The 263,234-nt window shown below is 40.6% G+C and overlaps 10 protein-coding genes across 13 annotated transcripts; 6 read left to right on the plus strand and 4 right to left on the minus strand.

Moving 5' to 3' along the window:
• The first annotated feature begins 15,823 nt into the window (after positions 1-15,823).
• Positions 15,824-18,905, plus strand: pnp5a (purine nucleoside phosphorylase 5a). The gene is made up of 6 exons (XM_014976753.2): positions 15,824-16,034; positions 16,534-16,703; positions 16,788-16,891; positions 17,000-17,175; positions 17,271-17,461; positions 18,107-18,905. The coding sequence occupies exons 1-6, from the start codon at positions 16,012-16,014 to the stop codon at positions 18,322-18,324; spliced, it is 882 nt and encodes a 293-aa protein (XP_014832239.2). The 5' UTR covers positions 15,824-16,011; the 3' UTR covers positions 18,325-18,905.
• A 910-nt stretch (positions 18,906-19,815) lies between these two features.
• capn1 (calpain 1) lies at positions 19,816-53,579 on the minus strand. Its single transcript, XM_088015835.1, has 22 exons — positions 53,437-53,579; positions 48,228-48,893; positions 45,889-45,958; positions 43,013-43,131; positions 34,351-34,484; positions 33,318-33,486; positions 32,183-32,266; positions 31,246-31,331; positions 30,601-30,675; positions 30,331-30,491; positions 29,662-29,822; positions 29,561-29,572; positions 29,185-29,396; positions 28,970-29,009; positions 28,821-28,886; positions 28,681-28,738; positions 28,489-28,553; positions 28,318-28,386; positions 21,955-22,033; positions 21,738-21,854; positions 21,504-21,562; positions 19,816-21,423 (listed from the first exon to the last, which is right to left on the minus strand). The coding sequence occupies exons 2-22, from the start codon at positions 48,483-48,485 to the stop codon at positions 21,397-21,399; spliced, it is 2,121 nt and encodes a 706-aa protein (XP_087871961.1). The 5' UTR covers positions 48,486-48,893; positions 53,437-53,579; the 3' UTR covers positions 19,816-21,396.
• Positions 53,580-54,262: 683 nt separating this feature from the next.
• sf3b2 (splicing factor 3b, subunit 2) lies at positions 54,263-64,552 on the plus strand. The gene is made up of 21 exons (XM_014986698.2): positions 54,263-54,421; positions 54,821-54,867; positions 55,002-55,049; positions 55,446-55,679; positions 55,808-55,877; positions 56,331-56,431; positions 56,736-56,844; positions 58,542-58,636; positions 58,736-58,978; positions 59,073-59,198; positions 59,282-59,362; positions 59,542-59,769; positions 59,863-60,012; positions 60,292-60,381; positions 61,878-61,985; positions 62,129-62,236; positions 62,393-62,535; positions 62,967-63,068; positions 63,681-63,780; positions 63,880-64,065; positions 64,164-64,552. Exons 1-21 carry the CDS (start codon positions 54,292-54,294, stop codon positions 64,233-64,235), a joined length of 2,571 nt encoding a protein of 856 aa, XP_014842184.2. The 5' UTR covers positions 54,263-54,291; the 3' UTR covers positions 64,236-64,552.
• A 2,262-nt stretch (positions 64,553-66,814) lies between these two features.
• pacs1b (phosphofurin acidic cluster sorting protein 1b) lies at positions 66,815-129,155 on the plus strand. 2 transcript variants are annotated; one of them, XM_088015911.1, is made up of 24 exons: positions 66,815-67,504; positions 106,663-106,750; positions 107,812-107,901; positions 108,643-108,768; positions 113,487-113,631; positions 113,711-113,802; positions 115,829-115,906; positions 117,999-118,058; positions 118,900-119,060; positions 119,863-119,956; positions 120,614-120,697; positions 120,775-120,896; positions 121,038-121,176; positions 121,501-121,605; positions 121,700-121,806; positions 122,355-122,530; positions 122,613-122,723; positions 122,809-122,911; positions 123,005-123,047; positions 123,558-123,600; positions 123,701-123,842; positions 123,998-124,236; positions 124,546-124,665; positions 124,745-129,155. In XM_088015911.1, the coding sequence occupies exons 1-24, from the start codon at positions 67,350-67,352 to the stop codon at positions 124,861-124,863; spliced, it is 2,742 nt and encodes a 913-aa protein (XP_087872037.1). In that variant the 5' UTR covers positions 66,815-67,349; the 3' UTR covers positions 124,864-129,155. The 2 variants fall into 2 exon arrangements, with proteins under 2 accessions (XP_087872037.1, XP_014842186.1); XM_014986700.2 differs by having other exon boundaries at positions 122,355-122,509.
• A 3,327-nt stretch (positions 129,156-132,482) lies between these two features.
• Positions 132,483-144,759, plus strand: klc2 (kinesin light chain 2). Its single transcript, XM_014986702.2, has 14 exons — positions 132,483-133,135; positions 136,234-136,479; positions 136,562-136,910; positions 137,700-137,916; positions 138,006-138,195; positions 138,305-138,478; positions 138,598-138,697; positions 140,530-140,579; positions 140,763-140,830; positions 141,079-141,187; positions 141,412-141,555; positions 141,702-141,826; positions 142,344-142,401; positions 142,535-144,759. Exons 2-14 carry the CDS (start codon positions 136,252-136,254, stop codon positions 142,616-142,618), a joined length of 1,896 nt encoding a protein of 631 aa, XP_014842188.1. The 5' UTR covers positions 132,483-133,135; positions 136,234-136,251; the 3' UTR covers positions 142,619-144,759.
• A 556-nt stretch (positions 144,760-145,315) lies between these two features.
• Positions 145,316-159,367, plus strand: prkd4 (protein kinase D4). Of its 2 annotated transcripts, none has more exons than XM_088015906.1 (18): positions 145,316-145,580; positions 146,913-147,070; positions 148,905-149,043; positions 150,619-150,750; positions 152,199-152,353; positions 152,448-152,631; positions 153,631-153,714; positions 154,393-154,549; positions 154,993-155,116; positions 155,357-155,434; positions 155,515-155,713; positions 155,810-155,835; positions 156,874-156,946; positions 157,035-157,141; positions 157,219-157,380; positions 157,485-157,851; positions 157,983-158,068; positions 158,874-159,367. In XM_088015906.1, exons 1-18 carry the CDS (start codon positions 145,559-145,561, stop codon positions 159,036-159,038), a joined length of 2,418 nt encoding a protein of 805 aa, XP_087872032.1. In that variant the 5' UTR covers positions 145,316-145,558; the 3' UTR covers positions 159,039-159,367. The 2 variants fall into 2 exon arrangements, with proteins under 2 accessions (XP_087872032.1, XP_014842187.1); XM_014986701.2 differs by having other exon boundaries at positions 145,318-145,580; positions 155,515-155,728.
• Positions 159,220-188,383, minus strand: actn3b (actinin alpha 3b). The gene is made up of 21 exons (XM_088015905.1): positions 187,572-188,383; positions 169,661-169,775; positions 169,335-169,454; positions 168,919-169,005; positions 168,556-168,643; positions 168,240-168,318; positions 167,674-167,755; positions 167,190-167,275; positions 166,871-166,963; positions 165,599-165,829; positions 165,304-165,451; positions 165,070-165,220; positions 164,542-164,650; positions 164,292-164,432; positions 163,179-163,361; positions 162,560-162,694; positions 162,085-162,264; positions 161,841-161,987; positions 161,685-161,750; positions 161,421-161,579; positions 159,220-160,533 (listed from the first exon to the last, which is right to left on the minus strand). Exons 1-21 carry the CDS (start codon positions 187,704-187,706, stop codon positions 160,375-160,377), a joined length of 2,694 nt encoding a protein of 897 aa, XP_087872031.1. The 5' UTR covers positions 187,707-188,383; the 3' UTR covers positions 159,220-160,374.
• Positions 188,384-189,075: 692 nt separating this feature from the next.
• rbm14b (RNA binding motif protein 14b) lies at positions 189,076-202,092 on the minus strand. The gene is made up of 4 exons (XM_014986705.2): positions 201,962-202,092; positions 199,190-199,542; positions 197,243-198,284; positions 189,076-196,479 (listed from the first exon to the last, which is right to left on the minus strand). Exons 2-4 carry the CDS (start codon positions 199,536-199,538, stop codon positions 196,179-196,181), a joined length of 1,692 nt encoding a protein of 563 aa, XP_014842191.2. The 5' UTR covers positions 199,539-199,542; positions 201,962-202,092; the 3' UTR covers positions 189,076-196,178.
• Positions 202,093-203,204: 1,112 nt separating this feature from the next.
• ccs (copper chaperone for superoxide dismutase) lies at positions 203,205-210,879 on the minus strand. Of its 2 annotated transcripts, none has more exons than XM_088015784.1 (8): positions 210,730-210,879; positions 210,442-210,514; positions 209,248-209,385; positions 207,863-208,037; positions 207,366-207,426; positions 206,642-206,719; positions 206,470-206,566; positions 203,205-204,069 (listed from the first exon to the last, which is right to left on the minus strand). In XM_088015784.1, exons 1-8 carry the CDS (start codon positions 210,862-210,864, stop codon positions 203,939-203,941), a joined length of 888 nt encoding a protein of 295 aa, XP_087871910.1. In that variant the 5' UTR covers positions 210,865-210,879; the 3' UTR covers positions 203,205-203,938. The 2 variants fall into 2 exon arrangements, with proteins under 2 accessions (XP_087871910.1, XP_014842192.2); XM_014986706.2 differs by having other exon boundaries at positions 206,463-206,566.
• A 35,766-nt stretch (positions 210,880-246,645) lies between these two features.
• On the plus strand, positions 246,646-248,645 carry gal3st3 (galactose-3-O-sulfotransferase 3). The gene is made up of 2 exons (XM_088015951.1): positions 246,646-246,731; positions 247,219-248,645. Exons 1-2 carry the CDS (start codon positions 246,646-246,648, stop codon positions 248,486-248,488), a joined length of 1,356 nt encoding a protein of 451 aa, XP_087872077.1. The 3' UTR covers positions 248,489-248,645.
• The last annotated feature ends 14,589 nt before the right edge of the window (positions 248,646-263,234 follow it).

Genomic DNA, 263,234 nt, shown 5'->3' on the forward strand with positions numbered 1-263,234 from the left:
ACCAAAGTAGCAACAACCTCTCTCAGGCTGTGGATGTCGATGTTGTAGTTAGGGGGGAAAAGTGACTTTATTGGAACGAAAATCTTGTGCGGAGTAAAAGAACATTGTGTACTGCTGCACATTTGACCCCCATCAAGTGATATTTGGCTGATTTTTTTAGCTACATTTGTTCACCAGTGTATTATTTTTGCCGTTTAAGATCTGTGATGAGTTGTAAATTTCTCCTGACTTGACAAACTGGTGCAAGTTTCACAAAACCGATTGTTCCAACTTACAAGTTATAGAGCTGCTGTATTTTATTTTATTTTTTTAAGTTGACTACAAATAAAGAAAATCTGCCAACTGTTTGGTAGGTTGATTTTTACTAATTTCGAGATAATAACTGATTGAACTTGTGTAGCTGAACAGTTGCAGTGTAGCTGAAAGGATGAGTTTTCTGCAACCTTTGCATCGGATGAGCAGAGCTGGAACAGTGACTGAACTGGTTAGGTTACTTATTTAAAGACCAAAATTTGAAATGAATTGAAAAATATCAACACATTTTCAAAGATGTTTTATCAAATTTTTAGAAGTGCAAACTGGAGATGGGTGCCACATTTCTCAACAATGGCAGCCCTTACAGGTGTCACTCGTTCTATTTACTCCTTCTACACTTAATCAGTCATTAGGAATCACTAGAGACAGGAACTCTATTGGTAATAAATAATCAGAAATAGTTTTTTTTTTCTATCAAATTTTCCCCAGTGATCTGCTTCTGTAAAGAATAACGTGTGACATGTGGTTTGTGATCCACTGCTGGACTCTATCTAATCTATAAAATCTGCAAAAATCAAGTGAAAACATTTGGAAAAGTTGCAAGACCTGCTTTTAGATTAGAGATAAAGCTGTTGAACGCACTTCTATTGTTACTGACAAAAGAAACAGATATTCTTGATCACTGAGGGACGAACCAAACCATCATCCTTCTTGACACTTGGCCACCCAAGTGGCTGCAGCTAGCTTTGCTCGCAGGCAAACAGATGCACATCGTTTTGAGTGAATACTGTACTGTGGTTGCTCTCAGTTTCGTCCGCAGCAGAAAAGTATGAACTTTAGACAGGTTGGGCACTTGGTATGATTATCTCCACATGGCACCGCAGCATAAGTCGACTTTCTTCTTGGTTAAATCAGAGCGTGAGAGTTCCCATAGAAGCAATGATATTTCCAGTTACAGACAGTGATTGAACACAAACTGCGGTTGGTCTGTGCTATTTTCAAATTGTGAAAATAGCACAATTTGAGTCGCCCTCATCTCTCATTTGGTTGTGTTTTTAACAAGTATATAAGCAGAAATGACATTTAAACAGCTTCACATGTACAAATTTATATCATTCAGGGGGAGCCCTGGTTCTGACTACCTACATGTCCAACTCAAGGCCCACAGATCCTAGATAACATAGATAATAAAGATAATATACCGGCCCTTTAAGGACATTAATCAAGTATGAGTTTGACACCCCTGTGCTAAAAGGACAGATACTTTTTTTAGCAACATTATTCATATGCTGTACAAGTAGCAGCTTTATACATCTACCAGAGAAACCGGAATGAAAGTTCCCATGTGGTGCATTGCAGTGTGAACCACCAGTGACACTCTGCACCAGAAACACTGCGCAATATTTTCCTCCAAAAGGAGAAAGCACCCAGTTTGCGTTTCTACTTGGCGCCTCTGCGAGCGTTGGGGCTCCCCTGGTTAAAACCTCATTCAGGTCATGACGTCTGCTCAAGGTTTGAAGAGAGCGGCGACAGACGTCTCTTTGAAGTTACCCTCTTTTTTTTCTTTTTTTTTTACATTTCAGGGTTTTTATTGGATGATTGAAATCTCAAAAGCTGAACCAAAATATCAATCCCTCCTTGTGGCTCAGTGAGTGTTTCACAGTAACTTTAGCAGCTTTATCAACAGCCTGAGAGCTGATGGCACCTCTGCTTCACTGCACGATGAAACAAAGTTTCACCCTTTAAAGTCGTTGAACGCATAATCGAGCACATCGGTTTGTAAATTTGATGTTTTGAAATGGTCCACTTCACCACCACAAGTCAGCTAGCAGCGTTGGATCAGTTAGCCGCTATTAGCTTTCATGGCGAGTAAAACAGGCTCACATGTTTATATATGGGTTGCGATATGGAGGCGTGTGCAGTGTGAACACAATGAACAGGAAGAACCGTCATGAAGGCTTGTAGCTGTTTTGTGGGGAGACTTTAAAGTGTGTTTTCACTCCAGATTTGAACCGTTTAGCAACAGTGCTAATGCTAAAGTTAAATTTGCTAGCAAGTTAAACCGCAAAAGAAAAATGTTGCATTTGATACATTAGTGGCACATAATAATATAATCAAGAGCAAAAAGTTATATTTTCAAAGAGTTTTGCATTTTTGCAAATAATGTAATAAGCTGTCAAAATTAGTATTTTGCGAAGCTGCAATGGAAACACTGTATTCGCATCACGTGAGTCACACGATCAACAACCAGATGTCTCTACTGGCGGAAAAGACGAAGAAAACAGCAGGAAGTGGCAGGAGGAAGATGGCGCTGCATGTTTTTTTTTTAACGACTTATCGCGTGAATAAATTTATTTGCGTGCGAAAAAGGTGCTTTTTTTCAACTTATCGACAAAAGTTTTGCGCTGAATCGGAAACGCAGCTGCTGTGTTGAATGACTGATGAAGAGGATGCTGAGGGTTGCCTGTGATGATCTTTGTTTTTGGAATTAAACTGACTTGAGTTACACTTAATTGAAATATGATTCATGTGGCATTATGAGGTTTAAAACGTTTTATTGCTTTAGTTACAAACTCGTTCGCATTTTGTGCTTGTTCCCCATTTATTTCACGTAAAATCATCTCAATAAGGGACCAACTTAGTAGAATGAGTACTAATCAGAGATATAAAAAAAAACTGTCCAAATAAAAACATTGAAATATCGTTTAAAACAAAATATTCAATGTTTATGTATTCTGTTCCCTTTATACATGTTTATTTTTACATCTATGTTCATTTTAACTCAATTTTCTCTTTTGCAAGCAGTTCTTTCAGCATAAATAATCAAGAAAAAGTTTATTTTTTTAACCGTTACCTTGCAAGAAAGAATGAAATCCTAATGCATGAAAAATAACAGCATGCACCCTGTCAATGAAAAAATAATAATTCTCTTATTTTACTGAAAGAATGTCACCTTTGACTGAGAATAAGTGACCGCTCTCTGTTTTCTGACCAGAGCTGTAGGATAAACTGTGTCACAGATGTCAGCCGTCACTGAACTGAAGTGACCAGAGGAGGAGGAAGACGAGGAGGAGGAGGAGAAGGAGGTGGAAGGAGGGGGAGAAGGAAAGTTTCACACATTAAAAGAAGAGATCGAAAAAAGAAAGAACGGGGGAAAGTAAAGAGTCAGGAAGAGGGCGAACAACAAAAGGGAAGGCTGGGAGGAAGGAAAAAACCAGTCAGCTCATGACTACTCAGAAGACTCTATCCTCCTCCTTCCTCCTTTTTCCACCCCTCTCTTTGTCGTCTTGATGCACATGCTTCCTTCTGCTTGGTTTTTTTAAATGAGCCCATGATGGCGTCGGGTCTAAAATGTTCAAACAGAGACGAGTGTAGAAAATGAGGAACTGAAAGACGACAGCGTTACAGTTACGCTCAAGTGTTTATATATATATATACTAAAGGATGAAATGATATTTGAATATTTTTTTAAGTCCCAGCAGTGATCACCATCCAATAAATATATTTAAACTTCATGTTCATATGATCATCGCTGATCAAACTTATATACAGGCGAACAGGCCTCAGGGGTTTGGGTTAGCTTTATCTAGCCAAGCTTTATCTGAAAGCTTGGAAATACCATCACTGTGCACAGGTGGGAATAAAAGTGCACAAAGGTTTGCCTGAACATTTTCTTACGAACACATGACATTGTTATCTTATGATACAGTAAAGATTGTCAAGCAAGAAATGCTCAAGCGCATACAAAATGATCGGCTTTGTTTTTTTCAAACACTTATTTCATACTTGATTTCTAGACATTTAAGCATTAATTGAAATATTTGATCTTAAATGGAAGCTGAGAAATTTCACGGTTTACATATTTCATACATATCAAGTTCCCTCTTTTGGATTCATTTTGCCAAACTGAATTGTGTTTAGAATCTCACAAACACCAAAACATATCTTAAAAGATCTAAAGAGTAAATGTTTACTTCAGAGTTCGTCTTCTTGCTACGGTTAGCCGTATTCCCCATCTATCAGTTTAGTTTTGAAATTCGGCTTGTGGCGTCCAAAATTCACGTTGCTTATTGTAATGGAGAGGCTGTTCATGATTCCAACCATTTCTGAGAATAATCGGACATCGCATGACGATGTCAGTCGGGATCTGGTCACTTTACAATTCCCTGACACTTCCTGGTATGTTGTGTATGTAGATGCATGACTTTATGTGTGATACTGTAACATGTACAAAATTATCTACAGGTGAGCCAGGATTCCACAGACTTTTTTTATTTTGGTCAATAAAACTCAAAGGACCTAATCCCAACCTTGCCATATGTCCTCCACACAACATTTGGCAGCAGCATGAGTTTCTTTTTCCTGTTGACTTATCTTGCACCTGTTTTGCAAATAGTTTCGGTTTCTCTTCCAATGTGGAAGGTTTTTATGGTTTGAGTGGTTGAAACTTCATTTCTCTGCATAGCTGTCTTTAATTTAAAACGTTCTCTCAGCTGGTTGATCCGTTCTCAGGTTTATCGTTCGATCGGTTTAGTGAATGCCTCTTCCGTCACAGGAAGCAGTGAAGATCGTGATAAAGATCTTGTTGTTGGTTTGTTGTGGTTCTGCTGCACTATCTGCCAGAGTTGTTTGAGCTTTTTTTTCCCCTAATAGATCAACTCTGTCCACAGAACTTTACTTCAGTTTTGTTTTGTCTAAAATGCCATCATGTTTGGCCTAAATCCATATAGTGGCATCCTTCCTGTTTCCAGTTCAGTGGATATTGAGCACAGAAACAACCCCTTCAGCTGGCTGCAAGGCAACCAGGTGCTCCAAAAAAAAAAAAAAAACATTTTTCACTTATCCGAAGGTTTTGACATTGCTAAAAAAAAAAAAAAAGAAGAAAACTAAGCATGTCTAAATCCAGGCTGCTCTCAACAAAGTATCCATGGTGAAGGCACAAAGTGTGTGGAGGGATTTTAATTTTAATTTCATTCATTCATTTTGATTTTCAACTAACTCCGTCATTGGTCCATGTTTATGATGAGTGATGGGAGAATTAATCAGAACCTCACTGTGGATTCAGTCGACTTACTCACAACGCCATCTAGCGGTGGCGTTTAAAAAGACTGAGAGATGTCAAATCTACTGCTGCATTGTCACACAAAAAGTATATAATTACGGTATTTAATTTTAAAAGAGCAACTGGTTATATTAAACAGTTATAACGTAAGTTGTGTAACATATCTTCACATTGATGTCATTTGGCACCATAAAAACAAAAAGTCATTTGATTCGGCTGATAAAATAATACTTAAGCGCATTTTATTTTGGATTGGATATCTAGATTAGTTATTTTTGGGAAGTTTTTTATTAGTTATTTTAAGTGATGAAAATATTACATTTAAAGCATTTAAAGCCATTTGTTTAATGAATAAAAAAAATTATCCTATAAATCTTTTAAACTTGTGCTTTACATTTACATCCAAATCAACATGTTTTGATACCACCTGCGTGTTTTTTCCCTGGATTTTTCTTGTTTTTATTCCCGCCTTTGAGGTTACCTGATTTTCTGAATGTGTTACCAAATTTGACCACTAGAGGTCCCCATTGGATCTTAACGAGCCAAAATGTATAAGTTTCTGTAAAAAAAACAAAAGCAGTTTCGGCGTAAGTGAGTAAAGGACGTTCACTGATAGATTTACAAGAAAAAGCATCAGTCAATAATGAGAAAAAAATAAATATTTTCCTCTTTTATTAGTATTATTCTTGAGAGAGCCTCTCTTTGTGCCTCTGTTTGTCTTTGTGTTCATGCCTGGTGAGAAATAGAGATGTTGGCACTAGATAATCTTAATAAAACACTTGTGAGAATCTTTCTACAACAAAACCGAACACGTTTCATCATGGAAGCTACAAATAAGCCAAAGCTTTAAAAAGAAAAACCTAATCACATTTGGGTCGTCTTCTTGTACTGAATCACACGACCAGCTGCATCGAGACAAGGAATCCTTCTCTCCACATCTCATGACCTGAAACCTGATTTTCTCTTACAGCACGTGAATTAGTAAAAAAAAAAAAAAAAAAAGATTCAAATAGAAACAAAAGCTGTCCTCAGTTGAACTGGTCAGTGAAAAACCACTCAACACCTGAGACACGCGGCTGGTTTCTGGTCCACTCGGGTCATTTCTTCAAGTTCCACTGCCTTAAGAAACAGCTTTAATGCACTTTGCCTCTATATGAAATACTAACATAAAAGGAGCACTTATTTGTAATTTCTTAGAAGCGACAATCTGATAAGTGTGGGGTGCCTGTTTAGATTCAGCCTTCCTTCACTCTGACTTGCAGAATCACATGCATAAAATCCAGTGTAGCTTTTCAGCTCGTATTTAAAATCTTATTGCAATACAGACTTCAATCCAATTTGAAATCTGGAAAGCCTTGACATTCTTGTTTGCTAGCCCTCTGAAATTGAGGTTTGTCCAAAAAAATGGCACAGAAAAGTTTTTCAGTTCGTGCCAGAAGGGCTGCAGTAAGTATCTAATCTCATCCCTCAATTAAACACACACATAAACAAAAGCACGTGCAAAGTCAGTCCATTTGGTTTGATCTGATGGGCTCCACTGAGTCCACAGCTCCTCTAATTTCGATTTCCCATGAAGCGAAGCCGCATCCTGAACGCGACGTTGGCCTTTTCTGATCTACCTCATCCGGACACATGACCTCTGCAGAGGAAACGCTTGTAAAGTGTGTAACTTTTCCTTATTCTTCAGCTGGCAGGCTAATGTCTCTTCTTTCACTTTGATAAGCGTTGGTCTTTATGCTTTTTATTTCTCTAACTGTGCAAATAAAATAAAATAAAATCAGTTTTCCCTGCCTGACAATGCTCAGATAAACTCCAGTTGCTGCAAGGCTGCATGTGAGGCTTCTTGGTAGACTGTTAAAAATAAAAAAATGTAAGTTTTACCTAAAGCGCCTTGAGCTTTTTGGACGTATCAAAAAGAAAATTCTACACTGAAAGTACGACGTTGTTGAGGACTTTGAGAAGCCTCAGAAATGTTCTTTGAGATGACGCTCTACCTGAGGTTTGTCGGCCGAACGCGACGCATCTAAGATCTGCTGGCGCTGCTGTGTGAGTCTGCAGAACGAGGTTACAGTCAGGTGTTTCCATTCAGTGAGATCACAGTCAGGTGATGTGAGTCGGGACTCAGCCAAACGCAGATCTTCAAATCCTGCTCCTTAGCATGGCTCAGAAGTGAAAGGCAGACCTTCCCCTGGCTCTTTGTCACATTAGGTGACGATGCAGTCGTAAACTTGAATGTTTTGTATGAGCTGCTGCAACAAGAATTGGAGCGCGACTGCAGAGTGGAAGGACAATTACGATCATGTGAATTACATGACCACATGAGAAATTATTTTCACCCTAGACTTCTCTCTAACTTTGCAGAAGTCAGAGAGGAAGTTTGCAAAACAGCTTAAATAGGTTTAATGTTGAAAGTTAAGAAAACAGAACTGCACCAGTTGCACCTTTTCTTTTCCATGTGTGACACGTTTTATCAATAACATTATAGTTTGCTATTTTAATCAAATACATAACAAATAGAGAAAATAAGACACTGTAGACAAAGTTTGCGCACATATGTATTTTTGTCAGAGCAGTCTGCAGTTCTAGATAGTGCTGGCTCTGGCTTTGGGTCTTGATTATCACTTGCTTAAACGAAGAAGAAAGCAGTTTTTGGGATCATCAAGTCAGAATCCAACAGTAGAAAAGCCTGTAATGAGCAGCTAAAGCTCAGGCAGAAGTAGTTATGTAACAGATGTGAGAAATTGCAAAATAAGGTCGTCAGGTCTGCCCAGTAGGTAGGAGAAAAGTCAGAGATCACAGAGAGACAACAAACAATGACTATGGAAATATTCTAAAGGGATTTAACCCGTCGCTCTTAATTAATCACGCTTCCTCCATCGGCTCTGCACTGATAAACTACTGGAGGACCTCCATGTTGGAGGTGAACGAGGGTCCGGTACTTTCCAGATGTTTGGTCCGTTTGTGTCCCAGTTGTGTGGCTGTCTTATCTGGAAGCAGCACAGCTGATGTGGAGCGTTGACACAGAGAGAAGCTGAAAGATAAACAGGTCATGTTGTTCGTCCGTTATGTAACCCGACTCCACGGACGACCCAGAGACTCTCTGCACACCTGATGAGCGAAGGTTTGACTTTGTTTTAGACTCTGCTAAAAACTCTTCCGCAAGGAAGGTTTTCCACTAAAACTATGCGATCGAGAGCAAAGGTCTGCGACTTTCAACGCCGACTGAAGATGGAACTGTGTGATTCTGTCGTCACATGCAGACGCTTCTCTTTTTTCATCCCTGTGAGAAAATGCATGATATGCATCTTACATGTGTTCACATGCAAAAAAATATGTGAGGAAAACTTTTAAAATCATCAGTAATTTGATATTAGAGTTTAAATAATTGATTACTTATGTGACATGGTGACTTTTTTAAAGCTCATATTACTGACTTTCTTCTTTTTTTTGACATAATCTCACTTTTGCTCACATAATTGTCTTATTTATGGTCAGATGGCCTAAATAGAGATTAAGTAAAACATAAAGGTTTGCTTCTAGAAACATTTTTTTTTTTTAAAAAAAGAAAAAAGTCACCTTGAATTTGCTTTTCAGTAGATTTCTGTGTCTACCTGTACAAAAGGTTTGACAAATGCGTGAACAAAATAAATATTTCAGTTTATGTAAGAAATTAAGATGTTTAGAGGCTCTTGGTGTCTCCAATAGGACGAAGGATTATGCTTGGAGCAAAATCCTTTCCGGTGTTGTGGGGTGGAGCTGCTGTCCGTCAGTCAGAACAGGGACAGTTAAAAAGGTAAATTAATTTCTAAAGTGTATTCACACATTATCAGTTTGAGGCCAGAAAATGTTTAACAATAACATTTCAGTTGTAAATGATCAAAACTACGTTACACTGTAGAAACTTGACCTATATCCAGAACAACAATGCATGCTAATACTGCAATAAAAAAAAAAATTAAAAAGGTGGCCAAGAATTACAATGAAGAAAATCTTTAAAGTCAGTATTATTAAAATAATTGTCTGAGGTAGCAATGAGAACGCTATGAACGTGTTTCTGATGTGACTGTTTTAAATCTGGGTCGTGGAGCCGATGTTTCGTTATGGAAGACGTCAGAGCAAAGACCGGCACAAACATCCCCAAGGAAGTCGGCAGAAACCAGAAATCCATGCATTACGATGCGAAAGTACCAAGCCGTTACTTCAGATTCATGTGACAAGAGTTTGTTTTCTACACATTTTGCTTTTATGCTTGGCTTAAGTTGTATATTGACATGTTTTGTTGTTTTTTGTTTTGTTTTGAACACACAAATGAGAGTAGTACATTTTAGACTAATGGCGCTAAAGTCGGAATCTGATTAACGTTTCATAAGGACTAATTTCACCATTTCTACATCATCATCATCAATCTTCCCTGACTTTAGAGAATCGTCAAGGCTACCAAGAATCTTCTTCTGTGGTACTGCAGCGAATGCTCAACGGGAAGGTTTGTGTCTGACCTCAAAAAAAACGGACAAACAAAAGAAGATAAAACACCTTGAAAAGGCAAATAACGTGGCAGCAGCTTTCAGTCTGTTCTGGCTTGTTTGAACTACTCTGGATGTCAAACTGCGCTCAGATCAGGCCAAGCTGATCCTCCTGTAAGCAATCTGTCCGTAGTTATCTTTATTTTTTTCATCATAAAGCCACAATGAAGCACGTTTAATTAAAGTCAGTGACCAAAGGACAAAAGAAAGAATGTCTTCCCTATTTGCTTTTTTTTTTTTTCACTTAAATGTTTCATCAAAAACATAATGTAGGTTAAGTTTCAGTTCATGAAGTAAATTTAAATATCTGATAAATGTAGTTTAAAAAAAAAAGATTTAATTTCATAACAGTAATGCAACCCCAGACCATCACACTACCTCTGCTATTTTCGGCTGTCAGTATAATGTTATGTTGTTTATTCCTATCAAAAATGTTGGTAAAATGGTAGCTTAAAAAGTAAATCTTTCCACTTAAATGTAACAAAGGTTAACTTAATCTTATGTTATAAGTAAAAAAAAAAAAACATTAAGATAAAAAAAGCTTCATGTTGTCATGCCAAACATTTGACTGGCAAGGAGGGGAACAGGTTTCTGACTTGGTTTGGATCGTTTGAGACAGAGCAGTGTGAAAGCAAACCGCAGCAGCTGAAAATGTAAGAAATGTTGCAGTTTGGGTCCAGCAGCCTCTTGGCAAGAGGTTCTCCATCTCTGTTTGATGGTTCAATGGAGGCCCAAAGCACATGTTAAAAAAATAAAAATAAAAAAAAACTGCAATTAAATGTTTACCACTAGTTTTGAAACGTGACGCCAAAAGTGCTTTCTGATTGTAGGGAAAGAGAATGTGCTAGTCGCTGCCAAGGAGCTGTCCTGAAACCAATCGGTTTGCCGCTTTGAATCTGTTGTTGAGGTGGAGGCATGATCAGCCGTGTGTCCGGTCAGGCTACGCGAGGTCGAGCAACGCTAACAGTGTGTGTTGAACAGTGCTTGTTTTCATGTGGCGTCTGCAAACCAAAGGACTAAAGAAGAACTGATTTAAAGTAACACATCTGACAGAGAAGATTTTATGGAAACCAATTTAAACTCCATTCATCGTTCCATCCTTCAGCTTGTGAAGCATTTAAAATGAAAACCAACATTTCTAACCAGATGTTGATTTGCAGGTTTTCCTGTTTCGTCCTGTAGGACCTTTTTGTTTTTTATTGCTGTGTCATTCAGAGGTTGAATGAAACCTCTGATTGCTGGTCAGACGGCCCCGACTGATTGGCTGAGCCGGAGGCGTGTTTGCTTTACCTGGGGAGGAGCGGAGAGGTCAGCAAGTCAAAGAACTTTGTGTGTTATCAGGTGAGAGTTAACAGCTTTCCATAGGAATAACAGAAGATATACGGAAGCCATAACTCAAACAGTGTTGGGTTTATTTGCACAGCAAATATAGTTGTTCAAAGTGCTTTGCAACATAAAAACGTAATACTGTAACCAATTATGAAACAAGCAATAAACATTAGATTTTGTAAAAAAAAAAAATAATGTCATCAAGATCAACCAGCAAATATGCATCAAATATATTTATCCAGTAATTAATTAACTGCAACTCTAAACTGGGGAAGGGGGCTTAGTCTCAGAGTTTTGGCAGTTTTGCAGTTTTCTGGAAGTTTGTTCCAGATTTGTGGCTCATAAAAACTTACTTTTGGTTCTGGGGATGCAGAAACTATAAACCTGGGGTGATGTGCTCTGTCTTCTTGGTTTTAGTGAGAACGTGAGCAGCAACGTTGTGGATCAGCTGCAGCTGGAGAGTGGATTTTTTTAGGCAGACCTGTGAAGACGCTGTTGCAGTAATCAGTCACTAAATCACTAAAAATAAAAGCATGGATTAATTTCTCTAGATCTAGCTGGAACATTATTTTTTTAATCCTGGAAATGTTCTTCAGGTGATAGAAGGCTGACTTTGTGACTATCTTTATGTGGCTCTGAAGGTTCATGTCAGAGTCCATCGCCACGCCCAGATCTTCGGCCCGATCGATGGCTTCTAGCTGTAATAACTCCCTGTCCAACGATAATAATAACTTCAGTTTTGTTTTTGTTGAGCTGGAGAAAGTTGTGGCACACATTGATTGTTTTTCTTTCTGTTTGGTATTTGGATGGGTTCAGAGTCACCTGATGACATTGTAATGCTGAGCTGTGCATCATCCGTGTAGTTATGGTAACTAATTGTATTATTTCTTATATAACCTGAACCAGAGGGAGTTTGTACTGTATTTATTAAACAAGAGGGGCCCAAGGTCTCATACTCCACATGTGACTTCTCTCCACTTGAGCTTGTGATAGAGGCTGTAAGTTGGTACATAAGTTATCAGCAGCAATGCAAACATTCTCTTGGGCTGGAGCGTAACGTACCATTAAAATCTGAGATCATTCAATCTTTACAGCAGCGTAATGGGCAGCTATCTCATCTCTGATAGTGGCGTGTTTGCTCATCATTGGTTGAGTCCTTGATACGTCGCATCGTGTTCTTAGCCATTTGCTTTGAGTCTTATTTTAACCCACTGATTGATTCCAGTGCGTTTCACAGCGTCTTCCGGGTGTCTCTAACTCGCCGTTTAGCAACACATTCCCCGAGCCGAGCCAGTGACAAATGCATCCGTCAACTGGTGGTCATGAAGCCACCATATGATGTAAAGAGTCTTTTCTGCCATTTCACAGGGCTGCATCATGGTCACACATCATTCCATCAAGTCTTCTCATCTTAAGCGTCATGTAATCTGCAAATGGAGGTTTTGCAACACAAAAAATAACTCAGGTTGTGTTAAACTACAGTGATCCCAGGAAAAATGTGTCGAAGACCTCAACAAAATGTGCAGTGTAGCTTTTTTTTATTATTATTATTACTTGAAGTTCCTGTTTGATTAATTTGATGAGTATTTTCTGAACTTCCAGTTAGTTTCCATGACTGCCTGTTTCCCTGAGATAAATGTGTTGTGATCTTTGGAAGTCAAACAGCTACAAGAAAAGAACGCCTTAATAAAAAAAAAAAAAGCTTCCCAATATCTACAGTCAGATCAGTAATTGCAGAGTTTATCTTGCCATCGAATGCAGGGAATGGGATGGTAAGAGGGGCAACAGAAACCGCCGAAGCTCACCAGGAGAGAACCGCAGATGATGATGGTTTCACCTCGGAGTCATCACATCTCAGATGTCAGGATGCATCTTTTAGCTTTTCACACGTTTACCACAAGTGCATATTGTGGTAAACTTCTGAAAAGCTGTGACATCTGCCGCATGAAATCTCTCTGAGAGGTTTCTCAGAATGCAAATTTTAACAATGAGATTGATGAAAAGGAAATATTTATTGAAAGTTCACTCTGTTTTACTCAGACTCCCCAAACAGACAATCAACTCATATTGCACAACAATTTCCAAGGTCCTTCTTTTCTTCCTTCCTCCACTAAAAGCGTCTCCTGTTGTTGTTGTTGTTGTTTTTATTCAAAACTGTAAATCAGATAAAGGACGCGCTGACCAGCCGGGTGGCAGTCACCTCAAAAAGGTTTATAACATCCCTTCAAACATTTTATTGCTTCTTCACTTGCAATTTCTTTGTTTTACTGACTTCAAGCAGGAAGTTTCTCGAACACACAGATGAACGCTTACCGGCAGCAGATGAGTAAAATACACACATTTACAACGTATAACGTTTTCCCTCAGCGCAGGAAACATCATAAACACACCTTGTGCCGACGCTTTATCTGCTCCGGAGGGAGATTATGATGGTTTGGATGCTAATGAAGGAAGCCGCTCTTATTTCCACTGCATACAATGATGTGAGTCACTTTATTAGACTGTTGAGTGTTGGAGCAACTTTATTATCAGCTGTTTTAAATCTTTAAATATCTGTGTGAGGCATAAAATTGCTCCATCAGGGAGTCTAAATTTTAAACACTTTTAGATTTGTGTTGAAATGTTGCCCTTATTGTAGAATATTTGTTATTTTCTATCTTTGTGTGAGTCACTTTGCTGCTGCTGCTGCTGCACAGAATTGTCTCCCATTGTGAGACAATAAGGGATTTTTCTATTCTATTCTAACATTATGGGGGAAAAAACACAAGAGTAATTGATTATATAACCGATATTTAGTTTTGCTAGGATTATATGGAATGGTTATATGTCATCTAGTTGCAAAAAGAAAAAAAAAATGGTTAAGCAATTACAAAGACATTAACAAAAAATACGTAAAAATGTAAGTTGGCGAATGAACGTCAAAGTTTCCTTTAGTTCATGAAGATCAAACCTCATCAAATGTTCCTGTTGCGGAAAAGCAAACTGAGTTCATGCACAGAATTTGAACTTTGAAAAACTAGATTTATCTTTTGTAAAAGTTTGGAAAAATACACAAAGAATTGATCAAAGTATAAAGCCCGGAGGTTCGGGTGACAGATCACGGCCTTATCTGTCATTATGACAAAATAGGGAGCAGGAAACACCCGATGGGTCAGACACTGTTTACTTTCTCAGAACCAGTTTGGGTTTCTGCTCCGTGTTCAGGTCTCGGCCTTCTGTCTCCGTCATGGGGAGAGACTTTACTTTGTGACTGGAAATCTGTTTGGCTGGTTCTCCCATTTGAATTCTGCAAATAACTGAGGACATTTTTTCAAAAACTATCTTGCTGAAAGAGTAAAGAAAACAATGCAGGCACATTTTAAACAAGAAAATCAAACTATTCAAACGATTCAGACTGTTAACTATAATTCTTTCTGACAAATTATTTATTGTTGCACCTATGTTAGACAAAAAGAAACTTTAAAAAAATAAATATGAGAAATGAAAGCTCCATCAGTTTTTGAATTTAACACTGAAAGTAACCAGTAATATTTTTTTCTTTACATTTCTCCTGTCATTTAGGGTGGAAAGTGCTTTGCTTCATTTTTCACATAAAGAAAATACATCCATCCTCTTATTTTGTTGTTGTTTTTTTCAGCCAACAACCTAAAAATACCAGTAAAACTGTGATTCTTTAAAAATTACAACAAATTTCCTTTATTTATTTAAAAAAAATTGAAATGTTAGTGCAACATTTGTGGCTTTAAACAAGTTTTATTTTAGCTGAATGGAGGGGGGAAAGCTCGTTATAGATCATTATAGTTGATGTATTTGCATTAATAAATATGTTCAAGATGAGTTTTTGTAAAACAAATATACTACAAAAATCCTCGTCTTGTGTGTTTTTTTTTTTATAAGACAGCAGTAATTGGGGCATGGCATTACGGAAACTTTAAATTAATTTATTTGCCGTTTTAGAACCATTCAGAGCATCAATACAGATTGTTTACATTTTTATTAACTCATATTTGTGTAATCAGTAAATCTGTGCTCACTAGTAAGTATGTTGTCCTTTATGGCAGCACATAAAATTTAAATACACAACAGAATCATAAATAGGTTATCAAGAAGAAAACTCTTAAGAAAAAATGTGTTTTATTTGAGTGGGGAAAGTGGAGAAAGTGTCAATAAATGGTCCCATAAAACGCTCGTGTGATAAAGCACTTAAAAAAAAAAAGCTTGTAATGGAAAGCACAAAATGTTTTCACAACACGATCATGAATCAGAATCCACGTGTTGCTGAAAACAAAACATTTCGCATGTCATGCTGAATCCTCCAGGCTTATCTTGTTCCGCATCGGAGAAACGGCAACGCACACCAAGTCCATAAAGACCCGATTGATCATTCACTTAGCAACACGGTGAAAGTTGCAAAACAACTTCCTGCTGACGGCGAGGTGTACACATGTTTCTGCTGGCGCAAGTGCTGACGCTCCTGCAGTAAAGGGAGTGGACTGAACCAAGTTGGACTTTTTTGGTCGATTTTTTCCCCTCTTTTTTTCAGTGTACATTATTTTGAAGGTGTGTCTATTCGACCAATGACGCTGCAGCTTCTTCAGGCGTGATTCGGTGCATGGGAGGAGCGCTTCCTCTGTCTGTAATATAAACCCGGCGAGAGGATCCTTCTGCTCAGGAACAGGACAGACATTCGAAACTCAACCACAGGATTTCAAGGCTTAAGGAAACTTTCAAAGACCGAAGATTCACCGATTATTCATAAACTTTTTCCCCCAGTGTTTTGGAGCTCACAGTCCACTGTTTTCCCTTTTTATTTTCACCAAACTTTTAATTCAACCTTCCGAAATGTTTCCAGAGTCGAACAACGGGTGAGTGATAATTTAAAAAGATAGCTTTCCTTATTCTGCTGGACACGTGGGTCCTTCCTGGAGCAAAAAATAGGGTTCAGGAATGTGTGGGCATGGGTAGAGGGTGTGGGGGGATGGCACAGAGATGTGTTCAGGGCCAAAGACATTAGAAGTTTAAAGACATTTAATGCAATACATTTAATTTGATCTCCAAGTGAAGTCACGTAGAAATAAAAATACTCAAGGTTAGAATTTAGTGGTACTGTCATTTTTGAGCGGATATTTTATATGCAACATAAATAAAAACTATAAGAAAATTAGTTGTAATGTATTACCCAGTGGATTTGATGGGAGCAGCAACATAAAAGGTCAGAATTTATAAATAGCTTCACTCAGATTAAACCTTAAGCCTGAAGAAAAGTGCATGGAAGCCGTGCAATTTTCCTTCATTGGTCTACTTCATGCTCATTCGCCGTCATGCTAATCTTTGCCCTTTTTTGTGTGTGTCAACCCCATCCAGATTGAGCTATGAAGACTGCAAGGCCACCGCTGACTGGCTGCTGGCGCAGATCGACATGCGCCCCACCGTGGGCATCGTGTGCGGCTCGGGCCTCGGAGGGCTGGCCGATCTGTTGAAGGACCAGGTGGCCTTCAACTACAAGGACATCCCCAACTTCCCTCAGAGCACCGGTGAGCCGCGTCACACGAAACCCCCTCAGACGGGGCCACCATGTGCTGCACGATATTTACAGACCAGTTGTGGTTTCTCCTCAGTGCACGGACACGCGGGACGGCTGGTGTTCGGCACCATGAAGGGAAAACCCTGTGTCTGCATGCAGGGCCGCTTCCACCTCTATGAAGGCTATCCGATCCAGAGGGTAAGTTTGTCCTGCTCCAGCCTGGATTTCTTGTAGAATCTGGATCAAAAAGCATCCAAGCCAACTTTAAACTGAGGTTTGTGTGTTTTTGTTTTTTGTTTTCCCCAGATCACTCTGCCTATGCGCATTTTCAAGCTGCTTGGTGTCCAGACAGTGGTGATCACCAACGCTGCCGGAGGCCTGAACCAAGACTTTAAGGTGGGCGACATCATGATCATCAAAGACCACATCAACCTGCCTGGGTTCGCCGGCAACAACCCGCTGGTTGGACCCAATGATGAAAGGTAAACACAACTCTCCTGCATCTACTGACTCGCCACTGGACGGTTTTGCAGACTGTTGTTACTCAACAATGCACCTTTTTTCCCCCCTTTCGCAGGTTTGGCGTGCGGTTCCCCTGCATGTCTGACGCATACGACCGAGACCTGCAGCAGCTGGCCATGGAAGTAGGACAGGAGCTGGGGTACGGAGCCTTCTTGAAGGAGGGAGTGTACTGCGTGCTGGGCGGCCCATCATTCGAGACGATCGCAGAATGCCGAATGCTCCACTTGCTGGGTGTTGATGCGGTTGGTGAGTAGATATTTATGAGTCATAATTACGATTATATGGCACCAATAAAGGTGACTAACTCCAGTGATCACCTGAGTGGCATGTTTAGAAGAACTAAGGCAGGGGTGCCCAAAGTGGGTCCTCGAGGGCCGGCATCCTGCATGTTTTAGTTCTCTCCCTGGTTTAACGCACCTGGATCAAATGATGGCTCGTTAGAAGGCCTAAGAGGAACATAGACAGTCTTAGGAGGTTGTTACTACCACCAGGGAGAGAACTAAAACATCCAGGACCGACTTTGGGCACCACTGAACTAAGGGCTCTCTGCTCGCCGACAGTCCCTTCAGTTTGGCAATTCTCAGGACTTCCTTGGGAGTTTTGTTGGGATACTGTTTGCAGAGCATGATAAGCTTCAATTGTGCTGGCATTTATTAAAGCAAAGTTGCTGATAGTTGAGCTACATAAAAAGATACAATCTCAAAGCAGTCGATAAATGTAATCGTATTCTCAATTTCCAGGAAGGAAGGGCAGATGAGTCTTTTAGAGAGGTGTATCGTTTCAACTTAACCTCCTGAAAGCTTTGCCATAAACTTTAGAGTCCAGACAGATTACGATCGCCTTATGGTTTCCAACCAATAAGCTCATTTTTTAAATCATCATCTCTGTTAGGCATGAGCACCGTCCACGAGGTGATCGTCGCCCGCCACTGCGGCATGCGTGTGGTCGCCCTGTCTTTGATCACCAACCTGGCGGTGATGGACTACGGCAGCGAGGAGAAGGCCAACCACGAGGAAGTCCTTCAGACGGGCAAACAGCGAGCGGAACAGATGGAGCGGCTAGTTTCCTCCGTGGTGAACCGGATTGAGCCCAACAACAACTACATCTAAAAGCAGGGTCACCCGAGGACATTTGTAGGTCATCATGCCAAGGAGAATACTTCCTGCCCTAGACTCCTTTTTTTTTTTTTTTTTTTTTGTCTGGGATTTTGTGTAAATATGACAAAAACATAAACGTGTCTCTCTGAGCCTATAGGACATACATTCCTCTAAAGGGTGGCTCGACAATAAGTCACTTCTCAGTTTTGTTTTGTATTTTTTTAAAAGGCATATTTGTTCTAACTTATGTGATCATCTTGTAAAATAACTACAATTTAACTTAACCATTACAAATTTTCTGTACCGATCTTAATATTTTTTGGGGTTGAAACGTGTATATTGTACTAGGTATTTTACCGCTTGTGTTTTCTTTTAATGACTGTTGCTACTAAAAGTGCTATTTATTAAAATGTTCAGCTTGTTTAATGTGGTTCGTTGCGGTGTGGACGGTGGCTACATCTGTCACATCTGGTAAAGATCTGAAGTAGAAGGAAAACAAAAACCCTAAAAGAAAAACACACAAAAAAAAACTTTACAAAATTACCTGTTTTATAGTTCCAACGATCCGTTTGAAATAAATGTTAACTGAAGAATGTTTGTAATTTATGCTTTTTCAACTTTTAATTAGTAGTCCATGATTTTTTTTTTTTGTCTCATCTATTCTTCAAAATGTAAAACTTGGCCTTCAAGTGAGGCAAACAAAGCAAGTTTTTATGTCGCCAACGTATACAAGTAGAGCTATACTTAAAAAGTTTAAAACTTGAGCTGTGACAAACAAGGATGTATGCAGACCGTTCATCAACAGGACGGTGATTGAGGTTAAAAGCTCATTCTTAGAGAAATCCTGCAAAAGGTGGAATGTCAGCTTCCAAGACCAAGACAACATCCAGCTGTTTGGGAGTGATCCAAGTGATCCAATGATGCACAGCTTTATATTGCAATGTCCCCAGCTTGGAAAATGAAAATAAAAACCCATGTGGGGATGTTTTTCCCAGCTGAACAAACAAAACTGAAGTAATTAGTTTTGGATCAAAAGAGGAATGAGATGGAGTCAACAAACAGTTTCAGTTATTACAGCTAGAAACCAGAGATCAGGTCCAAAATCTGGGTGTAGTAATGGAGTCAGACCTGAACCTTCAGACACATAAAGACGATTACAAAGTCAGTCTTCTATCATCTGAATTACATTTCCAGGATTAAAGGATTAATACCCTCAACGAGATCTAGAGAAGCCAATCCACATGTTCATCTTCAGTCAAATTGACTTAAAAAAATAAAAATAAATAAATAAAAATCAGCTGCTGACCAGAACGCCACTGCTGCTCACATTCTACTAAAACTAGGACAACAGGGCATATCACCCTTGACCTACTGACCCTACGTTGGCTCACTGTAGTTCAGAGAATAAACTTTAAAATCACTTCTATTTGACTTGTTTTTTTTTTCATAATTGTGATCTCAGTTTCCAACTTTCAGAAAACAAAACACTTTGGTGACGGTGAATTCAAAGCCTCATATTTTTTTTTATTTTCAAAGTGTGTGCAGAGATTTGACAGAAAGCACCGACGTAAACCACAATATTGCATGATGGACGGGTACAAAGCGACCCCGAGAAAAATCACCCCGCGTAAACTTTACACAACATTGCATAAGCATTATGCTGCAAAAGTCAAGAACGTCAGCAATGATGCAAGTCAAAGGGGTTGGTTTGAACGATTTAAAGACGCAGGTCACTCGTTGCCGTTCTCCCATTTACAAAATGTATTTAATTTTTTTAAAATGGCAAACATGTCTTTTACCTCCTTACCCCTCGTATATGAAACACTTAAAGGCTTAATGTTGCAACATTATACATCTCAAAATCTTGCTTCCATCATAGTAGTAATAAAAAAAACAAAAACCCCATTCTTAAAAGCAGAACATTTTTACATTTGACACTTCATACACACATTTTCCATCCGCTTCGCAAAAATGTTCACATTCACCTTACACTTCATGATGACACATGTTGACATAATCCCTTTGCCAGAGTATAAAATCCAGCCGTTACAAAAAAGGTTAAAGGTCGTCCTGCACCCAGGATATTTCAGAACAGTCCGAAACGCCATGCATAATAACAATGAGCATAATAAAAGCTAAACAGGACAGGATATATTGAAGTCAAAACATTCTCTATGATACAGTGCATAAACCACCAGACCTCAGAAATGCTGCAGGAAAGCTGATAAGAGTAGAAGTATGGCACAAGAACATTAACATGCCAGGCCAGCAGCACTGCTGCAAACATCCAATATGTAATATTGCATATATTTGTTTACGTTAAATGCTAGGCATGATTTTCAGATGCTTGCTCTCATTTTCTGTTGCTTGCATCAATGGACTGAGGTGTTGCAAAGCTTCAGGTGGCCCACGTAAAAAAAAAGAAAAGAAAAGAGAAAGAAAAATATCAACTAATAATTCCCTAACGTTTAAAATTTGAGGGCTTAGAGCAATGTTTGCATTTTTGAATTTAAAGAAATCATAGCAGAAGCGTTAATACTTGTGAATCAGAGAAGGTGAGGAAGAGAGACAAAACTCTATGAGTTGCCAAATGACCACGAGTGCACAGGTGGTCGTTTCAAACTCGAACTCTGGAGGATAAAATGAAACTAAAGCAAATGACTGCAGAATCCTCTTGGATGTGTGGTAAAAAAGTAAAGATTTTGTGGATATATAAAAAAAAAAATGCAACAAAAGCACAACCCTGTGTCCACCCACTTAGACCCAACCACTAATTTTTTATGTCTATATAGTTTATCAGCATTACTTGAGGGTAAAACAAGAACAAAACAAAAACATTAGCACCCAGAGTGAGCTCTGTTCAATTGGCAAAACATGCAACGAATAAAGAATTGGCACATTTCCGATACAGGCACTGGAATCACAGAGTCTGTCTGTTTTAGCATCACAAGGCCTCAGCAGAGAGCATCCTGGAGGAGAAGAGAGCAGTGAAGGCACTGGTAAAAAGGTTAAAAATGTAAAAAAAATCTGGGAATAATGGGCCTGGAGTTGCAGTGGGATGTGGTTCATGGACTCCACTCATCTCTAGGCAAACATGGTCAGAGTGATCCACTGTGGAACGAGGAGAGCAGGAAATGAATATAGTTTGTTTGCAGGATGAATTAAAATACCATTCAGAGTTCAGGCTCTACCTGAAAGAAGTTAAGGGATATTTGACCGTCTCCATCCGTGTCCATGTTTTTAAATGTTTCTGTTGAGACAAAAGAATAGAAAATCCATTTGCATCTTACATTTTGTGTTAAAAACAGACCGAAACCAGGGCAGATTTTCCTTCTGGGTAATTTTCTTTCAAAAGAGAGTCAGGATACAAGCAATATTGGGTTTTTCTTTAGGTCACAAAAGGGGGTAAAATCAAAGTATCTTACTGAACATCGTCTCCAGCCGGACCAAACAGGTGACAAAGTTGTCGAAGTCGATGGCCATGTCTTCCTCCGTGTACCGCAGGATGATCAGCTGGAACAGATGGTTGTTCAGCTTGAAGCCTGCAGCGGCGAGGATGAAACAGCACAATCAAGGGTTAAAATGTGTCTCAATTCAAAGTTGATCGTTTTTCTTCCTAACTCATGTTAAACAGAAGCGCACCTGCAGATTCAAGGGCCATCCGCATCTCATAGGAGCTCATGGTTCCCGATTTGTCCAAATCAAACTCTCTGAATATAGTCTGATGAGGCAGAAGTAACACAGAGACAGAGGAAGAGAAGACAAGTTAGACATAAAACCATTCAGTTTTATTAAAATGGGTTGTCAAGATACACAGTACTTTGAAAAGAAAAATGGGAATGTTTGTGTTAGAAATTGGTCATTAGTACTTCAGCAAACCCCAAATCTCAAGCACAGGGTATAAAGTATTAATATCTGTTGACGTTTATCATATTTTATCATGTTACCTTAAGTTTCATGGTATTTCATTGGGATTTTATATGACAGACCATATAAAAACTGGGGTATAAGATTTGGAGTCTTATACCCCAAATCTTTGACAGCGATTTTTTTCGCTGTCAAAAACAGCAAAAAAAAAAAAAAAAATCGCTGTTTTTGACATTACAAATAAAAAAACTAATTTATACAAAAAATTTGATGTTCTCTCATCAGGGCCGTGCAGAGACCACTAAAGGGGCAGGTGCTCAAAAAAAAAAAAAGGGCACATCTTACCGCATTCTAGGACAGAATATTAACAAAGCCACACAGCTTTCAGAGTTTAATAAACAATGATAAATTACAAAATTGTGAAATATACAATCAAAGCTAAGGAAAATCTCTATACAGAGCATACAACTATGCATACGTAAGATATTTTATTAGTAATTTGTTTCTGCAGGTCTATTTTGTTATAGGAAAGTATTGCAATATTCAAACCCGCAATTTAGCAAGATATGTAAATCAGAGCTGGTGGTCTAGCTCTGATTTACATATTTTGTCTTTACAGAATTACACTATTAAAAATATAAACAAGGGCACAATGCAACCTTTTGGTGTACTGTAATCATTAAAAAAAACAGCTGCCTGTTTGCTGCAGTGGAGATGAAGATGGTCCATTCAGGAAAGCAGAGCTGCATCAAACTTTAATGTGGAACTGCAGAAAAAAAGAAAAAAACAAAAGCAAAAATGGAATTGTTAATGCATGTCACTATGGGAAAAGCCTACTGAGTTTTGCTTAAAACTTTTTTAAACATTTAAATCACACATTTGTCTCATGAAGGGAAGTTTTTTTTTGCAAAACAAACTTATTTGTGCATGTCAGAAATCTTTTCTTGATATTCTAAGTTTTTGTTTGACTCAAACAAAAACTCATGTGATTCTCACATGACGTCATGGGCAGGACCCAAAATCGCAACAAAAGATTTCTGATGTGTGCAAATAAAAGTTTATGTTTGGCAAATAACTTTTTAAGTTCACAAGACAAAAATTTGTTATTTAATTTAAAAAAGTTTTTTAAACAAAATTTGTTTTTAAAAAAGAAATCATTACAATTCCAAAAGTTTTGATGACAATTTTATTTTTACTTAACTGAGGTTAGTTTATTTTTCCCATTGAATAATTGGGGAAAAAATTTAACTACATACTCTGCAAACCAGACCCTAAACTTAAAGTCTGGGTTGAGTTTTTTCCCCTTCATTAATGACACACATTATATCTATCATGGCAATTCAGGGTGAGTTATTTTTAATTCTAAATTAATATCCTTGTTGGACTTTTATTTAAGTGCTATTCTCCTTCAAGATACATTTACCTAACACCAGAATAAATGCGATGTACATTATGCAGCAAAGGAAATTAGAAGATCGGACATATATTCATTATGGAGATGATAAGTTTTGGACGGGCGATGGGCCTCATACACAGGAAAGAAGCTTTTCAGTTATATAGCTTTGCTAGCAAAGTCGTTAGCTAGCAGCTAGCTAATAGCACATCAACAACAGCCTAATGTCTGTATGATAAAAATACTGAATCGATAGATAAGAACAGTTTTTCTTTACCTGAGTGTCTCCTCCCGTTCAGTAGTTCTTCAGAGAAAAGCAGACGCAGAGGCCTGTCAGTGTCTGTTGTATTTCATTACCTCTCTGCTTAAACCGCTACTCCGTGCTGAAGCAGAAACGATACTTCAACGTTTTCCGTCATCTGACAAGTAGCAAGTCTACTCCACTTTATTCACCAAAAACGTTTTTTTAAATATATAATTCACCAAAAATTGTTCTGTAATCTGGAACGTTCGCTACGTTGAGCTCCAGTTAACCGCCTTATCTCACTGCGCCAGAGGCAACTGCGTCATGCGTCACGGGCAAAAGGTCAAAGGTAACAAGGTAACAGGTGTTATGCCCTGAAACGCATGCCTGCCCAAAATTGCATCCCCTCTCGCGGGAGCGCGCATCGTTCTAAGCTCTCGCATATTGACGAGAAAACGGACTGAAATATGACCGAAGAGGAAATTTTAAAGATATAACACCGGTCAGAAAGACGCATTTAGTTCAGTGTCCATGAGATGATATTCAGAAAGGATTCTTTTTCTGATTGATTTTAGTTTCCTCTGCGATGCACTCTTTGCTAAAGTCTATCACATCCTCGAATGAGGGTGTTAATTATAACCTGTCAAATGAATGACGGGCTTTAAATTTTCATGTAGTTAAAAAAAAAAACCCGGTCAAATACGGAAAATATTCCGCTAACGCGACCTCTGGGTCGCATGTAACGAAGCACAGCACATGGCGCTACCCCCTCCTCCCCGCCACCAGGAGGCGGCACCCTGCTACAGAGCCAAGAAGGGCCGGTGGAAACGCGGTCATTCCGAAATAGAGCCGAGCCGAGCCGAACCGGGTTGTTTCTATTGCCGGTGGAAAAGGGGCATTTGAAAGTCATCAAGCAAATCAGAACAGCGGAGAGGACTTAACAGAATGTCGCCAGTGAAAGTCCATGAGTAGCAGGAATAAAACAAGACCACCAGAGGGCGGTGTTGTCACATAGAACAGAATGGAATGGGTCAAACACGTCACAGGGTCCGAACTGCGTCACGTGTTCCCTCATGACGTAATTATTATAAAACTTAAAAGTATTTTTAGGTGTTTATAACGTGCTGCACAGTTGGCGCAGCTGGTAGAGCTGTTGCCTTGCAGCAAGAAGGTTGTGGGTTCGATTCCCGGCCCGGACGCTTCTGCATGGAGTTTGCATGTTCTCCCTGTGCATGCGTGGGTTTCCACCCACAGTCCAAAAACATGGCTGTCAGGTTAATTGGGGTCCCTCTAAATTCTCCCTAGGTGTGAATGTGTGTGCATGGTTGTCTGTCTCTATGTTCCCCCTGGGATGTGCTGGCGATCTGCCCAGGGGCGTTAACCCGCTCGCCCCCAAAAGTTCAACTGGCGAACGAGTCGGGTAATGTTTCGTCCGAAACGTTACCCTCTGTGAGGGCACCTGTTCGGGGGGATACTCACAGGGGGAGGGTTAAAGTGAATGATGAATGAATGTTTTACCTCACATTCAAAAAATAACATTTTTCAGATAAAAATATTTACATGATTGTTCCATTTCTGAAACATGAGTTAGAAAAACAAAATATGAATGTGGAATCAAAAATAAAATATAAGTAAGAGTGAAGAAATAATAATATGAATTGGATATATTAAATGGGTAATTATTGAAGCCATTCAACTCTGTATTTATTTTATATTGATGTGCCGCAGCAATCTGAGTGGTCTGATTGGAGTTACTTGCTCCACGCTGGGAGCAAGTAACTCTCACACAATTATTCGCTGAAGTTATTCTTTAAATCCATTTAAAGAATAACACCTGGGCATAACACCGGCTGCTTTGGAGCGTCTGGTTAGGAAGGCCATTCAAAAACCTTGGTAGAAATGGCGCGTTTAATTTCAGTCTCCATTACATACACAACAGAGAAAACTAAAGAGAATGCAATGTTGAACCCATTTATAGTCTAAACAGAGGAGCCGGCAGTTTATCTTGAGGAAATAAAGGTGAACAAGTTAATTAGATCGTAACGTGCGCAGTTCGCTGCGGCTGCACAACCAACGCGGACGCGGCTCTGCCGCTGCAAAGAATTAAACTTAACTCACGCTGTGGCTTTAACTAATGGAGCTGAAGACGTGACCCTAACGCACCCAGAAGGAGAGCGGCACTCAGAAGCGCGGCAGACATAACGTCTGTCTGTTTCGGGGAAGTGAAATCACGAAAGAAAAAAAAAATATATATATATATTATATATATATATATATATATATATATATATATATATATAAAAATCCTCGCACGCACAGGGTAAAAAAAGAAAAGTTTAATGGATCGGTTTGGATCAGACAGATCCAACTGCCTGATGAACCAGCGCAGATTTCTCTGCAGATGCGAACCAGGAGGAATTTGTGAAGCTGTGCGTTCAGACCCCGGCAGGTGAAGTGCTGGTAATTTAAGTGGAGTCGTTTAATTTCATTTATTATAAGTTATTGGGGGCAATAGTCAGTGGTTTTTGTCTCTACCGAGAAAAACCACGGGCTGCGGACCGGTCCAAGTCTTGACCGGTCGGTGGTAATAAAAAAGGTTGGGGACCACTGACGTAGAGGACGTTTATTTGAGTCAGGCGGAGTAACGAGATTTGCTTCCTCTGGTAAACATCTAGGTTTTCTGTGGTCAACTGTTCTTGTATGTTGCATTTATAAAATTATTTTGTTTCCATCTACAGTTTAAGGTTTGTTGGCCAATCAAGAGCAGGAAAACAATGGTCGTTGAACCTTCTTTTTTTGTTGGTATTTTTAGCAGAGTAGGCAAATGTCAAGGCCTGATGGGAAATGAAATCATCATCTCTGTAAAGTTTGTCGTCAGAAGGAAGCATGAAGTTCTTTAAAATGATCTGTTAGATGGTTGAGCTGACTGGACTTCAATAAACCCCATAGACCGACACCAGGAGCAGACATGGCAACCCAAACCATCCCACTTTAAGCAACATTGATTCTTTGCTTCTCCACTCTTCCTCCAAACTCTGGGACCTTGATTTCCAAAAGAAATTAAAACTGTGGACCAGTCAGCAACAGTCCAGCTGTTTGTCCTCTGTAGCCCAGTTAAGATGTTTCTGACTTTTGTCTCAGCATCGTGAGGAATGTAAAGTTGTAGGATCTGTCTGCACACAGTCGTGGAATTTAATCACAACAACTTATGGTATTACATTATGAATCAGAAACTGAAAACTATTCATGTGACATCAAGTCACTGTTTTTGCCATGTGCCATGTGCTGTGCTTCGTTACATGCGACCCAGAGGTCGCGTTAGCGGAATATTTTCCGTATTTGACCGGTTTTTTTTTTTTTTTTAACTACATGAAAATTTAAAGCCCGTCGTTCATTTGACAGGTTATAATTAACACCCTCATGCGAGGACGTGATAGACTTTAGCAAAGAGTGCATCGCAGAGGAAACTAAAATCAATCAGTAAAAGAATCCTTTCTGAATATCATCTCATGGACACTGAACTAAATGTGTCCTTCTGACCGGTGTTATATCTTTAAAATTTCCTCTTCAGTCATATTTCAGTCCGTTTTCTCGTCAATATGCGAGAGCTTAAAGCGATGCGCGCTCCCGCGAGAGGGGATGCAATTTTGGGCAGGCATGCGTTTCTGGGCATAACACCGGAAGGCTTATTATGTTGTACAAAAAACAAAACAAAACAAAAAAATTATTTTAGTACATGTTATTATGTGTCAGAAGAGGGCTTTGAAAATAATAATACAAAAAAAAAAAAAAAAGACCAAAAGGGCACTTTGGGGCAAGGAGCAAAAAGGGCAGGTGCTTAAGCACCCCCAGCCCCCCCCCCCCTCTGCACGTGCCTGTCTCTCATCATTATTAGCATCTATTTTACTTTTCAGGATGGTATTTCATTGGGATTTTATATGACAGACCATATAAAAACTGGGGTATAAGATTTGGAGTCTTATACCAAAGAGTAAAAGACTCTTTGGTATAAGAGTCTCTTTTATACCAAGAGACTCTTGGACTCTTGGTATAAAAGAGACCAAGAGACTCTAAAGACTATATTTGGAGTCTTATACTCCAAATACTTATTTGGAGTATAAGACTCCAAATAAGATTTGGAGTCTTATACCCCAGTTTTTATATGGTCTGTCATATAAAATCCCAATGAAATACCATGAAACTTAAGGTAAGGGTATAAGACTCCAAATCTTACACCCCAAATCTGATTGGTTTAGCCACACTAATTAGATTGGTGAAAACTGATTGGTTTAGCCACACTTTTTATGTTTTTTTTTTTTCCATCCTGCTTCATATGTACTTGTCATTTTTCTACGCTACGCGACACAGGTAAATACTTTAGCAAGGAATCGGATCCACAGCAATGGTCAGTCATGGCGTTCCTAATCACCAAGTCTGGATTAGGGATTTAAATTCAGGTCATTTGCAGCTCGCTGACTGTGGCTTTACTGCTGAATCTCACCAGGTATCGTTTGATCTTTTCCCAGAGAACGTGGAACTCCGTCAGGCCCAGCTTCCCGCTCCCGTCCGCCTGGGTTGCAAAGTTCAGGAACATTTGGGATTTCAAAAACATGGAATGTAAATTACAGATCCAGGCAGCTCAGTCACAATTTCATCTCATTTTCAAGGATACGTCCATGAGGTTTATCATACTGCGACAAGCTTCTTTAGAGAAGCCGTCCGTCTTCAGGTCCTTATCTGGCAGTAAAAGAAAAGCAGGGAAATTAGTATTTATTGGTGAACAAATCATATACTGGTATTAGAGAAATGACAACACAGACTTCAATAAAACAAAATAGTTGAATAGTTTTCTCAAATGACTAACGTTTGCTCATGATCCTGTTCAGTATAGTCTGAAGCTCAGTCAGGCTGATCTCCATGTCCTGTTGGGCCAAACAAAGTTCAACTGAATTAATTACAACTTTGCCAGTTCAACACAGTCACTGAGTTTTATGGGGCGCCTACATTGCCTGCCAGCTGCCTGAAGAGACTCTTGAAGCCTGCGTCAATCTGGCTCTCATCAAGTTTAGTCTGAAACACAACAAACGCCTTAATGACACTTTCTTCATATAAATTTAGTTTGTAGATTAAGTGCACCAATCGCCTCCTCTCACCTCTGCTGGAAGATCTGCAACGACTTTGTCATCAAGCTCCCTGACAGCCAGAAGAGAAAATAGGTTATGTCCTTTTGACTTTTGGCAAGACATTATTCAGTAGACGGAAACCCTTGATTAACATTTCGTTCTGCATGATCTCAACTATGAAAATAGAAACATAACAGCTGTCACAACGTTAGCATCATTTCGTCAGAACCTTTAGCGTCACTCACTCGGAGCCGGCAGGTTTTTCGGAGAAGACTCTCAGGACAAAGTCGCCGTCTTTGTTGGGCTCAAAGGTGGAGGGGACGACGACGTACTCCCCGACGGGCAGCTTCAGGCGTGAGCTGACCTCCCTCAGGTTGATGAACTGCTCCGAGCGAGCGCTGGAGCCGTGCGTGAGGAAGAAGTCTCGCTTCAGGTGGACCCCCGAGCTCCCCACGAACTAAGGGAGACGGTCAGAAGCGGCAAAGCGTTTTCTTAGGGCCGTCATTTGAAAAATGCACGCAGAGACTGCGGAGAAGTTTCATCCTGATGCTTCGCTTCTAGGCTGAAACCTGCCTTCACAACTAAGAGTTATTGGAGGAAAATAAATATGTAGACTAGTACCTCTCTTGGAACCTGTAAAAAGAGACACAAGACAAAATAAGAGATTATTTAAAAAGAAGGAAAATAAAATGAAACCGATATCTGCACAGAGCGCTGCTGACCTCATACAGAGCAAACCCGATGGTCTCCATGTCTTTGCCCTCTCGTCTTTTCTTCCTGCGGTCCTTTTGCATGAGCGCCACCAAAAAGCTGCAGTCCGATTGGCCGGGGGCGTCGGGGTGCTGCAGGATGATCTTAAACTGAGGATTCAGCCAAAATGTCGCTGCAGGCGAGAGGGCAAAAGGTCAGCCTGATCACCTTCCACGAGAACTACAGGTCGATACTGAACGAGGATTTATTTATGCATAAAATACTAAATGAGAATTCAGATGTTTATTTCTAAAATCCTGAGAAAAATATAGTAAGAACAAAAAAAAAAAAAAAAACGTACGAATGGAATTCCCAAAAATATTTCGGAAGAAGAGCACTGTGTCATTGATTATTGCTTAAATAAGAGTCACTTGTCCACATTCCTTCCAGACAAGAGTCCAAATCTTCCCCACATCCCTCTACAACAGCTTCTTTTCAACAAAATAACAAAGTTTATACAAATAAAAGAACCATTTAGCGTTTTCCATTTAGCAAGTTTAACACCATGAGACTCTTGACGTGGGACTTGGGATTTTTTTTGGATGAACGTTTTGTTTCCTGAAATGTGGCAACAAAATCAAGTTACAATCTCTGGTCCCGGTTCCATCTCTTCCAGCCGTCTCCTCGTCATCGGTCAGTACCTGGGTAGTTCCTGCAACCTCCAGCGGTGCTGCCTCTCCTCCACTCGCCGCCGAAGAGCGACGTGTTCCACTTCTTCATCTGGCAGTGCTGCAGGGCGTCCGCCGTCAGGTTGCAGATCTCCAGACGGGTGAACTCCCGCAGGAAGTCATTGAAGGACATCCTGGAAGACGGAAATAAGTCTGGCTCAAATGACCTTGTCTAAAGGTGGGGGAACAGGTGTAAACGTTGAAATAATTTACTAGGCTGGGTCTCTATTCTGTTAGACTCACCAGAACTCCCCGTCTTCACTGCGTTTCTGAAGCTGACTTCTGACGGAGCCATCCACGGAGTCCCATTCTCTGGAGCTGAAGAGTTTATAAAGAACGGAAAATAAACAAATAAATGGCACAGGATAGACTTCTACTTAAGGTCCATCTCAGATATTTTTAAATGCAGTTTTAAATTTAGTTCCCAGAAGTCACTTCATACTTAGGCATTCCCCAAAGTGGGAATGCCTAAGTGGGAATGGTGTGGAATGATGGGAGAAAATCAGCACAACAGAACGATGGGAAACTGGATAATTATTGATATCGATTAATATTGATGATTACCAATATTATTTGTAACTCCTGTACTACTCAGCCAACCTTTTCGATATCTACAAGCAATAGATAACAAAATTATGGCGCAAATTTATCCCACTATACACTCCTGCAAATATTTGAATTGGCTCAGCCTCTAAATAAAAATAAAAATAAACATCAATTTACCCAACTAGAAAAGGAGCGATTTCTTCCATATTGACAGTAATTTCTCATCTACATCCCCCCTGTCCCCAACCCAAAATTTGTAAATCTCAGTCGAGGAAAAAAAAAGAACTTTACATTACAAAAGCACAAAACAGTGAAGCCAAATCCGTGTGTGGAAGACCTTACTTGTCGCTCCAGGCCCCGGTCCACTCCACCTCCCCCCAGGGGTTCCTGATGCGGACCAGCTTGGTCAGGTTTCCTCTGTACATCACCTTCAGGCAAAGAAACCGCTCGTGTTTATTCTTAGCGTTGCCACATGTAGAGCACATACACCTAAAAACGAACAGCTTCATTCCAGCCACAAAACCTTCATAAACAGGAAGCGACCCGTTTGCCTCACAACCCGAAGTCTGCTGCTCTGTGCGTACCAAACGAATCAATCACTGATGCTGCTGCAGAACACACATCTGTTGCACAGCGTGTGCACTTTGTTTCTAATGAATGCCTATACGCCATTAATTAGTTTATGAGTTAATTAAAGTCCCAATAAGCCAGACTTTACGGCATGCGGCTCAGGACTCTGCTGGAGTTTCAGAGCGGACTCCAGTTTCTACGCTCATCCATGTGAGTGCTGAGACAGTAAACAGTCAATTCCAAATTCGCATTTGTTTTTTGATCCCGACTAGCCTTGTTGCAATAAATAATAAATCACACCATAAATTAAAACAAGCTCAATAATTTCCATTTGCATAATTTTTTGTTTCTCTTTTTGATCAAAAACTGGCTGATAAAAAGTTTTCAGTCAGGTGCTCTGGTCTTAAATACCACTTTCTTTGAAGAATAATTTTATTTACAAACTTCACACTTCATTTTATTTATTTCTATTGATTTATTTGGGATATTTAAAATGTCTTCCAGCGCTAAATGCTCATTAGAATTTAAAATCTGTTGACCTTTGGGAACATTTTCTTGCATTTCTACTATTATATTACTTGAAAATGGTCTCAAAACAACAATATTATCGTTTATCGCAATAACTTCTGGGACGATTTATCGTCCAGCGACATTTGTTAAGGTGACAGGCCCGATCCCAACCCCCACGTCCTCCAGCATGACGGCTCACCTCGTGCACAGCGGTCACGGAGTAGGCGTGGCCCTTCACCAGCTTCTTGAATGTGACGGCCTCCATGTCTGACGAACTGGTGATCTGTGAAAGAGACAATGCAACACATGCATTGTGAATAGGGTCACCGAGATATTTATCTGGAGCGGGGAAATCTCATCATGCTTGGTCGAGCTACAACCCAGCAGCGCATGTGACGTCTTGTGAGACGCGGACACGAGCTCAGATTTATTACTGTGGCGGCTAAAAAAATCAGTAACGTTTCTGGAGCTCTGGTTTCTGAACTATTCACACCTGCAAACGTCTGCTGTAATCCGACTGCAGCTTTGCAACAGAGCAAAGAAACATTCTGATCATCAATGATTCACCTTTTCATCATGTATGGAGAAAGGTCCAACGTTTTTTGTTTTTTTTTCCCCCCTGTCAGAGCGCTGGTTCGTCATACCAAAACTAAAGTATCGGAAGGTAAATTTACCAGACAGAATGTCCTTCGCTGCAGAGTTCAGTGCTCCCTGTCTGCAAATAAAGGTCCTGATCAAAAGCCTTTGACACACTGGATTCCTGGCAGCTTTGGTTGTGTAAGCGTCTCTGCCCTCTAGTGGCTTCAGCTAAAACCTGTTTCCCACCCCAAACACAATACTATATTATAGGTTATAAGAAGATATTTAAGACTATAAGGTCATAATACTGTAGGTTTTTTTATTTACTTATTTTTATAAAGAGAACTTACATTGAGGAAAAATGAAAAATGTATCTCTTGTTTTATGTTTATATGCATATAAACACACAAGACACCATATCAAGCTCTGATTCAAATTTATTTTGCCAAAATAAAGTTTAAAAAAATTAGGGGATTTTATTTTTTTAAACTTTCCCTCGATGTGTGTCCTCTTAAAAAAAATAAAAATGAAAAACTACAGAATTTACGACTTTCATATCGAGTCTACTGTGCCACCCTAGAGTCTGAAGAGCCTCATGAAAACTTACGGCGGGCCAGATTTGGCCCCCATGTCTTGAGTTTGACACAAGCGTGTTAGAAGACGGTTTGAGAAAACGTACTCAATCACGTTCACAATCTGTGACAGAACTACATTGTCGTCTTGAATCTGAGCACGAGTAAACGATCAGCACTGACGTCGATGGAGCAGCCGAGCAGGGATCCTCTCTCCACGGCTCGGCTGATGATGTTGAAGAGGTCTGAGGGGGCGTTCTTCAGCTCGAACATCTCCGTCACGCCTCCGGTGAAGTCCTCAAAGCCCTCTGATGTGCTGCCGCCTGACAGAGCCTCATAGCAGCCGTTCAGCCTGCGGACCAAAGCAGTTCTGGCGCATGAATTGGGTCTCCAAGGAAACGAGAGGCGGTAACAGCGGAAACACTTCACGCTGCGTTATTTATGTCAAAGCTTAAGTAAACTACAGTTGCAGTGTTTGCTGTTTACATGTGGTATCATCAGTCTCATGTTCACGTTGCACTAATATGGGAAACTGTGTAAACTTGGCAGCCATGTGTTTATATGAACAATACTGTATGTCAGTCGTACAGCTGAGACCACAGCTGGCAACTGAAGCAGCTGCAGCTCTCGGTCATTGAACCCCTTTAGAAATCATGACCAATTTATTATGCTGGACAACCACTAGGTGTCATACTAGAGCCACTTTAAAGCTGAGCTGTCAGTTTGACGAAGTCTACTCTTTTTTCTCCTTACAGACTTATGAACAATAAAATTACTTAGATAAAAAAAAACTCACATATTTAAATTATTTTCTTCTTTAAAAAAAAAAAAAGAAGATTGCAACCTCAAAAAACAGGGAATTTTTCTAATCCTCATAGCTTAGCAATAGCTCTCAAAAGTTTGTACAAGCACAACGCCAGTTTATTTGGTAGACATTTTCAATTGCTTGTCGATACAAATAACGACCTATTAAATCCAATTAAGAAAAGTAAATGCATTTAAATATCCAGATCCAAATCAGAAAACATTTCCCCATCAAAATATCAGCGAAATGTTTCCAACACCTTGTTGAATCAATGCCATGAAAGCTTATCTTGAAGGTAACAGGAGACCCAACCCAGTACTGACAATCTGGACCAGATAAGGCCAGTACGTGTATAAAAAAACAAAAAGGGATTTGCAACAATGATTGTGATTTTTTCAGCTGTGTTCTTACTTGGCGTAGGCCTTTTCCAGCAGAGCGCTCCAGAATTCAGTCCCCTCTGCGGAGTGGACAAACAGCAACTTCCCATCTTTCACCGGGAGACGGTCATCAATCACCACCTCCACCCACTCTCCAAACTGCCAGAACTGCATTACAAGAGAAGAAGCAGAGAGCGCTAGAAAACACAATGAAGGATTTCACGTTCTTTAACAAAGGAGTCTGGACTGTTTGTCCAGAATCTCATCTGAACATCTGCACAGCTTCAGAACGTTGCAGGTTTTTGCTCAATACTTCTTCTGGATCTGTAGAAAGCTTACGTAGGAGTGAGCACTACACAGAGTCAGTCTATACTAAGCCAAATCAGCAACGTAAATGTTTCGCGTTTTTGTGCGAATAAAGGTTTTAAAAAAAATAATAATAATTACTTTTTTTGATACAAAGCATTAATAATACAAGAACAGAAAAAAAGTATTCTGGTTTAACTCAAGTTAAAGAAAACAACATTGCTCACCCTTTTGACAAATGAGGTGACTAATGTTTACAAGTAACTGTTAGATTTTTTCACAGAATGTGTGTAACGGCAATTATTTTCCAAATCAAACAGGTTTCTCTGCTGCATGTAAAGAACCACAGAGGAGGGCGGAGTTAATTTCTCCGAAATAGTTTGCCTAGAGCCTGACATGTTTAGGTGATTGATTCTGCTTTCCAAGAAAACACACAGGTACTTGTTTTGTTTTAATCTATTTTTAATTAAAGCATTACAGGTAGATGCAAATAGGTTCACTTCTAGGAAATTAGATCTGATTCAATGATTGGTGTCCAGCAGGGGGCAGTATGATGCAGATCCAAACCATTCTGCTCTACTGTATTTGTTGTTGTGATTAAAATCATCCTCAAAAAGAGTAATGGTCGAGGTTAAATGATTTGTTTCAGATTTGTTGCAGAAGCATAGAAGCATAAAAGCGATGTCTGGAATTTCACCAATTCATTTCAAAGTTTTCTTCAGCGGCTGGGTAGATTAGCATCTGGGTGCAAATCAGAGCTGAAGCCTGCAAGACTGTCTCAGCGTAGTGTAAATCAGCACAGACTCGATAAGGAGCTACAGAATCCAACTCACCAAAAAAAAAAAAAAAAAGAAAAAAAAAGAAAATACTGTCCAAGTCAGATTAGCATCCTGCTGGTTATTATACACCAACATGTATCCAAATAAAAGTAAGTTAACACAAAACTACAAAGAAAAAAGCCCCAACAAACATGAGAAGTGAGAATTTTTTCTAGTAAAAAGCTAAAAACAAAACAGCTTGACATAGGAATTAAAAAAAAAAGTTTCTCCTGTAAATTCGGTGGCTTGGGAGTTTTTTTTTCCTGACAAGATTTTCCTTTTAACATTCCAAACAAGCTTGAAGTGCTAAATCTACACCTCTACAAACTCCCAGGGGTCAGCAGCACATACATCCTCCTTTGTAGCAGCAAGCTGCAGTAAAAGGTTAGGCTGCTGTCAGACTTGTTCCTTTCTTGCCATATACGACCAAGCATTGAAAAACATCTTACATGGACATAAAAAGAAACTAAGGGGGCTTTGTTCTGTCGCATTAGTCAGCTTTGATGTGCCACTGTCATAATACGAGGAATGGTGCAAAAATAAAATGTTCAGCAACAACTGGAGAGAGCAAGTCACTTCTGCTGTCAGAACATATTCACCTTTTATTTATTTATTTTTTTCCAAATTAAAAAAAAAAAAATCAAGGGACAATTTGGGTATGGAAGTTCAATGCAATGAGTTTCCCAACTGGAACAAAAAAAAACATTTCCTGAATTCATAAGAAAGCAAAGAAGCCAAAGTCACTTCGAGCTTTCGTCATGCAGAGGTGTGTCATTTATCAGTGCAGACATCTACACACCTCGGAATAAGGAAAAAGTAAAGTCAGCACTGTGTTGACAGCTGAACAGCAAACGTTTGACATCTGTGGACTAAATTTTGCATTTCAAAGTTGCAACACTTCTACTGTGGAAGTTTTTATTGTGTCAGAAAAAGACAGCAGGCCGTCTTGATCTATGATCGAACTGGATATGCTAGCGTGCTAAATGTATCTATAAATTCAGACTCGTGCTAAAAAGTCTCACAAGGACCAAATGAAAAGCCACGTACAGAAACCGTAAGGCGGTAATTGAATACAATGGGAGAATTTCCAGCAGAAAAAAAAAACTCCATTTGTGGTTTAGGCCAATGGAAGAGACAAAGAAAAAAGGAAGAAGGTTGGAGAACTGTCGTTTTAGCTTAACCACAGAGCTAATGAGTGTGCACTAGCATCACATTGCATCCAGGAGCATTTAGTCCACTTTTGTTGGTCAGCATCTGCTTTCAATGTGCAGCAGAAACTTTCCAAAACCTGCCTGCAAAGCCGAGCCCACTTCTGGGAGAAGCCGTGCCACAATACGGCCCACCGGAGACTCGCCCAGTTTCAGAATTGAACAGCTAAGTGTGAACACCACCCTTAGACGCTGTGAGAAAAAAAAAACAATAACAAATGAACTCTGACCAGATCAGTGTCGTAACTTGCAGGAACTTTAGTGTCTGAGCCTGAGAAAAACCTCAAAACTATTCAACAATAGGCGTTCCCAGGTGCAAAAAAAAAAGAAAAGAAAAAGCAATGCTACAAATGTCTTAACGGATTCTGCTCCAGTTTATTTTTGTTTCTGACCGAGACTCCCCTTCTTTCTGATTTTTTTCTTTTCCTCTTTCTGCCTTCACACTGAAAAAGAACAGATTACAACTCCCTGCAGCTTGGACTCGTAACGTTTTGGGATGACTCATTCAGTTCAGGGTAATTTATCCACAGGCTTAAGGGATCCAAACGTACACAACAAGGGAAATCCAAGACAGATCTAAAAGCGCGCAAATGCAGAAGAAAGCAAAGACCAGCTAACCAATACAGCACAAGTCTAAAGAAAGGATTATGGAAGTGGAGCAGGTTTTACAAAACATGAAGCTTTTCTCTTTTTTTGCATTCGTATGGTGTTCAGCTTTCCCGTGTTTAGATTTAGCACAACATGCATTTGCAGGACATTTTGAGCAAGCTGGAGCATTATTCCCTCTCACTTTAGTAAAGCAGCAATGAATACAGGAGCACATGTTTCTGCAGTGCACCACTGTCTGGTCCCAGAGGTGTAAAATAGCAGCTGTGAGCCACTTTGTGATGATTTTTATTGATGTTTCTGCCGCATGAGACAACCGCACAGCAGGGAAAAAAGAAATTAATCTTTTTCTGACCATTCAAAACTACATTTAAAACTACATTTTGAAGTGTTAAGGACTACAGTCCGCCTTGTTTTATACGTTTGTCTGCACCGTGGGCCTCACGTAGGGAATGTGCAGAGACAGCTGGGTTGTTTGTCTGCTCGTTTCTGCTCCGACGGTTTTTATGACTGAACGGGCTGATGGAAGGGATCCCTGACGGATCTCTGTTTTATTTGTGCGTTCGACATAATCTCCGTGACTGCGCGCGCTATGAGCGACCGATGAGCGAGTGTGTCGTCCCTCCATCGGGACGGCTCTGTTCCCCTCAGCTGGCAAAACGCCCGCTGGATCAAACGTCAAATTATCTTGAAAGGGCTCAGTGACCCAGCGAGCCGAGATGGTGGAGTGATTACAAGAGCTACAACCAGATTTTCTCCGTCTCATTTTTATTTTTTTTTTTTTGTGAAGAGTCAGACTTTAAGAGAAAGAGGCAGAAGACAGTCTCATGGAGGCATGTTTTTGTAGATTCTTCAAAGTGTAAAATAAATCTCTTTTAGTACTTCAGGGACAAATGGCCAGAGAAACAAATTCAGATATAAAGACGTCAGTTTGAAAACGGATCAAAATAACGACTGAAGCAGCCTTGTTGCCAAGTTTGGACCGTCCCAGGTACATCGTTTTTTTATTATTCTGGTTTATAATCATTCTTAAAGAGGAATAACTTCAAAATCAGCAGCTACAACTTCTTACTTAAAGTCAAAACTCAAATATTTTAAGGGGGAAAAAATACATTGAACATAATGTAGCTGCTAAAGTGTGCACACCCTCATTTAGCTGGGAATCCAGTTTTATTCAGAATTAACCTTCACACTCAGTGTCATGCTAAGAAGGCCTCAACAGACACCTTATGCCATTTGATTAACCCCACATAAAGTAATGTTTGTTTCAGCAGACTCTTCCTGACATTTACTTAATGTTGTAGTAAAACATCAGCCACAGAGACGCCATCCAAACCAGAGGGATCGTATGGGAAAGGGTATTAGGCAGGAGAAGAGGAGAACATGTATTTGACAGGCAGTACCAGTGCCATGAAACATTAAGACAGTCATAATCAAGAAGAGATCATCTGGTGATAATCTTCTCTGTATGTTGTGGCTGTGGACTAAGCTGGCAAGATGGAAGCCTTTTATTTAAAAACAAAAAACAAAAAAACACAATAGTTACACCAAGTTAAATGTTGCAAAAAGACATTTGAAGTCTCCCAAAAGAGCAAGATCAACTTTCTGGTCATAATTTTAAAAGGTATTTTTGTCAGCCGAACATTGGCGTAATGTACAGAAGCATACAGTTAGTTACGTTGAGAAACCTCTTTCTAAAAACGCGGTTTGTGTCAGTTTTTCATTTCAGAACAGGCCAAGCAACCACACTGCATCTGCTTTGCTTCCAGTTAGCGTCTTAAAATCACTTCAGATTTGATGCAAAATCATCACAAACCCACAGTTTAAGTCTGGTCTACCTTTATTTATCCGGGCGTTTGTGAACTGTAGTTTTCATTTGTGATTTTGACTCTTAAACACAAAACTGACAAAAGTGTTATTGTTTGTTTCACAAAAGTGAAGAAAAGCAACCTCTGTGACTAAGACCAGATATTTATGTCTTGCTTGGTCAACGGTGTTACCTAATGACGCTTCTCCATTTGCAAAACAACTCCTTTAGTACAGGCTGTGTGTTACAATCATTAGTTATAAAACATGCAAATGATAATAAAAAACCCCCACAGGCTTATTCAAATAATCTGTCAGACAAGGAAGGGAACCAGTCATATCTTGCGTATGGAGACAGAGTAAACCTCAGCTGTCATAAAACTCCATGTTGGACTGACTGTGTGTACGCTTCCTGTCAGCTTTCTGAAGACAAGAGCTTTTAAACCAAGCCCAGATCTGTGTCAGTGCTACAGATGCCTGCTTGTTGCAGTTTACATGGATTTGTTGTTGCACACAATAAAGCAAAGTTCAACTGATAAGCAGCAGCCACCTCCCAGCGGCTGCATCCATGCATAATCGCAGAACAGATTCTTGAATTATGTTGCAAAGAATCTGTTTAATGACCCGGGTCAGCATGACCAGGTCAGAGAGAGAGAGAGAGAGAGAGAGAGAGAGAGAGAGAGAGAGAGAGAAGGGTCAGCTTGAAAGATCCGGTAGGAGTTCAAATGAACAGTTTCTAATATTTATGGAACAGCAATTTAAATACAGGTGATATTTATCACTGTCTGACTGGCTGGGTGTGGAAGAGAGAGGCTGCTTATCTTCAGTGATTTTGGAAAGTAAAAATAGAAGGCAGAGACATAAAAGCTGCGTTTTAAACTCTTCGATCTGTCTTGACAAAACGAGCAAAAAAAAAAAAAAAAAAAAAGTTGGTCGACAGGTTCAGATCAAACTCGGAGAACAATTCGGAAATGTGCTTTTATGGTTTCTCTTTCACAGATTAAACCACATCTTATGTTTAAATAAAAACCCTGCATTCTTGTTACAATTTTTCGCTACACTGACTTGTTTATTTTTCAGTAAGGCCTTACTGAAACACCCTTTCACACTTACATTTTCCACAGATCTCAGACAGGTGTTGGTGATTTTAATCAAACACCTAATGTTTGCATTAATAACTAATCTCCCACTCCAAATGGATCAGCTTCCCTTCGCAGGAATGACCCGTGGGCGGCCGGATCCGCAGTGGGGCACAGCGCCACCGATCCTCCAGAGAGCGATTGTTCCGACTGAACGCCTGGGTAGCGACAGAACGTCCTGCTCAACGTTCCCTGCGGTTCGGGTCGGTTCGTTGAGCGTCCCGGCAGATCCTGCTCCTCTCTCAGATCTTTCAACATTCAAAATTTATGAAACTTCTCATGAGACCGTTAAACGTAGTCATAACAACAAACGTGAGGTTTCAGCCTATAAAGTTTAGTATGCCGTTAGATTTTCCCACCAAAGAATAAATTCAGAGAAATCACTAAAACTGCAAAAACATCCATTAAAATGCATTTTTCATCCACACACTGTAATGCCTAGAAACAACAGGAGTGTCCTCAGTGGTTTAATTAATCAAAGCTGCTAAAAGACTCGATCAGAGTTGCGTCTTCTTCTGAGCATGTAGAGATTAATGGAAAGATTTGCCCGCCGTGTTCAATCAATAAAAAGAGAATCTGAGGTAACTGAAGATGCTCTAAAGGAGTCTTCACATGAGGATTAACACTTTCCCGCGTTCTCCGTGACTGAACGAAGAAAATATATTTTAATATTAAAGCTAAAATGTAGCTGTTGCTCAATAGTTTTCTTCCCCTGACAGTCGTCACCTCTGTGCTTGAACGGTTCTGTTGAATTCCTCTCATTCATTCATGTGGGACTTTTCTGAACAGTCACCGATTTCAATCTTGCTGCGGAGGAGGAAACACCATCACTACTTCAATGATCTTGGCGACACGGAAGCAGAGCAACACGCACCTCTAGCCGCGACCCTCACTATTCATGCTGCAGCTGGTGTGAAAATGTACAAAAAACCTTGAAAAGCTACATACAGGCCTAGCTGTAATACACGGAGCACACAAGACACCATTACCCTGCCACCACTAAGATAGATCTCTAGAAACTCCCAAAAGAGTTTATGGAGATCCCAGACATGCTAAAAATAAGTCTGGGAACTGCCATGCTAGCTTAAGCTAATGGGGAGCAGACTGTGTTCCCAGGATGACCTCTCCCCAGACCAGCTAGTCTGCTGGCTTATTAATACTGTGAGTGAAAAAAAAATTACTAAAATCAGTCTTTACAGCAATAGAATCTTCTCGTACTAAATTACTTGCAGTTTCACTTCTTTTAATGTTTTTAAGACTCATTGGGACTGTAAATATGGGTAAGTGTAGGCAAAAATCCAACTTCATAGACATTTTCTGAAATAAAAAAAATGTCTGTCCAATTAAAATGGACTAAATAAAAGTATTAACAAAAATGTTTGAGACAGTTCTGTGCTATTTTGCTTGTTGAATCAAGGAGAAACGGTACATCAGGTTGGCTCTGAACTACTGAAGCTGAACACACCCACAGAGTCAAACAATATCTAATGCACACCAATGCAAAACATTCTGGAAACTCAAAACCCCTGAGATAAAAAAAAAATAAATCGATGCCGTCCGGTCCGACAACTCAAACGACTCGGTTCCTTCACCAACTTCCTCTTTGCGTGCTGTGAGCTTACATCGTTCCTTTGAGTAGATTACAGTTTCACTCAAAGTTATTTAACTCACAGTGTCACACTATTGATTGTTGCCACTCATTTAGTACAGAAAAACATTTTAAAAAATGACATCGCTCACTAAAGCTTTTGGGTGTTCTCGATGACAAGAAACGTTCAGCGTTCATGTAAATATACTTTAAAAGGATTGTTAGCGTTGCTAATAAGTGTGACACTGATTATTTAGATAAATACATAAATTTCCTCATTTGGAATTTTCCCCTCATTTAGTAAATGGATGCAAGTTAAAGGTTTGATTTTATTGATAATATGTAGAGTGACATTCTGCTACTGCAACAGATGAATTTGTAATGATCCGTGTTTCTGTGCATTTATTTTTAAGGGTTTTCTGTGTTCAGTTTCTGCCTGTGAGTCTCTGCGTCTTCCCTGTTGAATGTTCCCAGGTGTGTCTAGTCCACATGACAGAATTCATGTCAGTGTTTTTAAGTTGTAGTCACCACAAGTGCCAATGAGTGTAAAAGCTGTGGCAAGCTCAAGATATACAGAAATACAGCTCAAACAAACAAACAAAAAAGAACAAATATTTGCATTTAAGGGAGTTGTAGCATCCTGGCTGCTTTCACACTTAAATCGGGTTTGACCTATGACCTCTGGAACAGTTTTCAAGATGCCTGGATTTCTGCAACTGCAGAAGAAGTGCTAATCCTGTTGTCTTTCACAACCTCAGGATCTCCTGGAAGCCATCGTACCTGCCTGGCAAATCTTTCCATGAAAAGCTTAAACCGGAGTTCTGACACGCTCCGCTGAGCAGGGAACGCCGGCTGAGTCATCCACCGCCTTCAAAACCAGAGACGCTCCCATGACTTCTGGGAATTATGCTGCACGTTCTGATCACAGACATTCAAAACCTTCAGTAAAATGTGGGAGATGTAAATATTCTTATGGTTTCTGTCAGAATTGTTCCACATTTATCCCGCTCAGTATTTCAATCACAGCAGGAGAAAAGTGCGTCTTAAAATAGAAAATCTGCAGAGCAGAACATGGAAACAGGGAAAGCTGTAGGCGGCAAAATATCCCTGTGTTGTCCTGAAGGTATACAGGGAAAGATCGATCAAACATTAAGACGGGTCTGCGACAGACAAACGGAGAGGTCGTCTACGATCTTTATGTAAACACAGGAGGTGGAGCCGTTACCTGAAAGTGAAAGATGCCAGCATAACCCTGCTGAAAGCTCTGTCCATGAGGAACCACCCTGTGGAGGAGGTTATCGTTCAGGGTCAGCGAGGCGATGGCCGCCAGCAGCCAGCAGTCTCCTGCAGATGTAAACCGACAACAGCAAAAAACAAAAGTCATTCACCTTCCTCCAGTGGAAGATGCAGCTCATACTCTGACTAAAGATGAAGTTTAAGAACTTCTAAAAATATATTTGTGGATTTGTCACAAACACAAAAATTAAGTTTTTTTTTTGTGCATAACCATGAAGTAGGAGGAAAACTACAGTCTTCATAAATGTTTTACGATGAAAATTCTGAAAAGAGTTTTGTCCGTTTGCATTCAGCCGCCTCTGATTGATTCCAAATTTTTATAGGCGATAAATCGTCCCAGAAGTCATCACGATAAACGATAATATTGTTGTTTTGAAACCACCTTTAAGTAATATAAAGGTGACGGCAAGATAACACAAGAACACATTCTCAAAGATCAATAAACTTATAATACTAATGAACATTAGAGACATTTTAAATATCCAAAATAAATAAACAAAACAGCAAATAAGAAGAACTTTGAAGATTCTAGAAAGAAAATATCCTTTCAAAAAAAAAAACAAAAAGAGGAAAAAGAAAAATGATAAAAGATGCAGATGGGAATTTTCGAGATTATTTAAATTCATTATGCGATTACTTGATTTATTTTTCATTGTGACAGGCCTGCCTGCCTTTCTATCATTAAATTGTAGACGCACCTTTAGCTGCACTTCTTCCTGCAAGTCTTTGAGTTAAATATGTTTCCTCCTCCCCCAAGTAATTCATAAATTAGAGGATTTCTGAAAGCAGCTTGTAGATAAGTAGCTGATTAAAACACACAAACTTGGCTGTGTATGAACTTTGTATAAATATGCTAAAAATACATCGATTCTATTCTGAAATATTAAGGGTGCGTGAATAATTTAGTGAGTCACTTCAGAATTACTAAAAACAAAAAAACAACTTTCTATAAATAGTAGTGGCTCTGTGCTCCAAATTAGCACTGAAACTCAGAAGCATTAGCAAGAATCACACTGTGGCTACAGAAGCCACTTCTGCTCAGTTGTCATGCAACAGTTTCTTTGTAGTTCAAGAGAAAGAAAACCCTCACAGACACTTTTCATGTCGCCACACATGCCAGCTCAAGCCTTTATTCAGCCTCCAACATGCCAAAGAACTTTTCGTTTTAAACGCAAGCTATTAGCTGGACTTCAAACACCTTTTCACATCAGCGTCACATGCCTCGACTAGCGTCTCCATTCGCTTTCTTGTAGTTGGAGTTAAATCTACAACTTGATTGCATTTTGTTTTTCTTAAACCAAGAGCGGTTCATGTAGAAATAACAAACTGTGTTAATATTTTCCTTTTATTCAACAAAGAACCAGTGATCGGTGCACAACACTACCCTGGCATTGGAAAAGAAAACGGCAGCTCTTAAAGTTTCTGTGCTTCATTATTAATGTGTTCCAAGTAGAGACATTTTTGTGGTGGTAATTTTGCAATGAAGTTTCTGTTGAAAGGGGCTTTAATGAAATGGCATCATCAGGAAATGGTCGGCGTCGTTTCTCACACGGCCAGACCTTTTTAAGGCATTGGAAGAGGGACATTAACGCTTAAAACCCCCCAAAAAACCCTGAAATATACATGATGATTAGATGAAGTCTGAGCTACGTGTGTCAGTTCAAAGTTAAAATGGGGAAGATCCATTTCTGTGACATGCTGTCTGAAGGGCAGGTGATTCAGATCACATCAGCCCAGTCAGGACCGTGGTCAGAAACATCACCTGGGGGTGTTCACAGCTGTTTGATAAGCCACTGTTACGGTTAGTAAACCTAAATATAAAAAGCAAGTATCCCTCACTTTATAAAGTTTTAAATTACAAAATACAAAACACTCTGAATTCTTGTATATCACACAAGCAATAAGTAGAACTTGGAGGAAGGACAAACGCTAGAAAAAGGAAATAAGGAACAAGATAATAAAAGAGGAAGGAAGGAGAGGCAAACACTACAGGAAGTAAATAAGAGCAACGAATGACAGGAGGAAATAAAAAAAGAGGAAGGGCAAACACTGAAGGGAAGGAGGAAGGAAACTAGAATGAGGAGAAACTGACAACATTTGAAAAAGTAAAAGAATATAAAGGGGAAGGAAGGAAAAAAATCTAAAAATACAAAATATTTTTGAGAAAGTATAGATTTCAGTCATTCCTGGTTCAGAATGAAGGGGAAGCCCTGCTGAAAACTGACGTTTTTCATGCATGTCCTCACTAAAAGAAGAGAAACTCAATATTTGACATGTAATAGGTAAACATTTACCGACAGGGAGCTTGAAATTCTGCACAGCAAAATTTTACGTGGGGCTGGTAAGTTTCTACGCTAAGGGAGCAGATGACGCAGATTTAAAAGAAAAAAAGAACAAAAACACAACTGGTACTGGTGCAGCTAATTTAAACTTACACTGCAGATGAAGGGGGGGAAACAAGTAGCAGCAGATAAAAAAAGAAAAAAAACTGCAATCACTTGCCAGCGATCCAGAGAGGAACAACCACACCCCCATGCCTTCAGTCACTCATGGGATTATTGCTGTCTTTCCCAAAGTAAGAACCTCTAGCTTATACTGCTGACTTCTCTTCACTGTGGACTTCTGCAGATAACTGTGCTTTTCATTTTTTCTTTCCAATAGAAAGTACACCTGAACCAGTGGTTCAGGAGACGTGAATCTTTTTGAGGAATATTTATCTGACACAGCGAGTAACAATGTACATTAGTACAATTCTTCGCTAGGTGTGTGTGTGAAACGGCTGCAGGCTGTCCCCCTCGGACTCACCCAGGGATCCCTGACAGATGTCTGTGCGAGTCGCTCCGTCCACAATGAACTCCGGCCGCCTGCACAACTCCTGTTGGGGACACACAACGCAGACATGCCTTTAGTAACTCATTTTTAAAGCAACTCATCTTATTCTCATGACCCTGCAAGTCGCAATTCAAAGCCAAACCAGGTGGTTTCTTCATGAATACAATGTAAAAAAATAAATAACATAATAATTCTTTTGCTGCCTTTTTAAACACGTAAATTCATGTAGCTTACTACATGAAAAGTAGCCTCAACTGCACATCAGCTGTTTTTGTGTGGTGCACAGGAACATAAACAAAGGCAAAAACAATACATGCAATAAAACATTACATTTATTAGAAATATTCCAGAAACTGCTCTATGTCCTTTGAGCTTTCAACTTTAGCCTGTTGTGAAACACGCTGGATTTGGAAAATGTTTGTTTTTAACCGCTGCCGTTACCGTTAACATCTTAGCATGTGCGATTAATCTAACAAGTTTAACGAGTTAATATTACATAATGCAGATTCATCGTATGACCCATGTTAACTCAAAAGCCTCTCAAGGTCAAAGCAGCGCGTTACACAGTCTTGTACTGCGGTCAGTACAAGCTTTTTTACAGTCCAAGCTTACAAAGTTAAGCATTGTGGTTAATCATGATTAACTGCAATGCTATAATGTGATTAATCTGATTAAATCTTTTAAATTGATCGACACCACTGGTTTTTAACCCACCCAAGGATACAAGAAAACACACAATCCTCACACATCCAATCGTTTTTGGGGAGATGCGTGACGACCCTGACCCAGTTCCCACGGAGTAACTATTACAGACCATATAACACATTAAGAAACACTAAAGTTTAGTTGAGCTCACGATACGCCTTAGATGGATCCATGACGTATTTATGGACAAACTCGTGGTCAGCCTACTGAAACGAAAAGTTGCAGAAGGCGATAAAAGACTGCAGCCACGAAGACGATCACGACCCTGGGGGAATCGGATCACAGTCCTTCGCTCAGTAAAACTAAAAGATCGTCACGATTCGTGGGGGTGAGGGGGGCGGGAGTGGTGACGAGCGTGCCGCCTTCAGGGCTTCTGTGATCACACTGAGCTCTCTTGAAATACTCGACTACAGCGAGAGCTCTGGTGTATTTATGAGGAGTTAATCAGAGACGGGAGGCAGAGCAAAGGAGGAAAAAAAACGCTGCAGACTTCCTGAACTGGAGGAAAGAAACCCCAATCACTCAGCTCTGAACGTGTAGTTGCCTGGCAACAGATGAAAGTCAGGACTGTGGGCAAGGTTTGCTTCAGGGGGTAATCAAATAATCCTGGGGAAGACTTCGCAAAACTCCTACGAAGTCATTATCTGCTCTCACATGCGCACACACACACACAAAAAAAAAAATTGTTCACATCTCTGTTTTTGTTGAGGTTGGGATTGGACAATAAGCTTTCCAATAAGAGTGTTATTGTTCATACTGGGCAACAGAACAAGCACAGATTAAAGCAGTTATTTCCTTACATTACTCAATAATTCCACCTCACCTAAAAAGCCTTCCTATTCATTCGCATGTCTTTAATTGGGCTATTAAGTGATAACGGGACACAACGCAGCACAATAGCAACCTGAAACGTCTGCCATGCAACAACTGACTTCAGAAGTTTTGAATTCAGAAGTTACCAAGTTAGTGTGTAGAATCCCTCTTTTTGCAACTTAATCTCAGTTTTAATCCAGTTGATGACCTCATACGTAAACGGAACAGCATTAAGTAACGGGGACTGAAATAAATTCACGGTCAATTTGGAAGAAAAGTGGTTAAAGGCTGCAAATGACTACAGACTGAGGCAAGACAACCGTCAACATTCAACCAGAACGTAATCGTTTATTAGAGTAGTACCATGCCAGATCTAAAGCCAAATTTTCAGCAAAATCTGAAAATTGATATTCATAAAGGCCTTGTGTCTGAAATTGGAAGAACTGGCAGAAATTAGACATAACTCAAAAATGACTTGCAGCTCTAATAGCAGTAACATGTCATTTTCCAAAGTATTGACTCAATGGATTTGTCAGATATACATCTGATTCAGTTTAATTGAATTTAATATATTTTTAAGGCTTGTGGTTGTACTGTGACAAAAAGTCGAAGGAGTGAAAACGATTCTTTTAGACACTGTTGAGCTCAGAGTTGACTTTTGACCACCTCAGAAAAGTAACATCACTCATACGTGTGTCTCTATTTCCAACATTCTTCGAATTCAGCACGAATAGCCGTCCCATCCCTTAACGAATCTGCAACAATACAGTAAAGACACCCCCCCCCTTTCTTACCGAGGGTCTCATCCAGCGGACGCCGCTGGTCTTGGAGGATCTGGGGCCGAGCTCGTTGAATCCCAGAGACGATGTGGCGCAGGGGAACAGACTGTCCTCGAACAGCGTCCCATTCCGGAGGCACTGCGCTTTGAGAGACTCGTAGTCCTGACCCAGAAACTTCACCGCGTTGTTATTCTGTCCGAGGCCGCCGTCACGATCCCACTGACTCCTGAGCTTGGCGGCCATTCCAGTGGCATAAATGGGGGCCTCCACCATCTTGACAGCTGACTATAACTCTTTATGAGGGTCGTTTAAAAATAAAAATCGGGCGACAATAAGTAACCAATTATTCGGGAGGCAGCTGTGATCAATGCATCAACAGCCTTTCATAAAAAGCACTTGTGTAAATGTGATGAGGCGCTATAATAGCTTTGAGCCCAAATCATAAATTAAAAGGAACCACAAGCTGCCATTAGGAAGCTATTAAATATTGATGAGTGGAGGATTGCGGTTGCTTAAAGCGCAGCCACAAACGGAGGATCTCTGAAGTGACGAGGCTTTTCACGAGAGAGGCGTGGCGTCCTCACATCAGAGCCCAGCGAATGGGAGCAGCAACAGGATGTATGTTGACAGGATTTTGTTGACCGGGTGTCGGGTTGTCCCTTTAGTGCCAGATGGTAAAACCTAGAATGAGAAAAATAAATAAATAAAACACAAGAATTTCAGAACCTGAGCTCAGAAAGAATGCAGAGAAACAAGTGTACATCTCCTAAGGCAGCAGCTAAAAACAGCTTCTATGAAACATGCAGGGGATTTTTGTTTGTTTGTTTGTTTTAAAGTCAGATCAGTTTGCTTTGCTTTCCAGCTAACCACTGCTTGCATTCCAAAAGGGCATAAGACACAAAAAAAACAAATCTGTGCTACTCCTGTGGAGCAGCGCTGAACGTGGACAAAACGTCAGAAACGACTTGCATTGAGACTTAGATCAGCCGCTCTGTGGGGAGTGTACGTAGTGCGCGAGAGGCTTAGAGATGCGCTTTGTGTGAAGCGCAGCGCTTAGTGAACTGTGCATGGCACCAGAACAAGCAAAAGCTCTCTCAGTGTCTTTGAACAAGCAGAACCGTGAAGTGTCAAAAGCGCTCCAGAACATTTTGACAGAACTGGAGCTGCCGAAAACACGCCGACAAGAGATGCGGCCATTTATTTTTAACACCAGGTTCGTTTCTTTTTGTAACTCTCCAGCACCGCTTCCTGTTTCAACATTTACCTTGCAGGCACAGGCAGCAGCTTAGCTTAAAGCAGCTACCATTGGCTAATGCAAAGCTTCTTCAACTTTGTAACAGTTTCCACCACTCGCTGTGAGCCACACCCACTTCAGTGACCCACTTCAGTGACAGATTCCCGTGAGCCGAGTCCAAACAGAGAGGAGAGAACGTTCCTCCTCTACAACTGCTGGTGGAAATAAACAGCAGCTAGCATCAATGCTACACTTATACTCATGGAAAGAAAGCAATTCTAGAGTTTTACAAATCAGGACAGGATTGTTTACTAGAGGTGGGTGAAATAGACCAAAAATGTATCACCATATTTTGTAATACTTCTGTAATAATGATGAAAACTACAACTTACTTGAAATCTTTTTAGGTAACTGCTATCATAGCCCTACAAACTCAAATGTTACTGATTTTATTTGGCTTCTTCAGCATACTAGTCACAGAAAGAAGTGTGTTTTGTATTACTAAGCTGCAGGCATTAGCATAAATTTATTATATTTTCAAATTTACTGATGCTCTCATGGAACAAACAGTAAAAAAAAAATACTATTTTAAACATTACAGGAAATTGTTGACAGTAAGTCAAAAATAATGCAGTTTTCATTATATGCTAAATGACCATCTGTATTGTTTGCTGGTCTAGAAGATATTAGGGTCAGAAAACAAGAAAACAGCAATAAGCAGGAAGTCAACCGCACCTAGCTATCAGTCTTGGAAAGGTTATAAATCTGTTTCTAAACCATTTAAAGTTCATTATTCTTCACTGAGACGTTGCTAACAAATTTGTGACAACAAACTATACAATTGTTAAAGAAATCACACACAAAAAGCAAGAATTATACCTCAGACATCACATATCTTATGTAGCGTGTTAAAGCTCAAGTGTAGCTTGTTTGGAAAGGTAACCATGAGAATGAATATACTTTACAGAAAGTATTCAGGAGGATTTTTTTTTCCAAAGTTGCATCGACTCTGCCCTTTGGTGAAATGAGGTGAAAGTAAATGTGTTTGGTCATAGCACACAGCACTGTGTTTGTCAAAAAACCTCATGCTTGTCAGGCATGAAAACCTGATCATTTTGGCTTGTTTTGTAGCCAAAAGACTGAAGCATTCAAGTGGTAAAATGTCAAGTGGGCTAACATAGTTGAGTCACCCTGCAGGATTAGTAAGAAATCTTGCAAGAAAGGCACTAATGGGGAGCGGAGCATCAAAAGAGTGTCTCCAAACTTTACTTGAGTGAAAAAACGCTGTCGTAAAAGAAAGCCCCAAAATTCCTCCATGATGACTTCAAGAGACGAGATGTTTTTTCTTCTTAAAGGTAGACCTACAAGCTCTGGACTCCCAGTGCTGAATGTAAAATGTCTGAAGAACTCAGTAAAACACCAGTACGCTGCAGAAATATTTGGTACCACCACGACCTATTGGTGCAATTTGAAAGTAAGCAACAGCATTTCTAAACGCAACAACAAGTAAAAGAAAAATCTGGCATCTGTTTCTACTTTCAGTAAACATCGACTCTGGGATTTTTCCATCCTGACTGGTAGCTGCTACAAGCTATCCGGTCGTATCATTCCTGTCCCGACATTAGACGGCACTAGCAGGTATGCTGTTTATTTGATGTGTGTCGTCCGTAAATAATTTAAGAGCACATAAGAGTATAGGACAGCACTTACAGCACTCGGGTGATAACACACCAACACTTAGCAGAATAAGCACTCTTTACAGCGGACGCAGCAGACCGTGAGCCCAGGAGGAAGGCTTTTTCTTAGGACAACATATTCTCTGCAAATACAACTTAAAGGCAGGATGGAAAAGTTTGCCCTTTGTCTTACGGTCGTCATTCTGCCACCTGAATCAGGACGATTCACAAAAACAAACCTCCATTTAAAATACTCCCGGTCTAAAATGTAGAAGAAAAAAAAACAAGACGACATAAAGAGTTCCCTATACACTCGAGCATTCTAAATATTTTATTGAAACCCGTCTCGAGAAACTGAATTAATCATGCAAATCATAAAAGTCACCCAAGCAGCGCAGAGATGTGAAAACACAACAGAGCTGAAAATTGAGGCCGTTCTTCAGTAGCAGCACAGTGTTTAATATGCAAAAGATATGTCAGTGCTGCTGTCTGAGCAGAGAAGAGGTCGTCTGTGTGTTCGTTTTAAAACATGACAGTAAAGATAACGAAACAAAAAAATAAATAATAATTAAAAAAAAATTAAAAAAATCAGGAACAAATCGGAATATTATAATATTTAGGACCAGACTAGAACATGAAGGATTTTAAATCCGCTGCATGTTGTCAACATGACCTCTGCCCTGCATAAGTTAAATATGGATATCATTAATATTTTATTTCCTCTCATATGAAAGCTACAGTGTCACACCTCAGTGCACGTGGTGTGATTTATGACAGCATGATGGGGACATATTAACACATGAACGCAACTGGAGTCAAACAAAGCTGGGCGGAAACAAGAATCACCTTCAAGGAAACCAAATTGTTTGTGGTTTCTACTGGGACATAAACAAAGGACTTAGTTAGTGGGCCCAGTTAAGTCAAGACGAACACGCGCTGCACTCCAAACAGCACAAAGGTCGAACCATGATTTTCAACATTTCAGGAGAGATCCTAGTAAAAAAATAAAGGGAATATTGAAGAGATTCAGCCACATTTTGAGTGATTTTTGGCACTTCTTCTCTAAAGAAAGATTTATCCTCACCTTAAAGGGCAGTGTTACGCATAGTCAAGGCACGTTGTGCCATGTTATAGCACAATCTAGGAACGGTCGATACTAAACCTGAGACATCTGCATCGGCATCGGAAATGTAAAAAGTGGATCGGTGCATTCTTATAAAATAGTAACATTTATGTCACTTTTATTTAAAAAATGTCATTGTGTTGTGACAGTATAATACTGTATAAACTACTCTGCCTTCCCCCTGTGGTATCTACAGTCTGAAACCAGTTAAGAGTAATTAGAGGAAGCTGTATTTCTACATACAATGATACAGATAGTTTTGAGGAGGAACTATTGTGTGAGGAGCAGCTTAAAATCCTTTAAGGCCAACCCCCCTCCACCCCCCCACCAATCAAAATACAGCATGACACTACTTTTTCTGCTGATGCATGTCTGAGTCCAACAGGCATCCATCCTCCTTCTCACCGCATATCCAGGGACAGCATTGCACATAAACACTGTATGAATGTGACGAGGCGTCTGAGCAATGAATAAACTCTCTGACCGCCTCCGGGGTATTTCTGCATGCAGAGCTCATATTCCAAACACTGCTTACAGTGAACTGATATATCTATGAAATGGTTTGGAGAAAATAGACCTGCAGAGAAACCAGACACTCGGAGTATCCAGAAAGATTGTTATCTTTATCTAATCGAAAGATAAGAGTGCGCGAACTGGTCTTGCAAAGTTAAAAAAAAAAAAAGAAAAAAAAAAAGAAAAAAAGAATAAAAAAACTTCCTTTGGCAGGAGAGCAGCTGCTTTAAAGCAGGTTTTGTTATTTAACTTTTTTTTTAAGCATACATATGACTCGCATAGATAAGTAAGGGTCCCGGAAGAGGACATGTCCAGTAATCAAACTCTTAAGGTAATCCTATTTGTTTCAGTGTCATCAAAATTAACATCCGATCCGTGGCATATATATGAGGTGCGCATGAAAACAAGACATGTCATAGAAGGAAACAACCCCGGAAATATGTACTCTGCATGTTATGACTATTTTATTTATCTTGGTCGTAAAGTTTTTAATAAAAATAATAATTGGAAACAAATGTTGCTCTTGCAGCAGAAGATAGTTTTGAAGTTTCAAATTCGTTCCACAAACTTCAAAATCTTCCTGTGAAGAAAGTTCGGACGAAAGCAGCCCGTTTATCGTCGCACCTCAATAAAATGCAGCTACAGCACCCAGATTCAGGAAATTCGTGTTAAGCTTACCTTTCTGACTGTTTCCTTAATGTACAGTTGTTAGGGTTCAGTTGGCCACTCGACGCTTTCTGTTCCTGTCCATGTTTTGTGTGGTTTACCCCGCCTTCTTAAATATCTATAGCCCTGCGTTTTTAGCAACGCCCTGCAGCCTCTCCCTTGCCCCGGTGCGCCCCCTCTCCACTGCGCCTGCGCACTGCACGCTCATAAAGCACGGCTCAAAGGAATTCACTTTCATAAAGCCAGATAGATAAGAGCCTCGATGTGCTGGTCCACTTCTTCCTTCTGTTTGTTTTATTGAAAGTAAGGCAGTCGACTGCATGAATAGATAAAACACAGCAAAAATAAATTCATTTTTTATATTTATAAACAACCCAGTGTGCGTCTATTTTTTTCTACATTTTTTTCTTCTTTTTTTTAAATTTGACTATTAGCTGCTTTTCTGTTGTTTTCTGGTATCTACCACCCAAATAGGTGGCCTACAATAAGCCCAAGTAAAAGCAAATGGATAATAATAATGAAAATGTATCTGGATATGAGATTTTCAGCAACAAACATTCCAGGTATAAAATAAATCATATACACTGAAAAGCAGCTTATTTCCTCTAATTAAGCGCTGGGGAAAATCTATAACGTCCAACTTCTCAGAGTGCATAGCATCACAAATTCGTTGGGCTTTAGAATGGATATCTGATAGCGTTTGCTTAAAAAGCTGAAGCTAAAATTATGTATATGTCACCACACTGACATCTAGAGGCGTAACATTGTACAGCATCGGTCGTTCTCGAACTCCGTGTCCCAGCGAGCTTCTCTGGAGTTCTCGCGTTATCTCAGATACCACCGTTGTTCCATTGAGAGAAGCTCAACATGGCATCCGACGGAACACCGGTCGCGGAGGCTCTCCCGTCTGAATTGGGGAATGCTATCGCGGCTTTGAATACATGGAGCAACCCGGACCTCCAGACCAAGCTGGCCGAGCTCGGAGCACCAAACATGGGTATGAAAGACGCGGAGATAGAACTTCATCAGCAGCGTGTTTAGCTAATTTCTGGCTAGCCAGTTGCTAGCCGCAGCAAGCACTACTGAAACGCCGTGCTTCCGTTGAGGAGGGCTGCCGCCAGGCCTGTACAGTGTTTACATCAACTTGAACGCATTATTCGTAGTAGTTAGCATGTATATAATTTTTCCGACCCAATATGGGATGATTAAAGCACAAGCTGAACCAATGTGATAGTTTTTAGCGAAGCACCCACTTTAATTTTTGCGCCTTGGCTAACTTTCAGGAGGAGTTGAATGGATTAGTTACTGAGTTTTTGCAATGATTATTTACGTCTTCGTTACATAAACGTTATCTGGTGGACAATATTAAGATTAGTATTAATTTTCTCTCGTCCAGGTCCTCGGGAGGAGCTCATCGACAGGCTGAAAGGTTACATGATCCAGGTGAGCAAACCGCCGAACTTTAAACAAGAAATAATGGCCTCCAGTCGTTTTTGTGGGGTTTGTTGCAACACAGTTAAATTCTCCTCTTCTTTTAGTCATTTGGTGTCTGAAATAAGTTATTTGTTGTGCTGCAGACTGGAATCATCCTTACCAAACCAAATGATGACAAAATGGCCTCTCAGGTGAGTTCTTTACAGGTCACAGGGGCATTGTGAGGGAATGTGGTGGTTCATTTATTTCGCTATGATGGGTTGGAAACGAGTTGCATGTTCAAAATGTCCAGGATTTGACAACACAACATTGTCTTTGTGTACATCCTGTTAATAGACTACCTGTTGTTCACTATAAAACACAGTTTGGTCTGATATTAATTTGCATTGATTTTAGTTTGACTACCTGTTTAGAATAAAGATTAATGCATAAATTATAAGTAACAACACCATATGCTGTTGTCTCACCTGGACATTTGTAGGACTAGGGCTGCTCTAACAACATTTTTAGTAATGATTACAAATAACCAAGCAGCTTCTATATTATAAATGTATTTTTCTCATTTTCCATATCTTTCCTCTCTTCAGATGTCGGCGATTCCACCCATGCCCCCCATGCCCATGCCGCCGATGCCTCCAGGCATGAGCATGCTCCAGCCTCTGCCCATGATGCCTCCGGGAGCCCCGCCTCCGCCGGGCATTCCCATGGGCATGGAGCACGCTCCCCTGCCGCCTCCGGGCCTGTCCCAGGACGACCAGCTGAAGATGGCTCAGCAGAGAGCAGCCATGGTTCTACAGCAGGAGGAACGGGCCAAGCAGCAGGTGAGCTTTACCCACCGTTTGTAGCCCACTGGAACCTTTCAGAACACCAGACATAATGTAACCGTTTCAAATCTGTCACGATCACCTGCGCCTCTTCATTTGCTGGTTTTGTTCTCGTCCCGCGTCAGGCAGCGGTGATGATGGAGCAGGAGCGCCAGCAGGAGATGGTCAAGATGCAGACGAGATCCCTGCCCACAGGTTTGCTTTAAACCTTTTATTCAAATAAAAATTGCTTCCAGCTCGGAACCTGTGTGAAGATTTGAAAAATGTGTTTTCAGATGCTCTCCGTTCAGATTGAGGGAGATTGAGTTACTTTCAATAGAATAGCAAAACATTTTGGTTCCATTGTGCGTATACCTAATAGACCTACCTCTCAAAGTGAAACCTGTCTCTGTAAAATAAATTGACTCATTGGAGTTAAATTTTTAAAAAAAAGTATTAGTAAAAGATAATAAAATCAGGCATCATTTTCCTTCCATTTCTCAAATATGCACTTTTTAGAGAAATTCCAATTAGCGTTTTCTTCAACTGTTTGAAATAAAATGTCCCTTTTATAATATTTTTAAAAAAATTGAGATATCAATAGGCGCCGTTTCAAAGTTAGAATGAAATGATCATGTTTTAATGTTTCCTTGTGATTTCCATGTGAAGTTTCAGTCTTGGATCCTCGAGGTCCACTTCCTCCTGGTGTCACCATGCTGCCCCCCCAGAAGCAGAGGGTGCCGCCTCCTCCAGGAGAAGATAACAAGGAGGTAAACGGACCATTTCCTCCTGTACAAGATTTTTTTCACAACAAATTCAAAAGCTTTCACAGCAAGTTTGGTTCTAAATGAATCCTTTGTTTGTTAAAAAGACATTCCTTTGGATTTTGTCTTTTTATTGGATGCAAATTTTTATATATCTTCTTCTTCAAGTTACTTTTTTTTTAACTCTAAAAGTTATTAAAACTAAAAACTTCTCTTTTCATTTGGGAGATCTTGTCAGCCTGCTGGTTGAAAGTGGAGTCTGTGATTCATCTTTATCCTGATTAAAGTCTCTGAATCCAAACCCTTCCAGCCCTGGCAGAACGAGGAAGTGAGTGTCGGCGGGCCTAAAATCCCCCAGGTCCTGGAGAAGATCCTCCAGCTGAAGGAGATCAGACAGGAGCAGCTCACTGACGCACCAGGTCAGCACAGCTATCCGCCACTGAAAGAGAAACGCTGATTAAAGAGATTCTCTTCTCCTTTTTTGCTGGATATTCCTTCTGAATAATTGGCTTGGTCGCTACAGATCAAATCTTTTACATCTGGGTCTGGATTTTTTTCACATTCTCTTCTGAGCCGATCAGACCACATTTATAGCTGAGCTCAAAAATGATCCGTACCCTTGGCAGATTTAAAAATCTTTTTCTTCTACCAAAAGAAATCTTAAACATGTGAAGAAAGTACCGGTTTATCCGCTTAATTGACTCACCCATAGGCCTGTCACGATAAACGATAAATCAATTAATCGCACGATAAATTAAACCGATCGACCTCATTTTAATTATCCGAAAGCAGGAGGAGAATCCACGCTTTCTGATTGGCTACCTGTCACATTCAGCGTTAAGCTCCCCCTCGGAGAAAACCCCTGATTTAGATCTGAGCGGCCACGACGATCTACATCACACTCCAGGATAATCGGTTACGAAATCGCCATCGACAATCTTAGATCGGCCAACGTTGTAAGATTATCTTAAAGGGAAAATAGGGGCAACAAAATCATGTGGTATAAACTACTGCATCAGGTGGTTGGATGTGCCCATCTTCTCTATTTAAATATAGTATACAGACTTCATATCTGCACTCTTTTTGTTGAATGCAGTATTTATTTCCACTTTGGCTTTATGTTGTTTAGTTTTTATTCAAGTACGTTTTTTGTTAATGGAGACCGAGAATCCATTTTATTTTTGTTTTTGGTTTTGTTTATTTAGTTTATCAGTTCCAGTGTTATGTGTTCTTTTGAAAATAAAGTGTATCTGTCTATGGCAGGAAATCACATGCATTATTAGTCATTTCCATTAAATCAGTGTCAAAAGGTCTTGAAACAATATTATCGTTTATCGCAATAATTTTTTAGACAATTAATCGTCCAGCAAAATTTGTTATCGTGACGGGCCTACTCACCCATGAATTATTTAATAGACAATAAACTAAACTATTAAATGACTGCAACCTTAGTTGGGATGGATGCTGGTCGCATGGTGAGAACAGGTTGTTTGATGTAAAGGAGCTGATTGGTTAGGATGATGATGTTTGTTCCTTTATTTTGATTTAACAAAACAAATGTGATCATTTATCTAAAACTAATACATGACACATTCAAAGTACGACAGAGTATAGGGCTGTATTAAGAAAAAGAAAATAAAAAATTCAAGAATAAAGTCGTAATATTGTAAGAACAAAACCGTAATTTTGCGAGAACATCTTTATACGGTAATAATGCAAGAATAAAGTCATAATATTATGACTATTTTCGTAACACAACTATTTCCATATTTCAACTTTATCCTCATATTAGTTTATCCTCCTATTATTACGACTTTATCTTATGTATAATACGGTACTCTGTCATATGAAACAATATAGTGGCTGAACCTGGATCTTTTTATTTAGCGTATCTTTAAAATCACATTCAAAATGAAGTCTGGAGATTTCTTGATGAAGGTGTTTAAAACTGTAATCTTGCTGGTAGTTGATCAAGTCCTGATTTAAAAAAGAAAAGACTATAGCACAAACAGGCTGTGTTTGGGAGCTATGGCAACATTTAATCTGGTTTAAAACATCTGAATAAATAATTGTTTTAAAATATCTAAATGTCATCATCTGCCCTTTGTTCCTCCAGAGGAAGATGACGACGATGGAGACATGGATGCTAACAATTCCTCCGCTCAAGCCATGTCTGAAACGGACGACGACGGCCAGATGTCTAAAAAAGATGTGAGTCTTTTAACCTTCACAATCTAATCTTCTGAATAGCAATTGTTTTATTTTATTTTTTTTTTTTTTTTGACTTTACAAACTAAATGTTTTCACTAGAAAAACCGCAAACGCAGGAACCGCAAAAAGAAGAGCAAGAAGAAGCGAGCGCTGGAAAAGAAGGAGCAAGCTGAACAGCAGCAGCAGCAGCAGCAGCAGAAGAAGGAAGGCAGCGAGAAGGAGAAGGACAAAGATAAAGACAAAGGAAAAGACCCGGAGGTGGAGATCGAGTACGTCACCGAAGAGCCGGAGATCTACGACCCAAACTTCATCTTCTTCAAGAGGATCTTCGAAGCGTTTAAGGTGACTGCAGTAGCTTTATAATTTAGACTACAAGTTGAATTGCTTTTTAGTGTTTAATTTATTTAACAGTTATCCTCTCTCTCCCTACACGTAGCTCACTGACGACGTGAAGAAAGAGAAAGAAAAGGAGCCAGAGAAGGCCGAAAAGCAGGAGGCGATCGGCATGCTGCGGAAAAAAGGCTTCGAGTTGGAGAGGAAGGACAGCGACGACAGCGATGAGGTACGGATACTGTCCGTTAGCGGAAGTGATTTTTTTTTTTTTTTTTTTTTTTTTGCTTTTGAACATCCTTGTTTCGTCTCCAGGAAGCCAAACCAGATGTACCAAAACTGTCCAAGAAGAAGCTGAGGAGGATGAACAGGCTGACTGTGGCTGAACTCAAACAGGTGAATCACGACTGTTGTTTTTAAATGAACTCAGAACGACTGTGATTTGAATCGGAACAACACTAGACGTCTGCTTGAGCACGTCATCCCTGTTTTGTGGGAACGCTTTGGATCTATGTACTTGTGGAATAAAACGATCCTACGTTTATCCCTGTTGGTTTTCCTGATGCTTTCCGCAGTTGGTGGCCCGTCCGGACGTGGTGGAGATGCATGACGTGACGGCCCAGGAGCCCAAGCTGCTGGTCCACTTAAAGGCCACCAGGAACACGGTGCCTGTGCCGCGCCACTGGTGCTTCAAAAGAAAGTACCTGCAGGGGAAGAGAGGTATCGAGAAGCCTCCGTTTGAGCTGCCGGAGTTCATCCGGAGGACGGGGATCCAGGAGATGAGAGAGGCCCTGCAGGAGAAGGTGGGTGGCCCTTCAGCGCTCTCGGAGAAAAGCATTTAGCCAAGAATGCGTCGGGTTGCTAACGGCGTTAATGTTTCGTGAATGTCTGTGTAGGAGGACGCCAAATCTATGAAAACCAAAATGAGGGAGAAGGTCCGACCCAAGATGGGGAAGATTGACATCGACTACCAGAAGCTCCACGATGCTTTCTTCAAATGGCAAATCAAACCTAAACTCACCATCCATGGAGACCTTTACTACGAGGTACAACACAGTTCTCTTCCTTCAGGGATGAACTGAGGACGTTTGAGATGGACCGATTCCAGGATGGGGTGTTTTTTAAAAGAGATTTTTGGCTGATTGTATTTTATTTCTATTGACTGTAGAGGACATTGTACGAAAAAACACTGGGATGTTGAAGATGTGAAATTTTTATTAAAAAAAGAAAAAAAAGAAAAACTAAGCAGTGGCATTTTTAAATTTGAATGGTTAACAAGTTGAAAGTTTACTACTAATTGTGTTTTTCTCTTTTATTTTTTTTAGGGTAAAGAGTTTGAAACCCGCCTGAAGGAGAAAAAGCCAGGAGATTTGTCAGATGAGTTGCGGATTGCTCTGGGGATGCCAGTTGGACCTGTAAGCTCAGAAACATTACAGCAAAAACTTAGAAATCAGCACAAGTAGAAATTTCACATCAAAATCACCCTGTGAGCATGAAAAGTAGATTTGGATAGTGGGAAGATCAGTTTTGACAAATACAATACAAAATGCTTTTGTTTTAATTGAAAAATGTTAAATTATTCATTCCCTTCTCACTAATTATTATAGCAGTTGACATTACAGCGGTCATCAACGTCTTACTGCTGAGAAGCTTTTTGCATGTTTTCACCAGTATTTTGAAGATTTATCTAGGATAGAAAAGCTCCCTAATGCTTTTCATTTCACCATTTAAGACTTTTTACACCATTAGAAACTCATTAAAAGATGCTAATTATTCAAATACTTAAATTTTTTGAATGCGAGAAAAAAAATTGTATTACTTAAAATGTATCGGTATTCCTTTAGTGAACACTTTAGTTGGTCGTTTGTAGCAAAGGATGCATCTGCAGCTAAAACAATACTGCCTACTAATGTGTGTTTCTTTTTTGTATTAATAATTGGATTGCAAAAGGTGCTTAACGGGAGATTTCTCTTCCAGAATTTCAATCGGGTGAAGCTAAAAATGCCGCTTGAGGAGTTCAGGGCAGAACAGATTTATAGACAAAGAAGGGTTTTCATCTGGAATACAAAAAAAGTATATTTTTGTACAGTTTTGGTTTAATTATTGCCGTTGCCGAGTAATTGGTTAACGATTAATTGATTATTAAATTAGTTTACAATTATTTCGATAGTCGATTAATCACGAGTGAATGAACCGATTAATCGCGATTAAGTCGATTGGTCGTTTCAGGTTCGCCCCCACCGCAGATTCTTTTTTTATGTTCAGTTTGGGATGCTTCTTAATCAAAAATCTAAACGTTGTTATTGCTTCCTGTCAGCAGAAACCTGTTAGTAAAATGAATGTTTACTTTAAATCTACTTCTGTGTGAATAATTTTGGGCTCCATCCATCTTCCTATCAACTCTGCCTTGATGGACTTTTCACGCAGTAGATGTGTTCAGGTTGTCGGCGCAAACTTTCTTATTACTCTGTGGATTCGAAGGGAAAATCCCAATTAAGTTGCATTGAGGCTTGTTGTAGTAATGCAACAAAATTTACAAGGGATTTCCATAGTTACGTGGTGGTAGATGTAACACTTATTAGATGTGACACACTGTTGTGTTTCTGTGTCATTCTGTCTGTTTGCTGCTCTAATTAACGTGCAGACAGTAAGAATACACGTTGTTTCCACGGACGCGGCGCGTTCACACCGACACGCTATCAAGGAGCATCGCAGGATAGCTGTTAATAAAGCCCAGTAAATATTTACTCGTGTAGCTAATTTTATAGCCGGCGCTGTACGACAGCGAAAATGATTATCGCTTCATATCTTTCATCTCCTTCAGCGGGTCTGGCAAACAGAGAGCCTGTTTTACTGTTGACTGAGCAAACAACTCGGTGATAATGTGTTGCCTTCGCCCGTTTCTCGCCAGAACGCTCACAAGGTGCCGCCTCCCTGGTTGATCGCCATGCAGAGGTACGGACCCCCTCCCTCCTACCCCAACCTCAAGATCCCCGGACTCAACTCCCCAATCCCAGAGGTACAAAAAAACATGCTGGATGCTCAACATTTTGGTTGAAATATAAAACTTTATAATGCAAGAATACCTCCCCCCCACCCCCCCAAAAAATGACTGTGGTTATTGATATGTGCTGTGTGTCTTGTCTCTGTTGGTCTGGTCAGAACTGTACATTCGGTTACCACGCCGGCGGGTGGGGGAAGCCCCCAGTAGACGAGATGGGCAAACCTCTGTACGGCGACGTGTTTGGGACCAATGCAACAGATTTCCAGGTCAGAGCTACGCAACGCAGGCCGAACTGAAAAAACACACATTCATCTGCTTTGTTTAATTTTTTTTTTAAAACCCTCGTTAAAGGAAAACTATTCCAAAACAGAGCGGAAATGTTAACACACAGGCTAACAGGCAAGTGTGATTTTTGCGTCCAGGCTAAGGCGGAGGAGGAAGAGGTGGACCGCACACCGTGGGGGGAGCTGGAGCCTTCGGATGAGGAGTCGTCGGAGGAGGAAGAGGAGGAGGAGAGCGACGAGGAGAAGCCAGACGAAACCGGATTCTTCACACCAGCAGACAGGTGCTCAGCATGCAAATTTAATCAAGCTTCGGCAAAGTGCGAACGCCTGATTCTCGAGGAGTCTTGAGGGGATTTCAGATTTAAATATGCGCTTCACGATTTCTTGGGATGAAATTCTGAAGTGTTAACACAATGAAAAAAAACATGTTTTTATTTTGCTGTTTATCAATTGCGACACTTAGATGATTCTTAACAGCAAGCTGTGAAATTGGAAGCCAGTTTTTTTTGTTTCTCCTATCGTCTTTATCACAGAGTTTGCCTTGCAAATAACAAGAAGATTTTACCGCCTCAATGAATGACCTGTGGCTTCATTGTTTATCTGGAGGAGTTTCTGATATTTCTTTGGTTAATCCCGGCATAAAAAAAGAAACCCACTGGCCTGTAGATGGATACACTGAGCTAATCCGTTTGTCTGCTTTTGTGCGTTCCAGTGGGTTAATCACTCCCGGAGGCATCTCCTCGGTACCAGCCGGCATGGAGACTCCAGAGCTGATCGAGCTGAGGAAGAAGAAGATTGAGGAAGCCATGGATGGGTGAGTGTCACTGCTACGCTGCTGTTTTGATTTCTTGTCACCTTTTCCATTTTTTTTGATGAAACTTCGTCAGAAATTAGACATATTTGTTTTCTTGAGTGCATTTCCAGAGGTAACGTCGTCTTGCTCAGGGTAAACGATGTGAACGCACCCTTACTCACAAACTGTAATGTTCTCTGGTGATAAAAGTAGCGCTTATTTGTGAAGTGGAAAGACAAATAGATGGCAAAGTGTCCCCATAACATAATCACCATGTTGGGTGATGTTTAGTGTTAGTTTTCTAACACACGCTGCAACTACAAACTTCATTGCATTTTGGATATATTTTAATGTCTGCATAAAGTGCTTCATTTTTGTTAAAATGTAAGTAAAATGTTTGTTTCTTTATGAATGAAATTTTGAAAAGTGTGGCTTGCTTTTGTATTCTCCTAACCCCCCACCCCCTCCAAAATAAGATCTGGTGCAGCCATTTTTCCTCAAACATCAAATGAGAAATTCTATTAAAATGCATCCAAGTTTGTGATTGCAACATGACAAAGAGGAGAAAAGCTTTGAGAGATGAAATTTCTTACAAGTCACATCAATACGTAAAAACCTGTTTTTGTTCTGCAGAAACGAGACACCGCAGCTTTTCACCGTTCTACCGGAGAGACGAACTGGGGCTGTTGGAGCGGCCATGATGGCCTCGACGCACATCTACGAAATGACAGGGGTGAGACGCCATGGATTTCAGAACAAAATCAAAATATCCTCTCTTTTCATTTATTTATTTTTTAATAATAAAAAAATTCTGACTTTCTTCCTTTTCCAGGTTGGACGCAAAACCGGTGGAGGACAAGAGTCGCAGGGTGTGGAGGTGGCCCTGGCCCCTGAAGAGTTGGAGCTCGACCCGATGGCCATGACTCAGAAATATGAGGAGCATGTCAGAGAGCAGCAGGCGCAGGTGGAGAAGGAGGACTTCAGCGACATGGTGGCCGAGCACGCCGCCAAGCAGAAGGTTCATAAACCGTTTTGTTTTATTTATTTTTACATCATGGTGGCCTGTGATTAATAGCCCCCTTGCTTCCGCTCTCGCCTCCTTTTGTTTCTCATCAGCAAAAAAAGCGGAAGGCCCAGCCGCAGGACACACGAGGCGGTGCCAAGAAATACAAAGAGTTCAAGTTCTAGAGAAACGCCAACCCCAGGCACAGAGCCGGCCGCAGCAGGATGTGAAACGGAGAGAGACGTGCTCCGGTTTCAGTTTCAGAGGATGTACACAACAGCACCAATCAACTGTTTAGATCAGTACCAACTTCTTGTTCCCCCTTTTTTTCTCTTTTTTTCTTACAAAGTATGCATCAACAATGTTGTCTGGCCACATGTCATGTAATTGGTGTCGTGTGCATTTCCTGTTTAACTTGTACTTTTTAGGTCTATTGGGCTATTTTTCCACCATTTTTTTTTTTTTGTTTGTTTTTTGTAAATAAACGATGTGATGTCATAAACATCGACATTTCAGTAATCGTCATTTTGGGATACATTTTGTATGTTTAGCCGAGAGCTCTTCAACCTTTACAATCCTTATTTTTAATCTTATTTTTTGACATCTATACCCTCAATCCAACTAAATACAATTTTTAAAGCCACACGTTGCATAACTGTTTGGAGCAAATATAATAATTGTTTATCTCTAATATAATACCTAAACATCTGATTACAGATTAATAAATTCATTAGGGCTAGTGTGGAATCGCTATAAAAAAACAGCATCTGAAAGTGGGAGAGGACAACTCTGAAATAGATTGTCACAGAAGTTGCCACAAGCCCCATGCAGTGTTTGCTCCCTCCGCCGGGTGGCAGCAGAGGACTCTGAACTCGGAGGTCACGTGCCCCAGCCTGGGAAACACAGTGACCTACATATGTGGAGCAGCTACATGTTGACTCGGTCACTGGTACAAATGCACACACGCAGAGCAACAGCCTTGCTCAGAAACAAACGCTTTGCACCGTCCTGAAATGGGCTACGACTTTTCCCCCATAGTACCGAAATAATGTTGCTGATGGATTATAACTATAACTGCATTAGCTGTCATTGTTTTTACAGGGATTGGGGCTGTAAAATGATATAGTTGATGCACTTGAAAGGTGCATGTTTCAGATATGTGACTGAAACTCAAATTTTATTGGTGCATTATTTGCACAAACGCCAAGAGAAATCCAATCAATACTTCACGTTTCAACTGCATGATTTTTAATATTTTTTTAAAGTGTTATTTTGTTGAATAAGACACAGCAAAGACGTATACTGGCTCTCCGTGGACTTTCACTTGATGACTGTGCAGATTTGGAACGCTGCGTATAATTTGGCGCGGGATTATCCCGTGACCATGTTTTAATCTGCTTGAGTCTAATCTGTTTATCAGTGGCAGCCACTTCTGGAAGTGAGGAAAGCATGTTAAAAAGAGCAGCGGGAGAAATGTGCTTAAGCTCATTCATGTCACTTTCAAACATACCAAAATCAAAAGACTTGTGTTTTTTTTTTTTTGTTTTTTACTGAGCAAAGCTCAAACAGGTGAATTTACCTCGATTAAGTTTGGCATTTAATGTGCAATAAAGTATGTATAACCTATTTGAAAGGCATTTTTGAGGACATGCTAGTGTTAAGTTGCATATTTTGGACAACAAATATTTTCAATCATCTAATTTTAAATCATACAGCCATAGTAACATAACCGATAAGATCATTCAATGATTTATACCAATTGTTAAATTGCAAATTTAATAGTTTAACACCAAACAACACATAATGGGTCATTTGAAAACAAAAAAACGACTCATAATTAATCTTTACATTGTTATGCTAATAAATAATACATTTAAAGTAGATGTTTAACAATTTGCAATCATCTTCCTTGATATTGTTTTTGGTGTTTAAATATGCAGCATATGGTTGTCAGGCCTTCATTAGACCCCGGTTATGACTGCATCCCCGGGCTGCCAGAAACGCACACATGAGGCTGATGTAAGCTCTCTGATCACAGCTGTGATAATCTGATGAGCCGATGGCAGACGGTCACGTGTGACGTAGCCTGCGACGTTGTCATGAGGTCACCTTCTGATTCATAATCAGATTCTGAGGTTGTAGTCAGAGCCGCGCCTTTGTCACCTGATTTTAAAGCTGCACGTGGCTGGACAGGTAATTCTGGGGGCGGGGGAGAAGCAGTGTGTGAGGTTTTATTCATTTATTTATTTATTTATTTTTTAATGTTAATTGATCAGTAGGAGTCAAGCTAAATTTTCCCCTACCTGTCCACAAGTATGGAATTCCCTTCACGCCATGATGTCATATCTGATAGGGAATAGGAAACTACAACACAGCTTTGAAATGACCTGCCAGCACAACACATCTTTAACTAACCGGTTTTGCACCTTTGCGTGGGCCAGCCTACTTAGAGCTAACTGTATGACTAATGGAGATCTTCCCAGCAACACTAAAGTGAGTGAGCAATTAAGGCCTACAGTAGAACTGTTTCAAAAGGAAACTGCTGCAGTGTATTTTTTCTTGTGGTTTACCTTTAATAACGTAACATACAAACAAAGGGTTGTATGTATTCAGCCCTGGTTGTATTTGTTGCATACAACTAAAGTAGTTTATCTAATAAGCAGTCAGCAAATCTAAATCGCAGTAATTGGCAAAAAAAAAAAATTATATATATATATATATATATATATATATATATATATATATATATATATATATATAATATTTTTTTTTTTTTTTTTTTTTTTTTTTGGGCGGGTAGTTGAGTCAGACAATAACACAATGGAGGCTTTCTATTGGTCAGTTCGTCTGTAGTGGGTCTCGTGCTCTGAGAGCCGCGTTCCTTCCCCTGACTGAAGAGGCGTTGTTCCTCTTGGTTTTTGCTCACTCTGCGACTTCACCGACACAAATTTCCGCTTCCTGCACCGATAAACACCCGGAGCCCAGCACACACGGAGCCGACGCGAAGTTTAAGCGAGGACGGAGACGACAGGCTTTCGCTCGCCCCGCTTTCGGGTACAAACTCCGCCAAACGTCGGGCATGTTTTACACTGTTTGTCGTTGATTAGCACCACACGGAGCAACTTTCCGTTAGCGCTCGCGAGCGTTAACACGTCTGCTGCAGTTGGAGGTTAAATAATTTTAAGACCCTGCAAAGGAGAGAAGGACTGACACTCTCAAGAAGGAGGACTCATTCGGGTGGCTACCCCACCGCTATCGTTATATACGACTGAAAGACCCCCCATTTTTCAGCCTCCAGGATGTCGGAGCGAGGAGGGCTCCCGCGGACTGGGGGCGTCCCTTCGCCGCACATGCAGCCCTCCAAGCCGGTCAGCATCACCTCCAACCGGCCCGTCCATATGAACCTCTACGCCACCTGGGAGGTCGACCGATCCTCACCCAGCTGCGTGCCGAGGTATGTGAAAAAGGGGTTGGAGGGGGGGGCAACCGAAAACCGAGCAATGACTTGTCGTTTTCTGCGCTCGCTGTGAATGGGAAATGACCCAGTCTGTGTTTACACTGGAGGGTTGCAAATACACAAACACACAAGGGGCTGCCTAGTTTAGAAAGCCACCTTTTTGGATTTATGGCTGTTGCTGTTGTGTAGAGTTAACCTCACATTAAAGGGAAACCACTCCTGCACTTTTTAATGTACCTGGCGACCACCGATTTTTCTAAAAAAAAAAAAAAATTATCACATGCCCGGTAGCATTTACAGCCTCACTGCTAAAGATAACACGAACAGGCATGTTTCCTGCCTATCTTTTATCTCAATATGATTGTGCAGTGGGGGCAGCTGCAAAGGTTTTTTTTTTTTTTCCTAAGCCACTCTTCAGTTTGCCACACGTTTGATCCCTGCAGACACAAAAGAAATGAAGACTACTTCGCTGTGCAACTGTTCAGAGGCAGTAAATGCACAGCTGGAACACAGACTGGTGGCTTCTGGTAAACAAAGGAGAGCTAAAATGATCTGAGATGCTATGTTTTCAACAGATAGTAGAAGAAATCCATTCTTCTACAACATGCTGATTATAGGCAGCAGTGGCTCTATTTGATTTGTGTGTGTGTGTGTGTCTCCATAAGGGCAATGCAGCAAGGTCACGCTGGAGGCGAGACACCTTCTCCCACCTAAGCTCACTCCCAGACAACAGACTGAATTAGGTTGCTTTGTTTGAGGGAATGCGCTCCAGATTGCGTCTCTCAATGGAAATCTTCTGCTTTTGCACTTTCTTGTGTGAGCTGTAAAAAGATGCATCAGATTGATGCTCTGTGGTTTGACCCATATTTACAGTGCCTCGTCGATAGCCTTGCACCACAAATTGGGATTTAATTCAAGGTCTAAGGTGCTGCGTAATGGAAACGCTGCTGGACAGACGGTTATGGATTTCATGTCATCTTCAAACTTTAATGCACATACAAGCTCATCATAAATAATCTGCAGATTTGGGAAAATCTATACTAGTGGAGCACTGATCACTAATCTACGTTTTGTGTATTACTTTGACGGCTGATAACAGCACAGATGCCCCAATCAATGGGGCAGAGATAGGAATTGGCCAGTTTTTCTGAATGCTGATGAAAACAGTGTTTTGATTTTAATTAAATTCGTCACAGTTGCTTTATATCTTATTACAACAGGCTCAATCTTGCACTTATTTTGAGTTTTTAAAAAAAAAGTCTTCTGGATTTACTGTAAGATTTAGCGACTACATTTGTGCTGGTTTATTCTTTTTTTCTGACTCATAGTCCTTGATGGGTCAAAACTGTAATCTGCGGCTCTTCCGTCGTCAAAAACCCGTAAGTCATTATTGATCATGAAGAGCCTGATCTTTGCATTTTTAATGAACAGCACAGGAAATGTCTGTTTCCGTCCTTCCTGTCATTTATTGTTTACACGAAGAGAAAAGGCGACATCACACTGTGTGTGTGTGTGAGAAAGAGCAGATTCTGTGAAAAGGAAATTTTACAATTTGACAACAAAGGTGAAATAATAGTGGAGTTGACGTTTTAAGGCGTCTAAGCGTATTACAGTAGCAGTTAGCGCGGTTAGCATGACTAATTTTAAACATCAGTCTCGTATTGTTGGGTTTTCTTCCCCCAGAACCAACTTCCACATCAAAAAAACCAGTGTTGTTCTCAGTGCGACCTGTTAGCTTTTAGCTGCAGTGACATTATGGCGATAAAGCTTGGTTGTTTGAGTTTCTGATTGTCTGGGCAAGTTCAAAATTGTCCAGATAACTTATTGTAGTAAAGCAGCTCTTCAAACTCCCACTACCATGTATTTAAATTATGAAATGTTCCTTTTTCGGTTGAAAGCCTGAACTGCCTGCCTCCAGATGTGCCCTGATGTTTAGGTTATTGGAGTGAAGTGAAAGTCAAGTGGGAATACCGAGGGCATTTAAATGCACCACATTCATTATCACCCTAAAGGGTAACGCTGACTCGTTAATGTTGCTTTTTTAGCTTGCTTTGAGCCATTAGTGTGTTTGAGACACAGCCTCAAGGGTGTGTTTTTGCTTTCCAGCAAAGCGTGTGCGTGTTTGTGGCTACGTTATACCCGTGTGAATAAATCACGCATCACTCTATGTTCATTTTAAACATCCTACTTCCTCACCTATTTTCTTTTTGTAGACGATTTATCCTTTAAGTAGATGTGCAAATGCAAACAGCTGGCTTGGAATATGTTGTGCTCTAAAACTGGATTACAAAATGTTATTTTTTTGTTTGTTTTTTTTGGGGGGGGAGCTTTTCCCCGCAGTCGCCACGGTCTGTCAAATAACTTCGATTCGGCTGCAGTTGCAGCTACACAGAGACTCAGTCAGAAAAAAAAAGAAAATGGGGTTTGGAGAGAAATGGAGACAGGGATGGGAGGAGAAGCAGTCTCTGTCATCTGCATTTAAATAGGATTTCTCGCAGACACGGGCTGCAGAAACGGCTACAGAAACATTGCTGCCAGCGTTGAAATAACATGCATCCAAATCAGACGTTGTGATACATTTCTGTAAACATTTTAACTTTCTAGTCGCTTCATCTTTGCTGCTGCAGCGAGTACTGACAGCTCCCCTCCTATTCGGTCGAGGTGTTGTTGCTCAAACCTCTTCCTGCCTACCCAAAATGCCACTTGGTATGTTGTTTACGCTGTGCTGTAGGCTGAAATTTCCCTCACAGGCACAAACATGTATCCAGCTGCCTCCTCCAACTCCACACTCATGAAAGAAACTGGGGGAAAAGAAACAGCAAAAAATATCTACACATAAATGTTTTTCTTTTATTCTTTGGGGGTTTTTTTTTCTCCTTTTGTCAATCAACAGGAAATATTTGACAGCGGGAGATCATATCATCCTTCCACAAAGCATGAGCAAACCTCAAGAGTTTGTTTTGCAGGTGATCTAGAAACAATTATTACAACTCAACTCCATCCGAGGTCATTTCCCCAGTCAGAAGTCCCAACCTTGATTTTCTGTCTCCCGAAACAGCAGATGGGATTGTTTCCCTGGCTCCACGTTTGCTAAATCTTAGAGAAGCGATGGGCGATTCTTCTTCTTGGTGTCTGCTTTTCCATTCTGCTGTGTCACAAGCACACACTCTCGCACTCATCGAGTAGTGCTTGGCATCCTTCTTCCCTACTCAGCTCAATGGTTCGCATCCCTCACCTCAGCCAAATAATCCAACGGATGAGCAGAGCAACTCTGCTCCCTAGTTTGACACTTCACCTCACAAATATAGAGAGAGCGAAGATTAGCAGTTTTTCGGATGTGCTTCCCGTCAGGCAGAATGTCGACCGTGGCAGTCGCTGCCACATGGTTCGGATTCCTGAATCCAGCATAGTTTACTTTAGTTCTGTAACACTGTGCTGCTGCTCTGCATCAGGTATGTCAGGAATGAACCCAGGAGCAGAACTCATCACCCTCCATCTTTAAAGACGGTTCCTGTGCAACAACAAAAAATTCCTGCGAATCAAATCCGGAGATGGAAACTGAATCTTTTTGTTGTTTAACTATTTAGTGGCCAGTTAGACAAGAATTTTGCATTTAAGAAAAAAACGGAAGCAGAGTTTTTAATTTACACTTTTTTTTTTCTTGCCCTAAAATAGTTCAGGAAGAAACATTTTTGGTATGGACTGGTCAACAGCAGTTGTTGATTCAAAACTTTTTACATTTTCCAACCTACAATTTAAAATCTTTGCAGTGAGATGCCAGAGAAAGTGCCAGAAAGATTAGATTGTTTTTCTGTCTGTTTAAAACATTCAATACTGTAAGGCGCCTTCCACTATAATGTTGCTACACACTTCCTGTCACTTGACTGCAAGACAGTCATTTACAAGAAAAACAAATTCAGCTGTTTGGAAATATTTCTGGTCTAAGGAAAATATAAAAACAGACATTCATGCTGGAAAACTTACAGCAGCAGCATCTCCCTTTCACCGTTATTAAAATGAAAATGTTTTCAAATGCTACAACAAACGTGTGTTAGACAGCCGACTGCATGGTGTCCAGCTGTAGCAGAATGCCTGTTAATTTATCCAGCTAATATCAGACAGTATTACCATAATACCATATAATCAGTGTTGCTCTATGAAGAGCAGAACAGTAAAAAGGCGTAACCTGCATGCATCAAGAACTTCAAACGTAAATTTACTATTAATATTTTCCATCATCAGTTGGAATAATTGTTGCCTAATTGTGTTAAAGATAAATACATTTGCTATTGTAGATTTGCAGTGAAACCTTTTTTTTTTAAATTATATTGTGAGTCTCACACTGGCCCATACCTCCTCAGACGTTGGAATCAGTGGTTCAGAAGAAATGAACCAGCTAACTTTGGGTATATTTAAAAAATGACGAAGCAACTTAGTTCAACCTTCTTTATGAAGTAGTTTCTCCGAATTCTTTGAAAAATACATGCTTGACCAAGAATTTGATGACACTTTATCCAAATGTCTGCTATTAAAGGTGTGTTACCTAATATTACACAAGCTTGCCAGTCTTACCCAACATATCATTGCAAAAATAAGACTGGTTGTGACACAAATGTAGCAAGGTTTCTTGGATACACTCTGTACAAGCACCTTGGGGATTGGATGTAGAGTGCTGCGACAGTGTTTACTCCTCTACTGATTTCTTTTGTATTTGCTTTTTAGTTGCATTTAAATGTCTCAGATTACCAAGCAACTTCTAATTTTGGATAAAGATAGCCTGACTATGTACAAAAAGCAGTTTTCAAGTGATGATTTCATTTTTTTAAAGAGCAAAACTCATGATTCCATCAATTCCTCCAGTCTTTAGGAATCAAAGCAGTCACAAAACCAACACTATGTTTGACTTTCTGTACGATGGTCTGCTTCTGGAATGCTTTGTTAGTTTTAGGTCAGATGTAACATGACACACACCTTCCTACAAGGTCCAACTTTTGCAACAGAACAATTTCCCCAAAGTCTTGGGACTCAGCAAGATTTTATTTGGCAAACGGGAGACGGGCTTGTACGTTATTTTTGATCGGCAGTGGTTTTGGCCTCGATTGCCATTTCTTCCCAGTCTCTCTTTGATATTGTTGAATCTTGAACACTGACCTAAACAGAGGCTAGTGAGGTCTGCGGAGATGATGTTCTGGGTGGTCATGTGACCTCCTGGTGGAAACACCAATGTCCTCTCAGAATAATTTTGGTTGACCAGCCTCTCTTGGGAGGAAGGTTCATCACTGCTGAATGGTTTTCTCCAGTTGTGGATTACGGCTCTCGCTTTGCTTCACTGGTTCCCAAAGTCTAAGACCTTTTCCAATTGATTTCATTGACTTTCTTATTCTACTGTTTTTGAATTTTCGTAGAGAATGTGTCGCTATTTTAGCTCGTTCATTTTAAAAATAAGTTATGTTTGAATTCTTACATTTGTGCCTCATGGTACCAGTAGTTTTAATAGTTGGGGTAAGCCGAAAGCCTTGGACTTAAGACATCACGCTTTGAAAAAGAACCCAGAGCTCTGGTAAGGAATACTGCTGGCGTGAGGAAACGCTGTGCTGTAATGCAGGATGTTCTGAATTATACATCTTGCATTTGTTTGACTGGTTTGCAGTAATTGCTCTGCCACACAATAGCTGGTGGTCACGCACCGCTTCTCGAGTGTCGGCATCGCATTACCCCCAAAAACACGGGCTCCTGTGTGCGCACACAAATGGAAAGAGATGGAAAGAGCACCAGCAGGCTGTTGCATTTATGCAAGAATATAGACACACATACACGCATACACACACGCATACTCGCTCAGAGAGGGTCGATCATTAAGAAGCTCTTGCTGTGCCACTTGCCTCATTTCTGCTTGTTCGTGTACTCAACTGAGTTCCGAGTTTTACTGTGTGCCTTAGCCTGAAGTGTTGCAGCATATAAAATCTTCTCCTCAGTCTGTCTTCTACTGTTTTTATTCGCAACCTTTCAAAATCAGTCCTCGGGGAAACTTGGTATTAATTCGAGAACATTATTGACATATATTATCTGTTTATCCCTTGGCCGGAGGAGTTCATCTGGCCCTTCAGTTTTAAATGTGTTGCAGTTGAAACACCTAACCAGGAAAAGTCAAGTTTCTTTGTCTAGCACATTTCAGCACCACGGCAGTCCAAAGTGCTTTACGCCGTAAACGTATAAGTAACCAATTATGAAACGAGCAATAAACATTACTTTTTGTCAAAAGCCATCATCAAGCAAATACACATAAAACATATTGATGTTTCTCCACCTGCTACCAATCAAAGGCAGCTGTATCAGATGGGCTTTAGCTTTGATTTAGAGGAATTCTGTGTTTCAGGTGTTTTGCAGTTTTCTGTAAGTTTGTTCCGGATTTGTGGTGCATAGAAGCTGAAGGCTAAGCTTCTCCGGAAAGCAAATTGTCTTTGGCAATCTTAAACCGACGGGTGTGAAAACATTCACAGATCCCTGTCAGCTCCTTGTCGTTTTAAACCCTTCCATCACACACTAAAGGGTTTTACTGGTATGCTTCTCTGTGTCAAAGTCAGTTCAGCTGAAAACAGAAAAATGGTACACACAGCGGAGGTGCCTTCTCAAACGGTTGCTGTATTTGGACTTTTTTTTTTTTTTTTTTGCTGCATCATTGGCACAAACAAAAGAGAGAGGTGGGGTGGGGGGGGGATATTTCTAACATGCTACTCAGAGTGGTTTTATAGCCCAGAGGAGCACAACCTTTACACTCCTGACTCGGGCGAACAACTTAGCTTCATGTCTTTACATTCCTCTTTCATTCTTTGCTCTCAGATCCAGGGAGATAAAAAATAAGTACAGTGTTGAGTTTCTCTGCTGGAGTCATGGGCTTCTATGGAGATCCAGTAGTGCTGCCTTAAGCAAGAACAGAGTGTTGCGTCAAAATTATAATGATGTGTTATAATTTAAAGGGGTAGTAGTATGTGAAATCCACTTTTTGAGCTTTATATTGCCCCTTTAGTCATTAGTATAATATTTTAATTATTTGGCAACAGAAATACCATTGCCATTCCTTCTAAAATTACTTATGCCGTCATATTTTTCAGTAATTAAATTTATTTTATGTAGACAAATTCTTCAGGGTTTTTCTATAATCTATAGATACAACCAACTTGCAAAAAAATAAGCAGGGGGTCTCTGTTATTGTCGTTTTTCTGCCTGTTTTCAGTGTTATTTTTAGCGAGTGGAAAAGTTCAGCGGGTTTTACCCTCATCCATCCATCCAGCCAGCCATCGTGCACAGCTGACTGACAACTTGCAGCAATATCTGTGTGACTGGATAAAACCCGACCATGTCTAATAAAATTTCAGTCAAGTTTCATCCATGACAGAGAATTTTAGCATTTTGTTTATAAGAATGACTCTAAAACTGAGGTACGTCTTTTTTTTTTTCTTGCTACATTTAAGAGTAATATAAGAACGGCGTTCTATATTTTCGATTACCTCCCAGTACAGAGTTGACATTTTCAACCGTCTTGATCATCTTACAGTAGCGATTAATGTGGCAAGCAATGTTAATGCCAGGACCGTCAGGTTGTTGTAAGTATGGCCTTATGGAGCTTACACATGGTGCATTTAATGATCAAAAGAATATTGGATTTTTGAGTTTAGGCTAGAGAATACTCAAAACCCTTTGACATATTATTTTTTTCAAGTTGCAATAAAATGCTGGATCTTTAATATAAATTCTGAGCAAAAAGGGACATTTTGACAGCCTCTGAGTTTAAGGTTGTTTGGCTTTATGCCTGCTTTCTGTTTCTTGTCCACAGAGTTTAAAAAAAAACAAACAGCTGAGAATGTAATTTAGCAGAGTTGTTTTCATGCTGCTTCGCTGTAGAGGTCGGACTTGATCGGGGTCATGGAAACGCTGTGGTCTGAGGAGGCCTTTGTTGCGGTATTCTAATATGGGTTTGCATATTTAAGAGCTGCACTGCTTTTTTTTTCTTCTTGGAGAGATCACACTGCTAAAGAGGGGAGGGTTATAGCTTCCCATATGGCAGCTTAAACACACACACACACACACACACACACACACGCACTGAATAATATAATTTCCAAGGTGTTGTGACTCATGTTCATGGGCAATGTCACTTACATTCACCTCATTTTCATGTAATGTGTTAAGACTAAAGGGTACAGTGACATAGAGTTACATAAAAGGACATATTGACAAAAGATGGATGATCTCACACACACTGAGAGCGGATAACGTTTGCAAAAATTCTCCTCTTTTTAAACTTGAGCTTGTTGTAGATGAACGCTTGAAAACAACAAGCCGGACTGGTTAGACTCTAATCTTGCTGCAAAGCTTTGTTTGTTTTCTTTAAAGTTGTGCACCTTTCCAGAAGTGTTGCAGTGAGTTTTACCGTAGTGCTGCTGCTGCTGCTGCTGCTGCTGCTGCTGCTGCTGCTGCTGCTGCTGCTGTACATGTGGTGCTTGCAAATAATGCATGCATATGGTTTAATCCTCTCCAGCTCAGCTTGCATATGGTTTCCCCTAGATGATGACACAAGCTTTTAATGCATTTAACACAGATTGACCTTGACACAGTGCATTCTTCTAAGTACTACTTGGTGATGTATCTGCAATGCCTTTCTGTGACAGTTTATCTGTCGATTGTTGGGGTCGGTGAAAGAAAGAAGTTTATTTAGGAAGAATCCAAGCTCCTCTCATGATGCCAGTCATGCCTCTCTGCCTCTTATGATGGCTGTATCTGGGCAGGAACAGCTGTGATTGATTGGTTGACAACCTAATATGATCAACCCAGCGGGAGCGCAGCTGAACGCTGCTTTGCAGGCCAGCGAGCATCGAGCCACGATGGCATCATTTCACCGTCTCAAGATAAACTAAATTAGGCAGGCAGTGTGCTCATTAATCCGTGATCGCTTTAATGAAGGGTAGTAGTAGTATTGTGCGTGCATGTGTGTGTGTGTGTGCGCAAAGAGGGGGTTCTGTCCAACATTCCTGGAATGAGATCTTATCAAAGAATGCTTCATTTTCACTATCAACAAACTAGAACAGGCCTGCTGGTGGGCCATTTTTTTTCTTCCTTATACTGTAAACACTTGACACAAAAACCCGACATCAATGAGAAAATACAAATGTAAAAAATCACCAATACAATACGGTACGTGCTCACTTTAAATTCTTGGATCCGTTTGGTTATTTCTCGCAGACTGACCTAATGAGCTTTGACAGGGTTAAATATGCAACATATGTGTTGGAGTAAATGTGTATGCATAGGTTGCCCTCCTTTGGAAGCCAGAGCGTGTCCTTGCCTGTGGCAGTGGGAAGTAGAGCGCGGCGGAGGGAGACGACAGACGGAAACAGGCTGCAAAACGGGGGAGGAGTGGAGCGAGGTAAAGTTTGCATAAATGCTAAGCTAAAGTGCAACATTTTGCTCGTGCAACAAACTACGCACTTTGGGTCATGTGTAATGGGGAGAGGTTGGGAACGGGGTTGTATCATGTTGGATTTCCTCACAGAGATGCATCGTAGAGCATGGGTCTGCAGTTCCAGTCCTCGGGGCCGATGTCCTGCATGTTTTACCTGCTTCCCTTCTTGAAGTAACCCTATTTCAATGAACGGGTCATTAGTGAAACCTCTCGGACAACGTGATGACAGACTGAGGAGATAATTCAGCTATTCAGCTGAACATGTAGGACAGCAGCGCTCAAAGACTGGAATTGGTCGATTCTGTTATAGAGACGGACTTGTTTTGTGGAGGCAAGCTATTTTTGGGTGTTAGTTTCTTTTAACATTATAGAAGAGCTTCGGTTTAGTTCTCGCAACAGGCCAAACTATTGCCAACCAAACCACAGCTACTGGGAGCTGAACTGTCAAAAACTCATACTAGCTAAACACATCTCTCTCAATGCAGTTCTTCACATGATAAAACTTTCTCTGAGTCTCTAAATTACTCTCTAAATGACAAAACCAAGCCCTTTTTTGTGCTGATTTATGCAACCATATCAAGTGATTGCTCAAGACATTAAGTATATTAGAAACAGGAAGGAGGACAGAGTCTGTTGTTGCGGGAAAGGAGAGGAAAAAAAAAAAGCTCTGTGGGTTTCTCAATTCACCCCACAATCACATGTCTGGGTCTGTTTCAAAACAATTTCCATTTATGAATTAAATATTCTGTATCCTGTATGTTTATGCAGGCTTACAGCTCTTAGAGCGGAACGCTCCATGAACACAGAAGTCAAAACAAACCACCTCGCTGTGTTTGGATCTGCGTCTGTTCTCCCTCAGCTGCTTTCTGCAAATAAAGGTGTTGTGATACAACATGTTTGATGCAATAAGTACTTTCTCCCTCTGTCTCTCGCCCTCTCTCTCTCACACTCGCATGCCGCATTGAGTTTCTGTCAAATCAGTTCTGTTCGCCGTACAGAGCTGTTCTGTGCAGATGGAAAAGTGTGCACATGCTCTTATTGCAATTTCTGTCATCACCTACATTTAAGAACTGCAATAATGTTTGTCTTTAGATAACAGTCACCTTCTCTTCTGACCCACCGTCAGGCGTAGCTGTTTGTGTTCTTCTGTTTATGGGCTGTAAGCACAACTGCACAAACTGCTGGGTGGCTGCTTAGTTTTATTTTTGGTGGGGTCGGAAAAACCTTCAACAGTGCTGATTTTTTTTTTTTTTTTCCTTCCTGTTTTTTCCAGTTTCTTAATTTACTGCCCCAAATAATTTATCAAGTAACCACAAACTCAGCTTTTTAAAAAATAAAATAAAATAAAATAAAAATCCAGACTTAGATCATCAGATTTGTCACACAAATTAAACCTAAGTAAGCACAAAAGTACTTTTAAAATTATGATTTAATTTATTAAGGGAAAAAAACCAGCACGGTTGTATGCAAACTAATAATTGCTCCCTTTGTTATATCATTAAAGAAGTAGGATTAATCACAATTTTGGTTCAGCTTCACTAGCCATGCACAGCCCTTACTACAGCCAGATCTACAGAACCAAGAAGTTACTTTAGAACCTGTTGGGCAACATGAAGTAGGCTGGAAGAGCAGAAATGGCAGCTGGAGCTTTTGAGTTTGACACAAATTCAGACACAGACTCAAAACTGAGGTTACAAAGAAAGACAAAAACATTAATGGCTGTTCCACATAGACTCGTTGAAGACAGATGAGTCACAAAAGAACAAATATATTCTGTGGACTACTAATAAAAATAGAACTTTTTTGGGAGGAGTCCTTCCTGTTGCATCTGAAGTAGAATCAACACAGCATCTCAGGCTTATGTTCTGGGGCTGCTGTGGAACCTGAGACTTGTAATTGATGGAAGGATAAATTGTCATTGAGTAGAAAATCCTAGAGGCAGGGCAGTGATCCAAAGCACACTTGAAAATGTATCGCTGAATGGCTGTAAGCAACCAAAAGCGAAGGTTTTGGAGTGGCTTTATCAAAATCCGACTACAATGCTGCAATGTAGTAGGAATGTGTTGGAGGAAAGACACTTTTCAAGGGGAAAGTAAATATTGCCTGTTCAGGCGTTGAGTCAGGGTTCTGCTGTAGATTTGTTTTGGAAATAAAAACCGTGTAAAGTTTCTTGTTGGTCTGTGTTCGCTTCCGAGAACAATCATCCAGAGAATTGCACACCTGTGTCGTTAACATTAGGTCATGCACACTTGGATCGGAAAGTGGTTGAGCTTGTGTGTTGGTTGGTTTGCATGTCGTCATTCGTTGTCGGCTTCGATGCCGTAGTATTGGATTTCCTGTGTCTTAATCTCTCCATTGCAGCCTCTATTGAATGATGCCTAACTTTTCTCTTTCCGTGCGTCCTGCCGTGGTGTTCCTGCTTCAGGCGACGTGTCAGCTCATGTCAGCTGAGTGACTTTTCTACTCTCTGCAGAAACCCGGCAAAGAACGACTCGAGCAAGAAGGAAATGGGAACAGAGGGAACATAAGATCTTCAGGGGACGAGAGATGATGAAGTGAAGAGTCGGTTGAGTTCAAGATGTCTGAGAGGTTGCCCTCACTCCAGATTTGTCAGGGACTTCCTAAAAGGCCTTGGCCTTGTCCCAGTTAATTGATGTTGGTTTCCAGAATCGGCTCAGGTCAGAAGAAAGAGTGGTTTAACTTTCGGTGACGACAACAGACCAATTTTGAGCTTGACTTTGAGAACGGCACAAGCAATTCACCACAGATGATTGTGTCAATAATAGTGCAAAGACAATTATGTAAGTGAGTAGAGGCAAGGTCAGGTCGATCTAAATAAATCTTTCAGAAGACAAATATTGCATTTTGTCTGTTTTTATGTTTAAACACAAATCATCTTACCAGATCATTTCATCTCCTCCACTTGATATTTTAGGCTGTATGTTTTTGGACCCTTTAGTATCAGAAGGTAGTGTGATTAACCCTTTGTGCAATTCCAGCTCGCCTATAAAGCTATTACTGCTAGATGCAGATCACCATATTTCCCCTTTTTCTATATTTCACCTACATATTCTAATTTTCTTTACTATTAACTATCAACATTTTTTTTTTCTTTTTTTACTAAACGTTGGACAAAGTGCTTTAGAAAACACATTTATTGATGTGTTCACATACCAAACAAGATGGCAGTTTTATTTATTTTATCTGTTCACTGAACATGAAAACAGATTTTTTTTTTCTTTTTTTTTCATCCCCAGAGTCTCTTTATAATTACCGATAAAGTCAATATGGCTGATTTTGATCTGGGACACAAACATCTATAGTGTCGGTATGTCTTCAATACATTTGCTCACTTGAACTGGTTAAGCACCATAACCCCATTTTAGAAGAAATGTCCTATTCACCCAATGAGACGTGTCTCTGCTCCAACACAGCTGGTTCTAATGGCTGAATTACCTCCTCAGTCTGTCATCAAGGTCTGCAGAGGCCTGATAATTAACCAATCATTTGATTGGAGTGTGTTTACAAAAACATGCAGGACTTTAATCCTAGAGAACTGACGTTGGAGACCACTGCTCCAAAAGTTCAATTTAAAAAAAAAAGAAGTTTGAGCTGTGCTTAGTTTATTTTACCATCCATCATAATTTCCCCCCGCCCCTTTTATAGTGGACAAAAACCATCTAAGAGACCATGTCGCATATGATTAAGAAGATCTACATATTTATTCGGCAATTATTCAGAGATGTATCACTGGCTAACACAGCTGAAAATCAAACGAGGCATTAGTTAAAAGTGATTAGTTATGGCTAAACAGAGGGTTATTTTACACTGAACGATGGCGCTTCCACCAAATGGATATTCAGTCTGAATGAGCGGAAGGCAAAGAAAATCTGTGTAAATCATCCACGGATCATGAAGCTAGACAGATGGAGGTGGGTGAGGAGGGCATGTAGTGAGAAGTCTGGGGGGGAAGGTGGGAGAGGCAAGATGGTGTGAGAGGAGAGAATAGTATTAGCCTATGTAGAGGAGCGAAGATGGGTCGGATTGAATGAAGGTGAGAGAGAGGGGAAAAAAGCAGGTTTAACGGAAAGGGAGCAAAGCCAGGATGATTTAGCGAAGGTTTGGGGAGCAGCTGGGGCAGAGACACATGAGCCGATGGACAAATTAGCTTTGCGCCAAGTGCTCTTTTTTCCTTCACGCCATTAATTTTCCCTCTTGTGCGCTCTTCATCACCTTTTTCCTGCCTTGCTTCTGTTTGTTTTCAATTTTCTACCTCTCTCTCCCTTATCTCTCCCTTGCAATAGGAACATATGTTGCTGATGATGTCAGCAGGAAGCTAAATCGAGGCTATTTGTCTTGTGCTCTGTCCACCTTCTCACAGGGTGTCCACGCATCCTTAAAATGTCTAAAATTAAAGTCTTAAAATGTCTTAAATTCATTAAAGAAAGTGGAGCTAACCTTAAAGACGTTAATCACAGAACTTAACTCTTGTGGTAGGACTTTTTAATGTCATTTTATGTAGGGTCTTTTCTAGTGGAACCATTCTATTGGCTGAAAGTTTTAGTCGTGCACAGCCATCTTTGTCTTAAGGTGGTTAAGGCTATCGTTAACAAGTTGCTAATGCTTACTTGCTCGCAGTTAGCTAGCTAGAGAACAAAAAGCAGCTATCAAGAGCCACAAAAAGACCCCAGAAATGTCAGTTTTGGTTTCCTGATTTTATTTTGTATGTCTCTGTCATGATATAGGTCTTAAATGTTTTTCATCGTGGTCTTAAAAAGTCTTAAATTTGACATAAACCCTATTCCCCAATTCTCTGCCCCACAGTTCCTACAGATCCGATGGTTCCGCCTCCAAGAACACTTTTGTGGCCGTTGCCGTTGTCTGCTTACAGTCAATTTTTGGATCTCTGAGCTGCTGCAGCTTCATCCGTTATCATAGATTTAGTCATGGCTTCCTTCCCGGATCTGCTGCGTCATGGCCTTTCCATTTTAGGCCACAGTAAATCAACACAACACTCTGGACCTTTGCTAAATCAAAGTGTCAATTTGCCCATTACACCCAATAACACAAAAAAATACACTCTGATTATTGAAATGACTTCTTTTGGTTCGAAGGAGAAGCAAATCTTTGTCACATGCGTTTGCCAAAAACGTAATTATCAGGGAGCTGAGGACAACAATGCACGAGCTGTTTCTGCTTTTGTGAGGAAGGATTTCACAAGCTAATATGATATACGTAGGAGTTCTTGAATATCAGTGAAACAAAGCAGGCAATTAACAGTACGCTTACTCTCAAGATAACAAAAACAGAGGAGATGCCCAACACTTTCCTTTTTCTGTTTAGCATCCTCCTTTTTTCTCTTTTTTTTTCTTCTTTCAGTCTCACAGTTTGCAAACAGCCAGTAAAAACCGTGTGATATTAAAGATGACGGTGGATGTCTCCTTTTGGTGGACAGCTTGGACTCAACTCTTTGCCTCCACTACTTCAAACCAACCTCCAGTTTATGAGTGGACATGCTGAAGGCAACTCTCTCAAAGACTTTTGCAATTTTTTTTCAATTATAATTAAAGAGTAACAGAGATTCCGGGTTATACTTCAACATTTTGTTACATGCAATCATAGACAGATTGATTCATGTGGACCTAGACTTTTAATTGCATCTGCATTGCATGTACCATGCAAATTTATTTTTTCTAGTTCTTGAGTGCAAGACCCTTTTCTGATGCCGCCCTGGGCATCTGCCCATATATAGCTACTCATCCCAACATTCGGTAAATGTTTAATAAAGATTGCTCACTAGGGGCAAAATAAGTCCTCCTTCAGAGTCTGATGCACTCTGCACTTTGACTCTTGAGAAGGGAATTTATCTTTTCATAGGCTGGCATTCTCATTAGGAAATGTAATTAACATTGATTTCCAATCAATATTACAAACAGGAACAAGCTTAAGAGTAATCAGTCTCTGTGGGTACTTAATATCCATTCTGCTGACAGGTCTCTCTCAAAGTTTTTTAGCTGATGGTGAAAAGTTTAAGTTCAGCTCAGTGAGGGGAAGGTAAGAAGATAAACTGTTCAAGCACCACTTTTATTTTATTTTAATTTATTTTCTACTCATACTTAAGTTGTTGACATCCTGTATTTTCTGACCTGCTCTGGAGAAAGTTAGGTTTCCATCATAGGTTGCCATGGTGACAGACCTAGGTAGGAAGTGAACTGGCTTTTTGAAACTGGAAATTACAACAACAAAAGTCACCAGTCTTGCTTCATGGTACTGGTTCATGAATTGTTCCCTATAGTATGGTTAGTTTATCTTTTTAAAAAAATTATTGTAAAGGAAATCCAGCAAATCAAGAATTTCAATGTAAGGTCTATTATTATTATTATTATTATTATTATTATTATTATTATTATTATTAATAATCTTTCTGTTTAAGAAGTGTTTGAAAATGTAACGTCATCATCTTTCAGCCTTGTGGCTACACTGAGCAGAGCCAGAATGAAAAAGCTGGCTTCTTGTCAGAACATTGTTAGACTTTTCTCTCTCTCTCTCTCTCTCTCTCTCTCTTTTTTTTTTTTTTTTTTCCTCAAATGAACAGGAAACGCATGCCTTTAAACACAACATGAGGTCGGTGTCATTTTGGGGAATCATACATTGCTGTTCCACAGGTTGAGTTCAGGCCATTTGCTGCAATTTTTCGTTGTTACTCAAAGGAACCCTTTTCTGTTTATTGCAGAGCGCTTACAGGCGTATTAGCTCTGCGTTTGCTTTGTGTAAGTGTGTAGTGGAGCTGTGATTGGATGTCATCCTGTTTTTGTTTAGTTTTTCATATTTCCCAGTGCAGAAGTAGATCAAAGCTACATGTTAAGTGTACCTATGCTTACAATACCCTGTGGGGTAAGTGTGCAAACATATTCATCTTCATATATTCTCTCTGCTCCATTTCTGCCCCATTCTTCCTGTTCACTGACTCACCACCATTATATTCACGAGCTGTGACTCAACACATTCACTTTGCTCAAGATTCTTTTTCAAAACTTGTCCTTTTTTTGTCTCCTCCCTTTCTTCTTCTGCAAGATTTCCCTTCCTGGATACCAATTACCGTTGTTTACTTCTTCTTTTATTGCCCTACAACAACCCCCTTGTTTTTTTTCCTCCGTCCCAAGTTCTTCCTCCTTGGATCCGATTGTCAGCTGACATCTCCCAAAACGGGCTCACTGGCGCGCACAGTTAACTCCTATCTCTTTCAGAATCCGGCATCGGCTGCCGCCCACGTACCGAAATGTGCGTACTGGATAGCCCCGTATTAAAGACATCAAAAACTGAATCGCGTGGCCACCTACATGCAGTCGCATGCTCAAATAGTTCCCCCCCTGCTGTGTGCAAAAGCACACAGTGGAGAGCCACGGCAGAGTTTAAGTCTACACATGTTGCAAAGAAACGCGCACACTCAGTTCATCTGTTTTAACTGCTGCTGATATGAGTCACTGGAAAGCACACATGTAGCTGCACGGGAAAGCCACATTCATCTGCCCATATAGCGCACATTGTTCATGTGGTTGAGTGGCACGAATGGAGACCGCAACTGCGTTATGTACGACCTGTAACCTACTTATGCCAGCGTTCAGTCACCCACTCTGTTTCTCTGTCTGTTTCGCCCACGCCCTCAGACTGACACATACATTTACACTGCGTTTCACTGAAGCACCCACACGCATGTGCTGGCAGACTGATGTGCTTATTCATCGATGAACACACACATGCTTGCGTAGGAGATCACCGAATGCTAAGCAGGCACAAGCAGCTCCGAGAGCAGATGAGTGTGTGCCCGCGTGTACAGGCAAGCCCAGCTGCTCAGAGGGTAGAAAGTCTTGGGGACTTTGTGCGGTCTCCGCTCAGATATCTCAACAGTCTCGGGAATCTTCACACCTTTGATGTTTGAAGTTACCGAGTGTGGTGGCATTTCAAAAAACTTTCCACAGATGAATCAGAAGCTGCAACTTTCTGTTCGGATGAGTTTTGCCATTGGTCAAGTGGAACTGTCCGCCACATTAAGTCACAATCGGCATCACGGTTTCAGTGTGTGCTGCGCTGCAGTCACAAAGAATTACCTTGATGGAATATTATCCGGGCTGTAATAGTATAAATGTTATGCAAGACTGCATTTCTTTCCCCTCCAACCTGTCAGATGGAACTTGAATCTGAGAATAGCATCACATCTGACTTAATCGTGTTTGTTATGATGATGTTCTAGTTGTTGTTGTTCTTCTGCTTGTATTGGTAACTAATGTTGTCAATAAAAGATAACCATCCGTAGGTCTTCATTTTACAAGGAGATGCACCTCTCAGATTTTACCATCCAAGACAATTTCTGCAAATTTGGATTTCTGTCTTGGAAGAATAATTTAAGATGCAGTGGCCTATCGGTGTCTGTGGGTTTGCTAGGGGCTACAGCTGTCCCCAAATAGGTAAAATGCTTGAATACTAGGGGTGCATCAATCTCTCGTTGCCGATTTCCTTAATTTTTGGAGATCGGTGATTGGCTGACTTTTACACGTGAAACCGATCTTATCCAACAGTCTTATCTACCTCAGCAAAGGTCTAAAAATCAGTCACTTTCCTCTTCTGCTGTCCTGTGAGACAGGTTCGACTGATAAACCAGCCCATTAGATCATGTCTACTGTTAATAGTCTCCTCACTGTTGCCAATTCAACAACTTTCTTGCTATATTAAGCGACATTTCAGACAAAAAAAAATACCAGCCAAAATCGGAATTGGCAGGTTATGCTTTTTAAAAGATCGGTAATCGGCGATAAGCCAGAAAATTACAATCTGTGCACCCCTATTGAGTACTCAAGATTTCCTCTAAAAATGCTTATGTGTGCTATTTTATTAGTTTCAACATCAAATACACCATAATGTGCATTAATACACAAAGTGGAAACTGTTTTAACAATTGGCATGATTAGTGCAGCTTTAAAAACAGCAGTTTGTTTTTCCTGTAAAATGAAGCTCTTTAACTTGCTGTCCATCTTATTTGCTGAAGTCTTGCTCTTTCTCACTCTTTCACAGCACCAGTGAATTGTAGAAAATCCACTTTTCAAATCTTCAAATACCTTCTTAAATCTTCTAACAAATCTGGCTTGCGATACTGAAAATACCCCAACTTTGAGTCTTCTTTCTGCAGTAACAGTGCTGGGGTCAGAGTTCAAAGTGTTTATGGCACAGAGGCGGACATTTGTTGAATGGCTGTGATTTATATTGTGTCCAATTTCATGCGTCCTTGTTTTTGGTAATTTTTCAAATCGATAATAGCATTGTTAGTACTGTTGGTGAAACTTCCAGAAGTTAAAATAAATTATTTAATATTGGGAATATCAAAAATTACTCAAAGTGAAGCCATGGTGGATTACATCAGAGTTCTTGTGAAAAATCAATACTCATTTCTAATGTTTTTTTTATTTTAGGAAGGCACTTCAGCTTACTCTTCCAGCTCATTATTCCTGTAAGCACAAAGGACCTCCAGCACCAATCATAGAATTACTGTAGAAGTGTCCATTTATCACGTGTAGTGTGTGCATGTTGCTTCTTTTTTGCTGGGTAGTTTTCAGATTATTCCTCCATCTCTCTAGGCTGCATTTCACTTCCCCAGCTGGATTCTTAAATCAGTTTGTTCAGTTTGACTCGGATCACGTTTCCCTAGAAGAGGGCTCGACAGAAAACATCATTTACACTCCAGTCTGCACAATGCATTATTCCACAGATGGCTTTTCTTGTCTTTTTATTCCTATGTACTCAGTTCCAATGTGCTGCTGCTTGCACCACATCCATTAATGTCTGCTCTGATATTGTTCATTTCAGCCAACGTGCAAGGCTGGCAACCTATAATTTAGAAAAATAAAATATTTGTGATTTAAATGTCACTGCTCCTGCCCTATGAAATCCTGCTTTGTCTCGTCTTATTAATTTAATAATCTAACACCGATTCTTCATCCATGTTTGTTTTTTTTTTGCTTCTATAAATGGAGACAAAAGATGGTTGATGAAGGCACAACAAACTGAAACAAACATCTAGTCAGAATAGGCCTTAAACAATTAATTGTGATTAACCGATTATTGGAATAATTGTCAACTAATTTAGTAAACGATTAATCGTTAGCTGAAGCATAGACTCAAAAAGGCCATTTGCTAAAAACAAAAAAATTCAGAACAGTAATTAAGCCAAAACTGAGCAAAAGTGTACATTTTACATTGAAGATAATGTTTCAAATGCACCAAAGAAATGCTGTTATTGCATTTTAGTTGTATTTTTCATTTATGTTTAATATTGCATAAAAAAATTAAGTGAATTAACAAAAAAATCTGTAGAATGTGACATTTTTTAAAAATCCGATTATTCATCAGAATAATCGATTGCTTAAACAATCCTTAGTTGCAGCCCTGATTCAGGATACGTTGTTGATGGACTGCATCGGACTGCACACATTTACAACCGCTAGGTTCGACGTCAAACCAAAACTAAAAGTTGACTTAAAAAAAGCAACGAGAAGCAGAAGGGAGAGCAGGGCTTTGGGTTGGAGGGAAAACAGTGGTGCTATCAGAAGAGACAGATGGAGATTTGTGGATAGCCAGAGGAAAACTGGAACAGGCCTTGAATAGGTGGCAGGGAGTGGGCATGAGATGACAGCCAGGGGGACAGCTAGCTCTGCTTTTTGTTGGCCGACAGTGGTGGACAGCTTGAGAGAGTTTAAAAAAAAAAGAAAACAAAAAGGGGAAACGGCACAGCAAAAAGACACTTACAGGAGTTTTGTATTGTTGAAGACTGTGTGCCGTTGTTTTAAGAAACCTTAATGTGGATGAATTTGCTTTTTATGGGAATCATTTGTTTAGTAAATTACCAACATGCATAGAGAGACTTGATGTCAGCTGGCTGATTCATTATTAGATTCGACTTGCAAATGTTGACTCCCGCCTTCACATCCAGGCACAAAAACATTGAAAAAGTGAAATGCCACAGAGCTGGAGAAAAAGCCTTTCATGATGACAGAGGGCTTCAGTTCATGTCTGAAAATAAAATAAATAAATAAATAAATGACAAGAGTCTCTGATAAACAACCGAGGCCCCAGTTGCTGCTTGACACTCATGTCACACAGCTCGTTTATTTATAGTCGGTAAGTTACGAAGCACTTTTACTAGATTGTCCTCAAAGCTGCCGTCTAAAAAAAAAAAAATGGCAAAAAGCAGATGTGGTTTGAAAGATTAGGACCGGTTCCATTAGCTGATGAAAAGACATTTCATGTAATCACTGTCTGCTGTTTGTATAAAAGAACTCACCTTCTGTATCAAGGTGATATTTGCATCTATTATTATTTGTCCGCCTTGGGATTTGTAGCTTAAATCGCAGAAGGACACTCATTTACATCGAAACCCCATTTTAACTCAAAGCAGATGCTGGTTATTTAAACAGGAAGGTGTTTTTTTTTTTTTGTTTGTTTGTTTTTTTTTTTTTTTACGTTCCTCCCACTAATTTAATGTTATATAGATAAAAACACATTAACAGACAGTATGAATTGTCATCTCTAATTAGCTACAAACACGAGTTTTGATATTTAAACCGTATGCAATTTAAAAATGATAGAATCTGCCCGGTTGCTCCTTAAGGTACGACATAAACACACACACACACACACACACACACACACACACCGGTGGAGCCATTTAGAAGTAAGTGGAAAGTCTAGGACACATTAATGTTTGTAAATGAACACATTCAAATTAATCCCAGGAAGCCCTATTAAAAGTCCTCTTATGATATCAGGGTTGGGGAAATATGAACACCTGAGCACAGTTTGCCTTTTCCATGCATCATCTTTAACCCTTTAATCCCCAGAATGGCGGACTTGGTTGGCATGAATGTTCAGATTTTCCACATAATGTAGTTTATTAATATTGAAAACAAACATTAGAATAATTCTTACCTAAACGTTTTAATAGATGGTATTCACGTCCAGTAGCCTCTTACACATTTTGTCATGCTGCAACCAGAAACTTAAGTGTATTTTATTGTGATTTATTAGAAGATTAAAAGTAACTCAGGTGGAGCTAAAAAAAATCGACAAGAAACCTATTAATCTATTAGTCATGCTCTCCACAAATTTAGCAGGTACAGAAAAGTAGCAAGAAGAAAACATTTATATGAAAGATGGCCACAAGAGATTTGCCACAAGCATTGGAGGAGACTGAGCAAACTTGTAGTAGAAGGTGCTTTGGTCAGATTGTACCAAAACCAAACATTTTGGCCTAATGTGCAAAATGCAAAATGAAGCAGAAAACACGTCACCATGTTCAGAGGGAGTGAAGCTCGGCACATGCGCCTAAAAATCAGGTTTACACACCAGTAGGACAATAACCTTAAACATACAGCTGGTGCTCAAATGCAATCATTTAGCTCAAAGCCTGTTCTTGTGTTAAAATATAGACCTAAAACCATTAGTCTTTCGCCAAACAGCCTATGCTTAGTGAAACTGCATGGAGAGCATCTGTGAAGTGCAATTTTCAAGCTTTGCAAAAGAGCAATGGGCAAAATTTCAGTCTGTTGACGCACAAAGCCGGTATACCCCAAAAGAGCTGTAACTGAAGGAAAATTCTACAAAGTGCTGACTAGCCGAAATTAACAAAGGTCTTTGCAGACTCTTTATTCATATAAAAATGAAATCCACACATACTTTTACTTCACATTATGTTGTAACTGTTTGTTGGTTTAGCCATATCACTCCTAATTATACATTGATGTTTGCAGTGGAGATGGAGAAGCATCATTCAGTTTATTCTAATCTGGAACAAACTAACAGAAAACTGCAAAACCGCCAAAACACTGAGTTTGTTTAAATCGTGCCTAAAAACCCAGAATCTTTGTTGACTAGTACTAAACGGAACATTGAGATTTTGATAATGGCATTTGACAAAATGTAATATTTATTGCTTGTTTCATAATTGGTGACCGTGTGATGTTTTTGTGATGTAAAGCACTTTGAACTGCCTTGCTGCTGAAATGTGCCACACAAAAGAACTAGTCCTGACCTTGACCTTGACCTAATGTGACAGAAGCTGTTCAACAGGTATACTTTTTCACGGGACTGTCCATATTCTCATAATGAGCAACAGCTAACATCACGTCAAATTTCCACTGTTATTTATGACTGATCAAAGCCGCCATTTATTTTTATTAAAATTAAACAGTTTTTCTTTCACAAGCTTCAATGACAGCAGCAGCCAGTGGAATCCTAATATGATAGTCAGAAAGTGATTGCTTTGTGTCTCAATATTCCCAAAAGACCAAGGGTTTATTAGCTCCTGAACATGGATTGGACCTTCACTGTTATTTATCTGCAATGTTCAAGGTTTTCTCTCTGGCATGACTCTCCAGACTAAATATCATAATCGGGGAGCTTTCAAAACATATCCGAAACATTACACACAAAGGTCAAACTATATTAATTAGCTACTTACAGTTGTTCAAATGCAACGCACTTTAATATTAGGATAGCTTTCACAGGCTTGAATTAAAAATGCTTTTAACTTAACCTTCCTTAGGTACATTTCTTTTGCCCTTTTTGCTTTTTGCTCAGTAAAACTGTTCTCTCTAGTTTTACTTCATTTCTGAGAGCAACACAGCGCACAGTAGCCAAGAAAACTTAGTCATGCACTCCACATGACTAAGTGGAATACCAATCAGGAGCTGGCGGTGTTCGGTTTGATGATATTCAAAATAATTTCAAACTCTGATTATGACTAGTATAAGTGCTCAAATATAGGCTACATAGTTATGTAGATCTCAGATATTTACGTTGTCTTAACATATATTTTTAAACCTCACTCTAACGGTGTGGCGGCTTTTATTTTCCCAAATAATTACATGTAGAGGAATCCCTGATATTGGCCTAACCGAACCAGCAGACATTCAATCAGACAGACTGCAGCTTCACAACATGGAGGGACGCAGCTTGGATCAATACCCACTATATTAAAAGCTGCTGGATTAGGACTGGGTTGCCATACATACACTGATGCTCTGCTTCTTTCCTCTACTTCCCCTTTCCACTTTCAGCCTCTGAGATGATGCCAAACCATTCATACATATTGATCACCTGCACCATAATAAGCTGCTACTCAGCGTGGACGTTTGCTTCCCCTCGTAGTGAGCGATGAGCCGGCAGCGCTATCAGTCTGTAATGTGTGTCAGCTGGACCGGAGGCTGTGCACTGTTTTGCATGAACACTTCTCAGACGTGAACTGGGACAGCACCGTGACGGGGGAGCGATATCGTGCCAATGGGCTGTCGCTGCTAATGCTGCTGCAATGTGGCCGCATGTTGATAGCATCCACAGGTTTCCCCCGTAAAGCAGAGTGCGGTTTCATCAGGATGCTGATATTGCTCAGGGATTTAGAGTTTTAGAAGCTTAAGTAGGAAATTAGGATCAGATATTAAACTGGGAGACCCAAAATGATTAGCTGCATGCTGGGTTGTGCTGCTTTGAGATTCCCACAGTGTGATAACCTTGGATAAAACATTCGGCTTCTATGCTGTGTTTATATGAAAAAAAAAAAAAAAAACTTTTTTTAAACAGGAGAGCATTAAATAATCCTAATGCTGCTAAGCTGCTTGAACATATTGGGTACGTTTCCATGGCCAGAACCTTACTCAGGGGCCGGGGTCTTTTTTGGGGAGCAGTTTTTCTTCCCCCTGTTTATCCACTACAGGAAGCAGACGTTTTCAGATGATCTGAACTAAAGCCAGAACATTTTTGTGGGAGGATGCTAAGCATTTCTCATTGGCTCAGTATCCTCAGCATTGAATGTATCTATTAACCCTCCAATTTTTACTCTGCAGTTGATATTTTCTGTTAAATAACCCGTCAGTTGGGAGGCGCGATACTCTGAAAACATATGATTTGCTGTGGTTTTGGCAAAAACTACCATAATTAATGCTGGCAGTTGATTAATTGCCAAGCAGTTCTTTGCAAAATGCATAGTGTGTACAATGTTATTGTGATAACAACTCATTGCTCAACCCTGTGTGATAGTTTTTTGTTTTGTTTTTTTAAACACACTTCCGTTACGTTTTAGTGTTTTTACTGAGTTTGCATTCAAATAATAAAATCCACCAATCTTTATTGAAGTCATCAAAGGAAACATGGACGACTTCGTTCACAGGAGAGAGACAGTACTTGTATATTTAAATCAAAGCCTTTTTAACAGAACTTTACCATTAACGTTAAAATATCTGTCAGTATTTGTGTTCTGAGATGGAGATTAAAGAAAATGCTTCTGTCCAGGTTGGCTGATCACACTGATTTTAAGTCTGAATGAGGCAGACACACCACGGCGGCTGTTTGTTATGCGCATGGTTACTTTAAATGATATACATCTCGCTTAATTCATATAAATTTCCTCAGAGTAAGGAGTGATTTAAATTCAGCTTTAGAGCCAAACCGCTCTAAAATAGTCATAAATTATGTCTGGATTGGAGCTGCTGCTCTGCTGTTTCCTTCCTTCCTGCGGTCAGGAGTCGAGATCGAGGCAGTTTCATAAAAAAAAAAAAAAAAAAAAAAAACATTCTTCCTATACATTTTCACACAGTTTGGAGTTGGTCTAAAACTTTTAAACCATAGCTGCTATAAGAAATAATCAGAGAATTAAAGCTGCAAGCAGCCTCGTACGGCCCTCCCAGCTCAGCGCCGCTCTGGCCTTACGGCGACCATGGGAAGTCCAGCAGTGCCATCCGTTCGCCACCATCAACGAGTGCAGTTCCTGCTCCTGTCCTCTAGGCGATGCACATCAAAGTGTTCAGTAGTACTCCCTGATGATGCACCAAGCATCTAGTGCAGAACGACTGATGTAGTAATGAGAAATAACAGAAATAATGGAATAACCTAGGGGGTGCAGTAGAGGCAAATTACAACTTGGACTCTTTAGAGGTTCACAAAAGTAAATCAGAAATGCTTGGTTAAAATCAGATGATGCATGTATGATTTAGAGACGACCGTATGCGTACAGCAAGGGGTTGAAATTTGCCATTCGGCCACATCCACACGGTTCAGATGACAGAATTCATCATGTCATTGTATGATTGGGTTAGGGTTGTATGTCATCATGTCATGACATGGTGATGTCATGATGATGTTATATACATATAGGTTTACAGGTTTACACCTATACGTCTCAAAGAGTAAAAGTAAGACATCCAGCAAAAAAACAGATGACTTCCTGTTGGAAGTGGGCGCAGCCAAGGTGATGTCATCAATTGACCATGTGACTGTGATCAGGGTTTGTCTATAATGAGACATGGAAAGTCTGATGCAGATGTGACCTTGCATGTGGAAGTTAATGAACCTTGATGTTTTATGGCGAATAGTCAGATTTTGGCACTAAGCCACGCCCACACGCTTTGATGTGTGAAAAATCCTTTGATAACTTTTGACCTTCAATGCCTCAAGACTGTGCTGAGTGATTTTGAAGTCTGTCTAAAAAGCTGTGGGAGGAATTTGATCAGATACGTCTATAAAAAGGAGAAGATGGCGGCTTTGATCCAAAATGATTTTCTCTAACTATAGTTTGAGTATCCTGAAGGTTAGAGATTCAACAATCGCATAAGGAAAAAAAAAATGTTTTGAGAAGGCAAACCTTAATTGAATCGATTTTAATGGTACTGAATTCTTTACAGGAGTTGTCAAAACAGCAACAGCTTGCTCTCTAATCGGTAATCATTTGCATTTAATACAACAGATTTAATTAAACATTTTCTGTGACACAAAATTGTACATTTTTAGCTGATTTCAGTAGGTTGCTTAGAAAATAAAATAGAACTGTGGTTCTTTTGGCAACAAATCAGTTAATTAAACATGACCTCAATATCTCTGACTGAGTCAGACCATTCTGAATGAATTCTTCCCACCTGTGCCTGACATTTGCGTTTCTGAATATAACTTTTTAATAACAATGAGATATTTAATAAACGAGCCCAGCCAGATGCGGCACTAATACTCAGTCTGTCTTATGATTCATTTTCTATACCACACTGAGTCACAGTCGTTGAATCTAAACTTCTCTTTGGATTAAGTACTGCAACTGACCATTATTTTAGTAATCGATTAATTGGATTAAAAAATTAGCACATTCTGCAGATTTTTCATTTAACCTCTTCAGCCTTTTTAAACGATATCAGAAACATTGAGAGATGCCAAACAAATAATTAAATTGCTTTTTAAAATAAGAAAATAAACATTTTATTGCCTAAAATGCTATAACATAGCTAATCTGTTTCTCTTTTTTTGGATCGTTATTAGTAATTGAAGAACCGAGTGAAGCTAAAACTGCAATACTAGAAGATTTTTGGGTGGTTTATGTTTATATAAAAAGGTGATTTTTATTATCTTAAAAGTAAAATGTATAGATTATTTTGTACAGTTTTGGCTTAATTACAGCCCTGAGTATGTTTTTAGTTTAGCATATTATGGCTTTTCATAAGTCTGTATGCTCCAATTGACGATTAATCAATTACTAAATTAGGTGGCGATTATTTCAGTAATCTGATTAATCACGATTAATTATTTCAGCCTAGATAAATTGAACCAATACATATGTAATCCTTCACCTCGCTATACAATACAGTTAAATTTGAAATGTACAAAGTTAAGTCATACATAAGGAAATTAAGTGACGATTTGCAAATTATCCATGAGAAGATTTTTTTTTTAAAAATGCCTTCATAAATAGGAGGATTCTCCCGATGCTCCAGCATTAATCTGCTGCACCTCTCCGAGTGAGGATGGAGGGCAGCCTGAGCCTCACTGGAGTCTGAATGCTGATGTGACCAGCATCCCAATCACCTGCTCAGGCTGTAACACCTGCAGCTTACACGTACACTCCAAGCCCGATGATGTGCAATCACCTTTGCCAAATGCTCCATGCCTGAGCCTCACAGCTTCTCGCCCCCCCCCCTTCCCTTGTCACTCGTATCTGATATGCAGAAAATCTCCCCCAGCCCCCGGCCTCCTCCTGAAGCTCATTGTTTGTCACAAAACTGTCAGAGTGGAAGAGAAGCAGACTGCAGAGCTTTCTGACTCATTCTGTTCTGCAGCCTGGCTGGATTTCATCAGAGAGGGCTTCGGATGAAGGAAGGCCGTCCCAGGGTCCCGAACTGTAACAGAATGTCCATCTTGTCCTCTTCTGCAAAGTGTTTTTAGTGTTTTCCAGGCATGTATCATTGCTGAAAATGCAGATTATCCTGCAGTATACAGGAGAGTGCTTATCCTTGCCTTTAATGATGGCACTTCATTGATTTACTCATTCGCATGTCCATTACCTGTAAACACTTCATCTTGTGAGAGGTTGCAAAAGTGGGGAGTCTGTCCTAGCTGACATTGAGGGTAGGAAAAAAGGGGTCGAACAGTCAATTTAGACAAGAAAAGACACAGTTACTTACATTCACCCCACTGCCAACTTTGGCTGTGAGCCATTGTTCAGAGAAGAGGGATTGAGAGGAATTTGTATTTTCACTTCTTCTGTAACTAAAGCTAAATCTATCCACTGATCTGCCATTTGTCTGCTACATTCTACAGCAGCTCATTTAGAAAAGTTTACAAAATGTTAAAGGATTCAAAATTGTCCATGTCAAAATGTCAGTGCATCGAAAAATAGATTTCATCGCCCGCCGCTTTGTTGACCTTGATGGATAAGTACTGGACCGTGGCTTTAAAAACGAGATCCATACTGAATTGAAACAAAGGAAGGAGGTTTCTTCAAAGACTCGTTATAGATACTTATGGTTATGTGAAGGGAGGATCTCTTGTAGCAGTCTGTATTACAGTGATTAAGAAGAAGCCTCTGACTGAAGACACTCAAAACAATCTTATGAGGAGGAGACTCAGTTTTATGAGATATATTTTATGAAGAATCCTTCTTTGGCCAATGATCTCCAGAGGTTTTAGAGGAATTCCCAAAACTTGTAATGTTTGACTTTATTCTCTCTTGAAACGTACAATTATCTGGGTTTTTTTTTTCCACACTCAAGATAAGATTATTCAAAAAGCACATAGACCTAAACAATAAGGGTGTACAATATGGATTTAGAGTTTTAGCATGGTTTTTTTGTGTTAATGATAAACATGCATTACTTTGAGTTTAGGTAACTGCATGACTGGATTGTATATCCCCCACAAACAAATACTACTCTTGAAAAAACATGCCGGTTTTTAATACGCTTCTTTAAGACACCAGTCACATAAAATTTATTGGTATTTATTAATACTCTCAATCAACAAACAGTGTGAAAAACAATCTCAACAACGTTTTGTTTTTTTTAAACATTAATTGAAATTTGTTGTGACAATAAGTCAAGATTCTTATCCTGACAAGAAATTTATCATGATGATTAAATGTCCACCCAAGCTAAAAAGTTAGCTTGTTTGCTAGTCATGCTCTATTAATTTATATAAATGAGTTATTTGCAGAGCGGTTTTTTTTTTTTTTTGGAGGGGGGGGGGGTTGTTTGGTGTTTTGAACGATGTGGGTCCTACCCCTCCCTCTGCTTTTAAAGCTAATTCTGTCCTCAGCATGTCCTCAACACTGGCATCGCCACAGACGAGTTGTTTAGCATTCTGTACTTTAACATCCTTTGATAGGTTGTCTAATATTAAAAAGCTAAGTGAAGAAAACAAATTAGAAAAATCAACGGGAACATTAAGTTTTATGACAGGAACGGGGCCCTGTTTTCTGCTCTCGTGGACTCGTAGCTATTCAGAATTTCATCTAAGTTATTACCTTAATTGCCGAATCCTTTCCGGCTAAATGAGCAATCTGCGGTTCAAGCTAGAAGCTACAGAGTCTGTTTATGCTTTAGAGACTGAACCGTCCTACCGCTCATGCTCCTTGGCCATAATACACACTGAGAGCCTGGCATAAGTTATGTCGTCTGATATAAAAACGTCTTATAAAAGCCAGCGAGGGAAATGCATTCTGCCCTGCTATGTTGACATCTTTAGAGGCTGGATCCACTCAGCCAGGAGCTATTTTAGGAATGTTTGTGATGAACCAAGTGCTCGTTATTTTGGCTGCCTGTAAGCATCCACTCTCGATGTTTGTTCTGTCGTAGTTTTTATTCCTTTTGTACCCGGTCAAAACTCTTGTTGGTTTTGTTTTGTTTTCTGTCGCTGCCTTGATTAAAGCTTTGTCCGAGTGCTTTCAGGATTTAACGGGCAGGTTAATTTGTACGAGTCCTCGTGTGTCCACTTTTGTTGTGGAGACTGCCGATGAACTTATTGATGCCCTCAAGGATCAAAGCTGCCTATTAGAGGTTTTTGAGTCACATAAGCTCTGACTCTCACTTTAAGGATTACACACACATCCACTTTCAAACACAAACACACAGCAGCCAAGGATCAAAGCCTAAACTATGCTTTCTGTCAGTGTTTGTTTACCTGTTGCTTTAGTGTCTGGCTGTATGTGTTTGGCAGATTTTCTTATGGTAATTAGTGAAACAGACTCTTTTTTTTTTTCTTTTAACGCCTTTAGGTTGTTGTTTTCAATCAAGGTGAAGAACATACTGAGTGAGTAGAAAGGTGTTTACACAGATCCCACACCGCATACAGTTTAATATGAATATTATTAAGTAATTGATCTTTTTTTAATGAGGGCAGCGCTTGTAATTAATGTGTGTTAGGAGTTTTCGATTGTGTGCGAGCCGCAGGGTTGAAATAAAAGCCAATTTTTGTGTTAAAAGTTCCGTTTTTAAATCTTGTTAGACAGAAACAGTTACTGTTTTTTGCATAACCTAAAAACATGATTACTGTCGTTTTGCACATACAAGCACATGCATGCAATGGCTTATTCACTGAAATTTGAAGATTATATATAATTTTTGAGGAGTTCAAAAGTAAAATTGAATAGAGGATGCAAGGAAAGGCTTCATATCTTCAACTTTATATTTATATACACAGTCATCAAATCCAGACTTCACACTAAGCTGTTAGTCGACACCTCCAAAATATCTTTCATAAATTTAACTTTTATTTCTCTGAGCAACAAACCATCGCATACCATCCAACCAGTGGTAACCATAATTGTGTGTATTGGACTAAAAACAATGTTTTCGGAGTTCTGCGACTGTGTAATTATGACATGGAGCCTCATGAAACCCTTCAGCATGTTTTATTCACACATTCTCCCAGAGAGGCAGCTGAATGCTGTTTGGTCTGCGTGTGAAAACAACTTCTATCCCGTAGCAATGATCCTCACCTTGAGAGGTGGATCAGTTTGTCATAAAATGAAACGTTTGTCTCTTCAAGGTTCGTGGCGAACTTACAAATGTGCTCTGCAGCAGAAGTTTTTTATCAGTGCTCTAAAGGATACTTTTGAAGGAGGTAATTTTTATCTATTCTTATTTTGATCTTGCTAGCAAATATATAAAATAAACATTTGCTGAATTTTATACTATTTTAATCAGGTATTTATTGTGCAGAATAAATTAATGCTTTGTACCTTCTTGTTATATTTTATATAAGTAACAGTGGTAGATAGGGCTGAAATGGGAAGGAAAGGTTTAATGTTTAGTCACTGATGTTGGAAAAATGATGTACGTTTTGCTCTTCAAGAACAGTGGGTGACCTTGATCATGAAATTTTCCCTCAACTTATTTAATTGTGCAGTGACAGGTGGGGGAGGGGCAGCATTGTGTTGCTCTTTTGTCCATGCATCTGGAGAAAACTCTACATCAGCACTTCTGTTTGTACCTCATTTAAAGGACTTTTAAATGCAGGATTGGTATGACTGAAAACTAGCTGTTCTGAATATGCATTGTTTTAAAGCGTTGGTATAACTTGACGTAAATACTTGTCTGTCTTACAGTAGATAACTTGCTTTAAATGGTACGTTGGAGTTACTCATGTAAACTGGTTTAATTAGGTGGTGTAAGCTGAACATTTTGGCTCCTTTTTCTGTTATCTGGCCTGCAACTTGTGCGTTCTGTCATCCGTAAGACGTTGGACCTAAGTGAGCGTGTGCTGCTCTGTTGTCCGAATGAGAAACGGCCTTGGCCCGGCTTTGTGTTCCGCACAGACTAATCCATGTGATCGAATGATAATGAGTTTGAAGGAGATGAGCCGAAGGAAGCAGCTCGTAAAAAGGGGAAGGTTGCACGGTGACAGGCCCCCGACACCGCCGTTGATCATCACCTCTGAGGGAACGGCGTGTTACTTTAGGAGACGACGTGAAGCAGGCGCTTTGGGGAAGGAGAGTTACCGTTATGTAAGGGAGGGAGGACAGCGGCTGTCTTCTTGTAGTCTTTAAGTCAGTGAAGAGGTGAAGTTATGTTGACAAGAGTTGGATCGAGTGTGGAGGATGGAGAGGAGGAAGATGGCTAGTGTGCGATAATAGAAAAGACAGGCCGTAAAGAAGAAAAATGATGGGCAAGGAAAATGAAGAGGGGAGGGAAAAAAGGATAAAGTTGACTAAAAAAATCTGTTCATTGTTTATACGCACTTATTCTAACAAGGTAGAGTATCTACCTCTAGTGGTCACTGGGAAAGACCTTGCCCAATACACCTTGGTTGGGGCCTGGTGGCATCAGACTGGTATGGATTTGTATTCAGCCCTTTTTAGTCAACACTTTGTTGAACCACTTTTCATTTTGGAAGCTATGGCTCTACTAGCTCTGCACATCTAGAGACTGAAGTTTATGCCCCTTCTTCTTTGGAAGATAATCAAAGTTCAATCAGATTTGATGGACAGCAATCAAGTCCTAAATCAAGTTGGGCTTTGGACTTTGAATGGGACTGAATACAAATACAAAGAACACTTTTTAGAATTTCATAATATGTAAGTTTATTTCTTGTAGCTTGACAAAGATGTGAAAAGGTTCAAGAGTGCTTTTGGAGGATACAGCACTTCTCTTCTTATTCTATCAATTATTTAGGCATGAAAAGCTAACTAATATGTAGCACATTATTAGTTAAAATTATCATTTTCTCTCCATCTAATTGATTAAATGATAAGAGAAATAAGCTAAGCCTATTGCTAATCTGGAAGCTTGTTATACAAAGGGTACTCAAGTTTATTATTTAAACATGCCACGACTAAAGAATAAATCATTTAAATAAGTCTTACTTTTAGACACACACTAGATGGACTTTGATGTCTTTCGTGTGTGTGTGTGTGTGTGTGTGTGTTGGATTTTTCATCTTGTTGGACAGGCATGCTGTTTTTGCTCCTCCAGAGACGGGCCTTTCTAGAATATCATAGGTCAGTCTGCCCACAGACATTATCGAACCGTTCTCTGCCTCCTTCAGCCCCCTCGTTTCATCCACCCAGGCCTTTTTCTCTCAACAAATAAACAATCAAATATCAGCTACTGCCGGGAAAATACGAGGCGTATCTGTCAAAGGTGCATTAAGCGTCTATTCAGCTGCAGTGATTCAGACTTGGGGGGGCCTTTTTCTGCCTGTCCTATAGATTTATAGAGAGTTTTTCTCTTTCTTTTTTTTTTTTAACGACAAACGTATTCAGTCAGTAAACAACATAAACGTACACATACACACACACACACACACACAGTAAATGGATTCTTCAGCAAACTATCTCCGTTGTGCTTGCTTTTCATTGTGCAGCCTGTAAAAAAAAAAAATGACCTGGTTTGACAAGATAAAAACTGAAGACTTGCAACAGTGAAGGGACTAACCCCCTGATGCACCAGGTTGATTTATTGATCAATAAATTCTTGGCATCCACTGTAAACTCAAGTGTTTTTATTCCAATATTGTGTATCATATTTGATATTGGCATAAGGAGACATGACACCAATCTTCGTAGATATGCTGATGACGCGCAGATTGACCTTACTGTCTCCTGATCATCCACAGCAAACTGATAAATGACGGGAAATAGAATTTTCTTCAACCATATCGGCACAAAATCTCAGTACCCATTACCAAGTTATTTTCAGAGGGAAAAATCTGATGCAAAAACCTAAAACTCAACGTATGAACCCTTTGGAACTTTGAAATCGCAACCTCATCGTCCATTTTCAGATTTAACCCCAGAGAACTACTTCACATCCACGTCATTTAATCAAAAATGAATTGTTTTTCATGAGCATAAACCATTTTATTCTCCACTGTTCTCTGTAATAAACTTCCCCAAATCTTGTGTACTTCTAGTCTACCGTTTCTTTGGAACTACTTGTCATCAGAGGAAGTGAAACTAATGTGTTCTAAGGAAAAACTGTAAACACACGATTTTCAGGGGAAGCATTTTACTTTTTTGGAGTCAAACAAGTGGGCATTAGAGGAACTAAAGCAAAAGTTTATGTTAATTCACATTCACTTGTGGTAGTTGTGGTTTGGCCATCAGATTGTTGACGGTTGTTCTAACAATGAGATGTGAGAGATCACGTGGATCCAAACAGAGATGGTTCTTCCTCGTACGCGTCCCTGTACAGCACCCAAAATCTACCCAAAACCCTTTCGGTTTAGTTTCTCCAGACGTTTTGCGAAGGCAAATTTCCCTTCCGAGAGACAAAAAAGAAAACAGACGGAGACGAAGAAAGAGATAAAACAAAGGGAAGAGCCTCGGAAGAGGGCAACAATCGATTTTGCTGCACACCAACAAGTGCAGAGTTTTTACCATCAGTATCCAAGGGTGGGATCCAATTATCTGCATGAAAAATAGATTTGGCTCTGACAGGGCTCAGTCCTGTTGGGAATTAATCAAAATCCTGGATTAGCTTTGCTCCCACAAAGACAAATGGGTTTGTTGTTTTTTTCGCCATTACACTCTGCAACCTATAATTATATCGCCTCTGTGTACAGGTCGGTTCGTAATTGCTGGTGCTGGAAGAAAGGAAAAAAGAACCTGGTTTCGTATTTTCCGGTCAAAACGCTCCACACGCAAGGACGGTGCTGCTGTGCCCGTTGTCATCAGACAATGATTCATCTGTCTTTGAATCATCCTCAGCTGTCCTTGGCATTTCTTCTCGCTCTGATTGATAATGATGTGCAGTGGCTGCCGCTGAGGCGCCGTGACGGGATCCTGAGGTGACGAGTCAGAAGTGGTGGACTGTTTTGACCTTTACCATGTGATTCCCCTCCAGCGGCTTCGGTGACCGGACTCTGACTGGGTGGCGGTCGGGAGCTTGGAAGAAATTTAAGTTACAAAGAAAAAAAAAGTCCAAGAGGAGTTTTTGGAAATCAATTTTAACTCGTAGTTGGAATTTTTCAGAATACATTCATATTTAACTCGATGTCATGCATTTAGGGCTGAAACGATTAATCGGATTCATCTTGATTAATCGATAATTGGAATAATCGTCAGCTAATTTAGTAATCAATTAATCGTTAACTGGAGTATGTATGCTGAGAAAAAAATAACATTCAGAACATTAAAAACTAAAATAATATACATTTTTATTTAAGATAAAACACTTTTATTTTTAGCCAAAACTTTCCAAGTGGCATAGTTTTAGCTTCACCTGGTTCAGAATGCTGTGCTGTTGTATTTTAGACAAGATGTTTATTTTCTTATTTTAAAAAATAACTTTAATTATTTTAGTTTCATTCATTTTATTTCTAATACTGTATTTAAAAAAAGGCTTAAATGTAAGCCTGTAGAATGTAGCATTTTTTTTAATCCAAGTAATTGTCAAAATAATCGCTTACTAAAATAATTCACTTGTATTAATAAAAATCTTTTAGTACCTGCAAAGCAGTTTGTGCAACACTGGCACAGAACAACAATGATGTACTGTTTACTGCAAATTTATCTGCAGGGACATTTGGAAACAATCCAGGCGTTGCATCATCTCAGCACTCATAGCTGGAGTAATCATGTTAAACATCACTTGGAATTGTTGCAATAAATTAAGATGTTCTTCAGAGATTTTAAATCGTCACCCCATCCCTGACTCGGCAAACATTTCAGATGCTTAACATCAGCAATAACATCCAGTTTTTAAGGAGTTTTGGGAACTTTCAGCGGCGATAACTCACAGCTGTGAAGCCTGATGAAGCTCCCCACAGTCCCATAAACATGAACTGTCTCATCAGGTCTGTGATTGATGAAAAAAAAATCTTACAGAGCAGCTTCCGCTGACGACATTTGCTGCCCCTCAAAATGGAAATGATATAAGGCAAATAATATTCACTGGGAGATTTATTGCACCTAAACGGATGTCTGTCGGGAAGCCATCAATCCTGGGTTTAATCTACACCTTGGAGCCTGACACTTGAGTACCTGAGACTAATTTAGGTGTGGCAGTTAGTTTAAAGCACTGATGCTTATAGAAAAAAATTTAGCTGTAGGTTTTCATATTTTAGGAAGTATAAAAAGTACAGTCTAGTACTAAAAGCAGGGTGTCCACATATCCTTAAAATGTCTAAGAAATTTTAAGTCAGGTATTTCAAATCAAGACACTTGCATAAAAAAAATGCAAATTGGCCTTAAATATGTAATTTAAGACATTAAAGGTCTTAAATTTGTTGTTGCTGGACAGTTTGCTCTCGTATAATCTATGTACTTTATTTTTTTCACTGGATTTTTCTATCAGAAAAATGTTTTTTTTTTTTAAAAAGTTTTATTGGCTCTAGTGGCCTTTATTTGACAGTTGACAGGAAAGTGGGTCATGAGAGAAGGGGGAAGCCATGCGGCAAAGGTCGCCAGGTCGGGAATTGAACCTGCTACAGCCATGTCGAGGACTGAGGCTTCCATATGTGGACTGTGCTTAACCCCTGCGCCACCGCAGCACACCCTTCTATCAGAAAAATGTTTGAGTCGCATCCAGACGTCTTCATTCTGTTCCGTTACTCAAATCGGTTGATGCTACAGCTAACTACCTGTTAACATAGCCCAGCTAGCTAGCTAGCATTTTTTTGCATATATCAGGAGTAAGTGCAAATTTGTCGTCAGTTAGTCGGATGACGTTTGTCTTTGCCACTGGCATGTTCAATGCAAAAAAGCTCGGCACTGCTACCATATAAAAATATGCAGTGTTTTTGTACATTTCTGTTGTGAAACAGGCCTTAAATTTTATCCATAGTGGTCTTAAAAAGTCTTAATTTTAAGTTGGTGAAACCTGCAGAAACCCTGTAAAAGATGGCTTTGAGATTTTTAAAATATGTGATTCCCCCCCCCCCATCTTCAAAGATGTTTTAAGGTGTTTTGCTTATGGAGAGTTAGAAGAAATGCCCATAAGCCATGATCCAGCGCTGCAACCCAACCTTAAAGATAGTCCGATGCTGCATACCCACTTAACTCTCCCCCTCTCTAACGGTAAGCAAAAATTGATTTGATTGTATTCATAGCTTCAGCCTCCCTTTTTTTTTTTTTTGTTCATTTTTTATCGCGAGCCGGAAAGCCTCGGCTTCAAGGAGAGAGGCTCAGAGTGCGCGCAGCTGAGTCGTCTCGCCGGTTTCATCAGCAGTCGAAAGAAAGTTGCCCCTTTCAGCGCGTGGAACGCGAGCACTTTGGAGAGAGATGAAAGCGGGTGAGCGGAGAGGATTTGGTGGAAGGTCTGGGTGAGATGAGAGGCGGCGGATGATTGGGAGAGATGTGTTTTGGATGAAAAAGAGAGAGTTTTCTGTCCACTCGCTCTGCCTTTAATCTTCATAGTGGTTATTAATGTTGACTCCGTGTGTTTAGGTTTCAGAAGTTCTCCACATATGTCATCATGTGATCTTTTCATCTCTGGATCATGTATCCATGTAGGTCTTTTGGTTGTTTTTGTTATTTTTGAGACAAAAGAAAAGGAGTATTTTTTTTTCCCTCCCTCACTTTTATTTCTCATACTGTTGAGGCTGTCAGCCATCATTGTCACATCCCCTTCTTTCATTATCTCTCCCGGTTTTGATGTCTGGTTCTCTCTTTGTCTGACGGCTTCATACTCGGATCTTTATTCATGTCCCGACGGGCAATTAAGCTTTACAGCAAATCACAATAAAAACAACAGCGCGACAGCAATTAATATTTATCTAGACGGTGTGATGGGAAATTCCAACGCTTTAAGCAACGGAGGTTAAAAACACAAAACCTGTCAATCAAAAACGTATAAGTGCCGGTAAGACTAAGAAGGTGAACAATAAGGAAACCAATAAATACATAATACTTAAAAATAAAATCTTCCCTCTTTATTTCTTCTTGGTTTCCCCATCTTTTCTCTAATCATCTTTCAGTCTTTTGTTTATGATTTTATGTGTATTTTTTTTCTGCCTCGCTCCTAACCCCCTCACTGTTGACCCCTGACCCCTCAGCTCGGGTTTGTCTGATTCACCGTCGGCTCTTACAGTACATCTCAGAAGACGTCCCTCTTTGCGCCTTTGAACAGTTCAAGTGTCTCAGCTTGGCTTTGGCCTTCGGTTCGTTTCCTTTCACTCCTTTGACGCGAAGAGTCGCAGTTTTGGTTCAAGGGTTTTTGTTTGCGGTGCTCTGACGTTATCGTCATCTTCAATCGGGGAAATAAAAGAGTCTTGGCTTCCCAACGAGAATAGCAAAACTATTTTCAGTCTGAGTCGTGGGCTGGAGAGGATCTTTGCAGCGTCTTGTCAGATAAACTGCTGAGCCGCCTTCGACGCCTCCTTTTAATTTCAGTTTTCATTTGAGTCAAACGTGCTTCTTCGGAGGGAGGAATTAAAATCTCTGCACCGTAGCAGAGCAGTTTGTGAGACTTCACCCCGACATTAAACAGTTAATGCTATAATCTCAGTAATATAGGGTTGAGTTGACCTGTGGTAACATGTCTTTGTTCAGATTATAACCAGAAACATAAAAAAAAATTATATATATATATATATATATATATATATATATATATATATATATATATATATATATATATATATATATAATTATTACTGGTGGAATTTAACTGTCATGTAAGAAGTAGCAAATAATTATGAAATAAAAAGCAAGTGACAAATTTTCACATGTATGTCTGACAACTTTGAACATACAGGCAAGTTTACAGAAGGATTCAGATCAAAGCACATACACATATTAGAATGGTCTAGTCAAAGTCCAAAATCATCTCATATAATTGGAATAGAACGATGTACTTTTTTTTTTTTTTTACACTTTGCAATTGTGCTTTTTTGTGTTGTGCTTTTAAGTAAATATAATAAAAATCTTCTGATGTATTTTTTCGGTGATTGTATAGATTTGTAATATATTTTGCAGATCTTGTTGAAGGTGAATCTTTGTCAAGTTTGTAACTAAATTCTAAATGTAAAAAAAAAAAAAAATCTGACCCAATTTTAAGATTGGAGCAGCTCATCTTGAAAACCAGTCCTTATTTCCTTATTTCAAATCTAGATAATCTGATAAATAAGAATCCATCTTTTTCTACATCAGGTTTTTTTTTTTTTTTTTACTTTGGAAGATGCTGCGATTTCTTTTCCTGTCAGAAGATGCCCGCTGGTATAAATGAAGCAATAAGCCAGACAGAAATCTAAGGGGAGGCTGATAAAAGTGTCATCAAAGTGGTTAATCTGCCTCGCAAAGAACCTCTTCAAAGGGCTGAGCTCTGTGGGGAACAAATGGATCGCTTTTGGCTTGTTGATCATTTTTCGTTTTTGCTGTGAACTCAGGCTAACCGCCGTGAGTACGCTGAATACTGGATCTGATCTCATGTTGTTGTTGTTTTATTTTCTCTTCCTGCAGGCTCTTCAACCTGACCCTGAAGAAGCTGATCATGCTGAAGGAGCTGGACAAAGATCTCACTTCGGTGGTCATCGCCGTCAAGCTGCAGGTACGATGGCGACGACGGCTTCAGGGGCGAAACCAAGAAAATGGGGCGGTTTACTTCCAAACTTCTCACCAGACGAAAACTCTGAGCCAAACAAAATGGCCGAGGCTTCCTTAAATCTCATCAACAAAGTTCTCCTTAGTTAACTGAGCTTGCATTTAGCAATTATGTCTGCTGCTTTAATCAGGAGAATCCAATTATAGGACTTAAAGGCTTGAGGTCTGCTTCTATTGAGAAAAGTAGCCCAGTAGATGATTCCAAGTTCCTGAACAAATTCTGTTTTCCTATTTTCTTTTCCTTCTGGAAAGTTTCTCATTGTTTTTTTTTCCAGGCAGGCTATTGGGTCTAGATGCACTTCCTCCCCGACACTCTGCCAAGGACGCTTAACTTTAAATTATCTAGAGACATAGCAGAGCTGAAAGCCTTTGTTTCTCAGTGTGTGTAGCTCTTACTTCTAGCCGGCAGCTGATTCAGACGGACAAAATCAGAAATGTCAAAATAAAACGGCTTTACAAACTTATCACATTTTGTCACGTTAAATCCACAAATTTTGCTATTTGTTTCCTTTCCGGATTGGTTGTCAGTTTTCTCACAAATCTGAAGAGTGTGGCAAGCGTACTTTATCCCCAGAGGAGCAATTAAAGGTGGTCTGGAGAGCATACATAAAGATAAAATGCATAACATGCCACACTTTTAAGATTTTTATTAGCAAAGATATTTGGAAGATGGATCATTTTACTTCCACTCATTATTTTTTGTTGCTTTACAACACTAAATCCCAATAAAAAAACCACTGAAGATTGTAGCTCTAAATTGACAACGTGCTAAATAAAAAGCTCCCCCTCTGTGTGTCTGTCTAGTTCTTCAAGGCCTTGTACTTTTCTCCTCTTGAAACATTCTTGCTGATGTCTGCCTCATTTTCCATCTTTATAAGCCAATATATTCTGTTGTTCCAGCGTTGTTTCTCTCCACTAAGTTTTACTGTGCGGTTTAGGACTTTCTCTGTGCGACAGCAAATCGTTTCCTTCAGATTCGCTCATCTCCTCTCCCCGTCTCCTCATCAGGGCTCCAAACGGATCTTGCGCTCCAATGAGATCCTGCTCTCCTCGGCAGGACTGACGGAGACCGACTTGCAGCTCACCTTCTCCCTGCAGGTACAGAATCAGACGCTCACAGGGAACCGCCGCGCCCCGACTCTGTTATTCATCGAAAACAACAACAACAAAAAAAAAATCCACCTGCTGGTAGTGTGACCAGTCTGCTGCGGTTTTCCAAACTTAAACAAAAAAAAAAAAAAAATCCGGTGTTATTTATACGGAGATCATGCACATTTGCCTCTCTCTGACGTATACTCTGTGCACTCGCGCAGAGAACGGTTAATCTACTTCCCTGTAGTGTTTCTTCTGCTCCAAATCTTCCCATCCTTATTTTCCCCGGTGCTCCTGTGCTGAACGCTGCAAAAAGGTCAGAGAGTGTCTCCCTGCGGACCGTGGCGTGCGCACTGAGCCAGACATTATACATTATACATTAAACCGGCTATAGCGTCCGCGGCGCTGCAGCAGCGGAGAAGCCCATTAAAACTAAGCAGCAGAGTCTTGTCACGGCTTTCAACGTTGTTCCAGGAGCCAGTTTGTTCCAATTATAGTACAGCTAGCAAGATCCTTAATGACGGGTTATGTCATAGTTTGGATGTGACTAAGTGGTTTGGTGTTGGGGGAGAACATGGAGAAATACAGGAGGTGATAAAGTCTCCTGCAACAACCCATTAAGATCCATCTAATTATTCAGGCATCAGTGTAATTGTTTTATCGCTATGTACCCATAGTTCATCTGCTCACCTGTAAGGTGTGTGTGCGTGTGTGTGTGTGTGTGTGTGTGTGTGTTTGTATCTGCAGTACCCACATTTCTTGAAGAGGGATGCCAACAAGCTTCAGATCATGCTGCAGCGGCGGAAGAGATACAAGAACCGGACCATCCTGGGCTACAAGACCCTGGCTCTGGGGCTCATCAACATGGCCGAGGTATTGCAATCAAAATCAGACAGTGGAGTTCTGATTCTCCTTTTTCGTTCTTTCACTCCTTTTACTTACTTTTTTTTTTAGCATAAGCTAAACCCTAAAACACTTAGCTCTCACTTTAGAAAGTGTCGCTTTCCAGCATTCAGGAAGCGGTGCCTCAGGAATACTTATTGTTAAATTTTTTTAGATTTTATTTTAGTTTCAGTATTTACATTTTCTGCCATGTGCAGTATTTTTTTTTATATCACATTTTTCCTGAGAAGTGGTTTTAAAATATTTGCTCCACCAACAATTAGATACTCAACTGGTGTGGAGCTTCTGGCAAATGTCAATATTATGTTATGATGCTTCCATTAATAAAAAAAAAGAGTTCATATACAATCTGGGGGGAAAAATCAATCTTTATGACTTTACTTCTTTCCATTTATTAAAGCTGTATCAGTTTTATCATTGTGCCCATCGAACCATCTGCGTTTCTAGCCTGATATCTGCAGAACTATCAGAAATGAATTCTATATATACATCTCATTTTTATATGGTTGTAAAATTAGCTAAAAAGTATTGAAAACTGGAAATTTGAGTGTGAAAAAATTATTTTTGTAAAGTCATAAAAATTCTGGTGGATAAATATTTCTTTGAACTTTGCTGTTGAACATTGAACTTAAAAATAATACATTTATTTATTTCAGATCAGCAACATATCATTGGTCAATTTGGTCAATTAGGGTGTCTGACTTAAAAAATATTAAATGTATGTACCTAATATTAAGGCCTTAAAATGTATTACATTCATAAGAAAATATGTAAGTTGGCCTTGAATACGTTAATCACAGGTCTTACATTGCATGTCGTCGCAGGACATTTACGCTATTTAGTTTATTTTTCTTGTAGGACTTTTCTGTCAGGCAAAACGTTTGAGTCACACGCAGCCATCATTACATTCCATCACAGGAAGCCGTTGAGGCTAACGTTAACTAGCTGCTAGTAAGCATTTGCTAGCTGGCTAGCATTTTTGCATCATCGCCAGTTAGCTGAACGACATTTGTCTCGGCTGCTAGCAAACTTCTGTTGCCAACCTGTATGATGTTAAATTCATTCTCATAATGTGCAAAAAAAGTTTGACGCTACTTCAGTACAAATTATGCCATTTTCTTTTGTACATTTCAGTCATGATACATGTCTTAATTTTCATTCATAATGGTCTTAAAAGGTCTTAAATTTGAGTCGGTGAAACCTGCAGAAACCCTGTTGAGCCACTGAAACGGCTGCTGGTGTACTATCATCTACATCCACTTCTTTCTTGTCTCCACTTCCTACCTTTAGAGAATTTCAATTACCTCCGGCCTCTTGAAACCTATTTAATGCTAACCTTCGTCGTAACTCAATTCGAGCTAGCGCACTAAAAATCAGACGCCAGTTTTCAATCTTTGGCCTGGCCGTCTCTTTATGGCCTCAACAAATGTCACCATACATCAAACTTCCAATTAGGTTTAAGTCTCCTCTGCCAAAAGCTCCCTGTGTCGTCTCCCTCCTGCAATGTGAAGCTGTTTCAAAAGGGACTGGATCTACTGTGTGCGTGTGTACCTGTGTGTTAGCATTTGGAGGTTCATTATTTGCTATAAATGTCTGGATGTTGCTTTCAGAGGCCGGGTGTAAAAGTAAAAGTCAAAATTATTCACTGCAGGAAATTTCTTGAACAAATAGTAATATCTCAGATCGGCGCTCGGAAAGCACAGAAAAGAGGAAGAACGCAGACTTCATCAGGTAATGGATGTGCTCCTGAGGAAGTTTACGTGCTCTAAAATTAGCCAAGACTCTTTCAAGTGCACAAAAATACAGGAGCGGCATAAGCTCGGATCGTACATGCCGCACCGTATCAGACTGTCTGCTCGGATGAGAGGCCTTCCCCCCATCCTAAATGGAGGGTTACTCTACTGTGCTGCTGCTGCTGCCTGCTTCCTGCCTCCGGCTGCCTATGCATATAAAATAAAGGCAAATTTTCTGCATGAAGCTCTTCCAACTGACAAGTTGGCTGCAAAGTGTTCCACAAAGGGCAAGAGCCACAAATGCAAACTCGCTTTGCGAGAAAGGCCTGAACTCATTATGTTTACAGCCTGTGGAACATTTCCACATCGTGTTACACCACAGCCACAAACTCCGTTGAGATTTTACGCGACGTAACGCAGAATTGTGAAGCGGGACGAAAAGGACGTAGAGTATTGTCTCCGACCCCTTTGTGCAAATACAATCTGAAAAGTGTGGCATGCTCTTGTATTAAGCCTAACATTTAATTTATTTCACAATCCTTGTTTTGTGTGTGTGTGTGTGTGTGTGTGTGTGTGTGTGTGTGTGTGTGTGTGTGTGTGTGTGTGTGTGTGTGTGTGTGTGTGTCATTTACATTATAGTAAGACACATAGAAAAACATCAAAGAAAAAAAAACTTTTCTGCAATTTCCTGGCTAGAGGTTTTAGTTTTGAATCAAACAGAGATTACAAGACTTTCCCCATCAGTGGAATTGTGTAACTTTTATTCTTCTGGTTTTCTTAGTTTTTTTCCTCTAAGCTAAGAAATACATGCTGTTGGTGGAATTTTTTTTGTTTTTTTGTTTAAGAAATTAGGAAGGAAAAAATGTCAAACATTTTCAATATTTTGATCACTCAATCACTGATCTGATTCAGAAAGGCAGTGACCCCAAATATCTGTAATTACTTGCCCCATTTAAGTTCAAATCGTATCAAAAGTGATTATTTAACAGGTTTCCAGCCTCGCAAAGCTCAGGTTGTTTTATATTGCCGTGCTCCTTGCAGCCTCGGCTTTCTGTGCCTCTGTTTTGTTTTGCTTTTTCCTCAACGTTAGCCCTGTGCCAGTAGTGAGAAGAATGAGGGAGGTTTATTTTAAATGCCGCAATTATCGCCGGGATAAAAAGTGTATTTTCGGAGAGAATTTGTCGCGTTCTGCGGTTCAGCGTAATGGACAAAAGCAGCCGAGGGAGAGGTGGAAATTTAATGGATTTTTAAAAGGCTCTGCTGTCGTTTTCAAAGAACGAACCTGCAGCAGCAAATCCATCACTGGCTCCGGCCTCTTGACGGTGAATTTAAAAAAAAAAATCCACAACAAAAACAGTCGGATGATTGGGTGATTGTGCGGTTTGCCAGATTTGCATAATTTGTTCTTCAGCGTGGAAAACCGGTTAAAATTAGCAACAGCAGCGAGGTTCTCCGGGCTCCTGGCAGCGTTCGATACATGCGAAGGGCACCGAGCGAGCCAAGCGGACGGATGTATGGCTGTGATGTCTCTCTTTAATCTGTGGCCACGGCTGTCTCCATAATAAGCTGCTCAGACTTCATTAACTCTGTCAGTGTGACCAGACTGCTGACAGAGACGGGATGTCATTCAGTACACACACTCCCAAGCGGAAAGGAAGAAATGCCGCTGCTGGCCGCAGACATGCGGGAAATCTATGAATCGCTTGTTCGTGTTTTCTCCTCTTTTGTTTTGGTTTGCATTAATTCTTGACTGCTTTGCAATGCAGCAGTCTGAATCGGTGGAGCAGAGGCACAGCTAGAGGATGCAGGACAGTGGGCATTTATCGTCCGTAAAGACCAGATTTCCAGAACACATGACTAAAGATTGCAGTGTCAACAGATGAATCCACCTGAGCCGTGGATCTCTGCAGCTCCTCTAAAGTTGCCATGCGCCATTTAGCTGCTTCTCTGATTAATGCCGTCTCTGGCTTCCGCTTCAATTATTCACTCTTTTGTGTTGGCTTATTGCATTTGCATAATGATTACTGTAGTAATTGAGTATTCTATTGATTATTTTGGTGATTAATCATGAAAATTGCAACTGCAGATTTTTTATTTAACCATTTAAGCTTTTTTTATATACAGGATTAGAAATGCATAAAAAACACAAACAAATAATTCAACTCCTTTTTTAAAATAAAAAAACAAAATTTTATTCCCTAGTGTAAGCTTGATCATCTGCAGGTGAAAATCACTTCTAACATCAACACATGAAAAGTTCAGTTGTTCCTGCCTGTTTTAGGATTAACCAGTTAATGACTGGATAGCCGAAGGTAGTTCTTTGTGGGGTTCTTATTGTGTGTGTGTGTGTGTGTGTGTGTGTGTGTGTGTGTGTGTGTGTGTGTGTGTGTGTGTGTATATATATATATATATATATATATATATATATATATATATATATATATAATCTTTTTTGTACATAATTTGAACTGGGAAAAGCTTAAACTATGTTATTTGAGGAGTCCTGGTTGGAACATATTTACCAAGGTTTTTTAATTTTTAATATTGTATGAAAAATGTAGATATTTTTTGCACCGTTTTGATTTACTTACTGCTCTGGGTGTTTTGTTCTTTCAACAAATTGCATTTTTTTAGTATCTATACTAACAATGAATCAATTACTAAATTAATTGACGATTATTTCAATAAACGATTAATCACGATTCATACGATTAATCGTTTTCATTACCAGTCGCATATAAAACATATTTAAGTTTCCAGTTGCAAAGTAGCAAACTTGGTGAAACGTTCAAGGCGTGTGAATACTTTTGCAAGACTCTGTGACCTCTATGTTGTTGGTAAAAGAATAAAGTTGTTTCAACCAAAAAAAAAAAAAAAAAAAACAGCAGAAGCTTAATGTGATAAATGGTGGAAGTCACAAACTAACCATGGCGTTGTTTATTCTCTTCCCTGCAGGTGATGCAGCACCCCAGCGAGGGGGCCCAGGTTTTGGGGCTCCACAGCCAGCTGAAGGATGCTTCTGTACCCGTCGCCGAGATCAGAGTCTACTCCCTGTCCAGCCAGCCCATCGACCACGAGGGACCCAAAGCGAAGATGTCTGGTACGGATGCTTGTTTTACAGCTCTGCCGTTTTGCTCTCGTCTTCCAGCTGTTGTTACCGTCCGTTCTGTTTTCTCTAGATCGCTCCCCAGACATCGACAATTATTCTGAAGAAGAGGAAGAGAGCTACTCATCCGAACAGGAGGGCAGCGACGACCCTATTCATGGGCAGGTGTGTTTCAGTGAAAAAAAAAAGTATATTTACTCTTACAAATCCTAACCGTAGCTCGCCAAGAAGTTCAGCAATATATTCCCAGAACTACATACGTTTATTTCTTGTTCAAAAACAACTCTAAAGTCTGAGCACTCAAAGCAAATGCAATGCAAGAATAAAGAAAAAGACATGTACCCCAATTGGATTTCAGAGCGAAACAAAACGGCTAAACAAAGAGGCAGAGAACTATGTGGAGGGAATCTGTGGCTATCGGGGCCAGACACACAGCAGAGGGAGATAAGGCGGGAGCGCTGCAGCTTTGTGTTGGCAAATTAGAAAGACTCCAAGTGGAGGGATGAAGAGAAGCTGAGGAGAGGATGAATGGAGGGTGGGGTTGGTTATGCAGCGGCGTACTTTCCTTCCCATCGCCTCTTCGTCCTTTGGCGGTGTCGGAGTTGAATGTTCAGGAGAGGCCGAGGAAAAGGGTTCAACTACAGAGAATATCAGGTGTTTTCATACCTCTGTCCCAGGGGGGAAAACGACTGGTTTCTCTTCAGAAAGTAAGCTAACATTTAGAGAAATAAAGCAAGATTTGATAGACATTGTGAGCAATCAATGCTGAGTCATACACAGGTGAATGGATGTGGCCTGGTACCATAAACACAATGCGGTGCTGTCACTTTTGTATGAAATCCCTGTTCTGTGATTTGCTGCCTTTCAGTGGAAACTCCTTCCTTTGGTTCCTGGGTTTGTATGAAAATAACCCTCAACGTGTCCAGATCGGAAATAACCAGGACAATACATTCATTAATCATTAAGGTTAAGTTCATGTAAGAGTTTGGATTCATCATATTGTTTATCATATATCATGATTCTTTTCTTATGAAGACTTTTGATTTATTGTCGCAGCAGGTTCCAAAGAAAAACTCCTTCTATTGTTGGTTTTTGGTATTTTGTCCACTTTGTTCAATGAGAACATCAATAAATATCAATTCATTTCCAAATTATGATTAAATGCTATTACTGCGTGCAGCTTAGTGATATAAATGACTCTTCTTTATTGTCTTAAAGAAGCATATTACAAACGAAACGTTTTTCAGTAGCGATATTTATGTTTGTGGGGTTTTGGTTGCTGTGCCATTCAGTCACACGAAGTAATAAATAGTTCATACTGTTAATTTTTTTCATTATCGCAATAGTTTCTGTTCCCATAAAGGATTATTTTTCATAGAATTAATGTAATTGGTTCTTTGGGCTTATTTTAAGGTATTAACATATTTATTGATTATTTATTTTTAAAAAAGACACAATTGTTGGTAGCCCAAACAAATCCTATGAAATAAACATGACAGAATGTTTGTCTTTCACTCATACTTGACTTTTTAGTTGATCAAACTTCCTATTAACTTCTAATTAGTAATCCATCGCTGTAAAAAATTACTGGCCTGTAGCTTTTAGCCTCTGCTGGGATTTCAGTAAGAACCGCCTGCTTTGGTCAGCTGAAACTAAAACCGTGCCCGGTTGGGCTTGGCAAGAAACGAAGAGTAAATACGGAAAAGCACACCGTGTTCACGGGAATCCCTGATGCCAATATTCTGGGAACCTTGCTAGAGTTCATGGCAACATAAACTCATTAAGATATCAGGACATGTTTCATACAGATCCGGATTTTTTGGCAGGATAATGATTCGAAACGTAGCCACGCAGAAACTGTTAACAAGGCGACCTGTCTCGTGAAAACCTGTGGGGTGAAAGAGAGAGAGGATATCAAAAGAGGAGACCCGAGACTCTGGGCGATGTAGCGAGCCTGTGCCAAGAGGAAAGGTCAAAGATGCCTCTGTGTGTTCTCCAACCATAAGAAATGTTAAAGAAGAGTCAGTGCTGCCCTGTTGGCAAAGGGTTTTGCACACAGTACCGTTTCTTACACTGCCAGTAAGACGATTTATAATTACTTTCAGAAGGGAAAGACGGCACATTTTAAGGCTGGACGAACTGACGACGTGATCCTTTAGCAGTGACCTCTTCTTCTCTGTTTCGCTCTCAGTATCTGTATGACGAAGACGACGAGGTGAGGAAGAAGAAGCCGCGGCGTAAGCTCCCTCCCAACGCCAGCAGCACCAGGGTAAGACGAACCTCGCTCTCGTTTCCGTCCCTCCCCGTCTCGCTCGTGTTCTCCGTCTCCTGGCTCGTTTCGTCTCTAAAGCAATTTGCGGCTAACCCGATTCGCGCGGTAGCCTTTTCAAACAAATCTGATTTGACTTGACTTGACTCCACGAACCTACTCCCCCCTCCCCACCACCCCTCCGTCCGCACGCCGCCCTGACTCGTATCGACTCGCTCGTCCTCGCCTCTCTTGCCTTTATGGTTTATTCACTGGTCCGCTTGTTCCCCGCGCTCGGCATTCCAGCCAATTTCCATACAAAAAAAAAAAGAAAATAAAGAAAGAAAGATTTACATAAATCACAGCAAGAACCTGTTATAACAAGAATCAAATCCTGCGTAGAGCGGGTGCAGTCTTGCACACTCGTAGCATGCAGATTGTAAGCTGTGTGTTGTAGCAGGAGTGTCGGAGTGTTTTATAATGAAAAGCTCACACACCTCAAACGATAACACCTGCACTGCTGCAGCTGCAAAACACGAACATGTTGAATTTACTGTCTGCACGCCACTCCTACCCTCTGAAGCATTCATTAAAAAAAAAAACCTCACATTTTCAAAGATAAAGTTGATCATCGTCTGTTCATCAGAGGAAGTTGGCACAAAACCTTTCAGATATTCCAGTTCTCTGAAACCTCGTTTGACTCAATCTTCTAATGCTAATGTAGTTTTGCTGTTTTTATTGAACAAAGGTTATCAGTACATTTCTACCTGTTTGAATTGCCTCCCTTTTCTTTCGTTTTTTTTACCATTTTGTCCTGCTTTGCAACAAAAGGTTGAGACACTGGAAGTGAAGGCTGCTTAAGGTTAAGTTCAGGCAAAGTTGAAGCCTGTGATGTCATAGTTTTTCCATGAGTATAAATACCAGCATGAATGTTTGTTGACTGGAGTTTTGTTATGAAATGGCGATGAAAATAACAGCCAGATTTCCTCTTGTCGTTCCAGGCATCTAACGATATGAAGCTGCATTTTGTGCATATTCATCCTCAGTTTAAATCATTTTCACAGTTTTGTGAAAATGAATTTGGAAATATGCTAAAATGATCAACATTTTATGAAATTAGACAAATTCTGTCTGCAGACCAGTGTGGTTTTACAGGCAACGCTTACTTTTTTTAAGCTTGCCAAAACAGCTCAGTGTGTGTTTTATGCATTATAGAGTGCAATATAGTTAAGCTTTAGGCTTGTAAAATGGTCTAAAGTCTAAAATACTTCCAACACTCAGTCCTCTTTGGAAGTTGAAATCTGTTTAATGAGCATCTAAAATGCTGTGTTTGATGAGCAATAAAAAAAAATGTTCAAAAAACTCTGAGTTTTTATTGTCATTACTACACAATACTCTTTACTTGGAATTTTAGTTGAACCCCGTGGCGTTAACCGTCAGAGATTTAATCTATTATTATGTTTTTTTTTTCTTTGTTTTGTACATTTCTTGTAATTTTTTTTATGTAACAATCATGAACCATAATGAATGAATCTTGTTCCTGTCTTGTCAACCTGTCAGGAATAATTTTCTTCATGTTAATTATTGGGCATTGCCTCATTAAATAAAAAATACTTGAATGAGATGCTTCGAAAAATACCTACATATATGTTGCAAAAGTCACAAGAAAAAAAATATGAGAAAATTGAGATTATTTGTCCAACTAAACAGGGTCTCAGTAAAAAGCCAGTTTTTTAGGGTAAAAACAAGCCGCTGACTCATTCCTATTAAATATTACATAAACCATGTTTCCCTTTTTTTTTTTTTCAAATGGCTTTGAATGTTACATAAATAAAATGTGCTTTGCAATAATTCAGCCAAACATCTGCGGCGAAAGGCGTTAACTAGATAACCCCAATAATTTGCTCGCTCCAAAATGTTTGACTTTAATAAGAAATTTCCTCCTCTAAAATATGCCGTCTCCAGGAAGTGTTGTTTTGAGTCACTGAGCATGAAAAGCGACCTTAGATGTTGCCGGTTTATATTTTTTCACTCCTTCGTACACTCATACATCGAACATTCATGTCCTCAGTGCCTTATTCTGCTCTTTTGTTTTTCTCATGTTCCTTCGCAGCAACCCAACATCAAGCAGAAATTTGTCGCCTTGCTGAAGAGGTTTAAAGTCTCCGATGAGGTATGTTCTTCTTCTCTTTACTCTTTTTTTATGCCCTCTTGTGCCTTTCCCAGCAAGGTTTATAGGTGCAATTTGCTGTAGAGTCGGCGCGTTTTTCAGCTTGGCTTTGACTTGCAGGCATGTGTGAGAGATCGATGGAAGGACAAAAGAGACAAAAGAGTAGCTTATCAGGACGAAGGGGTGGTGGCTTAGTGTGCTACGTGTTTGTTTTTGCTGTCTGTACTTTTTTAAATTTATTTCATTTACAGTTTAAAATGAACATGCCACATGCTGCTAAAAGCAAAACCTTTGAATTAAAAGAAGTAGTTGGAAGAAAGAAAAAATTAGCTGCCATTTCTCTCAAAAATCAGGTCGTTTTACCATAACAACTAAACATAAGCAACTAAGCATCAGTCATAAAGATGTGGATACATCTTTAAATGCAAAACAGACGATATGTGTTTATTTACACACTTTGGGGTTTTTTCAGCGCTTTGTTTAATTCACACTTATTGCAGCTTGGTTGTTTTTTTCCGTTTGTTTTTTTCTAATCAAGCTGATTGTCTTTCAGTTTGCTGTTGTAATAGGAAGTGTTTCTGTTAAGTGCAGAAAATCTTTGAGAAACAGTTTACAAATATCACGTTAGAAATTGAATTTTGGAAATCTAGCTTTTTATGTTGACAGGATTTCTTTTTGACTGTGAATATATACTTTTGGGAAGCATTCCTGCTAACAGGAAGTCACCATCTCCATTCGCTTCTCTGTTAGGTGTGTTATAGACAGATGCGAGTATATGAGGTAAGTTAAAAGTTCATTGCAGAGAGAGAGTAATCTGTGTCGTGTGTGTGTGTGTCTGGTCCAGGTTGGTTTCGGTTTGGAGCACGTGTCGAGGGAGCAGATCCAGGAGGTGGAGGAGGATCTGGACGAGCTCTACGACAGCCTGGAGATGTACAACCCCAGCGACAGCGGGCCGGAGATGGAGGAGACCGACAGCATCCTCAGCACACCCAAACCCAAGCTCAGGTAACAGGGGAGACGCCATTTGTGTGTCTGTGTGTCGATATTATCTCTGCATCCAGAATAGCAACAGAATGAAAGCCAGGAAGAGTATAAAATAAATGCTCGCTCTTCCGCCCCCTCCTGCTCTGGTAATATTTGCCCCACCATATTGTCACCTGCAAATGTTTCGCACCGTTAGGAGCTGGGAGGAAATGTACTCAAGAATCCTGGAGCAAATTTAGCGCAAACTCAGTAGGCCTCCAAAACCACAATACATGTGTGCGGCTCAAATGCAGAACTGAACAGATTCACACCGAATACCAGCTAGACTCTGACTTTCACCCTTCAGTGGCAATTCAGAGCTCCCCCTGTTGGTGGAAAACACTACTTGCACTTGTAGTTAAAAGACTGAGATGCGCCAGTTACCTGTGATCAAATTTCATGAGAAAAATATTTAATATTCATTAAATTAAATCATATAATGGATTTGGTAAATTTGTGAAAGAAATCTGCTTTCCTAAAATGTATCTAACTCTAAAGGATTTGGTTTGTGAAACAAATCCCAACAATTACTCCTTCTTGAGCAATGCAAGGAACAGAACTAAATGTTGAAACCTTTTAAATCATTTTTTTTGACAGCAGGTAATCCATATCCTGTGGGATTTTTTTCACTGTTGACATGTTTTATTTGAAGAAACATTTTAGGAATCCCGTCTGCAGAAGGAGTCCTTGCTCTAAGAAGGAAAAAATATTTCAGTTCTTGTCTGCAGGTTCTTTGAAAAATGAAACAAAAATATCTTTTTTTTTTCATGTCTTCTTTGTTTAGGCCGTTTTTTGAAGGAATGTCTCAGTCCAGCTCGCAGACGGAGATCGGCAGTCTGAACAGCAAAGGCAGTCTGGGCCGAGATACGTTCAGTCCAGTAAGTACCCTGGCATCTTGTGTTTGGTGTTAGTTTTGCTTAAAGTAAGTGAACAAGAAAACTTGATGGATGTTCTTTACATACTCCAACTATAATATAAGAATCCAGAATCACATGAAGTGAAAAACATGAAAAAACAAAACAAAAACAAAAAAAAACATAACTTTGGCTTGATGTGCAGGGGGGGGGGAATCCACATTTCAAAGCTTTTAGAAAGCCTTTTTAGAATAAAAAATGAGAGAAATGTTCTTCCAGTGTTTTCTCAATGAGTCAGAAATCCAGTAAGCCTTTTTGACAGCCACCATCTGCCTAATAGAGAAGTTTCAGTCTGTCTCAGTTCAGCATCTCCCTGCTGTCTGCAGCTTCAGTTCTCTCTTTTTACATCGGTGTATAAAAGCATCAACTGCAGCGTTCCTGTTTGTACAACACGCACCAAAAAGAAACAGCTGTGTTCACTTTAATTAACGGAGACTTGGCTTTTCTACCTCCTTCTGATTTCAAGATCCTGCCAATATCCCCTATGTCCTCTTGCTTTTGTTAATGATGTTTTCTTCCTAATGCAGAATATCGCGGCTGCACCATAAACGTGTGTTCATTTCATTACCGGCGTTGACTTTTCATCAAGCCGATCTGACTGCTCCTCTCTCGTTTTCCCAGCAGGGGGAGCTGCCTCCCCTGGAGAAGATGAAACCCTCCCGCAGTCGCAACCTGGACGAGATCCCATCAGAGACGGACACGCTGGTACGAGTGCTTCCCCCCCCTCTGTTAGTCGTGTTTAGAGCTTTATTAATTAAAAATGGTTGGATTTGTGTTCGCAGGAGCTGACAGACCAGGAGCTTTTTGCCGAAGTTGGCCCCTGCATTACAGTGTCTGTGGCAGAGAAACCCCGAACGCCACTGAAAAGCAGCAAAAATGAAATGCAGCCTATAGCATCTCCAAGGTAACCTACAAACCGACCCACTAAAAAACTACATTGACGTTAAAAGTGTACAAATATGTAGATCTGTGACTTAATCTGCCCAGGTTCTGATTCCGCTTTGGTTTATTATCATTTTGTTATGTTTTTTTTTCCTGTGGTCAGACTGGATGGAGGCCACACGCCCAGGCAGAAGCGCAGCAGCAACACGCCCATGAAGGAGAGGCAGCTGTCCAAGCCTCTGAGCGAACGCACCAACAGCTCCGACTCGGAGCGATCCCCGGAGCTGGGACACAGCACGCCGGTAGAAGATTAGCTCTCCTCTCCCATCAGAATTTTAATGACTTTGTTTTTCTCTCTCTCTCCAGGATCTTATCGCAGGCAGCATTATTCCTTCAGGCTTTATGTTTCCCCACTGAGGGGTTTACACAGAAAACAACTGCTTTTGTTCTTTGTCCTCTTTTTACCAGAACACCGTTCCTAAAAGTAAAGAAAAGTCAGGCAGTCTGTTAATGCAGGATCCCTTGGAGCTCATGAATGAATTATGCATGTGCAGATGAATCATCTGAAGAGTAAATGTGTGGGGGTTTTAAACCCGGGACATTTCTCTCTCTCTGTGTGTGTGAAGGTTCTGAGGAAAGTCGTGTACGATCAGCTGAACCAGATTTTGTTATCAGACTCTGCCCTTCCTGAGAGCCTCATCTTGGTCAACGGCACAGATTGGCAAGGGCAGGTAAGCCTCACAGTCCCCAAAAAAAACAACAACATGGTGATCATGTTGTTTTACCCACTGCAAGCTTTACCTGCTCTGTGTTTTTCTGGTGCAGTTTGTTGCCGAGCAGCTTCAAGGACAGAGACACCCGGTGGTCTGCACGTGTTCACCCGCTGAGATACAGGCGGTGCTCTCTGCTGTGCTCACACGCATACAGAAATTGTGAGTTTAAAATAAAATCTATCAGTTCATGGCAGAAACTAATGATTATTAATTCATTAATCTATTAATTATTCTGACGATTAATCAAATAATTGATAGGGTGCTAATTAGGTGCTAATTCTTCATTTAACCACCTAAGCTTTTTCTGTGTGCAATATTAGAAATACTTTAAGAAGATCCAAATAATTGAATTCATTTATTTAAATATGAAAATAAACATTTCATTGCATTTCTTTAGTAAAGCTGAAGCGAGACAAGCTAAAACTATGCCGCTTGAGGAGTTTTGGATAAAACATATTTATAGACAAAGGGGTTTTTATCTTAAATCCAAAAAGTTTACAGCTGAATTATTGTTCTGAATATCTCGCTTTGTCACCAAATGGCCCATTTTGAGTCTGTATACTCCAGTTAGCAATTAATCAATTACTAAATCAGTTGACTGTTTAATAGATTAATCATGATTAATCCAATTGATTGTTACTTTAAAGCTGATCAGACTGAGTAGATGTTGAAGTTTACACCCCGTTCTGCCTCCCGTTTCCCTGCAGCTGCAACTGTAACTCCTCCATGCCCAGAGCGGTGAAGGTGGTGGCTGTGGGCGGCCAGAGTTACCTGGGAGCCATCCTGCAGTTCTTCGTCACTCAGCTGGCCAACAAAACCTCCGACTGGCTCAACCACATGCGCTTCCTGGTGGTTCCTCTGGGTGAGGAAGGCTCAGCCAACAGTATGACCCTCAATACGTCCAGAACAACAAGGTCTCAAAGTGACTCTGCGTGCTCAGTTTGTCTCTTCCTCTGTTTTTTCAGGATCGCATCCAGTCGCTAAGCACCTCGGATCCCTTGACAACCGCTACAGCTCCTCCTTCCTGGATGGAGCGTGGAGAGACGTGTTCAGCCGTTCCGAGCCGCCTCAGACTGGTAATGGCCGCCGCTTGGATCTGCACATCAAGCCTCTCTTTCCAGCAGATCTCACGCCTGGATGTTCTTCTTCTTTGGCCTTCAGATCAGCTGGACGTTTCTGGAAGGATCAGTCAGTACATCAGCGGCACCTCAGTCACTCACCAGCTGCCCATCGCAGAAGCAATGCTGACCTGCAAGCACAAAACGTGAGTGAAAGTCCTAAAAAAAACATGAAAGCATCACAGGTTATCATAAATAACCTGATTTCTTTTTTTTATTATTATTAATCTCTTCTTCAGGCGGGAAGAAGAATCTTACCAGAAGTTCATCCCCTTCATCGGGGTGAGATTCTAATCTTCTGATAAAACTGTAACTGACACAATTAATTGATTATTGAAATAATTGTCAACTAATTTAGTAACCAATTAATCGTTAACTGGAGTGTACAATCTGAAAAAAGGCCATCTGCAAAAACAAAAAAAAAATAAAATATTCAGAGCAGTAATTAAGCCAAACTGTACACATTATATGTATATGTAAACATTTTCCACTTAAGATAGAAAACTCCTCCGTCTGTCAACCCAAAACTCCTCAAATGGCACTTTTTGTATTCACTCAGTTCAAATTCACTAAAGTAATTAGTAGTATTGCATTTTAGACGATTAAATCTTCATTTTCTTATCAACAATCTTTTAATGCATTTCTAATGCTGTATTAATAAAAAAAAATCTGCAAGATGTGTAATTTATTTATTTTTTACCAGATTTATCAATTAATCATCAGAATAACCGATTAATCGATTAGTACAGTAATCGTTAGTTGCAGCCCTCATCCTGATCTTTTGTTTTCCAGGTTGTGAAGGTCGGCCTCATCGAGTCTGCGAGCTCGCCGACAGGTGAGGGTTTGACGAAGAGTTTGAAAGAGTACAGAGACGATCCACTTCAGCCCTAATCAGCTGACGTCTAGGGGGATTTTTGATCATTTTTTTCTTCCAGGAGATCCAGAGGAGGGTGTTGGAGTCAGCTTGGCCGTCCCCTCGACGTCTCCGCCATCTCACGGCTCCCCCACTGGGATGATCAAAGAGGCAGCCACGCCCCCCTCGTCCCCGTCCATGGGCAGCGTCCTCACAGTGCAGGGGTAAGACGATTTGTCCGATTAAATCTTCATTTCACCCGATGACTGTTTGGGTTTAAAATCAAATATTCAACCGTGGCGCCTCAAATCGAAGAGCAGATAAACGTGCAGGGTGCTGTGTGAGGTTGGTCTCTGTTTTGATGTCCGTCTGTTCCCAGGAGCCCCAGCATGCCTCACGGTGTGGACGCCATCGGCCTGCAGGTGGACTACTGGCTGGCGTCGCTGGCGGACAAGCGGCGGGAGGGCGAGCGACGCGACACGGGCTGCAAGAACACGCTGAAGAGCGCCTTCCGCTCGCTGCAGGTCAGCAGGCTGCCAGGAGGGGGCAGCAGCGACTCACAGACCCTGGTTAACACCATGGCCATGACTGTGGTCACCAAGGAGAAGAACAAAAAAGGTCAGCTCCTGTTTTTTGTTTCACAATCACTTTTGCGTTATTACTTCTGAACCTGGATGATTTGTTTATTATTTTAACTTGTGCACAATGTAGCGGGAATAAAATGTGCACAAGGAATGCAGCAAAACCTCCTGATGTAATGAAGTGTGAAGCCAGACGTTTCAACTTATGAACATAGTTTTTTATTTCTTCCACATTCTTCTACTTCTGTTCTCATGTTTAATTTAGCACAACTGATAAATGATAAATGACATGAGGACAGGCGGTCATTTGAGTTCACATTTAAGCCTTTGGTCTCGTTGCCTTCAGTTCCCACCATCTTCCTGGGAAAGAAGCCCAAAGAGAAGGACATGGACTCCAAGAGCCAGGTGATCGAGGGCATCAGCCGCCTCATCTGCTCCGCCAAGCAGCAGCAGACCATCCTGAAAGGTGACCCAACCGCGCCGCGCTCGCCCTCGCTCATTGTGATGTCTGCATTTCACTCACTGCCCGCCGCTTTTGCCTCCAGTGTCGATAGACGGCGTCGAGTGGAACGACGTCAAGTTCTTCCAGCTGGCCGCGCAGTGGCCCACTCACGTCAAGTACCTGCCGGTCGGACTTTTCGGCTACAGCAAGCCCCCGTCGTAGGACCGAGCTTTAAACTCCTCCACCTCGCCTGACTTTCTTCTCCCCTCACTCTTCCCTCCCTTTTTTTTTTTTTTTTTTTTTGCACAAAAGACCTGCAGAGAAGACGGGGATCAAGCAGCCGGACCATTTTTCTTTCTTCAATTCCACCAAAATGAAAGGAAAAAAAAAATTGCATTCGATTTATTTCTCTATGGAGGAGGAGGAGGGTGCTGGAGTGCAACGCTGTTACAAGTCACTTTAATGCTCTTTTTTTGTGTGTGTGTGTGTGTGTGTGTGTGTGTGTGTGTGTGTGTGTGTGTGTGTGTGGATTAGGTGTGCATGCACACGTGAATGTATATTATGTGTGTGTGTGTGTGTATGCGTGAGTTTACAAGGATATCACAGCACAGGTTTATTAGCTAGCCGCCATTTATGTTTCCGTTTTAAGGAATGCAGCAGCATGTAAAAAATAAATAAATAAAAAACGACCCACTTTAAGCCCTTACTCTGTAAACCGGACGCTTTTAGACCTCATCACACCACCTGATCGACACCCAACACCCGCGTGCCGGAAACGGTCACTTCTGCTTCAGTTTGCAAGGGCGATCAAACCACGACGGCTCCTTCGCTCAAAAAGGCATGAAAAAGTCATTTCTACACAAAAATGAATCCACTAATGTACTTGTTTTCATTTCAAGGGCTTCCATTTAGCAGTTTCTTTTCCTGTAAAAAGAATAAATAAATATTTAGATGTTCAAATGCCAAAAAAAAAAACAAAAAGAACGAAAGAAAAAAAAAACTACATAGATACAAGGGGGAATTGTCTTTTATTCTAGAGTAGTGCTCTTGTGAAAACCAGTAAAACCTTCCCCTCTTATTAACGCCGTATCGTGACGCGTAGTGGTGAATCTGACGTGCCGTTTCTCTTTCTTCAATCGCTATGCACTTCTGAACACACACGGACCATTTGAATGACTTCGGCCGGCGATAAAGCGTAATAACCTGACGAAATATGCAGCAGGTACGACTGCTAAGAACAAAATGCATGCTTCAACAGCCCCAGCAGCATCGAATATGGAAAAATAAAGTGTGCTTTAATTTATTTTTTTACCGTATCTTGTTTCTAGATAGAAGCACAAATGTCAGCTTAATTTAGTATGCCACTTTTTATTGGCAACAGTAACAGTAGTAGACCTGGAGAAAACATCAGTCTGTGCGCATCCACCACTTCCCCTAATGGCAATTTATTACTAGGGGAAATCATTGAGTTATTGGAGTTCAGGTCTGTTTTCTCCAGGACGTCGTGAGGCGATTAGTGACTCGACTGTACAGTAAGAGGTAACAAATGTGTATGTGACGAATAAAACATGACATGGTCAAAAGCCTAAAGGTTTTAAAAAAAAAACAATAATCAAAAGGTATGATAAATAGTTTTCTATAATGTGCTGGGAGATGTGTAGTGTGTGTTTTTGTGTGTGTGCGTTGATGATGATGATGTGATTATTGATATCACTGATTATCTGATTAGGGCTGCAGAAGCTGCAGTGGTCATCTTGTTCACTTTGTAGCTGCACACAAGGCAAAATGCTGGGGTTGACCTTTTTCTTTTTAAATAAAAAATAAAGGAAAAGAAAATCCAGTAAATATAAACAAACTATAGAAATTCTCCAAATATAACTATCTATTCAAAATGATTTAGGAAAAACGCATCGCCTTGTGTCGTCTACATCGCAACACTCTCGTTCGCCACTGAAGTATTACAGAAAATAGTTTTTTTAAATGGTGTTAATGCTGATCTCTTTATTTAAAATAGTTTATTTGACAATAGAGAGGATTATATATTTTTTTTCTCTGTGTTGATGTTACAGTGTTACAGTTGTGATGTCAGCAGCATGTGTCTTTTTGGGGTTTTTTGGCGCCACCTGATGTATGAATCTTCTCAGTTAACAGATCACACTCTGTCTGCTCCTGATCGATTTTTAATAAGTTGTTCTTCATATCTGAATGCATCTTCTTTGGTTGCTCTTCACTGAGTTTTAGAAATGAAATATCCCACAGATTATGCTTTTGGCAAGCCAGTCTTCCTGAACTTGACTTTTCTTTTCATTTTGACTGGGAGTTTCATGTTTTAGTCGTCCCCGAACATCAGATATTGTTGTTATGCTGTTGATTTGACCCAGATGTTGCTCAAACTAAACCTGAGCTCAAGGTTTCATTCCAAACTTGAAGCTACAGAAACACTAGGCTTTAATGTGTTGTTTTTCAAAAGAAAACTACACTAAATTAAAAAAAATAATAACAATCACGATCTAAAGTTTGCAGCAAATTCATGGAAACAGTTTTGGATCCTCAAGTTCTCAACTCGAGCAATGTGTTATCTTTTTAAATCATTTAAGAAAAAGTACACGGCTATACATGGTACCAAACTAACACTTTATTTAAACTCTATGCCGTGTATAGGCTTTAAAACCGGGTAACTTTAAAGTACAGTCAAATCACACACTATATCATCTCCTTTAGTGTCGTAAACTTACAATATTCAATTTTCTTGGCGCCAACAACAGATGTTTTGTCCCAAAGAACATCCTGCAGATTTTTGTAGACGGGTTTGCTGAAGGGCTAGGCTAAGGTTAGCATCTGTAGTCTGTTTTGACTTGGCTGGTAACATCTTTCAGTGCGATTCCAGTTAATTGTCGACACATAAAAAGATGCTGAAAAGCCGTTTCCCTTCTGCTTTAGGAACCGAGCGCTCCGCCTCGATCGACATACATCCTGATGAACGGCGTTTCAGCTGCTCTCTACTCGGCTTTCTCTGAAGCCACATCTTTGCAGACGCAGCTAGCAGACTGAAAAGAAGCTGCAGCAGCCAGTACAGTCTCTGCTTCTTCCTCTTCTTCACTGTGAGCATCGTTATAAAAAGATTCAGAGCTCTTGAATGCTCATGGTCACCATTTTTAAAAGGAGGCTGAACAAATTGTAGTTGACGAAGTAGTGTTCAATTGTATAACCCATCTTCCTTAGTACCTTTATTTACTTTGTCACTCTGTTAGCTTTTAAGTTATGGAGATATCTTTTATGTTCAGGAAGCGATTGTAAGACAGTTGTTAAAAACTAATATTCTGCTTGCTCCTCACTGCCCCAAACTGGCCAGTCAACTCTTGGTAATATGAGAGAATAATTCACCGAAACAGGGAAGCCTAAAACTTGAACACCATTATGCCTTCTAGCAACTTTCTCCAATTTTGCTCCTACTTCTTACAAGTCTAGATTAAGCTGTTGAAGGATTTGGTAAATTTGAGAAATTGGACAAAATGTGTGCATTTTGAATGAAATCAGTGTTTTTACATCACCGTTGGAGATTTATGACCTAAAGCCCAGTTGAGAGCAACAATTTGTACTCTTGTCGAAAATGCTTTGTGTTGAGGTTATTGCAACAATTTGGTTTTCTTATCGATTCATTAGTCCTCTGTTTGCACCCTCAGAAGGAGGCCAGAGGTCAACATAAATTGGAAATATCTCACTGAATAATCCTCAAAAATGAACGTTTTAATTATTATAGTAATATTTTCAGTTTTGTTTTTTTGTTACGTTTTCTTGGACTTTGTCCAAAACAGTGTTTACCGTCATTTCAGCGAAGGGCAAATTGCCTAATGTTTCCTACAGTCTCTTTGGAGACGCTGGTTGTTCTGTGCGCAAGTCGTCAACTTGTTCCTCTACCTGTACCTCTGTGTTTGTGTCAACCAGTGATTGTCGCCGTGGTTCCTCTGTCTGTGGTTGGAGATTACGAGCCGTTCCGTGTGTCTGTAATCTCTCTCTGTGTGTGTGATCAGCAGATTTGTCTTTTTCACCAGACTTCCACAAGCTCACCTCCCTGGGAAAAACACACTGTCCCCTGTTCCTTTGCAGCTTGTAAATCGCCCATCTGTCCTCAGAGGAACTGGGGGGGGGTTGCTCGTTCAAAGCAGTCGATTTCTCTGCCTGAAGAGGTTTTGCTGGGAGGAGAGCCTCCTGAGCTTGTGGACTTGTGAAGAGTATTTTGCACATACCATTTTTCTTCAGCAGCAATTTTTATTTTTAACTTTTGTTTTTTTTGCCTTCTGCCTATAACAGCAGTTATGACAAAACAACTATTATGCTTGTACATACAAGATAGTACTTGATATATATATTTTTTTGTTTGTTTTTGTTCATTCTACATGTTTTGTAGTACTGCTTTTTTCCATGATTGCGTCTGTCGTTAGAACAGATGTGGGGTCAACAGTGAAAGTGCTCATTATGTTTGTTTTTTTAAATAAAGATATTCCTCGTTTGTAGCTGTGTCTTTTTTCTATTATTATTGTTATTCTGACAATTCTCACTCAAGAGGTGCAGAGAGTTTTAAACCTTCCACAGGAAATGTTTTTAATAAGTATCACCGTTTGAGCATTTTCAGATCACAGATTTAAAGGTGTTTTCTGTGATTGGACCAACCGCACATTTGGTCTTCAAAGGCTTTTCAGGAGTTGGACCAAATCAAACTTAGTGCTTCTACACCAAGACGTGTTGAACAATTTCATGCTCTTACCTTCGCTACGACCTGTTCCTGTTTCAGCTCGAGTGTTTGGAACGGTGCACAACATAAGATTCATGAAGACATCGATCAAGAAGTTTGGTGTTTCAGAATTTGACTAACCTTCACAGATTTGTGCTCTGTTTCAGCGACGGTGAGCTCACAAATCTATTTCTGGAAGAATGGTCATAACTTCCTGCAGTATCACCTTTTGGAAAGTCTACCTGGAAGACTTTGCTGTTAAGTGTCCCAGTGATCCTATAGGACACATGTGTCAAACTCAAGGCCCGCGGGCCACATGTGGCCCGCCATGCCATTTTATGTGGCCCTCCCAGCATTTTTATAGGCCGATGATCGACTTAAAATACGTTTTGAGCACGAATTGACTACAAACTACATTTCCCACAATGCATTCCGATTGCTACCAGCCAACATTACCGCTTCTCGCCACTAGAGAGCAGCAGAGTCACCTTAAGCTACTTATTGATTTTCCCAGCGAATAAAACTGAGACATCGACAAGCTAACATCAAAACGTCCAAGAAAAGAAACATCGACTTACAAGTAAGACTGAATGAAGATGTGTGTGAGTTGGTGTCAGGGCGGCAGGTCGCGCTAGACTTTTTTGTTATCCGTTATCTTGACCGACAACATAAAAAATAAAATAAAAATCGGTCATGTACTATTTTTATCCGTGAAATTACACTCATATTAACATCGGCTATTTAGTCGCATTTTATGTGGTTTAGCTAATATTTACCGTGAATCTAGATCCCATCACAAATTAAGCAGATAAATGTATCTACATCTAAGCGACTTCACTTAAATTAATGTCACTTCACCCGCTGGGGTCTGAACGCACTTCCTCCTGGTTCCTGGTCTGCAGAAAACTCCGCCGCGTCCGCAGTGGTTGAGCAGCGGACTGCGCATGTTACAGTCTAATTAACTTTTGCACCGTCATTTATTTCCTCAAGATAAACTGCCGGCTCATCATATGGATTAACACAGTGTTGCATTCTCTTTAGCTTTCTCTGGTCTGTAGTGGAGACTTGAATTTAACGCTCCATTTCAACCAAAGGTTTGTAATGCGCTTCCTAACCAGACGCTCCAAAGCGTCCGGTCCATAACTCTTCAACACGCTGTCAGCTCCCGGTCAGAAAGACGCATTTAGTTCAGAGACCATGAGATGATATTCAGAAAGGATTTTTTTTATTAATTGATTTCAGTTGCCTCTGAGACTAAATCTTTGCATAAAGTCTATATTGTCTGCCCATGTGATTGTTTTTATTATTTGTTTACTTACCTTTAAACACTGATTTAAATATTGTAATTTTTAAACTAAGCAGTAATTTTACATCCATGGAAACTCAAATGTAATATTTAAAATTTCAATACATTAAATCAGTTATTTAACAATATGAGGTGGTGTTTAATTTATTTTTAGCATTGTATTTTCATATATTAATGCTAGGGCTGTTTTCCAGAGCTACCATCTGCAGCTTTAGATGCATTCCTTCTCTAACTCACCTGGACCATTGACTCATTATAAGCCTCTACAGAACTGAATGAGGGAAGTCAACCTTTTGTCTAAAGTGTGTTTTAGCAGGGATGCACTCCTGATTTGTACCGTCAATGTGGCCCGTTGAGGGGGGCCAATATGCTGAAGTGGCCCTCGGTGAAATTGAGTTTGACACCCCTGCTATAGGAGCTCCGTGTCTCTGTTTGGGTCGGGTCAGCCGGGGAAAACGGGTCCAAGGTGAGGGATCGGACCAAGAACAGCCCAAAGATCGCTTAGAAATATAAACACAGAATGTTCCTATTTATAGATGGCTATATAGACGGGGTTCCCATTTACAAACGGAGCTATAGACAGAAGTGAAGAGATTCTCCCAGTGTTTTATCAGCCTGGCGGGCCACCAGGCTTTATTTCTGACTTGGAACCTGCACCTGTCCTGTTGTCGACTTCCCGTCCTCAGTTTCCATTTGCATGATTTGTTTCACTGTTTCTACCAAAAACTGGATGAATAAAGTCAACAATCTGGTGCTTTGTAAACAAAATTGTTCTTTAAAAAAAAGGGTTTAGTTGAGAGCAGAAACTTCATAAATCCTCTTATTTTGTAGTTTCTGTGTATTTATTTTGGATATTTTAAATGTTTTCCAATTCCAGCGTTAACTATTCAATAAAATTTAAAGTTTGAGAATGAAGAGGATTTCTTCCCTTCGGTCCTCAGCTTCTTTCTTCTCAGTTGGGTTTTTATTTTCCATCACGACAACATAATAAATGCTGATGAAAATAATCCATCTCTGATTTCCTGTTTCTCCTTTTTATTTGTGTCTGAGCAGGGACAGTTTCATTGGGTGTCCCACGCCAACTTGATAGAATCGGACTCTGGTATCGTCTGTAGTGAGCCGAATGGGTCGGCGGTGTGTCGCTACGACTCGCTCATCTGAGATGCCGTTGGTGGGGGAGATTTGAGATCAAACAGCCTGAAAACGGCCTCACTTGTTGAGCTTGAGTCGCTACGCGACACTGGAAGAGAGGGGAAGCAGCAAGCTTCTCCTGCTGTGCAGATCTGAGAGAAGAAAATGACGATTTAACTAGACCGTCCTGATGAGAAGCTGCTTTCAGTTCATCCATCCTGGTTCCATCCATTCTGAGTAACTCCATCCATCCATCCTGGTTACCTTCATCCATTCATCCTACCTACCTACTACCTACCTACCTGGCTCTCTTTATCCTTGTTTCATCTGTCAGTTCATCATGGTTCCCTCCCATTCCTGGGAATTACGTGACCATTTTGATTTCTTTACAGGGGCGCTCTCACAATCTGCTAAAATAAAAATGAGTAAAGCCAGAAAATCCTGGGAGTTTGTCTTTGAATGTGGAGATTCGACATGGAGATTCCTTTGAGAGGACAGAAAAAGAGACAATATTAAACATCGGTGACAATGTTAACCGCTGGCTCCAATGTTTGAATTTGTCCAGGGTGTTTAACGTTGTCCCCAACTTTTTTAAAATGTTACCTCCAGTGCTTAGTATTGTCCTTGATGTTTAAGGTTATATACGGTTAAATTGTCATAATTGCTATGTTTACTGAGTGTTTTGCTTTAACTCCAATGTTTAACGCAAAAGGAAACTTTTCTGGAGATGAAATTTAACATCTCATAAACATTGGCAATAATGTTAAACAGCAAGGATAATGTTAAGCATTATCCCGGCCTGGGTTGCCTCTTTGTCCCTCAAAGTTACACCCCTGTAGCTATCTATCCGTGCTACGGCAGGAAATCTGACGAGGTAGCACAGATAGTTAGAACAGCGGCCCAGCTCTGTGTGAGTAAGTTAAGGTTAAGGAGGAAGCTCGGCAGAGCAGGTCTTAGCTTAGTCACAGCTGTCAACAGTGAGTGTAATCGCTTTAAATAAATCAGGTGTACTGTTTGGAGTTATTTCAGAGCTCCTCGGCCGCAGTGCCCCGGATTTAGAGAGGACTTGTAAAGGAGTTTACGTTAACGTGCTGTTTAAAAAAAAAAAAAAAAAAAAAAAAACCTAAACGTAACTTAGAGGCCAACGTTATTTGGCGAATTAACCGAAGAGTCGCGGCCAACTTTCAGTGAGTCTTATTTTGGAAGAACGCCACCGGAAGTTGCGTGGCGTCAGCTAGCTTGCCTCGAGTGTTTCTGAAGCATCACAACATCATTCAGCCGCTTTGTTCTGAAGTCGGGAAAGCGTCGCTGTTTCTTCGATGAAGGTAACGAACATATGTTATTGTTTATAATATATAAATATAAAAGAAGAATATGCGACGACTTAAACCGAGAGTTTGGGTAAAATAGTGAATCCAAGCGGCGACGTTTTGCGAATATGCGAACTGTACTGCTACACAGTCTCCGTTTAATAACTAAACATTGGTGTTAAAAGCCTCGTCTGGTGTTCTGGATTATATAAAGTGAGTTATTTGCTGCACATCCTTGCTTATTGGCTCAGAGGTCGGGCCTTCATTGTTTACACACAGCTTCAGTGTCGGGATGTGACTCAACAAACTGTGGGGTATTTTTATTTTTAACGTATCAGTGTTCAGTCGCATCGCTGTCCTTGTCGGTCACCTCCACTCATCTGCCAGAGACAAAAAAAAAAAAAAAAAAAACACCTCGGCCGCAGGCCTGCGCCATCCTCCGGCCATTTGACCCGAAAAACACTCCGACATCTAAACATGCGCAGATAAAGAGACGGCCGTCATGTTACGGATTTCCTTTGAGCTCCGTAACTTTGGGCTTTTGGGGTTGAATACGACAGGCGCCAGAGTGGGAGTGTTAATAGTGGTGCATTGCAGTCAGCTTTGGAGGAGGAAAGGAAGGAGGAGAGGAGACGGGGAGGGGAGGGAGGGAGGAGAGGAGGAAGGAGAACAGGTGCACCTCCATCATCAAAGCTGGAGGAAAAAAACCCGAAAAGTCACGATGCTGCACAGTCTGATCCTGATCCAGTTAATGTCAGTCATGACACTTGAGTCAGCAACTTGGGTATCACATTAAAGACACGATGGTTTGTTTTTAAACTGATAAATCATGATAGTTTTATAATATATTATGAATCGTATTCTAACCTAGCCATAATAAGACCCACAGACGGTTCCTCCTCTTTTGTTACTGCAGGTTGTTGTTGTTTTGAATGGAATAGCTAATATGTGCCTTTATAAATGAAGTTGTTTAGTACCTACAAGCTGAACTGAGAAACTCCAGTCTGTGTTTTGAAAGCAGATGATGAAGACATGTATCCTGACCTCATAAGATGTCAGATGGCGATTAAAAGGAAACATAATATATATATTTCTTGATGGGCTCTGACTTAAAGCTTAAAATACAGAAAAATATTTTTTCTGAAAAAAGAAAAAAAAGCTAAAAAAAAAAAAAAAACCTTTAAGAATTAGCATTTTGTTTCATACACGTTGCTTTAATAAAAATCAGACGGACGTTAGGCACAGAGTTTTGTTATCTACGTGACATTCCTTACTTTCTTGCTGTTTAATAACTACTTTTCCTAATAATGAACATGCAGAAGACAAAGTATTTAAAAATCAGAACCAAGTATGTAAAGTCTGAATTGTCTGCAGGAAAATGCACCAGGCAGAACATTTTTCTTGTTTTTTTTTCCAGACTTGACCTTCAAATTAGTTTTAAAGCCGATGTAAATACCACATTATAGCATTGAATATACATTTTTCTCGCCTTCTTTTCTTGAACGTTAAGTGTGTAAATTGGCAACAAAGCCAAAGTCACACTGTGTGTGGGAAGGAGGAGGAATCTCACATCAGCTTTTACTTTTAGAAAACTATTTGGAGTTGAAATTTTTAACCATCTTTGGTGATTCAAATTCACACTTTGTTTTCACGGTTAGCAAACCAGCAAAAATCTTTTGAGAAAGTAGAACTTTTTGACTTTTTTTTTTTTGACAGCATCCAAACAAGACTGTTATTAATTGCACATCAGGTTTCTCGATGACCAAGAAATTTTTCACAAGCTCCAAAATCGGCCTTTTAGTTTACAAATTAACTTGCCAAAACACTTAATTTTTCTACCTAGTAAATTTATTTTTAGTTAATTTCTCTTTTATTTTCATTTAAAACTGGCAAGATGTTTAATAATTTCAGGAACAGGAGTGGCTAAAGTTCAATCTGTCTTCTTCTCTGAAGGTGGATCTGTCAAGGGATCAGTTGAATTGGACTTCCTGGTGCCTGACGGACGCCGTGTTAGCTTGTAGCCCACAGGCACTGAGTAATCTGCTTTAGGGACACGTTAACTAATGCATCCCCTCTCACACACAATCATTTTCTCTTCAGTGTATCCATCTCTCACCCGTTGATAAAGTAGAAACCGCTTCCTGCTGCTCTTAACCGTTTTTGCAATTAAAACCAAACAAACTGTCTGTTGCTTTCCTTTTGTGCATTTAATATTTTCGACCATGCAGGCTATAAAATCACATGTGTTGCATATTCGTTTTCTGACTCCCTACACCTGATCATCGTGTTTAATCTAACTAAAATCTTCAGTCACATTAGGAATCTTTGATCGGGTTGTTTTGTCTCTCTTGCCGGCCTGAAGTATTTAAGAATAGGGATTTGCTGAAGCTTCATTCAGATCAGTGGGATTTGGTCAAATGGGCAGCGTTGCATACTACTCAACATTCTCACCAGCGACTTCCCATCATCTGACATTTGTATGTAAATCAGTTAGCATCAGTGCAAACGTAGCATTAGCATGTTTGGTCTCTCGATTTTCATGTGGTTCCGGTTTGTTATGCGCCGACAAAACGTCCGATCAAAGTTGTTTTCCTGGTCCTGAAGCTGAGCGCTTTGAACGTCAGAAGTTTTGATAATGGCTCGCAGCGTCCAATACGGTCTCTCTTTCACTCTGTGTCTTTTCAATGGTGGGAAAAAAAAAAGTGTGGATTGCAAGAGAAAACCAAAATATGTTAGATTAACTAAATAACGCAGAATGTGTCACCTAAAATGCAGCTTTCTAAGAAATACAAATGAGAACAGATCCTCTTTTTTTTTTTTTTTTTTTTTAAGTGGGTTCTGTGTAGAAATGGTGCGTTTATGGACCAAAAAATAAATTACAAAAATTCATGTCAAACACGGCTCTTAAACAGGATGTCCATACATCCTTAAAAAGTCTTAGATTTGGGTTGAAATAAACAAGCATGTTAAGCTGAAAATCTTAACAGTTCCAACCAACTGCTGTGTTTTTGTTTTACACACTTTCAGCAGCTAATGCACATCGCTTCACAAAGCAGCGACGTATAAATAACGAGTTGTACAATGAATGTCTCTTTCGATCACGTTGTGGACAGTGTGCATGAAACCACGCAATGTCCACCATGGTGTATCCGCGTGAAGAAGCCCTGGAGCGCCTGACCCAGGACGAGATCGTCCTCAACACGAAGGCCGTCATGCAGGGCCTGGAGACGCTGCGCGGCGAACACGCGCAGCTGCTCAACTCGCTGCTGGACTGCGCCCAGCCGCCCGTCGCCCAGGAGAAGTCCGGCCTCCTCCGGAAGAACCTGGAGGACATCGAGCTGGGCCTGGGAGAAGCGCAGGTCGGCTCCGGTCCAGTCGGCGGCTTTCCCGGTCCTCCGTCTCTCGGCGGACGCTCACGCTCTCGTCTCGCTGTCGCCGCAGGTCATCATCGCTCTGTCGAACCACCTGAGCGCCGTGGAGTCGGAGAAGCAGAAGCTGCGCGCCCAGGTGCGTCGGCTCTGCCAGGAGAACCAGTGGCTGCGCGACGAGCTGGCGGAGACGCAGCACAAGCTGCAGCGCAGCGAGCAGTGCGTGGCCCAGCTGGAGGAGGAGAAGAAGCACCTGGAGTTCATGAATCAGATCAAGAAGATTGACGACGACGTTTCCCTGTCGGAGGAGAAGAGCCAGAGCTCTGGAGGGAGCGGAGGCAAGGGAACGGGAGGAGGAGGAGGAGACTCCTCAAAGGACAGCCTGGACGATCTGTTCCCCAACGACGACGACCAGGGAACAGGTAGCTGTGATCTGCACCGTTTTTAATAGGATGCTGCACACACAAAGAGCTGCAGAGCATTAATTGTTTATGCATGGAAGTCACGCCGTTGCATCCGACCATCCTGAATGATTCTGTCCCGTTTTTCCAGATCAGAAAATTCTAGATCAATGGTCTGGAACCTTTTCAAAGAGCCATTTTTGCCTTCAATTCACCGACATAAACCAATTTAGAGCACATGTAAAACATTTTGGGAAAAAGAAAATGCAGCTTGTGAAGTGGAAATACTTGCGCTCAATAATTCTCGACATTGTTGTGCTGATGTTTGCAAAGCAAACGGTCAGTAAGCACCGTTTATTTTATGTGGCACCAGGAGAAAACCCATCATTAGCTTTTCCATTCTAAGTTGTTTTATCTTTTTATCTTTTGTGAGAAATGAGCAAAAAACATGAATATACGTTGTCAAATTTAAATTTTGGGAACATCAGTTAATTTATTTTAATAAATTCACATTGGTCTGAAATTTAATACAAAATTGTCCTTTAAAAAGTCGTTTTAAAAGTATTTTAGCATTTAACCAACTGAAACTAGCAAAATGTCCGATATAGGTAATTGGATCACTTGTAATGAAGACAGGTACTAGTACTTGTAGTACTTTTTAGTACTTTAACAACTACAAGGCTAGAATAGATCTAAATTAACACCTTAATGGCTGGTAATTTGTTTCTAAAAGTTTTAGGGTAAAGAAAAACAAATGACAGAAGTAAATTTGATCAGAGTTCTTTGCGTCTCTGTCCGGTTCTGTTCCAGCCCAGCCCAGCGGGGAGGCGGCAGCCCAACAGGGGGGCTACGAGGTCCCGAATCGTCTCAGGACGCTGCACAACCTGGTGATCCAGTACGCCTCCCAGGGCAGGTACGAAGTGGCCGTGCCTCTGTGCAAGCAGGCCTTGGAGGATCTGGAGAAGTCGTCTGGACACGACCACCCGGACGTCGCCACCATGCTCAACATCCTGGCCTTGGTGTACAGGTGGGCTGACGGAAGGGCCCGTCCTCTTGATTTGTATGTACAAAAACTCCTTGCTGCTCTCAAGCCGTCTTTTTTTGCTGTGTTTCCAGGGACCAAAACAAATACAAGGAAGCTACTCACCTTCTGAATGACGCCTTGGCCATCAGAGAGAAAACCCTGGGGAAGGACCACCCGGCGGTGGCGGCAACCCTCAACAACCTGGCTGTGCTGTTTGGCAAGAGGGGCAAGTACAAGGAGGCCGAGCCGCTCTGCAAGAGGGCCCTGGGCATCAGAGAGAAGGTGAGGGCCCCCGGCAGTGAAGGACACTAGAGCAGCGCTGCTTTTAAATTTGGTTTTCATTTGAGTGAAAGCCTGATGCAAACGATGTCTGTCGTTTGTTTGCGTTCAGGTGCTGGGGAAGTCCCATCCGGACGTAGCCAAGCAGCTGAACAACCTGGCCCTGCTGTGCCTGAACCAGGCCAAGTACGACGAGGTGGAGTACTACTACAAACGGGCCCTGGAGATCTTCGAGTCCAAACTGGGAACCGACGACCCCAGCGTGGCCAGAACCAAAAACAACCTGGTGGGAACCCGACGGACACAGCTCGGCGTCCTGAATCCTCCTTGCCTCCTTTCTCTACGATATGTCTGGTTTCCAAGGCAACCACCGTCAGTGCACTGATTCGTGTCGTTTCCCTTTAGGCCACTTGCTACCTGAAGCAGGGCAAGTTCAAAGATGCAGAAGTTCTGTACAAAGAGATCCTGACCAGAGCACATGAGAAGGAGTTCGGATCTGTCAACAGTGAGTGAAACCATCAGCAGCTCAGCTAGCAGCTCAGCTAGCAGCCCGTAAAAACACTCAATTTCATGCATCTAAAATTAGGGCCTTAAAAATGCGCTAATACAAGCTTTAAATTTTGTTGCAATAAGACTATTCAATCTCGTATCTGCAGTTATTTTTCCTCTTGAAACTTTTCTGTCAAGCAAAAGTTTTGAGTCGTGCGCTGACATCTTCGCTGCATTTTGAGGCGGTTCAGGCTACAATAACTAGCGGCTAATATCTCTTTGCTAGCTACCAATAACTAGCTGCTAATATCCCTTTGCTAGCTACCAATAACTAGCCGCTGATATCTCTTTGCTAGCTACCAATAACTAGCTGCTAATATCCCTTTGCTAGCTACCAATAACTAGCCGCTGATATCTCTTTGCTAGCTACCAATAACTAGCTGCTAATATCCCTTTGCTAGCTACCAATAACTAGCCGCTGATATCTCTTTGCTAGCTACCAATAACTAGCTGCTAATATTCCTATGCTAGCTACCAATAACTAGCTGCTAATATCCCTTTGCTAGCTACCAATAACTAGCCGCTGATATCTCTTTGCTAGCTACCAATAACTAGCCGCTGATATCTCTTTGCTAGCTACCAATAACTAGCCGCTGATATCTCTTTGCTAGCTACCAATAACTAGCTGCTAATATCCCTTTGCTAGCTACCAATAACTAGCCGCTGATATCTCTTTGCTAGCTACCAATAACTAGCCGCTGATATCTCTTTGCTAGCTACCAATAACTAGCCGCTGATATCTCTTTGCTAGCTACCAATAACTAGCCGCTAATATCTCTTTGCTAGCTACCAATAACTAGCCGCTGATATCTCTTTGCTCGCTACCAATAACTAGCTGCTAATATCCCTTTGCTAGCTAATTAGCTAGCTAGCTCTATGTGTCGGTCATGGGCTCGATGCACGTAGAGCGACAAACAACTGCGACAGGTAAAAGTCATCTCCACCCGACGCTCAGGACGCGATTGCGACAACGGCGACAAAAGTTTAGCGTCATTCAACTCGTGTCACGTTGCAGGGCGCGGCGTTGCCTAGCGTGTGTCGAGCCCTTTAAGCGCAGATTTGTTAGTTTTCGTCATCGTCTCGTTTCTGTTGCCAACCTGTACGAGGCTTGGTGCATTCTGTGCAAGAAAACGTTTAAACGTGGCACTATTTCAAGGCTGTAGACGGCAATCCCCTACACTTACAGTTTTTTCAGCCCTGAGCTCAATCCATGTGGTATTGAAAAGGTCTTTCAATATTTGACTTGCTAAACCTGCAGACACCCCGGCTCAGGCATGAGCAGGGTCACGGGTTCGTGTTTCAGCTGGGGGTTTTTTCTCTCAGTCGGTTCTTTCCTCTCTGGCAGTTTCATCCCAGATTCGTGTTTTTTCCTTTTGGCCACGCCCTCTGATCCCTTCATCACACTGATCTCCCAGCAGGTCAGAGGATTACTCTGTGATACCGAAGCTGCTTCATGTTCCCGTTTCCCTCCTCTCTGTCACACCAAGGCTTTACAAAACGGAGCTGAGCTTTTCACATGGATGTCAACTGCAGATTCAGTCTTTGCTACAAGTAATCAAGTTTATGCTAAAGGAATTATGTTACTGCATTGCACTTGCTTGCACCGTTTAATGTACTTCTGCTATTGTATAGAAAGGTTTAGCTGGTTAAATGATAAATGTGCAGAATGTGCCAATTGATTTTTTCTTAAAAAAAATAGATTGCCAGAACATTTAGTTTACCAAAATAATTGTTGGCGGCGAGCCTGGAATGTTTTATAATTGGGTTTTTCCTCGTCTCATTTCGTAGATGACAATAAGCCCATCTGGATGCACGCAGAGGAGAGGGAAGAAAGCAAGGTCAGTCATTAACGTTGACCTTTGATGCGCCTGCTGCCACGTAAAAAAAAAAAAAAAAGGACAACAGAGACGCTTTGAGTTTCTGTTTGACGACTCGTGGTTTTTTTTACACTTCTTTCGCTCTCTGCTTGTCCTCATCCTGATCGTCGCCTCCGTGTGTGTCTCTCTGCCCGTCTGCGTCAGAGCAAACAGAAGGAGTCTGGGCCGTACGTGGAGTACGGGAGCTGGTACAAGGCCTGCAAGGTGGACAGGTGAGAAACTATTAATAAATAAAAAAAATTCCTAAAGGAGACAAAGTGATGGCTGATTACTAGCCACAAATGACCTGTTTACATCCTGATTTATGAGGAAGTGACCTCACGATGTCATCAAAAATAGAGAAAAACGACTCATCGTTTTTAAATTCAGGCGTCTGGATTTGCCAAATTATAATAAAAAATTTTTTTTTTTTTTTTTTGCTCATTGAGTATTTTTTTTTTGTTTATTCCTTTTTGTGTAGTCCAACTGTGAACACGACCCTGAAGAGCTTGGGAGCATTGTACCGTCGTCAAGGCAAACTGGAGGCAGCAGAAACGCTTGAGGAGTGTGCCAGCAAGACACGCAAACAGGTACAACACACACACCTAGACACACACACACTCGACACTCTTTGAGTTACTGACGTTAGATTAGCTGCTAGTTCAGGAGGAATTACAGCCGAAGCTCCTAAACTTCGCCAAGATCAGACACCAGCTTTGTGTTTATTCTCTGAAATGTTAAACTCTTTTTATTGTTGTTGTTTTTCCTTATCTTTCGTGCATGTGTGTGTGCGTGTGTGTGTTTGTTCTCTCAGGGGATCGACGCCATTAACCAGAGTAAGGTGGTGGAGCTGCTGAAGGACGGACCGGGCGGAGGGGCCGACAGACGGCACAGCAGGGACGGACCGGGGGGGCGAGGAGGAGACAACGAGGGCGACGAGTCTGCGGACTGGACCGGGGTAACGTCCATGATAGAGGTTCACTGAGACAGATCGATCTGTAGATCATCGTCCTGTTGTAGGAAAAACCGTCTAAAGATGACGGAGAATCTTTTAAACCTCTCATCTCCACACCTGGGCGTTGGTTTCTTTTTCTCTCTCTTCAGGACGGTAACGGGTCTCTGCGTCGCAGCGGCTCCTTCGGAAAGATCCGCGACGCTTTGAGGAGGAGCAGCGAGATGCTGGTGAAGAAGCTGCAGGGCAGCGGACCTCAGGAACCCCGAAACCCCGGGTAAAAACAGCACCGTCTCTGTGAAAAAAAGTCATTTCAAAAAGTAAATTGGCCTTAAATATGTTAATAACAGGTTTTGGATTTTTATTTTATTTTATTTTTTTAATCTACAATGAGCGAATGCAAATTTCTTGCGAGTTGGCTGGATGAAGTTTGTACACTTTTGTGGCGATGCAGGTCGTAAATTTGATCCATAACTGTCTCAAAGTTGAAGTTGGTGGTCTGAGAGTAAAGGTATCTGTCAGGAGCACATGGCATAATTAAATATTTAAAAATAGCCTCTGCTCAGTGTTGATCTGGTTTTATCACAGCTGAGCAGAGCTGTGGGGCTCAGATACAGACTGTTAGTCATGGATTCAAGCAAAATAAAAAAGAAATGAGGCAATCAGACTAGCTGCAATTTAACATTTGCAGCCGAGATTCTGGGTCAACTTGGAAAAGCTTATTAGTTCAGGATAAAGTCGATGTTCAGTTTTCTGTTTTTCAACACAGAAATCTTGTTTTTTTTGTTGCACAGAATGAAAAGAGCGAGTTCCCTGAACTTCCTGAACAAGAGCGCCGAGGAAACCACGCAGGTAAAAGATGGTCCAAACCTCTGGAGAAAAATCCAACTACATAAATCTTCCCTTCTTAAGATTCACTTTTGCTTTACTTCTTACTTCTACTACTACCTTATACCAAGCTAACGCGAACCGATCCCGTTTCCAGGACGCCAACTCCGGCCTCTCAGACAGCAGGGGACTCAGCGCCAGCAACGTGGACCTGACCAGACGCAGCTCCCTGATTGGTTAGAGGCGGGAACAGAACAGGAAGGGGGCTGTTTGCCCCGGTTTGAGCAGCAGCAGCTTTTATTGATTTTACTTTAAGGAACTCTTAAAAAACAAAACAAAGAGACATGGCCACACTTGATGTCACCACCGCTGCCACCGCTGTACAAACCGCCACCATCGACCAGAACACTGAATAGTATCGCGCGCACACACACACACACACACACACACACTTAACGAGCATGCTGCTGAACTAGAAAGTGGAACGTCTGTCTGCACCTGAACGCCTCATGATTTCAGCCAGTAGCTCCACGGTTTGTTCCTGCCCAGCCTCACCTCTCCTCTGCAGATGTTTCCACGGCGATGTTTGTTTCCGTTCGACGAGACGCGCGTCAGTTCGTATATCCCACACGTAGCATGACGTAACCATGGCGACCGCGGTGCCATCCGAACGCAATCGACCTTTTAGGGAAGCATAAGCACTAACCATTTCAACCTCAAACTGTTTGCCTTCGTGATTCTTTTTTTTTATGTGTATAAACGCTTTTAAATTATTTCCTTGTGTATATAGCTCGATTTGTTTTTGTTTACACTTTATGGGGTTAAGGAGGGAAAAACACTCGTCTGACAGAAGGACACTGGGAACAGATGAAGAATGATGCGTGGGGAAAACGAAGGGAAAGTACAGAAAATGTGATTTTTTTTTTCTTCATTTTGTCTAAAAATGCTCATAAATCCATCATCTATTGCTGAATTTAGCTGTCAGGGTTTCACTCCAAACTGGAGAAATTCTCTTGAAGCCTGAGTCTTAGTGACCAGATTCAGGGCAAAAAAAATCCTTTTATTACTTTGTGGTTTATTTACAGAGGAAATCAAACGGAAAAAGAAAATGTAGGCGAATATTTAATAAGAGAAAACGGAGGGGAAAAAAATACTTCTACTAGTACCAAAAGGCTTTTATTCTGAAGGAAAACAACCCTTTAAGGCCTGATGGAGCCAATCAGGAAGGGCCTCAGGTTCTGAGTGAGCTGGAGGAAACAATCACTGGAGCCGGAGATCCGAGGCGATCATTAAACACTCGGATACGATTTGTTTAAAAAGCTGCTGTGTGTGTTTACTGCAAGTAGTTCACTTATAGCTAGGACTTTTTCATCAATATTTAGGGATTATTTACTTGAAACAAACACCCCATTTCTATAACTACAACTGAAAAGTTACTTGAAAGTTGGTTTTCTCTTAATTCAAATGTACTAATATAGTTTCAAAAGAGACTAGACCCAAAAATACTTGCTAAAATTTGGTGGGGGTTTTTTTTGCAGTGAAAGTGTTCATGATCAGAGCAGCTGCCCGCAGACGGTGCAGTAGGAAAACAAGCCCACAGCATGACTCATCTTCCACCTTACTTCACCAGAGAGCACGAAGTCACGTTTTGGTTTTAGACAAACAGACGTTTGTTGAAATCCACATATTTACAATTTTGTAAGAGTGGGACAGAAAACGCCCCTTTTGCAGGGTTTTGTCATATGGTTGCCATGGAGACGAGGCGCCAGTCTTTAAATGCTGTTCCCTAAGAGTTAGCGAATATATATATTTTTTACCTTCCTCCGTTTTACTGGCAAGATGATCTCATCCAGTCTAACAACCACTAATCGACTTCTGTGTCACGTCTTATTAATATCCCCTGGAAACGGGAAGTTATTAATCACGAATTCATAGTTCCACTTTTTAGGCCGACCTAAAATTAGAAAATATCTGTAAAATAATTCCTTGTACGGGTTGTTTCTGTCTGTATGTGTCAGATTACACTGCTGCAATAGAATAAATTAATTTGAAGGGTTTTTTTTAACATCTTTATCAGAGATGGAAACAAATTTCACCGTTTTAAAAATGATTCATGTATAATTTTGCACTGATCGACCCTAAGTGACATGTTTTCAATCTTTATATGTCTGACAGACAATAATCCATCATCTGTGAATTTACTTTACTGTTTTTTTTTTGTTGTTTTTTTGTGTGATTTTTTTTTATGTTGCTACTGTGAGCTTTTATTTTGAAGGTACACACTACTGGTTATCTGAATGTTGCTTTTCACGACTTTCACTCGATTGTTGTGCTTAAACTGGAACAAAAAAAAGACAAAAAAAAAAATCCACCAAAGCAGAATGTACATGAAGTCGGATATCGTTTGTATTTATATCCTATCAGCTTCTGAATGTTGGGACTTTTGCAGGAATTCAGAAAGTGAACAGAAAAGCAAAGTGCTTTACATGTTAGCAGCAAATAATGTACAGTGTTTGACCTTTATATATACATATATGCACATGTGTGTGTTCACAGTGTATTACGTCGACACCTTGTACAAATCATCGTTAGCTACGGGTTTTCTCCAGCCTACCAGGCGGCTCTTCACTGTATTAATCACATTTTGTTCTGCAGAGGCCCGGATCAGAAATGAGTAGAATATTTTGCTATCAGGAGAGAGAGAGAAAAAAAAAGAAGAAGCTGCAACGGTTTTTAAATATCAATCTGCTGTTTATTGAAAGAGCAAAGATGCTTTTGCGGTGGAAACGTAGCGTTCCTGTAAAACGTGTTTTATCGAAAGGCTTCAATAAAGACGAAAAGTTCCACCTTTGAAAAAAAAAAAAAAAAAAAAAGAAGTAGAAGAAAAACAGTCCCCGTCTTCCTTTCCTCCCCGTCCAGAAACTCGCTCCGTGTGCGTGAAAGCGTTTTTCAAAGCGCCTGTTTCGAGTCGTAAATCCTGCAGCTCGGGGCCGAGGGTGTTAACCCGACTGAGGCAGCCCTCGCAGCGGGGGGTGAGTGTCTCCGCGCTACTTCCTGTCTCACCGACAGGCGAGCCCCGCAGAGAGGAAACCAGACCCACCAGCGCGTCTCGCAGAGGAATCCGCGGCGCGATGATGGACTGACTGATCGGCTGCGTCGTCGAGATGACAAGCGCTGGAGCATGAATGAAGCAGGATCAGAAAGTAAGGCTACCTTGAGGTTATTATTTATTATTTTTGTTCTCGGTGTGATTTAAAGAATCAAAACGAGAAAGAAGTCTGACATTTCTTGCATTTCATAACCTGTGGGGCCACTTTCATTTCTTACAACGCAAAGCAGAAGTCTTCTAAGGGAAAGGAGATGCTAAAAGTGTCACCTGCTTGCGATCATATCTGCGACTCTAAATGTAGATATTCTGAAGTCATGATGTCAAAGAGCAGCTGTGAACTCCTGACTCTGTTTGCTACATCAGCAGAGCAATTCTGAATAGACTAAAAGGTGATTGAAAGCTGCATTTCTGTCACTAATGACGTCTAAAAACAACTTAGAAATGTTAAAGATGCATCACACACAGATGTAGTAAAAATCAGTGTTAATAATAATAATAATAATAATAATAATAATAATAATGGCTAACAGCTGTTTAAAACAGAAACTACAGTCTGGATATAAGAATATCAAATAGAATATTCTTATAATTGTTATTTAAGTGACAAAAATGTCATTTAGATCATTAAAATGTTTTACTGGTGTGTCAGTCATGGAGAGGCCTGCTGACTGCTGCACACACACGTTTTAATGGAAAGTTGAGTGGATGGAAAACGGCATTAGTACAGAAGACCAAAGCAAGAGGAAATTTGAAAATGTTTCTTTTTTTAATATCTGAAAAGTGTGGCGCTGAACATTTTGGTTGGGGGGTACGGTGTTGGATCTGGCGATTCTGAAACGCTTCAACATTTCTCAGTGTTTTTCGTTTTCAGGTCGTTAAACGAGATGGTCAGGTGCTGATTTACTGGACGCGTTTCTGGTGGTTGTTGTGGCGCACTCTTTCCTTCACGGTCCTCTCGAGACCGCAGTCATCCCTGCTGCCTTTGCACCCTTTTCTTCCCCTACCACACGTTATCCTTCCACTCAACTTTCCGCTGTCTCGTATGGACACGGCGCTGCCGCCTGTGTGATCGGCGAGCTTCTTCAGCACGTTAACCCTCTTGTGGTTTACACTCTTTGTAGAGGCGACTGCCAAGCCAGCAGTTTTCAACACATTTGTATTGGCAGAACACAACAGTTCATGTTTTGCTAATTTATTTATTTATTTTTTTTTGCTCTGATGTAAAAATACATCAGAGCATTTGATGTATCCGAAATTTAGAAATTCAGCTTCTAAATTTCGGAGAAACTGAATTTCGGTTCGCGGTTAAAGTCGTGATCGTAAAAACGACAGAAATAAACAGTTTATGTGACTTTTCAGTTTGATCATTTTCCTAATACATTGTAGAAAATGTTCTCATTATTCTGCGTATTTCTCCCCCCAACAGATCGTGCGTCCATGTCTGTGGAGCCGCCCTTCAGTCCCACGGCGCCGGCTCTGGTCCAGTTCCAGCTGGGGCTGTTCAGGGAGATGGTTCGGGTCCCGCCCGGCAACCTGAGCTACCGCCACGCCCGCCGGCTGGCGGCCGAGGTCATAGAGAGAAAGGTGACCAGAGGCAAACGTCTTTAAACTACTGGACTATTTGAGACCTGATTTTGCTGGACGTTTTGGGGATTTTGGCCGAGATTTAAACATTTTGTGAATAAAACGAATGCTCCAACTCTTAGCTGAGCTCCACTCTCACAGTTGCTGTGAGAGTGGAGCTCAGACAGGAAGTGGACTCTGAAAGGTCAGCTCATGCATGCATGCGTGCATGTATGCACGAAGGAAAAATGTGTAGGTTACTGCAAAGCGAGCCGTCGCTTTTTGACGTCACGTTTACCGGACCCGGCCCATTTAAAGAGGCGGCGGCGGTGGCAGCAGCTTGTACTCCTGAGCTGCTGCTTTTGTGCCGGCCTGGTTTGTGTCTCCCTCCATTTCTTGACTCTGAATCCAAGCGTCGTCCGCCGTTCTCCTCCGAAGCTCGTCTGTTTACGGCGGCTGCGGCTCAGGTTGTGAGCTGCTGCAGGTGTTGGTCTGTTTCTGGTCTTCATGCTGCTTCAGAATCTGTGTGGTCTGTGAGAGTGCAGAAAACTTTCCAACCACAGCCTTTCCCCTCTGTGTAACACACACACCCACGCACACACACACTTCTGGCTGGTTGTGTGCCTCTTTTCACTCAGAAATAAACTCACGTTTCCGGGCATCAGGTCAGCAGTGTGTGCAGGAAAGGAGGAGTAAATGTCATGTTTTGGTGAAAATCTGCAAAAACTAAACATGTTTATCTTTTATTGTTTTTGCATTATTAGCCTTCCTGGTTTGCAGACTGAAAACTGGCGTTTTAGAAAGTTTAGTTAGTCATATAGTAACTTCATAGATTAGTTTCCTGTTTGCACATCAGTTATGCTTTAGACTTAAAGACCCAAAGAGTAAAATCTGCCGTTGGCTATTTGTGATAAAAGTCTGTTTTTGTCACTGTGGATGAATTGCTGCCTTCTCTTCTTTGCAGTGTTGTTTTATATCAGGCCCGTTTTAAGGGCTTTAGACGTAAACGGCCTGTTCAAGGTCACCCCGTTTCGCCCCGGTTGGATTTATAATCGCTATTCTGGTGTTTTCCAGGTTTTCTCTTGAAGCTGATGATAATTTGTGTTGCAGTTTTTCTTGAATTCCTTCTGATCTGGACATGATGTGCTGCTTTTTAAGCGTTTTTAAGCCTACTTCGTGTCATCAGACGGGTTCTATGGAAGTTTTCTTTTTTTTTTTCAAACGTGTCTCAGGTTTGCTTTCTTCCTTTAACAAAGAACATCATTTTTTAAAAACAATCCTTTTATGCACTGTGATTATCTTTGTGAAGAACTCTCTGTAAGGGGTGAATGTTTTTCTTTCTAGTAGATCTGAAGTTTAGTTTGTCTTTTTGTTTAAAATGTTTCTTTTTTGCAACTTTTTAATATTATTTTGGTGAAAGCGGACATTCCCCCCTTTTTTTTTTTTTTGTTACTTCAAATATTAGCAAGCACTTTTGGTGCTATTGTGAATTTAATATCCAGTTTAAAAGAAAATCTGAATTAATTTAGCATGTCTGCGTTCCAGCATCCACATTTGTCAGCTTAGGTACATCTTTCAGTCTAAACGGATATAAAAGTTAATGATTGATCTTCCTTTTGCAGCCTTGTTCAGTTCCTCCATTCATAACTTCTCAGATGATTTTTTATTTTTATTTTTTCTTATGCAAGTGATCAGAGAGAAAACGTCACATTTTGCAGGAAAACCAGTGTTTTTACATTTACACTTTAGAGTTTAGTGGCTGAATCGGGGTGTGTGTGTGTGTGTGTGTGTGCGTGTGTGCGTGTGTGTGCGCGTGTGTGTGCGTGTGTGTGTGTGTGTGTGCGTGTGCGTGCAGGCTCCAGACTGCAGCGTGGTGGGCTCTGGTGAGAAGATCCTGTTGTTCCGACACCAACCCGCCTTGGAGCAGCTGCTGCAGCGGCTGACGGAGCAGGACGAGCTGCAGGACGGAGACCTGATCGAGATCGTGGTCGCAGGTCAGACGAGGTTGTTGTGTTTCTGACGGCACCGTTCATATGAACGTGTGCAGGATCTCGGTGATGCATGTCATAAAAGTGACAAAGGTGACAGAAATTCCTTGTTTGGAGGAACTAAAACTCAAATTTCAGCTGAAACAAGTGAAATCTTTCTTCCTCTGCAGCGTCTAGCAGGCGCCTGAGGCTTTTTAGGTCAAACTTGACTGGGGTTTGGATCATAACTTCACCTGACTAGTGAAAAATCCCGGTTCAGTTTGAAGAAAATAACCCCACATCACCATGCTGACACTTCCGTGTTTCACTCTGGGTTCTCCTGCTGACTCTCAGCCTCGTTCTTTCTGCAAACAAGAACCAGGTTTAAGGTTGAAGTTTGGTTTCATCGTCCTCGGTGCCACGAGGTTTTCGGAAACCTTTAGACAGGATATTTATTTATACTGAAAGGCTGTTCGTGTTTCACGCTACGCTGTGAACCGGAGGGTTCTTCAGAGTTACCGCCAGCCTCTTCATGTGACGTTTTCCAGACTGGTTGATGTCAACACGCCTGTGTCTTGAATTTCTTTGTTCTTTTCAAAGAACATTTAGCCCGTTTCATGTTGTTTGAGCGAGTTCTTCATTTTTCAGGTCAGGCTGCAGTCAGAAATGGGCAAATCGTTATGTTAAAATCTCAGCTTACATTTTTAAATATTATTTTAAGAATTACAAAAACAAACTAAATCTGTTGGGGGAGTAAAAATCTTTTCATACCTTGGCTAACTTTCTGCAAATATAAACTTTAGTCCGTTTAGCAGCTCTTTGAAAAAGTATTTAGAGTTTTTAATCCTGCCACGATTAGCTTTCATTTAGTCGACCTGCTGGCAACAATTTAAAGTAAGTATTTAATTTTCGAAGTTAATATATTATTTCGACTGCATTCAATGAAAACTTTAACCTCTGAACAAAAACAAAGTGCCCTTCTAAAATCTTTTTTACAGAGCCTCACATTTTTGACATTCTGCCTGACAGAATTGAAATATTCTGCTCTGTTCTTACCGATCAGATTGTTATAGAAACCAACCTGTAGAGAGTTTAACATGATTAAACATCTACATGTAGCTGTTGATTTAAATCTCATTCGCACTAGAAGTGGGACAGAAACATTTTGAAACGGTTCATCAGAGTCTCATTTATAAACGACCGAAACATGTTTGGATTCGTGATAAATCTGCGTTCTCCTCCGTGTTTCTGTCGTTCATGTTTTTTACGCTCACGACCTTCACAAAAAGCTGCTAAATCCCACAATAAAGCGCCGCTAAGCCTCTGAGTCGCTGGTGTGTGTAAGTCAGCACAAAATAACTAATCCATAAAGATAACAGAGACACAGACTCTGTAAAGCTCCTCTGGATTAGAGAGTTTTGTTTGTTAGTAGCTGATGACTGAAAAAAAAAAATAAATAAATGTCTTTCTGCCTTTCGCTTTGTGCTGCTACTTCAGGCTTAAAACACTCTCATGTCAACACGAGGATTTTTAACTTTAAAATGCACCTATGATTACCTTCCTGTGTCTTATGATTTTTTTTTATTATTACTTTTCTTCCAGGATCAGCGTCTGTGGCCGAGATGAGGATGCGTCCGCACTCCCTGGTGGTCCAGTCGTACCGGACCCCTACCTTCTGCCACCACTGTGGGGAGATGCTGTGGGGCCTCGTGCGGCAGGGACTGAAATGTGAAGGTAAAACCCGACGCCGCCCACTTTTTAAAACGGCTGCTGTACTTTAGCATCGCCACAACAACTTGTGCGCGTCGTCGTGTTAAAACCACAAACTTCAAAGTAAATTATGCATAATGCCGTCCCTAAACGGATGTCGCCATGTTTTTTTGTTTTTTTTTTGTGATTGTTGTGGCCTAAAAATGTTGCAGTCAGAGTTGCAGAAATAAAGTTTTAACATGATCTTACAAAAAAGTTGAAAGCGCTTCACGTAAGCTTGATTTATTTATTTTTTTTAAAACACGGTTTTAACAATATTTAAAGGGCCAATTACACTTTTTAGGACCTTCTTGAAATGACACCTTTAGTACAAATAAAATCCTGTCAGTGCAATAAAAAAAATTTGCACATCGGGCATTCAAGTTATCACGAACCGTTTATATCACATGGGTCAAACTCGAGGCCTGTGGGCCAAATCCGGTCCACCACAGCATTTTATGTGGGCTTCTAGATTCTAGACTAAACACTAAGTGAGCTTAAATATTATGTTTTCAATCAAATCAATGCAGTTTTTATCTGTTTACTGCCAAATTATATCAATCAGTCCCTCCTGTTTCTTGAGAATTACCGTGGAAATTCATGCAAAATCAAGAAATCTTTTCATCAAGGGTTTATTGCAGATTTTTCTCAAAAATTGTCAAAAACTTTCTTACTTGCAGATTATAGTCCATGATCTTTAGAGCGAGTAATAAAAGGTCACATAAATAAGAGCAAATATCGCAAATATTTCCAAAAACACTTGCAAAAAAATCACAAAATCATAGAGGGACTAAAAAGATGTTCAGTAATATTATTTAATTTTAAGAATTCATTGGTATTGTAACAGGATGAGAACAGGTTTTATTGATACATTCTGGCACAACCGGCCCTTTAAGAGCGTTGATGATCTGGATTTGGCCCAAAACGAAAACGACCCCTGCTTCACAGGGTGTAAGAAAATCCTACAGAACATCAGAAAATGGTTTTGGCAAATAAAAAGCTCAGCGCTGAACACGCTTTCATCTTTCAGGTTCGACTTTCAAGAGACGTCATGAAACAGGAAGGGAAATGATAATGAGGCTAAAGGGATTGGTCAGAAAAGAAGGAAGTACAGAAAACTTTGAGGTGATTGGTCGGATTTGAGGAAAACTCGCGATGTTGGGTGAAAATTGCAAGTCGGCGCAAAATTCACAAACAATGAATTTGCATTAACAGCTGGGATCGCAGCTTCCTGGAGGGACCGTCCTCCACTTCAGGATCAAATCTTCTGAGTCTGTTTGTCTGAAGAACAGCTGAATAGGAAAAGAAAACCTGAAAACGATGTACTTATTCCCTCCACTTTGCTGCTATAAGCTGCTTTGCGCTGCCCCGTCCCAGTAAGTTTGTGACAAAACGTGAGAAAGATCGTGAAGAACGGTTTTCCGTCTCCTCAGGATGCGGTTTAGACTTTCACAAACGCTGCGCCTTCCTGCTGCCCAACGACTGCAGTCGAATCCGGCGGCAGGTCAGCACCAGCTTCTCCCTGTTCCCGCCTCGGAGGCCGCGCACCCACTCCCTGTCCAGTCAGGCCGGAGGCAGTCTGGAGGAGGTAACTTCAGCATCGGCCGTTTGTTCTTCTGTTTTGTTGGGGTTTTTTTAGCGTCTCGGCTCATTTAAACCGTTTCAAACTCCCTCCCGTCTAGATCAGCTTGTCCAAGCCGTCGTCCAGGCCGCCGTCGTGGAACGAGCCGCCCGTCTGGCTCGGGGACAAGAGCCGGCCTCAGGTCCCCCACACCTTCCACATCCACAGCTACACCAAACCCACAGTGTGTCAGCACTGCCACCGGCTGCTCAAAGGGCTCTTCAGACAGGGGCTGCAGTGCTCAGGTACGGGGAGGAAGGCTCTCTGAATGAACAAGTTTAACAATTAAAAAAAAAAAGTATTGAATTGTTTCAGTTTTATCTCCAGCATGAAGTAACAGACATATCTGAACAGACTTGAGCAGGGATTGGAAGGTACACATATTTCTTGTAGCATCAATAGTTTTGACATGTTTGAAAAGGATCAGGGAGAAATACAAAAAAAAAAGGAAACGTATGAACTCGGTACAATGTTTTTAACTCGGCGCTATGATTTTTATTGTTTAAATAAACCAGGAGGAAATGTTGTAAATGTCTGCACAGCCCTGTTGAGATGCACTTCTGCAGGATCCAGAAACATTTACACAGGAACTTTGTTGAAAACTTTGTTGTTGTACCAATAGCTCTTGGGAAGAAAACAAAGAAGTTTTCAAATTTTAGTCTTAAAAAATACCAGAATTTGCACTTGGCCTTCTACTTTTGTTCAGTACAGTGACATGATTTCTAAATATTAAATCAGGTGTTATGATCCAAAGTCTCTTTCTAACACTTTATACTTTCACTTGAGTAAAAATATGTTGAAGTAACATTTGTTTTGCTACTTTTACCTGAGAACAAGTTTGGTGAATTAATATTTAATTTGAAGGCTACAAGAGGCTTGTGGACAAAAAACAGGTTAGCTTTAATAAGTATGACTTTGCTGTACGTGGGGCAGTCGTCCCCTCTTGTCCCCCCCTTGTTTCCGCCCCTGTTGATCGGTACATTATTCTCCTTTGTGGCTGTTTTTCACGGCTCTGCTCCAGTCCAGACCGACTCTGATTAGTCATGTTTGGATTCCCAATGAGCTTCAGTGACGGCTCGTCCTGTCGTCACGTCTGAGCCAGCAGACGGCGCGTAACCAATTCACTCGAATGCGTGAACGTGTCTTGAATATTAATCGGGAAAACTTGAGAGCGAGCAGCTGAAGTTTTCTGCGTCGTTCCTCTGAGGTTTGAGGCTGCAGCTCCTCTGCCTTTGTCTCGTCAGACTGCAGGTTCAACTGCCACCGGCGCTGCGAGCCTTTGGTCCCCAGAGACTGTCCGGGAGAGAGGAGGGCCGTCAACGGGGACGGTGAGACACACTTCTCACTTTATTCTACTTTATTTTTTACCTCATTCATGTCTGACAGCTCCTTTAAATTAGTCCCTAGCTTAATTCACAGAATAAAATGACCCATTTATGTATTGAACTGTAAACTAGAGGTGATATTGCACAAAATATCAATAATATCGATACTAAGTCAGTATCGGTATCAGATCGATACTAGCATGATAAGATCAACACATCAGTTTCAGATTCCCTCTTTTGTTCATATTGTAGTTTCTCAACTCTAATATAAAAAGGATTGTGCTTTGATTTGCTCTAAAATTATTATTGTTCCACATTTTTATTTAGAAAACAATACACACCGATTTGTTTTTATGTAAATATATTATTTTGTTGACACCTATACGCTTAATTTAAATTAGGTTTTTAGCAAAATTTCAAAGAAAATCAACCAAAAAAATGCCTAAAAGTCATAAGTTTGATGATGTATTAAACTTGAATAATATGTATCGGTATCGGTATAGGTATCGATATTGACGATGCTAAAGTATCCAGTATTGGACACCTCTACTAAAACTGTCCCCAACTGAATCAACCGCTTATATTTTTGGAAATGTAACTAATATAAAATGAGCTGCAGATCACAAATTTCTCTAGTCTGATCTCAACTGCTAAGTAACAAAGATGGCGTCGCCTTCCCAGACTCCTCGGCGGCCGTCCACAGCTTCCCACAGGACCCAGAGGACGCCGAGTCGGAGCTCGCCAGCACAACACTAGACACCTCAGAGGACGAGACGTCCTCCGACGGCGACTCGCTGCCGGAGATGGTCGAGGTGGAGTCGCTGAGAGAGCCTATGAGGTTAGAGAGAGGATGATGTCATCGCTGCTGCTGTGTCCTGATGATGTCGGATATCGCATCGCCCACAAAGCCACACGCATGTAGTCAGTTTTTCTGTGGCACGAGTCTTTATTGGCTTGTTATGCTGGGTGGAAGTATTTTCACCCAAGACAAGACTTTGAATTTTGTTTTCTTTCTCATTCTCTTGTTTTTTTTGGGCTTCTACCCTTCCATCTTTTCCTCCTTTCTTCATTCAACTCTTCCGACTTTAGTTCCTTCCTTCTTTTCCTTTCTCCATGTTTTCTACTCAGAACCAATCCACAGCAGCAATACTTTCCCTAAGTTGATAGTGAATTCACTGGAACTTTTTTTTATAAAAAAAAAAAAAAAAATGTGGCGCTTGATTGTTTTAGTTTTTATTTTTTGTTTCCCCCTCACCCTCCTGCCCTCCTGTCCTCCTCCAGCCCCTGTTTCAGCAGCAACATCCCCCTGATGAGGCTGGTCCAGTCGGCGCATCACACTAAGAGGAGAGCAGCAGGGGTCCTGAGGGAGGGCTGGCTGCTGCACCACACCAACACAGACACCCTGGTGAGAGACGGCTGCTCAGTAACACAGCCAGCTGATGGCGTCCCTGTTGGGTTGAAAAATGAGGCGTAGACGCAAAATTAGGTCCCATCCAAGACCCAAAAATGACCCACTGTGCATAGTGGAGCATAAATCTAAATAGATGAAGAATATCCTAGGTTTTGTGTTGACTTTGAGTAAATTCTTTGAATATTCTTGGAAAAGTGAGGGAAAAAATGTGCCCCTTTTTTTTCTTCCCCTCAGAGGAAACGTCATTACTGGATCCTGGACTGGAAAACCATTACCTTGTACCAGAATGAGAGCAGCACCAAGTACTACAAGGTAGAATCTGCAACATGACGACGTTTTTCCAAATCTCCTTCAGCGCCTCTATGGTAACTTTTGGTCCTCCTCTGTTGCAGGAGATCCCTCTGTCAGAGGTGCTGCAGGTGCGAGGCCCCGCCCACCTCGCCATGCCCTCGTTGCCGGGCGCCGACCCGCACTCCTTTGAGCTGGTGACGGCCTCGCTGGTGTTCTGCGTGCAGGCCGGTGAAGACGGCGCGGCGTGGGAGAGCGCCGTCTGTCAGGCTCTGATGCCCGTGCAGAGCAGCAGAGGACCAGGTGAGGAGCAGCAAGGTGAGTCAACGACTGTGTTTTAGCTCTGCGACCTGGAAGACCATGAAGGTACTGACATATTTAATGTGCTTGTGGTTTCAGATAAAGACCAGCACGGAGACGGAGTGGTAAGCATCTGATTTTAATGTTCAACAGGGTGTCCACGCATCCTGAAAAAGGCTTAAACTCATTTCGCTAAAACTAAGGCCTTAAAATGTCTTAAACTCATTAAAGAAAATGTAAGTCGGCCTTAAATACATTAGTTATGGGTTTAAACATTTGTTGTGGCAGGGCTATTTAATCTTATATTTTCTATGTAGATTTTTCTTGCGGGACTTTTCTATCAGGTTAAAGCTTGAGTTGTGTGGAGACATCTTTCCCCATCCTGTGACTCAAGGCAACATTGGTAGCAAGCTGACAATACCTGCAGGATAGCTAGCCAGCTAGTTAGCTAGCAAACAAGCCTTTAGCTGTTAGTATATGGTTCATTAATAGCTAGCAGGTTCACTTACAGTTAGTGTAGCTAGCTAGCTAGTAAGCAAACAAACAAGGCATTAGCAGTTAGCATATGGTTCATTAGCACCTAACATGAGCAGCTAGGATATGGTTCATTAGCAGCTAGCATATGGTTCATTAGCAGCTAGCAAATGGTTCATTAGCAGCTAGCATATGGTTCATTAGCAGCTAGCATATGGTTCATTAGCAGCTAGCAAATGGTTCATTAGCAGCTAGCATATGGTTCATTAGCAGCTAGCATATGGTTCATTAGCAGCTAGCAAATGGTTCATTAGCAGCTAGCATATGGTTCATTAGCAGCTAGCATATGGTTCATTAGCAGCTAGCAAATGGTTCATTAGCAGCTAGCATATGGTTCATTAGCAGCTAGCATATGGTTCATTAGCAGCTAGCATATGGTTCATTAGCAGCTAGCATATGCCACTTCCATTTTGTGAGAAGCCCAAAGTTGCTGCCAAGAGTCACAAAAACACCCCAGCAATTTCATAGTTTTGTTCCCCTGAGTTTCTTTTGTACCTTTGTGATAAAGGTCTTAAATTTTATTGATAATAATCTTTAATGGGTCTTAAAAAGCCTTAAATTTGAGCTGGTGAAACTGTTCATACGAAGAGCTTCTCCTGCTTCAGAGCTCGGCACTGTGTGTGTTTCAGGACATCAGCGCGGTGTATCAGATCTTTACTGATGAAGTTCTGGGTTCAGGACAGTTTGGAGTCGTGTACAAAGGTGAGATCCTGATGGGGTTTTTTCTTACCTGTCTGCAGCAGTAAACCCACGCAGTTCCATTCTCACTAAATGACATCTCCTCCACCAGGTACACACAGGAAGTTGGGCCGATCGGTCGCCATCAAAGTCATCGACAAGACCCGCTTCCCGACCCAACAGGAGAGACAGCTGAGGAACGAAGTGGCCATCCTGCAGGTGTTTGCACTTCTCCAGCCAGTGCTTCCCAGCTGGAACGCCTTTTCAGATTGAGTCATGGTTGTGTTGTTGCTCAGAATCTGTCCCACCATGGAGTCGTGGTGCTGGAAGGGATGTTTGAAACGTCCAGACATGTTTTCGTGGTCATGGAGAAGCTCCACGGAGACATGCTGGAGATGATTCTGTCCAGCGAGAAGGGCCGGCTCCCTGAACGCATCACGCGGTTCCTGGTTATACAGGTACAGCCGTGGCATCACGCCTTCTCTCTTTGCTACATCTTTTCTTCTTGTGTGTATTTGAGTAAACGATGATTCGATGATCGGCGTTGCTCCTGCTGTGACAGATCCTCGAGGCGCTGCGGTACCTCCACCTGAAACACGTCGCCCACTGCGACCTGAAGCCAGAGAACGTGCTGCTGGTCTCCGCCGACCCCTTCCCCCAGGTGAAGCTGTGCGACTTCGGCTTCGCGCGCATCATCGGCGAGAAGTCGTTCCGCCGCTCGGTGGTGGGCACTCCGGCCTACCTGGCCCCCGAGGTTATCAGCAGCAGCGGCTACAACCGCTCCCTGGACATGTGGTCCGTGGGCGTCATCATGTACGTGAGCCTCAGCGGGACGTTCCCCTTCAACGAGGACGAGGACATCCGCCAGCAGATCACCAACGCCTCCTTCATGTACCCCCGCCAGCCCTGGGCCACCATCTCGCTGGAAGGTCTGGGGTTTTTGGAAACTTTGTAACACGTTTGCCGATGTTTTTGCTAAACTTGTGTTCAAGTTTAGTCAGAGCGGGTTGTGTTGTCAAGAATCAAACCACACCGACTCCACCTGTCGCTTCCTCTGCAGCTGTGAGCCTCATCAACAACCTGCTGCAGGTGGCTGTGAGACGCAGGTACACCGTGGGAAAAGCCCTGGGGCATTCCTGGCTGCAGGTATTTCAAGTTAACAGATCAACACAGAGTAATGTGTAACCCTGAAGCAGAAGGATGATGATGTATAGTTTTATTTTTGACAAATAATAACAGTGTTATTATATTCTGAATCAAATTAGAAACCGGCATTTCTGTCATTTGCAACACGGTTCAAGCCCACTCAATTTTCATCTCTTCCTAAGGGATCTGGCTACACTTGATGTTCCATTCATAACTTAAAAATACACTTCTGTTTCTTCTTTTAAAGATGATAAATGCTGTTTTTTTTTTGTTTTTTGTTTGTAGCACCAACTACCCAACGACTAGTGGAGCATCTTCAGATCCAGCCCATAAACGTCCAATCTATAAATGCTTATGATCATACTTACTTTATTTTATTTTGCTTGGCATAGACTCTGTATGTTTAGGTACTAAAACTAAATTTTTTCTCTTGTGTAGGTTTGAGGAACTTGTCTGAATGTCCATAGTTACTTTTTCTGGACTCCCCCCGCCCCCCACCCATGGTGTTTATTTTTAATTAACCAGATAAGTTGATTGAGAACAAATTCTCATTTTCAACTACAACCTGTTCAGAAAACATTAAACTATTAAAACGTCTGTTCTCTCCATTGAGGAACTCTGGCGCCCCCCGGTGGGGGAACTGTACCTTACACTTTGATTTAACTCCTTTTCTTCTAACTCTGGCTGCTAATTCAGCAACTACTGGAGCTTATTTATAGGCATAAGAGTAAATGCAATAAAATACAAGCTGAATCTCATGTCTGGTTGCGTAATGTGGCTTTCATCTCGCTGTGTTAATGTGCAGAACTTCCAGCTGTGGTGCGACCTGAGGGAGTTCGAGCTGAGGATGGGCTGCAGGTATCTGACGCACGAGGGAGACGAGGAGCACTGGAGCCGCTTCGCTCTAGAAAGAGGCCTGATGTTTCCCTCCTATCTCTGCTGGGACTCCAGCAGCGAAATGGACATGTGAATTAAAAAAAAAACTAGCACAGCGTGAGCTGTTTTTGTATCGTTTAGACTTTTTATTATTTTATATGGACAAATGAGAGACTGTGGGAAGTGCTGGTCATTTTAACTAACCCATGGACTATTATAATTTTTAGATGAGTTGAAGAGTCTGATATTGTGGAAGAAAAACACACAAACTGCTGTTTAATAATATAATTATCCTTTTTATTCCAGCTTTGTTTTTAAATGTAGCTGTTTGAATGTGTGTTGTTTTTTTAAGCATCTGTAATGATGGACAGAAATAACTGAGAATGAGGGGAGGAGACGAGATAAAAACACCTTGAACATGCACAGAGGAGTCGACTTGCACTGATTATTAGTATCGTTATGGCCGATGTTTGGTTGTGGAAATGGGACCAAACCCTCAGTTTCCTCCTCAGCGACGGGCCTGCTGTGGTCCCACATGCAGCATCCATCCTTACTGTTTGCAACTTTCCTGACTCTCTCCCTGCTGACATCGCTCCGCCTTCCTCCGACAGGAAGAGCGGAGCCGTGCCAGTCGTTCTGCTCCTTTAGTTTCCTGCGTCGTCTTTCTGTTTTTCCTCTCCTAAACCGCCATCGAGCCACGGCCGTCTTTGTGCTCCCTTCCTCTGCTTAGGTGCTCTCATTCATCCTTCATAAGTTCCTGAGTTTCTTAAGATCTCCAGGTTAAAGTCAATCTCTGCCAACGTTCAGGCTTCACAGTCGTTACTTCACATTGACACGTTTTTAGTCCCTGACTGCTGACACAGACTCCCTGCAGGCGCTCGTTTGGGTTTCGACGTGATTTAAGGAAGAGTCGACGACTCGAAAGGCGGCGTTTTTCTAAACTTTTTAAAACGAAGCATGCGTCTGCACAAATGCACAACCAACCAAGCCAACGGACCAACCAGCTTTTTTATCACATTTTCTTCTTTAATTACCCTTCTACAAAAAGAATAATAAGATGGGGAGGAGGGAGAGCGGGAGGCTTTGCTCAAAAAGTAACCCTCTCGTTAGCTCCTCCGTTAAGGCCGGTATAATCTACGTATGGCGCTTTTATACGTTATACCTGGCTCTCTCTGCTTAAAACTCAAACCTGACACAGTTTAAGATTTGAGCAAAGTCTCCTGCTCTCCTCCTCTCTAAGCAGTGTCCCTGGGATGGAGGGGGATCATTGGGGAAAAGTTCAGATTTGACAGGGGGGGGGAGTAAAATGAGGAGGACAAAGCATTTAGAGGGACAGTGGAAGGGTTTATAATCGCTTTCTCCAAACAGGAGAAATAGAAGCTGGGGGGGAGGATGAGGAGGAGGAGAACACGAGGCGGGAGCGGCTGGGTTTATAAGTCGCTCTCTCCGTAGAGGGCGCTGGAGAAGGAGATGTAGTCCAGGGCGCCAGGGGCAGCGTCGGCTCCGATGTATCTGGTCATGCGGCTGATGCAGTACTCTGCCTGCTCGGGCGGTAGCTCCCTGCGCAGCTCGTCCACTGTGATGTAGTTCTGCAGCGTGGAGAGGGAGGCAACGCGTGACTCAGAAAGGCAAGAAGAAACCGTCGCCTCAGTCAGAGGGCACAACTTATTACACTTAGAAAAATTTAAATTGTGATTTTAGGCTCTTAATTCGTCTAAAATGACTTAAGCTGGTCAAGAAAGAGAATATTTGTTCCCGTGGGTAAACAAAGACCCATCGAAAAACACAAAGACCTTGTTCACACGTAGCCGGTTCTTTATGAGAATGAATACCTCCGACTCATCATTTATTTTATATATATATATATATATATAGATAGATAGATATAGACACATGATCAGTTTCAGAGTTTTAAGCATGCCAAACCTCTAGGGGGCAGTATAGCGCAATGCTAAACTCCATGTCAGCCAACCAGAATGCTTCAAAACAATCACAACTTCCTGTAAGGAGTTGAACTTAATTTGTGTGGAAAGATATATAGGTTTTAAATAGTGTTTTTGTATGTAAAGTTATTAAATTTATGGTGTAGACTCTGTATGTTTAGGTTTATTTATTTATTAAATTTAAATATTCCCATGTACACATGCAGAGTTTTTAGAAATATTGAACACCATTTTCAAATTCAACAATACTTTTTAAATCCCAAAGGGAAATTAAATTACATTTTTGTTTGGATGAAAGGCCAAAACACATAAAAATGTTTTCACTTTCCCAGATATTAAGCCATTTTTAATCCTGCATTTACTGGATTTAAACACAAACTCATGTAGGACTTTGTAAGACCACTAGATGGCGGCATTTCCCCATCTCTAGTAAAGGGAGTGACTCTCCAGTTCCTCAGTGAACTGTTGTATTCATACAGTAACCTCATTGAGCCTGTCCTGCAGGAGGGCGCCGCCGGTCCCGTGTCTTTTACCTTGTCTGAAGCCAGGATCTTGAAGGAAGCCATGACCTGTTCTGCGGTGTCGGTCTCTGCGGTCTCGCGGGTCATGAAGTCGATGAAGGCCTGGAAGGTCACTACGCCGGTGTTGTTTGGGTCCACCAGGGTCATGATGCGGGCAAATTCAACCTCACCCTGTCGGTGAAAACATGGAGGATTTCAACGACGAGCTTTAGCATCTGAGTGAACAAGCGTAGAAGGCCTGAAAGGTCCGTCTGTGGTTGAACTGGTTGCACTGACCAGATCGTAACCCATGGAGATGAGGCAAGCACGGAAGTCGTCTGGGTCCATCATGCCGTTTCTCTTCTGCAGACAAAGATCAGAACCGTTGGGCCAACTCAACAGCACTCAAAGTTGAGACGGAGAGGAGGATGCTCCCAGAGTGGGCCGCCTCACCCTGTCGAAGTGGTTGAAGGAGGCCCTGAACTCGTTGAGCTGCTCCTGGCTGATGCCCTTGGCGTCGCGGGTCAGGATCTGGTTCTCCACCTCGTTGATGGTTCTGGCGATGGTGGTGAGCAGCTGCTCCCAGCCCACACGGACGTGCTATGATGGAGAAAAGAGGAGAGAACGTTGGCATGGCAGACGTAAAGCCCAGATGGAGAGAGGGCGGCGGATGAAGTTGAGGCTGTGGTCGTCGGACCTCCATGGTGTAGTTGGTGTGCTTGTTGTCGAAGATGAGCGACTCCTGGCTGAGCTGGTGGTCTCCCTCCAGCTTGTCGATGTTGGACTTGTAGTTGATGATGTTCTGTTCGTACTGCTTCAGGCTGTTCATCTGTTCCTCCAGGGAGCCTGCGATGTCCACAGACACGTGGCTGATCTCCTGTCGGGGTGTAGAACGGTGACAACAACATCCAACGACCAAAGAAATGTTTGGATGAGTCAAGGAAGTGAAGAACGCTGTTACCTACTGTGTTTGCATCATGATAATGAGGCATTTCATCCAATCTATTGCACATGTGACAGTGGAGAAAATCCCTAAAACCTTAAATTTCACCTTTGATCTACAGGTGGATGATTGAAATTTGAACATAAAAATCAATCCAAACTGGTTTTCTCCATCAAGACATTTTTCCCAGATTGGACTGACTGCACTGTACAGTTTATTTTTGCTGTACCTCCATCTTGGTTTGAATCCAGGGTCCAATGATGTTGGCCTGGGCAGCAAACTGGCGCCTCAGCCTCTCGTTGCCCTGCTGTCTTGCCACTTCCTCCTGCAGCATTTGGTCTCTGAGGGGTACAAGGTGCTTCACCTGCACAATAACATCCAGTTTTAGGGCGTGACGTCATTTAAAAGTAGACATGTTGGTCATTTTCACCAATAATCACATTTCTAAATGTGAAATCAATTGACTGATTATGAAATAAACTCTTATTTATTTAAAGGAATTGAGCATGTTTTCTCATTTCTTGTCGCAGACGGTCTACAGCGCGTTTCCCTCCACCAGATCTGACAGATTGTCCCGTGTGGTTCTTCTCATTTCCCCTGACAGTTTTACGTGCTGTAGCATTTTGTATCAGTCCAATCTAAACTTACAGCTACTATTTCTGACCCCTCGTTTGGTATGTACCACTTATTTTTAGCTGGATGACCAAATGCAGCGCACGGAGATGCAGCGTCGGTTCACGTTTCCTGTTTGCACAAGAATGCGACTTAAAGCGGTTATCCTCCACGTTAATCGTCCATTCTTTACCGAGTGAGACTCTGGTTCTGGGGAAACGTCTGCTTTGACTCACAGTTTCCCACTTGGTGTTGATGTCCTGCTGGCTCAGGTTGGTGTATGGGTTGATTCCGGACAGCTTGATGCCGTAGGTCTGGGCGATCTTCAGGATCTCGTTGTGGATGCCGACGGTGGCCATGCGCTCCTTGTCGGCCTCGGGCAGAGTGGCTTTGAACTGGTCGTGAGCAGTGATCAGACTCTGGAGAGCAGGAAGACAAAGGCTAATATTTACACAACTATTCTCTAAAAATCAATATTTCTCATTTAGAGAAGTTACATTGTCACTTTTTATCTGATTTTTAGTGAAATGCACAGCCTTGAAAATCTTACATCATCATCCAGTCATTAGTTTTATAGAAAATGGATGCAAAGAAGCCAGCTAGCTAACTAGAAAGGATATATTAGCAGCTAGTTAGCACTAGCCTCAACCGCTTCGAGTCACAGAAGGGAATGAAGATGTGTTGCTGCATCTTGTTCAAGTTTATATCTTTCAAAATAAGAGTTTATTTCAATATGTATTATTATTGAACATTTACATGTAAATACATTAGATTGTAGCTAGGTGGCTAATTTTCCGTCGCTAGTCCCATTGGATATGTTGGTGCACAATAACAAATACACACGTTTGCTTGACAGAAAAGTCCTGCAATAGAAATAAACTGTGTAAAATAAATGATATTAAATAGTCACAACAAAATATGAGAGCTGTGATTAATTATCATATTTCACTTACATTTTGTGGAAATTAATTTAAGACATTTTATTTTATATACGCAACAACTAAGCTCATCTGCAACAAGCCTGGTTTGTTCTTAAAATGTCTTGAATTTTAAGACATTAAGACATAAAAACATGAATTTAAGACGTTTTAAGATTGTTCTAGTAACAGGTGATTTTGTTTGAGGTGACAAAGCTGAATACAAAAGCAAGTTTTTCATTTGTAAAAAAAAAAATAAAACCAATTTTCCGTTCACTTCCACTGCTTTGTGCTGATCACTTAAAATCTCTTTCAAATATATTAATGTTTGTATTTCTAACTTGACACCATTTGGAAAAGTCCAGTTGGACGTGAAAACCTTTGCACAGCGACGTCTCGGATGAAAAAAGGGAACGGAGAACAAGCGAGCACCTGGATCTCCTCGATGCTGTGGACGATGAACATGTCCTGCAGGTCCTCCATGGCTCCGTCCATCCAGTTGTTGAAGGGAGCTGCCCTCTTGGCAAACTCCAGGTACAGCTGGTCGATGGTCTCCCACAGCTTCTCCACACGCTGCACTCACACAAACGCAACAGTTTTCAAATAAAGACACCCAATATATGAAGGCAACTTTGCAGCCTGAGTTGATCTCTATGTGTTAAGGATTTTGTTTTTTATTTACCTCCAGAGCGTCCCTCCTCTTCTGGGTCAGGGTCCCCAGGTTGTCCCACTGGTCACAGATCCCCTGGCAGCGGGCGTTCACCGTAGCAGCATCATGGTAGTCCAGCTCACTGAATGAGATCGCACCAGTAAGTTTAGTGTGACTCGTGCTTTAAAATGTAAATCTAGCATCATGCTCTGCAGTTTTACAGCTTCTTGAAAATAAGTGGATCTGATCTTATTTGGCTCTTCTTGACCTGACACACATGGTTCTGAAGCTTTGAAAGCCAAACCGTGACTTTTTTTTACGCCTATAGTCATCCGCCATGTTGTTGAACATCTGAAACGCTGTCTATAAGCTCAGAGATTGTTTCGGGAATACGAGGAAAAATTCAGTTGTGAGAAGCAGCAAAACACTCAGAGGTTTCTCTGGACAGCAAATCTACACTTTGATTGCTCTCTCAATCCTCCCCAACACTTCTGTCCCTCCTACGGGCCGATGCTGCTGATGTCAGCAGCAGAATCCTGTTGGGACGTTGTGGCGTCTTACTTCAGCTCCTGGGCGATGGCGGCGATCTGCTCCACTCTGTCCTGGTGAGCGGCCAGGTCGCTCTCAAAGGCCTCGTGCTTCCTCATCAAGGCTCTGATCTCCATCAGAGAAGCCGACTCGTAGTCCTTCTGAGACAGGAGCTCCTCCTTACCTGAAACGCAGTTAGCAAAGTCATCAACACCGGCAGGCAGGCAGGCAGGGGGAGTCGGCGTGGGTTTCCGTTGTCATTCCTACCTGCAGTCCAGGCTTCATGCATGCCACACTTCTGCTTGAACTTCTCGGCCAGGTGGTCCAGTCTCTCCAGACGGCGGATCTCGGTCAGCAGCCACTCCTCGTAGCCCTTCTCCACCTGCTCCAGACCTTTCCAGGCGTTGGCGATGTCCTGGAGGAGAGGGACGCGTTTTCGTTACGACACCGATTGTGAACCGCGTTCTGTTTTGTGGACTTGCAAGGACTATTAAGGCGTTAGTAAGTATACAGCTGAACTAAAGGGCCTTAGAAACAGTGAAAGATGTTGCGTCGTCCTCACCGACACCATCTTGCCCTCGGAGGGCATGAAGGCGGGCCTGTTGCTGAGCCTCAGCTTGGTCTGCAGAGTGTTGAAGTTGATCTCCAGCTGACATTTCTCCTGCACGCGCGGCGGCTTGTGCACCCGGCGGTAGTCGCGGAAGTCCTCCAGTTTCTGCTGCATGGCGCGCATGGTCTGCTCTGCCACGCGGTTCTCCAGCCAGGGGATGGTGCGGCGGATCCACTCCAGCAGCTGGACACAACGTGGACCGTGTCAGTTGCGCAACGAGCCTGCTCTGTCCTCATCTTTGCCGTTGCGTGGCTTGTTTGTGGTTTGGAAATTGAATTAAATTGCTGCTAAGAGTAAATGCTCTTTTTGGTTTCTCACAGCATGTGAACTTGTGCTTTTTGTTCCCACCGTAAAAGCTTTGCTAAAGTTGACCTTTAGAAATAAAAGTCTCTTTCCAAATTAATTTAGAAATACAGAGGTACACTGTTATTATCTGCTGACCTAATTTTACATTTATTTAATCTGTTTTTATAAAGGCTAATCCAGTTTGTCCAGTCAAGTGAAATGAAATAACGTGAGATGACTGCGAGGGGGAAAAAAAAAAAAGTTTTGAGGATAAAATGACTTTGCTTTTGTAATAAGGACAAATTAAGAAGATGAAAATAACATTTTTTAGCTTTATCGAAACTCAAACGCTCAATCTTTTTACAAATATCACCAAAGAGCTGCTGACTCGTTGTAACACTCTTCAGTATGGATGTTGCTACTGACAAAGAGAGACTCCACTTCTAGAAGGAGTAAGACGTTTACTACGTCATCTTGAAACAATTTAAGCTACGAGAGAGTAATACCTTCAGCAGATAACGGGAAGGCTGAAGAAATCACAACAAAGTTGCTCTGTTTTATACTCGGTGATTTTTCAAAGAAATCATGTTGCTGTAGAAATGTTGGCAGCATTTTAAAAATCCCAACTAAAGCAAAGATCTACGTTCTCTAGAAATACACGGAGACTGACGGCTTGTTGATGCTACAGCTGCTCTAATCACGAATATAAGATTATAAAAATCACTGCAAGTGTAAATTTGTCATTTAAAAATATTAAAAACTGGCTTAAAGTGACTGACTTTTTGCTACCACACACAATGTTACTATCAACAGCAAATTGAACTCAAAATTCTGATCAACGGACGACTTTTAAAAATCTGTCACTATTACATCCATCACTTAAAACATGAATACTTTAAAAAAAACTCTCGTTCTGAGTAGGCTGCAGGAGTTTCTCACCTCGCTGGCCAGCTTCTCGTACTCCTCCATCAGTTTCTCGTTCTCCTGGTTGACAGCCAGAACCTTGCAGATGCGGTTAGCAGCCGTCTCAGCCTGGAGGTGAAACGCATCGACACACACACACACACACACACACACACACACACACACAAACATACGCTTCAGTAACAACACCAAAACACTTGACTTCGCTTTCAGTGTCACCGGCTGCCATTCCGCAGATTGGTGCCTAAATGGTTTTATTCAGTTTAGGAGAGAGTCCGCACACTTTGGGTTGTATTATCAGCAACGTGGTGAAAAGTGAAACCATAAATCTGACCTGCTCGGCTCCGGCGAAGGCGTGATAGAAGCAGGACACGTAGGTCATGATGGCCTTCTCGTCAGGTTTGGGTGTGTTCACGATATCTGACGGAGATTTGAAAAAAAAAAAAAAAAGAGAGATTAAAAATAACTCGGCTTTCCAAAAACACAATATTGTTTGAAAAACATTGCATTAGGTACAACTTAATTCATTTTAAATGTTTTTTTTCCTCCCCGGAAAAACGGCCTGATCCAATCGACCTAAAACGAGAGCTGAGTGGATAAAGTGAAGGACACCAGCTGCTTGCATGCTTCCCTGAAGGAATAATAACAAACGCTGCCAAACGGTTCCTGGTTATTTGAGGCCGGTTGCTCAGGATTACAGCAGTAGTCCATCCTTCTGGGAAACGTCACGGTGTGTTTTAACCCGTATCGACATCACCAGAGTCCCACAGTAAATATGTTCACTCTCAGTTCGCTCGGTTTCTCCGTCACGGCCTCACCTTCAGCGTCGAGCATCTTGGGGATGTCCAGGAACTTCTCGGCCACTTCGAATGCCGTGTTCAGGTTACCGATGGGGTCGTCCTGAAGGCGGGTAATTATTAAATGTTAATAACTAGAACTTAAACACGAGATGTATCCGTTTAGCCATCAAAGCTAAAAACACTTCTCAGTGAAACATGGTGCAAGCTCTAATCCAGATTTAAGTGGGAAAATACAAAATGGTTAAAAAATAAAGAAAAGGAGAGAACAAATGAAATTTGGTAAAACTCAAAATGTGTGATTTTATTGAAGCAGTGCTGCAATATAATTAATTTCAACAAATTAACAGTTTGCCTCTGTTTTTCATCTGCACTTTGTGCTCTTACTAGCATCTTAGCACATATGCAGATTTTATATTCCACTTACACATGAAGCTGAAAATGTAGAAGATCAACACAGAAATAGAAGGAGGGAAACAAAAGGAGACAGGAGACAAGAAAGAGGGAAGCAGGAAACAGAGGAACAGAGGGAAGAAATGGTTGTAAGAAAGAAAAGAAGGAGGCAGAGGGAGGAAAAGAAGGGACACCTTTCTCAGTTTGGAGTAGTCAATGAGGTCAGGTCTGTGTCTGTGGATGAGGGCACACAGCGCCAGGCCATCTTTCCAGCTGAGCGACGAAGGAAGAGAAGAAAAACAACCCAGAGAGCAGATCAGGTCATAAAGGTCGTAAAGAGACACAGACAGACCAGAGCTGTACGTAAAAAAAAACAAAAAAAAAAAACACACGGTGCAAACATGTTCCAAAACCCCCAAAAAGACGACAAAACACAAGACGAAGGAAGAGACGTGAGATGTTAAGAGTGCAGTAGCCCATTTGTGCCACAGGGGGGCGGTGCAGGCTAACCTGATGTGGAAGTTCTGCACATTGACATTCCTGTAGGGGGCAGTCTTCCTCTGGCACCAGAGCAGCAGACCTTCTTTAGCGGAGGTCTCTGAAATAGTGGAGGGAGAGAAATTAACAAAAAAAAAAAGAAAAAGCTGAACAAAACGTCAGAGTAGAAACGGAAGTAGAGAAATGTTTAAGAACCAGGAGTTACTGTGAACCAGGAGTTACTGTTTAAAATAAATCGTTTTTTTTTCCAACATGTTGCCTTGTTTATGTGGAATGTATCTCAAGCAGCAGGTGTGTGTTTGTGAATTGAATGTTTTCTGTAAACACACACACACACACACACACACACACACACACACACCCACACACACACACCTTCCACAGAGATGTCCTGGATGGCGAAGCGCAGGATGATGGTCCAGATCATACCAAGGGTCATCTTCACGTTACCGTCGACGATTTCTGTCCAGAAAAACGGAGCAAAGAAGAAAACACAGAGACTTAGAGAGATCCTTCTCCTGCATGACTCTTTCTGGTTCTGTTTGATACTGAAAATGCCAGAAAAAAAAAATCTATATATATAAAAATTTGCTCACTTCCTATACATACTATCAGTATTTACATCCCTAAAACATGTTTCTCAGCTTGAGGCAGATCCTAATCAATTGAAAGAAAAAAAAAACATCTTCCAACATCCATTAAGTTTAAATTATCCTATTTGTTTGAGTAGATTTACAAAGGTGGGCTAAAGGGGGGCTATAGGAACAACAACCCTGAGATGGGACCCTCACCCTCTGCACCAATAGACACCAGCTTGACCCCCTTGCTGCAGATGAAGTCCAGAGCTTTGTTCACGTTGGCAATCTTGTGGAAACGCATCTTTCCTTTGTCGGGTTTGGGCAGCCTCTCGCCTGAAAGACAAACACTCTAGATGAGCCATGTCGCTGATTTGCAACAACACAAAAGTAATTCTGAATCACATTTTAGTTATGTTCTGCTTTGTTTTTGTAAAAAAAAAAACAAAAAAACAATGCACACAGAAGGTTGGGGAGCCATTCCAAATACGTCAGGAATGAGGGAAGGCTCAAGGGAGGAGCTGGTTTGTAATGAGGCGTACCTGAAATGACCTCCAGCAGCAGCATGAGTTTGAGGCCATTTCTGAAATCCTCCTCAATGTTCTCGATCTGTGTTCCAGCTTTCCTCAAGTGGGAGTTGCACCAAGCTGTGAAGGTCTGAAAGGGAGACGCACGGTGAGGCAAAAATGTAACGGTGTTGCCCAAGCAACTCTACAGCCTGTGCTCTTCTCTCACACACATTAGCAGTCCAGAAGCAGCAGGTAAAAGAAAAACAAAGCAAAACATTCACACAGCTGGGTGTGAATTTTTTAAGACCAGGCTGAAAAACTGCTGAGCGAGGCTGTTTGAGACCTCGCAGCCAGTGGAAGGGAAAACACACTTTGACGTTTATGACAGCTCGTGTTTACTCTCATGTCGGCTTTTGTTGTTAGCTACTTTTTACAGGGTTTCTACACGTCAAATTTCACTTTTTAACTCCGCCTTGAATGAAATTAAACCCGAAACCATAAACATAGGAGATGATTTGGGTATCCCTGCTGCATTACAATCACGCACGGCAAAAATGTTGAAATGTTTGTGGCTCTTGGCAGCGTCTTTGTTATTCTAATCCTCCCACTGCATATTCCCTCCCACGGTGCCAACCTTAAAGGTTGTTTTTGTTTTTGCACAGAATGCATCTAGCCTTTGAAGAGTTGGTAGCGGAAGTGAAAACGAACGTCCTCCGGCCAACTGGCGATACGTTTCCGCTTAAAAGAATCGACACGCATCGTCGCCTTTCAACGACATTAACGCACAAGAAAGTTTGTGCTCGTAAACGTAGATGTGCAAACGTGACACAAGAAGGTTTAAAAAATGTTCAAATGTTTAGCGCTGTCTACGATAACGACTTCGGTGTGTCTTGTTTCAACTTTCACCTGTCGCCGTCGCTCCCCGTGTGTCAGGCCCATTACCCTGGAGAGACACAACAAGCTAGCTAGCTAGTACGAGCGTGTTAGCAGCTAGTGTTAGCTTCAACCGCCTCAAGTCTCAGAGTGTTTAAATTGTTCCCCACCACTCGCAACACAATAAGCAACATTTTTGTGTGTTTTTTGTTACTAGTTTTTGAAAAACATTTCAGGAAGCCCGACCTCCTTTTAGGAAAGATTCTACAAGCTTGATGCAAATTCAAACATCATTTTGTAGACCAGGGCTGTCAAACTCATTTTCATTTTGGGCCACATCAAAACTCTGAGTGTTCTTGAAGGGCCAGTTGTGCCAGAATGTATTGATAAAACCAAATAAACTGTTAAATGATCAATACATAGATTTTCCTCCAAGATTTTGTGGTTGTTTTAGTGTTTTGTTTTTTTCTGCAATCACATTACAGATTTTATGGTGCCAATTTAGAAACGTTTGTAAGGAATTTTTATATTTGCTCTAATGTGTTGATTGTGACCTTTTGTTACTCGCAGTATCAGTTACGCACTATAACTTGACATCAAATAAGGCTGAGGCAGCTGTCACTGAAACTCCATGTTTCTGATTAATTATGAGAAAATGTACTGTAAAATCTGAAAAAATTGTGGAGTTTTGCAGATTTACAAAAAACCGGAAGGACTTATTGATGTCATTTTCAGTCTAGAGGGCCACATGAAAAGCTACGGCGCGCCGGATTTGATCCCCGGGCCTTGAGTTTGACACGTCTTAGACCATGACAGCCAAAGTTTAGCTATTTTCAGTTCCACTGTACAGGTGTTGTCAACACTGTGAGTATTTTCAGGCAATTTGCTCATTGAAATATAAATAATTTCATTACAAATAAGACATAAAGGTGGGAAAAATGTACATGTCCTTCATCTTTTGCCTGTAATTGTCCTTCATCTCTCACCTCTAGTTGCAGAAAAGCACCCCACCATAAGGAGGTGGGCCGCAAAGAAAGAACTGACAAAGTGATAATCTTTCTCTGGTTAGCTTCACACTATGTTGGGAATCTTTGCCTCAGAGCAACGCAGTCTATAGATAAGAATAGTTCTGGCTTAATGGATCGGCTCAAGCCTTAAATTACGATACACAGAAAGTACTTAAAGTGTGAATTTTGGCAAAGGATCTATTTACTAACGTCTAATCTGCAAGGTTTCCCCCAGAAAAATTGCTAAACCTGATGGTTGTTGCGCTCGGCAGTCATTCATCCAGCGGCCCGTCGTGTTTTTAAGTTAAAAAAACGCTTAAAGTTGATAGGAAATTTGAAAATATCACTTAATAATTACGTGTTATTGGAAGATTAACACCTGAATACCAACTATAATGTCTTAAAAAATGCAAACATTTTAAAAAGACTTAGATAACCAATGCTAAGCCTGGTGGGGTCACAAGTAAAGCCTGGTGGCCCACCAGGCTTATAATACACTGGGGGAAACCCTGATCTGAGTTTTTTTTTATGTGACGGTGTCTCTAGTGCGTGTCAACAGTGAAAAAGTTGAAAATGAGGAGAAACCTAATCAGAAATGCTATTCTAAAGAAAAGTACCCAGCTATTTTTTCCCCTTTGTGTTGTGTTCAGCAATAAGCAGAAGTTGTGTCTTTGTAACTCCAAATTTCCTACTTATTAGTTCATTATCTGTATAAACTGAGCAGGATGTAGTGATGTTCCTGTGTTGTCTGAAAACTGCATAATTGCATAAAGTCGTGCATGTAAGTGACGGCTTACTGGTTCCATTAGACCATTCAATCACTCGCTAAATGGCTTTTCTAAGAGGCTTTCATGGTGTTTAGCTCAAATCTGAAAACAGGATATGCAAGTTCAAATTCAGGAGACTGAGGACGTGTTGGGGCTTTTTTTTATTTTACTGTAGAGCTGAAATTTTGGCAGTGTTTGGAGAATGTGGGGGAGTGGAAGCAGAATAAGTGCAAGAGCTGAATGCCTAACAAGAAATGAATGTGTGGGTGGAGTGAGGCGCACAGCGTGTATTAATTAGAGCTGAAACAGGGTTTGTGGGGAAATGCAGAAATAAAAATTTTTTTTAAAAAAACAAGCGTCGATACATGGTGATTGGGTGTATGTTTGTAGCCTCGTTTCTCTACTTGGGCGACACTGGCGTCTTCACTGAGACAGGACGCAGGGGAAAGTTAAAAAAAGATATATCCGCGGTGACAGATCAAAGTGACGGGATGGAAGACGACAATGGATCAGGAGGTTAAAGAACATTTCTCAGTGCAGGAAGAAAAGCAATTTTTTTATTTGTTTTTTCCGAATTTAGCTGAACTGCAGAGCCGACAGCATTACTGGCAGCATTGTTCTGATCTGTGAGTCAAAGATTTTTAATCGTACAGGTTAAACAACGAAGACTAAACATCTGAAAACTGCATTACTTTCTTTTTCTCATCATTAATGACCTCCTGACCATCTCTGGCTGAAAGTTCAAAGTCCTATCCAAAGTCTACCAGTGTAAATTGTTTTTAAATTAGTTTTCATCAGAGCAGGAAGAACATCTGCATATTTAACCGGAGATAACCTGATGTTATTATTGAGTCAGTGTGGTCAATTTGAATAACATGTGGACAATATAAACAGAAGTGGGACACGCTGTGTGGAGAATACAGCTCTGGAAAAACGAAGAGCCCACTGCACTGAACCCCACTGAAAACCTCCTGGTTATTCCACCAAATACTGATTTCTGAACTCTTCCTGAGTTAAAGCATTAGTATTGTTGTTGTTTCTAAATGAATATGAACTTGTTTTCTTTGCATCCTTTTTTGTTATTTTGACCGTTTCTCATTTTCTGCAAATAAATGCTAAATTTCTGCTTGGAATTTCAAACACATTGTCAGTAGTTCACAGAATAAAAGAACAATGTTCATTTTACTCAAACACAAACCTATAAAAAGTTAAATCAGTGTCTTTGAATGGCACTAAAATGCTACTCAGATCTGCCATTGTGATGAAGTAGAGTTTTTTTTTTTAATTGAAACTAAATTAAATTTAAGGAATACTTCTAAGATAAGAAAAATTATAAAAATCCCATGAATTTGATGGACACGATTTGATTGTCGGTGTATAAAAACCAGTAAGACTTCCTCGCCGCATCGATTATAATGATGTGAAACTCTTCGGTTTAAAGTCCAAATTATTGTCTGTTGATCGTATTTTCATACAGTACGTATTAAGTCAAAAATCTTTTATTTTTGACTTAATCTAATATTTTTTAGGTTTGAACGATGCCGTACATCTTTCCCAATTTTTTTTATTTTTTTTATTTTAAAGGTTAAAGAGACTTTCAGTGTGCGGACTGACAGGAATTCCCAGGCTCCAGTGTAATTTGATGTAAGGGTCTCAGGAGGAGGAGGAGGAGGAGAGGCCGCCTGTCCAACCAGCAGGTGCTGGGCTCGTTTGTCATGCATGACCAAATTTAGACAGGCCGCTAATCCAGCCCACAGACCCCCGTGCCCATCCCTCGCCAAAAGATGAGGCGGTGTTTGAGGATGGAAGCTGAGGAGCCAAAGGAGCAACAAGGAGGCGTAAGAAGAGGCGAAGGCGGCGGAGGCTAAATTGGGTTGGCATGGGACACCACTGGACAGCTGAGAAGGCAGGATTCCTGAGGTGAACTGTAAAAGTACAAGACAGAGGAAGAGGGGGAGGAAGGTCAAGAAGGCGACGCAGGGGGAAAGGAAGGAATGGATTTGAGAATATCGGATAAGATTTCTGTTGGGGGTGGAAGAAAAACAAAGGAATGATAAAAGGGTCGACCTTTCACTGATCTCATCGGAGTAAAGCGTTAATTACGCTTGAAATGGAAAACAGTGAATTGAGTTTAAACAGAATCTCTGTGTTTTTACAAAGCAGAAAGAGTTGAAACCCCCAGCTTCTGTTTCACTGACATTAAAGGGATCCATCTTGTGGCTTTACGTCTCTGACATTTTACGGCCTTGTTGTCATAGTTGCGGTTGTCCACCAGCATGAAGCCACTGCTTCATCTTGTCTTCACTTACTTCCTGTTTATCCACACCTGTCGGTCTGATTTAGGTTAGCCTGTTGTGTTTTTTTGTTTTTTTTTGCGGGTCCGTCTTGTGAAATGAGGTCATGGTGGCTCGGCTGAATGCCTCACATAACTACAGCGTCCCCCTGCTGCCCCCCAAAGAGAGATCAGGGCTGCTGACCTTCAATACAGCTGACACAAACACCCAACCTCCTCTTTCACATCAGAACAGGCTTCATGCTCTTGATGATGTCGCTCGCTTGCCTGCCTATCAGAGGGTGACGTAGCCGCCGAGCTGCTGGAAGACGTCACTGCTGGAGTCTCAGGAAGGTGTAGGAGTTTTACGAGTTTCAGACCTCAGACGGTAACAGTGCAATGAATGTTTAAAGATCTCTCCTACAAATAAAGCTGAGCTAGCTTAAATCAACGAGCTTGACTTTCTGATTTCTCTGAGGAGTTGTTAGAGTATTCAATGTGGTAAAGCTCTATAAATTACTTCATTTAGCAACTTATACTAATCTAAAACCTGCTTTCAAACAGCAACTCCTTACATATACACTTTACCATAACCATGACATCATTTCTGAAGTCATGTTCTCAATGTAACACAGGACATTGTGAATATAACTGCAGAAACATAAAAGGAGCCGGTTTCAGGGAGGTAGTTTGGTTCTGGTTGTTCTCTAAAGCATCGTAAGGGCGTGCATAAACAAACAGTAGACTGTCTCTTCCTAGCTGATCATTCCCTTTAGACACACAGTGCTGACTCAGTGTGTGTGTGTGTGTGTGTGTGTCCTCTGTGAATGATCTGATGAGACCCGAGTCTTACCCCAGATAAATCAAGGTGATCTTTGCAATTACAGGTCCAGATCTACGCTGACAGTAAAATAACTCCACCTCTAAACTTGTGCTAATCAGACAGATTATTACATAAACGAACTGCAAAACAGCCACCGAGGTCTTTAAATTTAATTATAAATGTCCACCGTGGATGTATTCACTAATTAACACCTTCGGTCTGAGCCGGTTGATCTAATTACAGACGAGTGTTGGTTGAATGTTGCTCTGGTTTAAACGCAGCTGCACTAAACAGAGGCCTGTCTGCCGCTTTTACATTTAGCTATCATTAAATATGTATAGCTTTATGCTCAATTGATTTAAGAGCTGGCACATTTACATCCTCGGGGCAAAAAAGAAAAAAAAGTCTCTGCTAAGGCTCTTATATCAGTAAAATCAGGAAAATGTTTTGAAAAGGGAAAAACTGGGACACATTGGGTAGCAAGAGATATTTTTTTTTTTTGTAAATTAAACCAAAACCTTTTCAGTAAATGGAGCAGAATAAATTAGAATATCAAGTGAAAGTAAAGCTTTCCCATTAGAAGTTTACAGTCTGTTTGAAGAGCCAATGACTCTGTCATATTTGACTCAACTTTGACAGACTAACGCACATATAAAAACAGTCGGGGGCCAGAATCTCAAAGCACATGTAATTTATTTATAATAAGTCAAGTATTTATGACTCTGTACCGGCGTAAGAATAGCTTGCCTTCATGGCTGACCTTGTGGTCTCCAGCTACCTCAGTCAAACACCTGTTCAGAAATCCTGTCCAGCCGCCTTCAACACTCACACAAACACTGGCTGTGCATGCTGCACTCAAGGTCTGCTAACTCGCAGTGACGGCTCACAGTGCGCAGCCTGTGCAGAATAATATTCACGGCTTCGGCGAAACATCATGCAAATTCAAAACATTTTCTGCAAGCGTCGCCACTCGTATGCTTCGCAGTTTACGCCGTCACTGAGAAATGGCACTTTTACAGTTCGGTACGTGTGTCCAGTTGTGGTAATTATAGCCACAGAGAGAGAAGACTCAAATAAAACAATTAAACCTGCAGCCTAGCAACTGAAGAGAGGCTGCAAAGAACCTGGTGTTTTTCTGTTATTCCTTCTTAGGTCAGTTGTTGTCTTTCATTTATATGCTGCCAGTTCAGTTTTTTGGATCCCCACTATTAAAAACAGTGCATTTTCCAGCATGTCGCCAATAAAAACTTTATTTTTGATGACTAATACTGTAAATACTTCTTGTTTCATAGCAATATGAGTGCTTTGGTCAAGGACGATTCCTTGATTTCTGTGATTATTTTGAGTGGTTTGAATATTTTTAGCAAACTGGAGTAAATGTTCAATCAAACAGCTGTAGAAATAGATTGCAATAGATCTGTTCAACTGATTCCCTGAAGACACTAAAATATATTTTGTTTATATATTTTAGTGTATTTGATACTCTGACTTCAGATATAAAAGCCCATGAAACAAACAAAAAAGCCATTTAATCTTTCAATGTATACAGGAAACAGAATGATCTGCTAAAACAATAACAATTCAATGCTTCTTCACATTTGAGCTTCAATGTTGAGGAAAAAAAAGTTTGACTTGACACTAAATTTTTCCATTAAATTTTAAATTTTCTTTTTTTTTTTTTTTTTTATTACAATGGCCGTGTAATGGCGCATGGGAAAGTTATTTAAAATAATTTCTAAATAACTCCTGACTGATTTTAAAACTCCTCGTAATGAATTTGTGCAAAGCGACGTCGCTTTGCACAGGAAAGCGACGTGCAAAGCTTTCCTGAAGCCAGCAGGGCTGAAACCCTGCTGGCTACAGGGTTTCAGCCCTGTAGCCAGCAGGCTGAAACCCGGAGCTCGCTCTGCGTTCCAACAGGCGATAAAGTGACGGGACGACGATGCGGAGAACAACAGGTGGTCCCAGAATGCAGGAATCCCATCTGACCTCTCTTCCTCTCAACATTCACACCTTCACCACCTCCACACAAGAGACCCGGACCTCTAAACTCAGGTGCAATTAAAAACAGTTTTGGGGAAAACACTCTTCCTCTTGAACTCACTTCCAGTTTTTTCTTTAAAAATACCATCGCATTTAATTCATGAATTTGGGAAAACAGTATTTTAAAGAACAAATTAAAATTTGATGAAGAAAAAAAAAGTGGAAAACCAGGATTAAATAACAATTTGCCATCATCAAAGTACTAGAATTAAGTTCATATTTTTCTTGGAGGAGAATAATTTGTGAAGTATGGGTTGAATATTTTAGTTGTTTTTTTTTTTTTTTACATCTAATACAATCCTAGAAATGCTCTGAGAAATTTGACAGCAAATGTCAAATCAATAACCAGCCCAATTCTAACCTTTGACCTGCTACTCAGACACCCAAAAATCCTTTCTCTTATGCAGACGCACCGCTCCGTCTGCTTCCGAGTCACACAGACAAAAACACTCTTTAGTGCGCTGAAATAAGTGAGGAAAACTCAAGTTGTTCATCTTTAGAATCAGGACAGTGCTCGAAATGAAGTCAAAGGGAGAAAATACGATTTTCTACAATTTTTCATAAGCTGTCTGTGAGCGAGAGCAAGACTTCAACAGATAACATGAAGGCTGAAATGAATATAGCATTGGTAGAGTAAGGGGTTTACATTGTCTACATTAAACTCACTTTCATTTTGGATCATACCAAAAATCATCAATGATCTAAAAGAGCCGGTTGCGGCAGAATGCATTTATTTATAAATCTATCTATCCTCTAAGCATGAATTAGAACAAAAAAAAAAAAGTCTTTCCTGTTACCAAATTCACTCTGAGCTACGAGTCAGTTCAGTATCACCCCTTCTCTTCTTTATGGAGGATTAATAGGCTTAAAGCCAGAGACCCTGATGACAGCAAGACCAGCGCCGGCCTGTAGAGCGAGGTCCGGGCCTAAACCTGCTGATTTATGTCTTTGTTCAGAGGATAAAAGGCCTAGCTTGTTTATTCTGGTCTGCAGTGTGTCGGGGTGTTATATGGGTGTGTGTGTAAACCCTGTGCAAGATGCCAGTGAGATATACAGTAGATGCGTTGATCTGAGCTGGAATGAGAACAAGTGTGAAATATGATAACAGACATATTTATCATATGTATATATCACAAGCAAAGTGATATATACTACTACTAATAATAATAATCATAATAATATTACTTGTATTTAAAGGGCAGAACTACAACAACATTTTAAACCCACTTCTCCAGGAAGGATATTCTTGTTTGAAAACAAGCACCGGCAGCAACTTCATATGAAAATTAGGACATGTCTTTAGGCCATTACGCGCTCTGCTCCATTTCCCTCAATTTAATATATTTTTAGGATCTAAAGCACAATGAAGTCAGAACATCTGCTTCACCAATAGCCTGCAATGTATTTTGGCAATTTTAAGTAGGCATCTAACATCTTAAGACAAACCGCATTTGTCTACTTCACAATGATGCCTAAACAGCAGAACAGCGACGTCACTAAGCTTTACCTGTGGCTCAAAAGAGGGCCGACTTATCAGAGAAATAATTGGTGCGGTATGTGGCAGTCTTGCTCTGACACAGCCATCTGTCTTCACCCTCGTATTAATTGCCGCGGCTGCGTGGAGGGGGTGCGTCGTGTCGCTGTTGCGTCGCCACACATTTCCGGGCTGCTGCACACCCAGATGATGCCAGCCGACATTTAACAATACAGTCACGCTCCGAGCAGCGTGTCTGGAGGCGTATGCAGATGTTCGCTCCTCTCAGGAACCTGGAGTGCCGACGGGAATCGAGGTGCAAGAACAAAGGCAGGCTGAGGATGACGCGAATTAATCCAAGTTAAAAAACAGACAACCGGGAAAAGAAGAGAGAAGAGAGGAGCTAGGGGTTGGTGCCATTAAATGTGTGACCCCAAGGTCACAACAAGCTGCGTGAAACTTTCCGTTGTACTGACTGATCAGAGAGGCTGCAGGAAACCATTTTATGTTGGCAAATCATAGGTTGCTGCAACAAAAAAAAAAAAGAAAAAAAAAGTTGACCACAGGGGGATGTAATATAGCATTAAGCTAATGCTAATACAACAGTTTCGGATGATGCTTTCCTGAACCTCTGGGGAGGAAAGAGTGCTTTTATTTTATAAACATGTTACTAAATTTAAGAGGTCAAATAATTATTAGCTGAATTTCTCAGAAAAGGAGTAACACTGCTCTGCCATTGGAGATACTCCAAGCGTTTGGTATGCTGAGGTTAGTGTATCTTTTCCAACACAGACTGAGCATCCGCATAATGTAAGATGAGATCCAGTAATGTTACTAAAGGTCATTGCAGCAACATTTGAGGAGCACTTGTACGAAATGCGCAAAAGTCGCAAATGTGTGCCATAACTGGCGTCTTTAAGTTGGCGCTCATGCCACACAATTATTTACCATAGCCAAAAAAATAAAAAATAAAAAAATGAAGTCAGTGGCGCCCTGACTGGGGTGAAGATCATTTTGAGAATGCTACATTAGCTGATACGTAAATCTTTTTTAGAAAACAGTTCCAGCAAAGATGAAACCCTGGTCCTTCTCAATCTCAACAGCCTCCTGCGTTCATGAGCTTTCAAAATTTAAGCCGGCGTTATGAAACCAAAGGAGGTGTGGAGAGAAACTCTGCAGGGTCAATCTGCTTAAAGTGTGTGGCAAACATCTCTCAATCTGAAGGGTTAAACACCTTGCCAGTTTTGATTATTTTCATACGGAAACATTGCTGCTTCCATGCGATCTACCTCCGCCGAATCCCAGTAAGTTGTTCTGTTGCAAGGGTTCCCTGCAATCCTTGCAACAAAAGACACAAAGATAAAAACAATAACAAGCACCACGTGATTCAATGTAGATGTGCCACACCAAGGTGGACTCTGTGTTTTATGCCTTTAATTGTTTGGAAGACTGACAGCAAAGACCATCCTGTCATTATTACATCACGGCTTCGTGCGCCAAAAGCCCACTAAGTCTTACATAAGTCAGTTATCATCACAGGGTTGTGCCGACCTCGCTCGGTGAGTCAGAGGCCTAACAGCGAGTTGACTTCCACCACCGCATGCTGTTTCAGTCCTTTCAGAAAATGCCAGAAAGTTGACAAAGTCCTGGCTTTAAAAATGCTGCGAAAAAAAAAAAGGCTTTAGAAAGTAGCTGCTGAAAAGTTCAGTTATTTAAAGTCCCATATTTACCCACGCCGCTAAACACAAACCGGATACGCTCTAGCATGTTTAAATTTTCTTAGAACTTTAAATTACACTGAAAGGAACTGTCAGCCTCTATAGGGACTTTGACTTTATGACAAAAACTTTCTAAACAAAGAACACGATATAAAGAACTGGACAAAAGAGTTGTTATGTGCCCTTTAAGCTGGAGCTTGTTCTCTTGTCATCATTTTGTGGTTTAATGACTCGGAAGACGAGGCGTTTGAGTCATTTCTATCAGCAATGTTACTTCAAAATGCCAGCTGGGGCAGAAAGGAAGAAAAAAAACCTTTTCAGCTTGAATTGGACACAAAGCCTCACATGCCACAACCTTATATTCCATTATTCGCTCTCATACTGCGTTTAGCTTCTTTGTTACAGGAGTCAATTGCGGAATTAGCCGACAGCATGATTGATGGCGGCGACTGAAGGTGAGCGTGAAGGTTTATGGCTGACGGCAGCAGCGTGTTGAATCCTTTGTCGTTGTCTTTTAATGAGTGCCAGCCTCCAGACAGATAAACTGATGTAAATTGTTGTGGAGGATTTATGTGACAGTCGCTGGGCCTGACTTTGGTGATTGGTTGGGGGGGCAGGAGGAGGGCTGTGTCTAATTTCAGTAGAGGCTACTTTGTTTCTTTGAGAGGCGGCGCAGGCCGAGCGGATCTGGCGGTCAGCTAAATCATCTTAGCAGAAACCTTGACCACGAAGACCTAGGTGTGAAACCAATCTAAGGCTGTATATAGTAACATGCAACTGAGACATTTCCCAGCATTCATTTCAGCCAAAAGAGAGACCAAAAGTGACAGGAACGACATTGTGATGCTTTTTCTGGACCAAAAAGGGGTCATCTCATGCTCAAGCTTTTTCTGCATCATCTCTAAAATGACTCCAAAGTCACCAGGATCTATATAAACTTTTATCACGACGGAGGTTTTAAGTTGTAATTTGTCCTAAACGTAACGCGAAACCACATAAAACATCTCAAAATGTACACGTGGTAGCCAGCGCATATTATCACCGGAGACTCGTCACTTCGTTGGAAGGTGATGAGTTCTTCTGCCTTCGTCCTATAAATATTTATTGCACAGTGTTGACATTTCTCTCTGATAAGGCAAATGGACGTAGTTTGAGGTTTGCAAAGTATGATTTTTTTTTTTTTTTTAGCTGGTTACACTGCAAGAAAACCCTAAATTACCTAAACATTGTCTGCAACTTTGACATCATTCATATGACAGGTGATGCTTTGTGGATGTTTGACCAGGAATTGTGTGTTGGGTGCATTTCGCTCTCCTTAAGTCTCCAATTCCAAGACAAAAAGCATCTCAATCTGAGATATGTGCAAAAATATTTATATTTTTTATTTATTTATTTTTTTGTTTGCAGAAAAATATGGCTACATTAAGAGTAAAGCTCAATAACTCAGCCTTCTGTTCTATTTACAGGCCCAAAGAAGCGCTGTGATCAAATCAAGATGGACGCTCTGACTACCCATCATTCATCAGTGCTACTTTCACCATATGGATTCTGACACTGCTGCCGTATCGTGTGTCCACTTTTGCCATTACACCACTCTGTAAGAACGTTCTCTTTTTATATGCTGAGATCCAATCCTCGTAAAAGAAAGAAAAAAGAAAAAAAACCCGCTGCCGCACGATGCATTGATACAAACACGCCACTTACATGCCTGTAGAAAATACTGTAGATTACAGTGAAGATGTCACACGCCTATATATTCTCCTTGGCCGTTTCTGTGGTCTCTCAGGGCTCCTGTGCTTTGCTCTAAAGCAGATTATAGAAGCCTCCCTACATGGACACAACTTCTGGAATAGCAACTGCTATTTGATCTGACTGCAGACTCTCTGGACTCTCCACTTACGTGGATCCTCATACAGATGCTCTCTACATGCAGCTACAGAAAGAGCTGCAGTGTGATTACTAATACTGTTCTATTTGATATTTGTAGATAATGAAAATATTATATTAACGGACAGATGTGTACTTAAAAAAATAAATAATAATGTTGGTGTTCAAGAATGTTTGTTTACCCCTGTAATCCAGTATCTGACTAAAGCAGCTTTGCAATCTTATTTCTGAGCTTAAAGTTGGATACCGATGAGTTTTTCTCAGTTCTGTATATTTGTCATGTTTTTAACTTGCAAACTCTACAGTGTTTTTCTGCTTTTCTGCTGAAAGAAACATGAGGAGCGCTTCAAAGATGTACTCAGCAGGGTATACGTCATCTTCACAGTGCCTGGTATCACCTGAGCGAGTGAATCTTGAGACTGAGTCGAGATCCGTGACTCCCCGATGCATTATGGGAATGAGGCACACATAGGAATTACAAGTGTGCAAGCGAAGCAAATCTAAGAAGTGTCTGCAGCAATGCGGCAAGATAAGCAAGATTGAAGGATGCTAATTGGCCTCTTACTTTTTCTTTTATTTAAATAAAAATATATTTTGTTTTCTGTTAAAATGTATGTCCTCGCCCAGATGTCTGCTACCAGTTAGCTATGATTTGGCATGTAAAACAAGACTTTAGGAGTAGAGATAAAAGGGATTTTGTTATGTCAGAGTTGCATGTGTCTCCAGTCGTCGTTCATTTGGGGGGGGAAAAAAGCAAAAACATCAACACAATCTGCCCTCCTGGGGTAAACAGAAGAGGATCAGTGGCTTTGCTGTTGTTTGGTGCTTCATTAGGCGATAAATCAATAACTCGGACAGCAGGCCGAGCGGCCCTGACTGCAAAATAAGATTAAATGAGAACAGATTTGATCGTGCATCAACCGGGCTACCACAAAGGGAAATTACATTAGCCTAAGTGGATACTCTGTGAGTATCACATGGGTATAATTAAATATCACTTAAAGACGATGATAATCACTCATTTTGACCGCTAACAATTATTTCCTTCAGTCGCGCCGTGTAAAAGCCCGATGTTAAATGTTGTTGGACGCGTTTTGGTGCCAGAGAGAAATAACAACCGAGATCGACGGGAGATCTTAACTTGGCAAAAACCGGTCCTACAGTTTTTATATGAACTGCGTATTCATCTGAATTATGACAATTAACATTTACACGGATTTACAAAGATCAAAATAATATGTTTTGAAATGTTTGATTAATCTAATAAAAGTATCCATTTTAAAATACAATATTTAAACAGACAGCATTGCTAAAACATTGATTTAGTTAATGATAATAGTATGAAGAAGAAATTATATTTTTGAGCATTTTTCTGAGAAAGAAAAAGTTTATGGTTCTTCGTAACAAAAAATTTAATTATGTAAACAGTTATAATTATGATTTAAGGCCTCCTATTCTTTTGTTTAAACATAAAACTCTCTATTTGTGCATCGGTCTATGTCTATGCACACTTAGCCTTCGCCATTTTAATAGTCTGGCTGAGCCATTAAGACAGTTGATAACTCTGTAATGGATATTTTTAGATTATTGCAAGAACAAGCTATACCAAGCAGCAAGACGTTCACTTAGTCACCTAACAGCTGAACTCCTAAACAATGTGAAACAGAAGACGGCTTCAGTCACTGTGGTGAACTCATCTGATGTGTTGACATTTTGCTCCATCAGTTTGATTCATGATACAAATTCTCAAATACTAAAAGGATCCGATGTAAACCGTCCAGGCGGTCGGGATTCAGACCTACAGGTGCGGTTGAGAGTTGGTCCATACAGCTATTGATCAGGCTTCAAGACATCACTTCTGCTGCAGGTGAAGTGACGTCTAACCCTCGAGCGGGACGAGGGTTAGACGTCAATAAGCTCTGAGGGTTCTTGAGCTCCTTTGCGTCTAAGTGGCTCGTTTGCCTCAGCTTGTAAATCAGCCAAACAAACGAGGCCGTCCTTGTTTCCAGGACTGCGCCTGCTTTGAGTGAACACGACTGCTGAGACGAGATGCAGTCAGCTCTCATCGCCGCGTCCCTTCGTCTTTTTACCACATGCAATTTCTCACACGATTTTTGACAACTCTTATTACGCCGAAGTCCTTGTCCAAAACAAGTTGTGAATCATGTGCTCCTCAACCTGAAACGGACACTTCATGAGGGGAAAAAAGAAAAAAACAAAAAAAACAGCCAAATTGATCCACAAGTCAGACGTGGGCACGAATTGGACGCGCATTTATGTCCAAGCGTGCGTCATTTCTAATGTCTGGTATCGATTTCGACATCGCTGTGTGTTGACAAACATTTTACTGCCTCGTCAAATGCTGGTCGGCTTTTTTTTTTTTTTTTCCATTGAATTTAAAGGATAGAAGAGACAACAGGTGCTGGAAGGCTTTCCTTTCATATTCATTACACTGCAAAATGATGCACTTGCTATATTTACAGGCTGATATCAGTGCCTTAAGCTGGATTTTACATGGCGAGAAGTGCCGTGGAGTACCATGACTTGTTCGCCTGAGAGGTCACTAGGGGAACACCTAGAGCTCTGCTATTGAGATTTTACCAGGGAACATTCAAAGCCAATTGTAATACAACGACAGAGCTTATGACAACATATTTCAATAAGTGTTCAACCGTGATAGAAGGAAAAGTAAAAGCTGAAGGTAAGAAGGAGGAGGGGGTGGAGAGAGGGAAGTCGGAGCCAAGCAAGTTAAAAAAGTATTTTTAGGATGATGTTTATTTGGAGGTCGGTGAAACCAACCCCAGGTCTATATACCACCATCTGTTGAGGTCTCTCAGCCTGTCACTGTGCTCCGTAGGTGGGGGACGTTTTACATGGACAGAAAAGTTTTGTAGATTCGCTGCAGTCAAAGTCATTTCAAACTTGCCTGCTTGCTACTAAAATGCCTTTTCAAAATTTGAAACCTTTCGTTTATGCCGGGAAAATTGGATTGTGGCACCAGCACAGCTTAACGGCAACAAGCAGCTGTGTGGATGTGCCTTGCATTGAAATAGAAAAAGTCTGTCTTATCTCGTCTTTGAAATAAACATAACAGCTGTTTCAAGGACAAAAAAAGAGTAATGAATAAAGTTTTAAATATTTAAACGGCAGCATTGTGTATATGTGACTGGAGCTCTAAATTCTGACACTTAAATTTTGTATTTAATTTTGCAACTTTATGCAAACTTTTTCAACAATTAGCACTACAAAGTCAAGCAGTTTTGGACAATTGCACAATTTGTAATCATGCAAATTTATAAGAGAATACGATAAGGGGAAAATTCATCCAAATTGTGTTTCAACTGTGTTTACTTACAGTCCCATTGTAAAATGTATCCATTATAGCTGCATAAATGTGCAGTAAAAAGATGGAAAGACAAGTCCTAAATTATCTCTTGGATATGCCAATTCATTCTAATTAGACTAGATATAGGTATATTTTTCAAATTTAGGTCCACAAAAACAGAAAAAAACATTCCTAACTAATTATTTAAACCTGAAAGTGAGTTACTCCATAATTAGTTCCATCTAAAACAACTTTATTTATCCCAAAGCAAAATTAAATCCAACTGCTAACAATGCAAGGAAATGTACCGATTTGATACACGAGCAGCTACTTTTAAAATTTGTGTCCATAATTTTAAAATGCTGGCTCGTTTATTAAATTTTATATAAAACTCTTCTCTGTTTATGAGTTTTTGTGAATGACAATAGCCTAGAGCACCAAAATCTGGCTTGGTTTCACAGCACCATTCTGAAGCTGTGTACCTTAAGAATTATGACAAGTGTAATAAAAAGATGATAAAACTTGTTTTTAATTATCCTCCATTTAATTAACTATTTTCTTTTCAAACTGAACATGTCGACTAATTGTGATATAGCTGGACACTAGTTAGTTCAAACCTAATGTTGAAATTAAGTCACTTGGAACATAAATTTGATAATTTGATATTTGTCGGAATGTCCAGCACTGTTAATGAGATAAACCCTAATGGCATTTCCTGAGCCATGAGTAATGATTTACTGAAAAGTTATTTTCAGCTCGGACTCCAGGAATTGTTGGGTGGAACAAGGAAATGGTCCCTCCTACAAAAATCCCGCCATCAAACATGGTGACCAGGTAGCAAGTAGAAAACGCAACATCAAGCTAACAAACAAGAAATTGATATTAAATTAAAAATAACTAAAAAAAATGTTTAAAATACTTGGGGAAACATTTTACAAGCTAAATAAAGCTGTATTTACTGGTTGTGCTTTCGTTCAGATTGTCAGAAGGAGCGCCTGGCTCATTTAACACACCTGTGAGGAGATGACGTAAGGCCTGTGAGTTACCATGGTGATTGGTTACTAAGCGTCGGAGCTAGCTTCGTGTGGCTAACAATATCGAGGTAAAATTACGTTTTTTAATAAAATTGTAGGGCATTGTGTATTCCCTACATAGCTCATTTAATTACTTTAATTCCAAATACACAAGTATTGCAAATATTTCTACTTTTGAAGGCCGTTTTATTTAATAGCAGCTAAAATATTAATTTGCTAAGATTTGTTTTTCCTGTACAACTTTAGTTTGCTTTTTTTGGTTTTGTTGTTGAACTGATTTGACACTTTGCCAAAAGTGTCAGAGATTAACTTGTTTTCCCGGTTGAGACTTAAATGTCTGCCAAAGAAAAAGAAAAAAAAGGGGGAGGGTGGGTATTAAATTTAGACAATCTGCAAGGCACTGTGGGGTAACTGAAAGACAACACTGAGAAAGTTCCGCAGCCTAAAATATCTGCCCACACAGCTTCCAGCAGGACTGAAGTGCCAGGTGCGGGGACACCAAAGGCGCAGCTGAGCCAATTTTATTGGACTGTTAAAAAGTTCATTATTATAACCAGTTTAGTGATTTTAAAGCAAACGCCATTCAGAATGATAAAATACACAGAGATGCCACTCAGTGACGCTTTTGTGAGCGTAAAGCGCATGGGCGAATCTGTGCGCAATTACGCACAGCACCACAGGCTACAGTCCGCTGCTGCAGAGGCGGCACATCCAACCCTACCTTCCTCTGCTGCTTCTCCCAGGCAGGGTCCAGCAGCAGGTCCCTGTCCCAGTCCTCCTCCTGGGTCATATACGTATCTTCATGTTGGATCGTATAGGAGGTGTTATATGTAATTTGGGTTTCGACAGCTGTCATCGTTCCGCCTCTGTCAGGACTTCGTAAGTCCCCCTCAGCTTATAGTGACAAAAAAAAAAAAAAAAAAAAAAAAAAAAATCAACTCGAGAGACGACGAGGGGAGAGGCAGTTAGGGGCTGCGGAGACCAGACTCCTCTGGTGAGAGGTGGCTGTGCGAAGGTGGTGCCCACTAACAGAAGACCCTGCTGGCCGGTGCTCCTTTCCTGGTCAAAAGTAGCACACGTGACAGCACCCCAATAAGTATGGGTCCTTACAGCTTGGGTGTCAGGTTCTGAGCCTCAAAAGGCCTAAAAGGCGGAGTAAAACTTTGCAATTGGGGGTAGCTGGTTTGTGATTGGTCTGGCTTTCTGTCAATTACACCTCCTCTCAACACGGGAGGGGGGAGGGGGGTTATGGCCCGTGTAATGCACCTGTCGCTGTTAGTGATCCTTGATGGTAAACTCAGGCCTCTTTAGCGTCATACAACTTTTTAAAATGCAACATCACCAAAAAAACAAAACAAAAAAAAGACTATAGAATTTTCTATGAAGACAAAAATTAAATACACTAATGCATGGACAGTTCCTCATTTTATGAAATATTAGCAAAGGTATTCTTACTCCAGGAACTGTTTCGTGTTCCTGCAACTACAGCTTCAAGTTTTTAGGTTATGCATCACCTGTGATAAAAAAGAGAGCATGATGCTGCCTCCACCCCGTTTCACCCTGGTGAGTGTCAGTTTTCCACCACATGTTGTTTTGCTTGAAGTTCAAAAAGTTCAGTTTCAGTCTAATGTAAAAAAAATATATATATATTCCAAACAGAGCTTTAAAATCCACATCCAGCTACCATAGCACTCATACCCAGCCTGCCAGTTTAAGTGACCAACCATGTTTGGAGTTATGATGTACTTTTCATTTTCAGGATATTTAGCCCTTTGACGTAAATCTGAAATAATGTTTTGTAATCTACATGTACTCTTAACTTATCCACATCTTTATCCCTTAACTATCTGTTGTTTTTATTGATCGTCATGTGTTGGCTTGTTCACTAATGTTCTCAAACATCCAAGCTGGACTCAAATTTATACTCAGACTAGATTATAAAAGTGAACCTTGTTTAGTAATTAGGTGGATTTGGTTGGACTTTTTTTTTCTTCTTAATGATAGAAAAAAGGGTAATTTACAAATTTGTCAACACACAGAGTTTCTTCTGTTAAGAACAATATGAAAATCATCATTTTCATTCCACTTCACAGCTATCTACTACTTTGTTAGTTTTATCAGTTACATATTCCTCACAGCAGCTCTAAAATCAAATTCACACACTTTGTTTTTCAGCTACATCCTAATGTTGCGAGTTGGAATAACAACAGATCTGGACACCGATATGAGGGAAAAAAAAGTTTATTCGTAAATTGCATGCAAAAAAAAAAAAAAAGACGACATTTTTCAGAAATACATTTTAAAAGGCATATATATGAATACACAACCATACAATATAACTTGTATCTATATCGGATTTGTCATTCACAGTAAACATGTTGATGCAAATTTCTGGTCTAACATTTGGGAATTGAAATCCCCTAACATTCGGTTTTGTGCTAACGCTAATTGCTTTGAAATGAGCATATCCACATTCCTACCCTCTTGAGATAGCAAATTACTAAGTCACCCTTTACGTCTTTGGAATCTAGAGTGATTTAGAAAGTAATTAATCAAACATCTGATGTAACTACAGTAAGCTTGGTCCATTAACCTACTTTAGGAAGCTCAGTGGTTACATTACTGCTCCTCTCGTGAGGCTGGGAACGGTTGAAACGAGTGATCTGACCAATGTAAACATGTCGAGTTTTCATTATAAAGTAGCTTGTGTAAAACTCGCTAGACTTATCAGTTATTTGCTTTTTAATTGTTCATTGATCAACATCAAAAAAGGAAATAATACTTGCATCTGTAGTGTGTAAAAACTGCACCGCTTCCTGTCAAGTTCGCCCTTTCTGGATGAAGGAAAAAAAAATGTCTGAGGTTTGCCCCTGCTGTTATCTACATCAGTCCTTTCCCATTCAAATTTGTGCTTAAAAAGTCACATCAATTAAAACAAAAAAGTTTTAATAGCAGACTGGGCTCTATGAAGGGACAAAAGTGTCATATTCAAATTAACTAGTTAAAAAAAAGTGTATAATAAAGTATTCAAATTGGAAATACTGGAATTAATACTGTAGTCTGCAGCACAACATGAACAGAGTTCATGATTGGTCAGAGGCCGGGGCTAACACTTCTCTAGTTAAAGGTGATTGGTCTAAACAAGAGTCTCATTTGCAGATTAACCAATTAGAGTTCATGGTCCTAATGAGTGCATTAATGAAGGATTAGAACTGTGAAAAACTACTAAATTAAATCTGTATGATTTTAATGTATACCAACTTTAAATTGTAATCACAGAGTTTCACATTTAATATCTAAAAATAAATATTTAATATAAAAAGAGTAGTACAATAGTCAATATTTAAGTCGTACATGGACTTAAATAAGTCGTACATGGAACACATTATTTGCTTAAATAATGTATAATATCCATTTAATAATATAAAATTTACTAGATTGTGACACTTTTGGCCCTTCATAGGACTGGCTTGGAAAAACAAAAACAACTTGTACCAATTTGCACTTAGCTGGATATCCCCTGCAGGAAGACAGACATGACCTTCAGGATCCCACTCAAAACAACGAACTGACACGTGCGTAATATGCACATGCACTTTTCTTTAGCTAAAACAACAACAGACAAAAAGGTGGACGGGGGGGGGTCTGGGTGTGGGAGTAGGCTGACGAGGGGCTGCAGTGAGCTTTGGCGGGCGATGCAGTGCAACTGATTTACAAGCAGGGTTTTCTTTTTTCTTTTCTTTTGTAGAGATGCAGAACTGCATTTACCCAAGCATGATCGAAGGCCCAGACTTACAAGCGCCAGAAGAAGCCTTTAGTGGGGAGCTGGGAGAGTGAAGGAGGAGGTATGGAGGCGCTAGCGGGGAGAGAGGAGGTTGAGACGGAGGCCCTACTCTGGTTTAGGTTTATTATAATACAAGATCTGTGTACGAAAATAGATTTTTAACCCTTTTTATTGCTCTATATGATCCATACCTTCAAAACTAAACCAAGAACTCACCTCATTAATCAACCCATCAAATTTTCTAATATTTTGTGCTTTCTTGCTCGTTAGGCATAAAGAGAGCATCACTCCCATCCAGAAACTCTTAGGGAAAATGCGAGACAAGTTAACTGAAACCTGGTCCAGAGATTGAACTCTCTAAAAGTAAGTAAGTACACATACAAGCTACTAAGATGACGTGTGACAGAAAAGTCCTATAGGAACCCTGAGATTGAGGAGAATCTACAGGTCAGTCTGGCCTGTGGGCCTTTCCTATAGGACCTTTCTGACTGACAAATGTCAATCTTCTGCTTCAAGTTGCTTTATATTACACGTTGCCTTCACATCCCCTGCCAGAGCCATGTTATGGACAACCAACATTCAACAGTTGCAGCAAAGCAATTCCTCGAGCTCTGAAGTCTCTCTGTGTCACAGGACAAAGTCCAAAGGAGGGGCGCCACAAATACAGTCCTTTTCGGCACGCCAGGGCGTCTATGGTAACAAACGAGGATGGTGGGGAGGGAGGTGTTTTGGGTCAGGTGGGTGGTTCTGGGAAGTTGAGTCCAAGCCAGAGCGATGGAACCCAGATCCAAGGTGGCGGCGGTGCCGGCGGGTAAAAAAACAAAAAGCGCTGTGTGCGTGGACGGCGGAGAGGTGAGGAGATGCGCAAAGAGGGAGAGCAGGGCGGGGGTGAAGGAGGGAGAGGGGGAGGAGGAAGGAAGGAAGAGTGAGGAGGGTTGAGGGCGGCGAATACGGCGGTGGACAGGAGTTGATTAGCTGGCAAGGGGAAGGGTTTGGGGTGTGTCCACTTACGCCAAGCCTCATTGACCAATGAAATGGCGCCCAAAAAGTATCCCGTTTTTTTGTGCGTTTTTTTTTTTTTTTAGCACCCACACTCACACTCAAGCACACCCTGACATCGCACGTATTGTTCACCAGCTCACATAACAACCGAGCAAAGGGCACCTCAATATGCTGATGCAGGACAGGATCAGTCCTAAGAAGGGGTCTTAACCCTGCCCCACCCCAGCCGGCCCATCACTCCCAGTGAGGAGAAGACCCAGGCTACAGGTACAAACACTGCCGATGCAGTAGAAGAGAGATTACGGACTCGGGGGGGAGAGAGAAGGGGAGGTGGTAATGGCGGAGGGAAGGAAGAGGGGTAGGAGTGTTGTATCAAGCCACAGTCAAAGGAAAGTGAGGAGGGGGATGGGGCAATTAAGGAGAAGAGATGTCAGTGCTGTCATGATTTCTTTCTTTTGCATTTAGTCGATTTACCTTGGTGGTGAAGAGAAAGAGAGACAACAAGTTTCCACTGCGGTGGCGTCGCGCTAAAAGTCGTCCCCACGGCTCACGCGAGGCAGCACACAGGGTGTTCCAGGTAGCACGGTGACCTAATTCAGTTGAGATAGTTAGTTCAGAGCTGGACTCTCGAGTTGGGCTGTTTTTTTTTTTTTTTTATCTCTTGCGGCACAGTTACAGATTATCACACATGCAGGTCTGAGCATAGTGAACACAGAGACACACGGAAAAGGGAGAATTTGGTGCAGCAAGGAGAGAGACCAGACTTGGACCAGACCAGACGCACACCCATCAAACCCCAAGAAAGGGACTGCTCCACAGATCAAAATGCACCCAGGCCATTCTATCTGTGAGCCTCTCCCCAGCCCTCGCAGCAGCTTCACTGTGTACAATACAATCTTGCGCATAGAAATCAATTTTAGGCGCCGCTCTCAGCACTCTAAATTTGGGATATTCTCGTTTGAGAGGCTGGAGAGAGGAAGGAGCTCCTACCCGGACTTACCCTGACCAAAGTGAGCAAAGCTGGCCCAGCATCTACACCTGCCTCCCCCTGGGTCCCCAGTCAAATGGGTCTGGTGGTCATTTTTACACAAGAGAGACAGATAACGGAGAGGAACATAAACAGAAAGAAGGCGAAATGTCCAAACCCTTTGCTTTCTGTCACCACAGTAGTCAGCCAAACATTCTTTATTATCAGTATAAGGTTTAAAGTATACATTTTCTCAATAAAAGGCATGCTGATTTTTTCCCCACTGTTCTATATATAAAAAAAAAGGCTAAATTAAAAATACTTTTCTAAAAAATACATAGCAAACAAAACATTTTGCAAACCACATAATTCTACAAAGGATTCAACCGGTATGTGTTTGTATATACGACACGGAAAAATTACACTCCGAGATGCAAAAGTCACTTATAACCACTAAAAACCACAGAAGGAGCGGGGAAGCGGGAAACAATGAGGCAGTCAGGTGATTTCAGAAGGTCTTTTCTGTTTGTGCATTGGTCTGCTGTCAAATACTAGCTGCAACACAAATGACTGATTGTAAATGGATGGAAGTCGCCACTCTGGACTTTGGCGTCATTGTGAAACGCATCAAGAAATCCAATTCCAGATTTAGAAAACAAAACAAAGAATTTTAAAATAAATCAGTATCCAAATAATTAATAAACCCTCTCTACAGTGCCTTGCAAACATACTGCATACCACTAGAACGTTTTCACATTCTGTCACTTTCAACCACTAACTTCAGTGTAATTTATTGGGGTTTTCTGTGATAGATCATAGAACATAATTTGTGAAGTGGAAGGGTAGGATTTGTGTAAAAATAAAAATGTGATCAAAATCAAAATCAACTAAAGGTGTCCCGCAAATTTTTTTTATTTTTGCTTCCAACACGATACCGATAATGCAGCTTTGAGTATTGGCTGATACGGATACCGACACGATATCAGCACGAATCAAACATACGTTAGTGTGGAATGTTAGAAAAGGTTTGATTGAGTGATATTACTCAGAGAACAATAGTAACAACTGGTATGAGAACAATTGACCCATTTATTATCAACCAATGGGTTTGGGTGAAGGATTTTGGAAGACCGATATCAATATGGGATCAGGACACCCCTATATTCAACCACATTCACTTTCATAACATCCAGCGTAGAAGTCTGGTAATCGGTAAATAACTGATTTAATCCCAGCATAGATGCAGCTTTTCTGTAGAAAGAATAACACGACTGCACATCCTGCCTACCCAAACTGCCAAACAAGGAGAGCACTGATCAGCAAGCAGCCAAGAGGCTCATTGGTTATTGTGGAGGAGCTGCAGAGAGCCACAGCTCAGGTGGGAAAATCTGTCGATAAAACAACTATTAGACAAGTCTGTTCTTTAGGGAAGAAGGTCAAAAAGAAAGCCATAATGCGTCCAGCTTGCAGTTTGTAAGAAGCCATGCAAGGAACACAGCAAACACGAGGAGGAAGGTGCTCCGTTCATACCAGACCAAAATGTCTGATTTTGGCCTATGTGCAAAATGCTGCACATGGGGAAAAATACTAAACGAAGGTACATCACCCTGCACACACCATTCTAACAGTGTAAACATGGTGGTGTCGGCATCATGCTGTGGCCATGCTTTTCTCCAGTCAAGACAGGGAAGCTGATTAGAGTTGACAGAAGGATGAATGGAGCTAAATAGAGGGCAATCCTAGAACACTAGATCAAAGCATATTAATGTCTTACACTGACCCGACTAACATTTAACTGAGCATCTGTGGCTAAAAATTTGAAAGCCATGAAGTCTCTTCATTCTACTTCACAATTATGTGCTGAAATGTATCAGCTCATTTTCAGTTAATACATCAACACTCATGGTTGTAAAGTGACAACATTTCAAGAGGTAGAAATGCTTCTTTTTGCAAGGAACTGCAGATGACTTGACAAGTAAAAACATACTCAAATATGCTTTTTGGAATCAGAATCTAAAGCAGATCTGGCGTTCGATGGAGAAATGGTGGATATTTTGGGGCCACTGGAAGACACTGCCCCATCTCTCACTTCGTTGGTGCTATCACTGCTGTTTCTGCTTAAAACCAAAGGCTTATATAATGAACCTCTGAGGCTCACTTTGTGGCTTTTCTAAAAAAAAAAAAAAAAAAAAAAACGTTTGCAATAAACAGACCCATTAGGAGCCGTGGAAGCTTTACCACTTGTAGCCCTCTGGATTCTGAGCTTTGAGGCTCCTGTTGCTTCAGTTGAAATGATTTTGGAAAACAAAGCACTTAAAATGGGAGATTTCTCCACTTAATGCACTTCACTAAAGGTTTTGAGGCACATGACTGACCTTGTCACATATAATGGTTTCTAAAAGGATGCAATCCAAAGATCTTCTGTAAACTTGTTCAGTAGTTACGCATTGTTTTTCCCGTTGAAAACTCATCACATCCCATAGGTTGACTTATATCACATGTAAACTATAATGTTGGAAATAAACTATTTACACTTTTTTCTGTTTTAAAAGGCCTCTGAACATGAAAGAGGACCAAATACAATACATAAGAAAAAAAAAGGAAAAAAACAAAATCCAGCTACCCAGACTTTGAACTGCTGTAGCTTTACATGGAGCTGCAATTGCTGACAGGGTGAAATGTGGAGACGTACAGAACAAAATACAATCTACAATGAAATTTACAATAAGAGGTAGGCAGCTGTAGTTAGGAAGAGGAAAAGGTGAAGCAGTGTCTGGCAGTGTCGTAGTTTAAATGTGAGGATGAGATTCAGAGAAGGGGGCGAGGATAGATACGAATAAACATTACAGTACGTCTATGTGTGCTTTACGTTTGTTTTTTTTTTCTCTGCAAAGCGCAGTCTTAGCTGCTGCTGCTGCGTTTGTGCGCTGCAAAAATCAAGAGCCCGCACGTCTCACGCAACCACACGTACAACATCCACATCGCATCCAGGACAAACAATCTCCCCAAAATACTTTAACCTTGGTTCTGTTGGACACAGTACAATGCAGCTGGTACACAACGAGTGTACATTTCATCTAAGAACATTACAAATTGATACTCATCAACATAAGGCAAAAAAGGTTTCAAATTAGCTGCCCTACCTGATAATCTAGGCCTAAGTAGAATGGCTGATGTAAATTACTGGAGATTTGGCCCTAGAAAATCATAACTGGGTTGCAGAAATAAAGGCAAAAGAAACGACTGACTCAGTCAGTCTAATACTGGCACAAGTGTGAGACTGGCACGATAAGTTAAAACAGAAAAGCACACAGAATGCCCATAAAAATAGATGAAGGCCTGTCTTCAAAGCTGCACTGTGGTCATGCAAACTGGACCAAGGTTAGCCGGTCAGCCCCGTCGTAAAGCAAGTTATTAAGCCCAACAGCCCTCAGTTTTAAATCCCCCGGCCAGTCCCCCAGGCACACACACACACACTCGCATACATACAGAGGTGGTCAAGTTTTGAGTGGAAAAGGTATGTAGGGGTGAGGGATCAGGGCAGAGAGGGGGCGGGGGCAGACAGTTGAGTGCAACTATCGGAAGGGGGGCTCAGGCGTGTGAAGGGAGAGTTCGGGGCGGTGGAGGATGGCCTCCTTGCGCGTAGGCGGCGGCAACGGCGGCTCATACACCCTGGGCGCAGCCATGGCAGCTGCCACTGCGGCAGCAGCGGGGACCACTGGCCTGAGGGCTTCCAGCGTAGCGACTGGCTGAGCAGACATCCCGGGGACTCCCGTGACTCCTGACATGCCAGCAATGGCTGCCATTGTGTTCGATGGGTAGGCATACTGGAACTGAGGGTACTGCTGCAACTGCTGGTAGTACTCGGCGTAGTACCTAGCCCAAAAAAAGGGTGAAAATCAAGAGGCATAGGTTGCATTAAGGAGAAGAGGACACAGGTAGCAGAGCAGACACAGACGGCTGAGGTCAAAGGCCCTGACATACTTCATCCGAAGTGCCGAAATCGGCTGTCATAGACGTCGACGCGTGACAAAAACCGCGTCGTTTGTTCGCAAAGAGACATTCGCCTGCCGAACCCGACGACAGGCCTGGGCCGAACTATTTTGACAGAGCTCTGTGCAAAGTGTAGTAAGGTAAGGTAAGGTAAGATTATTTTATTTACATAGCACATTTTCAGCAACAAGGCAATTCATAGTGCTTTACATGAGTTAGAGGAAATACAAACAAAATAACAAAAGAAAAGCAAGAGAATAAAAGTATAAAACGTTTACAAAAAAAAAAGACTTGTGTGATTGGCCAGAAGTTTGTTGCCATGTTTTAAGCGGAAATTCGGTCAGACAGCGCTGTTTATGTACATTGGTACGATTCTTCACTAAATAACTACTAGACTGGAAAATGGTTAATAACTCCTATGAGGAAATTATACTGTAGTTGTTCAAGGAGGAGGCTGTCTGGAGAAAAGTGTGGCACTAGCTCCGTAGGAGTGAGACACTGAAGCGTGTGGGGTCTGCCCCCAGGTGGTCGGTGCCGTTGTCTGAAAGGTGTGTGCGAATACGAAGGCGCTGCAACCACGTGACTGTCGACTGTTCGGCTTCGGATGAAATATGCAGTCCTTTAATCATCAACAGTCATGTCCCACCTGGCCATCGAGTCTTCCGGTGCCTCTACCGCCTCTTCTGCTGCACGGCCAGCTGGCGTCGGTAGCAAGGGTCTGCGTGGCTTGGCCCGCTGGTATATGAATGGCTTCATTACCGGGTCTGGCAGAAGTGGTGCCGACCTGCGTAAAGGACTACGGTCTCTCTCTCCTGACTTGGCCACAGCGGCTGCCACAGCAGCTGTCTGCTGATCAGCCACAACCTGTTGGCCTTGGGCAAAGTAGTGAGCCTGCCTTGCAGCCTCAAACAGGGCTGAGGCTGGATCTGCTGCTCCCATGGCGCTGATGTGAGCGTAGGCTGGGGTGGCAGCACCATAAATCGCAGGAGCTACAGAATAAGCAGGGTTCACTGTAGCTGCTGCTGCTGGCATCTCTAGTCCAGGAGCGGCTGCCAGGTACACAGGGTGGTTGGCTACAGTCGGGGTGTAAACTGGAGTTGTGTAAGCGGCAGCCGCCGCTGCGGCGGCAGCAGCAGCAGCTGGAGATGCAGCCACCTGGCCATAGATATTGGGCGTCACTGAGCTGTACACCTGTGTGGCGCCTGATGTAAGAGTTGCCTGGCTCGCCACGGTCCCATAGAGCTGGTTGGCCACATTAGCACCATACACCTGGCTGGCAAGGGCGCCGTAGACAGCTGGATTCACCGGGTTTCCATCAGTACGTGTACCAGTGGTGATTCCCGTGAGAGCTGCATACGTGGGGTCAAAAGTGGATGTGTTGTAGACTGAATTGTGCACGCTCTGTTGAACTTGCAGAGGCAGGCCGGCGGCTGCGGCGGCAGCAGCGGCCAGGACTGCAGCCTGGCTCTGGTACTGCTCTAAAGACGGCTTGCCCACCGGACATTCTCCAGCATAATGGCCCTGCTTCCCGCAGTTAACACATGGGATTTTCCCCGTGGGTGTCTGCTTGCTGGGTTGGACCTTGGATAGCTCTACAGACAGCGGCCGGCCCTTAAACGAAGTACCGTGCAAAGCCTCAATGGCCTGAAGAGCGTCTTCCTTGTTTTCCATGTGAACGAAGGCATAGCCTGCGGAAAACAATCATTGTTAGGCACAGCAAAGATGTTTGAGTTTATACTGCAATGGAAAAGGAATATAGATATCGTTTAAAAGATTAATACAAGAGCTGAGAATACATAAGCTTAAAAATCCAATAAGTCAATATCTACAAAAACATTAAAGTACTAAAATGCCCCAATAGTAGCTTAACTTCAATAAAGAAATAAAGACTTGTTCTCTTCTAAATACTTTTATCTCTCGTCTCTTTAAAGTGCACATGTAAAAGGCCAAGTTCACTCTGACTGGTCAGATAATTGGTTATAAATAATATAATACCAAGTCTAATTATATGTTAATGCTAAACTACCAAGGCTTTAAAGAAAATACTGCCTTGGGGATTTGAAGATTGAAAAACAAATACAGTATCCTACCATAAAACGGTACAGACCGACTTCTCTAGTCACCAAGATAAAGTTTATCTTCTTATTACATCAAACAACCACATACTGAGAATGAACTAGAGCATTCCCTTCAAAGGCCGTCAAGGTGTTTTAATGCTATATTTGCTTCAAAATGACGTTAGAAGCTCCAGGTTGCGGCACTATGACAATAACCTCAACAAACTCTACAGCATGGTGGCCATCTCCAGTCTTCAAGAGACGGCCCTGTTCTAGACTCTAGTTCTACAGAAACTGCGTACAGAAATCATAGGCAACCTGCAATTCATTACTTCCTATAGCATGAAATGGACATTAGCTCTTTGGAAGGGAGATCCAAACTTTCAAATTTATAAAATAATGTTCTGACACACGAGGGAAAAGAAGAAATAAACTTTCAAAGGAGTCTTTTAAACAAATCACAATATTAACAACCAAACGTGGTACATCTACAAATTGATGGAAGAATCACAACACCTACAAGGTATTTTGCTCACCTTTGACTTTGTCACACTCAAGGACTTTCCCGAATGTCTGGAACAGCTGCTTAAGGTCTTCAGTGGTGCACATCCCACTCAGATTACCCACAAACACCTTTGTTGAGTGCAACGGCCTCCCCCTCGACTCCTCCACCACCAGATTTCGTCCTCGAAACTCTCTCCCATTTAGCTCCCGGATGGCTCGATCGGCCGCCCCCTCGCCCTGCAGGTGAACAAAGGCGAACTGACGCAGCACGCTGCAGCTGACAACCTGGCCATACGGTTCAAATATGGCTGACAGCTCTTCCTGGGTGGTGTCCAGAGCCAGGTTTCCCACGAAAAGCTTCACTGTGTGGCTCTTGTCCATAGCGCTGCAGAGAAACGGAGGGATGACGTTACTGATGTTAGAAATTAAACGACTGGAATAAATTGCACAGTAACAGCTACATCCTACAGATGCAAGTCCTACATTTTCTGCTGCTTTTGCACTTGTTCTACACATGCACTGTGAGTTTTAGGAAAGCATTTCAAAGTTAAGATTCATAAAACCTCAGTTTTGGGTGTATTCAAGTGGACTAACAGTCTGAACATTAAAAAAACAATGTTGAAGAGTTTCATTTCCCGCATGGACACTATTGTTTTCAATGTGGGTGTTGGTCTATTTGCTCCTTCAACATTTTGTACGTTGGTTTTGGTACACATATTGTACAAACGGTGCATGATTTTCTACAGTCTGCTATATGAAAATGAGACAAATGTCTCCAATAATAATAATAATAATAATACCACCTACCAGCAGGATGCTGCGAACAGTTCTGTTTTTATCAGAGAGTTTATATTTTGTTATTCAGACTGTCTCAAAAGGGGATCAAAGCCGTGATCAATTGAAGTCTATGTAATAATAAAATACAACAAAAATCTACAACGAAAAGGAAATTATATGAGTTTTGAGCAGTTTATAATATTTTCCTCAATTATTCTGAATAAAAGATCTGAACAGGTAAATAAACTGATACACATGGTTTAGGTAAAAGGGAATGAACTGGTTAGCTAACAAGCTACTGTTTCCCTTTGCTTCTTCTCTTTTTCCATTAAGCCAAAAATTTAAAAGGTAAATAAATTAATAACAAATTTAAGGATATACGACATCACAGAAAACATTTTTGGGATCAGCAGATATTTAGTCTGTTGCTAAACGCACTTCAATGAATCTCCTCACCACAAATGACAGCGTCCAAGATACTAAAGGTCACAGATTGTTGGAAGAAACACTATCCTAATCCAATGTCCTAATATTGCACAGCTCTATTCTTAGTAGTTATTTTCTAAAGTAAAAGGTAAAGCTGCTCTGTTTGTGAATAACAGCTGAGCTTAACATACACAGAAACACAAGAACATGACTAATCGTTTTGTTCAATTGCAATTCAATTCAGAAGAGATGTGGCCGTTTGGGAAAATTATCACCCACTCCAGATGTCAACGTCTTCTTAAATGAACATCTTTGTTGATCCAATCAATTAACTTAAATGTTTAGCATAAATCTGAAAAATTAACATGTTTCAGATTTATAGCAACGAATGATAAAACCAAATGGATGCAAGTTTAATATTCAAATGTACAAAATAAAAACAGAACCATAGACCATATACATACCTTTGAAAGCCCCACAGATACGGAGTCAAATTAGATACAACAAAGCTGGGAGATTTTCTTTTTGTTTTTAAAAGAGATCTGATTTGAAAGATTTAATGTAAGCGGGGTCTCTTTATTTAAAAGCAGACTGATCACCCCCACAGCTATGAGTCACACTCATCCACTGAAGACAGACAGGCAGAGTTCAGGAAGGCCAGTGTTTATTAAGTCTGCCTGGATTCACAGTAATAACCACTTTTATGCCACCAAATTGTGATTATGCTTTAAGCGTTGTCTTTAATGTACAAACCCCCAATTTATACCAAAACAGATGGCTAAACAGGCCCATTTTCTTATCCCCTTTTTTTTTCTTCCTTCACTCCAAACAACCTTTTATGGTTGGCTGTAAATCAAAGGGCAAAGCGGAACATGAAACCAGAGGGGGACATTTCTATTTTCTGGTTTCGCCTCTAGTAAGTTACTACTTGACGAAGAAAAACACGTCTTCCTCCAAACGAAAGCGCATTTTCCCTCCGTGTGTGGACTGCATGAGTCAGGCAGAATGGCTGCTGCATTAACACTGGCTTCATTGTGGAATAACTGAGCGAACCTGGTTCCTGATGACGCAGCACGACGCTGAGTAAACACATTTTCACTGCTGCCGTCATTATTCGGCGCAACAACAACAAAAAAAAGAAAAAGGACTTGAAAAAGACGCATGTTGAGTTTGTTAGCTGGCTCAAACGCCTCGTTGTCGAGGTTTCCTTGTGAATGGAGAGCGGCAGGGATGCTGGTGGGTTTGTTTAAAGCTAAACAGGCGTTAAAAAAAGGTCAACGCAAATAACGCGTTCCCGTACAGTTAGCCCACCTCACACAACAACGAAAGCTGAATAAACGCCCAATATTAGTGAAGGCCTTCTGAAAATATATCAACGTAGTCTAGAACAATCGCATTTTTCCGCACAGGAGCGCGTGCATTGCAGCACGAGAGCTTCCTGAGCGACAACACTGCCAGTTAAAGTCTGCTCCCAAACCGGCATTTCCCATTAAAACACGCATTCTTTGACACTCTTTGGGTTTGATTACCGCCCGTGGGGGTTTGTGTGGGGATAATACAACAGAAAAATGCTATTAAAACTGAAGGAACTACCATCTTACCTTAGCGGTGCTGTGTTTCAAAATGGTAGCGTCTGCTTCCGTTTGAACGTCGGGCATACTGCTGGAGAAGCTGCAGAGGGGGGAGGGCTGCTGCACCCGGAGGATGCTGAATCCTCATGAAATAACCCAAGAACACACACACACACACACACAGAGAGAGAGAGAGCTCCTGGAAGCATGCTTAGTTAATTACTGCTACCGCAGTGGAAAAGGATGGCTCACAGCCGCCGTGCTGGGCTCAAAGGAGAGCAACAAGTGCGACAAGACTGATGGAAATTAGCAAAAATAGACTTTTGATCATGTGTAAAAGTCTGTTCTTTTTTCACAATGTAGTTCATGAAAAGTTTACAAATTAAATCAAACTTTGTCATTAAAAACACACTTCGTTTTTGAAGGAAGTAAAATTATACAGTAGCCAGTGATATACTAACACAAAGTAATGCAATGTGAAGTCGTTTGAAGCAGCATTCAGCTTCTATGCACCACAAATCTGGAACAAACTTCCAGAAAACTGCTTAACAGCTGAAACACTGAGCTCCTTTAAATCTAGTCAAACACTGCCTGGTTAGAGTTGCTTTTGAACCATAATAAATGATGAGTTTCATGATGGCATTTGTCAAACTGTAACATTTGTTAATGCTTTCTCAATTGTTGACTGCATGGTTTTTTTATTACTTTATTTTTCTTATGACATAAAAGCACTTTCAACTGTTTTGTTGCTGAAATGTGCTGTACAAATTAACTTTACTGATTTGCATTTGATTTTCTGATGTACTCAGTGGAACCAATAGCGTCCACAAGCCACCTAATGAGTAGGGATTCGCTGATATGAAAATTTGGGCCGCTTTTAATATCAGATACTGCTGTTATGTCCCAAAAAGTCAATAAAGTGTTTTCTATGGTTTATGGGGCTGAATTAAAATGTACTTCACAAGTTCAGATTTTGATTTGTACAAAATCTTGAAAACAACATACTCTTTTCCTTCCAATCCACAAAAATAGGTTGTAAACATGGAAAAAGGGTATGAATACTTTTTGGATGACACTGTAGCTCAGAGACAAATGGAGGGGAGGGAAAAAAAAAAAAGAAAAGGGAGCGATTTAACATTTTGGAGGGCATTCAATAAGCCCATTCAGGCATCAGCAGAACAAGACAAATGTTCAATTCGTAAAAAAAAAAAAAAAAATCAATGTCAAATTTGCTACATGTACACACACAGCCAACACATCACACACCATCATGTACTGATATGGATTTTTTTTAATCAAATAGAAATATATACCGACAGTAAGCAGGTTGTAGTTTGGTTATCATAATACATTCATTTGTCAAAGAAAATGTCACAAGACAAGAGAAATGGGAATGTCACTTGAGTTTTATGATCCTAACGTTGGCAGCAACAGCAGTAAAGAAACTCCGTACTGAATGCTGGAGGAAAAAAAAAACTGCTGAGAGCGCAGTCCCTAAAGGCCTTCCTCTCTCAATTAGCCCCTTTTGCCCTTTCAATCTGGAGTCTTCCTCCTGCTGCCCCTTTAATCTCCGTCTCCAGCCACTCACATCATCCTTGCGGATTTAAACTGAACCGATTAGGACGCAAAATGGGTTCGCTCCAAATGCAGTCGGTGTTCCAGATTCGAATCTCTTCAGCAAAACTCTCAAATGAAGCTTCGCAACTGAACATGGTACGAGGACAGGCATTTATCTAATGCTGGAGCTGAAGGAAGGTCTGAGTTAAGTGTTTTTTTTTCTATGCTTTAGAAGGTTTTCCTAATCCACCTTTTTACAAAACAATATAATGTTTGCCACCCCTGCTTTTGTGCGTTAGAAGTGATCATAGGACGGCACGGTTATTGCAATTTCAAGACTTTTATAAATTACTCTTCAAGTGCTCCGTCTTCTTTCAGGGCTCTGACCCGCTGGCAACAAAATGTCCGGTTTTGTGAAGAGTCAGAGGTGCGCCGGCGGCGTCTCTGGGTTTATCTTGCTCCGACCTTTCCCGGCAACCGGCCGGTCTCTCTCCTCCCACAGCGTGACCCCGTCGCACGCGCAAATCTTTTTGGGATTCTGGAAAAGGCCCGCCGATCTGGCGATGATCCCACAGGCCAGCCTGCGAACGTCACAGAAACGACAGAGAAAATGTCAGGAATGATAGATAAAAGATCAGATTAATGTGCGACAAACTGTCTAACGTAAATAATTACAAATCCGCGTTTCTCCGTTTGTTGAACAATGCTGCAGTCTTTTTAAATCAGAGTTGGTTTTTGACACTAGAAAAGCTTCCAGGAACAATCCAAACTCAACCATGTCACCACTGTTTTTTTTTTAAACAGCATCGAGTTTATTCTGCTGTGCCAATGTTTCATCTGTCATGAACTGAAAGCTCCAAAAATTGTAAAATAAAAGAATAGGAGCACGGACGAGAAGGAGAGGAAAGAAAAAGATCTTTATTTGCAGTATGTTTTTTTTTTTCCATCAATCAAAACTGTGTGTGTTTATGTACTTAATGACAAAATTAAAAAATAAAGTCAGTCTGTCAACCAAAGGAAAACGCCATAACTTTCATCCAGATAATAAAAATAGATGATGGCATCTCACCCTCTTTTAGTGAAAACCTAGACTTTTTAACAGATGATGCGTTACAAAAAGTAACCTCAAAAATATACCTAAATTTCTCCTGACAGATCTGGAAAAAATTTGTTTTATCCACAGTGAGTCTTTCAAGTTTGTGATCAAAGATCATTTGAGGACAAGAACAAAATGATTAAAGTTGGTCTCCATCATCAGGTTAGTGAGTGTTCAGAAGATTCACTCTGGATAAACTTTGTTTATGTGCTTGAAGGGAAATCAATATTTTCTAAAACTGTTTTCAGATGTTAAAAAGCCGAGGTTTGGACCACAATCCTTTGGTTTTAAGAGGATCATGCGGGACGTAACGCCAATCCAATCCCACGCACCTCATCTGTACCTGGCACTTTGTTTTATTTTTTTATTTTAGTGGCTCCTGCTTCCTGACTTCCTCTCCCATCTCCTTCTCCTGTCCCTCCGCATCCATCTCTTCCTTCCCACTCCTTCTCCAGCTGCCATTATCCTGCCCCTCATTTCCAACTTCCTCAGCTGACACTGTCCTAATCTGCTACATAACAGAAACAATGACAAACTTCAGAATTCAACTTAAGAAAAGTGCTAAACACACAGGAAGTAATTTACTGACTTTATCTGAGCTGGTAAAAAAAAAAAACTAATGAAACTAATGCAATGAAGAAATGTGAGCCTTTTTCTGGTCAGATAGCAGGGACTCGTTTTAATTGATCAAGCAGATTCATACTTTGAACACAAATGGGCCAACATTGCTGATAGGCTCCCTTTTTGTAAAAGCACAAAACACACTATGTGCCAAGCTTGGGATGCTAGTCATGTATGTGGTGTTTGCTAACCTGATGTAGTCCTGTTGGTTGGTGAGGTGGCGTCATGACCTTGGCCCCTCCACCACGCAAAATATCCGTTCATTTGGTGCATCTGGCTTCATCCTGCACCAACTTTTGCCTCTCCGTAAGCCTTTCAGCACCACCCGTCTCTTTCTCCTCTCTTTTTGGCATGCTAGCTATTTTAACCCACTCCTCTTTCATCCTTTCTTTTCTGTTTCACATGCAAAACTATCAGACTGACCCAGTCTGGTGCTGCGCTTTATAGAGTTAAAAAAAACAACACATTCTAACCTCCGGACAGTCCAACCGCAAACAGACCGGTCCATCAGGAAACCTCCCGATCCTCCCCATGGTTAAACTAGCAGCCTTGTTCATGTCCACAACTCATAAATTTCAGCCACCAAAATGGGGACATAACATTGATGGAAAAAAATACTGTAGTTTTGAGGCTAATGTGGGTTAATCATAACTTATCTTGTCATAGCAATAGTTTTCCTAATATCCTGCGGCGTTAATCCTATTAGAGACTTTACTTTAGCAATATCCTTCAGACATAACAACTGTGATTTTACTTTACTGTAATTTTGGCATCAAGTTTAACTCTAAATTGACCAGTAATAACTAGACTTGCCTGTTCTACGTTGTCGAATCCTCTTTAGCTTTTTAACTGCAAACTTGTATGACATCTTCTCAGAAAAAAATCTGTCCTTTTGTTAGCTTTCCATCAACAAAGTACAAATTAATTTAACCTTCTTTTTCTAGATGGGTTGAACGTTTCTTCAAACACCTGCCCCCATAGCACAGATAACGTTACCTCCACATTTCCTGTTTTATTTAGTCCTTCTGATTTCTGCCAACACACGGTTAGCATTAAACTGCAGATGCTAACAGCTTTCAGAAAAAAAAAAATTCCAGTTTCACCGAAAACAAAGTTTAATAAAGCACCTTTAAGCATAGCAGGTCAGTAATGGTCCTTGTTTGGCTGATGAATTAGCAACAAATTAAAACATTTCTGCTACACCCGTCCACCCCTTCAAACATTTTACACATCCGTCTGATCTTCAAAAGTACAAACCCGTCACCAGAGTTTCCAGTCAGCTTGGAGAGAGAGTGACCGCCTCGACCCAGGTCGTCTTCCCCGGAGTCCACGACCAGAGATCGACCAATCACGTCCCACACCTGCAGGACAAAGGCGGAGCCGATTAGCTCCGTGTGCTGCCGTTGTCAAATAAGTCATGTTTGCTCAGGTGGTACCTTCAGCTGTCTGTCCTCAAATCTAAATGAAGCTCGGCCATCTGGTCCAGCCACTACGTTCCCCAAATCACCTACGTGCTGCAAAAACACGCAGAGCGTGTAAGAAGATTTAAACAGATGACGCAGTGGAAATCATCTGTAGAAATATAACACAGTGCTGCGAGAAAGAGAAGACATATAAAAAGCTGTGGGTCTGGTAGAAAATAGGCCAGGGTGTGGTTTGTGAAATAGAATAAAAAAATGTATCAAATTAGTAGGGCCAGGTTGTTTTAGATTAGCTTCACTCCTTAATAAATGAAACCCTCATTTGAAAACGTGACGCATTTAGTCAGGCTATCATTGTCTGATATTAAAGTTTGTTAGTTACAAACAAACTTTTTTTCCACTGCTTTATGCATACTAAAGACAAAGTGTTAAAGCAAAATGAAGCCAGAATCCTCCTCACTTTGCTGAATTCACGATCTGCAACAGAACAGCAGATTGAGGAAAAACTACGCCGCATCTGCTGTGTTCCAGGAAGGATCCAATCTATACCTGGGAACTTTTTCCTATTATTGTTTCAAAACTTCATTTCAACCCGCTCTGCCCCAGGCGGACATGAAGCACGTCACCGAATCCACTTATAAAACGGAAGGATTACACAGCGAGTCCATTTAGAAAGCTTGGGAGGAAAAATAAATAAATATATAAAACAGAAAAAAAAAAGTTGACAAATTGATTGTACCCGTTCAGAGTCCCCCGGACCTCCATGCTGTTTCCCAAATGGGTTGAAGTGCTCTCCACAGCTGCAGAGGAAGGACAAACTCAGGTTAATCGGATGAGGAGAATAAAATGGCTTATATGCCTTTTAAACCCCAAGTGGAGGCTTTCGCTATTTTGTTTTGAGGAAGGAAAAAAATGAATAAAATCGGATATGTCACCAATCTTTTTATTCATTTCCACAGCTTTTTTTTTTTTTGTAAACAAATAACCTGGGACAAACTGCAGGAACAAGCGATTACCTCCGCATAAGACGTCACTGCATGGATCTGACGTTTAAGGTGATGGAGATGCATTACGCCGCAGAATAACTCCGGAAAACGCCTCAAAGTTTTGTTTGCAACTCAAATCTCAACTTGGCGCAGAGCCGTGAAGCTTCGCCTGGAGGCTCGGTTTTTAATTTTCTTGATCAAATTGAATTTGCTTTCGCCTGACAGGTCGTCAGTGAGCCGGCGCTCCCACCTGAGGCAGTCCTGTGTGAGGTCCCCCAGCGTGTGGACGTGCAGGCCGTGGGGCCCGGGCTCCAGGCCGTCGATGGTCCCGTCGATCAGGCAGTCTTCTTCGGACAGCTGCAAGAAGCGCACCACGCCCTGAATCGATCCGGCTCCAGACAGCATGGCCACGGCTGCACCCAGATCTGTTAGACACACGTCGTTAAGAGTTGTCCTGGCTGATTTACTTAGATTTTTTTTCCCTCTTTTAAACGGAGCCGCTTGAGTTTAAATATTTCACATTTCTATAATAGCTCAGACTTGCAGTGGAAAACTTGTTTTTCCAAATGTTTTGCTGTTATCAGTGAATTATCATGAGAAGTCATTTGTCTACAAACTTCTTGAGCCGTCCAGTCAAAGATGACGAAAAGTCAGATCCAGCTCTATTTTCACCTCAAGCACGCCCCTTACTGGAAGCCAAAGCTACTAAAATAATCTGCTAATCTGCGTTTAAAATAAGTTGTAACAATAATAATAATAATAATTCATTTTTAAGAGATTTGTCACAAATTACAGCACAAATGTCTGCACTATTAACCACCTACATATACATTGTGACATTAATGAGCATTTCTGCCTTTGATCCAACTCACTTAAACAGTCAAGTAATTACAAAAGGGTGGATCTTTGCAAACATTCTATTTGCCAGAGGAGGAGAATGCAATTAGCCCTCGCCTCACTAGTATTTGACCTACTTTTATCATTATTACTGTAACAAAAATACTGTGGAAAATAACTTGATTCAAATACAGGCTACATTCAGTTTTTAAGCAAGACTTGTCTTAGAAATGCCACTGAGACCGTAGACATCATGTCGGCATGTGACAGAGCAGCCAGAATTTTTCTCTGCAGTTCAAGAAGCAAAATCAATTCCACATGCACCCAGGAGAGGAGGGCACTAATACTTCCTACTGGATCTAAAGCTGGAGTAAAAGTAAAAGGAGCTGATAAGATGTGGGTACAATAAAACACCAACAATGAAAGAGCTGTGGTGAGATCAAAGTCCAGACGTTGTCGCTGCTGCAAGTCTTTATGTTTTTCTGGTGTTGGGCTTTTGAAGCTACGTAATCCTGAACTGCTGCTGCTGCTTCGTCGACACCGATGTTACTGCATGTTTATCGTGCATCACTAGTTTGGACAATGGAATTATTTTTGTTTTACATATTCTCTCATCCTGGATGCTCGCAGGATGAGAGAATACACAGCTGACAATAACTTGGGTGGATATTGACACACTGGCGCTTCAGTTAAATTATTTAGCTGGAGCAACTCTCTGGACATTTGTGGCAGTTTTTCTTCTTTTCCCCCCCCCCCAGAAGCATCAGATTTTTATTTTTTCTCCTCTGTGGTTCTCACCTTGCTCTGATCCACCGATGCCCTTCAGCACGGCCCGGCGCCCCGTACTCTCAATGAGAGACTGAACCTCTGTGCTGGTGAGCGCAGCCTCAACCAGGACCAGCTCTTTACTGAGATCGATGCTGACTGACTTTACTCCTGCAAAGCACACAACACTCCGTCAAAAAGCTAGAACAACTGCTGTATATTTGCAATATGTTTAATCATTTAAATTGAATAACTGTTGTCATTTAATACCGTTTATACACACTGGACAGTGTGTCTTACAGCTAAAACTTGTCAAGGAACGCAGTAACAATTTTGGCTGCAATTTGCTGCAATCCAGCTCCTTAAATGGTGATTATGCTAATGGTTAGTTAGCTCGTTTTATTTATTTTTTTAAAAAAGCTTTTTAGTTGCTGTTGAGGGCTGTAGTTTTAAGAATTTTCAATAATAACATCGAAATATTCAAATTATTTAAAATTTTCTCCTCCATTCCAGTTAACGACATGGTGATACTTAAGAGGCAAAGCTTTGGTCTCACAGAATCTTGTTTAACTTGCTAAAACATTTGTGGAATTTATTAAACTATGTTAACTGTCTGCAAGTTAATGTTTTCTAAGTCCATATTTACTGATAAATAAATGAAGCATGCCTAATTAGCTCATGCAATGTGAAATTTTAATGAAACATCTGAAATAATATATGTCTTTAACAATAAGACAATTATAAAATAAAGGCTCAATGTTGTTTTTGCTTTCAGGAAGAATATCCATCACTGATTATAACAGTGAATATGTGTTACACATAAACAAAGATGAACGTTTGGCTCAGTAAATCGATTGTTAAATGGCGATTAGATGACATTTATTTATTGTCATTTATTATCCCAGAATTTTTTTTTTTTTTTTTGCTTCGTGTCTTATATGTTTTTTAGTCGGCAGGCAAAAATACTTATAGCACTTGGAATTTATTTTATTCTTTTGGTTTGGAAATGCAAAAAATGCTTTGTAAAAAAAAAAACGACTCGCATCAAAAACAACTATGAAACCAGTCCGGCTTTCCTGTGCACAGAGTTCTTTGAGCAAATTTTCTTTGGTAGGCACAAAAAGCTATCAGTCACAAACACTGGAGGTGCTGAAATAATAGAATTGCACAAACAGGATTAAAAGAAAAAAAAATCAACAGTAAGTTTCACAGTTTGAGCTTCCTCACCTGGTTTACCCTCCAGAGCAGCTCTAACTTTCTCCGCACAGCTTTCACATGTCATCTGAACTGCAAACTCCAGCTGTGGAGAAGAAACGTAACAGCAGACATTATTATCTGTATCGGCGGCTGTGTGAGCATGACGGTTGCAGCTGCGCAACACAACGGCACCAAAATGAAGAAGTTTAATCTCGACTGCGCATTATAAGCAAAGGCACGTTTTATGTTTCAAGTAGTAAATGTTACGAAACAACAGAAGACGAAACAACAGAAGAGTGATGAGCATCGCTGTCGAACCTTGGCTGGTCTTTCCGTGTCCATGTTGTGGACCACTGTCCCCGCCTGAGCAATAAACACTGAATTAATCAGAAAACGGCTGAGTTTTCTGGAAACGGAAATGACCCTACCGGCCAAGCTAACGGGCGCCGCCATGTTTGTGACGTCAGAGAGACGTCCGCGCACATTGCTTCCACCAGGCGTCGATTCGGTGTTACTGCAAAGATCAGATGTTTACGGACACTGCACAAAAACATTCCACCTTTAGTGTTATAAATTTCCCTAATAATTGAAGAGAGATTATTTTTTTACTAGTTCCTTAAGAATCAAAATGATAACACTTAAACAAGTTGGGGAAAACCCAGACGGTGATGTCATGAGTTTTCAATGTAGCAAAACCTCTATAAAGTTTTGCTCACCCTGGGGAGCTGTTTTCAGATGCCATATGGTTCCACACTCACCTTTTCAAGGAAGAGTGCGGGCGTTGTGTCAGAAATTAATACTCAAGCAAAAAGAAAATGTAACATTTTTCATAAACATACAAGAACAGCTTCTGAAAGGTCATTTCCGATGACTTTTTAGCCTTAGAGTTAGCTTGTACTAATACTTGCCTTTATTCTTCAGAATAGACAGTAGTGCAAAAAACAAATAATTTTTTTCAAAGCCCTTGCAAAACCTCCAAACAACCTATTTCTTCTTCTAAAAAAAAAAGAAAAAAAAAAAAAAGGAAGAGGCTAATATGTGGTAACAGTTTCTTCTTTGAGGTCATTAGTGGTGGCTTTCTTACATTGCATTGTGTTAAAATGCACGTATGCTCCAGACTAGCCAAATGTTCAAAAGAGACAAAAAAGAAAAGAGAAGCCCCAAAACAAACAATGTCTTTATAATAACAGCAACTTTTTCTGAGATCATGGTTGAAAAAAACAGTTTAAAAAATCTGAACAGATTAGCTGATGATCAGTTAAAATTGTATTTAATTAACAGCATCCATCTGACACTTCCAGTTTGAATTCACTTGAAAATAAGGTGTTTTTTAAACACACTGGATATGTATTTAACACGGGTTTTATTAAATAAACATTAACCAGAAGCAATATAGCGATATTCATAATCACTAGGATAAGTTGAAAGACTTTAAATTTGCTCTTGGGTTGACGTTTAAGAAATCCGTCACTGATTTTTGTTTTCTACTTCTTCAGATTTCCTGGGGCCTGGCTTGCCTTCTTGATTTAATCGATGGAATAATATATGTTCTACTGAAAGGAGAATAGATAAACTGCATGATTTTTTTCAAAGAGAATGGTTTATGTAAAAAGGGAAGAAAGACATCACTGGTGGAAGAATGAAGAAAATGTCATCAGACATCTCTCTAGGGCTACACAAATAAAGATACAGATCAATCTAATCCCGTGTCTCTCGTCTTGCACCATTAATAAAAGCAGGAAGTGAATATTTTGCAGCTGGCCACAATATAAACAAAACCCATTCATTGCTGCATCCTCCGAGTTTCCGTCGGCTGAAAAGCGTAACTAGTTTGCATGCCTTTCATCAAACGGCTGGAAATATCAAAGACGCCTTTGGATCTGTGCAGAACTGGTTTTTAATCTTCAAAAGGAATGCCTCCGATACCTTCATTCGCTTAATTAAAGGAATTCACAGTGAAACGGAGCCTCATCTTAAAATCTCTACTGACTTAATAGATATTCTGCCATCACACTCAACGTTACCGTACAGAGCTCTGCAGGTGGAAGCTTCTCTTTTAGTCTGTTTCTTCAGATAAGCCTGTGCTTAGGTTGCTTCACATGTAGACCCAGAGAAACAGTAAGCGTATCTCACATCTTCCCTGGATTCAAGTGGTCCAAGGTTGGGGAAACAGTCCAAAAACTGGACTAAGTGGACAGGAAACTGCTAATAAGTTAAATAGAATTTATGGAAAGTAAACAAAAACACTTCAGGGGCAGGAAGTTCAGCGGAAAGTCACTTAAAACCCAGGACAGGAAGCAATATAACATGTTGACTGGAACCTCAAATTAAAACCAAAAGACCCAACACAACCAGAAGATACAAGGGGAACTTTACATTAATACTAAAAAGTCAAACAACTTTCAAACAAACAGTATTATCCATTCTTTATATTTTAGATTAGCTGGTGGAAATTGTATATATTGTATATATTGTAACATTGTATATAACTGAAAAAGATGAGTGGATACAACTCAATTTTGGTCAGAGTTTCACTAATTCAGTAAACTTTTGGGTGTATTGTGAAGTTACAACATTGACTTTAGTTCATTTGAAGTAATATGCAAGGATATAATGTGACATTGCGGATTGGCTATCGCTGTACCCCAAAATGCATTGCAGCAGCTGGAATGCATTTCCAGCTGCTGCAATGCAGCTGGAAATGCATTGCAGCTGCACCTTTTCCGTTCTGGAAACGGAAAAGGTGAGTGAGTACATAATGTTCTCATTTTTTGACACAATGATTTAATTTGTTGTCAAAAATAGTTTTTGGCAAAACAAGTAGACTTTTAAAGCTTAATCTTTGTAGTTAGGCTACTTTAAAATGTGCTCCAGAGTTTCCAGAGCAGTGCAGCTCTACTAAGATTACTAGCTGTTACTTTTTCTTGGAGTGTACATTTATAGTCAGAACATTTTTATACTGTATTCTCAAAGTTCAGAGCTCTTTTGCTTTTCGATATACTTCCAAGAGCGCAACACCAACTCATCCAGGTGGTCATGCTTTGCTTCTTTGGGTCGTGGTGACTTGGTGTAATCTTAAGCCTAGCACAAGCAAAATGATGGGGGTTAGACCAGGAAGTCTGCATCTGGACGAGTCAAAGGAGTGGCCAAGTCAAAACCTGGACATTAATCTGATTAAGTTGTTCGAAAATCCTGCAATGTGGCTGAATTAAAACATGCCAGCTGACTGGCAGCTGACGGGAATACTCGATGCGAAAGGTGGATTTGGTCACTTACCTTTGGATCAATTTCTCGTTTGTTACAATATGTTTTTATTTCAGTAAAATTGTTTTTGAAGATCTGAAACAATTAGGTGTGACACAAAAACAACAACAAAAAATAAAACAGAAGTAAACTTTAAAGGGGAGAAATCATTTCGTTCAACCGTTGAAAGCACAGCGGCTTAAGCCTCTCAGAAAGTGAGCTTGAGAGGGGCAGATATACGCAGAGTAATGATGATTGCTTTACGGAACGTCCTATAGTTCAATCTCATAATGCACGCTATCACTACGTTGATCTGCAGATTAAAACACCGCTTTCAATCCCATTTCAATCAAACTGTTTTATAAACGGGGGGCTTCGTCACGTAGCGTTTACGTCGGCGCAGGAATGCCGCCACGTCAAAACTACACCTAGACGTGGATGTTTTACACCGAGGAACATGGAGCAGCTGCTCAGTCAGAACACAGCCTCCTCTGTATTTGATGGCTCATTGGCTTTGACCCTTGACCTCCCATCCTGAGTAACATGACTACAGGCTGCGAGAGGCCTGAGCTTGCCGTGGGATAGGCGCAAAACGCACAAGAGCCACATTTCACTCTCACTCTATTCAGCAAATAGGAAACGAACAAAAACGTCTGTCCTCGACTAGATAGTCTACACTGATCTCTGTTCAGAGGGAACAGGGAAGGGATTTTACCTGCAAACGCACGCATTGACACTCACAAAAAAAAAAATGCTAGAAAGTGAAACCTAATCACTGCACTTAGCTCCAAGAAGGGAGCCAAAGGGGGAACGAAAGAGGAGAAAAAGGGAAGATATTCGGGTGGATTGGGGACAAAATTTGAGTTGGGGTGGATGGAGGAAGTGGGGAAAAAAGAATATAAATGAGGAAGGGAAAAAAATAGAAGTAGGTAATGAGGAGTGTGAGAACTTGTGTGTGTGTGTGTGTGTATTGGGGGACAAGTCGAGAAGTGCTGACAGGCTGCGATGACAGATGTGCTCAGAACAGTGGAGGTTTTATCTGTACTAATAAACGAGCCACTATATTCCAACCTCTACTGCGACGGAGCAGCAGAGCTGACCTGGGGTCTGCCGTAAACCCGTCTTAAATGCTCAGGGAGGACGCCGCAACTCCTGTTTCAGTCACCGAGCGGAGCAGCAAGGCTGACCACGTTTTATTTTTAGAGCGAGAAAGACGCGGTTTCCTTCAAGGAGGAGATCCGTGCGCTGAGACCCACCGCGCCCCAAGGCGAACGGCTCAAATAATCAAACCTAATAGATCATACATATGCTAAAGCACACCCGGAACAAGACAGAGTTAATCAAGTACTCAGGAGAAAAGGAGTGTTGTCTGCCTGCTCTCTCTGGGGACATCCCATTGAAATCAGCAGCCTATTCAATATTTCTGTGGTGTAGCCGGAGATGGATTTCGCTTTCTCATGCTTTTCATGAGAAAAATGAAAAAAATTTAATATGTGAATTTCAGACAATCTTCAATTGGAAATCTTTTTATAAGCTTACTACTTTATATCTTTGCACTTTTATTGACTCTTTGCAAGTGACGTCACGCTCTTCAGACTTCCGTCATCATGACTGACGTCAAAACAACCAAGTATCGCTTTTATTTAGTTAGTTTAATTTTAAAAATGACAATAGGGCTCTGCGCTGTCGGATGTAAACAGGCAAGGACTGAAACCAAACTTGTAATTTTATTGTATAACTTTTAAGGCAGAAAGTTACGGCGGCGAATGACTGGCAGCCCTCGGTGGAACCGCGGATCTGCGGCAAACCCTTTTTGCAAGTTAAGACGGTTAAGTTTCATATACTTTATAAGTTAGATATTGCATTATTGAGAAGGTACGCGTCTAACCATTAGTAGTCGGCAATTTGATCAACATGTAAGGAGGAAGGGGTATGGGTCGGTTTCTAAGCTAGCTATTTCAAACTTTTGTAAATACCGCCGTCTATGAACCCCAACCAGGTGTGTTACCTTCAGAAATTAGTTCGACTCGAACAAGTAGAAGCCATGGCTAAACTGACAAAAACAACTTTGGAAAACAATTTCAGTAGCTCTGTTCAATACTCCCGCCCCCCACTGCCGACGTCCATCATGCTACCTCAAGTGATTGTGACGTATTACAAAGGGTCAGTAGGGGCAGTATTATGTATTTTTCCAGGTACACAGTGCCGTTTTATAGGATAATCAAGTAACTACGTTAACATCAGTTGTTATAGAAATGTTTTATATTAAATATGACTTAAAAGAAATTTTATTTTGTAATTGGGCATCTGTCCCTTTAAAAATTCTTGCTCTATATGAAACTCCGGCTTCAGGAAGCCATTTAATCAACGATCCTCTATTAACTCTTTAATAATGTTTTTACCAGTGTTTTACTGAGAAGTAGTTTGCATAATGTGCTCAGCAGATGTACTGTTTCACCAGGTGTCTGTTAGTTGCTGCTGGCTAGTCTGAAGGAGCTGAATGGAGGAGTCGTGGGTGAGGGCTGCTCTGTGAGGCGGAAGCTCAGAAACTGCAGCTCTGAGGAGGAGCAAAGGTGTTTTGCACAGCTGAACTGTTGCCACGGGAAATTCAGGGATTTCTCAAACATCCATGAAAGCAGTAGTCCAGGGAATAACATTATAATGACATTAAAATGACATTATAACATGATGTAAAGCTCAAAAAAGTCAATTTTACCCAACGCTGTCCCTTTAGCAAATTGATATCATGATAAGAAAAGAACATTGTCTGGAAATGTTGTGAGATTATGTTTCTGCAATAAAACATCTTTTTATCTACTACACATCTTTACCAGGGTGCAAATACTTTAGTTCTTAGCAAATCACTACTGTATAGGAAAGTGATTACAGCGAGATCAGCTGACAATCAGCTGATCCTGTTTTACTGACAGCAGCCCCCACAGACCTCATGACGCTGAATTATTCAGCTCCAGAGGGCAGGGGCATTGGGGCCGGTTAGCAGCAGAGGTCAAAGTAATGTCCCCGCCCAGTCAGAGTGCTCTTCATGCCTGCTGATTGCACTGGTATGGCTCGAATGGAAGATGAAGTGAACCGTGTCAGGGGACGCTTCCGGCATCAGCACAGCACACCCCCACCTCTGCACAGGAGACAGAATCCCTTTCAAAGAGTTTTGTTGCCTTACAACCTTTAAGATGACAGTTGTGTGCTTAAGTAATATTTTATCAATCAAATCAAAGCAGTTTTCGTCTGTATAATGATGAATTACTTCAGTGTGAAGAGCTGTTCAATATTATTTAACTTTAAGAAGCAGTGGCGTGCACAGACATTTGGAGGGCCAGGGGTGCTCAAGTATTAAAGTTTTAGAATCCTGGTTTGTTGAGCTGTTTTGGTTTTTCATTTGATTCTAGTTTCATTATTATTTTGTGTTAGTTTCTCACTTTGGTCTTGTTCCAGTTTTCCTATACTTCAGTTCTTCTTAGTGTTTCTAGTTATGATTATTTCTTGTTTATTGTTGTTCTTTGTTACTCCAGTTTTATTATGTTTCTCAAGTATAGTCACTTTATCTCTCCCTCTCCTCAGTCTGCCTCCTGCTCACTCCACTCACACATGCAACCCATTAGCTCATCAGCCCAGGTCATTTGTTCAGCATTCAATCTCCTCAGTAATTAAGCTCTTCATTCTCAGTCACTCCTTGCCGGTTCCTCTCATACACTCCTGTTACTTCTCGTCATCCCATGTACCCCTGGTTTTCATTGTTGGGTTTTTCTTTTCGTGTTAGATTATTTAGTTTCACCCTGGCTATCTGTGATTTTTGTAAACTTTGCTCATCATTTTTTATGTTAAAACTACCACATGCTCCCAGCTCCTCTCTGCATTTTGGTTTGTCCTCTAACACACTCACCATGACAAAAATGGCACTTGGAATTGCTGGCTGCCTTAGTAGTTTGAGATCTATTACAGACCACACACAAAAAACAATTCCAGAATGGCACTCTTTTTGACCAGAGGAAAACAGGGCCGTTAAGAAGTACTCATGGAGTATTTATTCATATTTTTAAGGTTTCGAGAACATTTATTATCTTGAAATGGCTCAAAATGAAAAAGAGTTTGACACCCCTTCACAGTCCATTCTTATGAAACCCAATATTCTAATATATTGCCTAGTCTTGCTGATAATAAATCTCTTTCATCAAATCAGATAATAAATCCTCCAATCGATCAAAAACCGGCCCATTCAGCTAAATTTGTCCATTTAGCAAAGAGGTGTCGTGCATTATTGCTGACCAACAAACAACCTGAAAAAATCATAAGTGTAATATGGTAATAGAAGCAGGGTGTTTAACAAGCAGTGGACAAACTCTACACTTCATCACAGAGAGGATCAATAGGAAGAAAAGACAGTGCAGCCTCATAAAAGACTAATGTTCTTCCCAAGAATAATAACCCATATAGAGGAGCCAATAACGCTGCAGCATCGGCGTGGAGCTCCGAACACAACAGCTCAATAAATCATTGCAGCACACATCATTCCTCAATCTTTCTGGCATGTTTGCACATCAGCAGGACACTGGAGGAACCAAACTATACCTGGTAGTTTTAAAAATGTTCATCAGGGTAAAAAGAAAAAAGTAAAGGCAATGAGTGAAGGAAAGCGTGATGAAAAGAAATGATCCTCCAGGGTTCAATCTCTGCGGGACTACCAGGAAGGAAGGCATTAAGAGGAAGAGTAAATTAGTACTGCATTTTCTTTAGACCTGTGGGATTCTTATTGGATGCAATTTTAAAAAGCAATGCAGGTATTTTTAAAAACTCTACAGGAAAAGTAGAAAAAAAAAACATTCTGATATTGATTTTCAGATTTTGCCACAACCACAAACTTCCATGTGTTTTATTGGGGTTTTGTGAGCTAGATCAGTGTAAAGTCACATATAATTGTTCATGGGAAGGAAAAAGATGCATGTTTTTTTTTATTGTTCTACAAATAAAGTGTTACAAGATTTTCCCCTGAAAACTTAATAAGCCTGGTGATTTTGAATTAAAAAATCTTTAAAGTTGACAGGAAATTTGAAAATATCACTTGATAATTATGTATTATTGAAAGATTAGAAGATTGATACCTGAACACCAACTATAAAGTTTGAAAAAACGTTTAAAAAAGACTTAGATAAATAAGCAATCCTTAGCCTGGTGGGGGCACAAGTAAAGCCTGGTGACCCGCCAGGCTTATAATGGACTGGGGGAAACCCTGGAGTTAAATTTGTCTTCAACTTTGTCAGTGAATATGTTGAACCAAGTTTTGTTTTTATTATTAATCTACCTGCTTTGCATATATAGACTGATTTTTCCCTCACATTCATCTTGAACTTCAACTAAGTTGTAGTTTTATCAAATAAAAATTATCAACAGAACTTACAAAAATCACAGAGAGCCATGGTGAAACAAAAGAATCCAACACTATAAAAAATCCCAACAATGAGAAGCAGCAGTACACTGGATGACAGTAAGCAACAGGAATGGACGAGAGGAACCGGCAAGGAGTGACTGAGAATGAAGTGCTTAAATACTTCATGCCTTAGATTCTCAATTGAATTTAAGTTTTGCTTTTTACCAAACCACTCAAATAAATGAATATACTGTATGTTTTGGGTTGTTGTTTTTTTAAGTTGGAAGGTGAACCTTGAACAATCACTATTTTGGATTTGGGTGAATTTAACAGAAACAGAGAAGCAATATCAGTTGTGTGGTTATTTTTTTTTTTGTGGTACTGAAAGTGTGGAGAAATAAGTCATCGGTAAGTATTAGTGATTGACTATCACAGCAATATTAATATTGGATATTTTTCACATTTGTGCATCCCTATTAAAACCCTAATCAAATACATATCCCTTTAACTGTAGCAAAACAAAATGTGAAAAAAAAAATCAATATTTGTTTTATGTATCAGACAAACTTTTTAACCCACCTATTTAATCCTGAACATGTACAGCCATTTCTCTCAGTTAGGTTAAGAATAATGGGGTAAGAACAGGGTTGGTGCTTGGTTGACTGGCTATCTTCAGCTACCCCAAGCACTCTTTTACTACAAAAAGGGTTCAAATAATGCATGGATGCCTCATTCTCAGATTTGCCTTCAGGGCCTGTGAATTACAAAACACCCCATGTTGCTTCAGATTTAAATATTAGTCTGCACAATTAAACGAGCCTCTGCTTTCACTTCTCTACTGTTCAGAGGACAAGCGAGTAGACCTGAAGACTTTCCTAACTGAATATTAAATCATTAGTTTATGACGGAGTCTCTGGCTTCTAATAAACAGTATTTCTAATATTTATTGTGTATGCTGTGAAAACAAGGGCGGTATGCAGAATGTATGATCCTACCGCTTTCCTGCAATCATTCCCAAAGCCCTGCGAGAAATATGCTTCAGAAACACACACACATGCACACGCACACATAAAACACTGTCCTACATTTTTCAGAAATGATTTGTTTGAACTGTTGACATGTTTTGAGCTTTAATCGTCTGTTTTAGTGTTGAGTGAAATGAAATGTCTTGTTACACGTTTTGCAGCTCCGGGATTCTCGTATATCTTAACATTTTTTAGTTCCCACACAACTGCCAACCAATCGGCTCATGTACTGATGCATTAGTATAAATATTTGAACTGTTGTATATAAATGTATCTCCAAACAGCAGTGATTGGTGCGCGAGAAGGTTAGTCAAGTACTATTAGTGTTTTACGATCCATGTTAGCACAAGTACAACTCGTGTCGGAATAAGCCATGTTGTTTAGGCAGGAAGAGTTTTAAAATCGGAGCGTTTGTCGTTGCAGAGAAAATCCCTTAACTGCCTGCACCACCGGGGCAACAAAGTCCTCCAGCTTCTCTGAACCAAATATAATATCTGTGCAACAACGTGGCATTTCCTGTCTGCTCAACCTTCAGAGATTAACTACAGCAACAAGCATTGCCAGGAATCACTCACATATCATTTCCTAAATATCTCTCTGTGTTTATGTATGTCCACACCAAACATTTTCCAGTGTAGAGAAGGCGGCAAAGCTGATTGAAACACTAGCCATATTTTGAAGAAAACTGACCTCAAAGGGCCTTTTGTGATGACAAATGGGGCACACTTAAAGGCTTTCGATTAGCATGTCCTTAAACTGAATCAGGATTTCCACATATGGCATATGACTCATTAAAATGCAAAAAAAATCTTAGTCTCTCTAAATTCTCCTTAGGTGTTATTTTGTAATTATGCATCTTTATACTCTTACTTGAGTAATTTTTTTTGAGTTAACTACTTTTTTTTTAATAGATAAAAATATATTGAAGTACAGGCATCCTATTGAATATAATTTTTGGGTACGATATCCAGTGAGTGTGTATGTGAATGGTTGTTTGTTCTGTGTTGTCCCGTGGTCCAAGGTGTACCCAGTTTTTTTCCAAATACAGAAGCATGTGAGAGATCATAAGTACACCCTTTCGTCAAATTTGACAAGTGGGCGGTACTTCTGGTGAGGGAGGGGCTCAGTGGGTGGTCCAGAAGTTGGGTACAGATGTTTGAGGATCTGACCCGTAGCAGATGGTAGCTTTTGATGTCAGTGACTTATTGCTTAAATAAATGCTTGTGCTAACTGTGGACTATGTTATAGTTTTCTCTCCAAGTATCAGAAAGTTTCAGGATATGCAGGATGAAATATGTGACCAGATGCCCCTCCCCCCCTCCCTCCTTATCTCCTTCCCTGAACAAATACTTTATTCAGGGGAACTTTAACATCTGCTCACCATAAACTCCTCCCAACCTCTTTGAATTAACCAATAGAAACGGAATAATTTACTTGTAAGTTAGCAGTGAATAAATAAATATACTATATTCCAAACAATGTTGGCTGCTGAGCTTGAGAAGTAAAAGGGATGAGTGTGCTTGATTCTTTTTGAGGTGCATGCCAGTTGGGTGGAGATGGTGAAAACATTCAAAGTGTACCATTTACTGTTTTAATTTGACATATAGCAATATACCCAGAGAAGTTGAAATAGACTAGGAATGTTGTAACCACCTCTGGTTTTAAACAGATTGTCTTCTTGATACACAGCGTTAAGCGGAGTGATCCCGGCCCTGCACACAAAAGCATTTGCAGGAGTGTGTGTGTGTGTGTGTGTGCGTGTGTGTGTGTGTGCGTGTGTGTGTGCGTGCGTGTGTTTGTGTGTGTGTGTGTCCCTGTGTACACAGTAAAAATGCCAGTGTTGAATTAACACCCAAAAGTGTCTATATGTGTCCAAGTCAGCAGGTGTTAAAGTAACACTTTTGAAAGTGTTAAAATATTGGCACTCATTTTTCTGTTAAATTAACTTTGGTCTATAATATTGAAATGGGTTTAAGAAAAGTTAAACTTTCAATTTCTGTGTATTGTTTCGAATATTTTCCACTGGATTTTATTGATATTGACACCTTGTGGGTCAATTATTTACTTTTTTAACACCACATTATGTTTTGTGATCAACACGACACTGGTGTTACATTTTAACATATTTTAACACCAGCACTGTTGTAAATGTTGATGTGATGCTCTGTGTTGTTGAATTTAACACCAGATGACTTGGCCAAAGGTCAGTCATCTTCCCTTATGAACTTCATCCTGTGCTGGTCAAAAGCAGATATGTTTTTTGTTCAATTCCGGACGCATAAATGGTGTGATGTGGTTAATCTATAACCAGTGTTGAATTAACACCCAAAAGTGTCAATATGTGTCCAAGACACACACATGTTTGTGTTGCTATCTTTGTGGGGACTTTCCATTGACTTCCATTCATTTCTACAGCCTAAACCTTACATTTACCCTTTTCCTAACCCTAACCATCACATACCTAACCCTAACCCTAACCAAAACTCAATTCATACCTTAGACCTAACTCTGACTCCTGACCCAAAAACAGGGTTTCCTCTTGTGGGGTTTTAATGTTTTTTATCGGGTTTTAATGTTTTTATCTGTTTTAATCTTTTTCAAAATCTCGGGTTTTAATGTTTTTATCTGTTTTAATCTTTTTCAAAATCTCTTTCTCACTGTTTATTCTGTCACATGCTGTTTGCATTTTAATTATGTAAAGCACTTTGAAATGCCTTGCTGCTGAAATGTGCTATACAAATAAAATTTGATTGATTGATTGATATAAATAATTATAAAAGTATCCATAAATTGAATTAAAAATATTTTTTAGATATTTTCCAACTCCATTGAAATTTGTCCCTAGTTTTTGTCAACACCGTCAGACATAAAAAGAATGTAAAAAAATCAGGCATTATTGGGGGGCACCAGAACTTCTGAGGACCCCATGACCACTTCTTTTCTCTTCCTTTGCTAAGAGGGCTAGTTAGCTCTGGTTAGCTTAAGTTATTCTTTAGTTTTTCTTCTGTTTTATTCCTAAGTTGCTTTTCACAGCCATGATGTGACAAGCCATAACTGACAATTTTCAAAACTTTGATGAAATTTTGTGAAATAAAAGCTTAATTTTAGTATACTGTAAAGATTTCATGGACCTGACGAGCTACAATGTGGCCTCCTTCAGAATAACATCATATAAATTGAGGTAGTTTGGCTTTTTGTCAACTCCGTCAGATGTCAACTCCGTCAGAGTTTTTCTGACTCTTTCAGTGAAATTGTTGTCAAATCTCACTTAAATGTGCAATTTAATCATTTTAATGTATTTTACATACATTGCTCACATGTATCAAGTTTTTCATTTTACTCACTAGTTTGTCACCACCTTCAGTTTTGTCAACTCCGTCATGCACTGTCAACTCCGTCAGATGGACTTTTTGTTGTTTTCTGTTTTAAATAATATTTAAAACAAATAAATTTATTAAAACAAACAAATTTCTTGAGAAGCATTTGTCTGTAAAATGAGTAAAAATATCACTAATAGGGTATTTTAAAAATAATTTTATATTTATTTCTGTCAGATGGTGATGACAAAGTTCTGGGTCAGGTCGATTAAAAATGTAATTTTTAAAAATATGTTGCAACTGGGAGCCTGCACCTTAGCATCTTTACATTTCCAAAACATTATTTGTCATATTTGCATACATAAGGTTGAGAAATAATAAAAATAAAAACATGGGAAAATTAAAACCCATTTTGTCCCTATTCTCAAGAAACAATATCCTTTAATTATAACCTGAGTAGAGATTTGAGCTCTTTCTTTCTACTTCTGCTCGGTTTTATCACTTTCCCCCTCCGACTAGATTAATATTCCCTCTCTTTCCCTCACGTATTAATGCGCTTTTTCTGCCTCTGTATTATTATGAACGTGTAAGCGCGCGTGCCAACTGAACGCGACCGTGCGTCATAAGCACCAGCGCGCGCGCATTGGCTACTTTACGACGGAGGGACATCCACACACACCCCAGTTAGAGGGAGGCAACCGCTGCGAGGAGTCAGAGCCGAGACACCCGAACAATAACCAGACAGCTCCCCGAGCCCGGACACACATGAGGCAGAGCGCGAGGGGGAGCGCCGGAGGCTTCCCTGCCGTGTAAAGCCAGCCGGAGACAGAGCGGAGCGGAGGAGCGGGGAGGGACGTCCAGCACCGGCGGGAGGAATCACCGCCACACGGCCGTTATATGTGAACGCCGCCGCGGGATGAAGGTGGGTATCTGTTCGCTCCCATTGTGTAATGACAGCATCTCTGCCCTCCATGGCTGCTGTAGTAACGCGTCTTAATGTGATGTAGATGAAGGGTCCGGTGGGACACGTGACGGGAATCATTTAGTGGTGTGGCTTGATTTTTAGTTCTGTTTTTAAACGGGACACTTAACTCGTTTGAGGGCAGTTTGAATAAGAGAGGATTCGTGGATCCGATCTGACACTCTCCTCTCCTCCCCTCCAGAGGACATGTGTGTCATTTGCCTGAGATTGGCGGCGGAGTGATTTTTACCCTAAAGAATAATCCCAATTTGGCGTGTCCCAGATTTGGTGGAGTGAGACCTCCGGAAGGGAAATTGAATGTTTATTTTGTCCTGTAACTCTCCGTGTTGTACACGGAGCGCTGTTAGTCGGTGGATGGTGATCGTCTCCTTCGATGCCCGGACCTTGTGGCATGATGATTGATATAGCTTGTTCATTCTGCGCCTCAATGTTTAAACACCTATGTTTGAAAATTAAATCAACTGGAACCCCTTGCAAAAAGGGGGAAATTAGAAGTGGAAACCAGCTTTACACCCGGAGGACAATTAACAAGAAATTGTTTATTGTCGTGCTGCCCCTGCTCTCACTGTTCAATATTTTCCACCTCGCATATGTGAAAACTTTCCATTAGTTGATGGGTTCATGGACTTTTTCCATCTACACTCCTGGATGTTATACTTCTTAGTAAATTAAAGCCTGTACCAATGTTTACGTAAAAATCAAGTAGCCTATAGCTACTATAGAATAACACTTTATTGACCTTTTTTTTTTTATTTCTTTTGCTGTTTTGTTGTAAATTATCTAATTGCGATAAATTCTTAATTCCCACAAACAAGCTTCCACACAGGCACATTTATCTGGTGATATCACATGAGGTAAAAGGAAGCTGATAACAGGTTTATTTATTAACTTAATTTGTCCTGTTGTATTTTTGTTGTTTCTTATTGTTTATGGTGGCTGTTTTTAATCAACTCCGTCCTTCAATAGTCCTTATGTGTGGGTGCAGCAAAACATATAGCTGTATCTGAGAATACTGCTTGCATTGAAGAAAAATTTGTCAGCAGGAAAGCATATGGAAATGGTTTTTGAATACGCATTTCAGTGTCAAACACCATGAGAGATGAAAAACGAAAAGCTTACAGGTTTATAAACAGATTTATACCAGTTAAAGTTTAGAAAATCCAGCTCAAACACATAATGTCAGAGCTCCTCTTTTTCTGCCTTTTGTGATGTCATCAGCCCAAACAAACACAAAGCCAATTTAGCAGGTTTTTTCTCAAGCGCGCTTCTTAAAATCTTTTTAATTTGTAAAATCTTCATGAGGAAAACCAAAGCTTATCATCCAGCTGTGTTTTAGTCAGTCTAGATATGTTTTCTAAACCCCCCCCCCCAAAAAGAAACAACATGCCGGTAGTTGCATCTTTATGTTCTAAACGAATAACAAATTTGATTAGTTTGCTTGAAATGTCTTACATCAGCAAGTTCCATGATTTATGTAAGTATACAAATCAGTTATAAATTGTACCAACCATTAAACCAATCAATTAAAGACAATTATTTAGAACTACATCCAGAAACTAAATGTGAATAAATAAAAAGACTTTATGATTTCTCAGTTGAGTAATTTTATATTTCATCCTAAAGTAAACCCAAGGTCTAAGAGTCAGATAGGAAGTCTACTTATTTCTCTTTGATGAGGATATTTTTTGTTATTGTTGGCTGGATAGAAACAGAAAATTGAAGCCCAGTGCCTGTTGACTAAGACAGTAATGCCACAAGTTCAAAAGAAGCACAAAGTAAAAGATGAATCCCTTTCTTAATGTTCCCAGCAAAATTCTGCTTTAGTCTGAGCTCACGCAGGTTTTTAAAAATAAAACCCTCTAAGATCTGAGACATAATAAAAGCCCTAAATAAGTGACACACTCCACCCAACCTGTGTGCTTTTCTTGACACTTCCTGCTGACTTCCAGCAATCCCTCCAGCCTCCATAGAAGGTCACGTCAGGAAGCTTGGTCCGGCTTTGTGCAGGCCTCCACTGTGAATTTGGATCAATACCTGTTTTCTGAGGTATCTCTGTTTTTCATCTTTGGCTTCTTTACTCTTGGTGTGATATTTGCCTTTTTTTTTCTGCTGCTTCTCATTTCACTTCTTCTCTGGACCGGTGAAATGCTCCCTGCGTGTTCGGCTCCGCATCACAAGCTCAACAATCAATAAGCTCTGTTCTCAGCAAGAAAGAGGGGATTCTTTTATTCATCATACTCTGAAATCTATTCCTTTAAAGCAGAATATTAGATCTAAATTAATGACACTTATTTTCAGAATCTATCAGCCGCATATTATTTTATAGTCACATTTAACAAATGTTCATTTTGTAGTGATGCAGGCCATGTTAACCAGGGTGCTCTGTTATAGAGTACAGTGATCCCTCGTTTTTCTCGGGGGTTGCGTTCCGAAAATAACCTGGTCAAAACTAACCTGGTCAAAACTCTGCAGGTGGATTAGTTTTAGCTTCCTGTTGTCTGGTGTGAATTTTCAGTTTGTCATATCTTTATGGTAACCAGCAGCACTACGACAAAGAATGCTTTATACGGCGCTGAGAGGCTGAAATTCACTTTTTGAAATACATGCTTCACACGAGGAGGATTCACACACTCTCCTTCCTAGTTGCTATTCTAGCTGCTCTCTCTTGTCCCTCTACCTGTTTGGTTTTCTCTGCTTCATCTCTTCCGATAACTCCGAGTTTAAAGGAAAAGCATGGAAAACTATCCAGGAATACATAGTAGCACTTGTCAGATTAACTATATATCTTATCACATTTAGGCGAATATATCTTCTTCCCTGATGGTCATTGTAGCTGCATCTATGGCTCTCTTTTCTCTGTCAGTTCTCGGTCTTCTCAGCTGCATCTCTCTCCATAGTAACAGCTTCGTTCAAATAACAGTCGTAAGTAGTTAAATTGCTCAGATCATCTCTGTGTTTGCTGAGGTGGCACCACTAAGCTGTTTGCTTTGCTTTTTGTTGATTCTTTCCTACAACTATTTAATCATTTTGGTGCCTCCTTCTTCTCTCCTGCCTCCATCCCTTCTTTCTCCCTCCTCTGTTAATGTTCAGTCTTTTTCCAGAATAATTTGTTTTCTGCTACACATTTCTGTGGCAAATATTGCATCAAATAAATAAAACAAATAAGGACAACTTAAAGCTTGTATCTTGGTGTTGACCAAAAGGAGAGAAGCTGACTCTGAGTGGCCACCCACCAGGCTCCCTTCGCTCTTTGTCACTTTGCATCCTGCAGAGTCAGAAGGAAAAAACAGAAAGAAAATTGTAAATGAGCGGATAAAAGAGAAAACAGGAGAGGTGAAAAGGTAAAGAGGGCATTTTAGAGGGGAAAATAAATCAATGTATTAAAAAAAGTGTAGCTCTCTTTGGCAAATGCTTTTTTTAAGTAGCAGGCAAAGCAGAAAACATAAGAAAAACAAAAACAACTGTTTATATCTTCAGTTTAAGCAGCTTTCAAGGGTAAAAAAAAATCAAAACAATAATATAGACACCATGTATGCCCAGGAGTTCAAAGAAATTTCAATTCTTTATAGCCTCAGTGAAAAACTCAGCAGCTTTCAAAGATAAAAATGTAATAAATGAAATTGTTTGGCTGAGGAGAAAATACCAAACGAAACAAATTTCAGCTTTGAGAAGTACTGTCACAGTGCTCAGACATCACGTTGTACAGGTATTGTTTTTGTTTTCATTGTAAAGCTTTACATCCTGCATGCTCCAGTGAGTGCTGCTGGTGGTAAAACAGACCATTTGTTTTTATTTGACTTTAAATAGACAAAATCCACACATCTGAACTGATCGAGGCCTGCTCGTCAGTGATGCCTTTATTGGCTGGAGTGACATCTTCAATTTTAGATGAACCAAACTGGGGCAGTGAAATGTTCAAAAGAGTTCATGCCGTGGTGAGATCGCCATGTTCTCCTCACTCGACATTTACATGTAAATGTCTCTTATATCCATTTTTATGTAGTATAGTTCTTGTTTGCATGTTGGTGCAATTGTTTGGACTTTTGCTTAGCAGAAAGAAGATGCATGTTTGCCACATGCATGTGCTGTTTCTTTAGTTTCTACTGTCGGAAACCATGCAGGTTTTGAGTCTGAGTGCATTTATTGTTGTTTGTCTCTGTGCTGCCATGTACTAGTTTTCTCATCTTTTGCAATGAGGATTTTACTACCTTAGCTGACCAGATTTATCTACTTAGGTTGATCATTCTGTGTCTTTTTTTCCCCCCACCTCCATCAACTAGTCCACTGCTTTTCCGGTCACTCTGGTTTATCTCTTTGTCTGTCTGCATCTCTGCGACTTCAGGTTAGCAGAAAAAAAAAATTAAAAGTAAATAAAAAAGCTGAAGGAAACTTGCTCTACCGTCTGCATGTTATTTACAAGTCCTTCAAAATGTAGACAGAGTGAGGAATCCTCTGTTTAGACAGAAATGGAAATGAATTGGGAAACAAGGAGATAGAGCAGTCAGCCTTGAGTAAAAAATACCATTGTTTTTCCTCTTTTTTGATAATATTGCAGAAATTTTAAACAAATAAGTGCGAAAAGCTTATATTTGAAACAGAAGAGAAAGAATTATTGCCAGCATTTACTGCCATATTTAAATGTCATTTAGACGCAAGCTTGAGATAAAATACAGAATAAGCTTTAGATAGTAACTAGCTTGAGGGACAGTTTTATGTTTTTTCCATTTTATGGCACAATTAAGGAACTATGTCACGTCTTGCTTCATATTTTTGGTCTAGTTTCTAGTGCAAATATCTTAGTACACTTGAAATAAGACAAATTTTGAGAGCTTGTTTTAAATCAATAAATCCTTAATATTGCTTCACTTGTAATGTGGGAAAAATTAAATAGTGAAATAATCTGCCAGTACAATAAGTACTTTAAAAAAAAAAAAAAAAAAACAATATTAAGGAATTATTTACTGAAAACAAACTCCTCTTTCTAGCTTTATTTTAGTTCAAGTGTACTAAGACATTTGCTCTGGAAACCAGAGAAAATACTTTGTAAGATTTTGCATTTTTGTAGTTTTCAGTTATCATGAAAATGTCAAACATGAATTAAATGAATTTCAACTTCTCAATTTGACACCTTGAAATCGGGCCTCCGTCCCTTTAAGAAGCTCCTTCCGACACTCCGCCTTCAACACGTCATCACAAACATTCCTTGGAGCGTTTCAACTAGTTCACATAATAAGCTCAGCAGACTCGCAGCAGACACTTGAACACGAGGCTACAAAAAAAAAAATGTCCAGACGCAAAAGCACACCAAGCTTCATAAAAGAAAATGAATTGAAATCACTCCACGCTGCTGGTGTGAGACGTTATCAGACTCTAGGTGCCCTTTAAAGGCCAGCTCTCCGAGAAAACTGTTTATTTATACAGCAGTAGACAAAGACCTACAGTCCTGTGCGCTGCGTGGAGCACGGTGACCCTGAAGATCTGAGTTTTAAGGGCCCAGAGTCAGACTGCAGTGCTTACCGCCTCGCCGAGAACAAAACCGGTCAGATAAGATAGCATATAGTCAAGCTCCATCCATTTATCAAAGTCCCAGTGGAGCTGTTTAAAGATGCGGCATTAAAGTTGTATTTTTTGGGGCGGTTTAAGGTCAGATGAGGCAAATGTGAGCATTAGTTTAATTAGAGAGAAATAAAAAAAGTGCTCGTTTTAACCACAGAACTGACTGCATGTGAAGCTACAAATCCTACAAACCACAGTTAAAAAAAACCCCTCAGATAACCTGCATTTTTTTTTCCTTTTTCCAAAATGACTTCCTTAATCCATTTTGATTTGTTATTTAACCTGCCAAGGCAAGTAAGATGAAACTTGGACTTGCACTGATGAGAAGTGATGAGCAACAAAAAAAAAAAAAGAAATCCTCCAGATAAGGATTTGTGGGGGAAAAGAAGGGCAGCATCTTTTTTTCTCTCTCTCTCTCTTTTTTTTTTTTTTTTTTGGAGGTCAAATGTGCTTTCAAAACAAAGCTCAGCCTCACATGAAAGCCCGCACACAGAAAATAAAGAGACAATCTTACTGGAGCACAGATGGTGAGTGATGTCTTTTTTTTTAAACTCCATGGATTGAGAGGAAGCTGCCTGTGTGCACACATCTCATCATAAGCCATCGGTTATGACCGGAGCGGCCTGTCAGCTCCATCTTTCTTAGAGTGGGTAGCTCCTGATGGTAATAAAAAGCCTCCGTGATTAAATAGACTGATTAGAACAATTACTTTTGGGAAATTAAACTCATTGTTCCCCAATAAACGAGGAAGGTTGACAAGATGTGTGAGGTTGCTGTTGAAATCTGTAAATAGACAAGTAACCTTTTTTTTACCCTCTGATGTTAAAGCAAAGAGAATATTTTTGGTAGTATTGCCTGTGGACTGTCTGGCTTGGGTTAAGTGTTTTGGACTGAGGCCCATTCCTCCTGACAGAACTGGTGTAACCGAGTCCGGTTTGTAGGTTTGTAGGCCACCTTGCTTTCACACAACTTCTTCAAATCTTCCCATAGATTTTCCAGGGGATTGAGATCAGAGTCCAGAACATTGTTTTTGTTGTCCTTTAGCCCCTTTGTAACTAATTTAGTGGTATGCTTATGATGATTGTCCATTTGGAAAACGTGTTTGTGCCTAAGCTTTATCTGCCTTGCTCATGTCTTGGTTACAGATCATGCCATTTATTTTAGCTGGATGCTGTTTCAAACTTTCAAATTTTTGTATCAATTGTTATTGCAGCCAAACTTCAATTTCATCGGACTAAAATCAAAGTCTTTTTCCTTGAATGTATTTCCAGACTCTAATCGTTTTTTTTTTGTGTTTTTTTTTAATTTTGGCTTCTTCATCGTTGAGCGGCTTTTCAGTCGAGCGGATAATGACGCTCTCTCTCGCCAGCTTCGGCCAACATCTTAACAGAGTCTTTTGCTTTTTGTTCCAGGGATTGAGGCGCACACCAAAATATGTTTTCCTCTGGGACACGGAACACATCTCCTTCCTGAACGGTATGATATCTGGATGTTCCCGTCATTGTACATTTAACAGTTTGAGTAGATGAACATGGCACCTTTACATATGTGAAAATGATACCCAAGGATCAACAGTGGAGTTCATTGTTCTCTTTCTGGTATCATGCATGATTCCTTTTTTTTAATTTATTTCTTCATGCTGTCACACAAGGAAGTGTTGTGTTTGAGACGTTTGGTGTGCCTCCATCCATTTAACTCGGTTGTTTCAAATTATTCTGTTAGAAGCTTGTGAAGCCATGAGATTGTAATCTGGGATTTTATAAATTGCGTAAATGCATTGTATTTAAGCCTGTCGCAGTCAGTCAACTGATTAATTAATCAGTTAATTTTAACTGAGCTTGCTCATTATTATTGTGATGAGTAACATTTTTTGAAGGGCAATTTTGTTTTGATAAGATAATCCATTTTATTTTTGGTTTTTGTTGTAAGTTGGGGTTTTTCCCCCGTTTTGTTTATTGTTTCTGATGATATTTAAAATACCTTCCAGTTCCAGTGTTGAGTGTTCTTCACAAAATGCGTCTTTGAGAGGGCAAACTTATATTATTATGCCATTATCGATATACTTTATACATTTCTTGAAAATTATCTCAAAATAACGACATTGTTTACCGCAATCATTTCTGGAACAATGCCAGGAGATGTTGTTATTCTCACACACCTAATTGTAATATTAATGTATGCTAACTTGTGAATTTGAAGGACATAGTGAAAAAAAAAAAAGTTACCCCAATGTGACCTAAAATGCTGGGGTAAAAGTTTAGTCAGATTTAACGTCGAACCGTTAAGAAGAAGGTAACTCTTTCCGCAATGTGGTTAAATATCTGATTTCAACTGCAACTATCCCATATTCATGTGCAACACTGGTGAAAAAACACGTACTTACCATCTGTCGTTTACAAACCAATTTTGTGAATTTGAATTTGATTTTAATTTGGAAACCCTTTCATACTTACCAAAACAAAAACAGCTGCATGTCTTTTTTATCTCAAAAGTGATATTAAAAGGTTCTTTTAGCTCTGAACTGTTTTCAGAACTTAAAGATAAATATGACTGGGTCAGATTTAAATTCGTCAGCAGATAGAAGAGTCACCTTTGTGTCAGTGATTTGTAGACGAGCTTGTTTCTGCACCAGGAGAGGCTTCAAGGCGTTATTGAAAAATGAATTGTGAGGAGCTCTTTATCCCATGTGCAAAATAAAAAGAGCTTTCATTTGTGTCGGACTATTAAGTGTGCTTTTGACCGCAGCTCCCACCGCCAGACGCAGACAGATGGACGAGGGTTTTGTCGGGGTTTGGGCCCGGCTCCAGGAGGCCGCCCTCGGTGCGAACGTTTTCATCTACTTGTAGATGTCCGATAGCCAGATTCCAGCAGACGGTGGATTAAAAACCGGCTGGGGAAAGGAAGATTATGTGAGCAAAAGTCCTGTATCTGGATGGCCTTGCCGAAAATGCATTATTCATTATTAATGGCAACAGCAGCTCAGTTTGTGCGGCTGGGGCCGGTAAACAAACTCTGGCTCACCAGAACTCTCTGTTGTGACAGTTTTCTTTAATCCAGTCACTATCAGCTCCTCAGATGGTACAGAAGCAAAAAAAAGTGTTTTTAGTCAATGAACATAAAAATTATGACATATTTAAGAGGCAATTACTAATATTTTCTTGCTGTATTGGTATTTCTATTCCTGTCAAACACCAAATCAAGAATTTTTATATCGGTATTGACTCTGATGGGGTCACTGAATCAGATTAGCATTCTGGGAGATGTAGGCAGAGGAAAGACTTTAACGTCTCAACCTCTGATGGCCAGCTAAGCAAGATTGATGGCATCGATAAACTCACCCTCTCTTTGGTTACCTAGCAATAACCTGTTGAGTAACAGGCTTATAAAACAAAACACTGACATATGAAAACTATAAAACAGGAAAGATCACACTACCACTTTGGCAGCATTTCAGATATTTGAAACAAAAAAACTAATCAATAATTATCAGTATCGAAGCCTTTACATCGTGATACGGTTTTCAGCCATACCGTCCAGCCTTACTCATGAGCGTAATTTCCAACTATGCAGAGTTTTGTGGTCCTTCTTGAAATAATGTGGGAAAGTTCTAGAAGTATGAATATTTTCAAAGCCACTTAAAATTCCTTCTGGTTTTCTTCAACTAGATAATGATTTGACACAGTCTAGCGGTGTAAAAAAAAAAAAGCCTCTCTTTCATGGATATTCACATTTTTTCACAGACTGAAATGTCTCCATCTCATTATTAAAAGATTTTCCACTCAGGGTTTAACACAGGAGTGGATGCACCTTCAAATGACACACGGATGATTTGACATAGCATGACACACTTTTTCATACAGCCAGGAAGGAGGTGAAAAATGTTCTTCACATGTTCTGTTGGCGCCATTATCAAGTTAGTCACGTTTATTTGTTTAAAACATTTCAGCAACAAGGCATTTTACATTTTAAAAAGATAATTCAATTATGAAGCAAGTAAGACACATTACATTTTGTAAGATGCCATCATATAACAAAGACATGTCAAATATATTATCAATGTTCCAGTCATTATGAATCAAAGGGAACTCTTGAGCTTTTAGCTTTGATTTAAAGGAACTCTGTTTTGCAGTTTTCTGTAAGTTCATTCCAGATTTGTGGCAGTTTGGTGCTAAGCCACTCACTTATAAGCTAACAAAAGTTTTTTAAAGTCTGTTCTCTGAGCTCCAGGAAGCTAATTATTCTTCGGGGTTGAATAAGAGTAGATGGTGGTAAGAGCAACATGTCCAGCGTCACGTTCAAGTTCATTTATTCAATCAATTGCAAGTGTTTTGATGTTTTCTCAGTTGCCCCTGTCGTGCCTCTCACCGTAGCGTAACCGAGCCAGGTTCGGGTTTCAGGTGTGACTTTCTCCCATCTTGATGTTGAGTTGTGGCCGGTAAACTCTGGAGTGGCGCTCACGCCGAAAATCTTTCTTCTCCGAGTGGGCCCTTTTTCTCACGACCCCCGAGGAAACTCTAACCTCCTCCGAGGGCTGGAAACACAAGGCCCGTCCTGCTCAAAAAGCCCCACGAAGCGCCGCACCATCTTCCAGGAGAATAAATGACACTGGTCAGTCAGAGCACACTTTGTCGCATATCGACTCTCGTGTTGTTTGCAACAACAAGCTATTTGATACGTTATCTATAGAATCAGTTGGATAGAATGAGCCAGAAATCAGATACTGAAGATCCCTTTTCAGGGCCCACTTCGGCCAAAGACCACATAGGATAATTAAGCACATTAAAGAGATGATTTCTAATGAGGTGCAGCGCGGCATGAAGACATTACTCACTCTTGCCTGCCTTTATAAGAAAATTGTTAGAGGAGTTGAAGGGTTTTTTTTGTTAAATGTTCTAAACAGTGTTTCCTTTTTACCGGATCGAGTTACCTGCTATTCACAGCTTACAAGAGGGAAGAGGAAGTAGATGGACTGCGATTGACACAGAGAACCGTCACAGGCTGAAGTGTGCTGACAGATGACTGTCAGAGAACACTTTCACTTCTTTTCCTGGACTTTAACTCCAGTAAAAAAAATAAAATAAAATTGTATTAAATTTAACAGTTTTGCCTGAGCGCATTTTATCTGGTATACGGTGGAAGGAAAAAAGAGAATGAATTAAAGTACAAGTTTTACACACAATATAAAACAAACCGATGACAGACAATAATAAAGCGTACATTTATTCGAAATAATAATAAAACTAATGGAAAAGTAATAATAATAGATCATCGTCATCAAGTAAGAATAGAATATTGAAATAAATAAATTGATGTGGAAAGACTGATCAACACTGGAGTGAAGATATCAGTCATTCACCCAGCAGCCCGTCATGTCTTTGAGTTAAAAAATGTTTAAAGTTGACAGGAAATTTGAAAATATCACTTGATAATTATGTGTTATTGGAAAATTAATATCTGTAGACAAACTATAAAGTCTTAAAAAATGCAGACATAAAAAAAACAAAAAACAACAAGTAAAGCCTGGTGGCCCGCCAGGCTTATAATACACTGGGGGTAACCAGGGGGGAAAAAATATATGTATATGAAATGTGTATACAAACGTCTAATTACAGGTAATGTTTGTCGTAAATTAGAGCTTTTTAATAAAGGTGCACGAGAATAAGCACTCCTTGAAAAATAATTTTAAAAATTTAAATAATTTAACACAACTTTTAAGTTAGTCCAGTTTTAAACACCTTCGTCACGTCTTTTACATTTGAGAAGATCAGAAGCCTTCTACGAACGCATTTCTGCCCTGCGGTCTTGTAATCTGCCTGTGTTTAATTTGTTTAATCTGTTTTTAAAAATGTTAAATCCTTCAGTCTGTTTTCATCATACTTTAATTTACATTTCATTTCATGTCTTCTCTCGTTTTGTATTCTTCATGATACGTGGCTTTTGTTCTTTGTTTCACCTCGTTGCGCAGCCTTTTGATGCAGCCAGAGCGGCTTCATGTGGGCGTTATTAATGAATTGGCATTAATATTGACAAAGAAGTTATTTGTTGAATGCAACAAACACGAGGAGAGTGTTGAGTTCCCAGTTTATGTGTATAAAGGCTCTTTTGAAGCACCTTTGATTGGTACAAAACCCACCACTGAGACCAGCTTTTCTTTTTAATTCACCTGCATCTCTGCGTGTGAGTGAATGTTGCACACAGCTTCCCTCTGCTTTATTTACTTATTAATTAATTTAGTGTCTGCGTGGCCTTGTGGTGTGCACCAGTATTAGGGGAGGTGCAGGCGGCGTCCGCCCCGAGGGGATTCTTGTCTGGCCTCTTAATTAATCCGCTTTCTGGTCAGAGGGTCTGTGGCTATTAAAGAGAAGCTGTCTGCATCCCGCCAGCACAGTGCAAAGAGCACTGTTCACATGCAGAAACACACAGTTCCTCTGTAGAGCGAAAAGGCAAGCTTTTTTATGATGCATTCAGAGTTTTCTCAGATAAAAACTGATAAAATGTCAAGCCTGTTTTAGGGCTTCCCTAGCAGGTTCCATTACCTGTTAGAAACAAATTGTGATGTGCATTTAGTATTACTTTCCTGTATTAAACTTAAAGTTGTGACCACATTTAGGCTCCACCAGCCCCGTTAAAGCCTCTTTAATCAAACTCTAGTTTTGCCTAGAAAGTCCGGTTCTTTTGGGGGAGTTGTGAACTCTGATGTGGACCAAAGAAATTTAACTCTGGTCACTCAAACCTAGATCTCGGTTTGGTTGAAGCGAAATCTGGCGCAGTTCGAATGCCAAGCGAACCACAGAACGCTCCTAAAACAGGAAGTGGACTATAGTGCAGGGCATTCTGGGTAAATACAACCAAAACATATTTACAAGTCTAGCGTTAGCGGGGAAAATGGTTTGTGTTTCTTTTTTTTTTTTTACCCAAATAAAACTTGATGCTACTCCAGTTTTGTTTACATTTCATGAAGAAGAAAGTTGCTCTCAGTGCTTCTTCAGAGGTGCTGTTCCCTTTAGTGGTTGTTGGTGCAGCACAACCACAGGCGAGGGGAGTGACCAGGTTTTTCCAAAGGGCTTAGCTCGTTTGACAGTGCAGTGTGAAAGCGACACTTGTTACTTTGAAAATGTAACAAGTGTCGCAATTCTGAACCAAGTCTACCAGACTATCAGGTTTGGAAACACCCTGGAACCGTCCAGACGCTGATGCAGCAGATCCGCTTGTAGCGAAACGCGTTCCCAACATGATGTGACAGTTTGCACAGTGTTCTTGGGTTGAAATTTTCATATTTATATTCTTGTCACTGTGTTCAGCTAGCTACATCTATGCTTCATGTGATCACAAAATGTTTCTAGATGTCTTTTTACTTGAAGGACATGATTTTTTGGAATGGTAGGATTTCTTTGTCTGATCCCTCGCGCTCCATGTCGACGTGTCTTTCTTCACTCTGGACCGAGACTGGTGCTCCAGTTTTCAATTTGTGGAAGGTTTGAGCCTCAAATGACCAGGGGGTGCACCACATTCTTTAACTCGGGTGTTTCCTACCTGACTCTAAAACCAAGTTAGAATTTTTCCAGATGCCCTTTAAGAGGAGCAAAAACATGTCAAAACCCTGTCGTTCAAAGCAAAAACAAACAAGAAACGCTACGGCATTCGCAAATTTTAAAGGACACAAACGCATCCTTACTGCAAGTAAGCACAGATGGAGCTCACATATCCAAGGGAATAGACTTTCATAGAGGCACACAGGGACACAGTGGGTTTACGAAAGCAGTCACAACATGTGCATAACCTCATCTGGCCTCACACACATTCTTCGTGTCAGAAACCAATTTTGCAGACGCAGCGCTGGCCCGACAAGCACGGAGCCGTGTTAAATCAGATGACAGTCTTGCACCTCGCAGCGCCGCCTCACCTAAACTGTGAGGTGATTTTCTGTCTCTCCTCCGCGGGACGCCTTCTGCATCGCTGCTCTGTTAGACGGGATGAAAGAGGGAGCGCAAATTCAACGCACCCCCGTGGAGAAGGACCGCGCGTGCGATGTTGTTTTGGGAGTAAAATCTCTCTGTCATTATCAGGTCACTCTGATCTGATACGTGCGGGCGTTTCCCTCCTGGCCACAGGCAGATGGTGATCAGAAACAATCCGTTCTCTGGAAACTCACTGTGGCTTGGCAAGGACCTATTCAAAACCAGCTCTGCAACAGTTTGCCTTTGACACTGGGAACTGGATGAACTGGGGTTATTTATAATAAGTGTGGTTATTCTGGGAAAAAAAACAAGCAGCGTTTCCATTGACCACAGCATGGCACAAATTGAAATTACGAAAATAAATTTGCTTAATGGAAACACGGCAATTTCAAAAGGACTCAACGTTTTTCAATAAATAAAAGTTGTGCTTGTCATAAGGAGTGGTTGTTGGTGGTGAGGAGAGACGCAGAGACCCAGGTAGTAGGAGAAAAGGATGAATTTAATGAAGAAAATGGCTCAAGATGTCAGGCAGTCCAGATCTCAGGCAGCACGGCAGAGCGGAAACACAGAGGCTCAGCACCGGTAGCAACTGAATTCACAAAGACTGACACGACGAGCTAAAGCCGACACAGGACTTCACAGTTCTACTGTGCCAGCAGACAAACTATCATAGACAAGGACCCGACAAGAGACAAAGATAACAGGTGGACATAAATACACACAGGGGTAATCAAGGGAACGAGACACACCTGGGAACAATCAACAGGGAAGACTCACAGGGAGGAACTAAACACAGAAAACCCTAAAAATAAATACACAGAAACACGGATCATGACAGTGCTGGGATGAAGTGTTTTTTTTTTTCTTCAGTCCATCATGTCTATTTCAGATGGCTATTTCGGTAAGCTTTGATAATTATGACGTACAGTCAATGAAAACCCAAAATTCAGTTTCTCAGAAAGTGAGAATATTGCATAATATTTAAAAACTGTGAATTTTTAATATCTAATGTTACTTTATGAGCTGCTAAAGAAGCTGGCAGTTCATATGCAGAAACATTAATGTTAAGTTTAGTGGAAGGAAAAAGTGTGGCGCCAGAAACAGAGAGAACTGTAGCCTGGTGATGGACATGTATCGATTATCGTGAAAAATTTAGTATTGTGAAAAGAATTTTGATTTGTTGTTGTCTTGAAAAATTCCAATTAATGATGTTAAAATTAAACAAAAGCTGAAAGCATTATCGGAAATGTTATTTCACCACCCATTGTCTCATAAGAGCACCAATGGAAATCATTCATTTCAAAAATATGATTAAATTCAGTTACTGTGTGCAGCTTAGTGACATAGATCTGACTTCTTCAGGTAACTGGCATCCCGAAGAAGAAAATGTTAAATAAGAATCCTTTTCTAGAAGAGTATTTGTGTTTGTAGCACCGTACAGGTACCTAATGTATCATAATTATTTTTAATCACTACAAAATGTCGTGTTAAAATTCTAAGTCCCTATCCCTACTGTGGCTTGTAGATGATTGTGAAGCAAAGCCGGTGTGAAGGGGAGTCATTTCCTCATTTGGTGCTGGTCCTCTGTGTTTATCAAATCCAAAGTCGGCTCACTCCATCCTACTCTCTACAAGCTTTCCAGAGAGGCAGATTTCATTTTTTCCTCCCCTTCAGGACTTGAAACGGCTTCGCATATACCCGGCCTCAAATGGACCGAGTCAACCGCATCCACTGAACCGAACTGTTTTCCAGCAAACAATCGCAGCGTGCGTATCGACACACGCGTCTCCTTCTTCGCCTGAGCCGCGTCCTCCATCGCTTTGTGTCGGAGTGCTTTCCGGCGCCGCTCTGCCTCTGATCCAAACACGGCGGCTCATTTACATAGTAATTACCACGGGCCACCCTGCCTCTGTCCACCTCGGCAGCGTTTGCGACCTGCTGATGAAAGCCGACAGGCCTTTTAAGCAAGCTTTTAAATGTCCTTCCACGGCTACAAGAAGGCTTTTTATCCGCCTCCTTTCTCTCCCATTGTGACAGCATCAGAGCCTAATTGCAGCATGCGGGCAGCTCCGTTTTGTTTCCCAGCTCCAGTGCAGGCAAAATGGAAGCTCTCCATTTAAATATACTTCTTGGAACGCTCCGGACGGTTTCAGCGAAAAACAGATGGCTTTGCAAAGCAGTCAGAGTATGAAACTTGGAGATTTTTTTACATATTTAGACAGCACGATTTTATCTTCATTGTTTGTCTGAAATGTCACATCTGTTCCACTTGTATTTAAACAGTGTTGAAAAAATGATGATTTTAGCTGCCGTGGTTGTGCATATTGTGACGACGACGGCTGGACTCTGTTTCGCTTCATCTTCAGTTGCGTTCAGCAGACCTGCCTTCTATAAACAAACAGCTAAGCTCTGAAAGCACTCGGTATTCTCTCGGTATTCTCTCTGTTACTGCAGAGACAGAGGTGTGAACCCTTCAAAGCGCTCCCAACTGAGTTTTATTACACACAAGCACATTAAACCCCACTGAGCTGACCTGTGAGCACAGCCACCCAGTAGATAAAGAGCAGCAACAGCACAAGTTAAACAGAGTTTGCTGTATTTTGTTGAAATGATTTAATTGTTTGAATTATAATTTGTACAGTTGTTACAGGGACTGCAGCTAGCCTTCGTAGCAGACATACTCCTTACTTAAAAAAAACTTACTTAGAAATCATAATCTATTAAAAACCTGAAAGCTTTAAATGTACAGTTATAACTTACTTATCTTCTTGTTTCCTGTTCATACCACTCTTAATTATTAGTGAAATCAGAAGGCGAGCTTCTGATTTTGCCAAAGGCAGCATTGTGCTGCTGATGTTTTCCGTCTCTCTGCAGGGATTTAGTTTAAGGCGCTTGTTGGTGGTGAGAAAGATTTTTATCAATCAGGACGCTCCTTAAAAGGACCGCTGTCAGTGCTGCGTGCCTGCTTAGTCTTAGGCCTCTTTCATTTTGCAGTCTTGTTCTCTTCCTCCCCCTGCTGCCTCTTTTCTCCCACCTCTGTCTCTTGTCCTGCGCTCCACATATCCCCCCTGCTCTCACCCTCTCTCGTTACACTCCCTCGGGGGTCGTAAGGGGTGACACAGAGGCTGGGTCTGTGAGAGCGGATGGGGAGTCGACCCTGCAGGCAAGTAATGATCCGAAACACATTGCCACTCATGCAGAAACACATATGTGCCTGACATATATACCGCTACATATATCTGAAGTTAAAACCAGAGTTCTACATGCGCTATAGAAAAGTCGTTTTTGTTGGGGGTTTTTTTCCCCATCAAGTTAAACTTTTCTGGTTTAGGTCGGTTAGGATTACCTAAAGGATTTCTATTGGATGAATGCCAATAACTGAGAAAGATTGATGATTTTTCTTTAAATTGAGAAATGTACGTACTTTTGCCTGGTATTTGTATAAAAGCTTTTTACAATAGTTTGCAAAAACTTTTGGTCTAGTTCTCCCAAAAAAGATGGTGTCTGTGCATCCTTAAAAAGTCTTAAATTCATTTGTCTAAAATTAAGGCCTTAAAATATCTTAACTTCATTTTAACCACACTGAGCTCCACTTTTCATGATTAGAAGATCTCACAACGCTGGGAAACAATCTTTACGACAGGTTGTGTAGGAAACGCCTAATGATTGCCTCTCTTCTCTTACATAACATTGGCATAATAGGGGTAACTACCTGAAGAACTTGTTTGGACGAAAAGGTGACTCGCTCTAGTCACCTAATTGTCAACACTACGGCAGCAAGATAACAAGATCCAAAGGGATCACATTGCACAGGTCAGTAAAAAGCTCTAATAAAAAAAAAAAAAAAAAAAAAAAAAAAATATATATATATATATATATATATATATATATATATAAAGCAAGTGGAGAGTAGGTTTAGTTATGCTGGCTAAACTTTTATCACCTTAACATGAACAGTTCGGAGTATGTCGGTTCAGTTAACACAAAAATAAAGCGACCCACGTAGATTTTATGACCGGTAATTAGGAGTCCAGGTGTACTCACCAACTGCCCCAACCAGACCCAAAAATGTCTTTGCGTCTTTATTATGGCGTGTTTAGTTTTTTTTTGTTTTTTATAAAACGACTCGACATTATATGTTTAGGTTGATCTTGACTTACACAAACAAAATGAAAGCAACTGCAGGAGCGTTTCAGCAGCACTGCGGCAGCTGCTGCGAGAACATCTCGACTCAACTGGCAGCTGTCGAGTTGTTGCTGTGCTTTGCTCCGACAAGCTAAGCACCGCAGGAGACCACAGGCAAGTTTCTAGACTGCTAGAAAGTTGCCTGTTGTGGAAGTGAAGGGCGCTGACATTAGTGTGCCACCACAGGACTTTTAACATATACGCATATACGTTCCCTCTTTCTCGTGTTGCAATGCTTTGCAGAACAGTTTTGAGCCTTTACCTACTTTTCTGTTTTTTCGTTTTGCAAGCACAAACTTCATTGAAGTTGTAGACATTTTTTATTTCTACAGGCAGTTTGATTGCTTCTCTATTTTTTTCTTTTTTGCTTGATTTTTATTTCAGTCGGAATGAGAACGGACACATTTTAAATGGGAGCTTCATCATTGCATCTATACTGTTGGGAGGCAATCTGAGGTTTACGTGCGCGCCGAACCTGTAACAGAGCATGAAATGTGCTGTGGCAGCTGATTTGTCAGGAACAACTACGCAAGATTTTGCAATGAAAGCTCTCAGAGGTCATCAGATGACAAGAGGAAGGACTAGACTACAGCATGACGTTTCTGTTAGTTCCCCTTTACATTGACACTTTTCTGATAACCTGTGAAAATATGTGAGATCAGAGTTGTGCTGCTACATTCTGTTCTATTAATTCCAATCCAATAACGTCATTTCAGCAAGTAGCAACAAAGCTGCTGAAGTGCTGAAGGCAAAAACCCTCACATGACACACATTAGTGTAATTGATTCCTGACTTAGTAACATTCGTTTAGCCGTTTTGGGTTTATTTGAATCAAAGAGGCACAGAGGAGAGACTCCCTTTGTTTCCGGTGTTGCTCCTCCAATCTGCAACTCAAAGAACTTTATTTAAAACAGCTTCATTAATGAGACAAGGGGAGGTTTTAAAGTCGACTTAAAATTGGAGATTCTCCAGTCTTAAATTTTAATGACAATACAGTTCAATTGAAATGTGACAGAATAGATGGCGGGCTTAGTTACACCCCCTCTATTTTCATTTATTTTATTCAACGTATTAATTATGTGTTCCCAACCTTTATCAGATTTTTTTTTTCTTCTAAACTCTACAATGAAAGATGTCAAAGAACACGTTTGTTTACATGACCAAAAATGCTAAAGGTCACAGCAACATTGGAGAAATGGATGAAAACAGAAAAATGTGGATTTATTTATATTGCTTAGGTAAAATTACTTTCTCCCACCTTGTTGCTTACTCTTACTTAGCAAAACTCGATAAACGAGAGGGCAGTTCTGCATTTCATGGGGCATCAGCTCCATCCTTTAAAATGTCCACACTAATCGGTTTTAGAAAATCCCTCGATTAATCACCAGATCAATGAAGAAACACCCTCCTATTTGTTTGTATCCTTTAAATCAATTGCCTGCCAGCGAAGGGATCAGGTGTCCTCTTTCAGAGCGTTTTTAATTAAAGGGCCCCGAGTGCTGCAGCGGGAAGAGGACAGCGGTGAGGTGAGGGGAGGAGAAGATGAGGTCGACGGAGGGGGAAAGGTCTGCAAGCCAAAAGGCCCTCGAATCCCTTTTCTTATTAACTTTCCGACAGACAATCTACCACTGTTGATGCACGTACACACAGGGTTATGAACCAGTTCCTCCGAGGACAAGCAACGGCCACTGCCTCTCTTCCGCCCGGCGTAACGCTGCTGCCGAACACGATCAGCTGGTCAGCAGTCACTGGCCAGTGGTTCACAATTAATTTCGTCTGTAATTTTTCCAAAAGAGACAATTTATTGCAATATAAAATGTATCTTCTTCTATTTTATCGCCTATAAAGTAGAAGTTGAACATTGATGTTAGTTTCTATTGCTTGTCATTAAATTTAAGTGAAAAAAAAAGGTGCATATCTGTCTGTAATGAGGTAAGCGTTGTAATATTTAAACTTCACCTGCTCAAGATGATGGCAGACTTCAGGAGAATTGCTCACCATCCTCAACAACACTGTCTATCGGGTATCACTTCTGGTTCTTGGGAACTATCCTCACACATTTACGCTGTTTGGGAAAAGGCCCAGCAGAGACTCCACTTACTGCGACATCATCTTCTGCTCAGCCACCGTTCTGTGTCTCATGTGTTTTCCCATCACTTTGTGGTTTGACCGGACTGCAACGAACCATCGGGTCTGCAGAGGGGACCATCAGCGCCGACCTCCCCGCCACTCAGGACTCGTACAGGTCTGGGGTCAGGAAGCTCCTCTACTGACCCCACACATCCCGAGCACAATCTGTTAGACTTTTACCTCCGGGTCGCTGCAAAAGTAGAGTAGCTGTAAAAATAAGCCACAGGAGACGCAATTTCTGCTCCCAGGCTTTTCTCTGATAAACACTTAGCAGTCAGAGCGGCCAGCTACCCTGCTGGGAATCAAAGCTGTCATTTGCACAACTCAGCCTTGCCTTTTTCTTTTGTAATGCTGCTGTATGTATGCAATCTTCTATTTAAAAAAATATTCAAGCTTCCCACCTGAGGCATATATACGTTTTCAAGATGTCTGGGCATTTGCACTTCAGACGGTAACTCACTACAAGTTCTACATTTTGCGACATATTTTGTGCATGCATGGGCAGTGAACGCAGGATCAATGTGCAGACGCTGCTTTTGAATTTAACTAAAAACACCAGTTTTCAGTGGTACTTTGTGCAGCGCTTTGGCAAGCACTCAAAAATATGATCTTTGATAGTAAATTTTAAATAGCAGGAAGATAAATGAAAAAAATATATAATTTTCACAAGTTTCATTTACCATTGAGTCTCAGCTTTAGTTGGTTTGAAAGCACCCTAACAATTAACTAACTTGTTTTTTTTCTCTATCAGGCCTTTAAATTGTTAGTGTCAGTGTAGTACATACATTTACAACCCAAATAAAAACGTAAAAGGAAGAACTAAGAATTACTTCTTCCAAAAACCGCCTGGATTAAGTAAAATACTGATTTAGATTTGTGTTCAACAGTGATGCCGTCTCATAGAAAGAACAGAGCAGACTGGGCTGGAGCCAAGATCCTTCAGTCTTCTGTAAGTCTGTTGTTGAGACCTAAAAAGGCTCAACAACCTGTTAAAGAAAGGCTGGCTCTGTTCTGGGGACGACTGTCGAGCCACTGGAGATGATGATGATGATGATGATGCAGAGAAGAAGTTTACATAAAATCATGAATATTACGAGCAACCCAGAACGTCCTGTTCACCAGACTGTCAGAAAAACAAGTCTCTTCAGTCAGAGGCTTCCTGAATACTGTCCGCTACAAGAGATCTTTCCTGCCAACAGCCATCACCGTCTGCAATAATGATTTACCTGAATGAGTTACAACAAAATTTAAATTTCCCTTTTGGGAAAAATAAAGTGTTCTTGAATGGGATTGTGATCGAGGGAAAAAGAGTCCCGTGTGGAAGCCGAACCAAAGCATGTTGCACCTGACAAATGGTAATTAGATTTTTGATTGCCAATGATTTTGCAGCCCTGTTGGGTAGCAGTGTGGAAAAAAAAAACTGTTGAAGAGATATTTATCTTTACAATTATTTTGTTTATTAACATGTGGCGTAGTTCAAGCTCCTTGAAATTGAGCACACATTTTGTACTTTATTTGTTGAGCATGTGGTTCATTAAATGAAGGTTGGTCTGATTTTTATTGTTTGGAAATCCATTTCTGGGGGTTAACTTGATTAACTATTAGGTACACTTATGAAACCAAATAAGCAATATTATTACACAAATTTTAAAGGTATTAGTATAAAAATGTACTCTGGAATCTTGGGTAGATTTTGCTATTTCAAAGCTGTTGACTTGAGATAATCTTTGCTAAAAAAATATTTGGCTAAATTTACCCAGCCAGATTGTTGTAAATTCTTACCTGAGTTTTTTTGGGGGTAAATTCTATAGGGTTTTTTTGTGTGTTTTTTTACAGTGTATGAATCCCAGTGCCATACACAAGATGTAAGGTGAGCTACTGTAATCAGCTGACGATGATGGTGGCAGGACAGTGTAACCAAGAAGAGAACATTAGTCATTGTTATGCAGGTGAAAGGCTGTAAGGAAAGGTTTGGATATCTTCCAAGGTTCCATTGGTGTCTTAGCATTACAGCTGCATAAATCAAGCGGCATAAAGTTTCTCCATCCATGTTCTCTCCAGTCTTTGACTTCGGAACCTGGTGTATGGATCCATCTTTCTAGGATCTGACCGATAAGAGGCCAGAGGTTGTAACAGTAAATGTGACAGTTATTGCTTTTGGATGTAATTATGGTATAATTCAGCAAATTAATGCTGAGTAAACAAAGCCAGATCACATTACTTTTCTGCTAATGACTCCTGCTAAATTAATGCGTATCTGACTGTTTATGTCTCTCTTCCAATTTGGTCTTTTCTTCCCAGTCCTCTTTCCATTTTTAGCCTCAACCTTTTTAAACTTGGCATGTTGTATGCCTTATTATCACCTCTACTTGCTATAATTTTCACCTCTCTCCTGCACTTCCTTTGCTTTTGTTGTCAATCTTCTGACTGGCCCTCCCTTTCTTCCACAGGCCAAATGAAGTGGCAGAAGAAGATATTTCTGGCCCTCATTGTCATCTGTACTGTCAGTCTTCTGCTGCACCATGGGGGCCACTTCACCTGGTGAGGACTGAAGAACAAACCAACAATATGTGAAAAAATAAACAATGTAGACCAGCTACCTGTGTTAAAGCGTATGTTAAAAATGTTCTATGCCAGTTGCTAAAGTGTGAAGTATAGGTTTTGCTTCAACAGCCATCAAACGATGACTGAACATATTTCATCTAAAAATCTGTGATCATATATTTTTGTGGTATAAAGAAACTACAGAGTATGACTGCACTGATTTTTTAAAAATTGTCCTGCAAGTGTTTGTGGTGAAAAGGTGAATTTTTATGCTGAACTGTAGAATTTAAGATTTCATAAAATTTTAAACAGGATTGCAGAAAGCTAGCAACAATGACTTATTTTTCTAATTTTTGCACTTTTTTTCACACCCTTGCTGTTCTCTCTTATTCTCTCCAGTTGTTGTGGAATTATATTTCCAAAGTCAATTGTTTTTGGTTGGAATTGCTAGCTTTGAGACTAATTGCATTTCCTTTTCCTTCAGGAACATGGAGGCCTTCCGCTTTGGCTGCTCTCACCAGTCCCCAGGGACAAAGCCGAAACACACCAACATTGTCTTCCTGAAGACCCACAAAACGGCCAGCACTACCATGCAGAACATCCTGTTTCGTTTTGCAGAGCGCAACAACCTGATGGTGGCGTTGCCGGTCCAAGCATGCGGTCATCAGTTCTGCTACCCACGTTCCTTCTCCTCTCACTTCGTCCATCTGCACACACTGCGACCAAACCTGATCACCAACCACATGCGCTTCAACAAGACGGCATTGCAGCGCTTGATGCCAAATGACACAATATATATTACAATCTTGAGAGAACCAGCCTCCATGTTTGAATCCTTGTTTACATACTACAGCCGACACTGTATGAGCTTCAGGAGAGTCCCAAATGGCTCTTTGGAAGCATTCTTGGCAGAGCCGTCACGTTACTACAGGCCACAAGAGGTAGAGTCCATGTACGCACGCAACACCTTGACCTTCGACCTGGGTGGAGACAAAGATCGTCCGTCAAAAGACTTGGCTTATGCACATGACTTTGTTGCGGAGGTTGAAAAAGTGTTCTCCCTAGTAATGATTTCTGAATACTTTGATGAATCACTTATTCTTCTTCGCCATCTTCTCTCTTGGGATTTGGAGGACATCCTGTATGTCAAGCTGAACATGCGGACGGAAAGTTCCAAGAAGAGATTGTCTCCAGGTCTTCCTGAAAAGATCCGTGCCTGGAATTCCATAGATGCATACCTTTATGAGTACTTTAATGCTTCATTCTGGCTCAAACTGTCAGATTTGGGTCTAGACTGTGTGGCGAAGGAGGTCCAACTTCTTCGACAGGCCCAAGAGAGGCTAATGAGAAGTTGCTTTGGTGGGAAAATGCCACTTCCACGCCCAGCTGCAGAGATCAAGAACAAGGATCTCCGTCCCTGGCAGCCAAGCGACAAAGTCGACATCGTCGGCTACGACCTCCCGGTAAATATAAGCCATGAGGCACAGGAGCACTGCCTCAAGTACATCATGCCAGAGGTCTCATACACGCGCATCCTTCTACATTCCCAGTCCTTGCGACATCGTCAAAGTTTTCAGAGTCGACCTCCACAAAAGTCACACACCCTCCAACATCACATGCGCACAACCCTGCCTCGGCATTCTCAGGTCCACCGCAGCCAACCGGCGCCCTCTGTTGCTCAGCGCCCAGACTCAGGAACAGAGTCCAAATCTACCGCGAAGCAAAGTGAAGGAACTACAAAGCTAGGGCTTTAATTCTCAAGCAAAATGTGAAAATCTCATCAGAGCCCAGCAGACTGCACACTTCGACTCATCCTGATCCAAAAAAGACTATGATGGTCAGTTCATGAAACCCTTTGGGAGTCAAATTTGTATTTAGGAAAGCAAGTAAACTGGATCACCTTTTCTCTCTGAAAACCCTTTTTAATTATGACCGATGAAAGACAAAGGATTAATCACGTCTGGACTTCAACCACATTCTCCTTTGGTGTGTGGAACAGTAAAAGTGATGGAAAACCAAAAAACAAGGACTAAACTGGAGCTAGACTCTGTGGCTTCAGGTGAAAGTGGTTGTTTGAAGGAAACCAGTTGATGTAAGTCCTGGAACCAATGACAAGGTACTAATAATCTGCTCCATTGTAAGGCACAGAGTGTACTTTGTGTGCACCAGACTAGTTCTGTATCCGATTACTTTCCTTTATTTTCCCTTTCTTCAGCTCTGGTTTCCTTGCTTTCTAATTAGCATATATGTTGCTTAAAGTCCTTCGGACACACAATGACACTTGTGGATCAACTGTCAGGCTTTCGAAGACCCACACTGAGTTCACCTTCTTAACCTTTCTTCTTTATAAAGTCCAGAACTTAGAGCAGAAAAATGGCAGAGTCACGCAGACATTACATAGATGTCTGGATGCTGAGTTTTGGCCACCCATTATTGTTATGACTCACACAGACAGAGCCCAGATACAGTGTAAAATCTGTGCCTCCTTAACCTTTGACCTCTCTTGCCTCCCCCTGGAATACTTTTCTCCATTTCTCAGCCAGGCGCCCTTGCTGTTATACCCTACATCTGCACAGAAGCACCAACGTCTTGGTTTAGTGCTGTCCAGATCTGCTTTTGCCCTAAATGCCACTGGCCACCTCGTCTTTCAAACGCGCCCTGTGGAAGTGAAGGCTTCAGCAGCGGAGACTGACGTGTGAACATGGCTGCTATTGCAATAAGATTCATAATCTTTTGATATTAAAGCCATGGATTCTTCAATCAAGCCAGAACATCTTTGCCCCAACCGAAGCCTACGTACGAACAACGTGGGGCGAAGACGTGAGGACACAGCCTATGGCAAAAGCTCTAAGGTTACACACTTGTACATTTTCATTGCTCGACCAGTGAAAAGCTGCTCATTCTGAACTGGATCTGAAATATAGGAGTGGAAATCAAGAGAGAAGGTAGACTTAAAGCCTGGTAAGACAGGTCGGCCGGTGAACTGTCAAACCGTATCCACTTGAACTGTTGTCTGCTCATATTTAAGCTGTAATTTTATTTACATCATGGCAAGAGGAGCCATTAATGGAACTTGAATGCTAAGTTATAAGGAGCTTGTTTTAGAGATTACTTAAGGGTTGCACATGTGAGTCGGGAAATGACTCTGCCTCATGTTGAAAGAGGAGCAACAGTGTGGCTGGTATTTTGAGTCTGTATGGGGAGTCTGTGTGTGTGTGTGTGTGGGTGTTGTGTGTGTGTTTGTGTCACTATGGCAAACATGATTGTAAGAAATATTAGACTAATGTGTACTACCATGAAACCAGCTTTGAGCCATTTGGGTTTGTGTTTGTGGATGTTTTTTTTAAACACTGTAAGCTATGAGGACGAAAAGTTAAGCCCAAAACGATTCATTCCCGCAACAAGTAGTTTGTTTCTGATGAAAAAAAATGAAAGATTGAAGGTAACAATGTTATAGGTGTGTCAATCTTGAGAAAATAATAAGAAATTAATTACACAATGACAAGTTATCAAACAATATAGAAGCTTCTTTTTTTTTTGGTATGACAGTTAGTAAACCCTTCCTAAAGTTGTTGATCCCTCGCTGGTATTTTGGCCGTTTCCTTTCGGTGATGATCTCCAAAGTCTTGCAGGTCGGAAGGCCTCCTTGCCATCACCCAAATCTTTAGCTTCCTCCAATGATTCTCCATCAGGTTTGAGTTGGGACTCAGGCTGGCTAGCTCCAAAGTTTCAAAAGGAACTTGCTGGTAGGAATATTTTTGGGCTTAGCTGTAAATGAAGGAATGGACAGGCATTTAAACATTGAGAAATGCAATGCAGCCGCAGAACAAACAGCTCAAAAGCTGTTTGGGCAAATTACCACACTGGTTTAATCCTATGTAAACAGGGCAAAAAACATATTTTGTGTGAGTTCATTAAATCTACACTATCTCTTATTTATTATCAGGGATCTAGTATTCCCGGTGCTGTGTTGTATTTTTGCCTTTTGTTTGTAGGAAAGGTTGCATTTCCATCGCATTATCATTGTGTCTACTGCAAACCTCTTAAGGCAGCGCAGATGGAATAAGACGTAGGGCAGCAATATGACATATTCATTCTGTACGGATCACTTCTGAAGCTCCAACGAGCCCAATCACCCGATGCTTCATTTTTTGTTTGACTGTATTACTTGGCGTATAACAAAGAAAGCACACAAACAGTTACACAAACATAAACAAAGCATTATAATTTATGTTTTCAGAAGGGTGTGAATATTTAAAAGTCAAGTTGAGCTTGAATGTACCAGGTGACCACATTTTTAAAGTTTTGCAATGCATATTGTTTTTTGTTTGTTTGTTTTATTTGAAGTAATTTTACATTTGAAGAGACATGTTATATTTCTTGAAGGTGCATAACACTGTAATAGAGCAACAATGGGTCTGTTTCATTTTACAAACCCCCACCAAAGATGCATTATAGGATAATCTCATCTTTGCATATGTTCTTAAATGTTTGTGGAAAATGAAGACAAGGACTTACCTTTTAAAACAGCTAATAGTGATTTTTCTGTTGTATTTGAATGAGTTTGTGTGAAAACATGTTGTGCTAATTGCGTCTATTCATTGGGATGATAAAATATACCGTGATGCTTTGAAAGTACTCAAACGTGACAGTTTGGTGTGTGTGTAACACTTAAGTCTTGTGAAGACATTTGGAAACAGGACTAAGCTTTGAAATACAGACTATTGTACTTTAATGGGCAAGAGTCATCATGTTCAGAAAACATAAATTAACTACAATTGGGTGTTATTTGTATAAAGTTACTCAAATAACATAAATATAAAACTATGTGTAGTTTTAACGAGGTTTCCTTTATCTTCACACAAGAAAATGAGAAGGGACAATTTTTTTTCAGTGTCTGAGCCAAATGAATGATAGTCATTTTTCTGACTTTCCTTCCAAATTCCAGTGTGGTTGATGTAAACTTGAAGTTAATTTGTAGGACCAAGCTCTATGTTGTGTGAAAACTAGTTGCAGAGGGACCTGCAGAGTGTGAGTGGTGTAACACTCAGTTTATTCAGTACACAGCTACGTTAGTGCAGCGTGGTCAAACCCTTAAAAAAAAAAGCACACTAAGTGATTATGTGTAGATAACTGAGACTTTTAGCTGCTTCCTTTCACAAGAGTAATGTTTTTTACACAACCACTGTCCAGCTCACAAATAACAAGCAGACTAATCTAGTCACACAGCTTGTAGAAAAAAGCGAGAGATGATGCATTTGTGCATCAAACCAATGTTGTTCAGAGCTGGAGCAGGTCTGAATACGGCCAGAATTTAATTCTCTGCAATCACACAAGGGGATTTGCTACTGCGGCAAATTACAGGCCGACTGGGCTAATCAGAATTTGCTTTTAAACCCTGGCAGGGTTGCTGGTTTGTTAGGTCTCCAATCTGTGACTTTGTTACCCCAAGTGGATAAATTATGACATAAATATGTTATGAGCTGCAATTTGATCTAGAAACTTGATCATCGCTACTTTCCTGTTGGATTTGTTGTCAAAATTATGATATGAGCCTTTTAAAGCAAACCCTAAAGTTGGTAGCTTAACTTATTGTGTACTGGCTTTGGGGGAAAGGTACATTTTACAATTAAAAGATGATTTTATGTTTTGTTTTTTTTTGTTCTTTTTGTAGATTGTCATGTCATAATGTGAAATTGAAGTAATTTTGAACATTTTTGGTCCTTTGGGTTTTGTATGAAACTGTGATGTTTTTGGGTAATCGCATCATTTGTGTAAAGGGTTTAAAGCTGAACCACTGAATCAGATTTTCTGCCATCTGTCCAGCGTAATTTATATAGACATGAAGGTAAATGAATCGGATCAAAGCCGACGTGTGGAAATGTTTCTTGTCTTACTAGGATTCAGATTAAAAATGTGTCAGGTTTTTTTTTCCTGTATTAGTTATTCTTTTATAAGTGATTTGCTGTAAGTGCTCTATTGTCTGAAAGAGGCATTTGCAGCCCTTGTTTTTTCTTTTCTTTTCTTTTTAGTGGAAACATGTAATAGTCATGATGTTGTGTTCCTCTGCTTTTTTTTTCTTTTTTTTTAAATGTGAAAAATACTATAAAAATATCTACAGTAAAATTTCACATTCCCATCAGCAACTCTTATTTTTATTCATATGAACCTTCGGTAACAGGATATGTTTGTGTTTAGTAAAACAGGGAATCAGACTAAAAGCGAAGGGTTTTATAGAACATGTTATTCTGCTGACCAGGTCGTCCATTTTAGCTTTGATCTGAACACTGTTTTTCTTTCTCCCCATTTCCTGTTTTCTAGGATTTATCTGTGAATTAAGATATACATATATATATATATATATTTTCTGATTTGGTGAAAAAGTGTGAATGAATGACGGGGTTCTGGAAAAAAACAAAAAAACAAAAAGAAAAACCAGGAGACAATCAGAGCTCCAAAGCTTCGTGGTGATGGATTGTGAATGTAACGAATAAAGCGAGAACGATTTCACCTCGTCTGTGAGAGACTGTTTTTGAGTCTGAAAAATGTCCTCTCCTTCTGATGTGTTCAGAAGCGCACCGACTTGAATCATTCGGCACATCAAGCCTTAGCACACGCACACACACACACACGTTTGTGTTGCTATCTTTGTGGGGACTTTCCATTGACTTCCATTCATTTCTAAAGCCTAAACCTTACCTTTACCCTTTTCCTAACCCTAACCATCACATACCTAACCCTAACCAAAACTCAATTCATACCTTAGCCCTAAATCTGACCCCTGACCCAAAAACAGGGTTTCCTCTCGTGGCCACGAGGAGCAATTGGTCCCCACAACGTAGTATATGTCAGGAAAATCGTCCCCACAAGGTATTACAAACAAAAGCACAAACACACACACACACACACTTGAGCAGCGGCGGTCCGTACCGCACAATAAGAGTCGCTCACTTTAACAGACGGCTTCTGAGCGTTTTCTCTTTCCCCCGAGGGATCAGAGCAATTCGGCCCGTAATCGCTCTCTTTGAAATTACCTCCATTCTGCATGCCCGACTAAAAATCCTGGAACAAATTGCTTCTGGGAAAGTAAAGAAAAAAAAAAAACAGAAAGGAAAAACAAGAGAAACGCAGCAGTGTGTTTGATGTGACTGAAGCGGTCATGGCGGCGTGTTGCCATTTAACGGCTTGCTGCAGGTCACTTGTTGCCATGGCTGTGCCTGTTCTTACGAGGTCCTTCAGACGCTGTGCTTCATCACTCTTCCTCCCCCCCCCACCACCACCACTTCACTGCTGCCATGGCATTTTAAGAGAAATTGCAGTTATTAGTGGCTTAATTAGAGTGTGGAAACAGACAAAAGGGGACGAATAACAAGCCGTGCTGTAGAAAAGTAGACGAGGAAGTTTCATTATCAAGTTTTTACTTCTCTAGCTCGGATCGCATCAATTTTTAAAGAAAAAAAAAATCTCAGCTGCAGTTTAAAGAAGGCGTAAAGATGCAGAGTCCGTATTTATTGCCGATCTGCAGCTATTTAAGGTGAATTCTCACCAGTCCACATTTCTGTCCACACCACCATGAAGCCTGTCTGTTTCACTTTCTGAAACTTCTAGCAACAATTTGGACACAGTCCAGTAGAAGTTTGTTCCAGATTTGTGGTGCATAGAAGCTGAATGCTGCTTCTCCATGTTTGGTTCTGGGGAACCAGAACCAGAAGACCTGAGAGGTCTGGAAGGTCAATACAACAGCAACAGATCTTGAATGTAATTTGGTGCCAAACCACTCAGTGATTTATAAACCAGAGTAGAAAATAACTGCCAATCGCCTTCTTCTGTGCAAAAAGAGAATCACAAGGAAATTGCTATAAAAATAATTGTAATTCTGACCCTTGAAAACAAAGATACATCTGATTGAATTTATTTGGTAAATGCGCAGTAATTTGCCCAACAGGTGACGTTTATCTGATCGCAGCTTTGGTTTTCATTCACATCTCTTTTTTTTTTTTTTTTTTTCATTAACATATCGGCTTCGATCCAATAAATAAAACTGGAGCAATCTGAACAACCGATATTTATTGTTATATTGTTGCCATCTGTTTATGGTGGGGTTTTTAAAAGATGTTGAAACGTTAGTAAAGAAATGTGTCAGATAAATATCAGTTATCGACCATAACAGCAACATTAATATTGGATTTTTGTGTCGTTTATTATTGTTAGGAAGGTCTTTTCATATAAGCTCATTACTTTATGTGTGTTTTCATATTTATTTCCTGTCTTTTGTTCTCTATGAATTTGACTTTTGGCTCACATTTCAAGTCTTCCCAGCTCACTTTGTAGTTCCTTTTGTAATAGTCAGTCATCTTCTCTCTGCTCTCGGCTCTGTGTTTTCCTGCAGCTGTCCAGTATTCCTGTGATCAGGTGTCACTCCTCGGTATTCAGGCTTCCTTGTTGTCATCGTTCCTCCTTGGATTCTCCTGCTGCATTTCCTGCTCTCCTTGTGCCAAGACAAAAAGGCTTTCTATGCTAAATTCGTCACAACTCACCATGTTGTTCCCAGTTGACTCGCCTGCCTCACTAAACACAACATTCACAACAGGGCAGCAGGAATGTGCTGCTAGCAAACATCCCCACCAGTCACAGGCGCTTCAGGAAAATCTCACGCCAAGGTTTACAAAATACATCATTACAGAACCAGCTCCCATGTTTGAATCCTTGTTTACGTATTATAGCCCTTATGTTCAGAGTTGGATCCCTGATAACCGTCTTGTAACATCCCTTACGTCACCATCAGCTAATGTATTAGCCTTAGTGATGGTTTCTGAGTATGTGGTCCTTCCTTCTTCACCATCTTCTTTCTTGGGATTTGGAGGACGACATATATCGAGTTCAATGCGTGGACAGAAGTTACAAGAAGAAACTGTCTAAAGATCTTTCTGCAACGATGTGTGCCAGGATTTCCTACTTTTGCGACAACTTTAATGCCTTTCTCTGGGTGAAACTGTCAGATTGTTTTGGTCTAGACTGCGTGAAAAAGCCTCACAGGAGAAGACAAGCGTCCAAAGACGAGCATTTCTGTCCATGGCAGCCCAGAGGAAAAGTGGGAATAGTCGGTTCCCACCAGGAAATATTGAAAACATCAGAATTTATCACGACTGAGGTCTCAAACACACCAGAGTTTCTTCGTGTGCAGTTACAGCGACGATGTCATAGTGTTTGAAACCCACAAGGAGATCTCAGTGTCTCCAAACTAAGTCAACAACAAAGTCCCCAAAGCGGCATGAATTATTAGAGTGAAACAATGAGATTTAAAACATTTCTTATACCCTATGCGCCTCATTGTCCTATTTATTCCACCTCCACAGGACATGATGATCGGCAGGTAGAGAGCTATCGAATCTACAGTTTTATTTAGGAAAATAAAACTGTATCTATAAATAAAACTCTATCTATAAATCTTTGATTTATAGATAGACTGATAGTTTATTGACTTGTTACATTGGTGAATGAAGAAAAAGGTTCATAAATTATTGCTGCATCTCTTTCTGCAGCAATAATTTCCTCCTTGAAATGATTTTTTGTTGTTGTCTTGCCATAAATAATATGCTATATATAAATAATGTACAATCCAGATGGTTGATTGATGGTTAGTTGCTTATAACAAATTGACCTTTGAGAGAACAGCTAGACTCCTATTCATTCAAAACTTAAGTTTGTGTCAACATGCAACGTGAATTAAATAAATCAATAAGTAAATGTATCATTGATGCACAAATCGGTGTAAATAAAGGAAACACGAGCAAATCGTGTGCTGGCAAATATATTTTTTTGGTCTGATTTAAATGAAGTATGTGTCTGTTTTTTATATTTAGGTTACTTCTTCACTCTATATTTCTGTAAAAAAATACCAAGTGGTTTCAGTGTAAGAGGGATTTGTGGAGGTGGAGAAGGACTGTGGGCTCATTAAAGCATTGATTTATGTCTGGAGTGGCCTTAAAAAGACTTCAGGTTTTTTTAAGCTGGTTTGGAAAGCGTCTGTCACAAAGCCTGCTGCCGCTTTTCGGTCAACAGTGGCTTAATAAAGACGAGAAGTCAAAGAAAATCAGATCTGGGAAGAGCATCCTGAAAGGCCAGTTATTTAAACAAAAGCCTAAACATGAAGCTAACTGAATCATCACTAAAATCTGGAGATCATGTATCTAATACACACAGCGAGTCTGGAAGAAACTCACCCTTTCTGGGAAAATATTTTTTTTTCTCTATCAAGTGTTTCTGCTCTGATATGTTCATTTCTACCTCAGCTCCTCCAAACATCGCCTCAGCGTTTGAGCCCAGCTCTCTCTCTCTCCGGCTCTCTGAGTCACGGCGGCCCAGAGGTTCCAGTGTGTTTCCGTGAGTCACAGCCCGCTGGAGCAGCGCAGGATCACAGATGGCTGGCAGGGTGAGGAGCTGCTGCTGCTTATCTGCAACACTAGGAGTTCGTCCCGGTGTTCTCTGAGTCAGCACTCTGCTGAGCTCCCAGGTCTCGCTGACACCAAATTTACATTTTGTTCTTGCTTTCCCCGTCCCCTCTTGAAAAGACAGTTTGCAGTTGTGAGTTTAGTTCTCTCAGGCAGGAATCATGTAGATGAGTCAGTCAAAGGTTGACCACTGGTGCTGCAGAGCTGCAGGTTTTCAAGTTGAGCGACTTCCAGGAGCACAGAGGCGTGTTTTGATTGGCTGGTTCCAACAATTTGAAATAATTTTCGAATATCATGAACTTGATGTGCTAACTGAACATTGCAACGGAGCTCCTTAGGGTTCGTCTCTAAGCTTTCCACTGTCAACTTTTGTGTAAAGTTTTTGTTAATCCCCCATAAACAATTTTACAGTGTGTAAATATGAGAACTGTTGACGTTAATCTAAACATTTTAAGGTGCTAATATTACATAATCAGATGAATTGTAATCCCTATTTTGACCTAAAAGCCTCTCTGCCACTGAGGGTTACCTCGTTCACAGCAGCAGCGCACGCGCGCCACATGGTCTTGTTCTGCGGTCAACATGCAAACATGAATGAAAAAATGAGCGAGGAGAGTCAGACTGGTGTGTTTCATCAAATTTCACTGTAAAAAAACAATGCACCCTACTTATTGCTGTGATGAAGTATCCTCCCACCAAAACAGTCAGATTAGAGTCAACATTTCTAAATTACGTTTGAAACTAAATGACTTCCTTTAAACCTTCCTGATTACAAAAACCTGGTCAACTGAAATGTTTGGTTTGAGACGGTAAAACATTATTTTTAAACATTTTCAAGCTTTCAAATAATTGATTGTGATTAATTGTTGCTGTAGAGTGATTAATCCATTTCATATTTTTAATCGATTGGCAGCACTTCTGCATAAACTTATATAGCATTGTTGTATAGTGATAGCACAGTAGATTAAAGCATAAATAAAATTATATTGACTATTGGAAACAATGTAATAATGACCAACATGTCCATGTCAGAGTTTGACTGAACAGTATGAGAAAACATACCACTGTCAAGATACAAAACATGAAACATATAAACAACAGAAAGACATTACAGCAAAACCAGACCCAATCCTGTCCCAATAACTAATTTTACTGGACGATTAATTGTCACAGAAGTTATCGCGATAAACAATAATATTGTTGCTTTGAGGCCATTTTCAAGCAATATAACGGTAAAGGGGTAATAATGAATGAACACATTCTCCAAGATCAATAAACTTTACATTTTAATGAACATTTAACACTGGAACTGGAAGACATTTTAAATATCCAAAATAAAACAAGCGGAAACAGTCTTTGTAAACAGGGCTGTCTGAGACCAAAGCACCAAACTAAAGACTTTTATTATCCAGTTTTAGTTTAAAAAAAAATGTAAAGAGAGAGAGAGAAAAAAAAAAGATAGAAAAAAAGACATCATGCAAATTAAATTTGCTGAACTCATTTTAATTCATCATGCGATGAATTAATTTGTTTATTGTGATAGGCCTGACCAGGTCAGTGTAGAAACCTTCTCTCTGATTGCCTGTGTTTATAACACACTTTGGGGATCGTGCACACACACACACACATTTGCGTGGCTATCTTTGTGAGGACTTTCCATTGACTTCCATTCATTTCTACAGCCTAAACCTAACTTTTACCATTTTCCTAACCATCAGATACCTAACCCTAACCCCAACCAAAACTCAATTCACACCTTAGTTCTAACTCTGACCCCTGACCCAAAAACAGGGTTCCTCTTGTGGGGACCAAGCTCCGGTCCCCACAAGGAGCAAATGGTCCCCTCAACATAGTATGTGTCAGGAAAATCGTCCCCACAAGGTATTACAAACAAACGCACGCACACACACTCATGTAAAACAAACTTTATTCAGCACCATGGATAGCAACATGCTCTTTATTCCACTTGGCCCAGCTTGGTGAAGGACGGCTCCCCTCTCGTGTTGAACAGCAGCACAGTGAGGAGGAAAGCCTTGGCACTTTGGAAACTCCTCTTAACATTTCCAGTAGCTCCTCTGCAGACGTGCTGCTCGTCTTCTTGTTCTTTACAGACTCACTACACAGATCCACCTCCTCCACAATGTGCTCCTCTATAAATCGCTGGTGTGTTTCCTCTGCTGGTCTGATGCTTCTCACCAGATGTCTGCATGCACAGACACACGCAGACTCAGAGCAGCGTCTGCAGCCTCGGGCTCAGATCCACCATGTTGCATTCTGTGAGCTTACAAGAGTTTGTTCATCTTTTTGTAGAGTTGTCTTGCTTGGTTTTGGTCTCTTGTGATTTCAATTTGATGCTGTTTTTAATATTTATTGTGTGTCTGTAAATGTGTTTGTGGTTGGCCCCGCTCAGGAGTAAGAGCAGCACTACTTAAATCGTGTTTTTTACTCAAGCAAAAGTAAAAAATCTGCCATCCATGAAGTGACTGGAAAACTGATCAAAACATCAATAATTTTATATTTAAATATTACATAATCAGACCAAAATATAAAGTTATGCGGAATTGTTTTCAGTACTTTAAGGATACATATAAGTGACAGTATAATTACAAAATGAACTCAGGCGACAGAAAAAATAAAAATCAATTTCTTTCAATACCGTACAAAAAACTGCCTGTGTGTGTCTGGAGAATTTTTGGTCAAAACAAGAAGAAAAGAAGTTACTCACAATGAGTAGAGTCTTCAGAAATAGGTGATACTTTTTCCTCAAGTAAAAATAAAAAGTACAACGTAGTAAAAATAGTCCTATAAGCATTTTTTTCCCCTCAAAGAAGTAAATGTGACTGAGTAAATGTAGATACTTGCAACCCAACTCAGGTCCGTCCATCACTGACAAATGCATTTTTTCCCTTGCTCTCTGCATATAATTTATAAACTCTACCTTTTGAAGGTGACTAAGGTAACGATTCTCTGGGCACAGACCGGTTAGGACCCAAAACCAGACGGGAGCCCGGCAGAATCACGATCCAGTGGAGTATTTATTAAATGAAAATTGCTAGAGGCTAAAATGGAAATGAGGTCAAGCAAACCGGTTACATATTAATGAAAACCACAAGGGAGAGAAATTTACAGAATGTGGAGCAAAAGAATATAGCTTACAAAATAAAATAAAATTAACGCGGGGAAATGGGAAGCCCTAAGTAAACATGACAGAACAAAAGGTAATAAATAACAGAAGGGGAACAATGGGGCAAAACTCACATGAAAATGAACTAGAATAAAAGATATATTGGAGTGAAGGAACAGCAGACTGCTAAGACCTTTGATAACACTGACTTTGTTTTTTTGGTTTTTTTTTAACAAAATGTTTAGATATGTTCCCATAACTGTTCCCAGAAAGCCTCACTTTCCTTGCTGAATCCTGTGACGATAATTGATGGAGTCAGAAATGCAAACTCACGTTCCCGTCTCCTCGGATGCAAAGCGGGCGCCGAGTGACGACGGGTCTGGACAGCAGGTCGACCGATGAGGGGAGGAAGTGATGAGAGAATCCAGGACGAGAGCAAAACCAAACTCTGGCAGATTTCTGCCAGCTCCGATCATCCACGGCAGATGGTCGGGACTGCGATCAGGATTTCTGATTTTCACCAGAGGGACAGACCGATAAACAACCATCAGCTGATTATTTTTTTTTTTTGTATGTTCCCACCAGGCAGATGGGGAACAGAGAGCAGTTCTAATATATTCGACCTTTTAAATCACGTCCCTTACTAGTTGTGTGGGCCTACTCGTTTCATCTACAGATGCAGAGTTTCAACTAGAGGCTAACAAACACAAAAAAATGATAAACATTTGTTTTTCTCATTGAAATTAAGATATAATTTCAGTGGCAAACAAGTTAAACTGTTTGCTATTTGGCAAAATAATGAGCAAGAAACATTTGAGACTTTTTTTAGTACATTCCTCAAATTCAAAAGTTTTTATAAGTTTAACAAAAGTTCATACATTTGTTTTAGAGTTTGACAAAACCTTTGAAAATGATGCTGTGGTTATCATTTAGACTAATCTTTCCAAACATGACTTGATAAAAGTTTAAATAATTACAAAAAAGTATGAACAGAGCAGGTTCAACTACAAACAAAAACCAGAGGGGTGATGTAATAAGTGGAGATGAAACCAGGCTTTACCAGTTCACCCTGATTTTATCCTTTTCACGAAGACCAAATGACGGTGAGAGGAGGCACGGCTATTTCTGCGTTTGGGCGGCGATTTGATGAAGCTGTTCTCGGTAATTTTACTGTAGAAATATGGATTTCAAACGTTTAAATGACACGCAGCTTTTTATGAGCTCTGCGATGCTGTTAGAGCTCTGGTGAGGTTTGCATCACTGTTGGGGGGAAAACTGTTGGGGGGAAAAAACCCCCACAAAAAAACGAACCGTCATCCTGCTACTTCCTGTCGTCTTCTTCGTGGTTTTCGGTGATAGTAGCATCTGGCTGTTGATCACATAACTCGTGTTAGTGTTGCAGTTCTAAGAAATACATAAATTTTGATACAGCTGGAAAAAAACACCCATTCCTAACGTAAAAACGTTTTATGGAAAAACAGGAGGTTTTTCAAAACTACCACGTTTCCATTAAGTAAATTTATTTTTTGTAATTTTAAGTTGTGCCGTTATGCCAACCCACGCTTAAAGTCCACGCTTTTTTGGCATTTTACACTAATGAGAGGAAACTTTGCCGCTACAATACAGAAGCGACAAATAACATGGCAAACAATGCATTAGTATGTTTCCTAACCACTACTCTTGGCTAAAAATGTCACAATCACATCATTCAAGGAGTTGCTTATTCAAATGAACAACTTTAAACTTCTAAATGAACTGTAAGTCAATACTGCAACTGAATTAATCTGACAGCAGATTAATTCATACAACTTATTTTTATAACATCAATATTTACACAGAGCGTGATATTCAACCTTTCTTTATCAGCCAGTTTGATAAACCCCAGGCCTCTCTGTCCAACTCAGAACAACAACGACCTTCTCCTGTTAGCCTGGTCTGGAGCATGCTAGCTGCGCAGGATACGTCGTCATGGCAACGTATGAGCTAATGCTTTTGTGAAACCAAGTCGAGGCTTAATTCAGTCAGGATATGCGGGAAATCCCGGCTTAATCCGCCATCTTGGTTTTGTGAAACAAACAGAGTAGCTGACGAGGAAAACAGAAAGATCCCGAGGCAAACACTGAAGATCCGGGAGCTTAAATAGAGGGGCAGAGCGGAGCGGGAGGAACAGCCATTTGAAGTAATTAGAGGAAAATGAGAAACAGCTGAGGCGAACTGATTAACACACGGGAGCAGAACTGGGACTCAGACGCTACAAATCAAGCACACAGCTGCTCTGTGCTGAAATATGCTCAGGTTTTATTGACAGAGCATTCATTGGCTTCATTTTAGCCTGATCACATTAGCCTGGCTAAGCTAATGTCAGCTGTGTGATAGAAAATTACTAACTGGACACAATTTGGATATTTTCACGAAGATGTGTTCTCACCTTTAGTAGTTTACATATGAATGGCTGTGTGGTGAGGCTTTTTTGGGGTTGGTTGTGGTTTACACTGTTCTACAAGCTGTACACTAACTAGTGCAATATTAATAATGAAAAGGGGGCTGGAGTTAGATCAGATAATTGTGCAAAGTTTTAATGTGTAAGACAGTTTTATCTGATGATGCGTTGCCATTTTACCTTTGTTAGTAAAATTATTTTAAAAGTGAGAACTATTAATTAAAAATTTAAGTTTTTTTGGAGGGGGGTTTACCCATGCCATGTTAATTTTTATAACATTTCAAGAAAAGGGGCAACTAAAGGGAGAATTTCTTAAGCCCTCAAATTCAGTACAAGTACAGATGTTAGCTGCCAATGCGACAGATATTGCTCCTTAGCGTGATAACATATAATTATATTTTTAGGGGTTAATTTATGGGATTTAAAGCTGCGGTAGATTTATAAAAATCTATGTTTTTCTTATTTGTTAAAACTCACTATGTCCT

The sequence above is a fragment of the Poecilia mexicana genome, unplaced genomic scaffold (assembly GCF_051168715.1).
Source record: "Poecilia mexicana isolate PSO_F unplaced genomic scaffold, ASM5116871v1 scaffold_18, whole genome shotgun sequence".
Classification (NCBI taxonomy): Eukaryota; Metazoa; Chordata; class Actinopteri; order Cyprinodontiformes; family Poeciliidae; genus Poecilia; species Poecilia mexicana.

Bases quoted from the DNA above. Each gene is read 5' to 3' on its own strand.
- pnp5a (XM_014976753.2), top strand. From the start codon at position 16,012: ATGTTTCCAGAGTCGAACAACGG. The intron at 16,892-16,999 runs GTAAGTTTGTCC...TGTTTTCCCCAG, and splicing joins AAGGCTATCCGATCCAGAGG to ATCACTCTGCCTATGCGCAT. The intron at 17,176-17,270 runs GTAAACACAACT...CCCCTTTCGCAG, and splicing joins GTTGGACCCAATGATGAAAG to GTTTGGCGTGCGGTTCCCCT.
- capn1 (XM_088015835.1), bottom strand. From the start codon at position 48,485: ATGGTGGAGGCCCCCATTTATGCCACTGGAATGGCCGCCAAGCTCAGG. The intron at 45,959-48,227 runs GTAAGAAAGGGG...TGTCCCCAACAG, and splicing joins TCCGCTGGATGAGACCCTCG to GAGTTGTGCAGGCGGCCGGA. The intron at 28,739-28,820 runs GTAGGCGCCCCA...TTGGCCCAACAG, and splicing joins TCAGGCAGCTGGCAGGCAAT to GACATGGAGATCAGCCTGAC.
- sf3b2 (XM_014986698.2), top strand. From the start codon at position 54,292: ATGGCATCCGACGGAACACCGGTCGCGGAGGCTCTCCCGTCTGAATTG. The intron at 59,363-59,541 runs GTGAATCACGAC...TGCTTTCCGCAG, and splicing joins CTGTGGCTGAACTCAAACAG to TTGGTGGCCCGTCCGGACGT. The intron at 60,013-60,291 runs GTACAACACAGT...TATTTTTTTTAG, and splicing joins ATGGAGACCTTTACTACGAG to GGTAAAGAGTTTGAAACCCG.
- pacs1b (XM_088015911.1), top strand. From the start codon at position 67,350: ATGTCGGAGCGAGGAGGGCTCCCGCGGACTGGGGGCGTCCCTTCGCCG. The intron at 113,632-113,710 runs GTACGGATGCTT...TGTTTTCTCTAG, and splicing joins ACCCAAAGCGAAGATGTCTG to ATCGCTCCCCAGACATCGAC. The intron at 124,237-124,545 runs GTCAGCTCCTGT...CGTTGCCTTCAG, and splicing joins CAAGGAGAAGAACAAAAAAG to TTCCCACCATCTTCCTGGGA.
- klc2 (XM_014986702.2), top strand. From the start codon at position 136,252: ATGTCCACCATGGTGTATCCGCGTGAAGAAGCCCTGGAGCGCCTGACC. The intron at 138,698-140,529 runs GTGAGTGAAACC...CTCATTTCGTAG, and splicing joins GGAGTTCGGATCTGTCAACA to ATGACAATAAGCCCATCTGG. The intron at 141,827-142,343 runs GTAAAAACAGCA...TTTGTTGCACAG, and splicing joins CAGGAACCCCGAAACCCCGG to AATGAAAAGAGCGAGTTCCC.
- prkd4 (XM_014986701.2), top strand. From the start codon at position 145,559: ATGAATGAAGCAGGATCAGAAA. The intron at 145,581-146,912 runs GTAAGGCTACCT...TCCCCCCAACAG, and splicing joins GAATGAAGCAGGATCAGAAA to ATCGTGCGTCCATGTCTGTG. The intron at 153,715-154,392 runs GTGAGACACACT...TCGCCTTCCCAG, and splicing joins GAGGGCCGTCAACGGGGACG to ACTCCTCGGCGGCCGTCCAC.
- actn3b (XM_088015905.1), bottom strand. From the start codon at position 187,706: ATGACAGCTGTCGAAACCCAAATTACATATAACACCTCCTATACGATC. The intron at 168,644-168,918 runs GTGTGTGTGTGT...CCACTATTTCAG, and splicing joins CCAGGACATCTCTGTGGAAG to AGACCTCCGCTAAAGAAGGT. The intron at 166,964-167,189 runs GTCAGATTTATG...TTTCACCTCCAG, and splicing joins CCTTCGCCGGAGCCGAGCAG to GCTGAGACGGCTGCTAACCG.
- rbm14b (XM_014986705.2), bottom strand. From the start codon at position 199,538: ATGGACAAGAGCCACACAGTGAAGCTTTTCGTGGGAAACCTGGCTCTG. The intron at 198,285-199,189 runs GTGAGCAAAATA...TGTTTTCCGCAG, and splicing joins TGAGTGTGACAAAGTCAAAG to GCTATGCCTTCGTTCACATG. The intron at 196,480-197,242 runs GTGGGACATGAC...TTTTTGGGCTAG, and splicing joins CCGGAAGACTCGATGGCCAG to GTACTACGCCGAGTACTACC.
- ccs (XM_014986706.2), bottom strand. From the start codon at position 210,864: ATGGCGGCGCCCGTTAGCTTGGCCGGTAGGGTCATTTCCGTTTCCAGA. The intron at 206,567-206,641 runs GTACCACCTGAG...TTTGTCCTGCAG, and splicing joins TTGAGGACAGACAGCTGAAG to GTGTGGGACGTGATTGGTCG. The intron at 204,070-206,462 runs GTTTGTACTTTT...TGACGTTCGCAG, and splicing joins ACTGGAAACTCTGGTGACGG to GCTGGCCTGTGGGATCATCG.
- gal3st3 (XM_088015951.1), top strand. From the start codon at position 246,646: ATGAAGTGGCAGAAGAAGATATTTCTGGCCCTCATTGTCATCTGTACT. The intron at 246,732-247,218 runs GTGAGGACTGAA...CTTTTCCTTCAG, and splicing joins CATGGGGGCCACTTCACCTG to GAACATGGAGGCCTTCCGCT.